General features: G+C 44.5%; 3 protein-coding genes, 2 long non-coding RNA genes and 1 other non-coding gene across 16 annotated transcripts; 2 read left to right on the top strand and 4 right to left on the bottom strand.

The window, feature by feature from the left end:
• Positions 1-5,577: 5,577 nt before the first annotated feature.
• Positions 5,578-14,384, bottom strand: RAG1 (recombination activating 1). Its single transcript, XM_043480967.1, has 2 exons — positions 14,288-14,384; positions 5,578-8,721 (listed from the first exon to the last, which is right to left on the bottom strand). The coding sequence occupies exon 2, from the start codon at positions 8,707-8,709 to the stop codon at positions 5,578-5,580; it is 3,132 nt and encodes a 1,043-aa protein (XP_043336902.1). The 5' UTR covers positions 8,710-8,721; positions 14,288-14,384.
• Positions 14,385-46,817: 32,433 nt separating this feature from the next.
• On the top strand, positions 46,818-66,214 carry TRAF6 (TNF receptor associated factor 6). Its single transcript, XM_043481846.1, has 7 exons — positions 46,818-46,957; positions 52,348-52,668; positions 56,685-56,835; positions 57,745-57,903; positions 59,293-59,364; positions 63,227-63,304; positions 64,641-66,214. Exons 2-7 carry the CDS (start codon positions 52,370-52,372, stop codon positions 65,508-65,510), a joined length of 1,629 nt encoding a protein of 542 aa, XP_043337781.1. The 5' UTR covers positions 46,818-46,957; positions 52,348-52,369; the 3' UTR covers positions 65,511-66,214.
• Positions 66,215-90,199: 23,985 nt separating this feature from the next.
• Positions 90,200-167,400, bottom strand: PRR5L (proline rich 5 like). 8 transcript variants are annotated; one of them, XM_043480925.1, is made up of 10 exons: positions 167,043-167,251; positions 156,810-157,008; positions 144,419-144,706; positions 142,254-142,334; positions 126,958-127,006; positions 113,189-113,246; positions 108,532-108,623; positions 104,146-104,286; positions 100,431-100,557; positions 90,200-91,493 (listed from the first exon to the last, which is right to left on the bottom strand). In XM_043480925.1, exons 3-10 carry the CDS (start codon positions 144,580-144,582, stop codon positions 91,099-91,101), a joined length of 1,107 nt encoding a protein of 368 aa, XP_043336860.1. In that variant the 5' UTR covers positions 144,583-144,706; positions 156,810-157,008; positions 167,043-167,251; the 3' UTR covers positions 90,200-91,098. The 8 variants fall into 8 exon arrangements, 6 of the variants coding, with proteins under 6 accessions (XP_043336860.1, XP_043336862.1, XP_043336859.1 ...); XR_006271933.1 differs by lacking the exon at positions 156,810-157,008 and adding an exon at positions 99,995-100,165 and having other exon boundaries at positions 91,367-91,493; positions 167,043-167,259; XR_006271934.1 differs by lacking the exon at positions 156,810-157,008 and adding an exon at positions 99,995-100,119 and having other exon boundaries at positions 91,367-91,493; positions 167,043-167,258.
• A 3,311-nt stretch (positions 167,401-170,711) lies between these two features.
• LOC122449416 lies at positions 170,712-209,206 on the top strand. Of its 4 annotated transcripts, none has more exons than XR_006271936.1 (4): positions 170,712-171,149; positions 180,793-180,944; positions 206,246-207,369; positions 207,630-209,206. It is a non-coding gene; the product is annotated as an uncharacterized LOC122449416 (long non-coding RNA). The 4 variants fall into 4 exon arrangements; XR_006271937.1 differs by lacking the exons at positions 170,712-171,149; positions 180,793-180,944 and adding an exon at positions 182,488-183,125 and having other exon boundaries at positions 206,246-206,416; positions 206,897-207,369; XR_006271938.1 differs by lacking the exons at positions 170,712-171,149; positions 180,793-180,944 and adding an exon at positions 182,488-183,125 and having other exon boundaries at positions 206,246-206,543; positions 206,897-207,369.
• On the bottom strand, positions 179,115-179,186 carry TRNAY-AUA. The gene has a single exon. It is a non-coding gene; the product is annotated as a tRNA-Tyr (tRNA).
• A 5,913-nt stretch (positions 209,207-215,119) lies between the features above and the next one.
• LOC122449442 lies at positions 215,120-243,763 on the bottom strand. Its single transcript, XR_006271942.1, has 3 exons — positions 243,610-243,763; positions 235,665-235,735; positions 215,120-215,436 (listed from the first exon to the last, which is right to left on the bottom strand). It is a non-coding gene; the product is annotated as an uncharacterized LOC122449442 (long non-coding RNA).
• Between the last annotated feature and the right edge of the window lie 1,531 nt (positions 243,764-245,294).

Here is a 245,294-nt window from a genome sequence, read left to right as displayed (position 1 = left end):
CTAGACAGCATATTAAAAAGCAGAGACATTACTTTGCCACAAAGGTCCGTCTAGCCAAGGCTATGGTTTTTCCAGTAGTGATGTGATGGGTGTGAGAGTCGGACTATGAAGAAAGCTGAGCACCAAAGAATTGATGCTTTTGGACTGTGGTGCTGGAGAAGACTCTTGAGAGTCCCTTGGACAGTAAAGAGATCCAACCAGTCCATCCTAAAGGAAATCAGTCCTGAATATTCATTGGAAGGACTGATGCTGAAACTGAAACTGAAACTCCAATACTTTGGCCAACTGATGCGAAGAACTGACTCCTTTGAAAAGACCCTGATGCTGGGAAAGATTGAAGGCGGGAAGAGAAGGGGATGACAGAGGATGAGATAGTTGGATGGCATCACCTACTCAATGGGCATGAGTTAGAGTAAACTCCGGGAGCTGGTGATGGACAGGGAGGCCTGGTGGGCTGCAGTCCTTGGGGTGGCAAAGAGTTGGACACGACTGAGTGACTGAACTGAACTGGACTGAACTACACATATACAAAATGTACTGTGTGAGGCATTGGGTGAGCTAATTAACTTGATTGTGGTAGATATTTTACAATGTATACTTATATCAAATCATCACTTTAAATATAGATAATTTTATGTGTCAATAATACCTCAGTAAAGGTGGGGGAGAATAGTACAAAGTAAAGAGAGTAGGATTTTTTTAAAGTCAATCAAGGAAATGGCACTGGAATAGCCCTTAAGACCCCCTGCTGGGCCAACAGTCAACTTGTTACTTGCTGGATCTGAGTTCCCGGGAGATGGATTGGGGCTGCAGGAGTAGGGAGGGTACCAGGGTCTTTGGGGGACATGCTGTTTACCTACAAGTACAAACATATTTCAATATTTTAAAAATTGGTATGTTTATGGAAGTAGCCTGGCCAAATCTCTGTTCTGAGTAGGAGCAAGCTGGGAAGTCTCCAGCAAAGGCAGCACTAAGTTGCTTGAAATTTCACAGATGATGTGGGGATGACAGACTAGTATGAAGGTAAGATGGACGGAGCTAGAGGGAAAATTGTGAAGGTGCAGTTCTGTCAATTTCAGGCTGGGATAAGCTTCAGTGACCTCGTGTGTAACATGAAGAAAAGAGTGGTACTGACTCCAAAAGGATCCAATGAGAAAACCATGGGCAAAGTGTTTGCCACACTGGTCAGTGGTAGCTATTATCACTGTGGCTGTGATCACCACTGTTGTTGTTACTAGGGAGAGGACTAGTCAAGGGAAACTGGGGGCTAGCTCACTTCTGCCATTATCTGTGTAGCCCTGGCAAGTCAACCACTCTGATCAAAATGCTGAGTGTATGAATGCATGAATTTTGTGGGGCACAGCATCATATTTTTATGATTGTCAAAGGAATTTAAATTTTCATTTCAAATCCTACATTTACCTTAAGTGCCTGGTACCAAATTGTCTTTCTTATTTTAGCATAAACTATATCCATTATTCTGTTGCTTTTTTATTATAAAAGCACCAAATTCATGTTGTGTTTGACTCAAGGAAAAATGTCATTTCATTTATTTAATGTTGTACTCAATATTATTATTTGAATATAAATCACAATACCCACTGTTTCCAAATTGTAAACTTTTATTTCAAATACTTAAACATACAACTGTTAACTATAGCCATAATATTAATAAGGAATAGAAATATTAAAATATAAAAATTAAGTGCTGAAATATATTTTAATTGAAAACATTTGACATGGAAATTCCTTCACAACAAATCATCAAATAAAACCACTACATCCTGGTGCCTGAACTTTTCCTAAAACAAATACAAAATAATAAGAAGGTCTTAGAAGCCATTAAACAAACTTTACAATTGTGTGTATGAAAATAAAGTGAAGTGCAATTTCACAAAAGGAAAAATCTCACCAAAAATGAATGAGGTATATTTATGTAGGTCACTGTAGTTAAATGGAAAAAATACTGCTAAGTCACTTCAGTCGTGTCCAACTCTGTGTGACCCCATCCCTGGGATTCTCCAGGCAAGAACACTAGAGTGGGTTGCCATTTCCTTCTCCAATGCATAAAAGTGAGAAGTGAAAGTGAAGTCGCTCAGTCATGTCTGACTCTTCATGACCCCATGGACTGCAGCCTACCAGGCTCCTCCATCCATGGGATTTTCCAGGCAAGAGTACTGGAGTGGGGTGCCACTGCCTTCTCCGACATGGAAAAAATAAAATAGTGACAAAATATCTACTGTTACTTAAAAATCTCTCAACATCGAAAGAATAAACCACCTCTCAAACAATAACTGAAGACAAAGGCATATCTGCAATCAAAAATCATTTGCATCGAAATGGTGATTCATTCTCGCAACCACCACCAGTGCTTACAAACTCTGCCTCCTAGCTGTGTGTAATTTGAATTCTGTTTGATCTAATGTGAGATCCACAAGCTCAACCAAAAACAAAAAAAAAAATCTTTACCTTCATCCATATTTTGTGAAAACAAATTGAGGCAAAACTAAATTTTAATTCACTTGGAAGGAAAAGACATCTCTTCCTCCTGTTCCTGCTTCTCGGTACACATTTATTAATCCCAAAGAGCTTTTTGACCTCATACCGACTATTCATCAATTTTCATCAGCCATTATCACTGGTCCCTGCAGTGCACCTCAGCGGGTTGGCAAGAGAACTTATAGAATCAGGTTTCATGGGAGAAAGATGCTTTTCACTTCTCAAGCCTCAGTCTATACTTCAAAAAAAAAAAAAGCTCCGTTCAGTGTGGTGAATTTCCCTAGAGAATGTGACTGCATTTACAATGGACACCGTCAAAAATAAAATTGAATATAAAACCAGGGTCTAGGATATTACAATCTCAACAGTGAGGAGGACAAAAACAACCATAGGCAGCATTTCTGCATATAGAAATTCCTGCAGCCAGATGTTCCAGGGGTTTATTAAAATGTGATCTGATTAAGGGATTATTGGGAGAGTTGTGCTATAAATCATGCTGTTAGTCACATGCATTCAAAGTAGTTCCTACAATGCTAGAAAGTTGAATTTAACATTGGAAAGTGTTTACATTGCCACCAATCGAGTAACAGAGAGGAAGTGGGGGAAAAAAATCTACAAACCAGAGCAAGCATGCCTCAGGGAGTAAGAAGACTACAGGAATTTAGCTGTTTATTAGTGCAGAGACATGCTACAAGGATTAAAGGGGATGAAGGAAAGGGGTGGCTTCAAAGTCCATTAGTTTACCTAATGCAAAACGTAAACGTTTTCTAGAAAAAAATAAAATTAAAATACGTATATCTTTTTGACAACTAAATTACAAGTATCTTTGTAATTTATATATTCTATACAAAAAAAGCAAGAAAAAACTGCTGTATTGTTTAAATGGAAAATACCAGGTTCAATCCCTATAAAAGCATCAACTGCATACCATTTAGGATAATATCACTGATGCACATTTGACAACTAAATTACAAAGCTCTTTGATATACTGTGTATGAAGAGTGGCAATTAAGGCCAATAAAATCAAAGGAAGAAAAAAACTAATTAACACTAACATATCGTTGACTCACTAGCATATAAACTCCCATGCCTGCTCTAAACTGCCAGCAATTGGCAATTCCCAAATTCCTAAGGATGCAGACAAGAGTTTCCAAAAACTGGAGCCACCGGAGGTTTGGGGGGCTCTTGAGAACTTTGACAATTCTTCCTCCTAGCAAAAGGCCCTAAGCACACCAAGGACTTAAAACCCACCCGTCCCTGCTCCCAAGAAATGCAATCTCAAGATTATGAACTATAGTGATGAGTTGTAGATTCTAAACAAATTATGTTACTGCTTTTATTTAAAAAAGAAAATTAATGGTTCATTTTTGTGGCAGAAACAACATGGAATCTGAAGACAAAAGATTTGAGTTCAAAGTCCAGATCAGGTATTTACTATCCCCGCAAATTTGGGCAAGTCATTTAACCCTCCACAAATGAGAAGCATAGCAATGTCTACCCCACAGAGTTGTAGTGAGGATGAAAGTGGAAATATTCTAAAAGTGGCAAAAAAAAAAAAAACCTCTACAAATGTTAACTCTTCCACTGTACTATGAGCGGGCTCCATCTAAACCTGCACATGCATGCTCAGTGGCTCAGTCATGTCTGCTCTTTGCAATCCCATAGACTATAGCTCACCAGGCTCCACTGTCCATGGAACTTTCCAGGCAAGAATACTAGAGTGGGTTGCCATTTCCTACTTCAGGGGATCTTTCCAACCCAGGGATCGAACCCACCTCTCTTTCATCTCCTGCATTGGCAGGCAGATTTTTTACCACTGACACCATCTGGGAAGCCCTCTGTCTAAACTTAGCAGGTAAGAAAAGTACAACAATTTCCTGCTACAAAAACCTTAATACACTAAAATTAAACTGATCATAATAGAAAAAAAATAACATAATGTAGAGGGAAAAACTCCATGAAAACTACATTTAGTTGATCCAGGTTTCATATGGAGAAAACCTGGCAGAAATTTTCAGCAAGACATTAAATCTGTTTTTATACAGTAAACAAACCCAGATTTAAAAGACCACTGTGGAGTGGAAGGTGGGAAGGAGGTTCAAGAGAAGAGGGACATGTGTATACCTATGGCTGATTCATGTTGATATATGGCAGAAGCCAACACAACATTGCAAAGCGATTATCCTCCAATTAGAAATAATTTTTTTTAAAGTAAAAACAAAACAAAAAAGGCCCCCGTGGCTTTGAGATTGTATGGAAAATCATTTGGGGAATCTAAACTAGTTAAAAGTAAAAATAAAGATCATACTTGGCTACTGATAGCAAACTAAACATGTACTACCACAAGATTAATAACTAGCTGCAGCTAACAGTTTTATTCTTCTAACTTTGTTATTGAAAAATTCATGGTACAGATGATCTCCTAAACTCCAGCTGTTACAAAAGAGACATCATTGAAATTCAGAAGAGGACTAATTTTCCAAAAACATTCTGGATGTAGGGTATTTCTGCATAAGTGTACCAAATGACAGGATGCACCAGGAGCACTTTGTCAAGGACACTGTACCATACACAAGGAAGATACTATTGCTACAGATATCTGAAAAGCTTTTTTTGAATCTTGTAGAATAAGCCAAAATATGTGAAATTTATAAAACAAAGAATTCTACAAAAATGATATAAAAAACACAGCTCAATATAAACGAGTAACTTGGTTGGGGGATGGAGACCACAAGTCAAACTCTGGCAACCTTGACTTTGATTTTCACGTCACTCAGTCACACACATACCTATCTTTGTTCATCTCTGCTCCCCTGCAGTTACTCCTCCTCTCAGCTATTGAGCTTTCAAATAACTGATTTCCCCTGTTGCATTTCTGACCTCCCTCAACAGCTCAAGCAATCAGCTCACCAGTTACCCATTCCTGGCATGGGTTCAGCATCTGCAGCCTCTCCAACCTACCACTGCCCGGGTGGTGAGGCCCCACACACTGGATGGAGGGCAGGGTACCAGGAGAAGGTCTCATGCCACCCAGAGGAAAACATATTTGCAAAACCAACTCATAAGCGGCTGCCCTGCTCAAAATTCCATTGAATCTTGCGGTTCTGGAGAGTCCTCTAGGTCTAACGAGTCCCCTAAGCCTCCCTGCGAGTTTAGCGTAAACCCCGAGTCTTTCAGGGCATTATGAGCATTCATAAACTTCTGCAGATATTTGGAGGTATACAGCCAGTGATGTTTCAAGACATCTTCCATTTCGTAGTACTTGGACTGCCTGGCATTCATTTTCCGGAAACGCCTGAACAGTTTGTTGCCAGATTCGTTTCCCTCGCTTGCCCATGCCCCAATGGAGCCATCCCGCTCAATAATTTCAGGGACATGAGCCAAGGTTTTGTGAAAATAATTGGTGATCTTGCCCTCATATCTATACTTGAACTTGGTGGAGAGGAGCTCAGCAAAGCGCTGTGAATTGAAGCTATACTGGCAGAGGGATTCCGGGCACTCTTTAGCAGGGCATGAGGATCGCCAGACGGGTTTCATCTTCAAATAAAGGTCCATCAGTTCCCTCAGGGCTTCGTGCCTCTCCTGGGAGGGAATTAATTCACAAACTGCCTCAACCGTCTCTTTGGTCATGAGCTTCCGGGCAAAGTTGCCGTTCATCCTCATGATGGGCTTCAGGTTCATCTTCTTCCGGAGGTGCTTGTCCAGGGTAGCCTGCCATCTTTTCCTTTCCTCTTTGGAGGCGTTGGGGTTCTTATACACCTCTCCGATCTCCAGCTGGAAGATCTTGTAGAACTCAGCCGCATTGCCGATGTCGCAGTGGAGAGCGTCTATGGAAGGGACCGTCTCAATGAAGGGTTTGGCCGAGACCCCCTTCACCCGGTCCCGCAGTTCCTCCACCGTCTCGTGGTAGGGGTTAGAACGCCAGACCTCGTAGCGCTCCAGATTCTCAGCGTGGCTTCTGGTTATGGAGTGGAAGACCAGATTTTGAGAGGCCTCCAGGCGGGTGGCATCACAAAGGGTGCAAATGTAGACTGAGCCGGAAGCCTCGAGGCCTTCCACTTCCCGGACCAGTTTCTCATCGTAGCCGGTGCCCCTAAAGATGAACTTGAAAGTCCGGAGGATGCCTCCCATCTCCAGCATTAATTCGCTGCTCTTCATGGCCTCCCTCTCGGCAATCAGAGGGCTCAGGATGGCCGTCAGGGTCTCGTGGTCAGACTCATCGGCTAGCATGAGGCACAGCGGCTTGCAGCACAGCTCGGAGTTAGGCTTGGCTTCCTCGAAGACCTTCACGTTCTGTGACCCATGAGCGATGCTGATTTTCATGACCGTGAAGGAAAACCGAACCGCCTTTTCTGGAACTGCCGGTCCGCTGCCGTGCTTCTCGCTCACGTCTCCCATCCCATCACAAGACTCCTTCACCACCACGGTGAAGGGCCCATTCAGGTAGTCATCAAGCTCCTGGGCTCTCAAGCCCTCCAGGATGTCTTCTTCCATGTCCTTCAGAGCGGACACCAAAGCAGCATCATAGCGGAAGCGCTTGGCGATGGTGTCCACCGGGTAGTCGTCCACAGAGGAGGCCAGTCCGGACAGTCCATCAATAATGCCCACGTCAGTGCTGGAAGACACGTTCTTCAGAGGTGGCTGCCACTCAAAAGGGTGGTAGCCTGGCAGAAGGACTTTCTCAGCACTCCGAAGGGCGTGCAGAGGCTGGAAAATCTGCCTCCCAGTGATGGCCTTCACAGTCCTGTACATCTTGTGGTACTGGCTGCAGCTGAGGAAGGTGTTGACGCGGATGGCCAAGCAGACAGCCGGCTGCAGGCCAGAGCCACGTCCCTTCATGATGGCCTCCAGCTCATCGGCTTGTCTGTGCTCATTTCTGGCTCTCAGCGCCAGCAGGAACAAGGTCAGGCACACAGACTTCACATCTCCACCTTCTTCCTTGTCGGCGAAAGCCTTGACCTGCATCTTGAGCTCCCTCAGACGGTGCTTCTGAGCCCGGCGGGTCAGGGACAGGAGATGCTGGCGGGGCCGGCCCCCTTTATTGATGTGCACAAAAGTCTCTTTCGATTCCTTGTGGCTTGAGACATGGTGATTGTATTTTTCCAAGCTGACCTCCTCATCGCACTCCTCTGCTGGACATTTCACCATCAGGGAATTCAAGATGCTCAGAAAAGACTTCACCGGACTCTCCAGGTCAGTGGGGAAGCAGGGATACCGGCAAGAAGGACAATAGCTGCCCATGACTTTGAGGCATCTGAGAATGCAGATCCTGCAAAAGACGTGCTTACAGTTGGTCTCCACGGGGTCCGCCAGAATGTGTTCGCAAATCTGGCAGGAGATAGATTTCACAAAGTGCGCCGGGAAGTCCACTGCCAGGAGCCTGGTACTGAGGTGTATCTTACTGCAGTTGGCGATCTTCTTCATCAGTTCCTTGCTGCTGATCCTGTCCTGAGTTCTTCTCTTGCACCGTCGGGCTTGTCTCGCTCGGTCCATCACAGTTCTGAGTCTTTTGCTGAGCTGCGAGTTTGGCGGCTGACTCTTCCTCTTGAGTCCCCAGCGGGCAGCATCGCAGATGTCACAGGATGGTGTGTGGGGGTGCCACTCCATCACTGCATTCCTCGGGGAGTAAACCTCACATGGGGCGCTGCTGAACTTCCTGTGCATGAAGCTCCAGCAGTTATGGCAGAACTCAGTGGGGTGGATCGAGTCCACATCTGCCTTCACGTCGATCCGGAAGACCTTGGCAATGAGGTCTGGCCAGGACGTGGCCCTCTTTTCCTTCTTTCGTAAGAGGACTTGGGTTTTGCCATCCACGGGCCCGTGGACTGGATATCTCCTGTGGTGCCGATCAGCTTTGAGCGAATTCCCACAGATGCGGCAGAGATGTCGCAGGTTGGCTTGGTGGATTGCTTTGTCTCTTGCTTTTCCATCATCATGGAATTTTTTCAGAAACTTTGGGTGGGGCTTTAATGCCGGTTGAGTCAGGGCTGGCTTCGGACCACCAGCCTTGTCCAGGGCTGCTGGAGATTGCTCTAGAGAGGGCGTCCCCTCGGAGGAATCTTGCTTTTCTGCTTGAGCATTTTCAGGGGCCTTTTCAAAGGATCTCACCCTGAACAGTTTAAATTTCCATTCTGAAAATTTAATATGTGGATGCTGGATTTCATCTGGGGCAGAACTGAGTCCCAGGGTGGGTGGCAGAGAGACAGCCATGCTGGCTGATACCTGGGAACAATAAAAACAAGTCAGATGAAGAAAAAATGTCAACATCCCGCTGATGCATCTTGGAAAGAATACAGATTAGTACATTCAATTATTCACCTATTAAATCATCCAGGAAGTTGATTATTAAATTTCCTATTTTAATATACTATGTTAGGTTCTGATCATATAGCAGAGAATAGAGTCGTTCCCTGTTCTTACAGTGTGGGTGGTCATTTAAACCATGTATGTAAGTACATGCACCACCATAGTTTATTTTACATACATGTGTACAATCTTATATTTTAGTTTATTATTTTATTGAGGTACAGTTGATGTACATACCATATATACAATATTATTTCCCTTTCACTAAAACCTTAAGGTCTTTGAGGACAAAAATCTCTGAACGATTAACCTCTGTCTCCCCAAGGTTCCTAGCACACATTACATGCTCAATAGTTATTTGCTGAATAAATGCAAGAAAAAACTGTCTACTAAAACCAAAGAAAAGTCATATTTTCTGCATTGTATCAGACTCATTGCACTAGCTGGACAATATATTTCCAGCTTTTTAAAGATATCTCCTGAGAGGTTGATTGTTTATTTCTTCCAAACGGGACATAAAAGGATGATAAAGCTACAAATCCGAAGAAACTAATTACTCAGTACTTGAAAGGATGAAGTGAATTTTGAGCTTTATGAATGTATGCTAATAATAAGTATCATGGATAGTAATTATGCTTACAATTTTAATTAGTGAATGCTGCTGTAAATTAAAAGGCTGTGTCTCCATTAGAAACAAACCCCACAGAATTCTCTGAAACAAACCACAGTGTGCATGTACTAAGATTCCGAAGAACTTTTAAGATGAAAAATTCAAGTATTTTCAGATAAAATTCCACAGGCCATCCTGAAAGTCATTACCAGGCACTGATCGTTAATTAGCTCTATAGTTTGTAATAAGAAGAGGTGGGAGTAATATTTTTCTTCTTTGAAAAACATTAGCAATTATACATTTCAGGAAACCATAGCAATCTGGGTTGTGGTGTAGACACCATGGTGCTGTAGAGAAAAAGTCTTAAAATGCCATTTGAGTATCTCTAGACCCAATTAGCCCAATATTCTCAAAATTCTTTAGTACACATAACTGGAAAAAACAGCAACTGTATGTTCAAACTGTATATATCTATATATCCCATATTTGCCTGGAATAATGCTTTCTTTTCTTAAAGTCTTGATTGAATTTGCTACAATATTGCTTCTGTTTTATGTTTTGGACTTTTTTTTTTTTGGTGGGGGGTGCTGTGAGGCATGCAGGAACCTAGCTCCCTGACCAGGGATCCACCACCCCCTGCACTGGAAGGCGAAGTCTTAATTACTTGGACTGCCAGGGAAGTCCCTGCTTTAATGCTCTTGACTTGGCGATTATATTAAATAACATTTTCCCCTCAATTAACTAACTAACTAGCCAAATTGATGATATTTTTCTAGTCATGTGGTCATGGAGACTAACCCTCAAGAGGAGCACACTTTGCCCAGAGGTGGGATTGGCGGTGGGGGCAGGCGGGCAGGGGGAAGCCACGAGGGCCGTCCTGACGGCTGCTGACAGTTTCCTGTCAGGCCGTCCCTTTAAACCGCTGAAGTCTGCTCCATCTTGCATACATTATGCTTCAGAGGTTCATGTTTTTCGTAAAAACTAATAGCCAACTTCCAACTCTTGGTTGAAAAGGAAATCCTGTTACCTTGTTCTATATGCAGGACTGTGTGAGAACCAAACAGTTCCAAACCATTTCAAAGGTCTCATTAACCTCAGAAGTATTTCAGCTGCAACCCAGCCAACACCTCAAAGTTGCATACGGTTCAATTATGTTCCTAAATTCTGTCCTGGCTCAGGGTCAGGGGCCTTCCCATGCCCGCTCTGTCGCCTTGGTTTGAACTCATTCCCAAGTGTCTTTATCATTTCTTTAGCCTTCCTCTTCCTTGTCTTTTTCTAGCACACTAGTTCTCTGGAATTCCAAGATAATACTATGAATTCTTCTTTTTAAAAATGTATGACCATCTCTAGAGTTATTCAAGTTAAATATTGAACTTTCACAATCAGTAAGTCAAGGCATGTTAGAAGGAGCCCTAGAACTCTCTCCCCTCCCCACCCACACCTCACCTTGACTCCCACTACCCTAAAATAGTCTATCAAAATCAGCTGAAATACATTTGTGAAAGTACTCCCAGAAAGAGTACCATCACCAAGCTGTTATTAGCCATTTACATCCAAATCAAATTTACTCACTAGATTGTTTTTCTATTTAGCTGCTACAAGTTTATCCAAACTAGAAGCAAGAATGGAGTAGGAAAAATGTGTTATTTTTCTCTTTTTCAGGGAAACATACGCCAAGAAGCTAATAGTGGTGATATGTGAAACCTATGAGGCTTCCCCAGGTGGCGCTAGTGGTAAAGAACCCGCGTGCCAATGCTGGAGACAGAAGAGATGCAGTTTTGATCCCTAGGTTGGGAAGATCCCCTAGAGGTAGGCTTGGCAACCCACTCCAATATTCTTGCCTGGAGAATCCCATGGACAGAGGAGCCTGGAGGGCTAGAGTCCATACGGTCACAAAGAGCTGGACATGATTGAAGCAACTTAGGATGCACGCAGGTAAAAGTTATAGATGTTTTATATTTTTTATCCTTATCTAGGATTTTTACTGCCTCTGAAATAAGCATCTATTATTTTTAGAAGATAGAACATTTAATAACTAGTTCTAATCAGATATCATTTATATATTTGATTAGCAAAGATTGAAAACATTGATGCTCATCAGCATTAATGAAGGTATGGGGATTGAAGGGATCTTCATACATTCTTGGGAGGAGTGTAAATTGGTATAATATTTCTAGTGAACAATGTAGCAATGTCTTTTAAAAGTTTAAATATATATTATCTTTGGTGAAATAAATCTGATTTTACAAAGTTCTATAAAAACATCCCCATAGGTTATTCCCATAGTGATATGTTATATGGAGAGAGAGAAAGAAAAAAATTTTAAATGTGTTTAAAAATTTTTTTTCATTACTTTGCAAAATAGAAAACAGCATAAATAATCACCAAGCATTATTACACAAACTGTGGACCAGGTACACGATGGAAAACAGCACAGAAATTAAAATTTTCTATATGCATTGATACATATGTGCAATTTCCATATACATCAAGAAATAAAATGATGCCTACATCACAAAGCAGAGACAAGAACAACAATAGCAAGTATAGTAAGACCTCGTTCTTGCGTATTTGTTCATATTTGTATATATCTGAAAATATGGAAACTCTGGAAGGGTATGCGCTGAAACCTTCACAATGTCAACTCTTTAAAAAATAGAATTGACACTGGTAAGAGGATCTCTAATTTTCTAATTCATTTTCATATCATTAGAATTTTTCACAACAAATACGTATTATTTTTTAAACTTTTGTGATACATTCACTTTAGGAAAAAAGTATTTTTAAGGCTAGATTTCTATGTACCCATAGTCATTTTCCCATTGTTGTTGTTGAGTCACTCAGCGTGTCTGACTCTTTGTGACCCCATGGACTGCAGCACGCCAGGCCTCCCTGTTCCTTACCATCTCCCAGAGTTTGCCCAAGTTCATGTTCATTGCATTGGTGATGCCATCCAGCCACCTCATCCTCTGGACACCCTTTTCTCCTTCCCCATTTTCCCATATTTTTCCCTAAATTTCCTCCCAGAAAAGTTTGGCCAAGTGTCAAATCTGACCACCATTCTTAGCTTTTCTTTTCTGGTAAACATGTGCATGCGTTCTCAGTTGCTCGGTTGTGTCCAACTCTTTGCGACCCCATGGAGCCTGCCAAGCTCCTCTGTCCATGGGATTTCTCAGGCAAAAATACTGGAGCGGGGTTGCCATTTCCCTCTCCAGGGGATCTTCCCAACCCGAGGATCGAACCCATGTCTCCTGCATTGACAGGCGGATTCTTTACCACTGAGCCACCTGGGAATCCCAAACAAGTTGAAAGGGGACTGAAATATGGACTTGCAGACAGCATGAAATTAGAACCATGAAAGAGTTATCGTGTGGTCTTTTTTTTTTTTTTTTGAAACCTGGGAATCTTGCAAACTCTCCTGTCTTCTAACACAGGGTCTCAGTGGTGGACCAGCGTCAGACTCTGTAAGGCAGGGTGGTTGTTGCTGGCTCAGCCCTGTTGCCATCGTGCTCTGCCCCCTCAGCTTTGCTATCACCTTCCATCACAGCTGGAGAGGTCCTTCTCCCTCCGTGGGCGTGGATTCACTTTGGCAGCCAGTCTAAGGTGACTTGGCTGGGGCAGAAACTGTCATTCATACGAGTGCATCCTTAGTTATTTTGGAAGGCAGAGCTGCAGCACCACCCCCACTCCCAGCCCAGCCCCCTACTCCGCGCACACATACACGCTCGTACTTGGTCCACAATCCCTCCTCTTAACGTCTTTAGTCCCCACACAATGCTTGAGTGACTACTGTGTGCCCAAGCGTGACCCCTTGTTGTCACACCCGTTGCACTCATTCGTCCATTTATTCATTCACTCCACAAATAACTATTGTCTACTTTTGGCCAAACACCAACATCAAAAAACTGACAGCATCAAAAGTCTTTTTATGTCTCAAGGCATCTACAAAGTGACCTGAAGATTCTTGCTCTTCCTCCAGGCAACTTCTTGCTTGAGCTACTTTAGAAAGAGAAGTGTACCGTCACAGACCCTGTTCAGGAATCCTGTTCACGAACGTAACCTCTGTGTAGGGTCTCTACAGTGGCAGGTCTCAAAATTGCTATGTGCCAGCATCACTAGTGAGCTTGTGTTTAAAAACAACACTGCAGATCATCAGGTCCCAGAGAGTCTGATTCTCCATCTGGGACAGAGGCCAGAAATTGTATTTTTTTAGCAAGCATTTCAGTGACACTGCTGCTGGGGGCCTGCAGGTCATGCTTTGGGAAATACTGGTCTCCTACTTAATCTGATGCAGCTCAGGAAATTCCTGGCAATTCTTGGCAAACACCTGGGCAAGTACATATTTCCTCCAATCCTGAAATTTTTTTGCTCCTGATTATTTTTCTTGCCTGGATTAGCGCAGTAATTTTTCCAAGAGTCTCCCTCCTTTCCTTCTGCTGATTCGTTTTGCAAACCCTTTCAATAAGTACTACTTGGGAAATTCCTGGCAGTCCATTGGATAGGACTCTGAGCTTCCACTGCCAGGGGCACATGTTTGATCCCTGGGTCAGGGAACTAAGATCCCCACAAGCCACACACTGCAGCCAAATAAATAAATAACACACTCCCTAAACCCCTTCCTCTGCCTACAGCCCTCATCTACAGTAATTTGGATATTTTGCATCTTCTCTATGGACCTACAGCATCTTCCTCAACTTGGTTTCTTGTTCCTTTCCTATTTTAAGCACATTAGAGAGAAAAACCAAACATACGTCAGTTTCCCTCCATCCCTCCTCTCATTCCCCACAAGGGAAAAAGCCCAAGTACTTCTAGTTAGCAACATAAAAAGATAATGAATATTGTGACTCAAGGCATGAAAAGCATGAGTGTTACCTTGCTCAGCAGGCTGCCTGGGCAAAGTGTTGGGAAGACTGCAATTCAGTTGATATCACTTGATACCAAAGAGAAGGCAGAGGGTGCTCTCCTGTCTTTCGGGCAGGCTGCTGCATTATTTATCAGTCCCCACCACCTTTCCCAGCCTCCCCCTGCCACACAGGGCTAACCACAAGTGATGGCAGCCAATCACAGCCTGTGAGCCCCCAGCTCCAGCTGGCACCTGGCTCTTCAGGAAGCTTAGCTGGGGGACCTGAGTGTAGAGCCACACTCTGGTGTGTGCTGGAACACTGCCAGAGCCACCAGTTCACTCCCCAGGACTGGTTGGAAGTGATCTTGTCAACATAATTCTGGACTTCTGCCAAGGTTCTATACCTGTGCCTCAGTTTCCTCATCTGTAAGAGGGAAATACATACACCTCAAATAGTCAATGAGCTTACACAGCGAGAGGTATCATAGGAAAATACTTGCAACAGCATCTGCCCTTGTTGTTGTTTAGTCTCTAAGTTGTGTCCAACTCTGCAACCCCATGGACTGTAGCCCACCAGTCTCCTCTGTCCATGGGATTTCCCAGTCAAGAATACCAGAATGGCGTGCCATTTCCTTCTCCAGGGGATCTTTCCAGCCCAGGGATCCAACTTACGTCTGCTGCATTGCAGGCAGATTCTTTACCACTGAACCACCTGGGAAGCCCAGAGATCTGCCCTTAGTAGATACTCATCAAATGCTAACTCTGTGATCATTTTTATTTTAATTTTGAAATGACCTACCTGGACAGTTCTCAGTAAGGGGAGTTTGTACTCCTCGAAACAACACTAGATTTACATTACTAGAGTTTTGAAGGAACAGACTAGGATCTGTGCCTTCAGTTGCTTTGGGCCTTGGATATATTACTTAAATCTAAGTAACAGATTTATGAGATGCTATCTCCTCGTCTACGTCCCAATATTGATTATATTAGCCCCATGTTATTCAGACCTATAGGCCAGGCTTCCATGTGCTTTACTTTACTTACTCTCACTTATTTGTCACCGCAGCGCTATGCATTTGACATTATTTTTTCTAAAGAGAAGCCACAGAAGTTTACAGCAATGGAGAAGCTTACCCATGGACACACACCACTAAATAGTGAAGTGGGATTCAAAGTGCATGTTCTCAACCACTTCACTGTTCTGTAAAAGGAGGATACTGAGAGCCATCGGCAGCAAAAGTGTGAGGATGACTCAAAAACGAACTTCAGTCTACCTAGCAAGGTCTCTGTTTCAAATCCCCTTTATATTTCTTAGACCCAAGTACCCCTGTGCTCAGCTAATATGTGAGGGGCGGTCTTGTTCATATCTTCAGCAAAAACTGTCAGCATCAGGTGCGAGGATTCCTCTGTGCTGTCCTGCCCTCTCTAAACATTCCTCAGTTCAGTTCAGTTCATTCACTCAGTCATGTCCGACTCTGCGACCCCATGAACCGCAGCACGCCAGGCCTCCCTGTCCATCACCAACTCCCAGAGTCCACCCAAACCCATGTCCATCGAGTTGGTGATGCCATCCAGCCATCTCATCCTCTGTCATCCCCTTCTCCTCCTGCCCCCAATCCCTCCTAGCATCAGGGTCTTTTCCAGTGAGTCAACTCTTCGCATCAGGTGGCCAAAGTATTGGAGACTCAGCTTCAATATCAGTCCTTCCAATGAACACCCAGGACTGATCTCCTTCAGGATGGATTGGTTGGATCTCCTTGCAGTCCAAGGGACTCTCAAGAGTCTTCTCCAACACCACAGTTCAAAAGCATTAATTCTTCAGCACTCAGCTTTCTTTATAGTCCAACTCACACATCCATACATGACCACTGGAAAAACCATAGCCTTGACTAGATGGATCTTTGTTGGCAAAGTAATGTCTCTGCTTTTTAATATGCCGTCTAGGTTGGTCATAACTTTCCTTCCAAGGAAGGACTTGTCTTCCAAGACATTCCTAGTATGTTGCCGTTGTTGTTTAGTCAGTCTTATCTGACCCTTTTGCAACCCCATGGATTGTAGCCCACCAGGCTCAACGAGATTTCCATGAGATTTCCCAGGCAAGAATACTGGAGTGGTTTGCCATTTCCTTCTCTGGAGGATCTTCCCAACCCAGAGGTTGAACCATGTCTCCTGCTTGTCAGGCCGGTTCTTTACCACTGAGCCACCTGGGAAGCCCCACTCCTCGTATATCCCCATTGTTTTTCACTCAGGCCTGTCCAACCACACAACAGTCCTGGGGGGCACAGTTTCTGCTCATAAAGACTGAACAGGAGCCATGCAATAATATTGGGAGAGATGGCCTGTATCTTCCAGGAGCTTCTGTGTTTATACCCAAGCTTCAAATGCCGTCATGAGGCTGGGCAGGTGGAAGCTGAGAAGTTCCTGGAGACGAAGTCCATGTTCAAATCAGCAGGAAGCAAGGCCTCCAGGGTGTGACTTATGGTCTTGATGCCCTCTTTGTACTATGGGGTCATGTAGAAAGGAGTCAGGGCATTGCTGATGCAGAGGAAGTTTCCCTTCCCCTCCACTCTCCCACGCTGTAAAACCCTGCATCTCCACTGGACTCACAGAAAGAGGAAGGGAGGGCCACCTCACCTTACCTCACCGTGAAGGAACCAAGAAAACAGTCATATCTCACAGAACTGGAACAGAGCAGCAAGTCCCAGCTTCCAAGGGTCGGCTTCAATTCCACAGACCCACTTAGAAGTTATATAACACTAGAGAGCCTGTCTGTTCCACTCTTCTGGAACTTTCCTGGGTTGGGCCCTGAAAGTCCAAGGCAAACAGAGTTAGTGGGTCATCCTTCAACCCCAAAGCAGAGCTGGAAAATTTCTCTAACCTCAAATATTCATAAATGGAATCCTTTTCAATTGTTCTTAGGAAAATTAGATGTTCAAAGAGACTCATTAAAGAATATGCATCAGGCCATAGGGACCAGGGGCATAAGGGACAAATCAGATTATGCAAGAGATTTATCTTTTATCATATTTGCCAAGCATTTCTGTGCTGTTTAGGTTTTTTATCAGTCATATGTTCCTTTTAAAATAGAAAAAAAATAAGATATACAAATAAAATATTAAAAATTTAAAATGAGGCAAAATAAGATACTGGATACAGGTGAAGAAACACTTCTAATTTTTTATATTTGAAAATCTGGATTTTTATACATCAGGTTCTTCAGGGACAGGATTTCCAATATTTTCCTGTCCCTCCCCATTACACCTGGGGACCTCTTTTTCCTATCCCTGTTGAAATCTTGTAGCTGTCCCCTATTCTCTGCTGAGAGAGGACACCTCCACTGGATCACCAGGAAAACACACTGAGCCATGAATCCACGCCCCCTTTTCCTGGCCAATAAAATGCCACCCACTATTCCTGTTTCAAGTCTTTGCCATGTGACCGACCCCCACCTGGAGCAAACCTTGACTTCCGTCATGAAACAACAAAGTCAGAGCTGCCAAGACTTCCACGTTGTTCCAAGCAGATTAAAAATAAAACATGCCTGACAGATCTTGACCAAGTTTAGCAGGAGGAAAAGAATGAAAAGGGCAAACTAGAGTTTGGACAATTCAAGGCCAGGCAGGTCCCAGCACTGACCAGAGCCCTCCTGGCTGAGAGGCTAGCTGTGGTTAATCCTAGAAATCCCGAAGGGGCCAGCACTGGCCCTGGTCCGTATGGTGCACAGGCCCCCTACTATCTCTCACTTCACCTGCCTCTCCACCCAAGCCCCAACCCTCCTTAGCAGGTTGCCTCCACTCATTCCCCCGGACCCCTTGCAGGCCCTTTTAAAAGACCTTTTCAGATTCAATTTCCTCCCAGACAGCCAGGAGCTCCAGTTGCTGATATCAATCAAAATCCACTCCTGCAGCTGTGGTCTGAGTGTGTGAACACTGCCTTCCGTGCTCTTATCATCATCCAGCAGATGCTGTTTACTGACACTGTGATTACATATATAAGCCTGTATCTGTGTATCTCCAGCTCATAAAACTCTTGTCTTCCAACATCACTGAATCGAATGCCAGAGCTGGAAGGGAACTTAGAAGTTATCTGACCCAATGGATGTCTCTTAAAAAGTAAGAAACAGTCCCCGAAGGGCAAAGTGTCCTATTCAATGTCATAGGAGGGAATGAGAATTAGTAGCAAAAATAGCATTACCAATGGGTCTCTGGAGTCCTAGGACAAGATTCTTTCCAGTACATTGAAAAGGGAGCATTCCTCCCCCACCCACCCAGATGGCTTCTTGCTTCTCTTAGCCTGGAAAGGAACCCCCGTTGGCAACGAAGCAGAACCATAGCAGGCCATTGCTAGACTAGAGCCTTCAATGATAACGCAAACTTGTCACAGAGCTGGTGGTGGAGAGCCAGCACCCCCACCTGCTCGTTTCTCCCCCACTTCCCCAGTCTTGAAATTGCCATCTAATTAACTAAATGTGGATTATCCCTGTTAGTAAATTTTCTAATGCATTATTAATTGCTCTAAACGTCAGCTGCAGCTCATTCTCCACAAATTCAGGAGTGCCTTGGCGGGCTTTCTGGCATTAGCTAAGCTGTTTTCTAAACGACTAGTGCCATCGTGTGGGCAAAAAAAGGCTGTATCTTTGAGCAATCAGAAAAAGCCATCAGAAAAAGTCTCAAGAAGTTCGTGAACTGGTCAGAAGCAGTCAATAAGTTTGGTTCTCTTCTCTCTTCCATGTACCCCGACTTCTGTCTTCCCTACCCATCCCCTTCACTATCGCCTGCCTCTGTAGGAATCTCCTGTAATTCCTACAGACTAAGTAAGAAACATCAGAAGTTGAGATGGTCAAAGTAACTTGCTCGAGACCCAGACCTCGTTAACTCTAGTCTTCCACTAAAGTCAAAGGTCTAACACGGAACTCCCTACTTTGCTACTGCTGACTGGTCCCAGAAAATATTTAATGAGTGCCTTCTCCCCCTTTCCTCAGAAAAGTGAAGACAGAAGGAACGTGTCTCATGAGGGAGTCTGAGGACTGAGAAGTGCTATCCAGTGTTTCAGACTTTATTAGATATCCTTTCTAAACTGGAGACATCTGTTCCACCTTCCAACCCCAAATATAGAAAGGCATTTCTTTCTGCCTCATCTCCTTCAGCTGTACAGGGTCTAAGAATGAGTTCAAATATCAATGTAGGATGAATTTGATCTAAATGTCCATGGGTTAGAATTCAAGTCTGAGGAATGAGCTTTCTCAAGCCTAGAATAAGCATATGGCCTGAAACTACTAATTGTAGGACAGCCACAGATATGTTTGCAAAAAGTCAAACTGGGCATCTGTCTTAAGCTCTACAATTTGGGGGCTCCAAAACTTCTATAATTGTTTTTGGAGAGTGAGAAAGGAATACTCTTAAATGAAGGGAATTTAACTGTAATTTAACTGTGTTTCTATCTATAGTTACTATGTAGCTTGACTTTTTATCTAGTGAGAACAGTTACTAAGTTTTTAATTAATTTTAATTAAAATTATATTGTTTTTCAACTTACGAATAGTTTTTTGGAAAGACATAGGTAGAATCAGTTTCTAATTATACTTGTACAAAAACCTGCCATTGACTTGTCTATAATATGTTTATCAAAAAAGTTGAAAATTTATGTGATTTAAATGTATATCTTATTATAAATTTTTTTCTGGGACATTCCTCCCACTCAAAAAAAAGTACTGTTTCCAAATGCAGATAAAAGCACACTTTACCACTATCGTTACAGAAAAAAAAAATTGTATCTTTATTTCTATATCTGAAGATACTATTATTATTATTCATTTATTTCATTATATAAGTTTCTATTAGAAAGTCTGGATTCTATTCTTTCCTGTCCACATGTCAATTTTAAAAAACAACTCTGAGGAATTCCTTGGTGGTCCAGTGGGTAGGAATCCATGCTTCCACTGCCTTGGGTGGTCTAATTCCTGGTCAGGGAACTAAGATCCCACAAGCTGTGTGCAGTGAAGTCAGTAATAAAAATAATATACATTTTTAAATAATAAAACTAGAACGTAACTTTGCTTTGTGACAAATAACGGGAGACCAGCCGAATTCAGCTTGAATTGAGATTGGCCATGCTTTTTACTTCCATCAAAGAAGAATTTACCTTCATTCTCCTCCGGCTCCCCTCAACTCTTCCAGTCTCTCCAATGCCCCCCCTCAATTCCCCAAAATCACCAGCCACAACAGAACCCATGAATACCTCTAATATGCACATATTACATATGTTATACTAGGAAAAAGAAAGGTTCCCAGTAACATGACATCAGAGTGGTGCTCAGACTTCCTCAGTGCCTTTGTGGCTTCTCTGTTTCCCATGGACCACAGACCATTACGTAGAAATTGCTGTCAGTTTCCAGGAATCGCCCACGGGTTCCCAGGCCTTTTGGCCACCTGGACTCACAAATCCCTTTTTCTAACAAAGCTATTCCTCCAGGTGGCAATCAATAACAATCTGGTATAATGTTGAAGTAACTTGTGGTTTGTGTCTGTCGATCTGAACGTGGGCTTTAGATTGAAATGTGAATGTGAATGTGCTGAAATGTTCACCCCTAGTACCTCAAAATGTGACTAGACTTCAAGATAGGGTTTTGAAAGAAGTGATTAAATGATTAAGTTAAAATAAGGGATCAGAGTGATCCCTGGGCTTCCCCGGGGGCTCCGTGGTGAAGAATCCTCCTGCCAGTGCAGAAGACATGGGTTTGATCCCTGGTGCGGGAAGATCCCACGTGGGGAGGAGCAACTTAAGCCCGTGAGCCACAACTACTGAGCTCTAGAGGCCGGGAACTGCAGCTCCTGAAGCCACAGCCCGTGCTTCACAAGAGAAGCCACTGGACCGAGAAGCCCACACATCACAGCCAGGAGCGGCCCCAGCTTGCCGCAGCTGGAGACAGCCCTCACACAGCACGAAGATGTAGCACAGCCAAGCATAGAAGGATTTTTATAAGCTATCAAATGTTTGTAGCAGAAATACAATGGAGGAAGAAAAATTCTCTCTGTGTTAGAAAGGAAGGTTAGTGAGTATAAAGATCTACCAAATAGATACTTTTTCCTTCCCAAATTTAGGATTGAAAGAAAACTGAGAAAGCAATTCAGCAGTTAACTTGCACGCGAAGCTAATGTCTCTACCTGAAGTCATTTCATGTGCTACCTAAACTCATTTCATGCTCCGCAATGAGGCTTTGCAGAACACCAAAGGATGTGATATTTAAGAATCTTCCCAATTCTAAGAAGCTGCGGCGTGTGTCTTGCAAATCGTGACGCACCTGTCACGGAGCAGCTGACTGTGGAAAGTCAGTTCAGGAGTCCCCCAGTAGGGGGCAGGGTTGAGACAGTGCTGTCGACGGAGACCTTGCTTAATATAGCTGCGCTTGTTTACGGCTCTGAGCATGCTCTGCGGCCGCTCTTCCTCCTCACCTGCTGTTTGTCTACATCTGCCTGGAGGTCCCTGAGGAAAACAACAGACCAGCACATCATTTCATGTGGAAACCAGACCAGGGGCTCCAAAATACTCAACATTTGTTGGAAGAAGCCCTAGTTCCCTCAGTCCTCATGGAATCTGCCTTCACCATCTAAACTTAGGAAACAGGATCCCTGTGCCCTGGATCCAATTCCAGGTTTTAAACCAATCGACCAGATCCCCAGCATTTTTAAGCATAAGCATTGTGTTAGACAGAGATTACAGAATTTAATAACCTGCAGCTTGCAGGCTTGGTTAATTGGGCAGATGATATGAAAGCTGTTGCTATTAATGAATGGAACAGATAGGGCATAACTGCTATATGCATGCTACAGACCATAAGAAATGTAAAGTTTCAGAGGAGATTAAGGCCAAGGAGACCCTTCTTCTCCAATGCCCCCTTGAAAATGCCCATAAAAACATCCAAGATGAGAGAAAAATTTCAGCAGGACCAGATATAAGTGATAAAAATTAGACTTATGCCAAGATCCCCAGGAGAAGTCTCTGTTGATTAGGAGAACGACAGGTAAATAGGGTTGCATTAGTTTGCTAGGGCTGACGTAACAAAATACACACTGGGGATTTAACCAGTAGAAATTGATTTCTGACAGTTCTGGAGGCTGGAAGTCCAAGAGCAAGGTGTCATTAGAATCGGTTTCTCCTGGAGCCCCTCTGCTTGGCTTACAGGCTGCCTTCTTGCTGGGTCCTCACATGGTCTTTCCCCTATGCTTACAGATTCCTTCTGTCTCTTCTATTTCTGAAAAGGATCCCCATCCTATTGCACTAGGGCCCATCCACATAACCCCATGACCTCTTCGTAGTTGTTCAATCACTAAGTCATGTCAGACTCTTTGTGACCCCATGGACTGCAGCACGCCAGGATCCTCTGTCCTTCACTGTCTCCCAGAGTTTGCTCAAATTCATGTGCATTGAGTCAGTGGTGCTATCTAACCATCTCATTCTCTGTTACCTTCTTCTCCCTTTGAGTTCAATCTTTCCCAGCATCAGGGTCTTTTCCAATGAGTCAACTCTTTCCATCAGGTGGCCAAAGCATTGGAGCTTCAGCTTCAGCATCAATCCTTCTAATGAATATTCAAGGTTGATTTCCTTTAGGATTGACTGGTTTGGTCTCCTTGCTGTCCAAGGGACTCTCAAGAGTTTTCTCTAGCACCACAGTTCAAAAGCATCAGTTCTTTGGTGAACAATCTTCTTTCTGTACAACTCTCACATCTGTACGTGTGTGTGTGTGGGGGGGTGTTAGTCATTCAGTCATGTCCAACTCTTTGTGATCCCATTAACTGTAGCCCACGAGGCTCCTCTGACCATGGGATTCTCCAGGCAAGAATACTGGAGTGGGTAGCCATTTCCTTCTCCAGGGGATCTTCCTGACCCAGGGATCAAACCCAGGTCTCCTGAATTGCAGGCAGATTCTTTACCATCTGAGCTACAAAGGAAAAACCATAGCTTAGACTATATGGACATTTGTTGGCAAAGTGTTGTCTCTGCTTTTTAATATGCTGTCTAGGTTCTTTATTGTTTTTCTTCCAAGGAGCGTCTTTTAATTTCATGACTGCAGTCACTGTCTGCAGTGATTTTGCAGCCCAAGAAAATAAAATCTGTCACTGTTTCCACTTTTTCCCCATCTATTTGCTGTGAAGTGATGGGACCAGATGCCATGATCTTAGTTTTTTGAATGCTGAATTTCAAACTTTTAATTTCCTCATTAATGAGGTAATTTTAATTTCCTCATTAATTTTAATGAGGTAATTCAAATTTTCAATGTTGAATGTTGAAATTCAACATTGAAATTCAATGTTGAATTTTAACTCTCTTCTTTCACCCTCATCAAGAGGTTCTTTAGCTTTCTGCCATTAAAGTGATGTCATCTGCATATCGGAGGTTGTTGATGTTTCTCTAAGCAATCATGATTCCAGCTTGTGCTTCTTCCAGCCCAGCGTTTCACATGATATACTCTGCATATAAGTTAAATAAACAGGTGACAATATACAGCCTTGACGAACTTCTTTCCCAATGTTGAACATGACAATTTCATGTCTGGTTCTAACTGTTGCTTCTTGACCTGCATACAGGTTTCTCAGGAGACAGGTAAGGTGGTCTGGTGCTCCCATCTCCAAACAGTTTCCCACAGTTTGTAGTAATCCACACAGTCGAAGGCTTTAGCGTAGTCTATGAAGCAAAAGTAGATGTTTTACTGGAACTCCCTTGCTTTCTCCATGAACCAATGAATATTGGCAATTTGATCTCTGGGTCTTCTGTCTCTTCAAAATCCAGCTTGTAGACCTGAAAGCTGTTGGTTCAAATACTGCTGAAGCCTAGTCTGAAGGATTTTGAGCATAACCTTGCTGGTATGTGAAATGACCACAATTTAACGTTCAGTTCAGTTCAGTTCAGTTGCTCAATCATGTCCGACTCTTTTTGACCCCATGAATCGCAGCACGCCAGGCCTCCCTGTCTGTCACCAACTCCTGGAGTTTACTCAAACTCAAGTTGTTAATCACCCCCTTTAAAGGCCTTATCTCCAAATATAGTCACACAGGCAGTTAGGGCTTCAACATATGAACCTGGGTCGGTGGCTGGGGGGTGGATATAATTCAGTCCATAACAGGGCTCCAATCCACTTCTCAATTTTGGCAGAGAAAATAGCCTGGAAGGAAAACAGGCAAGAAGGGGAGAGGGAAGAAGTAGAGAAGGGGGAAAGTGAAAACAGGGAAAGCTCAGTGAGAAGTGACTTGAAACCCCTTTCTTGACAGCCTCAGATATACCTTCCAACTTAGAGCTGGGAAAGGAGGCTGCCCTGATGAACAGGATCACCCAAAGCACAGAGGCTTTGGAGCCTAGAGGGAACTAGAGAATCTGCACAGAGAAGCAGCTGTTCCAAGTATCTAGAAGCAAATTCCAAAGGCACGAATAAAAATCCATTTCCGGCAAGCAGCAATGCACTAGCCAGGAAGTCAGGCGGAAACGACAGGTTAAAGAATGCACCAGGAAGCCTCTCCCTAAAACCTCTTTTGCCTGACTAATGCTTTCAGTTCAGTTCAGTTACTCAGTCATGTCTGACTCTTTGAGACCCCATGAATCACCGCACGCCAGGCCTCCCTGTCCATCACCAACTCCCGGAGTTTACTCAAACTCATGGCCATTGAGTCAGTGATGCCATTCAGCCATCTCATCTTCTGTCGTCCCCTTCTCCTCCTCCGCCCAGTCCCTCCCAGCATCAGGGTCTTTTCCAATGAGTCAACTCTTCACATGAGGTGGCCAGAGTATTGGAGTTTCAGCTTCAGCATCACTCCTTTCAATGAACACCCAGGACTGATCTCCTTTAGGATGGACTGGTTGGATCTCCTTGCAGTCCAAGGGACTCTCAAGAGTCTTCTCCAACACCACAGTTCCAAAGCATCAATTTTTCGGCGCTCAGCTTTCTTTATAGTCCAACTCTCGCATCCATACACGCCACTGGAAAAACCTTAACCTTGACTAGACGGACCTTTGTTGGCAAAGTAATGTCTCTGCTTTAGAGGCATATAAAGTTTATCCTCAGTTCAATGACAGTGTATGTGTTTTTATCATATTAAATTCATGCTAAGAAACTAAAAGGAGCCTGCAGAGTATACAGTCCTATCCCTATTTGCCTTCTTATCCTATCAAATAAGAAAGAAATTGCTGAGTCAAGTAAGAGCAATTTCTCTTTGCATTTGCACTGAAGAGCTTTACGTTCAGAGAGAAAGCTAGCATTGTTTTTTATTGTAAGGACACCTCATTTTTATTGTGCTTCACTTTATTGCACTGTAGAGATGCCATGTCTGTTTACAAATCAAAGGTTTGTTTACTCGCTTTGTGTCCCTGTCCCAATCTGGTAGTTCTCATGATTTTTCGTATTTGTTATGATTGATGATTTTTTTTCCTTTTTTTTTGGCCAAGTAGCATGTGGTAATCAGTTTCCTGACCAGGTATTGAACTCGCCTCTTCTGCATCAGAAGCACAGAGTCCTAACCACTGGGCTGCCAGGGCAGTCCCAATCAATGATCTTTAATGTTACTACTGTAATTGCTTTTGGGCTGCCATGAGCCATCCCCAATGAGGTAGTGAACTTAATTGAAAAATGCCGTGTGTGTTCTGACCACTCCACTGACCATCTGTTCTACTCCTCTCCCTATTCTTGGGTCTCCTTATTCCCTGAGATACAACAATATCAAAATTAGGTCAATTAATAACCCTGCAATGGCTTCTAAGGGTTCAAGTGAAAGGAAGGGTCACATATCTCTTAGTTTAAATAGAAAACTAGAAATGATTAAGCTTAGTGGGGAAGGCTTATGTCAAGAGCCGAGATAGGTCTAAAACATAGGCCTTTGATATGAAACAGTTGGCCGAAATGAAAAGTGATACTCCAGTGAACACAGAAAACAAAAGAGCCTTACTGCTGATTTGGAGAAAGTGTTGCTGGTCTGGATAGAAGATCAAACCAGCCACAGCTTCCTTTTAAGCCAAAACCTAATCCAGAGCAAGACCCTAACTCTCCTCAATTCTCTGAAAGCTGAGAGGTGAGAAAGCTGCAGAAGGAAAATTTGAAATATCAGAGGTTGATTAGTGAGGTTTAAGAAATGAAGCCATCTTCATAACATAAAAGTGCAAAGTGAAGCAGTAAATGCTAATGTAGAAGCTGCAGCAAGCTATCCAGAAGATGCAGCTAAAGTAAATAATGAAGGTGGCTACATTAAACAATAGCTTTTCAAGATAGACAAATATCATAGCTAGAGAGGAAAAATCAATGCTTAGCTTCAAAGCTTCAGTACTCGGCTCCAAGGACCAGAGCTCCCTTTTGTTAGGGGCTAATGCCTCTGGTGACTTGAATTTGAAGCAAATGCTTATTTACCATTCCCAAAATCCTAGAGCCTTTAAGAATTCTGCTAAATCTACTCTGCCTCTGTTCTATAAATGGAAAAACAAAATCTGGATGGCAGCACATCTGTTGACAATATCGTTTACTATTTCAAGCCCACTACTGAGATCTAATGCCAAGGGAATAATTAAGGTGGCTACACTAAACAACAGATTCTCAAGGTAGACAAAACAGTTGCCTTTCACAATAGTATTGCTCACTGACAGTGCTTCTGATCACCCAAAATCTCCGATGGAGATGTACCATAACTTGTGCAAAATTTATGTACCAAAACTTGGAAAAAAAGTTGTTTTCATGACTGCTGTCACAACATCCATTCTGAAGTCCATGGATCAAAGAGTCATTTTCATCTTCAAGTCTTATTGGTAACAAATACATTTCATAAGGCTATAGCTGCCGTAGATAGTGATTCCTGTGTTGTATCTGGGCAAAGTCAACTGAAAAACCTTCTGGAAAGGATTCACCTTCTGGATACCTTCAAGAACATATGTGTTTCGTGGGAAGAGGTCCAAATATCAACATTAACAGGAGTTTAGAAGAGTTGATTCCAACACCCATGGATGACTTTATAAAAGGCTCAAGGCTTCAGCAAAGGAAGTTACTACAGATATGGTAGATATAACAGAATTAGAAGTGGAGCCTGAAGATTTGACTGAATTGCTATGATCTCATAATAAAACAGATGAGGAGTTGCTTTTTATGGATTAGCAAAGAAAGCAGTTTCTTGAGATGGATTCTACTCCTGGTAAAGATGCTGTGAAGATTGTTAAAAGGACAACAAAGGTTTTAGAATATTACATAAAGCTGTTAATAAAGCAGAGACAGGTTTTGAGAGGACTGACTCCAATTACAAAAGAAGTTTTACTGTGGGTAAAATGCTATCATCACATGCTACGGAGAAATTGTGAAAGAAAGAGTCAGGCAATGTGGCAAACTTCACTGTCGTTTTATTTTAAAATATTGCCAGAGCCACCCCAATCTTCAGCAACCACCACCCTTGGAAGTCAGCAGCGTCAACATCGAGGCAAAACTCTGCAACAACAAAAAGGTTAGGACTCTCTGAAGAGCCAGATGAAGGTTAGCATTACTTAGTAATAAAATACTTTAAACTATTTATATTGTTTTTGTACACATGCTATTATTGCACACTTAATAAACTACCATATAATGAACATGTAACTTTTATGTGTAGTGGGAAATGAAAAAAAATTATAAGACTCATTTTTTGCGATATTTGCTTTATTGTGGCTGTCTGGAACCAAACCTACAGTATCCCCGAGGTATATCTACTGAAGTTCTAATACTTTGGCCATCTGATGAAAAAGCCAATTCATTGGAAAAGACCATGATGCTGGGAACGACTAAAGGCAAAACAAGAAGGGAGTGGCACAGGATGAGATGGTTAGAATGCATCACTGACTCCAAGGACAAGAATTTGAGCAAACTCCAGGATATAGGAGGACAGAGGCGCCTGGCATGCTATCATCCATAAGGCTGCAGAGTTGGACACAACTTAATAACTAAACAACAACAACTATACGCCTGTACATGGTAGGTAGGCAGCCTTAAACTCAAGCAGAAATGCAGGTAGCCCCTTGTAGGAAAAGTGTGAGGGTTCTGATCGAAATAGACAGAAGTCTATTCTTTAACATCAGTTCTATAGAGACTTCTCCTCTTTCTAGGATGAATAATAGAACAAAATCAATATGATATCTATGAAAAAATCTACAGCATGAAGAAAAGCCTTTGTAAATGACCAAATCATTCAGTGGGAAAAGCTTTTACTGAAACAGAAGACAAATGGGTAAATATTTATTCACTTATGTTCCTATAAGGAATTGCCTCTGTTGAATAAGCAACCTCCTTGAAGAGAAGATAAACCAAGATAAGAAGGATGTGTGATGAAACTAACACCCAGGGAGAAGAAATAAAATGGATACATTGGATGGGATAAAAGACAAATTTGCAACTTACTGATCTAGAAGACAAACTAGAAAAAACTCTCAGATCACAAAGGAAGTGAATGCAGAAATGAAAACAATGAGAAAAAATAGGGATAGATATTATAAAAGAAATAATATAGTGAAATGAAACCCACAGATTGGTGGGTGTTCCCCCCAAAATAGTTGAATCCTGTCAAATCACGTGGAATAAAAGTATTACTGAGGATAGCATTGAAGTCAATTTTCCCGCACTAAACAAAGCTTTAACTCTAGAAGAGTTCATCACCGTGTTCTGAAAAAGGTAATGAATAGAGAAATCTCTTCCAAGGTACAGTGTGTTAAAATGTTAACATTTAAAGAATAATAAAGATTATGAAAATATCTGCTTGTGGAAAAAAATTACCTTTGAAAAGCAAAAATTAAGTACGATCAATATAAAATGACCTTCATTGTGCTTGTAGATGCTCTTTCTTTGATTTCTACTATGGTTAAGATACACTTAATGCCTTGCCCTGGTTTGCTTTTGTTTTCATTTTTAATTTACCATAGATTGATTATGATGATAGGCAGGTAGGTAGTTAGATAGACAGGTTGACTCCACTCTTGTATATATCTATGCTACTTCTCTTTTTAATTGTTTTTTAATGTACTATAAGATATATTACATATACAGAAGACTGCATAAAAGCATTCATGTATAAATCTCTTCCCCTTGAATTCAGGTAGAATCTATGATTTGACCAAAGCCAGGGAATAAGACGCAGGTGATAATCTTGTCTTTGCTGTGCTACATCATTTAAGGCCCTGTCTTAATAGTCAGAGAGAGAGAGACTTTTCTCCTCTGCTGCTTGGAAGAAATAAGCTTCCACATTGCAAGAGGGCCTATGGAATATGCTACCGGATGAGGAAAGCCTGAGCCTGAGCCTTACCTTGAAAGCCCCAGTCAAGTGTCTGATGAAATTCAGTTCAGTTCAGTCGCTCAGTAGTGTCCGACTCTTTGCAACCCCATGGACTGCAGCAGGCCAGGCTTCCCTGTCCACCACCAACTCCTGGAGCTTACTCAAACTCATGTCCATTGAGTCAGTGATGCCATCCAACAATCTCATCCTCTGTCGTCCCCTTCTCCTCCCGCCTTCACTCCTTCCCAGCATCAGGGTCTTTTCAAATGAGTCAGTTCTTCACATCAGGTGGCCAAAATGTTGGAGTTTCAGCTTCAGCATCAGTCCTCCCAATGAATATTCAGGACTGATTTCCCTTAGGATGGACTGGTTGGATTTCCTTGAAGTCCAAGAGACTCTCAAGAGTCTTCTCCAACACCAGAGTTCAAAAGCATCAATTCTTCAGTGCTCAGCTTTCTTTATAGTCCAACTCTCACATCCATACATGACTACTGGAAAAACCATAGCTTTGACTAGACGGACCTTTGTTGGCAAAGTAATGTCTCTGCTTTTTAACATGCTGTCTAGGTTGGTCATAGTTTTACTTCCAGGGAGCAAGCATCTTTTAATTTCATGGCTGCAGTCACCATCTGCAGTGATTTTGGAGCCCAAAAATATTAAGTCTGTCACTGTTTCCATTGTTTCCCCATCTATTTGCCATGAAGTGATGGGACCAGACGCCATGATCTTTGTTTTCTGAATGTTGAGTTTTAAGCCAACTTTTTCACTCTCCTCTTTCACTTTCATCAAGAGACTATTCAGTTCTTCGCTTTCTTATGTAAGTGTGGTGTCATCTGCATATCTGAGGTTATTGATATTTCTCCTTGCAATCTTGATTCCAACTTGTGCTTCATCCAACCTGGCATTTCGCATGATGTACTCTACATAAAAGTTAAATAAGCAGGGTGACAAAATACAACCTTGACATACTCCTTTCCCAGTTTGGAACCAGTCTGTTGTTCCACCCAGTTCTAACTGTTGCTTCTTGACCTGCATACAGATTTTTCTAGAAGCAGGTCAGGTGGTCCAGTATTCCCATCTCTTTAAGAATTTGCAGCCCGTGAAATCTGGGTATAGCTAAGCCTTGCCTGAATTCCCAACATACAGAATTGATGAGATAACGCAATAGCTGGGGGATGAAAGCAACACCCATGTCCATGAAAGAAAGAATGGGTAACAAATTGTGATATATACATGCAATAGGATACTGTTATTCAGCCTTAAAAAGAAAGAACATTTTGACATACACTACAGTATCAATGGGGGCTTCAATTCCCTGGTAGCTTAGAGGTTAAAGTGTCTGCCTCCAATGCGGGAGACCCTGGTTCGATCCCTGGGTCAGGAAGATCCCCTGGAGAAGGAAATGGCAACCCACTCCAGTATTCTTGCCTGGAGAATCCCATGGATGGAGGAGCCTGGTAGGCTACAGTCCACGGGGTCACAAAGAGTCAGACATGACTGAGCAACTTCACTTTACAGTATCGATGAATCTTGATTCAGTTATGCTAAGTGAAATAAATCAAATACACAAAACAAATACAGATTGACTCTACTTATATGAGGTACTCAGAAGTGTTAAGGACGTTAATGAATTAAAGCCCTTAACTCTTTACATTAAAGCCCTTAATATTGTGAATGCTTTTATCAAGTTGCAAAAGTTCAAAGCGCTGATGAAAGAAATCATAGACTATGTAAACAAATTGAGACATATTATGTTAATTAATTGAAAGACTCAGCATAATAAAGATGTCAGTCCTCCCAGAAATCAAAACATAGGTTTAGCACAACTCCTATCAAAATCGCAAGATTTTTTGCAGATAGACAATATTATTCTAAAGCAATGTATATGGAAAAGCAAGGAAACTAAAACAGTTAAAGCAAGTTTCAAAAAGAAATCAAAAGTAGGAGTAACTCATTTATTTGATTTCATGACATTATATAACTATAGGAATCAAGACTCTGTGGTAATATTGAAGAGATAGACATACCGATCAATGGAACAGGAACAAAGGAACCAAAAATCGACCCATATAAATATACCCAACTAATTTTTCACAAAGATGAAAGAAACAATTTAGTGGAGGAGAGCTGTTCAACCAAGCGATGGTGGAGTAACTGGACATCCAAAAGCAAAAAAAGAAAGCAGCAAGAAAGGGAATGAGGGAAGGAAACCTAGTTTCACAAAACTTATACAAAAACTAATTCAGAATGGATCACAGTGAAAGGACTAGCAATGTAAGTAGAAAATAGGCAAAAGACATGAAGAGACATTTTGCCAAAGATAATGTACAGGTGGCAAATAAACACATGGAAATGTGTTATACATCATGAGCCATTAAGGGAATGAAAATTAAAAGCACAGTGAGGTATCACTATACAGCTATCAGAGTGGCTAATATAATAGACCGGAATCACTACATTGCTGGTGAGAACATACAATAATAGAGCCACTCTGGAAAACTATTTAGAGGTTTCTTAAAAAGCTAAAATGCAAATACCATATGACTCAGGGATTGCACTCCTGGACACTGACCCCCTAGAAAAGAATATTTATGTTCACACAAAAATCTGTAGAGGAATGTTGATAGCCAATTCCAATGCAAAAGTTTCCATGCTAAGTGATCCCATTAGTGTAACATTCTTTTTTAAATTTATTTTTATTTTTTAAATCTGTATTTATTTATTTGACTACACTGGATCTTCCCTAGTAGCTCAGCTGGTAAAGCGTCTGCCTGCAATGCAGGAGACCTGGGTTCAGTCCCTGGGTTGGGAAGCTCCCCTGGAGAAGGAAATGGCAACCCACTCCAGTATTCTTGCCTAGAGAATTCCATGGACAGAGGAGCCTGGAGAGCTATGGTCTTTGGGGTCACAGAGAGTTGGACATGACTGAGTGATTAACACGCACACACACTGGGTCTTAGCTACAGCACACATGATCTTTGATCTTCATTGTGGCATCTTTAGTTACGGCATGCAGGATCTTTAGCTGTGGTATGTGGGATCTAGTTCCCCAATCAAGGATCAAACCTGGGCCGCCCACACTGGGGGTGTGTAGTCTTAGCCACTGGACCATCAGGGAAGTCCTGTGTGACATTCTTGAAATGGTAAAATTAGAAATGAAGAACAGATTACTAGTGGTTCCCAGGGTTGAAGGAGAGGGGAGGGAGGAGGGAAGTGGGCGTGGCTATAAAAGGGCAACATGGGGGATCCTCGTGGCTAGGGAAATATCCAGTATCTTGACTAGATCAATATCAAGATATTGTGATAATGTGCTATGTTTGTACGAGATGTTACCATTGGTGGAAACTGGGTAAAAGGTAAATGAGATTTCTCTGTATTATATCTTGTAATTGCATGAGAATCTACAATTATCTCAAAATTAAAGTTTAATTTTTTTAAAGGTTATATAATGACAAGCAAATAAAATTGCAAACTTGGGTTTGGATCCTAGACGGAAAACCAAACCAAACTAAGAGCTCTAAAGGATTATTTGGAGTAGAATTGGGGAGATTTAAATACGATTGTATGCTGAACAGTATTTATTGTACAAGTTAAATTTTTGAGTGTGATCATAGTGTTATGACTATATAGGAGCCTATATAACTCCTTGTTACCCTGAATTATTTAGTACAATAAATTATTTAGGGATAACACGTAACAACACCTGCACCTAAATCTCAAGTAATTTGTAAATAAGTTTTTTTTTTTAACTCTCAAATAATTGAGGGGGGGTGGAAAGAGGGAGAAAGTAAGCAAGCCAAGCAGCCAACATAGAACATTCCTGAAAGATAAACAGACAAGAGTGATGATGAGGGAAACAGCCTCCATAATCAATAGTTATGAAAGTTATGAACTCTGTCCCATACCAGGAATCTGTCACGCCCTGCTTGCCTAGACGAACATTGCCTACTTTTCTATTCCTATAGATAAATGCTGTAGACTTTTTATAAAACATTTTACTGATCAGATACTGGAAACTTTTTCAAATGTATATTATCAGTATCTTTAAACAGGGTTTTTCAAGTTGGCCAACTTATAGCTACAAAGTTTACCTTCCCCTCCTGTCCAAATGCCCTAGGGTCTCATCTTCCCCAGTGAAGTGCTAGGCAGTTCCCAGAGATGGCTTTCAACTGTACTCTCCTTGAAGTGTTGTGATACTGTGATAAACGCAGGTGTTGGGATGTAGTGGTCCCCAGGTCCGAGCAATAAACGTTCTCCTCCTGCCATAATGTAGTCAGATAAGGAGCAAGGCCTTGTTTAAAAATGTTAAGTGAGTCATGTTTTTTCCTTCACAGTGGTTTCTTCAGGAAAGTAGAACTGTTTCAAAAATGTAAGGAGAAATCTTTTTTTAACCTTCTGTAATGAATAATTTATCTCGTATGTGTGTTTTAATTTATTTTCAAAGTTATTCGGATATGTGGTATGTGTTTTGTGTTTCTCTCTGTGTATGTGTTCATTTGTTGTTTAAAATAATACTCTACCCTAGAATCCTAGGGAGAGTGAGTAAGAGACATACCGAGAACTCAGTGGAACAAAAATTCAGTCTTTCAGGGAAGTCATTTGAAACAGAAGTCATAAACATCCACAGCCTCTGACCTGCCAGTTTCCATGTAAGGAACCCATTGTAAAGTTATAATTTAAAATGTGGACAAAGATTTATCCACAAAAGTTCACTGACACATTATAAAAGCAAATACTATATGAATAATCTGATGTTCCAATTTAGAGGAATAGTTGACTTATTATACATGCAGGCATTTAGATAGGAAACTGTACATTCTTTATTATTATCTTATAATCAATAAAAGTGAATATTTTAATTACTTTGGAAATGTTTTATATGAGAAATGAAATAAATATAAACTATTTTATGGGCAACAGAACTAAAACTGATGCATCCTTTCCAGCTTCCAACTGTGTTCCAATCTCTCATACTCTATTTCCTCTTTGGAGTCTGTTACTCGGCTCTTTCCCGATTTAGCTTTGAGGAATTTCCTATCAGAAAACAATGCCTCTCTGGTCATGGGTGTAATGATATCTTGTGCATTGATTTCTTTTATTGACCCTTATATCCCTAGTTCACTGGCACAGAAAAACAGAAAAGTGTAAATGATTAATAAATGCCTTGAGAAGAAATTACCACCACCATCCTCCAGAAACCATTTTAGAAAAAAAGGATATGTACATGCAGAGTTTTGAAAGATCATTATTAGTTTAACATAATTCTTACATGGTGTATCCCCTACAGAATCTCCTTCAGGAAAGCCTGGAGGATTAGCCATAGTTCAGAACATGAAGATTACTCTGTTACAAGAAAGTAATCAGTCCCATGTTATTCATCCAAGCAATGTTTTACTTAGAAAATCCAGAAATAAATTCATTTTGGTCTGGCAGAAACTGAGGTGAAAGTATGATATTTTTGGTGGATGAAACGCTGAAAGTTCTATTTGAAACTGAAAATTGTTTTGTCTTAACAATCACAGGCATTAATGACAGCATCACACGAAAAAGAAAAACACAGACAAAGGTTTTAGAAACCCAGAATGTGTCTTACTAGATATGCTAAAAAATTTAAGGGAGTGACACCATTACCAACACACACACACACACACACACACACACACACACCCTTTCCATTCCCTTTTATAGTAAAGCAGCTTTTAATTTACTTGGTTTTGTCATTGTGATAATCCTCATTTAGGCTGTTTCCAATCTATAAAAAATTGTATCTTCTCCCCCAAAGGAATTTTATTGAGCCGTTTCCAACAAACTACACATGTTCTGCGAAAACATTATTAAAATCGGGACTCACTCTCCCCCTCCCCACTTCCACCTCTGTCTGCCCCATGAAAGACAATTTCACTCACACTTGTATCTGAAAAAACATTTGCAATGAAAGAGATATAGTTATGGAAAATAATACTCTTGTATAAAAGACAAATCATGTCAACGTCAATTGTGGACAACCAGGGAAACGAAACATTTATTTAACTGCCTTTTGGGGAAATTATACTATAAAATCTAATGAGGAACACTGGAAATGTATCTCCTGTTCTTCCCACCAAGTTAGCTCAGACCACAGTTCTGGACACTTCCTCTTTCGTGTCTCAGATTTTGTCTGCTTTCCACTGCAGCTGTGAGAATTTCCACACCTGGCAAGCAGCAGGAACTCACACATAAGAGGCTTTTGAACTCACAGCCTTCCAAACAGCAATCCTCTATTTGTTCCAAAATGTAGATAAGACAAACAACTATACAATGCCATGATTAGGATTTTTTTAAGGATCCCAAAGTTCTGAAGGTTTAACATTGTTGCATTCAAACATCAACCCTGCAAAAATCTGACCAAGAAATTCATTCAATATGCAAGTGTTGGACAGAAGCAGAGTTAAGCAGGAATGTTGTAATGCTAAAGCATAATTTTCAAAAACTTCAACATGACTGCCACAGAAATCAAGAATGAACATACTCTAAGATTTTATTCAACTCATTAATTATTGAAAGAATCAGTAAGATGATAAAGCTGGTCCAAAGGAAAGTTGGAGAAACAGAGATTTTATACTCAGTCAAAGGAAAGCGGAAATGGATTTACCAGTTTAACAGATATGAACTGGTTAATAGCCTACAGTGCGTTAATCTCTGGGAGTATTTTTTTTTACTAAACAAATCTATGAGTTAATGTACAACTTTAGTGTCTCATCTCTAATCAAATAGTAACTAGCAAAGTCAAACAGGTGAATTCTCAGACATAGATGTGTGTTGTATGTTTAGTCGCTCAGTCGTGTCGATTCTTTGAGACCCCATGGACTGTAGCCCGCCAGGCTCCTCTGTCCATGGGGATTCTCCAGGCAAGAAGACTGGAGTGGGTTGCCATGCCTTCCTCCAGGGCAGACATAGATAGTTAAATGTAATAGTTATTAGGTGAGCATGTTAAACAATAACACTGTTGCCTTCTTACTGTGTTTCAAGTTTTGGATGATCTTTCTTAATAATAATGTCTTCAAAAGAGTTTAGAAGAGAATGTACCAAGAGAAATCATAATGTATTATTTACCTTGGTAAAATATTCTGACCCTTAGCTCTGTCAGCTCAAAAACCGATTTTTTTTCCCACTCAGTGTGCCTGTACACTAACTCAGCTCACACGAAACAAATCTACAAATCAAACAAAAACAATCTGTTTACATTAAAAACATAACTCTTATATCCTATGGCTGGTACATTCTTTCCTCTAAGGAAAGCAGTAAATTGGGTCAATTTGTCATCTCAATGGGGCTTCCCTGGTAGCTCAGCTGGTAAATAATCTGCCTGCCATGTAGGAGACCTGGATTCGATCTCTGGGTCGGGAAGATCCAGTGGAGGAGGGCATGGTGGCCCATTCCAGTATTCTTGCCTGGAGAATCCCCAAGGACAGAGGAGCAGCTAAGGATAGCACAGTATCATCTCAATATTTCTTGATGAGCTGTAGTGAAACTAACTAGGAAAATCAGGTTGCAATGCTGTGAAAATGCCCCCTGCCTCCCCATTTTTCCAAATGAAGTTGGGGGGAACATCTCCTTTCTTCAAGAGCAGAAAAAATGAGTATGGCCACAAAATGTCCAGGTTCTTGACCGGCATTTGGGAAGAGGGAAGTGAAGTGAAGTGAAAGTCGCTTAGTTGGGTCCGACTCTTTGTGACCCCATGAACTGTAAGTCCATGGAATTCTCCAGGCCAGAATACTGGAGAGGGTGGCCTATCCCTTCTCCAGGGGAATCTTCCCAACCCAGGAATCAAACTGAGGTCTCCTGCATTGCAGGTGGATTCTTTACCAACTGAGCTATGAGGGAAGACTGGAGAGGGAAGGCAAGTACTTTTACTTCTTGCTAGTGGACAGGCTTTACCAAAGAAAACTCATTGTCAAGGACAGTATTGGAAACTTCCATAGATTCCAAGGCAGTTTCCAAAACTAAGCTCCTGCCTCCGGGCTGAGTCTGAGGTCAGTCTGAATAGTGCAATGAGCCAAGGGCATAGTTGCAAAGCCTGTTATTACTGTCGGCAGTCTTCCCAGGAGCCTCCCCATACAACCCGCATGTCCACACACCCCACTCCTTTTTCTACCCACCCCCTTCATTCTTCACCACGCATGTCCTCCTCCCTCTGAGAACTGTCCCTTATTTTGGTGGAGTGGTGTGGGAGGAGAGGGAGAAACAGTGGCAGCTACCCTGAAACTCACTGAGCTTGGAGTATATCCCAAGGCCAGAACTCCTCACTGGGTGACCTCCCCCTGCACTCCTCGGCTTCCTTTAGCCAATATCATGCTTTGTGTGCTCAGCTGTGTCCGACTTTTTACAACCCATGGACTGTAGCCCACCAGGCTTCTCTGTCCATGGATTCTCCAGGCAAGAATACTGGAGTAGGTTGCTGTTTCCTACTCCAGGGGATCTTCCCAACCAAGGGATCGAACCCACATTACTTGCATCTCCTACATTGGCACTCAGATTCTTTACCACTGCACCACCTGGGGAGCCCAAATCATTCAATAGCTGAATTGCTTTTGCAGCTCAGAAGTTAAGGACATCCAGACATCTCCAAAATCTTGCCTTTGAAAATGGATAAGTAGGGGGAGATTATAATCCAGGGCTCTTCCTTCCCCAAACAGAATAAACATGGGAAATGCCACACTGAATCTCTTTGACCTTTTTCTAGGTTTCATCAGATCTAATGCTTCCTCTGATTGACTCAGTCCTTCTTGGTCTGTGATCTTATCCAAGGTTAACATACTTACTTTCTTATTCTTCTAGTGTGAAAATGGTTATGATTCTTAAGTGTTTAAATTCTCCAAGCCAGGCTTCAGCAATACATGAACCGAGAACTTCCAGATGTTCAAGCTGGTTTTAGAAAAGGCAGAGGAACCAGAGATCAAATTGCCAATATCCGCTGGATCATCGAAAAAGCAAGAGAGTTCAGAAAAACATCTATTTCTGCTTTATTGACTACACCAAAGCCTTCGACTGTGTGGATCACAATAAACTGTGGAAAATTCTGAAAGAGATGGGAATACCAGACCACCTGACCTGCCTCTTGAGAAACCTGTATGCAGGTCAGGAAGTAACAGTTAGAACTGGACATGGAACAACAGACTGGTTCCAAATAGGAAAAGGAGTACGTCAAGGCTGTATATTGTCACCCTGCTTATTTAACTTATATGTAGAGTACATCATGAGAAATGCTGGTTTGGAAGAAGCACAAGCTGGAATCAAGATTGCCGGGAGAAATATCAATAACCTCGGATATGCAGATGACACCACCCTTATGGCAGAAAGTGAAGAGGAACTGAAGAGCCTCTTGATGAAAGTGAAAGAGGAGAGTGAAAAAGTTGGCTTAAAGCTCAACATTCAGAAAACTAAGATCATGGCATCTGGTCCCATCACTTCATGGGAAATAGATGGGGAGACAGTGGAAACAGTGTCAGACTTCATTTTTGGGGGCTCCAAAATCACTGCAGATGGTGACTGCAGCCATGAAATGAAAAGACGCTTACTCCTTGGAAGGAAAGTTATGACCAACCTAGATAGCATATTAAAAAGCAGAGACATTACTTTGCCAACAAAGGTCCATCTAGGCAAGGCTATGGTTTTTCCAGTGGTCATGTATGGATGTGAGAGTTGGACTGTGAAGAGAGCTGAGCACGAAAAATTGATGCTTTTGAACTGTGGTGTTGGAGAAGACTCTTGAGAGTCCCTCGGACTGCAAGGAGATCCAACCAGTCCATCCTAAAGGAGATCAGTCCTGGGTGTTCATTGGAAGGACTGGTGCTGAAGCTGAAACTCCAATACTTTGGCCACCTGATGTGAAGAGTTGACTCATTGGAAAAGACCCTGATGCTGGGAAGGATTGGGGGCAGGAGGAGAAGGGGACGACAGAGGATGAGATGGCTGGATGGCATCACTGACTCGATGGACATGAGTTTGAGTAAACTCCGGGAGTTGGTGATGGACAGGGAGGCCTGGCGTGCTGCGATTCATGGGGTCGCAGAGAGTCGGACACGACTGAGCGACTGAACTGAACTGAACTGAACTGACGGCATCACATGGCCTTCCCTGGCGGCTCAGACAGTAAAGAATCTGCCTGCAGTGCAGAAGACCTGGGTTCAATTCCTGTGTCTGAAAGATCCTCTGGAGTCGGAAATGGTAACCCATCCCAGTATTCTTGCCTGGAGAATCCCACGGATAGAGGAACCTGGTGGGCTACAGTCCAAAGGGCCACAAAGAGTCAGACATGACTGAGCGACTAATACACACGTGCACACACACACACGCACACACACACACACACACACACTCACATTCCATTGCCAACTCTAGATTGGCATGTGTAAAATTTGTTAAGTTCAAATAATTGCAAAAGATACAATTCTGCCTATTTATCTAGTACCCCACTCATGATACTAGAGAAAAGTGTGAGCATCAACAAAGGCCCTGTACAGCTAAACATAAATAAATGAACAAAACTTTTTAAAAAATCTAACAATATGCATCATGAAAACGATCTCATTTGTGAATGTTAACTTTAAAATAGACATAGAGATCATAGATGGGTAGATAGACAAATGAATGAATGAAAAAAGAGAGAAATGATAGAGCCCTGAGTCTTGTTTTGAATTTGCTATCTAAATAAAGTTAGATGGAATCACCTGGAAAATTTCTTTCTGAATCTGTCCTTTTTCACCAAGAAATTCTCCCTTAGCAGCTATGAATTCTTTAATTGGTTCCTTTGGAATCTTGGAGACTACCTAGTGTGGGAAGTTGCATTCTGTTATTTTCAGAGCATCCCATTGGTTGCAACTGTTGCTGCACTCTGTTCATGTGGAAGGGGATCACACAAGGGCCTAAATATCATCTTCAAGGCTGATTGCCACACATGCATGATCGTCGTTCAATACATATGTTTTGAACGAAATAATTATGTCATACCTTTATAGTTTAAGACTTAGAGAGCCATCTTATCTCTAAATAATTTAACACTTAGAGACCCTCCCACCCCCATATTGGACACCCTACAAGGTGAATCATTTCAGTTTTCAAATAGAATGGGAAAAACAGCAACCCAGAAATGATATAGTCATGATATTTTTGCTCACTTCGAATACTAATGTAGGACACTGGAAAATATTTTAAATTAGCAGCATTTCAGGAAACTTAGGTAGTGTGGTTGCTGTAATATCAGGTAACCCTATTAATCAGTTCCTTCCACTTGTATAGAGCTTCCAATTGTAGAAAAAATTTTCATATATATGATCTCATTTGCACTCATAAAAGCTCTGAGAAGACAGGATTGATTTTATTCCAACTTTACCTATGAGGATACTTGACTAGGTCCCAATTTTATTTTTTTTCTAAACTTTTTTGGCCACGTTTTGCAGCATGCAGGATCTTAGTTCCCCAACCAGAGATCAAATCCTTGCTCCCTGCATTGGGAGCTCTGAGTCTTAACCACATCTGTGTGTGTGTGTGTGCGTGCGCGTGCATTCAGTTGTGTCTGATTCTTTGTGACTCCATGAACTGTAGCCTACCAAGCTCCTCTGTCCATGGAATTTTCCAGGCAAGAATACTGGAGCAGGTTGCCATTTCCTACTCCAGGGGATGTTCCTGACCCAGGGATCAAACCCACATCTCCTGCATCTCCTGCATTGGCAGCAGGATTCTTTACGACTGTGCCACTTGGGTAGGTCCCACTTTCAATAAGCCTAACCAGGAGTAAAACCTTATTTTCTGATTCCTATTCCAGGAAGGGTATGAACTATCAGAAAAGGCTTTGAGGAGGAATTTGCATAGGATAGGTGGGTTTTGCTACAGAAAAGACAACCCTAACATCTCAATGGCTCAAAACAACAGAGATTTGTCACGTAAGTCCAACACAGGTGGGTTGACTTTTCAAGGCAAATACCCTCCATACAGCTCTTCAGTGATCCACCCTTTTAAAGCTGCCCCATGGTTACCACGTGGAGAAGAGGGTCTTTCAATGGAAGTCAAATGCTTTGGTTTTACAACAACATTTGCTGCCCCCCCCCCCCACCATAGCCTGTGGGCCAGAACTAGTCATAACATGCTCTCTGACTGAAAGGTGTTGCTGTGCAGACTGGAAAAGAATTCCCAGACAGGAGGCAGGATGAAAGGAGAATAAAATTTATTAGAATGGTGGAGGAGGGGGATTGTTGCCAGTGCAGCAGGCCAGCTTCCTGAAAATCAGAGACAGCTGACCCCTCACGTGGCTGTTTAGTCTGCTTTTATAGCTGGAGAACAAAGGAACAGGGTAGGGGTCTTGCAAATCATTTGCTGATTGGATGAGGTATGTGTGCACTCCCTATATAGGGGTGAATGAAGAGTAAGACATACCTTTCCTTGTATGGGACAGGAAGGGGACAGGCCATGTTACACAGGAGGGCTCAAAAATTCCACAGTGGTTACAACCTGGCGGGAAGGGCCATAAGGGTCTGGGTTTTTTCCTGTTCCTACACTTCAAGACCTTTCCTGCTCATCTTGTTCTTTTTTAATATTTATTATTATTTTTTTAATGTTGGCTGCATCAGGTCTTGGGCTTTCGAGGTGGCCCAGTGGTAAAGAATCCACCTGCCAAGCAGGAGATGCAGTTTTGATCCCTGGGTCGGGAAGATCCCCTTTCAGAGGAGGAAAAGGCAACCTACTCCAGTATGCTTGCCTGAAAAATCCCAGGGACAGAAGAGTCTGGTGGGCTACAGTCCATAGGCTTGCCTAACAGTCAGACACGACTTACTGACTGGGCATGCCTGCATCAGATCTTAGTTGTGGCACATAGAGCCTCAGTTGCTGCTTGTGGACCTCTCTGTAGTTGAGGCACGGGGCTTGGTTGTTCCAAGGCATGTGGGCTCTTAGTTCCCTGACCAGGGATCAAATGTGTCCCCTGCTTTGCAAGGCAGATTCTTAACCACTGGACAACCAAAGAAGTCCCCTCATCTTGTTTTTTTTGTCCTCAGGGTGCTGTATAAGGGGACAGGGAAGTATAAGTTTCCTGTGTCCCCAGGGCATGGGTGAGCACCCACACTCCCCACCATGAATAAATATCAAAGAATAAATTGTATTTGTAGAAGCAGGAGGAGGCCCCTCAAGGACACTAATGAAAATGGTGAAATACACACACAGCATCAAACCTTTCTGAAAGCCCAATGCTGGGTTCTCTCACATACATTTTTATTAGTTGATCCTGACAACAGCCTGGAAGGTGAATATTGTTCCTTGTTTTATGGTTTAGGAAACTTAAGTTTATAGATGTGAGAAATGGAATATTTCCTGCCATATCATTAAATGAGGATGTCACAATCATCAGTAATTGCAGCCCTCCAGTGTGGGATGGGGAGCCCTGAGGGAACTCAGGAAGGAGAAGAATACCTGCATCTAGATGCTGGGAAAGACTGAGGGCAGGAGGAGAAGGGGACGACAGAGGGTGAGATGGTTGGATGGCATCACAGACTTGACGGACATGAGTTTGAGTAAGCTCCAGGAGTTGGTGATGGACAGGGGAGGCCTGGTGTGCTGCAGTCCATGGGATTGCTAAGAACTGGACATGACTGAGCTGAGCGACTGAACTGAACTGAGCAGCCATCTGACTGTAGCCACTCCCCATAGTGAGCCCTGAGGCAAGGAAGCTCGGGAAGTGAAAACAAAGGATACTGGCCACAGACTAACTAAGGTGTATATACAAGGAACAAAGCTGGTGGAAGTGATGGCATTCCAGTTGAGCTATTCCAAATCCTAAAAGATGATGCTGTTAAAGTGCTGCACTCAATATGCCAGCAAATTTGGGAAACTCAGCAGTGGCCACAGGACTGGAAAAGGTCAGTTTTCATTCCAATCCCAAAGAAAGGCAATGCCAAAGAATGCTCGAACTACCACACAATTGCACTCATCTCACACGCTAGCAAAGTAATACTCAAAATTCTCCAAGTCAGGCTTCAACAGTATGTGAACCGTGAACTTTCATGTGTCCAAGCTGGATTTAGAAAAAGCAGAGGAACCAGAGATCAAATAGCCAACATCCATTGGATCATTGAAAAAACAAGAGAGTTCCAGAAAAACATTTACTTCTGCTTTATTGACTACGCCAAAACCTTCGACTGTGCGGATCACAACAAACTGGAAAATTCTTCAAGAGATGGGAATACCAGACCACCTGACCTGCCTCCTGAGAAACCTGTATGCAGGTCAAGAAGCAACAGTTAGAACTGGACATGGAACAACAGACTGGTTCCAAATAGGAAAAGGAGTACATCAAGGCTGTATATTGTCACCCTGCTTATTTAACTTATATGCAGAGTAAATCATGTGAAATGCTGGGCTGGATGAAGCACAAGCTGAAATCAAGACTGCTGGGAGAAATATCAATAGCCTCAGATATGCAAATGACACCATCCTTATGGCAGAAAGCAAAGAAGAACTAAAGAGCCTCTTGTTGAAAGTGAAAGAGGAGAGTGAAAAAGTTGGCTGAAAACTCAACATTGAGAAAACTAAGATCATGGCATCTGGTCCCATCACTTCATGGCAAATAGATGGGGAAACAATGGAAATAGTGAGAGACTTTACATTTTCGTGCTCCAAAATCATTGCAGATGGTTACTGCAACCATGAAATTAAAAGACACGTACTCCTTGAAAGAAAAGTTATGACCAACATAGACAGCATATTAAAAAGCAGAGTCATCACTTTGCTAACAAAGGTCCGTCTAGTCAAAGCTGTCATTTTTCCAGTAGTCATGTATGGATGTGAAAAGAAGGCTGAGTGCCGAAGAATTGATGCTTTTGAACTGTGGTGTTGGAGAAGACTCTTGAGAGTCCCTTGGACTGCAAAGGGATCCAACCAGTCCATCCTAAAGGAAATCAGTCCTGAATATTCATTGGAAAGACTGATGCTGAAGCTGAACCTCCAATACTGTGGCCACCTGATGCGAAGAACTGACTCATTTGAAAAGACACTGAGGCTGGGAAAGATTAAAAGGCAGAAGGAGAAGGGGATGACAGAGGATGAGATGGTTGGATGGCATCACTGACTCAATAGACATGAGTTTGAGTAAGCTCCAGGACAGGGAAGTCTGGCATGCTGCAGTCCATGGGGTTGAAAAGAGTTGGACACGACTGAATGACTGAACTGAACTGATATCAAAGGAATGATTTCAATGAGCCCAGACTCTTGCATCTTCCCATACCTAGAAAAGTGCTAAATTCCTTAACTTGGGAATATCTGGTTTTAATTAACAATAATCTCTTGATGTTCAGACTACCTATCCTTTACTGCAAAACTTCTGGATAACCTGGCTCCTTCCCTCACCTCCTTGGAGCAGTTCTCTCAGAGTCACTTGAGATGCTGACTCCCCGGCCTGAAGTCCTAAAAATTCCCACCAAGTAAAACATAACTCTCAACTTTTAGGTTGTGAATATTTTTTAAGTTGACAGAAACTACAAAACTTGCCCCAGAGTTCATATTAGTAAGTGGAGGAAAGTCTAACTCTCTTGCGCTTCCTTTTCTCCATCTCTCAGCTTCACATAATGATTTCTTCACCATCGCATACAGGATTTATGTTTATGGAGTGTAGGGAATCACTGGGGAGTGATACAGAAGAGCTGGCCATTCTACTGGCACTGATTTCTTTAGCAAGCTGGGTGGTGAGCACAAAAATGTGTAGCTAATTTCTTTTATATCTTAAATATTTCAAAATACTTTTTTAAAAAAGAGAAGGGGGCAGATAGAATCGAAAACTCCTGACAGTTTCTTAAAGACGTTAAGTATTTTTTAAAAATAGATCAGCAATGAGAAAGCAGGAAATACATTATTGTTAACATTTATTAAGCACATACTACGTCCTAGATAGTTTTTTAAAATTTATCTCTGTCCTAGTTTATCTCACTCCAACATGCTACCAATTAGGTAGATATAATCATTATCCTTATTTTAATATAAGATCAAAAACTGAAGAAAAATTCAATACATTATTTAAAGTCAAGTAATCTATAAAGCAGAAAAACTAGATTGAAACAAAGCACTCTGGTTTCAGGATGTGTACACATAAAATCCATCACCTGGCAATACCTCCCCTAAAAAGGTGAAGGATGAGTCAGGTTTGCAGCGGTGGGTCAAAATCTCTCAGGCATCTCCTGCTTGTTACATTCCTTACAGGTTTGCATGTAGTTCCGCGGGGAATTCAAAACAGCTTTCTTGCAACATTGACAGCAAAAGAGATGATGTGCTTGGCAGAAGTTTCAAAAAAAATATTTAAATATACGGGTTTGACTTCCTTGGACTGGTTGAAGGGGTAGGTGATAAGAGGGTTCTACTTTTGATGGAAACTTCCTTGGCAAGTCCGGTGGAGTCAGGGAAGGATTTAAGAATTCTCGAAGGTCAAGTGATTTCGTTGAGTTGGGATTTCGCTCCGGCTTGCATAGGTAAGCTATAAGAACACAGTGTGGAATTACTGCTGTTGCTGCTACACACACACACACACACACACACACACACTTCAGGAACACACACGCACACCCCAGTTTACACACACACATGCCCCAATTCACACACACACACCAGGTCAGGAACACACACACCCACCAGTTTACAGACACACACGCCCCAGTTCACACACACCCCAGTACACACACACACACACCAGTTTACAGACACACACGCCCCAGTTCACACACACCCCAGTACACACACACACACACACACACACACTTTACAGACACACACGTCCCAGTTCACACACACCCCAGTACACACACACACACACACACCAGGTCAGGAACACACACACACACACACACCCCAGTTTACACACACACACACGCGCCCCAGTACACACACACACACACACACACACACACCAGTTTACAGACACACACACGCCCCAGTTCACACACACACACACACGTCAGGAACACACACACATACACCCCAGTTTACACACACACACACGCCCCAGTACACACACACACACACACACACACACGAGTTCAGGACCGCGGTGTAAAGAACCCAGGTGGGATTCCCACCACGGAGGGCGGAAGCGCCCCGGGAGAGCCCCAGACAGGCCGCCTCGCGCATGCGCCACAGCGCGCTCGGGTGGAGGACCGCCGCCAGGGGACGCCCCCGCGCGGCTCGGCCCCTCTGTCCGCTCCCCGCCCGCTCCCCGCCCCTCGCTCCCCCGCGAGCAGAGAAGGCGGAAGTAGGGGTGTCCACCTCTGGGGCTCGGGCTCCGGGCGCCCAGGGGCCGCGGCAGTGGCGGCCTTCAAGTTAGGAGATCGGCTTTCCGGCCACTTCGGCGCGGAGCGCGGCGCCTTCCTCTCCTGGCGCCTTGGCCGAGCGGAGTCGTGCGGCCGGGTGGAGTCGGCGGCCCAGCGAACCCGAACGGTGAGTTTTCTGGCGGCTCCTGGAGGTCGCGGCCTCGCTCCCTACGAGCGGGGACGTTTCCGTCTCTCCTCTCGCTTCCCACGGGTTGGGGTTGCCGCGCCTGTCCGCTGGCTTCTGACGGGTTGGGGATGCCGCCCCTGTCCCCTCGCTTCCCGAGGGCTGGGGACGCCGCCTCCTCTCCCCTGGGCTCCTACAGGTTGGGGACCCCGCCCCCTGACCCCTCCGCTCCGCCGGCCAGCGGGCACCTCCTCCCCGAGCCACTCCATCCCCCAGCGGGAGTCGCGCGCCAGCTTCCTCCGCCCGACCTGCCCGACTCGGCGTATTCCCTTCCCAGAAGAGGAAATTGCCTCCTGGATTTTCCCGTCGCTCGGATGTTACCAACTTTAAAAAAAAAAAAAATCCTTCTTAAGTTCGTGGCGACTCCCTCTGTCACTGTCATGGGAAAGCTATTTTGAGGCTCCGTGTTGAACTCGGTAGACTTCCCAGGCAGCAAGCTTTAAAAAAAAAAAAAAGGTTCAGCTGACACGAATGTTTCCTCCCCCGCGCCTGCACTTGGGAGTTCTAGCGATTGTTCCAGACGCTGGGTTGATAAAGCTGTTCCTAGTATTTGGCTTCGGGGGAACTCCAAATGAGAGTTAGGACTGTCTTGAGTGAACAGAAAGTACCTACAAGTTTTAGCAGCTTGAGTCTGTAATATGTGCGTGTTTTCTCTGGTTTCTCGGGAGAGTAATTTACTAAATGTCTTGCTGCACACAGGCATAGAAACAAGAAAAGCTTTCTGAGTGTTGGCCTTGAGAGTCTGGCCACAGGCGTTTTATCCATCCACTTGTGATTACTGGGGAAGGGAGAAGGGGCTTTTCTGATCTGAAGCCTGGGGGTGGGGTGAGGACGTTGTGGCCCCTTTCGTGACTGCAGGAAGGACTGTGTCTCAGGCACTTGTTGCCCTTGTGAAGATTAGCGTTTCAACCTGCATGCGCTGCATACGGCACAGCGTTTCAGAATTGTAACTTGAGGGCTTTTCTGTGACAGATTTGAATACGCGATAAATTTGTGGCCACTTGGATTTTGAAAGAAGTTGTTCAAATCTTTGCCTCTTGGAGGAGAACAAATAGTGCCTAGAAAGGGAAATGCCCCTCACATTTGTGTTCAAGAATAAGGCATAGCAGTTGACTCTTTTGGCCAGCACTTTTTGGCCATTCCAACACTTTTGTAGGTCTTTGCAATTTTAGGAATAGATTTTAAAGACTTGGTAAATAGTTCTTGTTTCTAAGCTAATAGCAAATTAGAGGTGATTTCTCAGTGTTTTGTATTAACATAGTCTTACTTTATGTGAGTTACATGTCTAACTATGAACGAATTTCCGTTGACTTAAAATTGACCATTTCAAGATATAACATTGATTTCTTTAGCTTGGTGGGTTTCTCATCCTAGCATCTGTAGATCTTACAGAAACAAATTTTTGTGCATCACCCTACTCTCCCTCCCACAAGATATTTAGCAGTATACTCTTTAGACTAATATATACACCCTTGCTAATAGGGGAATGTAAGCTATGATTTCTTGTAAGGCTATTTTGAGCATTCATTTTGCAGTCAAAATAAGTTGCAGTGAATACATCCTACAATATTTAATTAACGCAGTGCTTACTCGGTTCACAAAGAGGGAATTAGTCATGAAACTCTTAACCTACTAAGGAACCATGAACTTTGTACTGTCTCTTCTATTAATTCACGTAGAAAGCCATATGAATTCTAAATGTTAGAATAGAAAAGAGGCTGTAAGAAGTCTTTATTTGCAAGTAAGAATATCTGTTAACTCTATTTTAGCTTATGAAAAGCCAGGCCTGTGTCTGTAGTATCTCATGAAGTGGATGCCTGAGGCACCATGTGAGGTTAAAAACAAAACAAACCCCTAATAGAACATAGTATTTTCTACTTGGTTGCCAGGTCATCTTCCATTCACTTCTGTAGCTAACTGTAAGCACTGTTTTTTTCATTGGTGTTAATTAAAACAGTTACTCATTGTAGTTAGGAAAATGATTTTCATTTAAGTCATCACAATCCCAAAAAGCAAAGGGAAAAATTGTTTTAACTTGCCAAAGAGAAAGAGTAAACCTAAAAATACTGAATGGCACTCAAAATACTGCTTTAGCTTAATTTTCCCTTTGCAGTATAGTTACATGGGACTATATCCTGTAGACACAGTGACTACCTAAAAAAGTTTATTTGAAAGGTGTAAAGCTTTTGTATTACTTCTAAAAAGCTTGAAAAGTAGTGGCAATTAGATTTTTAAGACATGCTCACTTTCATGTCTTAACACTGCATTCCTGCAATGGAATTCCTTTTAAGGAATTGTGACTGACTGGACAGATTTTTTTAGTAACATATTTGCTATGAAAGGTCTCTTTCAACCTAAAGACCTTCAAGTTTTTTGAACTGGACAGCAAGAGGGCAGTATATCAACTATCCAATAAACTAAAATTTAACTGGACATTTGGGCAGAAAAAGTAGACTTGGCTCACTGACTTTTGCTTTTGTCTTCTGGCTAGTACTTTGATATATGCTGTATAACCAAACAAACATTAATTTCTCAGAAGTGATTTTACTTTAAAAAATTGAATAAAGTTTCAAAAAGTAACTATACCTGGAATTATCAAAGGTATATAAAATGTGTTCTCTCATACTTAATCTCTTGGGAGTGGGAATTAGAAAGTCTTTGATATTGTGTATCAAAATGTAGCTCATGTTGGATAACCAGCATCATCTATAAGAAATCATAAAAAATTATAAAACTGAGCTAATAATTCTACTTCTAAGAAATTTACCTAAAGTAGTAATTAAACACAAAAATGTATATATGTGTGTGTGTGTGTGTGTGTTTAGTCACTAAGTCATGTCCAACTCTTGAGACCCCATGGACTATAGCCTGCCAGGCTCCTCTGTTCATGGGGTTCTCCAGGGAAGAATATTGGAGTGGGTTGCCATTTCCTTCTCCAACAAAAATGTATATGGGGAAATAAAAAACAAAGGATATAAACCCTAATATAGCATCACGGTGTCATCTGTCCTCAGATTTGGAGGGTGTAATGGGGGCCTTTTACCCCCTCCTGGAGCACAGGTGTAAAGACTAATTCTGTTCTTTTCCATTATCTTGCCATTCCTTTCTTCTCATCTACTTGCACAGCCTTCCCTGGGAATCTGCATTACCTATAACAAGGCTTCTTGAACTATTTTTAACTTGTTGAAAATATTATATCGAAACTAAAAAAATGAAACAAAGCACCAGCCTTTCTTTACTGATTTTTTGGAATTCTGTCAACCCAATCTAATAACACTGGACAGCTCATGTTTAATAGAAGTTGTTGTCAGCATCTTAGTCTAGTGTCATAATAATTGGAAAGAGTTTTAATACAGCTTGATAGACAAAGTTGTCAAAATATAGACAGCTATAGGCTAGTACAAATTGCACAGGCTCTGGGGTCAGGTAGTCTTGAGTGCTGATCCTAACTCTGTTTCTTCTTAGTTGGTTAATCCTTGGCAAGTTACTTAGCCTTTTAAAGATTCAGAGTTTTCCCTTTGACAGGGGGGAAGGGGGAACAATGAAACTGTTAAATAAAATAACCCTTATGGAGCTACAGAGGATAACTCATTTTACTTCCAAGCACAGTTCTAAGTGTTTTGCACATATTAATACACTTAATGGAATTCTGAGGTGGATTCTTTTGTTATCCCCATTTACAGATGAGGAGTCTAGAGCACCGAAAGGTTGTGTGATTTGTCCAGGGTGTACACCAAATAATGGAGACAGAAGTTAAACTTACATCATCCAATTCTAGCACCTAAGCTCTTCAGCACTTCATGGGAGTGCCTGTCCAGCCAGAATAGCGCCTCATCCTTTGTAGGTGCTCATCAAATGGTTCTCAGGATTTCTGAGAAGGAAAAAAAAGATCTCTATCATGGTAAAAAGATTGAAGATTACTGTCTTCATCCACTGTTTGTCATGGTGGTAGACAAGATTTTTATATAGAAATGAGACAGGCTGGGGATACATTGTCTACAACATTGGCTGGAGAGTTACATTTTGTTTTCTAGAGCTCTGGTTGATAGTTGAACAACACTTGTTCCAACTGCGTGAATCCACTTATAGGTGGATTTCTTTTTCCCCAATAAATACTACAGCATTATGTCATCAGAGCTTGGTTGAATAAGTGGGTATAGACAAAGACCATAAAGATGTATGTGGATTTTTACCTGCATGGAGTCAGCACCCCAACCCCCGTGTCGTTCAAGGGTCAGCTGTATATCTGGCACATAGACTGAGAATCTTCCTTCAGTGTAATTATCCACAGGAGGGACCTGGTTAATTAGGTTGTGAATTGCTTTTAGACCTTAACTTGTTACCTTGTAAATTCCAGTAATGGTTTGAATTTGAAAGCATCCTACCTACCCTTGAAAGCCATGGTTTTCCATAGGCAAACAAAGCCTCATTTGTTTTTCCAGTCATTAATAATGAAACATAGTCACTTGACTGAGGGCATGGGGACGTACAAATAATATGCTTTTTTAATCCTGTTCTTCCTGCGAAATAGAAATTGCCACTCTGAACATTTGGAGGTACAGTTGACCCCTTGAACAACACAGGTTTGAACTGCACAGGTCCACTTATATGCAGTTGTTTTTGTTTTTCTTTTTTCAGTACAGGATCTGTGGTTGTTGACTTCAAGAATGTGGAACTCTAAGAACAGAGGGCCAACTTGGATTTTTTATCATGTGGGGGTTGGCACCCCTTACACCAGGTTGTTCTCGGGTCGGCTGTACTCAGAATTTTAGGTCTGGAGGAGGAAACCGAGATCCAAATGGTTACATCGCCTTAAACCACGTACCTAATAGTTTCTCATGAGCCTTTTGATTCCTTGTGCACTGGTCTTTGCACTGCCTGCCAGTCATACTGTTCCCATCAGCTCTGAATACTTGAAGGAACTTGAGCAGCATAATTAAGTTCATTTCAGCTGCTTAATGAACACCTGATAGGTGAAAGAGCTCGTGCTAAGTACTGAGGAAACAAAAATTCTTGAAACTCCAGTCGTAGAAAACAGACATTTAAACAGATAATTATGCTAATTATTACAACTGAGGTATTTTTCTTCTGTTAACCTTATATTCTAGCTTTCTACTAGCTCACAAATTCCTCAACTTGTAAAATAGTGCTTTTATGAGGCAAAGCTAAAAAAAACTTTGGAAGTTTTCTGTAAATGATATTAAGCATAGCTAATGTAGTAATATATCCACTAAAAGGTGGCTTGCATAGATAGCTGTGATATGTGTGAGTGTGTGTGTGTGTGTGTGTGTGAATATATGTTAAGGCATTTTTTTCCCTTGCTGTGTCTACAGAGCAGTCGATGATCGCGTTACTATGAGTCTGCTACACTGTGAGAACAGCTGCGGATCCAGCCAGTCCGAGAGCGACTGCTGCGCCGCCATGGCCGCCAGCTCCTGTGGGACCGCAGCGAAAGATGACAGTGTGAGTGGGACAGCCAGCACGGTGACTCTCTCCAGCTCTTTCATGGAAGAGATCCAGGGGTACGACGTGGAGTTTGACCCACCCTTGGAGAGCAAGTACGAGTGCCCCATTTGCTTAATGGCTTTGCGGGAAGCGGTGCAGACACCTTGCGGCCACAGGTTCTGCAAAGCCTGCATCATCAAGTCCATAAGGTATGTGAGCATAAAGAATGAACCAAATGCTGTAACAACCAAATGGAACATTATTACATAGAATAATCTTATACATAAAAAGCTGCCTCAGGGAAAAGAGCAGTGGACAGAAAACGGAGAAATTTACATTCTTATTCCAATTCTTACTCTAGCACGAAAGGTAATTACTGTCTCCTTCCCTTTTTGACTCATAGATAAATAAACAATAAGTAGCTCCTTCCACTTAAAGCAGTTGTATTACAGACTGGAGTGTGTCTTGAAGCTTTAAGAAAATAATGTAAAAAGTACCTTAAATGATGATGCAGCTAGAATATGATCATCTTGACTGTACAAATAATGCTGACTCTGTAAGTAATCATTATTCTCATTTTAGCCACATTACATTTTTGTCTGCTACCTGAAGCCTATGGACTACTGTAAAATAACCAGTATTTTTAAGGTATTGATTCATGGGGCTTCCCTGGTGGCTCAGTGATAAAGAATCCGCATGCCAGTGCAGGGGTCTTCCCTTGTGGCTCAGCTGGTAAAGAATCTGCCTGCAATGCATGAGACCTGGGTTTGATCCCTGGGTTGGGAAGATCCCCTGGAGAAGGGAAAGGTTATCCACTCCACTATTCTGACCTGGAGAATTCCATGGACTGTATAGTCCATGGGGTCACAAAGAGGCGGACGTGACTGAGCGACTTTCACTTAAGGTATTGAGCGACAGGGCTTCCCTGGTGGCTCAGTGATAAAGAATCTGCATGCCAGTGCAGGAGATGCAGGAGGCTTGAGTTTGATCCCTAAAATGAGAAGATCTCCTGGAGAAAGAAATGGCAGCCCAGTGCAATATTCTGGCTTGGGAAGTCCCATGGACAGAGGAGGCTGGCAGGCTACAGTCCATGGGGTTTGCAAAGAGTTGAACGTGACTTTGCGACTAAACAACATTGATTGATGGCTCTGCCAAAATTCAGAATCTTCTCTGTGCCTTCACTGCTACCACCCTGTTCTGAATCCCCATCAGCTCTCTCACGGGCTGCCCTCCTTCCACCCTTGCCTTCTTCCAGGCTGTTCTCAATATAGCAGCCAGAATGAACCTGGTAAGAGAAGTAAGATGATGTTGTCTCCGCTCCAAACATTGCAGCCGGCATCTGGCAGTACAAGCCAGAGCCCTGTACGACCGTATATAATGGGCCCGTGCGTTTTCTTTTGCCATTGTCCAGTCACTAAGTCATATCTGACCACCTTTCTGTTAGACTCCGTCCCCTCCACCTGTTCACTCTTCGCTGCTCCTTGAATTTGCCAGGCATGTGCTTGCCTTGTGTGGTTGGCTGGCGCGGTTCTCACTGCGTCTGATGTCAGCTGACTGCTTCGTCACCGCGCTTTACTCCCTCAGTGCGGCTCAGATCGCACCTTCCTGTAGGTACCCTGGCCTCCCGGTTTATACCACGGCGTGCCTTCCCCCTCATCGCCCCATACTCCCTTTCTCCCCTAGGTACTTTTTTTCTTCAGCACTTTTCATCTTTAAAAATACAGATAATTTGTGCGCTTATTGTCTGCTTCCCACCTGCCCCGGCCCAGAAGATAATCCTTGAGAGGAGGGATTGAGAACTTTATTTCTTGGTATTTCCTAAGTGCTGATACGTAGTAGGTGCTCAGTAAATTATGATTGCTTCAACTGAATGAAAGTATATGGGATTTCTGCAAAGGAATAAAATTCACCTCCTAAGAAATAGATATATTTTACTGTTATTCAAAAGTAGATGGCAACATTTTTAGGAGTTCTATACAGGACCAAAAAATCGAAGAAGTAGGGGAATTTTTGGTTCTTCAACTAATAAGCATCTACTTATATTGGCGAAATCATTTTTAAGAAGGTTATCTGGCCATTAACTCATCTTGTAAGTTTTTCTTTTGACTTTTAATAATTTTTTTTTCTTGTGGCATCCCCAATACCTGGTTTGGCATCGGGGTAATGCTAGCCTCATCAAAGGAGTTTGGAAATGTTCTTTTCTGGTTTTTTTTTGGGAAGAGTTTGAAAAGGATTGGTATTCTTCTTTAAATGTTTGATAGCATTCACTAGTAAAACCATCTGCTTCTAGACTTTTGTTTGTTGGAAGGTTTTTGATTACTGATTCACTCTCCTTACTGGTAATCTAGTCTGTTCAGATTTTCTGTTTCTTTATGATTCAGTCTTGGAGGTTGTATGTTTCTTGGAATTTATCCATTTCTTCTAGGTTGTCAAATTTGTCGCCATATACTTTTTCACATGAGTCTCTCTGTGTCTGTGGTATCAGTTGTAATTGTCTCCTCTTTCATTCTGATTTTATTTACTTGAATCTTTTTTTTTTTCTCTTGTGAGTCTAGCTAGACTTGTCTATAAAATTTGAATTTGTGGTAACCACATCCATACTTGGGAATTGGCTTAATTTAAATTACAAGGGAGCATGTGTCTCACTTCAGTTTTGGAGAAAAAGTTGTTAACCAGTGGTGAATTGCCAGTATCTCTTTAGGGTTGGTTTTCTCACCCTCCACATTGTCAGCAGTTTGAGCCAGATGGTTCTTTGTTGTGGAAGAATGTCCTGGGTATTGTAGGATGCTTCACTGCATCCTTGCCCTCTGCTCACTGAGTGGTGAAAATAGGCCCACTTCTGTAGTTGTGAGACCCGGAGCATCTCCAGACATTGCCACATGTCCCCTGGGGCTCAGAGTTGCCCCAGCTGAGACCACTGGTTTAGGGTATACATGAGACTGTTAAAGTCTTACCTTTTTTTTCTTTCCTGTTTATAATGATTTTTAATTTATATTATATTTAGGTTGAAACAAGACCACATTATGAATTGTTGCTTTTTCTGTAGGTGAAAGTGTACAGTATTTTACCAAGTGTCACCCATGCCCAGGAAGGTAACTAATCTTTAGCAGTTTTTTAATAGCAAGATATTCATGAAAGTAGTGGAACAGTGATCTGAAAAGGAAGTAAAACCCACAAAAGGAAGTCGAGACTTTTTTTCTTTTTTTCTATCTCCTTCTAAACTAGAAATGACCACTAACTTTGACTTTAATGTTCTTAAAGGAACGACTCGGGAATTTCTCATCGGTATAATCATTCAGAGAATCAAAAGACATCTCAATCCAATTCCATATTCTTTTGGAGTGATTGCTTATGCAGTGGATAATGGTTTCCAGTTCACTTTGAAAGGTTCTTCTTACTTTCTCTTAAACACCCAATCATCTAGGTTTGGGGAATATATTTCAGTAAATTTGTTTATGTCCCTGCTTCTCAAAAAAATATTTGACAGTGTAATAATAACATCATGCAATCTGAGAGAGGCCCTGTAAACACTGACTGTGTCACTCACCATTTCTAGTTCTGAGACATTGGGCAGCACAGCTTATTTTCAGCACCCTTATCTGCCACAGGAACCACCACTGTTGCCTGACACGTAGGAAGTGCACAGTGTCTGAGTGATGGATGCTCTGTAGCCTCCCTGACCTGCCACATTTTGTGAGTGAAGATTGAAACATCCCCAAAAGGGAAAGGGGCATGACAGACACCCAAGCTTCTTGGGGATAGTTTTCCCCATCATTGGACGGAATAAACCTTGGGGAAGCAGGACATAGAGGTCCTTTTAACTCCCAACTGCATTGTACCCATGACACAAAGAAAAGAAACCGGTGTTGTCCATGAGCCAGTGTTGATGACTTTTCAGAGTAAACCTTAAAAATGTGGCCTCACGAGGTTACTGCTAATGGGTTTAATTTTTACTTATGACTAATAACTGTAGACATGTTATTAGTGTATTCTGAGCAGCATATATTTAGTTACATCTCCCTAGTATGTTAAATAGCTGCTGTCAGAATACAGGAAGACTGGTTCATAAACTGTCCATAAAAGGACAGTTTATTTTGGTGATATTATACAATATAATGCATTTAAGTAATAAATGAAGAGTTTATATGTGGTGTATTATTGTTTTGGATTTTCTAAGGTGAATGTTTGTTTTAAATCTACTAAATAATGTATTTGTTTCTTTTAGGGATGCAGGTCACAAATGTCCAGTTGACAATGAAATATTGCTGGAAAATCAACTATTTCCTGACAATTTTGCAAAACGAGAGATTCTTTCTCTGATGGTGAAATGTCCAAATGAAGGTTGTTTGCACAAGATGGAACTGAGGCATCTTGAGGTATTAAAGTTATTTTCTAGCCATGTGCGTTTATGCAAGAAGTTCCAGGAGAATGAGGACTTTGCTTTGTCCTTGTGGATATTGCCACTGCTTAGCATATAGTGATTGGCTAGTAAATTCTTGCTGAATTAATACCAACCCTTTCATTATTGAGTATAAATATAAGTAGAAGCCAGAAATTTCTTTTTCCACCTACTCTGGCTTTACACCCTGTGATAATAAAAAATAAATCAGTATTCTAAAAGTTTTTTGGGTGAACTTTATCTGCAATGAAACTGAAGAGCATTTTAAATATGTCACATTTTAATCCCATTGCTTCATTTCTCTCATTTTGAAATAAGCAACAAGCCCCATGTAGTCATCATCTTAGCACCCTCATCATACTTTTTTCTCTGGTTTTCTAAATTATTCATTTTATTTTGAACTAAATGGAGTTCTCCTATACCTTGAGATGAACTGAAGCCACCAGATAAAAGATTTTGTTTTTAAGTTAATCAGTCCTTAATGTGGTGATTTTTATGAGTAGTTAAATATTGCTTAAGTTCCATTTGAAATTAAGCATTTAAAATACTCATGTAACTTGCCCCCCTTTACTTAGCTCCTTTTGAAGGAGTGGCCTTTTGAACACATCACTAAATTGATAATGAGAAAATCTGCTTCTTTCCAACCCTCTTCCCTAATTAGATAAATGAACCTGAAAAGTCAAGTCCTTTGTGTATACTTTCAACTCACAACCATTATTTGAAAAAAATCCATTAAAGCCTTCATATTGTGGTTCTGTAGTGTGTACTACACAAAGTAGATTCAGTAGCCAATTCTATAGAAGAGAATAGTATATTCTTAGAATAGATGATGTTTAGAAGGTTTCTCAAGGATTGGCAAATACTGCTTATTTATTTTTCTTCATAGGACCATCAAGCACACTGTGAGTTTGCTCTTATGAGTTGTCCGCAATGCCAGCGTCCTTTCCAGAAATGCCACCTTAATGTTCATATTCTCAAGGAGTGTCCCAGGAGACAGGTTCCTTGTGAAAACTGTGCTGTATTGATGGCATTTGAAGATAAAGAGGTATGTACTAAGTTGGATTTACTGATTCAACTGTTGTTTTATTTTTTTAACGTGCAGTGGAAGGAGTTAGCAGAGATGAAGATGTTAATCTAGTCCTGAATCTGTGTTATCATTGTGAGAAGACTGATTTTTAAGAAAGTAAGTTAAGTAAACCATTTTAGTAAATGAATGTAGGGTTTGTATTTTCGCCTCTTTCTTAGAAAGCATTATTTCTGCTACTTAACCACTGTGGAAGATTTACAAGTAACAAAATCTAGGAAAGTATCTGCTGATCTGTTTCCCTATGTGAACTTTAATAACCAGTTTTGGATTAGAGACAAATAAAATAATTACTGTATAAGACTTACATTTTTCTCTTTTAAAAAGAAAATGAGTCGTTGAAACTTTGAGGAGATTAAATCCCACAAAGTATGCTTCTTTGGTGATAATTCATTGAGCTGTACACATACAATGAATTCACTTTTCTGTACTTATGTTACACTTCAATTAAAGTGTTTATTTTTTAAAGAAACTCCATGGCACCTGACAGCATCATGATGATAGAACATTTTTTCCATTTATAGACAGATTAAGTGATTTTATATTAATATTATTAATGGGAAGGCCAGCACAGAGATCCTAGATCTTGTATCCCCATCCTATGTCCTTTTTACTAAAATAATCTATGTACAATTTATGTTCTTTTTATTATCAAGATACTTCCTTAGACTTTATTTCTTGCAGATTCATCTTGGTAATGCCCCTACTTATGAGATCAAGCATATTATGCTTATTAACTTGTTTAATTATTAAAACAGTGTCAGCTAACTTGCTAAAAACAGTGAAGTCTGAGGCATAATTACAGCAAATTGGTGTCTTCTTAAACTTCAGTAAAAATAGGCCTAACCAGGAGGGTTAGTTATTTCTTAAATTTACTGTATTCTAGAAAAGAAGACTCATTTTTCTGGGGGCTTTGAGAACCTAGGCCACCTGCCCCAATCATGCTTCTGTTCTTTACCCTCCTGATAAGAGTTTTAATTAAATCATCTTGCTGCTGCTGGAAAGTTTTGAAAAGAGGTCTTTGGAGAATTATAGTATTGATGAATGATATCCAAACAGTCACAGATGCTTTATGACTTTTAATCAGGTTTTTAAAAAGTGATTTAAAAGATTCTCTTTTGCATACTATCATATTCTTTCAAAGAGCTGGAGGGTGAGATGAATCTCATTTCTTCACTGGTGAAGGGAGAGAAAATAACCATTATAGATTATTCTCACGTTTTTATTTTACACACACCAGTGTCCCTAATTTATTCATAGTGAAAAATACTGCTTTTTATAAAAGTAGGTTGTTTTTACCTTTTCAGATTTCCTCACGTTTTTTCCTTATATTTCTCCAATAAAATTTAGATTCATGAGCAGAACTGTCCTTTGGCAAATGTCATCTGTGAATACTGCAATACCATGCTCATCAGAGAACAGGTATAGTGATTCTCTTTCATAAGCCAGTATTTCCATAAATAAATTAAAGAAATGAATTAGGTCTTTAATTGAAATTTTAAATCAGTAAGGCAAAATGAATGCAGACTGAAGAAGAGTTAAAACTATGTGAGTTTTAAATGCAAATCAAAGTCACAATCAGTTGTCCCCTCACATCAGTCAGAATGGCTGTCATTTAAAAGTCTACAAATAATAAATTCTAGGGAGGGTGTGGGGAAAAAGGAACCCTCCTACACTGTTGGTGAGAATGTAAATTGGTGCAGCCACTGTGGAAAACACTGTGGAGGTTCCTTAAAAAAGTAAAAATAGAACTACCATATGATCTAGTAATCCTACTCACGGGCATATATCTATCTTAATTTGAAAAGGTACATGGGGAATTCCTGGCAGCCCAGTGGTTAGGGCTCCACACTTTCACTGCCAAGGGTCTGGATTCAATTCTTGGTTGGAGGAACTAAGATCCCGCAAGCCACACAGTGTAGCACACAAAAAAGAAAAGGTTCATGCACCCCAGTGTTCATAGCTACATGATTTACAATAGGCAAGACTTAGAAACAAGCTAAATGCCCATCAACAGATGATGGGTGTAACAAGATGTGGTATGTGTATATAGACATTAGACTGTCACTCAGTCCATGGGGTCGCAGAGAGTCAGACACGACTGAGCGACGGAACCCTGACAACAGCAGCCATAGCACAGAATGGGGTACTGCCGTTTGCAGCAGCGTGGATGCGCCTAGGGAATATCATACTGAGTGAGGTGAGTCAGACGGAAAGGCAGATGTTACATGCTACCACTTACACAGGAACCCAGGAAATAATGCCAGTGACTGTACAAAAAAATAGACCCAGAGATAAAAAAACAAACTTAGGGTTACGGAAGAAGAAAAAAAAAGTGGGGAAAGATAAATTAGGTGTATTGAATTAACAGATACAAACTACTATACATAAAATAGATAAGCAACAAGGATATACATAGCACAGTGGGGAGCTATATTCAGTATCTTGTAGCAACCTATAATGGAAAGTAATCCGAAAAGTATAAATATATATGTAACCGAATCACTTTGCTGTATACTTCAAACTAATACAATATTGTAAATCTATCTATATTTCAATTTTTTAGAAAACCGAGTTTTTTTTTCCAGATATATGGATATAATACTTTCAGAAAGAACAAAGTACTCAGTCATAAGTACTTAAAATTCCTAAATCATTAACATAGTATCTGTTTATGTATATTCATAAAAGTTCCAGACAAAGCCAAGTAGTTTTTAGATAAAAATAATTTAAAATGCCCATTTAAAGAACAAAAATATTTATAAGAAATACATCTTTAGATTGTGAAATAAGGATCTTAGGTATCCAGAAACCACTTGAAAAAGAAGAAATAGAAGGAAACAAGTCTGTAGCAGAACGTTATTTATCGCCATGGCCCCTGAGGCGTGTTGGGAGATTTCCAGGATCTGTAGCCCCTCTGTTCCGTTGTCTGTAGACCCCTGATGGGGCATCATCAGAAGTAGTTGTAATAGAAAACTATTCATTTTTATTATTAATAGAGAAAGGAAAATTCCATCTGGTTGCTATCTTCTGACATTTGGAGAGAGTTTCCCCACAAAATATGAATATTAGTCACTAAATATTTATACACCCATGAAATCTGCAAACCCAGAGATAGAGATCATAATTGATTACCTTACTAAGTAGGAAAAGCAAAACCTGTCCCTCGACTAAATTTTTCCATTCATCTGTTAACAGAGTCTTTTTAGTTTTTTTCCAACAGGGCCTTAATTTAAAGGTGTTAAACTTCTTTTTGCTTATGAACTCTCACCTACCTGGTTTTTCTTTTTTGCCTTGCTTTGATGTTTAAAGGAAAGCATATCTAAAACCTAGCAGAAGTAAAACTTAACATAGGAAAAAACCCTAGGTTTAGAGTCAGAAAAACCTAGGTTTTGACCCTAACTGTGCCATTGTCTTGGACGTTTATCTCTGATAAAGAAAGTTGACATTCTAAATTAGGGATTAGTAAACCAGCCCACCAGCTAAATCTGACTGCTACCTGCTTTTTTAAATAAGTTTCATTGGAACACAGCCCTGCCCATGCATTTATGTCTTGCATATGGCTGGTTTTGTACTGCAGTGGTAGAGTTGAGTACTTGTGACAGAGTCCATGGGGCTTCCTAGATGAAGCTAGTGGTAAAGAACCTGCCTCCCAATACAGGAGGCATACGAGACCTGGGTTCAATCCCTGGGTTGGAAAGATTCCCTGGAGGAGGGCATGGCAACCCACTCCAGTATTCTTACCTGGAGAATTGCATGGACAGAGGAGCCTGGTGGGCTGCGATCCATAGGGTCCAGAGTCGGACACGACTGAAGCGACTTAGCACACACGCGCACGACAGACTCCACAGGGCTTATAAGGCTGAAAATATTTACTCCCCAACCCTTCAGAAACGATTTTGCTGACCACTGTTACAGATTACGTGAAATGAAGGGTTGGAATAAATGATCTCTGATGTTATTTCTGAAGGGTCATATAGATTGCCATTTCCTCCTCCAGTTCAAGTTGCCTAGTCATCATTATTTTCATTGGAGACTTAGTTACACATTTGGTCATTGCAAGAAACAATAATCTTGTAAAACAGACAAATACAAATAACACAGTGGTATTACTAAAATCATAAGTGAGAATTAAGCCAAAAACTTCCATTAGGTGCAGGCCAGTATATTCTTAGGTCATCTGAAATTATAGCTAAACTAAATTTTTAGAGGAAATTTAGTACCACTTTCAAAAAACATAATTCTGCATAATGAATCTACCTTAAAGAATGTTTTTTGGAGTCCCCAAATTAAAAGCTGAGATTTTCTTTAAAACTTAGTGCTTAAAGTGTCTTCTAACATCTGAGTCTCCCCATTGTAGTCAGAGTATGCGCAGGTTAACAGAAGATAAGAAGCTATGAAAGGTGGTCATGAGGGAAGTACAGGGTGCAGTCAGTGGTTCTAATGTACACAGTTTACTGGTCCCTCATCACGGGCCTGAGAGTTGGACCATCAAGAATGCTGAGCGCCAAAGAATTGATGCTTTTGAACTCTGGTGTTGGAGAAGACTCTTGAGAATCCCTTGGCCTGCAAGGAGATCAAGCTAGTCAGTCCTAAAGGAAATCAGTCCTGAATATTCATTGGAAGGACTGATGCTGAAGCTCCAGTACTTTGGCCACCTGATGCAAAGAGCTGACTCATTAGAAAAGACCCTGATGCTGGGAAAGATTGAATGCAGGAAGAGAAGGGGACGACAGAGGATGGGAGATGGGATGGTTGGATGGCATCACTGACTCAATGGACATGAGTTTGAGCAAACTCTGGGAAATAATGAAGGACAGGGAAGCCTGGTGTGCTGCAGTCCATGGAGTCGCAAAGAGTCAGACACTAGTGAGTGACTGAACTGAACTGAACTGAATCAGTGGCATGGTCCTCAGGGAGAGTCCTAGTTGCGTTGTGGATGACATCAGAAGGTGCTTTTTCTTTAAAGTGCCGCTAGAGGGTGCCGGTTCCCCAGCAATAGGAATAAACATGTTCTCGAAATGAATTTTGAGTGATTTGGGGGCACAGTATGAGATGTTGATATTTCCTTTCCCTGTGACTTTTGGAAGTAAATATCATTTTAATCTTTGTGGGCTAACTGGTTTCTGTTTCAACTATTGAGCGCAGCCATTGTAACAAAAGCAGCCATTGACAGTATAATTTTATTTAGATGAAGCGTTATTCCTTATTTTGAGATGATCTTGTCAAACGAGAATATGAAATCCAGGGAAGAACATTTTTCAGCCTTTGTTTTGGTTTTCAGATGCCCAATCACTATGATCTAGACTGTCCTACAGCCCCAGTGCCATGCACATTCAGTGCTTTTGGTTGCCATGAAAAGGTAAGTTGTTGTTTTAAATTCTCAAATATAGATCAAGAAAATTAAGCTGTATAGTGTGGTAGAGGATAACAGTGGAATTGGAGATGGCTGACAACGTTGCTTATGTGGTCTTTAGCTCCAAAGAGAAGTTGGGACTCAATATTGATTTGGGGAAGTAGTTGGTGATGACAGTGGGAGGTGTGATTGGGATTGCATGGAGTGTACTGGAAAGAGAAGTAGACCTGGAAAGGAGCCATGACGCTGGAGAAACAGGCAAGGAGTAGGCGGTGTTACGATCTCCGACATGAGTTTCAAGACCTAGCGATCAGTTTTGTCAGATACCTGAGAGATAGCATTGTTTATGGTAAGTCAGTTTGTCTGGAGAGAGTGAGTACACTTTGGCTTTTCTGCTGTGCCTTTATATCTGCATTTTTTTTTTTTTTTACAGTAAGTATGCATTTAATTTAAAAAAATTAAATGAGCAAATAGTGAAGAGTACGATTACACTTGGTGGAGAAATCCTATATTGCTTGTGTGCATAGAGAGAAAGACTTAAAAGGAATGTAGCAAAATGGTGGTGGTAGGTGAGATAACAGGTAGCTTATTTTCTTTTTGATTATCTACACTGTTTCTATAATGTACCTGAATTACCCTCACAATAAAATTGTTATATTATGTTTTTTTCACATAACAGTTAGGCTATTCTTGATGACCTTAGAAAAGTAGGAAGATAGGGAAGCTTCCACTTGGCAATAGATTTGTAAAAATAAATACAGGGTTGGAGGCAGTCCAGGTGGATGACTCTTGGTTATAAAAGGAAGAGGAAGAATATGGTATTAACTTGAGGGAGATACAAGATCAATAGAGGGTTTTGCTCCCCTCCCCACCCCAGTTTTTTTAAACAGGAAAGACTAATAAATCTGTTCTGAGGGGAAGAGTTAAGAGGAGAGAATGTTTGAAGATAGAAAAAGGAGATGGTTAAGCATAACCTCCTGAGGAGGTGAAAAGGGATGGATGCCACTTGGAACCCAGATGAAGTATTAATCTAGGACAAGAGGAGGGTCAGCTCTGAGTCCGAAGTGAAGGATGGACATAGATCCTGATACTTTTACAGGTGGGAGGGAGGTTTTTCTGAGTGAAACTTGAACAAGTATTCAGCAGATAGCCTCTCAGTTTTTCAGGGAATGAAGAGGCAAGATCATTTCTCCGGATGGAGAATCTGATACAGTCAAAGAAGGTTGTACGGCACTGAGGAAAGTGATGATGTGACTTCAGAACCTTTTATTTGACTTGGCCAGGTGCCTTTCCTGGTCCTCAAATCTCTACTCCTCACCTGAGGCCTGTGCTTGATTTTCAGATGCAGAGGAATCACTTGGCACGACACCTGCAGGAGAATACCCAGTCGCACATGAGAATGATGGCCCAGGCTGTTCAGACTTTAAGCCTCGCGGTAGCTCCCGCGCCTCAGTGCACCATGCCTCTGTACGACTCTGTCCCTCCCACCCGGCCTTCCTCTGGGCGTCACTCAGAAGTCCACAATTTCCAAGAAACGATTCAACAGTTAGAGGGTCGCCTTGTAAGACAAGACCATCAAATCCGGGAGCTGACTGCGAAAATGGAAACCCAGAGCATGTATGTAAGTGAGCTCAAGCGAACTATTCGAACCCTCGAGGACAAAGTTGCTGAGATAGAAGCGCAGCAGTGCAATGGGATTTACATCTGGAAGATTGGCAACTTTGGGATGCACTTGAAATCGCAAGAAGAGGAGAAACCTGTTGTCATTCACAGCCCCGGCTTCTACACGGGCAAACCCGGCTACAAACTGTGCATGCGCCTGCACCTGCAGCTGCCGAGCGCGCAGCGCTGTGCCAACTACATCTCCCTCTTTGTCCACACGATGCAGGGGGAGTACGACAGCCACCTGCCTTGGCCCTTCCAGGGGACCATTCGCCTCACGATCCTCGATCAGTCTGAAGCAGCTGTGCGGCAGAACCACGAGGAAATAATGGACGCCAAGCCAGAGCTCCTCGCCTTTCAGAGACCCACCATCCCCCGGAACCCCAAGGGTTTTGGCTACGTGACTTTTATGCATCTGGAAGCCCTCAGACAAAGAACCTTCATCAAGGATGACACGTTATTAGTACGCTGTGAGGTCTCCACCCGCTTCGACATGGGCAGTCTTCGGAGGGAGGGTTTTCAGCCACGGAGTACTGACTCAGGGATATAGCACCCCCTGACTTGTTCAAGAAACAACAGAAAAAACATCTGCAGCAAACTTACCCTGTTCTCAATAATAATGTACAAACAAACAGAAACAATGGGAAAGATATAATACTCACCAGTGAATTTTATTTGACTTCCTGTAGATTTCAGAGGATTTGAGCCATAATCCTTGGAAAGCTTAAGTTCTCATTCACCCTGGTTTTTCCTCCAGGGTTATTAAGGATATTCAGGGACTAGTTATAAACCCTAAATATAACCTTACTTATTAAATGTAACTGTGTTGTCTGTCCAATAATTCTCCTTTAAGTCGTTCCATTCTACCTTGCTTACTGTTTCCTGTAGGCTACAGAGTATCACTTCTCCAGAGTTAGAACTCTGGAACCATGTGAAGACCAGCTGCTAGGTTTTAGGCTATAAACCCCTTTTTTGTCTGTTGCAGGCAGAGTGAATTCCACAGCCCCTCCGATGGTGCTTTGTTACCTAGTGCTCTAGAACAAGGAGTCACACACACATAATCACCAACATAGAAAGTTTAAATGTCTCACCTAGTCAGCCAGCATGGTAGCTTATTGGTGGTGAGAAAAGCTATTTGAGCTCAGAAATTTTCAACACTTTTGAACACTGCTGTTCTGTGATTGTTGTCCAGAAATAAGTACCTGTCAAGGTACAAGTAAAAAAAATAAAGTTGTTCTTGTTGCATAGGTAAAAGAAAGCCTGAAGGAAAGCTACTGTTTTTGATGACTTATTTTCTTTTTTGTGCAGCTTACCTGTTTTACATTTTTTTCTACAATAAACATGTCCTTTTCTCAGAGAAAAAAAAGTTACATATTGCCACAAAACATTCAACCCTAACAAAAAAGGAAATAATATTTAATAGCTTCCTGGTCAAATTTCTATTAAAAGCGTGTCTGTGCATTAGGTACTGAGGTGAGTCATTTCCTGCTTTGGTTATGTTATTTTTTTTCTACTAACTTGGGAGCCTTAAATCCAAACAAAAACAGGTTTTACTTCACTTCAGCTTATCCTAGCTTCAGGTTCCCTGAAGGAGTTGGATTAGATGTTTCCAATTTTATGTTCCAACCATAAAATTCTGTTTTAAGAAATGAAGTTCTAACCAGCAGAATGTTGACAATAATTACAAAAGGATTTTGCCAGTAGAAAAATTTGTTTATTTTTTGCTGACGTAGTACTTCAATTTAGTATCAATTTAGCGTCTCCTTTTAATTTGAACAATATTTTTAAACTCCCAACATTTGGCATTTTGTAATAAACCTGCCACTTATATACTGGTTGTTCCTTGTGAACATGTAATAAGAGTAGTGATCAGACTGTCTTTCCACATAGGAGCTTTTGTTGACTTCAATGCAGAATCAAATTTTAGCTGGAAAGTGGATCTCTTCCTTTCATTTTTCAATCCTCCAGTCCCACTCTGAAACATGCTGGTTTGGACCCAGCTGACCTACAAGTATCTGTTTTATTGAACATTTAACATTAATTTTTGGACATTGTTAAATTAAAAATCATTTCTTCTTTTCCCAGAGATATCCAGTCCAGTGTTCAATGAAACTTGCTGCAGGTTGTGCCCTTTGTTATTGGAAAATAAGTCAGCATGCTGATTGGTAGTTTGGTGGTTTTGTTTTTTTTTTTAAACTGTCCTTTAGCTGTTGCAGCAATGACAGTTTGTGGCTATTCTACAGAATGACTGGGGGGACTAAATGCATGTGTGCACAGCCGCTCAGCTGTGGCCAACTCTGTGACCCCATGGGGGGTAGTCCACCAGGCTCCTCTGTCCATGGGGTTTCCCAGGCAAGAATACTGGAGTGGGCTGCCATTTCCTTCTCCAAGGGATCTTCCTGACTCAGATTGGACCCAAGTCTTTTGCGTCTACTGCATTGGCAGGTGGATTCTATACCACTGTGCTACCTGGAAAGCCCTGAAATAGGATGAAAATTGAGGATTTTTTTCCCCCTAATGATGGACTAACGAGGCTTTGGATGATCTCTAACAGTTTTTGTGGCAGGTACAGAATTATAAAATTGTCCTTCATTACTGTTTTTATACCAGAAGTCTTAGGTAAACCAAGGGCACGCGTGCAGATAGAGAACATCCTCATCAGAGGGGAGCAGTTGCTGTCTTCTCTTTGCCCAGGGAATCTTCAAGTCTTTGGTGACCAGAAAATGTTTTAAATTATTAGATTTTTCTAACTTTAAGATTTTGAAGTATCTTTCCATAACTGCCATTCTTGTTTTGCCTCAATTAAGTTCTCTGTTTTTTCGTGAAACACCATCAGGTGTTTTTGTGATGTGCAATTCCTTAGTACCTAAGCAGTGCAATGCCTTGAGGAAATGAAAAAGAAACCAGTTTTGAAGCTTTTTCCTCCTCTCCCCCCAATTCCAGTTGTTAAAAATTTTATAAAATGCAGAAAAGTAATCCTGGATGGGGAACACAGTGTGATGTGAGGAGACGTGCTCCTTTCAAGGGGTGTTGGCAGCAGGATGCTGGCTCGGCCTGTGGGACGGGCATCGGGAAAGGCACAGTCCACTCCTCTCTTGGGCTGAAGGCTCTGAAGGTCCGTGCATTCCGCTCCATCTCCCAGGGACCCTGCAAAGCACAGCCGCTGTGCTGTCTCTCAGAGGGAGAATCTCCTCTTCCTAGAGCTTCCTTGTCTCCGCTGACTGATTGCACCTCCCCCGCTGCGGGATGAAAGCTACATAGAGCGCCAGTGGGAGAAAGGGCAGGTGGGTTTCAGGAAAGAGATGCTTTCAGTGGTCCTGAAAGCACAGAAGCACTTCCACTGGAGCCCTGAGGGGCGTGTCCGCGATGAGCAGGGCAAGGTTCTGTCCACGGCAGGAACCCCAGACTTGACACGCTGCCTGGCACACAGCATGCACTCAGGATCATGAACGCCGAAGTGCACCATTTTATAGCAGGTTATTTCTCATGTAAGTTTTTGCTGGTAAGGACTATATATTGGGGAGTGGTTTGGTTGTTTACTTTCCCCCCCAGCAATTTATTATGAAATTTCTCAAATATGCAGAATACTGAAAAAATTTCACAGTGATCACGACCTAGAATTCACAAATAGCATTTTGTTACATTTGCCTTATCACTTAAGAGTGCTACTTTTAATGAGACTTGTTCAAGTTTCATTTCTCTTTTAAAATTGCACTGCTAAGATAGTTGAACAGCTTTAAGCGAGTTATTTTAAACCCTGGGGAAATGTGATATTTGCATTATAGCTGGAATTGTAGTCCTTTACACTAGTTTTAAACATGTAAGTCTATCCTGTTGAATTTCAGACTTGATTATTTTGCCTGAAGGAATTTTTTTTTATAATAGAATTATTTTAAAGTCCTTGATCAATTGAACAGAATATTCTAATGTTTTCACACTTGATAAATTATCTAATTAATTTTTCTGGTGAGAGTGTACGTGGGGCTCATTTTGCTTAAACAAAGTTTCAGGATAGTGTTCCCAGAGGGCTGGAAGAGGCAGGGTAATTTAGCATATAAACCACTAAATTAGAAGCTAAGAGACTTAGATTTTATCCCTGACTGACCATGGACAAATCACTTCTCTTTATCTTTGTGTCCATTTATCTACTTGTAAAGTGGGGACTAGAATTTTATATTTAGGTTTTAATAAGTAATGGGTAACATTTATTAATGCTTGGATCAGTTAAGAAAGACTTTAAAAAAAAAAAAATACACGATGCATCCAAGGAGGTTCTCATAATTAACTGTATGACAAGCTTCAGAATGAACTCTGGTTTGAAAAACAGAGGCATGGGCCATGGTCAAAGTATCTTATCAAAAACCTGCTGTTGCTTAGAACTTGGCTGTTGCCACAGAATTTGTGAGTGGTTTCCCTGCTCCATCTGGACTCTGAAAATTACAATGTATTTTGTGAGAGGGTGAATGGGAGGCCATTTCCTCCTCTAGAAAATCTTCCCAACCCAGGGATTGAATCCTCGTCTCCTGTGTCTCCTACATTGCTGTCGGATTCTTTACCGCTGATCCATCAGGGAAGCCCTAAAGATGGGAGGAGGCGGACATTAATCACAGCAAGATTGAAAATCAATGTCGAGTTAAAGAACAGGTTGTATGGAAGGGTGGGGCTTAAAGGAGTCATCCTGATTCAGTGGCACACACCTTCCACTGGTCCCCGATCGACCCACACAGCACAGAACACCAGCCCTGCTCCTGCCAGCCCAACCTCAGGAGGTCTCCGTCAGGTCAATACAATTGAATTACAAGATCGACCAGGGGCTAAGCAGGGTCTCTCTGCTCCATTTAGTAGATGAGTGTGCCCTGTTCTTTCTATTAATAGCCCAGGTAATGAATGTAGATTCACATTTATCTTGCAAAGTCACTTGAAGTTTTTGCCTTAGATTGCATCTTAGTGATTGCAAAGATTTGACCAAAAGAGTGCTCCTTCATTGGCATCCTCATTCAGTCAGTTCAGTCACTCGGTTGTGTCTGACTCTTTGCGACCCCATGAACCACAGCACACCAGGCCTCCCTGTCCATCACCAACTCCCGGAGTCCACCCAAACCCATGTCCATTGAGTCAGTGATGCCATCCAACCATCTCATCCTCTGTCATCCCCTTCTCCTCCTGCCTTCAATCTTTTCCCAGCATCAGGGTCTTTTCAAATGAGTCAGCTCTTCACATCAGGTGGCCAAAGTATTGGAGTTTCAGCTTCAACATCAGTCCTTCCAATGAACACCCAGGACTGATCTCCTTTAGGATGGACCGGTTGGATCTCCTTGCAGCCCAAGGGATTCTCAAGAGTCTTCTCCAATACCACAGTTCAAAAGCATCAATTCTTTGGTGCTCAGCTTTCTTTATAGTCCAACTCTCACATCCATACGTGACCACTGGAGAAAACCATAGCCTTGACTAGATGGACCTTTGTTGGCAAAGTAATGTCTCTACTTTTTAATATGCTGTCTAGGTTGGTCATAACTTTTTTTCCAAAGAGTAAGCATTATTTAATTCAATGGCTGCAATCACCATCTGCAGTGATTTTGGAGCCCAAAAAAATAAAGTCTGCCAGTTTCCACTGTTTATCCATCTATTTGCCATGAAGTGATGGGACCAGATGCCATGATCTTTGTTTTCTGAATGTTGAGCTTTAAGCCAACTTTTTCACTCTCCTCTTTCACTTTCATCAAGAGGCTCTTTAGTTCTTCACTTTTTGCCATAAGGGTGGTGTCATCTGCATATCTGAGGTTATTGATATTTCTCCCGGCAATCGCAATTCCAACTTGTGCTTCATCCGGCCCAGCGTTTCTCATGATGTACTTTGCATATGAGTTAAATAAGCACGGTGACAATACACACCTTGACGTACTCCTTTTCCTATTTGGAACCAGTCTGTTGTTCCATGTCCAGTTCTAACTGTTGCTTCCTGACCTGCATACAGATTTCTCAGGAGGCAGGTCAGGTGGTCTGGTATTCCCATCTTTTTCAGAATTTTCCACAGTTTATTGTGATCCACACAGTCAAAGGCTTCGGCATAGTCAATAGAGCAGAAATAGATGTTTTTCTGGAACTGTTTTGCTTTTTCGATGATCCAGAGCATGTTGGCAATTTGATCTCTGGTTCCTCTGCCTTTTCTAAAATCAGCTTGAACATCTGGAAGTTCACGGTTCACATATTGCTGAAGACTGCCTTGGAGAATTTTGAGCACTACTTTACTAGTGTGTGAGATGAGTGCAACTGTGTGGTCGTTTGGCATCCTATTGAATATTAACTTAGAACAAATGCCAGACTGGCACAACTGCCCCCTCCTCTCGGTTCTGGATACTCCCTTAGCCTCTGTGTTACACCAATATCTTTACCCTAAAAGTTGCTGTTGTTCATTTGCTGGGTTGTGTCCGACTCTTTGTGACCCCATGGACTGCAGCACGCCAGGCTACTCTGTCTTCCACTATCTTCCGGAGTTTGCTCAAATTCATGTCCATTGAGTTGGTAGTGCTGTCTAACCATCTCATCTTCTGCCGCCCTCTTCTGCCCTCCATCATTCCCAGCATCAAGGTCTTTTCCAATTAGTCGGCTCTTTGCATCAGGTGGCCAAAATATTGGAGCTTCAGCATCAGTCCTTCCAGTGAATATTCAGGGTTGCTTTCTATTAGGATCGACCGGTTTGATCTCCTTGCAGTGCAAGGGACTCCCAAGAGTCTTCTCCAACACCACAGTTCAAACGCATCAATTCTTCAGCACTCAGCTTTCTTTGTGGTCCAACTCTCACATCCAAACATGACTACTGGAGAAACCGTAGCTTTTACTATACAGCCCTTTGCTGGCAAAGTAATGTCTCTGCTTTTTAATACGCTGCCTAGGTTTGTCATAGCTTTCCTTCCAAGGAGTAAGCATCTTTTAATTTCATTGTGGCAGTCACTGTCCACAGTGATTTTGGAGCCCAAGAAAATAAAAGCTGTAACTGCTTCCACTTTTTTCCCTTCTATTTGCCATGAACTGATGGGACTGGGTGCCATGATCTTAGTTTTTTGGATGTTGAATTTCAAGCCAGCCTTTTCTCTCTCCTATTTCACCCTCGTCAAGAGATTCTTCAGTTCCTCTTTACTTTCTGCCATTAGAGTGGTGTCATCTGCCTCCCTGAGGTTGTTGATATTTCTCCGGGCAATCTTGATTCCACCTTGCGATTCATCCAGCCTGTCATTTCACATGATGTACTCTGCATATGAGTTAAATAGGCAGGGTGACAATATACAGCCTTGTTGTACTCCTTTCCCAATTTTGAACCAGACTGTTGTTTTATGTCTGATTCTAACTGTTGCTTCTTGACCTGCATACGGGTTTCTCAGGAGAAACCTGAGTACTCTTAAAAAGCACCCTTAATCAAAACGAAAAATAGATATTCCAAGTATTTTTAATAAAATGACTGCTTTGATTTTTGCCTTATCTTTGTTCTGTTTTAGAGACTATGTAACTCACTGTATTGGGAGGAAAGAAACATTCTGGGCACTAGTTTTCACTTGAAATAAAATTAATATCTTGTTCTTGCAGGAAATAGTAAGTGAGGGTTCATTCTAGTTCTTGGTTAGGCTGTGGTCTCTTCCCTGGGGCCTGTAAGACTGCATCTCACAAAATGAAATCAGAGAAAGGAACCAAACAGGCTAAAATGTGAAACCAGAAAACCAGTTGAACTCACTCCCAAACAGATAAATAAATGAGAAGTCTCTGTTCTCCCCAGTTTTGGGGCAATGGCTACCCTCATCTCTCCTTAGTCTGCAAACTCCCTAGATGAGTTCCATAAGTAATGGTTGCCTCTATTGTGGGGCAATTAAAATCATTTTTAGTAAGCTCTCAATGGGTCTTGTTCAGTCACTCAGTCGTGTCTATCTCTTTGGGACCCCATGGACTGCAGCACGCCAGGCTTGCCCTGTCAATCACTATCTCCAACTCATGTCAGCTGAGTCAGTGATGGCATCCAACCATCTCATCCTCTGTCACCGCCTTCTCCTCTGTCCTCAGTCTTTCCCAGCATCAGGGTCGTTCCAGTGAGTCAACTGTTTCCATCAGGTAGCCAAAGTATTGGAGCTTCAGCACCAGCATCAGTTCTTCCAGTGAATATTCAGGATTGATTTCCTTTAGGATTGACTGGTTTGATCTCTTAGCTGTCCAAAGGAAGAGTCTCCTACAGCATCACAGTTCAAATACATCACTTCTTTGGCTACTCAACCTTCTTTATGGTTCAACTCTCAGTTCAATGGTTTTGTCTCTTCTAAAACAGACTCAGCTACCTTAAGTGGAATATAAAATCTGGTAAGACATGTAGTTGTTTTACAAAACTCCACCTTAATTTTTAAACTAACAGTCCAGAAATGAAATACTGGTATTAGTCCCAGAATAAGCCATAAAAAATTTTTTAAAAACATTCTGCCTCTATTTTGGGTAACCTTCTTGACACTGTCAAAAGTTCAGGAAAAAAAAAAAAACAGAAGTAAAACCAATGAATCATTGAAGTAGTCATTGGTAAAAGTTTATCACACACACACAGAAAGCTTGCAAACTGGGAGCATTCAAACCAAAACATGGAAGGAGGCTCAGAGGTATATTGTTATAAAGCAGTTTATCTAGTGTGGAGACAGTACTTATTCTTCAGTTATTGGTCACAATATTAGAATTTTCTTAGAGTTGTTTAGTGGTTACTTCATATTAATTTTGGGGAACAATTGAAGTTTCACTTATGATTTTCATAGGCATAAGCAAGAAGTGACTCAGGTCAAGTTTGCCTCACTTGTCTTGCAAAATAAGCTAAACTAAGCTTCACTTGTATGACCAAACTGGTTTTGTCTGCTCAGGGAGTTTTCAAGTTTGGTCTTCCTTTGTCTTTAACAATACATCTCACTCCCAGTCCATTCTCATGGATGTATGTTACACTGTCGTCACATTTTCAAAATTAACTTTTATCCATGGACCAGCAGGATTACAGTATAAAGTGACCATGGTACCCTTGGCAGAAAATGATGCATAATCAAAAATTTTTTTTCTTGGTCTGGGTAGGGATTTGTACGTTTTAGAATAAAAGTGGGTCTGCAAGTCTGATCTTCACAGAATTTATACTGCTGAAAGCTGAAGAATAAAACTGCCCTGAAAAGTAGATCTCACAATCCTGAAAAATCATCTTTATCCACCCCCGCCTTCCTCTGGCTGCTCTAGCCTGACAGGAGTTGATTTAAAAGCAGAGAGTGAGCCTCTTTCTGAGGAGGTCTGGTCTCCTCGTCTCAATCCCTGTTTCCTTCCCCCGGGCTGGTCATTTCACTTGAGGTGTCTCGCTAAAGTAGATGAAGTCCCACAAAAAGGGCTTAAAGGTGGTAACCAGTCGTTCTCTTTAGACTAGTTAGGAACCTGAAAGCAAAAATTTTCCCAAACACATCTGAAATTCCTTTGGAGCCATGGTGAAAGAAAAAGAGGAAAGAAGGAAGGCTTTCTGAATACGTCTAGACTAATTGAACTGAAATGGACCGGGTTTTTGTTTTGCTTTTCAGTTTATTAAAGAACTTGACTTTTTAATGCCTATAGGGTCAGTGTTTTATAATCCTTTTTTATCCCTAGCTACGCACAGTAAATTAGATACAGATGAATGAATAAATAAGATGTACATCAACTAACCTGACAGGATAGGTTTCTGAAACACTTGTTTTTACTACACTTGATGTGTTCTGATACTTTCTGTTCTTTTTTCACAAGTAGCCCCCAGAACACAAATGAACTTATCAGAATGAGCTTGCCTCTTGAGTCAAGATCTGAGGGTTTTAAATAGCCCAGAAAGCTAAAGGTAAAGTTCTTTCACACACACACACACACACACACACACACACACACACACACACACACACACACACACTACACATACAACTACACCATCAAATGTCTAGTGGGGCTTCCAGGCCATGCCTTGCTCTTTGTTCCATCCATCCTGACCCTGGAGCCTTGCCTCTCAGGGTCTGGTCCTGATACTCCTGCCTCTGTCTCCTTCCCCCAGCCTAAGGTAGCCTCATGGCTTTGTAAAAGGAAAGGTCCATCTCCTGTTTCTCTAAGATGTGGGTCTTCTCCTGCTCCCCTGCTCCTCTGAATTCTTCTGTGGACTGATGCTCTAGGAAAACAAAGCCCAGAAAGATTTACAATGGGCTTCATTGTTTTGTTTTGCTTTCGCCCTTTACCTCCCCTGAGGCAGGGGAGGTAAATGTGTACAATGTGTACACATTGTACACAATTGTGTACAATGAAGGAGACTCAGGTTTGATCCTTGGGTTGGAAAGATCCCCTGGAGAAGGAAATGGCAACCCACTCCAGTAGTCTTGCCTGGAGAATCCCATGGACAGAGGAACCTGGTGGGCTACAGTACATGGGGTTGCAAAGAGTTGGACGTGACTGAGCAACTAATACTTTCCCCTGAGGCAAAGAGGTGGTATGCTACCTGAATGAGGAGGTGGGGGATGCGGAGAGGGAGGGGCAGATTTCTTAATACTCAGAGTTACTCACAATACTGAGTGTCTTCTTAATCAGAATATGAACTTTCAAGGAAAGGAATCAGAGATCTCTAATATGATGCTGGCCTTTGTTAAAGGATAATTTTCAAGAGTCAACTTATGGATCTCATACAGACCTGCCTTCTGAAAAATGTGTGTGCAGGTCAAGAAGCAACAGTTAGAACCAGACATGGAAGGATGGACTGGTTCAAAATTGGGAAAGGAGTACATCAAGGCTGTATATTGTCACCCTGCTTATTTAACTTAGGCAGAGTACATCGTGAGAAACACTGGGCTGGATGAAGCACAAGCTGGAATCAAGATTGCTGAGAGACACTCCTAGGCACATACTCTGAGGAAACAAAATTGAAAAAGACACATGTATCCCATTGTTCACTGCAGCACTGTTTACAATAGCTAGAACATGGAAGCAACCTAGATGGGAGATGGGAGGGCGATTCAAAAGGGAGGGGACATATGTATACCTATGGTGGATTCATGTTGAGGACTGACAGAAAACAACAAAATCCTGTTAAGCAATTATCCTTCAATAAAAAAATTAATTTAAAAAATAAAATAAAGCTACAAAAAAAAAGATTGCTGGGAGAAATATCAATAACCTCAGATATGCAGATGACACCACCCTTATGGCAGAAAGCAAAGAGGAACTAAAGACCCTCTTGATGAACGTGAAAGAGGAGAGTGAAAAAGCTGGCTTAAAAATCAACATTCAAAAAACTAAGATCATGGCATCCAGTCCCATCACTTCATGGCAAATAGATGGGGAAATAATGGAAACAGTGAGAGCGTTTATTTTCTTGGGCTCCAAAATCACTGCAGATGGTGACTGCAGCCATGAAATTAAAAGACGCTTGCTCCTTGGAAGAAAAGCTATGATAAACCTAGACAGCTTATTAAAAAGCAGAGACATTACTTCACTGACAAAGGTCCATGTGAAGCTATGGTTTTTCCGGTAACCATGTTTGGATGTGAGAGTTGGATCATAAAGGAGGCTGAATGCCAAAGAATTGATGCTTTTGAACTGTGGTGTTGGAGAAGACTCTAGAGAGTCCCTTGGACTGCAAGGAGATCGAACCAGTCCATCCTAAAGAAAATCAGTCCTGAATATTCCTTAGTAGGACTGATGCTGAAGCTGAAACTCCAATACTTTGGCCACCTGATACGAAGAGCCAACTTTTTAGAAAACACCCAATGCTGGGAAAGACTGAAGGCAGGGGAGAAGGGGACAACATAGAAAGAGATGGTTGGATGGCATCACTGACTCAATGGACATGAGTTTGAGCCAGCTCTGGGAGATGGCGAAGGACAGGGAAGCCTGGCGTGCTGCAGTCCACGGGATGGAGAAGAGTCGGACATGACTGAGCAACTGAGCAACAACACAGATATCAAATGAGCATGTGTTAAAGATTTTATTTAATTATTAATGAGGGACCCAGTCAGAGGCTATAATCCATCCAAAGGAGAACCTAAAGAACAGACACAGTGAGAGACTGGGAATATCTACATGAATGTCCAAATGAAGGCAAATCCAGCTTCTTCCTTGGTAGGAGAGGGAAGTCAAGTCAGTCTCTCCCCACAGGACATAATTTGTATTTCCAGAAACAAGAATTATTTTGTATTGCTCTCAGTTATCTATAGGGCGGAAGGTAAAGTAGCTTCCCTAGAATGAGGATCTGATAACCAGGCGCAGTATGCCATCAAAGCACAGAACTTCCCTACCCTCTGCACTAACAAGAATTCATTGCAACTGTGGGCATGATAATTAAGTACACTCACAGGGCCCATTCCTGCGAGGATTGGGCTTCAGCTGGTGTGGGATGACAGCTGGTTCTAGTCCCTACAAAAGTCCAAACATGACAGGCCTGAGTCAAGCGAAGCTGTCTGGAGACAGCTTTGGCAGCAGGGGGCAGCAAAGCTTCATCCCTAAAGCATGTGACCTTCAGAAAGAAAGTTGTTAAATAGGAGTAGCCTAGCACCCCACTCTAGTACTCTTGCCTGGAAAATCCCATGGATGGAGGAGCCTGGTGGGCTGCAGTCCACGGGGTCGCTAAGAGTCGGACACGACTGAGCAGCTTCACTTTCACTTTTCACTTTCATGTATTGGAGAAGGAAATGGCAACCCACTCTAGTGTTCTTGCCTGGAGAATCCCAGGGACGGGGGAGCCTGGTGGGCTGACGTCTGTGGGGTTGCACAGAGTCGGACACGACTGAAGTGACTTAGCAGCAGCAGCAGAGTCCTTGCACTTTCAAGGAGTCCATAAACTCCCCTAGATTATTTGCAAAAAGTTGTACTTTGTACCTTTTTCTGGGAAGAGAGTCCTTAATTTTTTTTTTTTTTTTTGCTTTAAGTCTGATGAAACCTACAAAGCACATCCCTCCATGCTGGAAATTCCATGTCTCAACTATCATATTTACATATTGATTGCCAAAGTAGCTTCAAATTAGAAATACCTGAGGAATTATCAGGTCGAACCATACAAAATCGCCATTTTTTTTTTTAATCACCATTTTTGTAAGGTCGATAAAAGAGATGAGTACAGCAGTTTCTTGAGGGTCAAACTACATAATCAGATTCCTGATTGCCCACTCCTGATTCCACCCGGCCCCTGTTCTGATACAGCCAGTAGGTGGATGAGCATTTGAGATCAATTGCCGTCTCCAAGTTGAAGCTTAGGTAAATACACTGTTGGGACTCCAGTCCATCCCAGGTCCTCGGCGTTTAACCCCAGTCATCTCTGTCCTCAGGGAACAGTGAGAATCAAGGGGGCATTAGGACCGTCACCACCACGCAGTTCACTGGAGGACTTCCTCAAGGTGCCTGGTCTGAGGACCACCAGCCTCAGAATCTCCTGGGGCGCTTATTAAAAATACGTATCATTAGATGCTAAGCAAACCCCCAGAATTAGACTTTTTGAGTGGTGCACTGGAGAATCTGCATTCTAAATAGGCTCCCCAGGTGACCCCTCATGGGAGATGGGAGGAAAGAGTATCATCTGAGTCTACCAGCTAAATCAAATTATAATCGTTGAAATGATAAAATCATGACTCATTCAAATATAAAATATGTCAAAGGCTTTCATCAGCTCATTAAGATGGAACCATTAGATGGTAAGAGTGAGTCCAACAGCATTAGGGTGAAAAAGAGTTTATATAATCCACCAGGAAAAGCATTTCAAAACAAAAAAGAACGTTAGAATAAGATTGCTAGGTTACAGAAGAAACTGGTTAATGCAAGCTAATAAAGCCATGACCCTTGGGGTTATCTTTCCTACCAAATGGAAAAATACAAGTGAACATGTGATTTTGCAGTATCTGTGGAGAAGGGAATGGCGACCCATTCCAGTATTCTTGCCTGGAGAATCCCATGGACAGAGGTGCCTGGAGGGCTACAGTCCACCGGGTCACAACGAGTTGGACACAACTGAGTGACTAACGCTTAACGCTATGCTTGCAGTATCTGACCTATGATCAAGTAATAAATAGTAAAGTCAAAGAGCAATACATTCACCCAGAAAATTAAATAATCTTCAGGTGAACTTCTTAAATAATTCCCCAGTGTGACTTTGAAAGGACATACAGCTCAACTCTTTGCCTTATTAAGTTTGGGGGATTCTTTTTTACAGAGGATAAAGACAGCAGAACATGGAGCACGTGGATTCCATACATCTGGGTGAAAAAAAGTTCAGGATGGAGAAGATATATTCAAAAACAAGAACCAGTTAATTCAGAAGGAGGAGAAAACTGACTGATACTCAGAATTCATGGGCCGCTTCCTTGGATTTATTTTCAACACTAGCTACAATCACTTTCTCCTGTTTTTTAAGTAAGTCATTTGTCATCTTTGTAGTTATTTGGCTTACAAACTAGTCATTCCCTAATCATTTCTCTTCGAAGTTTGTCTTAAAAGTTTGCTAAGTTTTTCGACATTGTTCTTTTGTTTTTCATCTAAAAAATTCAGGTCTTAATTTTTAAAAACATCAGAGGTATCCTCTGATTTTTATGAAACAGTTGCCCATCTGGGGGATTAAACTTTGACTGTTAAGAGACATGAAGTGAAATAGAAAAACCATGGGTCCCAACCCGATCTCCATATTTTTCCATAACTTTCTTTTGCCTTTGGAGAGATACTTTAGGAATGAATCTCTGTTCTGGATAAACATCTGGAGTTCAGCAGCTTCTTCATTTCAGTTCAGTTCAGTTCCTTCTACTAATTTCAAGTAAAATTAAAATTCGGTAATTCTTGTAAAATAGTCTTTGAATGGGTATCTTCAAGTGAGATTCAGATTTTTTTTCTTTTTTGTACTTTTCCTTTATCTAAACCAAGACCATGTCTTTTTTATTAAATTAAGTTTTAAAAATTCACTTCCTTGATCAACTTTATCACTCTCAGTTACTGATATAACAGTATCTATCATTTATTGGCTTTTTAAATTTTGAAAAAAAAGTTTTATTTTTAAAATAATTTTATTTAGATATGTTTTACATAGCATAAACCCACCAATTTCTAGATATTTATACAGCAATATTCATAGAACTATTATTCACAGTAGTCAAAAGATGTGCTTAGTTGCTCAGTCATTTGCAACCCCATAGACTGCAGCTTACCAGACTCCTCTGTCAATCGGATTCTCCAGGCAAGAATACTGAAGTGGATTGCCATGCCCTCCTCTAGGGGATCTTCCCAACCCAGGAATTGAACCCAGGTCTCCTGCATCAGAGGCAAATTCTTTACCATCTGAGCCACCAGCAACACAAATGTCCATTGAAGGATGATAGACAAGATGTGGTACATACATACACTGCAATATAGCTCATCCTTCAAAAGGAAAGAAATTTTGACACAAGCCACAACATAGATGAACTTTGAAGACATTATTTGGAGCAAAATCAGTCAGTCACAGAGGGACAAATATTGTATGATTCCACTTACACAGGGAGCCCAGAACAGTCAAACACAGGAGATAGAAGATAGAGTGGTGGCTTCCAGGGGCTAGAGGAGAGAAATGAGGAATAATAATTGCTTAATTGGGTACAGAGTTTCAACTAGGGAAGATGAAGATATTCTGGAGATAGATGGTGGTGATGGTTGTATAACAATGTGAGTGTTTACTTAATGCCACTGATCTATACATCTAAAAAAGATTGAAATAGCAAATTTTATGTATATTTAACCACAATAAAAAAAAGAAAAAAAAATGCAATGTCAGTGTACAGTTCAGGTGTATAGTTACATTTTAGTAAATTTCCATCATCATACATCAGTTTTAGGACATATTTATCCCTGTGATAAGACCACTGATGCCTATTTATCATTAATCCCCACTCCCATTCCCTACCCCAGGCAATCACTCATCTGCCTTCTATCTCTATACGTGTGTCTTTGTTGGACATTTCATATAAATGAATCATACAATAAACAGTCTCTTGTATCTGGCTTTTTTCACTTAGCCTGACACTTTTTGAAGTCTGCCCAAGATGTAGCCTGTGACAGTACTTTATTCCTTTTTTGTTGCCAAGTAGAACTTCACAATTCATTTTGTCTCAGCATTCATTAACCTATGGATATTTAGGTTTCCAGTTTTTGGCTATTACACCTAAGGCTGCTAGGAACATCCATGACTTTACCTAACCCAGAGACAGCCTGGATCTTTTCTATACCATTGCTATTCATACATGTGTGTATGTAAGCAGTATATAGTGTATACATGTGTGTGCACATATATATATATATTTTTTTTTCTCTAAACTTGCAAGGTAGGCATAATTAGTTGCATTTTGTGGAAGAACAGAGAGATCAAGTAACTTGTCCGAAGTCACCAGCTAGTATTGCTGGGCAGAGAAAAAGTTCTGTGCAACTGCAGGGGCAGGAGGCTGACTGAAACTATAAACAGGGGCCCCTGGTTTTCCCGTGGACCTCATTCTCTTCCTGCGCTCACTGGCTCTGAGAGGAACGTGATGGGGAAGCGCCTCAGGGCGCCTCTCGCACACTGGTGGGGAGCCTCACAGAGGGAACTTCCCTCCAGTGAAACACCCTAGGGAAAACCAGGGGCCCCAAGGGGCCACCCAGCTAGCTCTCATCTTTCTCAATCACTGTTATTTGGTTTAGTAATTTAGGTTACACGTTCCAAAGAGTGGAAGAAGAGTTTATCAGAGCATAGTTAAAAGCTAGGTCTCTGGAGCTGGACCACCTAGGTTCGCATTCTGGTGTGGCCCCATATTAGTTCTGTGGCCTTGGACAACTTGCTCAGCCTCTCTGTGCCTCAGCTCGAAGTGAAGTGAAGTGAAAGTCGCTCAGTCGTGTCCAACTCTTTGCGACCCCATAGACTGCATAGTCCATGGAAATTTCCAGGCCAGAATACTGGAGTGGGTAGCCGTTCCCTTCTCCAGGGGATCTTCCCAACTCAGAGATCGAACCCAGGTCTCCCACATTGCAGGTGGATTCTTTACCAGCTGAGCCACCAGGAAAGCCCAAGAATACTGGAGTGGGTGCCTCAACTTAAAATGTGAATAATAATGTGTCTACTTCATTGCATTTTTAAGAGGTTTAAATGAGGTAATATAGAAACAGTTGAGTGTTACGCTAGCATCTGGTCATAGTTAGCCTTCAGTGAATATTAAATGTTGTTCTTACAATTATTTGTTACAGAATTATTCTTGGGGGGGGGGGTGTCCCAGAAGCTTGGAAGACTCTTAGGGCCCCTGTGTCACCCTGACTGTCCATCACCTCAGCACATGATGCCTCAAACATCAGCCTGTCTTCTCTATAGGCTTTTCCAGTTACTCCTACCCAGGAAGAAAGAGGACAGGCAGCTGATGACAATATTCCCTGAGAGAAAACACCCCCATTATAGCTCAAAGGCAGAGAGACCTCAGCCTGCGACTGAGCACTTTAGGAAATGCTTCATCTCCTGGTTTCCCTTCAGATTCTTCCCTGCCACCCCGATGATGGGCCCTTCTGTCCCCACTCTCTCTCTGGGCTCCCCCAGTCCCTTCTGCACAAGCCTGCCACCCATGCTTCCCTCCAAGCAGCTTTGCATTTTGAGGGAAGAGCAGAGCTAGAGATGAGCTGGGGAGGGTTACCTGGGGTTTTCCTGCTCTGGTTCCCACTACCCGCATGTGTGTAGATTCAGAAACAAGTCTCTCCTTTACCCTGAGCACTGCTGAGGCCTCCTCTTCAATTCCAAGGGAAGTATTTTAACACTTCTCACATCTGAAACCATGTGAGATGGCATGCCTTAGCAACCGCCTATTGACTGGATCAAGGATGGATACATGCTTGAACTAGACCAGATTTTTGAGAATTTGGACTGAGAAATTCAAAGAAATCAGACTGCAGGAGTCCATGAACTGGAAGATCTCTCTACGTTTCAGGGATCATGTGTAACAGGGGAGGAGAGCATTTACACAGAAGCTTGTGTGTGCGGGAGTGTGTGTATGAGTCAAACAGACTATCTTAGGATCTTAGCTCTTGAAAGGTTCCAGTCTACACTTACAGGAATCCCCACAGAATATCCTCCGCTTAGGTTACAATGTACTCCTGTGCTTTCAGGGACCCTCTCCAACCGCATACAAGCTTGCTCAAACAAGCATACCATAGGCAATATTGTACTTAGAAAGCAGAGCAGTGATTTAAAAGCTCTCTGGCAAGAGGTCAGACCAAACTACATTTGAATCTCATCTCTCTCATTTTCTGGTTATGTGATCCTAGGCAAATAGCTCAGTCTCTCTGAGCTTCAATTTTCTCATCTAATGAGGATGATAACTTTTCTTCATAAAATTTCTCAGGGGATTATACAAAACAATGAATGTAAAATACTTAGGGTGGTACATGGCATAGAGTTGATGATCAAGAAATGATTATTTTATTATATTTATATATCTATTGTATTATATCTTTATTGACATCTTATCATTACAAAATTTGCATGATTATAACTTAGCAACACCAGATTTCTTTTGCTAGCATTTACAGAGTATGTTTCCAACCTTTTAGTTTCAATCATTCTCTGTTCAAAGATTAAAAGTGTGTCTCTTATAAACAGAACATTGTTATCTTTTAATCTGGTCTAACCTTCTCTGTCTTTTCATTGGAGTGTTTAGTTCATTAATATTTAATGTAATTTCTGATATCACTGTATTTTAGTCTACCATCTTGCTACTGGGCATGACCTTACTCCCAGAATGTGGCCTTTCTTGGGCCTCAACCAAAAGGTGGGACTTGAACCTTGGTCTCCTCAGCATTGTGCAACAGCTGAAATCTGTTCTGTTCTTTAGCATCCCAGCTGCTATTTTCTGCTGGGTTTCCTGGAGTTCTCACTGCATGTTCAGCGTGTGTGTGTGTGTGTGTGTGTGTGTGTGTGTGTGCTCAGTCATGTCTGATTCTTTGTGACCCCGCGGGCTGTAGCCCGCCAGACTCCCCTGTGCATGGAATTCTCCAGGCAAGAACACTGGTGTGGATAGTCATTCTCTTCTCCAGGGTATCTTCCCAACCCAAGGATCAAACCCACATCTCCTGCACTGGCAGGCAAATCCTTTACTGCTGAGCCACCAGGAAAGCTCCATGTTCAGCTTAGGAGTCAGTCAACAGCTTGAGGGAAATGGGTATGCAGGTTTCCCATTTAGTTCTCTCCATCATTCTCCCTTCCTTCAAGTTCCAGCTACTCTCTAGCCTTAAACTCTGATCTCAGTCCAGTAAGACTGCTGCTTGCTGCTGTCACCCACTCCTTCTTACTCACACCCCTGCCAGTGACTTGGGGAAAAACCATCTGGAAAAACCAAGATGAATGTGAAGTTTTGCCTCATTTGTTTCCCTTCTCTTAGGGAGGGATCATAGCAGTTCAGATCCTGCCTGCCCTGGGTGATCACCAATTCCTCCAAACAGTTACTTTATATATTTTATCTAGCTTCTATAATTATACTGGCAGAAAGATTCATCTGATACAAGTCATTCCCCTATGGCCAGAACCAGAAGCTATGTGCTATTTCCACTTATCGAGCCCATCTCAAAACTGCCTTGGAGTCGGCAGCAAAAGTTTCTGTTGGCAGGCAATTGACTTGATCCTAGTTCAGTCTATAGAGAATAGAATGACCTCATAATTTGGACTCCAGACAAATCTATCTCCAAGATATATAACTGATATCAGACTTAAGTTTAGGTATTTGTTAAAAATTATGTGTTCCTGAGAATATGAAAGAATTCAGCAGACGGTTGGGTTCAAGGTATTCACATTGCTTAATAGTCTTCTCAAAGGTGATTAGATGTATGGCAGAAGAACCAAGGAAATTAAGAACCAATTTAATGAATGACTTGGTGACAAAGGCATACTTCTGAAGGTAGACTGGGAAACTAGGCAACTGCCTTACAGCTCTTTTAGGTTAATGAAGTCATTGACTAAAAATCATAAACAGCATCCAGTGTCTCTTGGGGATGCTGGCAAGAATCAAGTCCATCAAGCCAGTCAGCTTCACTGTTAATTTAAAGAATGCTGAGGAACAATAACCAAAATTATTTGAAACGCTATAGTTTCCTTAGGTGGGGGTGAGAAGAATCATTCTGAAAGTCTGCTGGTCTGGGTCTCACATCGAAAGGAAGTTTCTGGTAATGCCTAAGCTTGGTTACCTGGGATGGTTACTGTCTTCTTTAGCAGGCGTGTAGTTTTCAACCCTGGCTCATTGTTCTGGGTCTAGTCAGGGGACAAAAGTCACATCTGTCATTTTAACAGAGAGCATTTAGTAGATTATTAATCAGGTATTGGACAAATAAGAATAAAATGGCGAAGAGTAGACACCGAGGAATCACAGAAGTAGCTACAGGAAGCAACGATAACCCACAGAAGGGAACGACTGGGAATGACTGAGGTGTGAAGGGTTGGAGGAGGGGCGCTGAGAGCTGGACTGCCAGGGCCTGAGGGGGCCCAGCCAGGGTGCTGCTGTCTCTCGGAGAGGATGTTGAGGTGGGTTCCAAGAGGGAGGAAAACCTGCAAACTGGAGGTACCTGCAGCTACTAGACCCAACTGCCAGTGCAATGGCGACAAGACAGGAAGCGGTGACTCCACCAGCTTCCCAGGCTCCCTCTAGCGCCCCCCACTGGCAGAACCAACAGCGGGGCCCATCTCACAAAGCCGACATGTGATACGCAGAGGCCCAGCACCCGCATCCCAAAACACATAAAAGGCTGGAAGCTAAGACAACAGCTTAACAAGCAACACACCAGGAAGATTTAGGCTTAAGTGGAGAAAGATTTAAAATAAACAAAACTATAGCTTTAATATTTTTACGTTAGGAAGGCAAAGTGCATATTTGATATTTCAGATGTGATATTTAAGAGAGTAAGTCCCATTAGAATGTCACTTTTATAACTCCATTTTAAAATGCATAATTGAGTAATTAATTTAGACTTACAATTTTTAAATAGTGACATCTAAGTTTAAGTAGAGTATAATATCATTTAAAGTATAATAACATTTATTTATAAGTTTAATTTATTAGTTTCTATAAGAATTTAGGATTGGGGAAGATTTTGCATGCTGTCAGAAAAACTGAAGTACTTTAAAAAGAAATAAATATATTAAATTCATAAATGCATTTAAAGCATTTGAAGTGCTGAGCTAAGGTCGTAAATAGGACCAAGCATTATTCAAAGTCTCCTCCAAAGTTATTGCTACAATCTGTTAGACTTATATAAAGAACAATAAAATGTGTAAGCTGAACTTAAAAGTCCCAAAAAAGTTTAACTTGTCTCTTAAATTGAATATTGATTCTAAAGACAAAATTATTAATTGTACTATTTATTAAATGATTACTAATGATTATACTTACTAAATATTATTTTTAAAGCCACATTTAAACCTATTAATATTTAAAGATTTAAAAAAAAAAAACATTGAGGAGTTTCTCTGGTGGTCCAGTGGTTCAGAATCCACCCACTGATGCAGGGGACATGGGTTCAATCCCTCGTCCAGGAAGATCCCCCATGCCACAGGGCAACTAGGCCTGTGCACACAACTCCTGAAACCCCATGCCCTAGAGCCTGTGCTCTGCAACGAGAAGCCACCATAATGAGAAGTCTGCACACCGCAACGAGAGAGGATCCCCCACTTTCTGCAACTAGAGAAAGTCCTTGAACAGCAACAAAGACCCAGCACAGCCAAAAATAAATAATAAATAAATAAATAATTGAAATCTTTTCTACATAAGAAATCCATTGTCCAGGTTCCCCCAACCCCCCACTCCCTACCCTATGAGGTTTTCTAGAAAGAGTTTGAGAAGAGGAAGAGAGGCAGCTTTGAGTGGACATCAGGTTTAAAGGCCCTTGGGCCAGGCAGACCAGTCTCCCTGGACACAGAGACTGGTACCCACCTGCTGGCTGCAGCTCAGGCTTCTCAGCGTCCCGAGCACACCACGAGGCTGGCCTTTCCTCCCTGAGACATCAGTAGAGGGGGCAGCAGAGGCAGTGGTAATCAGAGGCCCATGGGAATCTTGACATAAAGCTTATCCCAGTGGGCCCAGTGGAATCACAAGGGTCTTAAGAGTGGACAAAAGCAGAATGGAGGCTGGCATGATGCAACGTGAGAGGGACTCAACCCATGGCTGCGAGTTTAGTGTTGAAGATGAAGAGGCCGCAAGCCAAGGAATATGGGTGGCCTCTGGAAGCTGGCAAAGGTGAGAAAATGGGTTCTTCCCTTGGAGCCTCCAGAGAGGAACGCAGCCTTGCCAACACCTAGATCTCTAGCCTAGTGAGACCCAGGTCAGACTTCCAGCCTACAGAATGAGATCATAAATGCACGCTGCCTTTTTTTTTGGCTGCAGTAGGTCTTTGTTGCTGCGCATGGGCTTTCTCTAGTTGTGGTGAGCAGGGGCTACCCTTTGTTGCAGTGTGTGGGTCTCTCATTGCGGTGGCTTCTCTGGTTTCGGAGCACAGGTTCTAGGCACGCGGGATCAGTAGCTGTGGAACACAGACAGTCGGCCCACGGCACGAAGGATCTTCCTGGATCAGGGATCTAACCAGGTCCCCTGCATTGCCAGGGGGATTCTTAATCACTGGACCACCAGGTAAGCCCAGCGAGCGCTCATTCATGGTAATTTGTTATGGCATTGAGCGGGAACAAAAGCAGATTTTAAGGCTGATCCCAAATTTAGAGTGACCTTCTCTAGCCACCTGGTCTAGGGTCACCCACACATCAGCCATTAGTCACTGTGTTTTGCCATTCTATTTCATTCAGTGTTGTTCATTACTTGAAATGCCTGTGTTCACCTGACTGCCCGCCTTCCCCCATTGGAGGGTAAGCCCCAAGAGATGCAGGCGCATGGGTTTTCTGTCCCATCACCTCATGCCCAGCACCCACAAGTGCCTACAATGCAGTGGCAGTTCCACAAATATTTGGTGGAAAGATGAGTGGCTGAATGAGTGAATACAGATAGTGCGCCAGAGATGTGAAATCTACCGAGACAGACCACTCAGCATTCATAGTTCACTGTTCCAGTCTCTGAAGGCTCATTGAAAAGTGTGACTATTGTCCTTGACCTCCTCCAGGATTTTCAATCAGTTCAGGATACACCTCTTTGAAGGCTCTTACAAAGGCTCCCTCCAGGTCAAACACTCAGGAAAGAGACCAAGCTGGCTTCAGAAGAGACCTTGCCTTTGCAGACTCTGTTCGGTGTTTTCCAAGCTCCTTGGCAGATGGGCTGTTCCTCCAGGAAATGACTTGCCAGATGAGGATGGCAAGCAAAGCCCAAGGGAGACCAGCTGAGGTCAGGCTGCTGCCTAACCCAGGGATGGAGGCAACAGGAAAAGGGACCTAGCAGCCGAGAAGGCGGGTTCCTTACACCGGGAGTGTGCAGACAGGATGCAGAGGTCTACCGGACACGCTCAGACTCAGAATTTGCAAATGGACGCACGTGCAAATTCAATCAAGACACACAGCCCGGGAACAGAGTAACGTACAAAATGATGTTTATTGAATCCGTTTTGGAAACAGACAGCATGAAAGCTTTTTGGTTTCTGAGCTCACTACAAGTTTAAGAGTCGTGATTGTTTCCTGTCATTAAACCTCAGGCACAGAAAGATCCTAGCTTAAATAATGAAAACGAATCTTCCTCTCATGAAGGGGGGAACAGTGGTTAAAAACACTACCGCTGTTGCTCTTGCAATAGCTCTGATGGCCTGAATGCTCATAAACATCAGCAGTTTTTCTATGTACAGCGTGAAGTATTTACTGCACAAATATCAGGTGTGGACCTCAAAGGTACAGTTGTGAACTAGCTAACATTCATTAGCAATTAAGTACACTAAGGGCTTACAAATTTAACTGATGACTGCTGTCCTCATCAGGGGCATTTAGTATATGGAAAAAGCATTTAAAAGCATATATATCATTCATGTTGTAAACTAAAAAAGCAAACCCAACCATAATTAATTACTTTGCTGGGATCAGTAAAGACTAGTCCCGAGTGCTAAGTAGGTCAATAAGGACAGAAGTCATCGGTTAAAGAAATCATCATATGTTACCTACTGATATTCCATTTGCTAATGCATGTTAGTGAATGTGTGGACTTTACCCAACACATCCACAGATTATTTTTTGTTTGAAATTCTCAGAAAGTCTCCTTTGTGTATGTTTTCTTCCATCACTCTCTTAAAAGGATGTAAACGAAACAACTTTTTAAACAAAATTTCCAAATCAGAAGCCATCAAAAGCACGACTCTGGTCATATTTCAAATCTTCACCCAGAAGGGAAATACCGTCAAGGATGAGATGAGTTTAGAACGTCTCTTCCTCTGCTGGCAGCTTAGACTGTCCTCATCCTCTCTCCTGCTGTATTGGAAGCCAAGCTGGCTCACAGCTCTGACATTTCATAAACAAAGTTTCCAAAGACTAACAGGATACCTAGAAGGTGCCAGAAGTGTTCAGGGCCTTCTTTTTTTTTCTGGAGTTGTTATCAGGGGGCCAGCAGACAAATACAAAAAGAACAGTGAGGTAAAAGGAGATAAAAAGCCCAGACCTGGATGGAAGAAGCAGTGTTGAGAAGATATTATATGACTCAGATGGTAAAGAATCTGCTTGCAACGCCAGAGACCTAGGTTCAACCCCTGGGTTGGGTAGATCCCCTGGAGAAGGGAATGGCTACCCACTCCAATACTTTTGCCTGGAGAATTCCATTGTCAGAGGAGCCTGGTGGGCTACAGTCCATGGGGTTGCCAAGAGTTGGGCATGACTGAGTGACTAACGCTTTCACTTTTTATACATAAATAGTACCAAAGCCTGCTGCCCCGAAGAACATTTCCAGACCCTGAAGGTTAGACATTCCAGGCACTTGTAGGCACTGCTTTAATCACAGGGAATGAACATCTCCTCCAAAAGGTCTTGCCCACATCACCCCTGGCTCCCCCGAATATAAAGCACTGAGACATCTCATTTGCTCAACCCCTCTGCTCCCGAGGCATGCTGAGTCTCCTCACCGCAATACAACTTTTCCTATAAACCATGACACTCACAAACACAGGCCTTAACTGCACTCAAATTCAGCTGCTTCCAGAACTCTGTAGCCTCAGGGCCCCACCTACCATGGATCACTTTCACCCTGAACCACTCCTAATCTCCTTTCTTAGGGGGTTTGCTATTTTTCTGTGTGAAGACCCACCCCCATGGGAAATGAGCGGTGCAAGATCTACGTGCAAATATTTGCAAGCAATTTTATTTTTGAAACGATGTACATTAAAAAAAAAATTCAAGTCAAATCCAGGAACAGATTAGTCAGTTGGTATCGGCTGGCCCCTCCCTGATGACAGCAAAGGGGTCAGTTTCTGAAATAAAAGAGGGAGAAAGGCACCAGCTATTCCACCAGGAAGGTTAGTTCCTTGAGCTGGGGAGAAAGCCTTGGGAAGGGAATGCTGAGGCTTAATTAAAGATGGGGCTCCTCCAACCATGTGGCCCTCCTGGACCAAAAGCCAAAGACAGTATAAAGGGTCTGGATATAGGTGAGGAAGAACCCTCTTTTGCCAGTAATTCTGAAACTGAAAGGAAAGATGCATTCCTGGTCAGGCTTGGGAGGGGCTGCAGTCTACTTTTACTCCACACGAGACAGAGACAAGAGGTACCTCTCTACTGCCCCTTTTCACCCATCAACCTTTTGTATCATGAGGACTCAAGGGGAACTCCACATGCCAACACATCCTTGCTGGCTTTGTGTGTGGTTCAGATGACCTCCAGCTATAGGAACGCCGGGGGGGCTGGGATATACAGTCAGGAGGACCGGACAGTCTACTATCTGAGAGTAAAGGCCCAGAGAGGAAGATCTGGGTTGAGTCAAGCAGGGAAGGCTGAATCAGACAGAGGGCAGACATTGGGCAGTTAGATGTGTGTGGCCGCAAAGAGGGGATCACCATCCTGAAAATGGAAAAACTTACAATGGGAATTTCGCCTAGGGCACTCAGATTAACCTGTATCCATCCGAAAAGGCAGAAGGTGGCATTGCCCAGGGGAAGCGCTCCCCTCGGCGATCCTCGGGGACGCAGCTGCCCTCATCCTGGTTGCCAGGCCGGAGCTGGGAGTGCTGGGAGATGGGGGCTCAGCTGAGGGAAGCACAGTTCAGCTCTGAGTCCTCCTGGCTGCCTGTGGCCCCCTGCTCTGGCTCGTCGGGGCCGTCGGTGATGTTGGGCTCGCTGGAGCACTGCCGGTGGGGCGGCGGGAAGCTGGGCTGCAGCAGCAGGCACTTGTCCTCGCCGCCAGGCTCCTCCCCTAAGCCCGAGTGCATCATGGTGGCCATGGCCAGCAGCTGGATGTCCGAGTGGGCATTGGCCACCGTGTGTCGCCGGACGCTGCCACACTTCTCTAGGTAGGCCTCCCCCTCTTGCTCCGTCAGCGGGGTCAGGGCCATCTCGTTCAGGGGCCGGCTGATGGGGGTTATTGGGGAGGCGTAGTTCAGGAGCGTGACCTTGGGCCGGACCCTGGAGTGGCGCCTGGCTGCAAGAGAAAGACCAGCAAAGGCTGTGATCTGGTGGGGGTGGTGGGTGTCAAAAACTCCTAAAGAATTTGGGGGAAGAGGGAGGTGGCAGGAACGGCTTTAGATGAAGCCCTGAAGTGCAAGGGAAGAACTTGGCTACATCTATGCTTTCTTGTAACTTCACTTTGTTCATGCCTGATCCTGCCTATGGCCAACATGCCCTCCCATAGTAGGAGTCCCAATGGACGTTCCATGATGGATCAAGGAGCTCCAAGGGAATCTCCTCACATTTGCAGCTGCTGCCTCAGCTTCCTTGGATATGCCCTCAGTTCCCTTCTAACCAGTCTCGTCCGAAGACCTGAGCACTGGCTGGACCAGAGATGCTCTGGGCTCCATTCAGCACAATGAGCCCTCTGCAGTGTCAACAGAGGAAGTGGAAAAGATCTCATAAACTCAGGTCCCGAGGAACAGCTAACTGGGGGGACCTTGGCTATCAAAACAAAGGTAGTGGGACATCCTCTGGATCATCACAGACCAGAACCACCAACACTCCCAGCAGGTTGATGATCTTAGGTCTGCATTCTGTTCAAGTTGATACTCTGGATTCAACCAGCCTTTCGCATCACCAAAGAAGGGGTGAGGCTCCGTAGATGGCCCGTGGAGGCAGGCAGAGAGCACTGGATATGAATTATTAAAAAAAAACTGCTGCTTCTCGAATTCTCACATTTTGGAAACTATGCTCAACCTTGACATGTGTTCATCTTTTGAATTCTCCTAAAAATTGAACCTAAGTTATGATCATTTTTCATAGTTACAAAGTGGGAGAAAATATGAGCATCAAAGAGATAGGAACTGGCCTATGCTGACACAGCTAGAATGCAGAAGAGCTGGGATGCTAGAACGTAGAAGAGCTGGGATGCTAGAAAATAGAAGAACTGGGATGTTAGAACGTAGAAGAGCTGGGATGCTAGAACGTAGAGGAGCTGGGATGCTAGAACATAGAAGAACTGGGATGCTAGAACGCAGAAGAGCTGGGATGCTAGAACGCAGAAGAGCTGGGATGCTAGATCGTAGAAGCACTGGGATGCTAGAACGTAGAAGAGCTGGGATGCTAGAACATAGAAGCACTGGGATGCTAGAACGTAGAAGAGCTGAGATGCTAGAATGTAGAAGAGCTGGGATGCAAACAAGGGCCGTCTCACTCCAGACTTGCATCCCCAAGGCCCCAGCAAAGCCTCCTCCATAGACACCAGCCTCCTATCCCACTGAAGCACCATGTTAGCATCACGAATTGGATGAAAGACCCCAGCGAGGCAGAGGAGGAGAGGACAGAGGGCTGAGGAGTGGTGGGGTATGGTCAAAGCCTCTTTTTCCCTTCTGCCCTCTTCCAGCCAGTGCACACCCCCAGCCTTCCAGCCGCCCAACCCATTGGCACCTGTCACTGCTTTCCCCAGCTCCCCCATCCCTCAGACCTGGAAGACTCCTAACACATGCCTCTCTCAGCAGGGGATTCCAGGAGGATAAATGAGGGAGGCCTGACCTCGCTGGTGCTCCCTCCACCCCTGACAGGATAACTAAGGGTGGAGGGGGGGACCTGGTCTCTAAAGGGAGAGAAGACGGCACTCGCCAGTCACAGACTGGCCTTGGGTCACTCAGCCCATGCTGCTCTAGTTTACTGTTGGCTCTTCCCATGGATCTGGAGGCCCTGAAACATGCAGTCATCACCTGCAAAGCTCATGCGCCTTGATGGGCATTGTAGTGAGGGTGCCATGTTTATCTGCAAAATTCTCAGCAGGTCCCATCACTGGATGGTCTTATATGTCCATACATGCACATATGCATATGCATATAAGGGCTTCCCTTGTGTCTCAGCTGGTAAAGAATCCGCCTGTAGTGCGGGAGACCTGGGTTCGATCCCTGGGTTGAGAAGATCCCCTGGAGAAGGGAAAGGCTACCCACTCCAGTATTCTGGCCTAGAGAATTCCATGGACTGTATAGTCCATGGGGTTGCAAAGAGTCAGACACAACTGAGCGACTTTCACTTTTCATATGCATATATACACATGTGTGACTATATAGACATACACAAATATGTATATACAATGACAAGAGAATAAAATACTAACCCTTAGGACTGTCACCATGACTACTGGCTTGGAGCCCCCAGGAGCTGTTTGGTGGTAACAGCAATTATTTCTCAGAACCAGGTAACAATACATAGAATTTAGAGCTTACTGAGTGTCTTCCCATCCATTATCTTACTGTTGAGTCCCAATCTCCCTCTGAAACACTAGGACATCTCTGATCATCCCCATTGTTCAGATAAGGAAGACTGAGGCTCAGCCCAATCCTGTGAAGCCCTAATTGGCAGTGCCCAGACATTTCCTACTACACGCTGCTGTGTCTCAGGCCTCCGTCACCGCCCTTGGGCCAGCCCACTCTCTGAACTCAGGCAGCAGCAAACACTGCCTCCAGCAGAGCCAGACAAGAGGCTGGGTCCTCACGCCCTTCTTTGGCGGAAAAATGATATAGGAGACAAAACGCCAAGGAGCCAACAGGACAGAAGAATCTATGCCAGACGTCGGCAGCGGTCCTCTCTGAAGCATGGGTGCCTCCACGCGCCAAGTCTCACATTTCTAAAATGTCCCCACATTTTTACAATAACCATGTATTACTTTTATGATCACAAAAATCGATAACTATAAAACAGAAGCACCGGAAGAGTTCAAAGAAGCAGGGACCCCATTAAAGAACCATCCTTTAAAAAAAGTGCCCTTGAAAACAATTCATCTTCTCTCCTGCTGCTGTTAAAAGCAAACACTCGAGGTTGGCAGTTGGAAAACCAGGTGGTGGTGGCCCTACAACCAGCCTAGCAGGAAACTGGACTGGACAGTGAGTGTTTACTACATGCAAATCGAGGAAGAGGAAAAATCTAGAACAAAGCCTGGGCTCAGGATGCGGGATGAGGTCTGGGGGAGAGACGTGAATGGACACACAGCATCTCTGGAGGAAAGAATTCCTTGGATGATTTCCATAGTCCCCAACCGGGCAGAATGAACTAGCAAGCTGTCTCAGATGGGTGCCTGGACGTCATCCATCTCTCTCACACTGTGAGTCCAGCAGCCTAAAGGTTCTGGATGGTTCAACTCGGGCTTTTGTGGAGAGATGGAGCCAGAGGGAGGGTGGCCAGCCTGGAGGAGGGAGTCCCCAGGATGCCCAGTTCCTTTCAACAAACGTCTTGAGCTTTGTGCAAAATGTTGTGTTCGCTGCGGAGAGCAAAGAGGAGCTTAAATCTGATATGAGGCCCTACACAGGGGCTGGAGCACAGTGGTGGAGGGGAGGTGTGGAAGTTTCAGGAGCAATCATTAGTTGAGCATCTACTATGCACTGTATCCAAACAGGAGAGGCCTCACTGACATGATCTCCTTCTGACTGCTTTGCAGAAAGGGAACCTGAGGTTAAGATGCTAAGTCATTTTACAGTCATGGTTAGTGATGAAACTGGGATTCAAGCCCAGGGCTGATAGCAGAGTCCTTGCTCCTGACCTTCCAGAAGCCGGCACACACATCTGTGTCAAACCCAGGTCAACGCAGCAAATGTCAGGGCAGGGGTACAAATGAGGGCAGGCTGGAGAATCAGAGGAGGAGGAGTTATGAAGAGGGGTCTTCTCAGATGGGCCTGGTCCTTTGAGGGTCAGACAGACTGCTTGGCTGTCCGTTCATTCGTTCCCTCCCTTGGAGGGGATGTGCGCCATGCCTGGCCTACAGGGGAGCCACATGCAGTGAGTCTAAGGGGGAGACCGACAATAATCAGGCCGTGACTAACACAGCATGGTATGGTCTGGGATGTGGTCTGGGGTCCGTAGAAGGGAAGGGGAGGCACACACAACTCCTCACCTGGGGTGATTCCACAGGCCCCAGACATCCTATCTGGGCCCGTAATACAGCTGGTGGCAACTCTGCCGGGGCCCTGCCCAGCGACAGGGCAGCCTCTTCCTCCTCGGTGTTCAGCCCTCCACAGCTCAGAGACGTTGAGTAACTTACTCCAGGGCACACAGCTGAAGCCCACCCTGGTGGTTTCCACAGCCTTGCTCCCTCTGCGGCCAGCCCCACCTCTCTTCTTAGGACAGTTCCCTGCCGCTGACCCGGAGGCCGCCAGCTCCTCCTGCTGCCTTCTGGGCACAATGTTCTGGCTCCCAAGCCTGGGTGTGGACACAGCAGAGACCACAGGGGCGGCTGGGCTGTGTGAGTACCCTGGGCAGACAGTGTGTGCTTGCAAAGCTCCCCAGAACATTCGGAGCCGCCTCCCAGAGAAAAGACCACAGGGGCCCCTTGGGAGGCCTTTAAACTGCATAGTAGGCTTGGAGATAGTCAGCTTGCCACACGGGCTGCTTGCCTTCTTTGCCTTCTTTTTCTTATTTGCATCGGGGAAAGCTGGGCCCTGCCATCCAGAGCAGGAAGTCTCCACAGGGGATTGGCTGAGCTGCGGGTCTCCCCCTGGTGCCTAAAAGCTGGCCCCTCCCTGGCGAGGGGGCCCACGGAGAAGCAGCAAGAGGGCTGGGCCCTGCCACCTCCTGCACCCACCTCCCGGCCTCCTCCTGTGTTTGCTGCTGCCTCACTCCCCAGGCGCCCCGCGGAGCCCTGGCATTCGTCCCCCTGCTCTGAAGCCAGCCCTGGCAGCTCCTTTCAAACCCCCAGAGAGAAGCAAAGCCCAGAGGAGGCGGTTCTTTGTTGGGGACTCCATTCCCAGGCCTTTGATCTCCCAGGCTTTCGGCTGGGCCCCGCCGGAGTGGCCCCCGTCAGGTGGGTGTTGCAACCCCTGCCCACCAGATCCACGGTGGGGGTCTCTCTTTAGGACCTGGCACCTGAAAGTCCATGAATGCCGACTGGTCACGAAGACATGTTACCATATCTGGGGGCAAATGACCCTCCCCCTGGAGACACAATGGAGAGAGATGAGTGGGAGGCCCGGGCCTTTGTGCGGGAGAAACGAGCGCTAACTGAGCCAGCGCAGTGGCCTGGAAACCTGGGAAACTGGAAAGGTAGAAATGTGGGCCTGGCCTCTGACAAATCGGCCTGTTTGTTGTTGTTGTTGTTTTTCTAAAGATTTCATTATTTTCCTCCTCACCCACGACTCCTTCTGCCCAAGAAAAGTGACACCTTTGGAGGGAAGGACACACACGCTCACTCCATCACGTCTTGGGACTCATTTTTTTCTCTCTGAAGCAAGCCCTGCATATCCATAGGGTGAGGCTTAACTCTCAGACCCACTGGCCTGACCGGGAGGAAGGGGGTCCACCCGTGAGTCCCAGTTCAACCTGCCTGAGCCCATGAGCACAGGTGGGGAGCCCCTAGGCGGCCACTTCTCCGGCTCTGGTCACCTACCCCGCGTGGTGACCCTGGGGACGTTTCTTACCAATGCAGAGTCTGAGGTCACGACGGCGTGCATCCCCAGAATCTGGTAGGATGACTACATGCCCAGTGCTTGCTCAGGGCCTGGAAGGTGACAGGCGCTTTGAGATGCCGGGCCCAGCTGCCGCTTACCCCTCCCACCGTCAGGCCCAGAGGGGACGTGGGAAAGGCCTCCCGAGATTTCTCACGTCCACTGCCTCGGCCCAGTCTCTCTCTACCTCAGCCGGCTGTCACAACAGGCAGCCACCTCTTCCACAGACAGGAGAGAAACCTCTGCTCAACTGAGGGGAAGACAGTCCCAGAGAGTCCTCTCTATCTAGAAAGGGGCGTCCTCCATAAGGAAGGGCGCCGTGGTGGCCATTTTAGCTTCTGGTGTCCAGGGTTGGGGATGACGTCCTGGCCCCGGATACCTCTGGCACTAAGGACCGCGTGGACAAAGAATGCCACCTGCCATACCACTAAACAAAGGATTCCCTGGCCCCCAAGCCAGCAGCCACTCTGGACTGTGTACCCTCAGGGGAATCAGGATGGAGAAGAGCAGGATACCAGGCCTAGACGTTAGGGTGCGCATCAAAGGACTCTGAGATCAATGTGTACACGCTGCTATATTCCAAATGGATAACCAACAAGGACCTACTGTATAGCATAGGACCTCTGCTCAAGGTCATGTGGCAGCCTGGATGGGAGGGGAGTTTGGGGGAGAATGGATACATGTGTATGTTTGGCTGAGTTCCTTTGCCGTTCACCTGGAACTATCACAACATTGTTAATTGGCTATACGCCAATATAAAATATAAAATATACTCCAATATAAATGTTTTTTTAAAAAAGGAGTGATTTCAATGAGCCCAGACTCGCATCTTCCCGTATGTAGAAAAGCGCTAAATTCACGAACTTGAGATATCTATTTTTCTTTAATTAATAGTTGGGATAACAATATTCCAACTACCTGGTCTTTGTTGCAAAAACTTCTATATATCCTAGCTTCTCCCTCCCCTCTTTGGAACAGTCCTCCAGAGCAATCTGAGAGGCTGTCTTCTGTGCTTAAGTACTTAGGCTGTCCATTGACTAAAACATAATTCTCAGTTTTTAGGGTGTACATTTTTTTCAGTCAACAACTGAGAAGGAAGGACCAGCTTCTCCGCGGGTCCTCAGCGCCATCTGTCACCTCTTGGAGCTGACAGGGTAGGTGGGGAGCGAGTGGAGTGTGGGAGAACAGTTGGCCAAGGGCAAAGAGCTGGGGGCTTTGAAAGCCTGTCTCCAACAGCCAAGCGACCTTGACCTTTGCTTGCCTCACCCGTGAGTGGGAATGTGGTATCCAGCCCACCCTGCACAGCGCCCATGACGTGGGCTGTGTCCCGGGGCTTCCCCTGCCATCAGCCACTCTGCAACTCTAAAGCTCTCTCAGTTCCTCAAACGTTGCACCCACCTGCCTCCCCATAACCCCAAAAGCCTCCCAGATATCTTTCCCTTTGCCTGGTCAATCTCTCCTCCCCACTGACTCAGCTAACTTGTATTCATCCTCCAGGTCCCTTTGCAGAGATCACCTCCTCCAGGGTGTCTTCCCTGATTGCCCAGTCCAGGTGAAGCCCTCCTGCTGTGGGCCCTGGACGTCCCCTCCGGGAGCACTTGTACACTGATGAGTCATCATCTCGTGTTTGTGACTTCCGCATTGGTCCCTGTGCCAGAGGGCAGGGGTGGGTCGGTTTTGTCACAGATATCACCTGCAGCACCTCACAAGGTGCCAGGGACAGGCTCTTCTTAGTACACATTTGTTGAAATAATAATATAATTTAAAAAGTAATCAAAAGAACGTCATTTCCTCCCCTCTTGGGCTCTACTGTGACAACGCCCAGAGACAAGGACTGTCCTTGGCACAAGAATAAAACCGCAGGCCTTTGATTACAATTTGATGAAAGTATGTATTCGTCTCATTATAGCTGAAAAGTTGAAGGCATCCCCTCTTAGACTGAGTCCTCACTGAACAAACTCCCAAACCTACTAGTGCTCCCAGCTGCAGGCCCAGCAGATGGTGGGGTCCCTGCCACGGCCCGGCTAACCCACTGGCATGTTCCCATCACTCTGGATCCCCCCGCCCCAAACTCAGGGGCCAGCTGGCCTGCCCAGAGCAGGAAGGTGGCACCCAGCCCTCCTCACGGGGAGCGGAGGGTACTGTTTTCCTTCAGCCGGCTCTTGCCAGCTCCTGGGTGGAATCAGGGAAGGAGGGAGGGAGGGAGGGAGGGTGGAGGACCAGGCAGGCAGAAGACGGGCCAGCACCCTCAGACTTGTGGTGACTGTGGTTAAACCGGTGTCTCCAGAGAAACATGAAGGGGCCCTAAAAACTGCGGCAAGCCCTGCTTTCTTCTGCAGTCAGGAGGCCCGGGAAGGGGCGGGAAGCTTGCTGGAGACTGCTCCTCCCCTCTTTTCTTTGAAGCTCAGCTCTGTCTCCATTCAAGCAAGAACAGGAGATAAAAGGTTTCAAATTCGGGAAATCCCTTTCCACCTTTGCACCTGTGTGTTGGTGCTGGTCACCCCAGCCTCGGGTACCACCCATCCATCTAACAAATAGTTTTTGACTGTCTACTCTATGCCAGGGCTTCCCAGGTGGCATAGTAGTAAAGAATCTGCTTGCTAATGCAGGAGACAGAAGAGATGCAGGTTCGATCCCTGGGGTCGGGAAGATCCCCTGGAGTAGGAAATGGAAACCCACTCCATTGCTGGGACAGAGGAGCCTGATGGGCTACAGTTTAGGGGTCACAAAGAGTCAGACGTGACTTAGCGACAGAGTATGCACACATACTGTATTGCCAGGCACCATCTTGGCTGCTGAAGTTAGAACCACAAACCAAAAGTTCCTGCATTGGGGGGTGGGTGCTTCCATTTCAGAGAGTAACTAAGGAATACCTTTTATGATAGTCTACAGCTATTTCCCCATCTAGACCGTAGTCTCACTGAGAGAAGGAATAGACCCATTTCATCTCTAGATTCTCCAGGGTGACTAGTACAGAGCCTGAATTTTAGCTTGGCAGCCACTGAAAGAGGCCTCAGTGGGACTTGTCCCCCAGCCCAGGAGCCCCTGTCCTGCACGTGCAAGCTCTGGCGGTACCTACAGGAATGCAGTGGGCAGCCAGCAGCTGATCTCCAGCCACACACCCGGTAAGCTGGCTTCACGTTTTTCAGCCACTCTCAAAAGGAAATTCATCACTGGTGGTTCTTCCAGTCATGAGGGGGTGGGCTGCAGTCAGGCATGGTTTTTGGTATCAGATACAGGAAAGTTAACACTGCAGGCACCACAACAGATTAAAGCCACGGATCAAAGGTGTGAATCAGACAAGCAACACCACAGAAGTTTGGTATCAGTTTGGACTCGCCAAGCGGGGAGGTTACTGCAACCACCAGGCCAGAGGGAAACATGAGCAATGAGTGTGCAGAGGTCTGCAGGGCCCACGTGGGAAGCAAAGGGCTTGGCGGATCAGCAGGGCTCAGGGAAACATAACTGCTACCAGTCACCGAGGCTCCTGGCAGCTTGAGAGCCGGCCCCCTTACCCAATGAGTACGTGGGGCCTGAGAGGCCACGGTCCTCGCTGATGCCAAGGAAGGGAGAAACCACCTGCTTCACCAGCTCCTCCAGCTGCAAATAACCCTCACTTGGGCCTGTGGGCTCGTGAACACTCTGGAAATAAACACCCAAGAGAGACAGAGGTCAGTCCAAGTCACCATGGCCAGCGGATTCTGGCCACCCTCCCACTACATTCAAGGCAGGCTGTATCCTTGTGGCTGAATGAAGGAAACCCAGGCTTGGAGCCCCAGGCACTGGTCCTGGGTGGCGGTGATCAGAACTGTGCATGGAGCGCACCCTGGCCTCTGTGGTGGGATCCCGCCCCAAAGCAGGGCCAGCGGGACTGTCCCCACCCCAGCTCCAGGGCTGAGGTCTGACTGGTCCCAACCACAGCCAGCTCACCCTCTCCGCCACAGTAACCGTTCCACACCAGGCACACAGGAGGTTTATAGAAGCACTTTATATGTTTCATGGCACCTGCCAACAACCCTCACCATCCCCCCTTTAACACACAAGGAAAGTTAAGACTCGGAAAGCTTATGTAACTTGCCCAGGAAAATACAGCTGGTAAGTGGCCAAAACCCAGGACTGGCACACAAGATGCCTGGCTCTGAGCCCATTTTACGGCTCCTTGTTAACAGGCTAGAAAAGAAAGGGGGAGAGAATCTGGAAAAGACCAGAACGGTAGAAGAAAGGGAGCATCACTGTGGACTAGACACACATTTAGTACCAAAATGAAGGGTCAGTTCAAAAGGACAGTAGTCCTTGGAGCTATAAGGAGCTGGAAAGTCATTGAGGTTTTCTAGAAAACCAGCTAACTCTGAAGGAATTCAATTTCTTCCTGGAAAGGTGTGGAAGCCATGTGTTTGTGTGGAGGGCCTGCAAGAGAGCAAGGCTTTCGTGGGCGCTGTGCTCAGCCCAAAGGGCCAGCTGTCAAAGTCTCAAAGCGGAATAGATTTTAAATCACTCTTGTTTGAAAAGAGAAAACTCTCCCCTGCACTGGAGTTTAGGAGCTGGGGCCAAGAAGCGGGAGGGGCCAGTCCTACGGGTTGGATGGAGACCCCTGGGTGAAGTGCAAGCTCCAAGGAAACTGGCTGATGTGGTACGTTGTCAGCTCCATCACAGTGAGATGGAGGCGGCTGGGGGCAGTGGGAGGGAGGGGTGGCTTACCAAAACCAAAAGGAAGGCCGAGGAGGGGTCTATGAGGCAGAAGACTTGGCGGTCAGGACCAGGAAGGGGTCAGAATTGATGCAGAGGAAATGGGAGTGGGGTGGTGTGGCACTTGAGAGGGCTGCTAATGGGAGAAGACCTGAGGGTTTTTCATGTCCCTCAGCAACAGCAGAAGCACTGGGAAAGGCCAGCAAGATGCTTCGCTTGATACTCAACAAGGACCTACTGTAGGGCACAGGGAACTTTACTCAGTACTCTGTAATAACCTACATGAGAAACTGACCTGAAACATAAGAGAGTCATGTACATGTGTAACTGAATCACTTTGCAGTACCCCTGAAAGTAACACAACATTATAAATCAGCTGTACTGCAATATGAAACAAAAATTTAAAAAATAAAAACAGGTGGAATTTCAGAACTACCAAAATGTGTACTGGGCTAAGTCACTCAGTCGTGTCTGACTCTGCGAACCATGGGTTGTAGCCTGCAAGGCTTCTCTGCCATAGAATCCCCTGGGCCAAGAATACTGGAATGGGTTGCGATTTCCTTCTCCAAGGGATCTTCCCAACCTAGGGATCAAACCTGGGTCTCCTGCATCTCCTGCCTGGGCAGGTGGTTTCTTTACCATTAGCAATAGAGTGGCAACCCACTCCAGTACTCTTGCCTGGAAAATCCCACGGATGGAGGAGCCTGGGAGGCTGCAGTCCATGGGGTCTCAAAGAGTCAGACACGACTGAGTGGCTTCACTTTCACTTTTCCTTTCATGCATTGGAGAAGGAAATGGCAACCCACCCCAGCATTCTTGCCTAGAGAATCCCAGGGACGGGGGAGCCTGGTGGGCTGCCATCTCTGGGGTCGCGCAGAGTTGGACACGACTGAAGTGACTTAGCAGCAGCAGCAATATATTATTACAAAAACTTTTCTTTGTTAAAAAAAAAAAAATAAGTAACTATCACAACTACCTACAGAACTACATGTTGAGAAAAGAAAGGCTTCACTTAGAAAGGCACACGAGACTCTCCACAAGGGTGAGGGGATCCTCCAAGGGGCAGAAGGGAGAGGGGAGCCTTATTCATGCTCCCAGAGACCCACCCGCAGCCTCAAAAGTAGAGCGGTTTCAGCCCCCAAACCACCTTGGTTGGGTTTCAGAGCTGAGGACACTTTTATCTCATCTTTTCACACTTTGATATTTCTCATCTGCCTTCTCCCCACAAGACTCTTCCGCTCTACGATTCCTAAGCGCTAAACAAGAGAGGGATGCAGAGCGAGGAGAAGAGGCAAGAAGTGGGAAGAAAATTCTGAGCTGCATGGTTTTCTCCCTGGGCAGAGAACCTGACTTGCACACAGCCCTCTGGGAAGGAGCTGCCCTTGGCTTGGCTGCTGCGCTGGCTATGTATTTGCAAGGCTCAGCACAAGATGAAAATGTGGGGTCCCTTGTTCAAAAATTAAGAATTTCCAGATGGTGATGAAAAATGAAAGTGTTAGTTGCTTAGTCATGTCTGACTCTTTGCGACCCTATGGACTGTAGCCCGCCAGGCTCCTCTGTCCATGGGATTGTCCCGTCAAGAATACTGGAGCAGGCAGCCATTCCCTTCTCCAGGGGGTCTTCCCAACCCAGAGATCGAACCGGGTCTCCTGCATTGCAGGCAGATTCTTTACCGTCTGAGCCATCAGGGAAGAGAATTAAACCCAGCATGGGATCCTGCTGGTGGCGGGGAGCGGGGGCGGGGAAGGACCCTGGGGCACCGGCCAGCAGGGGGCACACCAGCTTGATTGGGCGGGTCCCCTCAGAAGGGACCATTCTTGCACAGTCTCAGACCTGCCTGCGCCTGCCAGGAAGAACCAGATCTCCAGGGTGATCAAAGTCTCTGGTTCAGCCTCTTCCTGGACAGCCTAAGCATAGGACCTCACGACCCATGGGAGGAAAGGTTGAGCCCCTTGTATGTTTTGAGGAGGGAGAGGTTGGTTCAGGGCCATTTTGGAAATGCACTGGGAAAGAGAAATGGCTCTTCTCTCTGTGGGAGAGGTAGGCAGGGAAAAACCAGCCCTAGATCTCTTGACGCTGTGGACAGTGGGGGGCCAGGCAGAGAAAACAGCAGTTCTAGCTACTGGGGCTCAGCTTCCCTGCAGCGGGGACGGTCCGAGGGCAGTACAACCTGCACATTTCCTTTAGATTCAGAAGCTGCCACCCCTGCCACCCAGGTTAGTCCTGGGCTGGGGAAAGACCCGCCTTTGCCATTGTCACACCCCCAGCCTCTGGCTTCCTGGCTCCTAGAGGGTAGAAGAAGGTGTCCCAGGAGGCCCTCAGGGAAACGATGCCAAATTCCCCGTGTTAAAGGGACCATCGCTTGTGGGGCAGCTCCAAGTGTCCTGGGAGACGGCGGGAGGAGAGGGACCTTGACAGTGCTCGCTGCGCGCACAGCAAACGGACAAAGGAGCTGGAACGTGACCGAGGACACAGAACGGAGCCCGGGTGCTCCGGCTACAGGGGCCCTCCCCCACCCCGCGGCCATGCTCCGTCGCGCCCCACCTGCAGGATGAGCAACATCTGGACGATGGACGAGGGCGGCTGGGGCTGCGCCAGCAGCAGCAAGTCCTCCAGCTTCACCTTCAGCAGCACCAGGTCGCGGAAGCCCAGCAGGGAAATCTGGCGGATGGTCAGCTCCTGGCCCTGGCGGGACAGAAGAGGCAGCGGTGGGAGGTGAGAGCGCGTGGGATCTGCCACCAACCACGTGGGGGCCGGGGCCACGATCCGAGGGGTGGGACCAGCACCTCCAAGGCCCAGGGGGGCTATCGAAGAGTCGAATATTTGACCCCTGTTCCTTCAGAATGAAAGCTTCGTTTAAGATAAGGTATGACTCATGGGATTGAAAAGATCCATGCACCCCAATATTCATAGCAGTGTTATTTACAATAGCTGAGACATGGAAACAAGCTAAATGACCATAGGCAGGTGGCTGGATAAAGAAGATGTATATACGCACACACACACACAACGGAGTACTACTCAGCCAGAACAAGAATGGAATTTTGCCATTTGCAACAACAAGGATAAATCTGGAGGGTATTTATGCTAGGTGAAATCAGTCAGACAGATAAAGACAAGTACCTTATCACTTACAAAACAAACTAATGAATATAACAGAAACAGACTCAGAGAATAAACTAGTGGTTACTAGTGAGGAGAGGGAAGGGGCCAGGGGTAATATAGGGGTAGAGGATGAACAGGTACAAACTACTAGGTAAAAAATAAATAAGCTACAAGGATATATTGTACAGCACAGGGAATATAGCCAATATCTTACAATAACTTCAAATGGAGTGCACTCTATAGAAACATTGAATCACTGTGTTGTAAACTAATATTGTATCATTGTAAATTAATACCGTAAATCAATTATACGTCAATAAAAAAAGTAAATGCTGAAATGCTCAATCTGCTTAAATGACCCAAAGGTGATACAAGACACATATATTGAGGGTCGTGCTGTGCTGTGAGTGGTCAGGAAGGAGGAAGAGGTAGAGAAACAAGAGGAAAGATAGCGCCTCCCTACACTCAAGGCTGTGTCCTCGGCTTCATCCATTAAATACTTGTGCACCTATCATATGCCAGGCAAAGAAGGAAATACAGGACCAGTTAAGACTCTTCTGCAAATGCAGGTAACATAGGAAGAAAAATCACTGAAGATGTAGAAGAAAAGGACTTGTTCAACCACGTAGATAGCGGCTGAGGATGAAAATAGTGACTGATAATCGTAAGAGCTGATCCTTATCTTAGTAAGGCTAAGTAAGACCCTTACCTCTGACCATGTGCTGGGCTTGATTTTCAATATGCTAGATATAAATGGCACATTTAATCCTCATGACCGCTTCTGAGATAGATACTGTAATAAAACCCAATCCACAGAAGAAAAACCCTATACCCAGACTGACAGGAATTTACTCAAGGTAGAGCTGGATCTCAAAGATAAACTATTTGATTCTAGAGCTCCTAAAGCCTCCCAAAACAGAAAGGGAAAGGAGGGCCCATTCCCAAACTCTCCTTTGCACATATGTACACCGCACATACCCCAAATTGGCTGGTCTTAGAGATGAGTTATCATCAGGGTATCCTCCCAAAGAGATGTAGCCTCCCATTCCTCAAGTTGGCCAAGGTTGAAGGAAATTTTGCACTTCCTATAACTCCTTAGGGTTTACAGAAACACGGGCAGGAGTGGTTTTGCCATTCTCACAGCCCCCTACTCTCCAGTCCCAAAGAGATACACCCCACCCACACCTCACAGGCTCAGTTTAACCAGTCCTTCTCTTAAATTTTTTTTCTTTAGTTCTAAGTTTTTTTCTTCATTTTTTTTTTGTCTGCTTGAAACAAGCAGGATCTTAGTTCCCTGACCAGAGTTCGAACCCATGCCCCTGCAGCGTAAGCATGGAGTCTTAACCACGGACCACCAGGGAAATCCCTAACCACTCCTTCGTGATTGCCTTCCCTGGCCACTGCCAATGGCGGTGGTCCCCCCACCTTTCCCAAGGTCCTACAATTTCTATTCTTTGCACCACATCTTAGCACTCATCACTGATTGCCTGTCTCATAGGTGTCTATGCCCTTGCTTCTTCTCCAGGACTCCATTCACTCTATAAGGTAGAAAAGGCAGGCAAGTTTCCACACTCAAACACCTTTATCCAGTGAGGAAGCAGGTCTCACGCAGACACTTACGCAGCAAGTTAGTGTCTAGACTAACAGACACCCCGAGGGTGTTATTACCAGTAGTGAGAGCCCAGGGGTTCTCCAAGTGGGGTATCTGCATCAGAAGCAGCACTTGGGAAATTGTGGGCGGGGAAGGTAGATGGGGCAACAGCATATGTTGCCACATCTTGCAGTTTTTCTTTCTTCCTTTTTTTTTTTTTGACGCAGTAACAGATTTTATTTTCTTGGGCTCCAAAATCACTGTGGACAGTGACTGCAGCCATGAAATTAAAAGATACTTGCTCCGCAGTTTTTCTTTAAAAAAAAAAAAAATTTTTTTTTTTTACTTAATTATTTAGCTGCTCTGGGTCTTAGTTACAGCATGCACAATCTTCACTCTTCATTGCTGCATGCGTGTGAACACTTAGTTGTGGCATGAGGGATCTAGTTCCCTGACCAGGGACTGAATCCTGGCCCCCTGCATTAGGAGCATGGAGTCTTAGCCTCTGGACTACCAAGGAAGTCCCAGATCTTACAGTTTTTTAAGAGAAGTAGGACAGTGTCATCCTCAGATCCACACAACTGGACTCCTGCCTGAATCTGGGGCTAAGGGAGCCCTTCTTGACCCTCTAATACCAGAGGCAAGCCCCTCAGCTTCCTCACTTCCCACTCTAACTCCATCTAGTGGGGAATTCCCTGGCAGTCCAATGATTAAGTCTCTGAGCTTCCACTGCAGGGGGCGAGGGTTTGATCCCTGGTCCTCTGGTCAAGGAACTAAGATCCTGAATGCCTTGAGGCACGGTCAAAAAAAGAAAATACCCATCTGGGTATCTCTATCTAGGAATTCCCTGCCTACACAGTCCTAAGAGGGACCTATGTCTATACCCCTTCTCCACTAGGGCTGCCAAATAAACCAGAGGCTGTCCAGTTACATTTGAATAACTTTCTAGTATAAGTACGTCCCAAATATTGCATTGTTTATTGTTCACCTGAAATTTAACTCAGCATCCTGCAGGTCAATTTGCGTTATCTGGCAACCCTGCCTCCCAGGCGTGTCATCTTAAGACCCACTGCTGGCCAAGGAGTGAGTATTGCACCAAAGAGACAAGTCTATAGACACAGAGGGTGAACCATCCAAAGAAAAGCTATAAATCCTCTCGTGGGGAAGCAGCACGGAGCCAAGAATGGGATGAAAAGAGCAGTGGGCTGCAGGCCACACGCTTCTACTGGAATTGTTAGGGGCAAACTGGAATTGGAAAATGGGACTCTAAAGGTATAATCTCCTGATTTTAAAATATTTGACATGTATTTTAAAAAATCCAGAATTCCTTTAAGACAGCATTCAGAGCAAACAAAGCCCGTGGGCCCTTACTCGCGATACAAGGTATTTCCTACCAATGGCTTCACATCTAATCTAACCTGATTACATGCGAAGCCTTAACCCCAACGGGAAAAGCTACTGTGAGCACACAGCAACGGAAGGGGAAGCGTATGACAGACACGTACACTTTGGAGAAGAACATCTATTGGTTAGTCGGCCTGAGGGCGTGTCCCTTCTGACCAGGCACTGACCAATCCTGTTCTCGGCCCCTGCAGGAGGGTGGAGGGAAACCAGCACATGGTAGAAATGAGCTGAGCTCGCGGAATAAGCAGCAGAAGACAGGCTGTTCGTCTCCTACTCTAAACTCCTCATTCTGCAGGAGATGAAACGCAGCCATGCTCAGAGAAGGGAAACGAGTTTGCCCATACTCAACTACGGATTCCCAGTCCGCAGTTCTTTCTGCTACATCATGGGCCTTCTCGTCTTCAGGAAATCGCTTATAGAGAGCAAGGAACACTACTCCTTTCCCGGAATTTGGGAGTCACAGGAAACTTGCCAGACAATTGTGCGTCAAAGAAAGTGGGGAGGGGAAAAAAGGAAAGAAAAGGGAAAAAAGTCTCCTTCCCCCATCTTCCCTTACTTCTGAAAAGTAAGAAGATACAGACATACTCAAAACCAAGAGGGAAAGGAGAGCCTACAAATTGCTAGGTATGCAGGCACTGTTTGCTGCTTGAGGTCAGATGCTAAATATAGAACAGAGTGCCCTCCAAAGATGTCCGAGGTCCTAATCCAACTCAGGCAGTGCCCAGGCTCCTGGCTTTCCCCCATTCGCTGGCAGGCCCCAGGGGGACACCGGTCAAGGAGTAAGACAGACTGCCCAGGCTGGCAGGAGGTCATTCCCCAGTGAGACTGACCTGAACTGGATAGAATATGGCCTGCAGGGTGGGGAGAGTCTCAGTGAAGAAGTGGTCCCAGACTTCAGCCAGAACCTCAATGCGATTTTCACCTACACAAGGGCGAGAAGATGGGAGGGGAGAAAGAAAGAAAAGAATGTGGTCATTACTCACAGGAGTGGCTGGGAGGCAGTTCCTAGTCAAATGGAGCACAGGCAGGGATGTTGTGGGGGAAAGCTCATTACCTACATTGGATCTCTAAGTGTTACTACAGCAAGCATGGAATTGGATGGCAAGATGATCAAGAATATGCAAATATGCCTTCTCTCCCTTCATCCACAAAAGGGAGCTGAATTTTGAAAAGCACATAATAATTACAGTCATCATGAGAATGGTTACAACATGATCAGGCCCTGTGCTATTTATCTATAAGCATCTCATGAACGGACGCTATTACCCTGCTTTACAGCTCAGACATGCCAGGTATCTGGGCTCAAAGGAACACAGGTAGAAGGCCAAGCTGGGGTTCCAGAACCCATGTTCTTGTCAATAGAATCCAGCAAGATCAAGTGCACAGTTATATATTATCTTTTTTTTTTTTTTTTGCAATTACTAAGACACTGGCTTTTCAGTCTAGATTTGAGCTACCACTTGAGAAAGATGGAAAGAGGACTTAGAAACTATCACCTCCACCCACTGTAACCAGAAGGGCATTACTCTCTGAATGGTCACCTGCAAAACACAGCCACCTCCTGACGCCGTGTCTATCTACACCCCCGCGATCAGGAAGCCTGAGTCCTGGCCAAGTGCTCCCCCCAGGCTAGATGGACACAGGTCACCCAACACCACCGGAAGGCTGTTTGAGGAACTTTGCACCTGCAGGAAAGGCAGGCACTGGCAGAGGGGAGTCTGCATGGCAGCTGCTGTTTAATGACCTAGATAACAGAGCTGACTGGGCACTGTCTCTGTCCAGCTGAGGCAGGGAAACTGGGTCAGCCAAGATTAGACACTGAGAGATGCGTCTGGCAATACGTTGCCAGATCCACTGAACAGATCTTGAAAGATTCACTTAGCGATGTCCATCTATTAGTTTAATGGACAACAAAAGCAGTGGCTGGGAGAGAGAACAGAATGAAGCCATGACTTTAGCAGGCAGGACCAAAGATGTGCCGATTTTAAAAGGTCAGAGTGAAACACACCAGAATGCAAATCCATAACACCCTCTACTCTCCTTTGTAATTAGCCAAGAACTAATTACACTCTGTTGGAATCACTCATTCACTTCTCTGTCTCCTCCACTAGCACGGGAATAAGGGCACCGGCCTTGTCTTCCTGCTCACCTTTCTAATTCTAGTGCTTAGCATGGTGCCAGACACATTGGTAATTCACTGTTTGGAAATCTTTGATTGAATGAATAGGAAGTATTGAGTGTATAGGTTTTTGTAAATGCCAGGGCTGGTGAGTGGGAGGAGGTTACCTTTTAACCCAAATATGGGACAGGACAGGGCAGGCAGGACTTAACAGTCAGCTCCAACATTTTCCTTTGCTCTTCGATAAAGAAAACCACACCATGGCAACCCCGCTGGGGAGAGTCTGTTTCCTGCTTCTGTATCTTCATCCTCTTCTGAATTCCCCTTCTACGTGAATTTTATTTTAGTCCCTTACACTCACCATCCTCCCTCCATGCCACAGGGCTTTTGCACATGCTAGTTCCTTTGTTGAGACTATTCTCTGCCTTCTCTCTTTGCCTAACCTACATCTGTTTATCTTCATAAACTGATGAAGTGTTCATCTTCTTCATAGTTTCAACTCTAGCATCACTTCCACAGGAAAGTCTCCCCCATTGGTCAAACTCCCCTGTTATGGATTGTATTCTTAGTACTTGTCTCAGTTATGGTTTTATATTTGGTGGTGATTTGATTAATACATGTCTCCACTACCAGGTTGTGAGCACCTTCAGGACTCGTAATGCTATGAAGTTTTGCTCACCACTGTGTTCTCGGCACCTAGCAAAGTACCTGGTATAGTAGACAATCAATAAATGTCTGAATGAATCAACCAATCACCATCCTCTTTTCAAAGGCAGGTTTGCTAGTTCACTGCAGGGAGGAGCCAGGAAATCAAGAGGACAGTCTGAAACATTAGGTCATGCTGGTGCCTAAAACCAACGTGAACCCCAACACTTGGACAGAATGTCTCCAAGGAGAAAAGGCTGCACCAGCTCCTTTACTGACGGCCCTTACCCTGAGCCTTCCATCACAGAGACAAGCAGAGGCCCTGCCGACTAGAAGGATGGGACAGAAAAGCCTGCTGCTCAGTGCTGCTCCTACTTTCTCCCCTTCAGGTCCCAGACGGAATACTCATGGCACATGCAGTCTTCATTCAACCCGGCAACAGGAAGGTGCCTCTCCTGGGAACCTGGGTCTAACTGTCGGCTGCAAACTTCAGAGAGGGATGGAGGTTTTGGAAAGTGTTCAGAGAAGAACATCAGAGAGACAAGCTAAACAGAGTAGCCTGGGGAGGAAAGAGTTAATGAGACAAGGTGACTCCACCTCCAAGAACAGCCCCCAAGTCAAGGGCTTACTCCTCTACAAAGATGAAAGGGGTCTGGATGGAGGCTTCTATTAAAAACTATCTTATTAAAAACTGTCCTCTAATTGCCACAGAGGTTTAGATCACCAGAGGTATACAGAATAAGTCTGAGAAATTCTTCCAAGGTCACTAAAGCTCTAGAAAAGATTACTGATACTAACCAGGCATACGCTGCCTACAAAAGAGAACCACAGAGCTAAGGGCTGCCTCTGTCCCTTCTGCAGCCATCAGTCAGGGTGGACGAGTACAAGCCAGGTTGATAAAGTACAGGTTATTCAATGATGGATTCCAAACTTGATTTTATAGCAAAACACTTTCATCCAAATAAAATCTTTCTTGGAGTTATAACATACAAAATTAACATGTAGAAATGTTCTGGTTGAAGATGTAAGAGCGCCTTCACTTGTGCAGAAAGGACCCTGCCACCTAACCCCCAGGACAAGATGGGACCCAACAAGATCATCCCGGCCCACTGCCCTCCAGTCACACTTTGGAGCAGAAACACAGACACTTGGATGCCCTTGTTTCTCCTGTCAAGCTCTGTGCCTGAATTTTCACTCTGAATGTAGCTATGTTGAGTGTCACCTGGGCGAGAGACCATCAACTTTCCCTTTTAAGGGCCCTTGAATCTCTGGTTTTGCTCAGGATCTTGTTCTAACTCTGGTTATCCACATTTCCAGGAGCATGAAATAATTCTCCAAATGACTTACAATGTGGTCGAAGACCTGGAAGCCACCCACCTTTCATGCCTGGGTACTAGCCCCACTCCAAAATGCAAAAAGGCCATGAAGCTCTCAACGTAATTGCATTCGAGGGAAACAAGGCTTCAGGTTCAGTCAACTCCTGAGTAGACAGGTTAATTTGGAACCTCTGGTTTTTGCAAAGTTTTGGTGAGCACTCACTGTGTGCCAGGCCCTGGGACTTTCCAGGGTCAGTTTCTCATTTTTCTTCCTATTTTGTCTTTCTAGAAGACACGACACGGTACACAAGTGTCTTTCCCAGAGAAGGGGAAGAGAAAAAGGGATGGTCTACTGCCTAATGCGTCTGAATCTAGAAGTAAACTTGACCAACAGATAGAAGTCTCGAGGCTGGAGTAGGAAAAAAAGAAGGAACTAGTGTGCATACCTACTATGTGCCAGGGACAGCGCTATGCTGGTTCTACTCCTTACATCCCCTATAATCCCTAGCTCCATTTTATCATTTTAAAAATTATGGGAAAAATCAAGACTCAAAGAGGTGAGAAACTCACCAAAAGTCACCCAAGAAGTAGGTGGCAAGCTACAGTCACGATCCACGTTGACGGGAGCTGACAGTAACCATCAGTGGAGCCAAGGGATCTGTCGGCCAACTCTTGCCTTCATCCCACCTCCCAGCTCCATTCAATGCCTTTCTATCAGTTAGACTCTAGAATCTTTTAAGGCTGGGAAAATGTTCTTTTGCTTCTTAAACCTTACCCCACTGAGTGGGTGCCTGCTTAGTCTCCCTCAAATGAGTGGACCACCTGACAGATACGACCTCAAGAAACAGTGCAAGTCTGCTCGGTCGTGTCCAACTCTTTGTGACCCCATGGACTGCAGCCTGCCAGGCTCCTCTGTCCATGGAGTTCTCCAGGCCAGAATACTGGAGTGGGTAGCTGTTCCCTTTTCCAGGGGATCTTCCCAATCCAGGGATCGAACCCAGGTCTCCCACATTGCAGGTGGATTCTTTACCATCTGAGCCACCAGGGAAGCCCTGAGAAACAGGACAAAGGTCAATAGGAAATAGCCTGGATCAGACCAGAGGGAACAGGATCTACAATATAATGTATTCCTTCAAAGGTGACCCCTGGCAGCATCTTGTGAAAACCAGCCCTTAACGGGGTCTCCCAAGAGGCCACCCTAATTCCCCCTCATTTCTCAAACAGTCTGCCTTGCACCCAGCCAGGAGTGGCTGACTCAAACTGAAACGCTGCCGCCTAGCTGGAGAAGAGGTGGTGGGGTGACTCACGTGCTTGGAGCCTGCCTGTCTCAGACAGACTCATTTCAGCTGTCCAAGCATCAAAGGCTGAGTCAGAGTTCCCGCCAGACGGGGGCTGCCTTGTACTTGCCTTCACACAGCTTGATCTTCTCCTCCACGAACAGCAGTCCTTTTGCTAGAAGCTGGTTCTGCCGGAAGAGAACAGAGGACACAAGACTTCACTGTGTGGCTAACCCTTGTCCACTCCAGGCGGGTGAAGGTGTGGAGTTCTAGGCACTTGGACACTGTCATGCCTCCAGGCTCAAGAAGCCTTCGGTGCTCTAGGAAGGCTGAGGCTTCGGGAGGAGTCAGTGAGGCAGCCCGTCACAGAGGAAGGAGACGAAAGCCAAACCCAACCAGCATTCCCATTTCTCCAACCAGGGAAGACGTGACCACAAGCTTGGCTGGACTGTCTGGAAGGACTAGAGTGGACACCCAATGTCCTTTGAGCCCTTCATATAAACTCAGAAAGTGGAGTGTGGAGGCAGTGGGAAATTATGCAGAAATGATAGACTTTTTATACAAGCTGACGGTTTCTCAAGCTCGCATGAAAGAGACTGCCTGCAAAATTTTAAGCAGGAGTGAGGGTGTGTCCCTCAGTGAGTGTGTGCATGAGAGAGCTGTGGGAAGACAGGGTAAGATGAAGTCCCTTTGCAAATGCAACGAACAACTGTTGGGTATTTTGCAGATATCACAGGATATTTATTCTTCGTCTCATCTAATTCTGACCTTCCCAATAATCCGATCGAGTTGGTGCTATTACCCCCTGACTTTACTGATAGTCAGGGTAGACTTGCCCACAGGAGACAGACTCAATCTTCCTGGCTCCACCGGCCATGTTCTTTCTACTCTGCCTTGCTGCCTTCCAGCAGGTCTTCCCACCCAGATCCCCTTCTTCCCTCAAAAGGGTACAGCTGGTCCCACACAACGCAGGCAGCTTTTCCAAAGGTCACAGAATCTCAGAGATGCCTCACCACTTACCTCACATCTTTAGATGATCAAAGGCCTATGCTTATGGCATGGGGGATCCACAGTGGTATATATCCTATCAAAAACCTATGCATTTCTTGGTGTTCTCCTTTAGAAAACCCTAAAAGCCCTGTTACCACGATGGTGAGAGTGTACATGGCAGAGAGGAAAGATCAGACAGGTGTTCAAGTCCAGCTCAGCCACGTTCTAGCTGTGTGATCTTGGGCTTCCTTTCCTGAGTCCTGAGCCCCTCATCTGTAAAATAGCATCACACCAGCAATATCATAAAGTTCTTATAATAATCATTATAAATATACACACGGGGACTTCCCTGGTGGGCCAGTGGTTAAGACTCCAAGCTGCCAATGCAGTGGGCGTGGGTTCGATCCCTGGTTGGGGAACTAAGATTCCACATGATGTGCGGCACAGCCAAAAGATTAAATACACACACACATACACACAAACATGCACACACACATACACACACACACACACACACAGAGTAATCAGTGGTAATGGGCACTGACGACAATAGTTGCTCTCTTAGCCCAACTATCTTCACAAAAGGATAGGCGGGTAAAGAGATTCAATAATGAATAGACCTACATCAAACACATTAAAGTAGTTTATCAAAGGCACTATCACATTCCTGTAACTAATACATATATATGGAATTTTATAGACCCAATTAAAATTTCCAAGCTATAACCTAATTTGAAAAGTAATTACCCATCATTTAGTTTCAAGATGGAACCCCAACTCAAAGTTACAGTGATGTCCTATAGGAGTCCACCAACTTTATTAAAGGGAAAAAGGTCAATTCCTTTCCTAGGAATTACAGAACAGACAAGTAATGGAGGTGGAACTGTGTGTTTCTACCTTCCACCAAGCACACGAATCCCAGAAGCAAGAAAAACACCACAGCACCAAACTGAGATGATCAAAATCAGGGCTTTGTGCCAACTTAGCTGGGTGGGAATGGATGGCACGGGTGTTTCCAGATGTAACCAACCCCATCAAATGGCTCTGAGCAAATGTCCTAATTCAGGCCTGAAGTCTGCCCTGGTCCCTTTCACTGGCCCGGAGGATGGCCTTAGGATGTCCCCCGGTACTCTGTGCAAGGAGTCCTGATGCCTTGCTCTCCATCACTACCTCCATTGCCAACACGGATACTCCAGCCTTCTTCCAAAATAGCCACAAATCCTCCTCAATTTCAAGTTTCTGAGATTTACCTCCAAATGTACGAGAGACTCCTCCCTGTGATGCAGGTTTCATAATTATGTTCCTGCACTGTAATTATTTACATTTTATAGGTGGGGGGTGTCCAAGGCACCGAGAGAAATAAAAGCCTAGTCCAGGTTATATCATGAGTCAATGATAGTCAATATATCCCATGTGTCAGGATTTTAGGTTCTCAGGGGTGAGGACCATGTAATTTAGGTTACCTGGCTTGGAGAACAATGCTTAAAACATGATAGAAGCTAACAAATATTCACTGAGTACGTATTGCCTGTTTGGATGTTACAGACCATTTTTGCTTTTAAGAAATCAAGGTAAGAGATAGAATGGTTTTAAGAAGAGAGAAAGTGATGTAAGTCCCTAAAATTCTAATACACAATAAGCTATGTGCTCAGTCATGCCCTACTCATTGCAACCCGATGGACTGTAGCCCACCAGGCTTCTCTGTCCATAGAATTTTCCAAGCATAAATACTGGAATGAGTTGCCATTTCCTACTCCAGGGAATCCTCCTAACCCAGGGATTGAACCCAAGTCTCCTGCATTGGCAGGTGGATTCTTTACCACTGAGCCACCGGGGAAGCCAAAATTCTAATACCCTTAGGCATTTGTACATTTTGCTCTTATGTTACAAATGGCATTTTCTTCCTTTGATGAAAACTACTTTGCATCTTAAGAGACAAACTTTAAAAAGTGGCATAGACTCTCCTTCCTGCTCTTTTCCAGGTCCTCCCCCTACAAGGAGACATTTCGGGGATGTTTTTTTCAAACTAAGGAAGTTATTTGTGTATTATGGAAGAAATGGAAAAGGAAATACTCTTTTTTAAATGTCTCATGATACACAGCATAGAAATTCTTTACCTCAGACCAAAATAAGAGTAACAAAAACCTGAGGTGAAAAGGGACCTTCAGAATCATCTAGTCCTTCTCACCTCTCCCCAGCCCTGTGGTCTGAATCAAATGGTCACACATAGTTTCAATAATTTTTTAGTTTGGACCCATTTTCCAGGAAGCTAAAGCACCTTTCAAAAGCATCTGAAAGAAAAGTTTTGTTACTCCTAGGCTTTGTAGATTTTGCTCTTATTTTACAGTTGAATAAATTGCAGCTAGAAGTACAGTCTCCATCTTTTATTTGGCACGTGCTAAGTGACTTCAGATCTTTTGGGCCAGCCTGGCCCTCAGCCCCACTTCACTGGAGAATCGCCCGCCACCTACTCAGTGGCACTCTGCCCCCTCTTGCATGCTCCAACCCTTTGAACCAGCCTGCATCTCTGGCTGTGCTGACTGGCCGGGTGCCCACCCTCCGCCCGACCTGAGTCTCCAACGGAGCCAATCACTTGCTCTCCTGGGAACTGTAATCAACCAGGCCCCCTTCAATGCAAAGGGCCCTGTAATCCTAAGGTCCCAGTGCTTTGAAAGGGCTTATGCTCTGCAGTTGCCTTCCTCACTTCGTAATATTTTTATTTTGGAATCTGTGTTTTTTTAAGAGAAGGCTGACAGGGCAATGGAGCTCACCCCAGGGGCTGGACTTCAGCTCACTTGTGGTCTGTCTCCTACAGCCACCCCAGGAGGGGTTTTTAGGTCCCTGCTCCCCACCCCCCGCCCATCTCCCCTGCCCTGCCCCACCATTGCTGTCATCCTACTCCTAAGGCGATGACAGGGTCGCATCGGTGGGCGCCCAGGCCCCGGTGCCTTACAGCGTCTTGCAGAAAGCCAGGCGGCAGACCTCCCTGCCCTGGGCTGGCAGAGCTCTGTCTCGAGTGCTGGTGACTCAGTGGGGGCCTCTTGACCACCCCTGATCTGTGCACTGAGACCATGAAGGTTGCAACTCTTGGGGGTACCCTGTCCATGGTGGGTTGCAGCTGCAGGTCTATGGGAAGGGAAGAGCCTTCCACGCCCTGGTGGCAACCACATTTGCATTCTGCACCTGCTAATGACGAAGCCCACCCTGTCTGCTGATCACTTCACCTAAGGACACGCCAACTGGACATCTGTGCAGCTTAAAACGGCTGAGACTTAAAGAAAAAAGAAGAGAAAAACAGCCTGGATTCTGAGAGCTATCTTGTCTTTCTAAGCATCTGTTCCCCCTGGCCTCACCTGCATTCCCAGCCAGATAAACACCTGACTCTAGAAGGTGCCGAGAAAGTGTCTGTACGGGAACAGAGCTGGAGAAGATCCCGAAGTGAAGATCCTGAAGAGAAGATCCCGACTGTCCTCTTGTCCCGCTCCCTGCCCAATGGCACCAACCCCATCACCCCCCAACCCAAAGGCTTTGAGCCAAAAAACCAGTTATATTCAATAGCAGCCACCTAGGAAATGGGCCAGTTGTTACTTAATGCAGCCCCCATAAATGAACTTGGACAGGGAATACATAGCCCTCTAATGAAGTGGCAGAGGATCCAGAAGGAAAGAAAAAAACAGCTGACCTGTGTTTAAAAAGATGCTGAAAATGGGCTGCCAGTGGAAGAACAAGGCTCCAAGGGAAAAAATGCAAAAAACAAAACAAAACAAAAAAGACAAGGATGTCTGTGGAAAAGTATCCCAAACTATGCACTCTTCAGTGGATTGAAAAGATTGAGCTCATCCAGGGTAATCCTGGAGGGTGGGCATAAGGAGTTGGGGAGGACAGAGGAGAGAGTGGGCCTGTGACAACTGCAGGGCTGCTCCCTGACCCGGCCAGAAGGACTCAGGAATATGAAGAACCAACAAGCTAGGAGTTGGGGTGAATGATGCTCCTCCCACACAAGGTAGGAGCTCTGTAAATGCTTAAGGCTGCTGACCACCCATTGCTTCTAGTGCTTTAGCAGTGATGATGACAGTAAGAAGAGAAAGGATGACAGCAGGGATAACGCTGGTTTTTACTCTTTGTCAGGCACCGTATTGTACCCTTAGAATGCATGATCTCACTTTACCATTGCCACAAACTGATGCCCTTTATACAGAAGAAACTGAGGCTCAGAGAAGTGAAAGTCAAAGTCGCTCTGTCGTGTCTAACTCTTTGCAACCCCATGGACTATACAGTCCATGGAATTCTCCAGGTCAGAATATTGGAGTGGCTAGCCTTTCCGTTCTCCAGGGGATCTTCCCAACCCAGGGATTGAACCCAGTTCTCCTGCACTGCAAGTGGATTCTTTACCAACTAAGCCACAAGAGAAGCCCAAGAATACTGGAGTGAGTAGCCTATCCCTTCTTCAGCAGATCTGTCCGACCCTGGAATCAAAACAGGGTCTCCTGCATTGCAGGTGGATTCTTTACCAACTGAGCTATCAGGGAAGCCCTGAGGTTCAGAGAAGCAACTAGCAAATGTGAGACCAGAACTTGCATCCAGGTTGATTGGAATCCAAAGCCCAAATCTTTCCCTCAGCATACGACTCTGTTTTACTTCCTCAATGATGGTTAAAAAAAATACTAAGGTGAACGCTATCATTCCTTGATGGCTCACTTTGTATTATACAAAGCACTTGATATATGTCATCTCCTCTAGCGACTGGCAACGATCTTTTGAAGTAGGTACTGTGATTACAGCTAGATCACTAAAAGAACTGAGTTTCAGAGAGGCTAGGTAACATGCCTACAGTCACACAGCCAGAAAGTGTTCTGGCAAGGACTGGCATTCAGACCTTCCTGACAGAAAGGCTGGTGTTTTTAGGCATCACACTCTTCTGCCCTGTCAGTTGGAGAGGTTTTTAATGCCCTTGCCCACAAAGGAAAATAGATGAGATCCATCTGGTTCAGATACGGTGGGGAGGTTGGCTTGGCAACTTCAGGCTATAATTGGGTTCCACCAAAACTTTCATTCGTCTGGGTCACTGCTGCTGCCCAATCCTGCTACAGTTTCTCAACTTCCACCTCTCCAAAAGGGTCTTCCTGGGGCCTCCCTCTCCACTGTGCTAGCTTGCTTCAGTCATGGCCAACTCTGTGAGACCCCATGGACTGTAGCCAGGTCCCTCTGTCCATGGGATTCTCCAAGCAAGAATACTGGAGTGGGTTGCCATGCCCTCCTCCAGGAGATCTTCCCAACCACATTCTATATCCAGCAAGGCACACACCTGGCTCCCAGATGGATTCTATTCCCAGATAAGACATTCTTTCCTACCCCAGAAGGATTTGGCAGTATGTCACTCTGCCTACCAAGAACTTGTATTAACCAATAATTCTAGTCCAGGCATTTGTTTCCAGGGACAGCAATGTCTGCAGAGGTTGTTGTCATTGGCATCAAGCCAATGATGGATTCATGGGCCACCTCCATTTTTTTCCCCTTTTGTGACTTTGAAAGTACAGCCATCATCTCTAAGGATGTCTACATTTCCTGTGAACCTGGATGTCTTCCTAGATAAGCAATAAAAAGTCTTATAAACAAAACTCACCCCCAGGCCCAGAGAGTTCTTAATAAACCAATGTGTAGGAGTGATGAGACCAGAGAGAAAGCCCCAGATGGAAGCTGAAGACAATTTAAAACTTGGTACAAATGCTAATTCTTCATTTAGCATCATGTCGCTGGTAAAATTCACTGAAAGGGTGAACTGGGGCTTTTTTCAAGTTATTTTATTAGGAAGCAGGAAAATAGTCCCATGTCTGTTTTGCTACATACTGAAAATATAAAATTTAAAAGCACTGAAATTTCTCTTCTCCGGGGTTTTTCAGGGGATGTCTTCAGGACATTTTTAACACTTAAAGTATATAATCCAAAAGATTTTTTCCCATGTCCAGATGGCCTGGGTTTGATCTATGCTCTACCTTTTACTGGGCTTCCCAGGAGGCGCTAGTGGTAGAGAACCAGCCTGCCAATGCAGGAGATATAATAGACACGGGGTATGATCCCTGGGTCGGGAAGATCCCCTGGAGGAGGGCATGGCAACCCACTCCAGTATTCTTGCCTGGAAAATTCCATGGACAGAGGAGCCTGGCGGGCTACAGTCCATAGGGTCACAAAAAGTCAGACACGACTGAAGCGGCTTAGCATGCACGCTGTCTTTTACAAGCTGTATGATAGTGGGTAACCTCTCTTTCCCCAGGTTCAGCTGCAATACGTGCTAAACAATAGCAATGACAATGTTCTCATCAGCTGTCAGGAGGACTACATGACTTGGTGTAGGAATGGTTCTCAGATCAGTTCTCAAGACTTGAGCACACACGAGAATCACTGAGGACTTACTAAAACACAGACTGCTGGGCCGCAACCCCACAGTCTCTGATTCAGTTCATCTGAAGGGGGGGACCTGAGGATTTGTTGATCTGACACTTTCTCAGGTGATGCTGAAAATGCAGTGGAGAACCAACAGCTTAGAACAATGCCTGACATATAAATGGTGGAAAATATTAGCTTTTGTTACTATGATAGTTGTTTTTGTCTTCCTTTAGTTGTAGAACAGCCTCGGAGAAAGGCCCCCTGCTGCTTTCCAAGTCTAACAAACACTCCTCAGCCCTCCCATCTCTGTCTTTACTTCTCAGGTCACTGAAGTGCTGGATGTTTTCATGTACCCAGCATCTACCTCTGTCTTCCATCCCTTCTCACATTGGTTCCCTCAACACGTCTCCTGCCATTCCCAGCCTAATCACCCAATTTCATCCATAATGAGTTTCCAAAAACACGTACACATGTGGAACAAGACACTGATGTGTTATAAGGGGGAGCTCTGTTCCCATAGAGCATCAGATGATAAAATCCCTATTTACACCTCATTTTTGGAACCCATCTTTGGGTGATATATTTGCAGCATTTTGTACATACATGTTCCTTCTTTAACAGTTGAACATGTAATAGCCTCGTCGGACGAGGCTAAAGAGTTGCTGTTTCAGCATGTCCACAGATTTCCATCTTTCTCTCACTTATATTAAGATTTATGGATATCCATTTCAAGACTCATTTTTCCATTTATCTTCATAAAATTGGAGGAAAGTCCAATAAAAATATTCAAATAATTGCATAAAATTCAAGTAATTGCCAAGGAGATTAAGCACAGCAAAGCGGCTGGAAGGTAACCACTGGCTGATGGGCAACCCCACAGAAGGCAGCCTGAAAGAGCCAGGGGTCCTCCTGGAAGCCCCCAGACTATGCCAACTTTTTCTATCCCTTCTCAGCAGCCAAGGGAAGCGTTAGGCCACCCCAGTGTTCATAGACTCTGTATGTAAGGCCTCTATTCCAAGAGCTGGCCAAATTCAAAATGCAACCTCTAATGACCTTCTCACCTAAAGACATCATCCTCTCCCCATGTCTCCCATCTTCTTACTGGAGTTCAGCTCCTCTTGTTCAAAGCGCCTCTGGATACTGGCTCCAATTTCACCTTCAAAGCAGTATATGGGAACTGTCCCTCACTACTTGCATGTTGCATACTAAGGTTGCCCCAGTCATGCCCGACTTTTTGTGACCCTATGGACTGTAGCCCACCAGGCTCCTCTGTCCATGGATTCTCCAGGCAAAAATAACTGGAGTGGGTAGTCATTTCTTCCTCTAGGGGATCTTCCCGACCCAGGGATCGAACCCAAGTCTCTTATGTCTCCTGCAACGGCAGGCTAGTTCTTTACCACTAGCGCCACCTAAGAACCCCTCCTAATTTATCTTTTTTCCCATTTCAGGAATCACGCTAGCCTTCCCAAGTGGATTAAAGAAGAGTTTAAACTTTTGTACCCTATTCCATTTGGGTTTGGAAATTGCAAAAATTATTTCCCCCACTCTTTATTGTTTCTCCACCCTAATCTTCCTGGATTCTTACAAGCCCTATCTTTGTACCTAAACAATGTATTTATTCTGGGCCTGTGTTTAAGCCTTTACCTTCCACTCAGGGCTTCAGCTAACATAATGTTCTGTATTACCTGGATGGATGTATCTACAGCCCTGCACTTCAGTTTCATTCTCCATGGTGACCAGGATGCTCCTATGGGTCTCTCCTTCAGCTTCCTGCCATGTGCCACATGCCCTTGATGAATCCTCTCTGATAATGGTGAGTTAATGGGAAACTGGCCTCCTGGGACTCACGGATATGAGCAGAAGATGGAAACATTCATATCACACACTACTAGGCCATCTGTGACCTATTGACAAGTGTGATTGCCAAATTTCCCCTTTTGCTAGGTAGTATCTTGTTCAAGGGCTTCCCAGGTGGCTCAGTGGAAAAGAATCTGCCTGCCAACGCAGAAGATGCAAGAGACGTGGGTTCAGTCCCTGGGTTGGGAAGATCCCCTGGAGAAGGAAATGGCAACCCACTCCATTATTCTTGCTGGGAAAAATCCCATGGGCACAGGAGCCTGGTGGGCTACAATCCGTAGGGTCGCAGAAGAGTCAGACACGACTGAGTGACTAAATAAAAACAACAAATCTTGTTGAAAGTCACTGACTACACACTGAGTTTCTGTATCAAGCAAAACTCTGGTTCCACCAAAAACAATTTAACTTTCTGGGCTTGAGGAAAAGCTTCCAACAGACACAACGCAGATGCAGAAACACAGAAAGTGCTATCTGCCACTCTTCCCATCCCCACGTCCCGAACCACCAAGGTACCTAATCAGTTAAGAGAAAAATGCAGAGCATTTCCTATCATCTGTTTCCAGAGTTAAAAGAAACCAATTACCTCCCCAGGGCTGTCTCTAGGATATAGAGTTCCTGTCGGAAACCCCAATTTTCCTTCTGGGCGCAATTCAAAACAGACCGAAGGAAAAAGAAAATCAATACTGCAAATGTCAAAGATTTTTTCTGGCCGGTGTCTTCCGGAAATCTATCTGTGCTTTTGCCAGTCAAACGGGCTGACTTCTCTGTGTGCAAGCGTAAGATAAGCACCATTTTTCCACCTGCTTTCCCCCTGCCCTCACCTGGGGTCATTTTCATTATTCTTCCCTGAAGACCATCTTTTTTTAAAGCTGCAAAATGAGAATGTTCACTTTCAAAAGCAGAGCCCCAGTGATGGCTTTTACAAACAGTGATCTCTGGGTTGGGGGTTCTGGGTACCAGGAGACAGACCTCACTGCTGAATACAGATGTCTGGGAAAGTGGTCATCTGATCCTCCACACAGAGGAGCCCGCTCATCACCTTACCCAACAGCCATGTCCATGGCATGCGGGTTGCAACAGCCCACCCCCGAATTTCATTCCTCACTTGTCCCCAGACCTTGCCCCCTCCTTCTTGCTGGAGGAATGCTCTTTCTGGAGCCCATCCTGACTGTCCCTCTTAAAACTACAGCTGATAACTGAGTGTGAAGGCTGAGGTTGCCTCTATCCGCCTTCCCTCCTGGATTTCCCTCTTAATCTGAAGAACTCTTCTCGGCGTGGCTTTGAAACCAGCCCATTACCAAGGGTGCCTGACGAAGGACTTTCCAAACCTGAGTCTCTCTTGAACCACCGTCACCACTTGGCCACAACCAGGGCCACTTACACTGTTATTCCTGTATACTATTTTTCTTCAATCAATCCATTTTTTGTTCTTTATTTTTAAAGATTTTTCTAAAAAATCTGGGCCATTTTAAAAGTCTTTATTGAATTTGTTACCATATTGCTTCTGTTTTATGCTTTGGTTTTTGGCCCCAAGGCATGTAGGGTCTTAGCTCCCTGACCAGAAGCCCATACCTCTTGCATTGGAAAGCAAAGTCTTAACCGCTGGACCACCAGGGAACTGAGGAAAGTTCCCCTCAATCCACTTTTTCAAAATATAAATATGTTTAAAAAAGAAACCGTAGCAACACCATTTACCATAATGAGAATGTAACTCAGGATCTACTCAATGCAAACCAAATGATGTTATGTAACCCTAATTATAATTAGACACTGCTCTGGCTGAAGACACTAAGTCTGAAACCTGCTCTCTCTTCCTTAAACAAGAGAGATCATCAAGTCTTGCAGAAGCATAACAGACACAAGGGCTCAAACCAAGACTTTCCCTGGCAGGATCAGAAGTGCCAAAGGAAAATAAGGAAACACCGTGAAGGAAGGTTGCTCAATACCACAACATACACCTCCTCAAATCTCTCGTGTATCCACGGTGGACAACCCCTTCCTCTAGCCCAAGAAAGTTTACTGGGCATCTACTACATGCTAGGTAATTTCTAGAGACTAGAGAATCAAACAGATTTAAAAAATGGCTCTGGGCCCGCACGAGACCTAAAACCTACATTTTAACAAACAGTGTCTAGGATAGCCTTTGTTCCAATCTAGCACCTTAAACTAAGGAAAAAGACCCAGATTTGAAATCATGAAAAACCCCCAGAAGGAGACTCAATAGTCACCAAGCAGTCTCTCTGATTAAGCTCTAGATAAAACATGACATGTGGTTACCAGCTGTTAAGTGTCTGGCACACTTTGTAAGCAGTACTAACTGCCCCCGAAACCTCAGCGCTTCCCAGATAAACAAATCCCCACCCAAAAGCCCTCCCCCACCCATCCGAGGGGGAGCCCCCAAAGCCAAGCAATGACTGACACTTCAAACCTGGTTGAAACCACACGCGGAACCTTGTCTATTTTAAATGTCAATGAGGAAGGCAGCTGGGCCAGCAGGTTTCTCCAGGAGGGACTGAAAAACCACTTCTGTAGTGGGATTTAAAACTCAGTCAACTAGAGACAGCAAGAGAAGAGCCTGTGGACAAGACTGACCTCTGAGTCAAGGGCAACTGAAATGATTCACATTCGTGACTAATTATCTCCTCTTTAATCTTTGTTTGTCTCTCTCCCTGGACGGGGGTTGTCTTTCAAGCTGCTGAGGTTTTTGACCTGACTGAATTCCCAGCTTCTGTTGGGTCTTGCTTTGTCCAGACTTAGAATGGCCAAGTGGCCACTTGCTGGTGTGTGTGTGGGTGTGTGTAACAACTGACATTTATCATTCTTTCAAAGTGCACATAAAAGTTTAAGCTTCCTCATCTATGCAAAGAAAATGAAAGGACGCCTGTGTTGTTTTTAAAACCTACAGACTCTTTATACTGTCTTAAAAGTATGCTCACCTGGGATACAGAATAATATCACCAACCTGAAACCAATTTGTTATGGATTTTTATGTCACTTTCCCATTAAAATGGATGAATTACACTTTAGAATAAAGAATATGTATACAGCTGATCCTTGAACAACATGGGGGGCTTTGGGGGGCCAACCCTCCGTGTACTTGAAAATCTGCATATAATTTATAGTCAGTCTTCTGCTTCCCAAGATCTTTGATATTCATAGATTCAACCAACCACAGATCCTACAGTACAATACTATTTACTATTAAAAAATAAACCAAACCTTTGTACAAGCAGATCTTTGCAATTCAAACCCATGTTGTTCAAGGGTCAACAGTATATAGATATTTAATGAACACATTATTCTGTCTTACTCTGTACTAATCACTGTTTGAACACTTAACAAATAATAATTACCTTAGTCCTCACAACAGCCCTATAAGGTTACATTCTATGACCCCTGTTTTTACAGAACAAGACACTAAAATAAGAGAGGTAAAATGACTTTCCAAGGTCACACAGCTAGAAAGTGGCTGTGCTGGGCGCTGAACCCAGGCAGTCTGCCTCTAAGCATTCCTCTCTGCTGCCCCCCGCCCCAGCCCCCACACACTATGTGCTGTGTGCTTTGCATGCATTATTTCATGTGGACCGGGCAGTGACCTATAAGGTAGATCTTTTTTTGTTTTTAATTCCATTTTACAGATGGGGAAACTGAGGCAGAGAGAGGCAAAGCAGCTTGCCCCAGACACTCAGCTCCGACTTCGTGGAAGTCACCCACTCAGTTACATGACACCTCCCCACGCTCTCCCACCACGTGCCTTTGGCTGGGGTCAGGAAGCCAGCTCGTGCCAGTGGGTTAGAAACCACCCTGTGACTGCACCTGGAGTCCTGAATTCACTAGCTGCATGACAGCAGTGTCTAGGCAGGAGGGATGTTAGCTTGTCTGATTCAATTCTACCTTTAACAGAACAGACTGAGAGGCTTAGTGACAAGAAAGAACTCGGCTAAAGGGACATATCATTACACTCAATTAGGTACCATCCACGGGCTGGGAGGGAATGGCAATAGAGGAGCAGTTCTCCAAGTGTGGTTCAGGGTCCCCTGGGGGATCACCCAGACCTCTTCTACATGGTCAAAACGATTTTCTTAACAACACTAAGCTATTATTTGCCTTGCATCCTCTGTGAGTGTACTGTGGAATTTTCCAGAGACTATGTGCAATATTTTCCAGACACGCATTATCACAACAGTCTGATGATGAAGCCGATTCAAGGACCCAGTCTGCAGGCAAATATGCAGGCCTATAGGACAATGCCACACTTCTACATTTAGTTTGAAAAAGTGATTGTTCATAAAAATGTCATTAATGCTAACATTAGTAGGTTTATTATTTGAATGAATTAAGGCACACAGTAAAGTTTCTCATCTCTAATTTCTATTATGGTGAAGATACAGTTAATCCAAACAAATGATCATTTTTAAGAACATAAAGGGGTTCCTGAGACCAAAAAGCCTAACAACTGCTGCCTGAGACTATAATCTCCAAAAGAGCAAGGACCCTTGCCCTGTATGCCTCCACAGGCGCTGCATTGCAGTGCCCAGTACATAGTAGGAACTCGGGATGCATAATTGTGGATGTTGAAGGCATATCCCGTGTACCATATCGGTCATCCCTTACGGTCCATGTACCCACATGCAAAGTATAACCCATGCTCAGATGCACAGAACTTACCTGGAAATAGTCTGTAATGAATGATCCAAGTTCACTCTTCAGCAGCCGCCTGGAGAGAGAGAAACACTGTCAAGCAGTCCTTGATGCCACAGCTCCTGGAGTCCAGTTCACGGATGCACGATGAATTGGCGTGCTTGCCAGAGACACAGGTGCTGAGGCCAGGCCTGGGAAGGGAGTGTGCTTTCCTAGGCCCTAGGAATGCCCTACCCCCACCAAGGTTATTAAAGAATGGGGGGCGGGGGATGGGAATCCTAGAGGGACTTCTGCTCCTTCATTCCCTTTATGGGTAAAGCATCTCCGGAGGGCAGCCACAGGGGATCCTATTTCTAATAGAGGTGGAGGCAGGCCAGGGTACCTTGCTTCACATGCAGCAAAAGATAAGGAAGGGGAATACCACAACTGTGTAATTAATGCCCCTATGTTTGCAGACTTCCTGGTTTACAATGCATTTTACATTTTTCATACATTCTTCATCCAAGTATTGGAAAGTATGTGTGTGGGGGGAGCAATTATTATCCTTTAAGTCTAGATAAAGAAATTGAGGCACAGAGAGGTCTCCCAAATAAGTCAGTGGCAGAGTTAACATTCAAACTTTTTCTGCAAATTCAACATTCTTGCATAACTCTACCCTGTCTTGCCTCGAAAATTCATGGAAGAATATATTCAGGTATTATGATTTCAGTGGTCTAACTGCCCATCCCCGAGCAGCCGAACAGTCCTTGAGGGGAGAACGGGTCTATTTTATTTATCCAGCACCAACATTCATTCAGCTGCCGTTTATGTGCCAGTCATTGTTCCAGTACCAGGCATGCAGAAGAGAACAAGAACAGGTGAGGTTTCTGTTCTCTAGGAGCTTACATCTTTGCAGGGAGGGTTATGAAGAGCGAGTGGGTTAATCAATACACTCTCAAGATAAGTTCAAAGAGCCTTAACAGCTAAAAAAAAAAAGAAAGAAAGAAAGATAATGAAAAATGGGGGTATTGGCACCAGACCTCCTTCTCCCTGTGACAAATCATGCAACCATCCCTACTGTTCTGTCTTTAATTTAATCCAAACAAGGTGAGGAAGCTGAAGCCAAGAATCCAGTGAGTTCCCTAAAGAAGAAAACCTTTAGAACGTCCAATGACTTTATTTACGCATCCCATCAGCCACAGTTACTAAGGAGCAAACATTCAAACTTCTGACCACACCAACTGGGTTTTAACTCCTCAAAACAATGCGTTCCCATGTGTAGGATAAACAAAGTTGTTACAGCAAGATGTCACAAGGTGCAGAAGATAGACACAACAAGATTGGACCACAAGAAGAAGAACCATCCATGACCTAAACTTTTGTACCAGGAAGAACCCTGGAATGCTGAAAACCCACACTGAGCAAGGAAAATACCTTCTTTTTCCCAGGACTGAAGATGTGTCTGTGGTGGACACTGCATTTTGAGATCTAAGAGAACTGCATTTTCTGATCCAAGAGATCAGAAGGACACCCCACCCAGAGAACCTAAGGTTCACTAACATGTGGGCAGGTTTGACCAAGACAGGGAAGTCTTCGTCAGTCACCAGGCCAAGAGCAGGTGGGTCCTGGCTGGTCTTCGAGGCTAGAGGCATCTCTCAGACTGGACATGGAAATCAAGTAGGTGGTCCCAGGGGGAGGCCCTGGGACAGGAAGAGACAGGGAAGCTGCTTCTGGCTGCTGGCTCCCAACAAAGTCTTCACGGCCACCGGGAAGTCTCAAAAACACAGGTGAAGGAGGCAAGCTTCATCAAAAAGTGGGGGAAACAAGGCCTCACAGTCAGTTCCTACTAACAGCTGCTCAAGCCTATCTTCAGGGCCCACAGTGTGGAGGGGTCAACACGGTTCTGAGGCTAAATTGCATGCTATGGAATTGGTGTCCCAAGGAAGCCACACTGGGAGAACGCTGTGCTCATGAAGATGCTTCAGATAAAAGCAAAAAAGAGAGTTCAGCGGTAGGAGTAGGCCTTCAAAGTCAAGAGCTATGGAAACCTCCTGGAGCACTGCAGGGGCGTAATCATTGTTAGCTGGGACTGGACATGATTAAGCAGGTGGTTATCGCCCAGGGATTTTCACAGTGGTACCCTGGGAGCATCGTGATGCTACCCAACTGAGGACCTCAAGGTCTCCTCCCCTGCCAGTGACAGGAATGGTACAGCACCCTGAGGTTACAGCCAGGGATCCATCAAGCCATGGCCAACGTCAGGGTTCTGCAGAGCATTACAGGAAGACAAAGCTCAAGATAGAAACCAGCTCATAAAGGCGCAGAGGCTATAGAGTGAACTTGTTCCAACTGCCAAGACAAAGGCCTAGCAAAAAGGACTCAGAAGCTAGCAGCAGCCACCCCAGGGCAGCAAGACACTGATGGATATGAATAAAGAAGCAGAATAGAAAGAGGTGCTCCCACCACACTGATAAGGGTGGTCCTCAGTTCTTTACTGAAGCGGGACCAGACACAGGTGTGGAAATCTGCTTTACACACATTAAACGTAATGGACCATAACCAGGTCTTGTAAGAGAACCGTGCAATTGTCCTTTTATCAAATCCCAAGTTCAAAACCCTCTCCACTAGGTATTTTTATTACAGAGTTAGCAGAACAGAATGGACCTTACCTGATCATTTAAATCAACATTCTACTGGCCTTGGTGGGTATATCAGCAAGCTATCTGTCCCTTACAAAATCCTGTCTTATTTCTGTCTGCACATGTTACTGGTTAGACAAGGTCAATGCATATATGTACAAGATTTTTGCTGCAATGAAATATAGGGATTAACATAAATTGCACCAATAAAGTGCTCATAAAAATTTGGTTCACTCATACAATGAAGTTCTAAGTAACCATAAAAAAAAAAAACACAAAAGGAATTAAGTGTTCTTAGTAATGATACGAAGATGCCTACATTACATTACGTTTTTTTAAAAAGTAAATTGCAGAACAGTATGTATAATATGTGAAAAGAAAAGAGAAATATATATATATATAGTTTTTTATTTACACAATATCAACAAATTCATTTGTCAAATCTGGTCTAACTTGCTGTTCTGTCATAGCTATATGATTTGGTGTCCAAGTGGCCCTTTGAACTAAAATATACGGTACTTTGGGGCTTCCCAGGTGGCGCTAGTGGTAAAAGAACCTGCCTGCCAATGCAGGAGACATAAGAGACACGGGTTTGATCACTGAGTTGGAAAAATCCCCTGGAGGAGGGGACGGTAACCCACTGCAGTATTCTTGCCGGGAGAATCCCATGAACAGAGGAGCCTGGCACGTTACAGCCCATGGGGTCACACAGCTGGACACGAATGAAGCAACTTAGCGCGCACACACACACACACAGACACACACACACACACAGACAGTACCTTAATTTTTAAACACGCAAAACACACATGCATTTTCAAAATTATCTGTAAATGCACTGGGTTGTGTCTCCTCCCCTGTATCTCCCCTAAAAGAAGGCTACAGAAGGTTGAAGCTGTTACTGGAAATTAAGTCAGGCAACAAAACACTTTGCTGGGGCTTCCCAGGTGGTTCAGTGGTAAAGAATCTTTCTGCAATGCAGGAGTCACAGGAGACATGGGTTCAATCCCCGGGTCGGGAAGATCCCTTGGAGGAGGGCATGCAACCCACTTCAGTATTCCTGTCTGGAGAATCCCCATGGACAGAGGAGGCTACAGAAGGTTGAAGGGGATGGGGGTGGGGGTGGGAGGGGGGGTTCAGGATGGGGGACACATGTACACCCGTGGCTAATTCATGTCGATGTATGGCAAAAACCACCACAGTACTGTAAAGTAATTAGCCTCCAATTAAAATAAATATATTAATAAAAAAAAAAAAGAAGGTTGAAGCTGTTACTAGAAATTAAGTCGGGCAACAAAACACTTGAGCAAACTTTATTCCTTGAAGTTGGGAGATGCAGTGCTATAGACACCAAATCACCTCATCAGACCCCAGTTTGTGGGCCTCATATAAAGTGTCAAGTAAGTATCCCCAGCTGCTTTTCCGTAAGTACTCCTTCTGTATGTATAAAGAAACTCTGGATGAAAAGCCAATAAACGACTACGATAAAAGTGATCTTTGGCAGGGAAGTAGGAACTGGGTTTCTGGAGTACAGGGAAGGGAGATTCCTTAGATATTTAAAATCTGGGAGTACACGGTGGACATGTCCTACTCAAACACTCTAAAAATGGTGGTTTCTAATTAACGATCGCCACCACCAAGGTTGCCAGCGGATGGCTCGAGGCTGGGAAGGAATTGTGGGAATGTGTTCCCACATCAAGAGCACAGTATCAGGAAGCAGACTGACCTCGGGGAACAGAAACCCACAAGGCCTGAGAGTCTGCCAGTGCAAACCCACCCCGGGGCGGTACCCCGAGATCGTAACTCAGAGAGCGTGGGGTAAAGTGAGGTCAGAGCTCGCTGGCCCAGCTGAGAGCAGACAGCCGCTGCGTCCGTGTGGGATCCGCCGTCGATGTCTATACTCTGTGTGTGCTCCCCTTGCACTCGATTTACAAGGAAAGTGCCCTTCTGAAAAGCTCTACCCTGGCCTTGGCTGAAGTGAGGGAAAGGGATTTTCTGCCTCTCGGCCTTGAGGCGCCATCTCAAGGGGAACTTGGCAGTAACTTCTCCACCAAAACAGGAACAGGGGACTGACAGAGCACCGGGACCCCAGGAGTTAATTCCATCACGTCACAAGCATTTCCTGAAAACCTACTGTGTGTCAGACACGGTGTGAGGCACTAGGAGAGGAAGATAGGAGAGCTCGGACAATGACTCAGCCCCATCGGGACCACTCCCTCAGGAGACAGGGTACCATCTTGTCCCAAAATGGAAAGGATCAAGGCATTAGGGATGCACAGATCTAAATCCACAGAGGGATCACTCAGCCCTATAATCTTCCTCACTGTTTTCCAGTTCAGCTTGGAAAGTACAAGAAAGAAGAGAAAAGCAGAAAGACAGGATTAAAGAGCCTGTGTTTTGTGGTCCCCTCCATACAGAAGAGAAGGAAAACCTGATTCCCAAAACCTTGGATGTGTGTTTCTCTTGGGCACAGAGGCACCAAAGTCAGCAGCCTCCCTTCCTCTTTTTCCATCCTTTTCTAGGGTTTCTTCCCAGGAAACAGGAAAGTGATTACATATTGGAGCAATTAATAATAATGAATAAAAAACCAATTGCTCCTAGGATGGAGCCTCATTTTTTTTCCCCAATTAAAGTTTACTGAGCATTTATTAAGTGCCAGGCACCACTGTCAATAATGTACATGTGTTTCCTCATTTAAGCCTAAGACAAAACTGTTAGGTGGTAGTGATATTTCTGCTTTGTAGACACAAGAAAACAGAACCTCAGAGGTTACTGAGGAGGGTGTGCAGTGGGCTTAGGATATGGAGGAGAAGAGTTTCACTAAGAGTGCAGTTTCATTAAGACCTGGGTCTGAACCCTGTGGTTAGCAGTATCTTTTACAAGTTCACTGACAAGTTCATCCCTTGTACCTGTTTCCTCAACTGGAATTCCGGGGTAATCAAAGGATCCACTCCACAGAATTACTGCAAGGGTCAGTTAGTTAACCTTGGAATGGTGAGTTTATAGAACACTGCCTGGCATACAGCAAAGCTTGGCAAGTGTCACCACCACCATCACCCCCATCACCAGTGTCACCACCATCACTATCATCACCACCATCACTATCATCACCACCATCACCTCCATCACCAATGTCACCACCATCACTATCATCACCACCATCACCTCCATCACCAGTGTCACCACCATAATCAACATCACCATCACCCCCATCACCAGTGTCACCACCATCACTATCATCACCATCATCACCCCCATCACCAGTGTCACCACCATCACTATCATCACCACCATCACCCCCATCACCAGTGTCACCACCATCACTATCATCACCACCATCACCCCCATCACCAGTGTCACCACCATCACTATCATCACCACCATCACTCATGTCACCACCATCACTATCATCACCACCATCACTATCATCACCACCATCACTATCATCACCACCATCACCTCCATCACCAGTGTCACCCCCATCACTATCATCACCACCATCACTATCATCACCACCATCACCTCCATCACCAATGTCACCACCATCACTATCATCACCACCATCACCTCCATCACCAGTGTCACCCCCATCACTATCATCACCACCATCACTATCATCACCACCATCACCCCCATCACCACCATCACCTCCATCACCAATGTCACCACCATCACTATCATCAGCACCATCACCTCCATCACCACCACCATCACCTCCATCACCAATGTCACCACCATCACTATCATCACCACCATCACTATCATCACCACCATCACCTCCATCACCAGTGTCACCCCCATCACTATCATCACCACCATCACTATCATCACCACCATCACCCCCATCACCAGTGTCACCACCATCACTATCATCACCACCATCACCTCCATCACCAGTGTCACCCCCATCACTATCATCACCACCATCACCCCCATCACCAGTGTCACCACCATAACCAACATCACCATCACCCCCATCACCAGTGTCACCACCATCACTATCATCACCACCATCACCTCCATCACCAGTGTCACCACCATCACTATCATCACCACCATCACTATCATCACCACCATCACCCCCATCACCAGTGTCACCACCATAACCAACATCACCATCACCCCCATCACCAGTGTCACCACCATCACTATCATCACCACCATCACCCCCATCACCAGTGTCACCACCATCACTATCATCACCACCATAACCAACATCACTAACATCACCATCGTTACGAGCACCACCACCATGACCATCACCACCACGATCATTACTATCACCACCACAATCATCATTACCACCACCAGCAGCAGCAGCCACTGAGCTAGAATGAGAAGGAAGTGGGGGCTTGAGAGCAATGGGAAGTGAATGTTTACGTGGGACTCAACCCAAAAGGGCCATCACAGGGAGAAATGGGGAACCGCTCACGCCCTGATCTGTGTTATCTCACCCCTCACCCTCCAGGCTGACCGGGTGAGACACCACCCCAGATGACAGGATTTCCTGCTATTACACAGGCCTGCCATCTCGCCCCACACCATCTTGTCAACTCAACTTCCCACTTCTGTGGGCCCGATGGTAAATGAGGCACAGAAGCTGGATTCTAGCCAGTTGAGAGGCAGAGGGATGACCGAATGGCAGGCAGGGCAGGAAGTAGCAGAAATGACGCAGAGAAACCACCTTCGATGTGAGCCACAGTCTCCCCTGAGCACAAGCCCCAAAGCAGCAAAATTCCAAAGGATGATGAAGCAGCTTAGAGAGAGGTGCCTCAGGGCTAAAGTCTAGCCAGTGTGACTGGGGAAACTGTTATCAGTTGTGTGGTATTTCTGTGCCACATGACAATGAGGGGCTGCCCCAGGCCCCTTGGCATTATCTGGCCAGACGCCCTCAGGGTCCAGGAACAGGGGGGACCTTACAGGATCCTGCCTGATCCTAAGCTGGTCAGTGCCTCTCCGATTTGATCATTAAATTCTCCCAAGATGACCCACCTCACATCTGCAACAGGGTGTGTTTCAAGGAGGCGGCATCTTTTAACCAGGAACACCTGGAAACGACCTTTCCTCACAGGCCCCCATTCTATAGGGGCCCATCAGAGATCATGTGCATGACTCAGATAAAACGCTAGGACTCTCACACCTCTCTATGCTCTGCACTGCCTGGGTGGCAGTGGGCACAGTGAAAAAGATGGAGAAAGCCAACAGCGAGCACTTCCAGAGCTATAAATCATGCTGCTTATACTGTGCTAAGCAGTTGGCACAAAGCCTCCAGGAGCCTTTAAGGTAGGAATTGACCCTTGTTTTGAAGACAAGAAGACTTGACACTCACAGCCTTGCCTGAAGCCATACACACCGGCAGATCCCAACTCAAACAGAGGCCCACCTGAACATCAGGCAGTGGTACCCGCCCCCATGCCCACAGGGGCAGGCAGATAAGGTGAGGAAGGGACATAGACAGGCACCAACAACGGGGCTGCAGCGAACTCTGTGGGAACCAGCAGCCAGGTCTCGGTCCCACTGACCAGTTGACCAGCTCCAAGTCCAGCGCTGCCCACTGTAAACTTTCCAGAGAGCCCTGGGTTTTCAGGGCAGATGTCCAGATGCTGTGCAGGCCAGCCACCACATGGGCTGGCCCTGGAAGTTTCTCATGAGCTCTTTCCCTCAAATTACTCTTCCTGCCCCCAAAGATAAGGCTCTTTCTCAACCAGAGCAGACACAAGGCGTCAGGCAGAGTGACCTGGGCCAGAAAGAGATCTTGCCTGAAGGCCTCTCAAACGAGGGTTCTCAGAAGGCAATGCTCCAACCATCTGATGATCTGTTCATGAACCTCTGTCCAGGGGCATCAGGCTTAAATCTGGACAAGGCCCATCACGCACCTCTTGGAGCCCACTTACTGTTTTTTGGTTGTTGTTCTTAATCTTCTGTTTGTTTTTAAAATTTTATTTACCTATATATTTATTTGGCTGCTGCAGGCAGGAGCTTTTGGTGCAACCCTGGGTTTAGTAGCTGCCACAAGCGGGAATGTGGGATCTTAGTTCCCCGACCAGGGATCAAACCCGCATCTTCTGCATTGGAAGGTGAATTCTTAACCACTGGATCACCAGGGAAGTCCCCCACTGACTGTTTGTTAAGGAACATGGGAGGCTCAGGTGCAAGTCTCAGGTCAGCTGCTAACTAGCTCTGCAAACTCTGGGCCAGTTATTCCACCTCTCTGTGCCTCTATTTCCTCATCTGTAAAAGGGAGATACAGCAGCACCCAGATCACAAGAGTGTGGTGAGTTTTACCAGAGTTAACACACACAGCCTGGCATGCACTAAATAAATCTTCTACTAAAGTCTGCTATTATGTCATGGAATCTTGACTCAGACCGGTCCCCTCTGCCAGCCTGTGGGCTCCATCCGAGTTCTCCTCTCCTCCCCTCCCAGCTCTCGCCCCAGCTTCAGGTCCCAGTTGGGTCAACAGATTCCTCCCAGGGCTGGACCCAGCTAAGGCAGAGCTCTGCTCTGGGACTCAGGCAGCCAACTAACTCAGAACAAGGACGTTCAACTCCAACCTGTCGGAGATGGAGCTCAATTCTTGGAACCTCCTCTTTCCTTGAAAATCTCTGGGGTTTCCTTCACGACGCCTCCCTCCCAACAAGAACCGAAGCAGGGTGGTTGGAAAGAGAAGGAAAATGTGAGTTTCCTGCCTCAGGCCAGCTGCAGATAACTCATCTCTGGTTTCCGGAAACCTCCATCTGTGAGCATTTATTTCTACTGAGAAAAAAAAAAAAAATCTCCCCAGGAAGAAGGAGGGGTGAAAAGGTATGGAGAGATGGGTGGCAAGATTTTTCTCTCCTCACTTGCCCTTTCTACCTGACTCTCACCTGCCCCATCCTACAGATTTCAACAGGGTGCCTTCTCCCAGATCTAAGGGTGCCCACTCCCCACCTCGCACTTCCCCAGCACTCTGGATTCTCCCACCACCTGACTTAAAATATCGCTTGATAGCTGGTTGTTCAGTGCCTTCATCTTACTCTGTGTTACCTTCCCTAAGAGCAAGAACCACCCACCTCAACAGCTGCCCCAGAACCTGGCAGAAAGTCCACAAATATTCACCGATGAAATGAAGGAAAGCATCAATGACCCCTCTCTCTACATGTACCCCCCACCTCCAGCCAACCACAAACCAAAAGCACTTTTAAGAACCTACTTGCATAGGTTCCTATGAGAACCAGGACACATAAACAGTAGCTTTCTCACACTTTCCTAACTTTCTACAATTAGTGGACTAGTTACTGAAAAGAATGTTTTAGCAGGAGCATGCTTTCGTGTTTTAGTTTGGCCACTCTTGTTCCTGGGAAAGTTCATGAAACTCAAACCTCTAACCCAGACTTGTCCCCACTAGTCAAAATGCAGCCACATTAGGATGGAGGCTGGAGGGGGGGCGTTCAAAACCACACTGATGCCCCATAGAGAATTTAAACCAAGAGCATACTCAGGTCCAGCCCATGCCAGGGCAGACAGAATTGTAGGTTGTGATAACAAGGGATTTCACTAGAATATGTCTATTCTGAGGGGTCATTTTCTAAGTCAGTTTCAACAGAAAATAATCTGATTCATGGTCTTCATATTGATAGACCATGAGCCCTGACTTTAATTTAGGGAAAACTTGCCACTTTATTGAGGTGGCCACCTGATGCAAAGAGCTGATGCATTGGGGAAAAAACAGAAGCTGGGAAAGATTGAGGGCAGAAGGAGAAGGGAGCTACAGAGGATGAGATGGTTGCATGGCATCACTGACTCAATGGACATGGGTTTGAGCTAACTCCAGGAGATCGTGAAAGACAAGGAAGCCTGGAGCACTGCAGTCCATGGGGTCACAAAGAGTCGGACACGACTTAGCGACTGAACATCAATAATTCCTGACGAATTTGATCTTAAAAGTTCTCTGCATCCTTCTTTTGATCTAATGATCTATTGTAGAACCTAACCATCCTTAGTCCAGAGTTCTTCCACAGAGCTACCCCAAAGTCTATCTGCCAATGTTTAAACTGGAGCTCATTTTTTAGACATGGAGACATGTCTTAGAAGAAAACACCAATTATTTGTAACAACGGCATTTCGGGACCCAATTATATAAAACTTACCTTTCTGGTGATCCTTTGCATTGGCTAATATTTATATGAATTCACGTTTCCCGGGGAACACACTAACTCCACAATTAGGGCTGGCTGGGGTAACCTGGGGAAGCTGATTTAGGTTTTGACATTGGACTTGGATAATCCATCAAAGTTTATTACTGTTTGGCTGGAGTAGAATGAAGAACTGAGAGTCATTTCCTCTTGTTCTTTCCTCTGCAGAAAGGAGAAACAGCTGGCTCTCCTTGTAAGAACTTAGCCTCACCCTCACTCCCAGGCCAGCACATTCCTGAAGGAGCCTGGCCTGGATCTTTCTAGTTCAAAGTCAGCTCACCTCATCCAAACAATAAGAGAATTCATTATACAGTGCTGCTCACGAGGCGACTGGTCACACCGCCCTGTGCCTGCATGCAAGGTACTCAGCAAGCATTTATCACTTTATTATTGCTAAATTTTCACAATACGAATAATAATGGCTAACATCTACCTTTTTTAGACACAAGCTCTTGTACTAATGACACTTCTGGCATTATCTCAGACCTCCCAATCACTATGATTTTGATGTCATTATCCTTATGTCATAAAACAAAGAACAGAGACTTGGATAAGCCATGGTCACATAGCTGGTCTAAAGCTGGTCACATAGCTACTCTCTGAAATTAAACAATTCTCTTGAGTCTGGCAGGGATCTTCCTGCACATAGAACTGTCCTAACTGATTGAATAATGGGGTTGAGATTAGCAGCCTTCTTTCCCTCCACATCTTCCTCCCTTATCCCTACTGCCTCTGCCCCTCATCCCACCTGGTGGGGCCTCAATGCTGGTGAGGTGGCAGTTGCATTCTGCGAACAGGTCTTCTTAGAGAAAAAAAAAAGAGAAGAAAAACCAAAACCTGTCTATCTGAATGTAACCAGAGACTAGCACGCCTGTTTCGGTGCTTTAATTACTGAAATAAAGGCAGCTGTGTTTATTTCCATGTTGGCTCTTGCAGACAAGGGTTCACTTATTTAACTAGGGACAACCAGGTCATACAAAGTCTGGGATGCGTTTCATGTTCTCAGTTATACTCTGAGTGTCTGTGCTGGGAAAGCCCACATCCCTTCTAATGACCAGCCTCAAGAAGGACAGAGGATAGATGGTCCAGAGCATGGTCATTGCAACTCTGGCTTTTGACAGCTCTGATGTATTCTGAGCTCAATTCACATCCGGGTAATTAGCTTCAAACCCCAACCATATGTGTTTCTCATCATCCTCAAAACAGACAGAGGAATATCCAACACCTAACACTAAACCCAGTACTGGAAAGGAGTGGTGGGGGAGTGTTGTGGTCCTCGGAGGATGTTAAGAATCAAAGCTCATGGTGATAGATGGGGCCTTGGAGGCCTCAGGAATGGAACCATGGCAGAAAGAAAGATCAAGGCCATTGGCTTAACCCTTCTTCCAGCTAAAACCTCTCTTTCTGACACTATCATGCAGTGCAAAGAACACAGGTTTCACTGCAGGCTGACTTGTGTCTCCACCCCACCCCACCCCCCAAATTCATATGTCGAAGCCCTATGGCCACAGTGTGATAGTATTTGGAGATGAGGCCTTTGGGAAATAATTAGGTTTTGACGAGGTGATAAAGGTAGGGCCCTCAACACTCATGCTGGGATTAGCATCCTTATAAGAACGGACACCAGAGACCATGCCCTCTCCTCTTCATGTGCAGAGGGGCTGTGCAAGGACACAGCAAGGGGGCAGCCAGGGAAAGAGCTCTCACCAGGAGCTCCGTCTGCCAGTACCCTGACCTTGGACTTCCCAGCTTCCAGATCAGTGAGAAATAAACATCTATTGATAAAGTCACCCAGTCTATGGTGTTTGTACGGCAGCCCGAACAAACTAACACAGGTGTCTAAATCAGACAAGGATTCATGCGTTTTTGTTTTTAATTTTTAATTGGAGTTTAATTGCTTTACAATGTTGTGTTTGTTTCTGCCACAGAACAACGTGAATCAGCCGTAAGCATACACACGCCTCCTCCCTCCCGAACCTCCCCCCCACGCCCCCACCCCACCCCACCCCCTCTGGGTCTGTCACAGAGCACCACCTTGAGCTGCCTGTGATATACAGCAACTTCCCACTAGCTATTTATTTTACATCTGGTAGTATATATATATATGTCAGTGCTACGCTCTCAATTCGTCCCACTCTCTCATTCCCCACTGTGTCCACAAGTCCATTCTCTATGTCTGCGTCTATATTCCTGCCCTGCAAATAGGTTCCCCAGGAAAAGGTTCACATTCTGACTCTACTTGTGACCTTGGACAAGCTATTGTGTTTCTCTTGCCCATCATTTTGTGGACGGACTACATAATGTGAACAACGGTTGTCTGGCAGCTCTGTGAGCTGGGTTGAGTGTGGTGGAGGTGAAAGGCACCTAGCACTTTTCCTGGCACCTCCATCCATGTCAGCTCCCTCTTCTCCAACTCAAGGGTCCTTAGTGCTAGAATCTGGAATGCAATATTCCCACCAGCGATGCCTCCCATGCATGCGATGGCTGATCTCACAAATGGACACCTCTTTGGTCAATTTCAGCCCGTGGATGTGTTTTGTTTGCCCTATACCGATGTTTGGGGACATCTAGATCATTTATCAACATTTAAAAGATATGAAATTTCACGTAAAAATCTCAGTCTCTGGTTCTTCTTGAGAAATAAGATGGCATGACACTGGACCGCATTCTTCCAGCAGGGAGGGGGAGTGTAATCCCCTTGCGCAGAGAGTTAGCCCTCACTTCCATCCACCAGGCTGGCACCTGCGGGCCTCTCGGTGGGCGGCCCATGGGTTAACAGGGCTGGTGCAATCTGGCGTGACCCGTACTTTTCCTAGCTGCCCACAAACAAGGGTTTTAAGTACAATTTCAGGATCCGTCCCCTGATGCAAGGAACAATTAGCAGGTTCCTGAGTCACGACTTTATTTATTTATACATCTATTGTGAGCTAAGGAACATTCATGAAGAGCCGGGGATCTTAGTTCTTGGAGTGAAACTCAGTTTTTGCAACCGGGAGGTTGGCTGACCCAGCTTTGCCCCTGTCACTCAACTTCTCGGGGCCTCAGTTTCCTCCTCTGTGAAAATGGGGCCTTGGGTGAGATGATCTCTACTGTGTCTTTGCATATTTGTGTAACTCTTATGTGAAATTCAAGGACATGGCTAGAAATTTAACACAACTCTCTTTACTTCTGAGCTCTAAAGGTTTTCATGAAAGCAGAGCTCTTAAAACACTTCACTGACCCTTAATATAGGTCTTAAGTAAATGTAAACAGGACTCAAAGAATGGCCTTGTTTAATGTTCTGCCCACTTCAGGCTTGGGTCTTTAGCCTTGATGTTCTGCACTTAACACACCCAAGAGGAATGAACACCAGCGCATTAAAAGAACTGATGTCCAATTCTTGTCCCCAGGAGATCCTGGGGCTCTGGGCCATGCCTGCTTCTCTGCCCTCATTTTACCAAAACACAAATCCAACCACACCACCACCCAACCCCCAGTGCTCTGGGCAAGTGGGCTTACTTTCAGTTCTGTGCTGAGGTCCGTTGCTACCACAGGACCTTTGCACCTGCAATTGCCACTACCAGGAGCCCTCTTCATTTAGTTAATATCCACTGATCCATCAGATGACAGCACAAGTGTCACATCACCATTCCTGGCCTCCTTGGCAAGACCAAGTCCTACTAACAGTTGTGTTGTGGTAGCTGTCACAGCTACATTATTATTAATACATTTTTTACGTGTGATCAGTTGACTAATGATTATTGCCCCAACTGAACATATTATATATTCCAGGAAAAGCCGTGTCTATATCTATCTTTATTCATTCTTGTGTTTCCAGTGCCTGGCTAATGGGGAGGCACAAAAACATTTGATGCATGAATGAATGAACGAGTAGCAGACACGACTGGGAAGATTCTGGAAGACAAACTCTTCAAGGACCGTATCTTATCGAGAGTTTTATCACCAAAACCTAATAGCAATGACAGTGACAAGGATGGTAAGAGTTCCGAGTACCAAGTACTTCACGCATTTCCAACTCTGTTCTGACAGACTATTTATGCAGTAACTCAATACCTCACAAGAACTTATGGAAGTAGGCGCATTTCCTATCCCTGTTTCACATAAGAGAAAGCCAAGGCACAAAGAGGTTGGTAAACCTCTTAGTAAAAGGAAGAACAGCTATAAAATCCTAAGCAGTCTACTCCCAACCACTAGACCATCCTGCCTAGTATGGTCAATGAGGCACAAGAAATGTTTACAGAGTGAATGACAGCTGCTAGATGTCACCCTCTACCCCTGAGCCTCAGCCACCCACACATGCACTATATACATGGACAAATGGACAGGCCCTCTCTGGAGCAGAAGTCTAGACAGACAAGGGCCCCGGAACTTCACAGTCAGAAAAGATTCAGAAAAGCCAACAGAAGCACCAATAAGAACCAAGCAAAAAACAGAACTTAAGGTGAGGCTCCCGGAGTGATGGTGAAGCGTAGCCCCTCTGCCCCAGATCAGGCCCACAGAGGGGAGGGTCCCTGCCGGGCCAGCCACATACCTGATGTTTTCATTCAGCGCATAGAGCTCATTGCTCTGCAAGCCGCCCCCTTTAAAGACGTTGATCACGGCAGTCTGGACGCTGTGGGGAAATAGAAAGACCCCGGGTGAGTGGATCTGCCTCCCCAGTGCCACCTCCACAAGCGGCTCAGAGCCGAAGGTGGGGAGAAGGGCCAGGAAGCCCGGGGCACAGGCAGGGCCACGTTTTCTCTCCCTGGAATCCATCACTTGCACACGAGGGTCCTTGGAGAGGGAGGAAGACTGAGCCCCAGAGGACAGAAAGAGGCCCTCTCCCCGCACTTTCTCGCAGGCTGGCAGCCCTGCTGGGAAGCAGCCTTACTCAAGGGCGGGCAGTGGGATCTGCCCTCGGGAAACCGCGTGGCCAGCACCTGCGGGCCTGGAAGAATCCCGCGTGGCTCTGACTGCAAGCAGGAGTTCACCCCAGCCTGCGGGTCTCTCACTTAGGAGGCCTCTGTCTTCACAGCCTGGAAAAGATCATGCCTTGGCTTATCTTAATTTTTTTTAAATTTTGCAATTATGGATTTTAATTGTCCTTGCCTTTTGTTTTACTTTTTTAAAAAAACTGGAGTATATATAATTGCTTTACAATGGTGTATTAATTTCTGTGATACAATGAAGTGAATCAGCTATACGTATACATAATATCCTTTCCTTCTTGGCACTCCCTGCCAGCTCCCCGCTCAATCCCACCCATCTAGGTCAGCAAGGAGCACCGACCTGAGCTGGTGCTATACACCAGCTTCCCACCAGCAACCCGTTTCACAGCCGGTGCTGTACGTACGTCACTGCTACTCTCCCAATTCATCCCACCCGCCCCTCCCCCTTTGTGTCCACATGTTCCTTCTCTATGTCTGCATCTCTGTTCCCGCCCTGCAAATACGTCCATCTGGACCATTTTTTCTAGATTTCATATTCATGCCCCAATATACGATATTTGCTTTCCTCTTTCTGATATTTGTTTTCATACTTCACTCTGTATGACAGACTCTAGGTCCAGCCTTTCAACAGTACTTTCTGGGAAGAACTCCAGAAGGGCTGGCCTCACTTCCCCTTCCCCTCCCACGAGTGCCCAGGCAGGAGAGTTGATCCCTTGAAGGACCCAGGTAAGTCTCTGGACCCAGCCCAGGATTTCAGCAAGGAGCTGATCACAAGTTTGTCTTCAGCCCAGGTTTCAGGCTTTTTTAAAATGAACCAGGTTCATTTTAAGTAGAACCAGGTTCTACTTACCATCAAACCATTTCAGATCTCTCCTCCCTCACCATCATGAGTTGTGTATTCATTAAAAAAAAACCCGATAATGATCCAAATGACAAAAAAAAAAAAAAAAAAAAAACACTTCAGTAATGCTTTAAAATAACAATGCATTTGATTTATCCAAAGAGGAACCAAATTTGAAAAACAGCTCCAGGAGGGTGAGACATAGTATGGATTCAGTCTCTACTCAGTACCTGGTACACAGATTGGCTGGACACCTTTCGAAGGTGCAGTGTCTCCTCTCTCAGCCACCAGCAGCTTCCAGGTGGGGATCAACCCTGGTCTATGCTGCATTGCTAGCTTTTCACAGATACATGTCAAATCTTCCCAAACAGGTAGCAGGTGACTGGAAGTTATTTAGACATTCCCACCCTCAGGTCTCTGACAACTGGCGTGAGACTAATGTTAAGTTTTGATACAACTGTCCTGGGCTGGTTAACTGACTTTGAGAGCCCAGAAGCCCCCAGTGGTCTGCTTTCCCTCTATTCAAACAAGGAAAGACAGGGAGAGAGAAAGAGGGACAAGCTAGGAGTATGGGATTAACAAACTAGGATACAGCAACCAGGATTCACTGCATAGTACCGGGAACTATATTCAATATCTTGTAATAACCTATTGTGAAATATAATCAGAAAAAAATAACTGAATCTAACAAAATATTGTAAATAAACTGTATATCAATACAAAAAGAAAAAATACATTAAAAAAAAGAAAAGAAAAGCTGATGGATACAGCTGCCAGGGAAATGGGCACACTGTGTCAATCACCCCTATACCCATGACCTTCTGGAGCCGTGATCTCAGGAGATGCTGAAGTCCAGCCAGCCCCCGGCCCTGGCACCCCAACCCCTACCCCACCACCACCTTCCTGCCCACCCAGTGCCTCCCATACCTGTTCCAAGCGGAGTTGGAACTCAGCTGCCGAGCCTGGCGAGCTGCCTGGAAGCGGGGCAGGTCGCTGAGCGCCGGGGAGCTCATGAAGCGCGGTCTGGGCCTGCGGAAGGAGCCCATCTTGGGGAACTCGACGGGTAGGCTGGGGGCGAAGCCACGGGTCATAAGTCCAGGTGAGGGGGCGGCTTCTCCTCTGGACCAGAAGGTTCTGACTGCCCACCCAAAGGGCTTCTCCCAGGGCTGTCTTCCGGCCGTCGGGCGTTCTCAAAACCACGGCGTTGGCCAATACCTGAAAAGAGAGGCCAGCTTTTCTTAAAAACGTCTGGGCTAAGCAGACGCCATCTTGGGGGAAGCTGGCTGGGACTTCCTGGCAAACTACCCCCCCCCCCCAAAAAATTCCAGGACCCTACAGTACTATCTATATCTCGCAGGGTCCCATGCACAAGTGTTCACAAGCCTCCTTTTGGTTATAACCTTGTGGTCATCCCCAAGTGGAGAGGCACTCACAATGGGTTGAGGCCAGTCCTACAGAAAAGTGATTTCTAAGCTACGTTTGACTGTGGTTCCCATGCACACCTATCAAAGTTTGGGCCCCCGCTGAGTTTCTGTAGCTTCCACCAAGTTTTCCATTGAGATGACTAAAAAAAAAAAAAAATAGAGCACACAAGAGCTCCTTGTCTAGGCACTGAAGATGGTCTATGACACGCTCTGACCCCAGCAGCCCACATGCATCGCTCACTATTTCCCAAAGCATCAGCGCCTCTTCCCTCAGGCTCATCTCCTCACCCTCACTTACCTGCCGTCCATTCATGCACTCCATCAGAACATATTTATTGGTTACTATTTACTAACCAGGCTTCCCTAGTGGCTCAGTGGTAAAGAATCCACCTGCTAATGCAGGAGACATGGGTTGGATCTCTGGGTCAGGAAGATCCCCTGGAGGAGGAAATGGCAACCCACTCCAGTATTCTTGCCTGGAGAATCCCATGGACAGAGGAGCCTGGTGGGCTACAGTCCATGGGGTCACAAAGAGTTGGACACAACTTAGTAATAAACAGCAACAATTTATTAACCATGTGAGCTGTGGAGCATCCGAAGATTTCTAAGACCTAGTCCCCGCCCTCAAGAGGCTCATGGTCTATGGCAAGAGAAGTCGTCATGTATTTGCTCATGCAATAAACATTTAAGAAACCCCTACAGCACTTCAAGTGCTCAGGTATTGGGGATGCATGGTGGCCATGCAGAATGTGGTCCCTGCCCCATGGAGCCGTTCCAAGTGAGGCTGCAGCCTTTTGATTGTATCTACAATTTCCCTTGGGGCTTCCCTGGTAGCTCAGCTGGTAAAGAACCAGCCTGCAATGCAGGAGACGCCGCTGGGAAAATCCACTGGAGAAGAGATAGGCTACCCACTCCAGCATTCTTGGGCTTCCCTGGTGGCTCAGATGGTAAAGAATCCACCTGCAATGCTGGAGACCTGGGTTCAATCCCGGGGTGGGAAGATCCCCTGGAGGAGGGCATGGCAACCCCCTCCAGTAGTCTTGCCTGGAGAAACCCCAAGGACAGAGAAGCCTGGCGGGCTACAGTCCTTGGGGTTGCAAAGAGTCAGACACGACTGAACGACTGATCACAGCACAGCCCTGTTTCCCTTGCCCAGAACCCCCTCCCTCTTCCTCTCTGCTTATCTAAATCTAACTTACCCTGCAGGGTTGGGTTCAATGACACTGTCTCCTGGAAACCTTTATGACTCCATGGTTAATGACTTTGAGTGAATCTGGGTTCACATCTTAACAAGGTCACTCCCAGGTTGTGTGACTTCAGGCTGATTGAGTCTGAGAGTCCTCAGCCGCTAGCAATGCCAACTCCACAGGACAGGTAAGAGGGGAAATGAGATGGTGTGACCTGCCCAGCAAAACAGCAGACCTGAGGCTCTCAAGCACCGGCTATTTCTGTTCAGACCTGTCTCTCTCACTTCTCTGGGCACTTTTGAACCTGCCATTTCAGTCTTTTATCCTTCAGTCAGCGTCAAGTCCAAACTGACAATGCAAAGTGAGTTTGGGAACTGGTCAGAGGGAAGAACAAAAGGAAACCACCAAGATCACAGTCACTTTTTTCTTCCAAAGCTTTAGGGTTTAGCCCAGAAGTATTCTCAGTGGCACCTCACCAGCTACTCTGCTGTGTCCCCAAAACCAACACTGAAAGAAAAAGATTTTCCAGCCACAAATGCCAACTTTCCAGCTGGCAGGGGGAGCAGGTTTTGCAGGCCCAGCTGTGGTGTTGGAAGAAGGAAGAATCCAGGTCCCTCCTCCCAGGGAAACAGGCTGCCCTGGTCAGTGAAGCACTGAGGCTGCTAGCTGGGCCCTGAGACTGTCCATCCAGAGGGCGTGGGCAGGGTTACCACTCCCTGTAGACAGTGGGCACAGTGACAATGTACTTGTAAAACCAAGAGCCCAGAAAGGAATGACTCGTCCTACCTCTGACATTTTTAAAATGTGTCCCACTTTCTCTGACAGTCTCCTGCCCTTCACCCCATTCTCAGAATGAGCTGATGATGACTAAACTTTACCAATAAATGCTGAGGAAGTCATGGCAGACCTGCTCACTTTCAGAGGGTCTCAATAACCCCACAAGTGCCCTGGAAGGTGGAAAGATCTATGCAAATAAATGAGTGGGGCAATGCAGTAATAAAACCACGGGAGCCCTTCAGACGCCTTAAATTAGCTGGCTTTGGGATTTAACTTGCCCGGTAAAGGTCACACAATTAAGAGAGACTCTGTTTCACCACCCTTCTTTAAATGGGCCTGTTAAGTGCAATTCATCTGTGTAATTATGGGATATTAACTCCATTTACAAGGATCCTAAACTCCAGGTGATGGAGCTGCCTCCCACTCAGGGGCACCTGTACAGGGAAGTGGAAAGGTGAGCAGAATGCATCATTCGAGTCTTCTGGCTTCCTGCTGAAACACCACTTCTCCAGGAGGCTGGGCAGCACAGCAGATCCCGGGAGCGGGCTCCTACCCCACCATCCCACTTCTCAGTTACTGCCTCCCGTCCCACTGCCAGGCTTCCTCTCCAAGCCGTGTGCACATCCAGCAAGCCTCGTGGGCAGCCCCATCTACATAGGCAACCCTTTTAACTAAGGGAGACTTAGTCAAAAGGATGATGACTGCGGTGTCCTCGGCATTGCCTCAGCCGCGCAGTAACACACAGCCAGGAGCATCTCTGACTCATTCGTCCCCTGCAAAACCTGCCACCCTCAGATCCAGACATTCCAAAGCTGTCTTCATCCACCATGCCTACTTCCGGCTGGAGCCTAGAGGCCTCCCCACAGCACCGAGAGGAAGCTGCTGGGCGCGTTGATGAGAGGGGCCTAAAAGGGAAACGCTGACACAGCCTGTATCCACCTGCCATGGCGCGGTCTCCTCACACCCGGGCTTGTCCCGACCTAAACAGGACAAGGCAGAAACTCACAAGACAGACGGGGCTTCGGAGTGAAGCCAGGCCAGGCTCTCGCTTACAGAGGACAAAAGTGAGGCCCAGAGGAGCAGAGAAAGGTCTGATGTCCGAGGTAGGAGACAGCCAGGACTGGCTAGAACTCAGGTTCCCTCATTCCTGATCTAGAAAGTTTCCCAGCCCCTACCTAGGCCATTCTGTAGGCTCTTTGAAGACGGCAATCAGATCGAGACTTACTCATCTCTGTAACCTCAAGCCTAAGGGTACTGCTGAAGCTAAAAATGAAGAAAGACTAGCAACTCATAAGGCACCAACTGCCTGCCTGACTTGATGACAAACGCTGTCACAAAACCCCATCTGAAGATCAGAGAAGTTAAGTAACCTGCCAGAAGTCACATAGCTATTAAGAGGCAGATCACTGACTGACGACTGGCCTCATCCTGCAGCCCATTCTCACTTTGCTGGGAGACCAGACGTGGCCAGGAAGATCACAACTGAAGCTACCAAGTTAGGCAGAAACATCTAGTCACAGAATTTCATATTAAAATTTAAACCTCATGCCCCAGAGATGGATAAACAGACATAAGGAACACTAAGACCACATTTGACACGGGCAAGGGGAGCACAAAGAGGAGAAAAAAGGAAGGCGAAAGCATAGACTGCTCTAGTTAGACACCTCACCCCTTACTCTCTGTGCGACCTTGGCAGATCTCTTGACCTCTCTGAGGCTCAGTTGCCTCCTGCAGGAGATGAGCCAGCTAGCGTGACAACCTCAGGGTTGAATGAGGATAAAAGGAGGATATTTGTAAAGCACTTAGATGGAACAGTGCGTGGCAAACAGCAAATGCTTCACAAGTGCTTGTTAAATAAATAACTTGTTATTTCTAAATCTCTAGGCAGGGACAGCAGTGGGAACACAGCAACACTTCCTCTAGCTTATGGCGGCCTCACAAACATCTGGAAAATACTCCACTTGGGAGCAGGCCAGGTCTCCGAGCCCCCATGGTGGTCATAGAGCATTAGGGCCTTGGGTAACTCAGGATGGTATTTATTGAGGCATGATGCCTTTCAACTCCTTTCCTGTAGCACTATTTCTGGGTGGCAGTGGGGTGGGGGTTGGTCACAGAGTGAAGCAAGCTAAGAATTACTGGCCCTTTGGCCCAGCAGTTCCACTTCTAAGAATGTACCCTACAGAAATGGTCACATGGTCCTGAAGACTGGCAGATATGCCAGTTCTTTGCAGTAATGAATAATGGAAACTACCAAAATATCCACCCATAGGGGGCAGGTTAATCAACGATGATACCCCCTAAATGGAATGGTTGCTGTTCAGTTGCTCAGTCGCATCCAACTCTTTGCAACCCCATGGACTGTAGCCCACCAAGCTCTTCTGTCTGTGGAATTTTCCAGGCAAGAATACTGGAGCGGATTGCCATTTCCTGCTCTAGGGGATCTTCCCCAGTCAGGGATCAAACCCATGTCTGCTGCATCTCCTGCGTTGCAAGCAGATTCTTTACCACTGTGCCACCTGGGAAGCCCAAATGGAACATTTAACATACCATTAAAATTAACAGGAATGACTGTAGTTCTCAAGGAGGAGTGGTCACTAGAGGCTTTTGAATCAGGCAAACCCTGGTATCAATGCTCATTCCGCCACTCATTGACTGTAGGAGGCAGAAAAACTGGCCCCCAAAGATAGAGTCACTGCTTAGTCCTCAGAACCTGAGACCATTGCCTTGGGTGGCAAAAGATGTAATTAAGTCAAGGATCTAGAGAGAAGAAGCTTAGCCTGGATTATCCAGATGGGCCCATAAATATGATTACACGTATTCTGATAAGAGGGCTGCAGGAAATTGGAGACAGAAGAGGAGACACAGATACACACAGAGAAGATGAGAAGACGGAGGAGGAGACAGGAGAGATACAACCACAAGCCAAGGAATTCTGGCAGTCACCAGCTGAAAGGGGAAAGAAATAGGTTCTCCCGATGCAGCTAGAAGTTGGTATGCTGTGAAAAAGAAAACGAGATTCACCCCTAGAGTCTCTGGAGGGCGTATGATCCTATGATACATTTATTCTGGACTTCTGACTCTAGAACTGTGAAAAAATACATTTCTGGGTTTTTTTTAAAGACTTTTTTTTTTTTTTTAATGTGGACCATTTTTAAAGTCTTTATTGAATGTGTCACAATATTGCTTCTGTTTTATGTTTTGGTTTTTTGGCTTAAGATGTGGGATCTTAGTTCCCAGACCAGGGATCAAACCTGTACCCCCTGCATTGAAAGTCTAAGCCTTTTTTGAAATGCTACCTGTTAATTTTGGAAAACAGTTTGTTTTGTACTGGGGTGTAGCCAATTAACAATGTTGTAATAGCTTCAGGGGAGTGGCAAAGGGACTCAGCCATACATACACACGTATCCATTCTCCCCCAAACTGGAAGTTGAAGTTTTAATCACTAGACCAGCCAGGGAAGTCCCCACGCCTGTTGTTCAAAGCAAACCCAGGTTGTGGGCATTTGTTACTGCAGCCACCACAAATGAATATACTCACTGCGTCCCTGGCCCACCCTGCACTGCAGGGTCTACATCGAAAACATGGGAGCCTGGAGAGTCGTGGTGCTGACGAACAAGATGATCTACGAGGTGCTTGGCACGGTTCCTGGAATTACGCAGGTGCCGCCGCACATGCCGTGGAGGTTCGGACCAAAGGGGCCAGAGCCAGGCTCCGTGTCGCCACTTCCAGCCGAGGCAGGTGAGTTAGGATTGGTGGTGGTAGCGATGGTGTGGGGCTGGGTGAGATGCTTCAAGGCGGGCTTGAAACAAGCTTGGTATGCAGCAAGGGCTTGATATCTGCTACCCATTGCTTATTTTTATTACCACCACCACCACTGCTGCCGTATTAGCCTGCTCTGTCTGCTCTAACCAAAGACCACAGACAGGGTGGGTTCAAGCAGCAGACATTTATTTTCCCACGGTTCAGGAGCTACAAGTTGTCAGCAAGGTGGTTCTCTCCTGAGGCCTCTCTCCCTGCCTTGCAGACGGCCACCCTGTGTCCTCATGGGGACTTTCCTCCGTGTGCCTGCATCCCGCGTGTCTCTCTGTCCAAACTTCCTCTTCTTATAAGGACGCCAGTCAGATTGGACGAGGGTCCACTCTAATGAGCTCGTTTTAACTCAGTCACCTCTTCAAAGTCCCTATCTTAAAATATTACGTTGGCCAAAAAGGCTTGTTGGGTTTTTTTTTCCCATAAGATGTTACAGAAAAATCCGAACCAACGTTTTGGCCAACCCAATACAATCACATTCTCAGGTACTAGGGGCTGGATCTCAACATACGGATTCTAGGGGGACACAATTCAGCTACAACCCCACCGCCACCACTACATCATCACTGTCACCATCACAAAACCTTCCTCGCCTGAAGTCTCTGAGTTACAGAAACCATGGTGCTTTAGTAGATGTTCGCTCATGAAGGACCAATGAGGTTAACACTTAGGAAAATATGCCTCTAGAATGATTTAAGTAGTTAAGTGTTGCGTGCTTTTCAGTTATCTGGAAAGCCAGTGTCCTGTGTCCACGAAGCATGAGACAGTTAGAGGGTTCCTGGATGCTGTCACTGGCCTTGCTCTCCCCCAGGCTCATTGCACGGGGTTTCTTTGGAAACTCGGGATCCACAATGTGTATCTTGGAGAAGAATGTGGTGTCTTGCCTTCTCCCGGCTTCTAGGGCCAGGGCACGGGGAGGGGGCGCAGCCTACGGGCTGGGCCAATGGGCAGAAGAAGGTGGTATACTTAGCGGAAAATGCAAATGAATTCTATTGTACTAAGGCTCCAACCCTCGGCTCTGAAAAGGGAAGTAGGATCATGGCAAAACTTAAAGAAGTGGGTGGCTTATAATGACTCTGAGGCTTCCTAGAAAAAGCCAATCTGAGGGTAAACAACAAAGAAGTCAAACAAAACTGGGTACTCAGTCTGATGTGGCCGCCCAGAAAACAAAACAGGAGAAACCCGTTCCCAGGGAAACCACACTGCCAGCTCATCTGATAAGGTCCCCTCACCCCCACCCAGGTGCCCCTGAAGGCAGGAAGCCCAGCGTGGAGCTCCTCCCCTGGGACACGAACACAGAGATGAAGAGCCAATGACCTTCCACACCCTCAGGATTTAGATACCGTCATTCAACTCCACCCATCCATTCTCTTAACTATGGCCAGGGCAGTCTTGATCATGATGACCGCAGAGAATGATGGCATATTGACTAAGGGCAAAGAAAGGGACAGGCCCTTGACATGCCTTATCATGGTGCTTCTAAAATGAATTCAGGGGGGCTTGACCTGAATATAGACCCCTAATCTATATCTTTTGTGATATAGATTAGAATAGGAAATATCAGAGTGCACCCATCTGGGGGAAACGTGCATATTACACATTTACTGGGACTAAATATATCAGTATTTCCTACCATCAAAATGTTAGAAAGCCCCTGAAAAAGACACATGTTCATTGTAGCCCAATGCTCATTGTAGCACTATTTACAATAGCTGGGACATAGAAACAACGTAGATGACCACTGACAGATGAATGGATAAAGAAGCAGTGCTCCATATATACAGTGGAATATTACTCAGCCATAAAAATGAATGCCCTTTGAGTCAGTTCTAATGAGGTGGATGAACCTAGAGCCCATTATGCAGAGAAAGTCAGGAAGAGAAAAACAAATAACATATATTAACGCATATATATGGAATCTAGAAAGAGGCCAATGAACCTGTTTGCAGGGCAGTAATGGAGACTCAGACATAGAGAACAGACTTGTGGATATGGAGGAGGGAAGGAGAGGGTGGAATGAATGGAGAAAGTAGTATTGAAATATACACACCACCATACGTAAAATCGATAGCCAATGAGAATTTGCTGTATGGCTCCGGGAACTCAAACTGGGGCTCTGTGACAACCTAGAGGAGTGGGATGGGGTGGAGGTGTGAGGGAGATTCAAGAGGGAGGGGACATATGTATACCTTTGGCTGATGCATGATGATGTATGGCACAAACCAACACAATATTGTAAAGCAATTATCCTTCAATTAAAAATAAATATATTTTTAGAAAATGCTTGGAAGCCCTGTGTGCTATCATCTTCCCCATCTTACAGAGAATGAAATGGAGATGCTGCTTTGAACAAGAACCCAACACCGCAGTGCCTGCAATGCTCACAGAGCTGTCACTTCAATGCTTTCAAAGGCTCCCCACAGGTCTTAGAACAAATCCCCAAACCTCATCCTCACATTCTCACCTCCCTTCACTCTGCACACCAGCTTTCCTACATTTCCTCTAGTACTACCTGCTCTCTCCTGCCCCAGGACCTTTGTATGTGCTGTGCCCTCTGTGCAAAATAGTTTCTACTCACTTACCCAGGCTCAAACCTGCACACCCTTTATCATCTAAACTTCACTTGCTCAGAGAGGTCCTACTCCTCCCCCCACCCACCCCCACCCCAATCAGCTTACATCACCCCACAGAGCACCCTCCTCACCAGGGACCAGTTTCATGGAAGACAGTTTTTCCATGGATGGGGGCAGGGGATGCTTTGGGGGTGATTCAAGTTCATTACATTTATTGTGCACTTTATTTCTATTATTATTACATCAGATCCACCTTAGATCATCAGGCATTAGATCCCAGGGGCTATGGACCCCACAATAAATCACTACAGAAATATTTCTTATGGTTTCCATGAGGTCCATAATGGCAGGGACTATGTCTATTCGGTTCTCAAGTGCATCCCCAGAGTGTAGTATAATGCAAGAATTCCACAGATATTTGATGAATGTGCAAATGAACCTGTCAGAGAGTGAGTCTTGCTAGGAGACACAGAAACTATAAACAAGTATCAGCTGAGGATTCCAATAGCTCAAATTACACACGGCCTTACTGTATGAAAACATCCTAGTATTAAAATCTGACAAGCCTGGGTTCAAATCCAACCTCCACAATGTATCAGCTGGGTGACCTGGATAAATGATTCAACCTCTCTGAATCTCTGTTTCCTCATCTGTCAAACGAATGTGATATTTAGCTCAATGTTAGTATTAAATGAGGCAGCCTAGATCATGGCCTCACCCATAGTAGAAGACCCCCTGATTGGAGCTAGTATTAAATTTTCATAGAACATTGTTCTCCACGAAGCCTCCATAGGTTCCCAAAGATGACATCCAGTCATGGTGTGGGGCTTGACTGAGCACAGTCTGGGGCAACTGCCATGGAGGGAAGTTTGCAACCTGGTGGCTCAGATGGTAAAGAATCTGGCTGCAATGTGGGAGACCAGGGTTCGATCCCTGGGTTGGGAGATCCCTGGGTTCCCCTCTGGAGAAGGAAATGGCAACCTGCTCCAGTATTCCTGCCTGGAGAATCCCATGGACAGAGGAGCCTGGCAGGATACAGTCCACGGGGTTGCAAACAGTTACATATGACTAAGCGACTAACATACACAAAATGACGAAGGTTGTATCCTCGGACACAGCAACACTACTTCCAGGGATGTTACTCTGGGCATGTCGAGTGGCTTTTAAAACCTGAGTTTTTCTACTGCCTTCTTTAGAACAGCCATGGGTCGGGGAGACCCTAAACGCTCAGCATCGAGGACTGGCTCCGTCAGCTGCGGTGTCCCATATGCTGGGATCTAAGAAAGTAGGGTCAACAAACCATGCACTGACTGGGGTGCTCGCCAGGGCACTCTCTGAATGAAGCGTGTTAAAGGGCTAAACAGAATCATGTGTATGTTAGGCTCCCACCTACATAAAAAAGATGAAAAAGCGTATGTGCCTATTTCACCAAATGAGCATAAAGTATCTCTGAAAAGACAAACCAGAAACTGGTAACCCTGATTTTCCCTAGGAAGGAAGCTGGGTGGCAGGAACACAGTGGGGAGCACTTTTCTCTATAAACCCTTACGTACTTTTTAAATTTTGAAACATGAAAATGTATTACTTTTTCAAATAAATAAGTTTAAAAAAAGTGATCAGCTGGGTGATCAGCTCCCCTTCTCAAAAGTCAAATACAAACATAGCTTATACGATTTGTTCAAAGTCACTCAGCTCTTAGAAGTCGGGATTCAAACTGGGCTCCTAATCCCCAGGGCAGTGCTCTATCACTTACCACTCACTCATTCAAAACAAATTTATTTATTTAGCATTTATTTTACAACAGGAGCTGCCTTGTGGAGGGATACATGGACCAGAAAATAAACCCTGGTAAGAAAAGATGAAAGGGAGAATCAATTTCTTTCCATCTTCGCATCATGCATCACAAACTGTCCCAAAGGGCTGAGCCTGAAACATCCCAAAGAGTGGACAGAAACAACCCAAGTTAAAGGAGGCATCCACTGCCCAATTCAATCTGGATTTTGCCATCTTAGGATAAAAGCCCAGCTGTCCCAAATCTGAAGTTTTCAAGAGAAGCCCCAAATCCAGACCTATTAGAATGTTTAAATCACTCTGTGTAAGAGTTGGCAACTAATTCACCAGGCAGACTAACACCTCAGGGGCTTCACATAACCCTTCCCAGCTGGGGCAGTGATAAAAGAATCTGCCTGCCAATACAGGGGCTGCAGGATATCCATGGGTCAGTCAGGAAGATCCCCTGGAATAGTAAATGGCAACCCACTCCAGTATTCTTGCCTGGACAATCCCATGGACAGAGGAGCCTGGTGGGTTATAGTCCATAGTGTCACAAAGTCGGACTTGACTAAAGCAACTTGGCATGCATATGGGTCTGTGACCTTTATTTTATCCCATCATAGCTATGACCATCAGCCTTCTCACACTTTTTACCCAGAGCCTAATCAGAGTATAATGTAAGCCAGCACTACCCAGCCACTGTGGCCTTGGATAAGTAACTTCCTTCCTAAGATCTATAAGTAAGAGACTCGCTGACGGCCATGGACTTGCTGATGGCCATGCTAGCCGCCCTGGTAGCTCGGACAGTAAAGCGTCTGCCTGCAATGCAGGAGACCTGGGTTCAATCTCCAGGTCGGGAAGATCCCCTGGAGAAGGAAATGGCAATCCACTCCAGTACTCTTGCCTGGAAAATTCCATGGATGGAGGAGCCTGGTAGGCTACAGTCCATGGGATCACAGAGAGTCAGACACGACTGAGCAACTTCACTGGATGCTAACCTCTCAGCATTGCCAGCCATGTATTCAACCCCTACCCTGTGAGGCCCACATAACTAGGCACCTTTGACAGACCAGGATGGGGATTAGACCCTGACACAGTGCAAACGCAGAACCAGCCTTCAGCCTTCTGTCATCTCCCACTTGCCATATCATCTAATTGGTCAGCCTCTTAACTAACCAGCTCTCTCTTATCTCACCCTTACTCTATCATTGATTCCTCAGTGGAGCCACAAGCACCCTCTCCTCCCCTCCACATTACATACACACCCAGATACACTCTTCAAACAGGGCCAGTCAGCAGCCCCTGAGATTTCACTAAAAGAAACACATAGCAAACAGAGCCTGCTAAGCCAACCTAGGAAACCAGATCTGAACTACCTGGTGCCCATATGTTTTGAAGAAGAGTGGGACCACTTTCCAGATCAATCGCTTTCCATGACGATTTTCCTCTTGTTGGTGCTGGCAGGAATATACTAACCATCATCAGAGGCTGGCCTGGATGGTCGGGTAATGCTGAGCCTCTATGAGCAACTATCATCTCAGTCCATTTCTGCCCTAAACCAATGAGATAGGTTTTGTTATTTTCATTTTGCAGAGGAAGAAACTGAAGCCTGGGAATTAACTTGCCCAAAGTCAGAAGACTAGTTAAGTGGGACCAAAAGTCAAATCCCACCTGATTCCATGTCCTGAACTCCCAACCCTCGGTTTTAACGACAGGTCTGCCACAGGACCACCTCCCACACTTCCCTTCTCAACCATCACCGACAGCTTCTTACCCGGTTCAGGCAGCCCGTGAGCTCTGTCCCTTAGAGGAAGGAGGTTTTGTTTCTTCATAGTCCCTTCAAGAGAGCTGAAGTCATTTGTGCTTGTTGACTTGTTCACAGTCTGACTGGCCCTGAGAGCACGTAAGTTCTTTAAAGACGTGTGAGAGCTGGCTGGACTTGCTCACTGTCGTATCCTGCTATAAGCACGGTGCTGCGCACATAAAAGATTGCCCAGGAAATAAGGGTGAATATTGGAATGAAATGTGGACTCCCAGGCCAGCAAGTGGAACAACCCTTCCATTTCTGAAAGTGAAAGTGTTAGTTGGTCAGTCATGTCCCACTCTTCACAACCCCATGAATCACAGCCCGCCAGTCTCCTCTGTCCATAGGATTCTCCAGGCAAGAATACTGGAGTGGGTAGTTTTTCCATTCTCCAAGGGATCTTCCCGACCCGAGGATCGAATCTGGGTCTCCTGCATTGCAGGCAGATTCTTCACCATTTGAGCCAAGCATACACAAGGGACCAGAAAAATACCCTTCCTTCTGCTTGAACTGGGGTCCACCTTAGCATCACTGGACCTGGGCCACGTGGGCAAGAAGTCCTGGGTCTGCCTGCTGGTCCGTGGAACCCACAAGTGCAGCAGAGGAAGGCGCCGGCGGCAGGACACGGCACACTTATTTGGATTAAGACCCACCTTTGCAACTTGTAGGAGACAAAAACCAGCGGGAGACAGACATTCTCACAAACAAGAAAATGTTAGGAGTCAAGTTTGGGCTATGGAAAAAGTTCAACAGGAAGAATGAGACAACTTTCTCAGTCCTCTGCTGGAAATCAGACGCAGACGGAAGAGTCTGGGAGTCCAAATTTGTGCAAGAGTAAATATTGGCACAAACAGGATGCAAGCGCCTGCTCCTCTCTGCTTCACAAGGCTGGCAAAATGTCCCCAGAACTCAGAGCACTGACAATCCCGATGCATCTAGAAGTAATGATTTCATTCCAGCAGCATCGTCACCCAGGCTGCCAACCACGATATAATCATCAGAAAAATCCCCTCCTGTGATACAAGTCAAACAAAACTGTGGGGAATAACCACATCTCTTATTTACTCCTCTCAAAGCCCCACTTTAAGTGTCCAAGTTTCTTGGAGTGTTTGGGTGTGGCCCATAAATGCCATCCAGAGTGATTCTGCAGTGCCTCCCAGATGATAAACTGAAAAGTCTAGACACTAGTGGTCGCAGAGACTGACCATGCATGATGTCGGCAATGACACTGCTGACATGGACCGTACATAGGACCCGGGGGGTGACAGAGCGGTCAGAGCTACTGTCTGGCAGCCAGCAGGAGTTTTCAGTGTGGGGAAATGTGCTCTAGAATAACATGTGTGATTTATTAAAAATTAGCTTCACTCTCCCGTTGCAGGAACAAGATGGAGTGCTTTCTCCTAAGAAAAGGAGACAAAGGGAAAGGGCCCCATGTCATGGGGCCAAGTGCAGAGAGCGCTGGACAGAGTCAGGAGCCTGGAGGGGCTCCTGGGATCTGATCACTTCAGGGAGGTCATGAGTTCGATTCAAGTTCATGTAACAACCACATGTTAGAAGGTCCGTTGTGCACGGGATCCGAGTAGGAAAGAACCGTTCAGGACAAGGAAGAATGGAATATCTGCCCCCAAGAGGCTCAGGGGCTCACAGGAAATACTCAAAAGTAATGCCATAAATGCGCTATTACACTAACGGCTGTAATTGAAGATGGACGGTTGAGACAAGACGGAGGCAGAAAGATTAAATCGCCTTCTCCATTTACAAAGCAAAGCTCATGAAAGGTCAACCAAAAAATACATGCTTTCTTTTTTCTTGTCTGTTTCTCTAAAGAATATGGGCGCTGGACACTGGGAAGGAAATTTGGGGAAGAAAAAAAAACAAGCTTTCATAGCTAAAGCTCAACAGGTACCCATTTAAAATCTTGCAAGGATGGGACCAAATATTACATTTTAATACATATCAGTAAGCACCCACTATCCAGAGTGCGGAGAAGAGCCAGATGTGGTCTTACCAATAATGAAGAAATGAGAAAAAAGGAACAGGAATTTGGTCACGATTAAAGAAAAACACAGGAAGGCCTAAAGCTCTGATGGCAAACAACTCAATGCCTATGGTGGCCCAAGGCAGAGAACACACCCATGCTTAGAAGGCCAGGTGGGGACCACAGCAGACTAAAGAGAACCCTCCGTCTTATTTCTGTTTCTTAAAGAAAAGCTGGAAGCCCGAGTTTACATGTCAAATCTTCCAATTTTTAAATACTGGAGCAAATAATCTTTTTTTTTTTTTTCCAAAACAGGACTCAAACCAAACAGGACATTTCTGATGCCAAAGTCTGGCTCCTGGGCTGCCAGTTTGAGGCCCCTTGACTTAAAGAATGACTACAGAAAAACAAGTATAGTTCCTAACTGCCAGGGCCAGAGGAATAACGAGGAAAGAGCGTGATGGTCACTCAGGGAGGCCTGTAGGAAGATGAATCCAGTCCTGGGAAAAATCATCAAACCAGTAGAATAAAACTTCAGAGGTCTGTAGTATACCACTCACCACTGACACCTGCACAGCACTTCATATAGTCAGCCTTAGGGATCTGTGGGTTCTGAGCCCTCGGATACAGAGGACCAAGTGTAAAGACTTGAGCATCCTTGGATTTCAGTCCAGGGAAGAGAGACCTCCTGCACCAGTTTCCTTCAGATACCAAGGGATGACTAGTCATGATCAGATGACTACCTCATCTGATCTCCCCAACAACTCTCAGAAGTAGGCATCATTATGAACCCTATTTTAGAAGTAAAGAGTTTCTAGTTCAGAGGCCAGAGAAGGAACTTGTCTCCAGTCCCACAGTTATGAAAGGGCAATAGCATCAGGACTCAAGTCTGAGATGAGTACTTTTGCAGAATTTCAAAGAGAAGAACTCCAGGCTATCCTGATATACAGCCAGCCTTGACAACACCAGTCTAGCAAAAACTAATGTTCTCAACCAAGGGTGATCTTGCCCCCATCTCCTCCCAAGGGAGACATTCAGCAATGTCTCCAGGTATTTTTGGCTGCTGTGCTGTGGGGAGGTGTGAAGGGTACCACAAGCATCTAGCAGATGGAGGTCAGGGATACTGTTAAACATTCTACAGCACGCAGGACAGCTTCCTATGACAAAGAACTATCCAGCCCCAAGTGTCAATATGGATAAGGTTGAGACCCTGGTCAGACTCTAGCGCCTGGCTACTTAACTCAAGACCTGAGAATCAGCAGAATCAGCATCACTTGGGAGCTTGTCAGACATTCAGGCCCCAACGCACACCCACTGAATCAGCTTCTGTGGTTTAACAAGATCCCTGGGTGATTTGCACACACCTGGAGAAGCACAGCCCTAGACCAGGCTTCCTTGGCCATGTCGGATTTTTAACATAGGAAGCAACCTTCACAGGAGACCATTGCATTATTTTGTACACGGCAACAGTGAGCAGTTGGCCCCGGGTCAGACAGCTTGCCCATGGCAATCTCTGATCTCAAATCCAGATCTCAAATCCCTGTCCTGCACTATCTCCAAGATGCCAGGCAGGACCAACATATGGCCTCTTAGTACAACTCTCTCATCTGCAAAGTTGATACTGACCTTTGGGGGTATCTTGGGGACTTTTTCTGAATCGTGAAAGGAATCGATTATCCTGCTGGCTGAGATTTTTTAAAATGATCTCAGAACACTGCATGGGATAACCATGTTCACCCACCACATTTGCCTGCAGATATTTTACAATGAAAGTGGCCACACAGCTACCACAGTGGCGGACTCCAGTGGCCAGCAAGTAGCAGAGTTCTCCAAAATGACGGCGGCAGCTGATGTGGTCTTCCCCAGCGGCACCTGGGGAATAATGCTGAACCCGTTCCAGAGGAGTATTTAGAATTCAACGACAAGCGTAAAAGGCTTTACACGGAGGATTTACGCAGATGAGGTCACGAGCAGGTTGTAACAGGGTTTGAGGCAGCTTAGTTCAGAACAATACAGACACACGTCAGAGTCCTTGCTGGATTTTTGCCCCCAACCTTGGGAAGAAGGGGAAAACAAATTCCTTCACGTATTCTCCCAGGCTCAGCTAAATGGACATATACTCTAGTTCCTGCATGGCCAAGGCAGTCCCAAGCAGTCCCTTAATCCTAGTATTTGCTAGAAACAACTGTTGTCACAGATGCCTTCAATAAAACACAGAACTCGGCATGCATCCAGAAGAGCCAGCAAAGTTGAAGAAAGTTCTGTAACAAATGAGGAGAGAAGCAAGAAACTGGAGGTGTTGCTGGTGTGTGGTGGCCAGCTAAAGTGAAACCAGAACACTGATGATGAGAGAAATCTCATATTTACCCCCCAAAATTAAGGTGAGGTGTACTTAAGGGCAAGAACACATTTTTTGGAGCCTATGATTATATGCAAACTAAATCATACAAATAATTATGAGAGGCTGTTTGGGCATTGGCAGGGATAGATGTTGACCTGGTTTTTCCAGAGGCCATGGTCAAGAGGGAGAGGGATCTTAGGGTGAGTTCCATGGCTCTCCAGGACCCTCTGGGCACAGCTCACCCATAGGCACGACAGGGCAAGGAAGAGGGTGAGGGGAGTGAGGTATCACTCAGGGCCATGCCCTTGGCGGCTCACTCACCTCACCCTGGTGCGTGCGTGCGTGCATGCATGCGTGTGCATGCTCGGTCGCTTCAGTCATGTCCAGTTCTTTGCGACCCTATGGACTATAACCAGCTAGGCTCCTCTGCCCATGGAGATTTTCCAGGCAAGAATACTGGAGCGAGTTGCCGTTTCCTCCTCCAGGGGATCTTCCCAACCCTGGGATGGAAACTGCATCTCCTGTGGCTCCTGCGTTACAGGCGGATTCTTTACTGCTGAGCCACGAGGGAAGCCCACCTCACTCTAGACCCAGCCTCAAAGCATACACACCACCCGCTTCCATAAAGAATACTCATATTTTTGACTGAAAGCTTACACAGAGCAAAGGTGGTTGATTTTCATTTTAAGCCTAACCTTGTACTACAGAGAAAAATGAGAAAGCCATACTCCATCCCCAAAACCTCACAGAGGTGTCCTCATATTTCTGACAAAGAACTCAGCTCACTGACTTGCTTTCCAATCAGCATAGAGCCAGCTAAACCGGGCTGCTAGCTTCTGCTTCATAACGAAGCCAGTTTATAATAATGTCATTTATTATCCTGCTACAGAAATGGAATATTTTTAAAAGGGAGGAGACAGAGAATGTCTTCCACACATATGAAAAATATTTAAAAAGCCCCCAAATCACCAGAATATGTTAGGAGTTGGAACTATCAGAGGGGAAAAAAAAAAGTCAGCTTAAATTTAATAGACCGTTTAAATTCCTAGTTGACAGTAATTAAAGAGCAAGCAGTATTTCTTTAAACGGCTGCTAGACAGAACTTAATCCAATTTAGGTAATCACTAACCTTTACTATTTTTTTTTTTCTCTCTCTCTCTCTTTCTCTCTCCTCTAAATGGAATCCAAGGATTGATCTACAAAGGCCATAAACTGGCAAAGCATAAGAAAAGAATATTTAAAGAGAGAGAGAGATTGGGTGACTGTTACCTCAAAGAGACAAGTCCAGTTAAAATGGAAACAAGTCTGGGGCTCCCTAATATAAATTGACTATAACCTGGGGCTTCTAAGGAGGCTTCCTCACAGCAGAAGCCAGGCCAAGAGAGGCGGCAGTACTGCGTCCCCCATTCTCCTGTTTCAGAACCTGTTGGGCAGGCTGATCACCAGGTCCTGCCCACCAGTGCGACAGCCAGCCCCTGCCAGACCAGCACCAGTAATTCTTATGGTCACAATACCTTCTGGGCCTCTCTCCTTCTTCCATGGAATAACTACTCTCAGAATTACCCAGACTGTCCCTTCGGTTCCTCCAGTGTTCCCCCAGCCCCTGTCCTCTCATGTTAATGCTACCACACTGCTCTGATTCAGAAACTTCCATGTGAACAACTAGGACCTTCTTGAGATCTTGGGATCCTGGGTTTTTCATGGAAGGTCTTCAAAGACACAGAATATACTAGAAAGAACAAGGGGCTTGAGTTAATAGCTGTGGGACATCAGGAAAATAATTAACCTCTCTGAGCCTTTGTTTTTCACATCTTAAAATAGGGAAGACTATCTACCTGTTTGATTGTTGAGAGGTTCAAATAACATTACCATGACTGTACCTAGCTCACAGTAACTGCCCAGTAAATAAATTGGCTCCTTTAACTGTACAAGTTTTAAGATAAACCTTGAATCTCCAGCCCCTGCCCAAATCATGAATTAACTCAAATTCACTGCTGATGCTCGATCATTGCTTTGCATCACTTAGCTCCAAAGGGGACTCTTCCCTTCTAAAACAGTACCTTCTGCTCATCAGGGTTCCACTGTCTCTGTTCCCAAATTATTAAATTCATAGCCTGTACAAAACCCACAAAATATTTTATTCCCAACACTCAGCCACTGAAATATTAATTTATAATAAATGGTTAACAAATGATTTTCTATAAGCATTGCTTTTAGCAAGAATTTACATTTTGCATATACAGAGGCAACTCTAGGGAACAAACTTTAAATGATGAACCCAACACACTAGAGATCTTTCAGAAGGCCTCACACTCTATATTTCTCACATCAATTCTGTATCAATCTACCTCTGCAAAAAAAAAAAAGGTGAAAATGAAAAAGGCTACAATTCAAGTTTCTGTGTATTCTATGCATACAATGGCAGTACAAAAAGAATGACCAAGGAGACTATTCACATGGACACCTACAAATTCCCTAGGATAGAGAACTCATTAAGAAATCCCCAAAGTCCTTATTGATTTCAATTTTCTACAGATGAATGCTTGAAATACTGCATGTACATTGTTAATAAACAAAGTGAAGATTATGACATTAGGTCTGGATCCCCAGAATCATATTTTCAAATACCAGTGTGATGGTTTTTAAAGATAAGACTAGGATTTTTTTCCCCAGTGATTGAGCCACTCTATGATATTTAAAAGAAAGAAAAGCCACCAGTTAATCAACTATAAAATGATCTTATCAATAACTGAGGCCCTGAAAGGAAAGACATCTTCAGAGATGGCTGGCACTTCAAGGCTGCAGTAACAGATCTGGAACCCATTCTCAGCTCCACTCCAAGGTGTGTGTGCCTGTTACTGAGTCCAGGCTCACTCTGCTTGCTGCACAGAGGTCAGTGAATCCAAGAGGCAAGGTGTTAAGGCAAGAACACGAATTTATTTGGAAAGTCGCCTGACCAAGATGGCAGACTAATGTCTCAAAATAACCATCCTGTCAAAGTCTGGATGCCAGATTCTTTCATTCATCAGTGATGGGGGGTGGTGAGGAAACAAACTAAAAAGGCCATTTACTCTCGCAAGTATCTCCTAGAGTAGCAAGCCTCAGACAGGGTGATGTGTTAATTTCTTCCTTCCTGCCATCTACAGGTGGAAGAGTTCTGAATAAAGGCACTTTAGCTTAACAGTCAAGCAGAGGGGCAGGATTCTCAGAGGCAGGCCATTATGTGTAATTATAATAACAAAAGAAATAGACCTAGCAGGGAAGAGTCCCTGTTACTTGACTTTGGACAAAGATGCTTTTGAACTGTGGTGTTGGAGAAGACTCTTGAGAGTCCCTTGGACTGCAAGGAGATCCAACCAGTCCATCCTAAAGGAGATCAGTCCTGGGTGTTCATTGGAAGGACTAATGTTGAAGCTGAAACTCCAATACTTTGGCCACCTGATGCGAAGAGCTGACTCATTGGAAAAGACCCTGATGCTGGGAAAGATTGAGGGCAGGAGAAGAAGGGGACAACAGAGGAGGAGATGGTTGGATGGCATCACCAACTCAATGGACATGCGTTTGGGTGGACTCCGGGAGTTGGTGATGGACAGGGAGGCCTGGCGTGCTGCAGTTCATGGGGCCGCAAAGAGTCAGACATGACTGAGCGACTGAACTGAACTGAACTGAAGTCCTCTAAGCCTCAGTGGACTTATCTATGTCATGTGAAAATGATACTACTTATCTCATTTTTTGGGGTGCAGATTATATATCAAAGTTTCTTAGTGCAAAGTTTAATATAATAAGACTTCAAGAGTTGTTTGTCCCTCTCCCCTTTTATAAAATAAAGAAAAACATTTTTGAAATGTTCAAACACAGACCATTGTTGAAATTTCACCAATTTGAAATAAAAACACAACCATGACCCTCTGGATCTGAAAGAAATTAAGTCTCCTCATTGAGAAATAAGCTTGTTTAAACTAAGCTCTTGAGCAATAACCAGGTCAAACAATCTTATTTCTAATACCTTTCTTTTTTACACTACTAAGGGTTCTGGTTGTAACAATCATCAATGAAATACTGAAAGGATGATGGTTGGGGTTGAATAAAACCAAAGACAACTTTGTGGATTAACCAAGCATTGTTTCCTTTATCTGCTACATTCTACAAAAACACTTGAACAGCTCTCTTGGCCAGATTCTTGGGCTCAATACAACCAGAAAAGCCCCACCAGCCAGGTTCCACAGAGAGGAGCGTTGCACTTTTCTTAGTCCTACTAGGAAACTCACAAGAAACTAAATTTAAAATGTGGCTAAATTAGTTCCTGTAAGTGCCTGTAAGTGCCATCTCGCCTTCTGATACAGGTGCTGTTTCTGTTGTCAGTTACAGCGCCTCCCGCACACCTCTCAGCACCCCCGCCCCAGCAATTTACTAGAGCACAGTTCCATGACATTTTGCAGCATGCAGGCCAGTGATATGTCATGACTGCACCCACAGTGGTCAGGATCACTAAAGGGAAATAAAAAGGGCCACCTCTGAGGTTTGATCAGCAAGCACCTTTTGGTGGGGAAGGGCGGGGGGCGGGCGCGGAAGACGGAGACAATCTGGAGTCCTTGACCGCTTTGGTCCTTTGCAATGGGTCGTTTGGATCTGCACGTATCGTGTGGGCAATAGGTCTAGAACTCTACCCAGCAGGAATGTCTGGAGGTTCCAGCCCGGAACTTTTTCCAAGTGGGTCTCCGGAGCAGATGTGCCTCTGAGCCACCTCGCGTGAGCCTTCCGTCCCGTGGGGCGCATCGCAGTAATTGAAACCTTGCATACCGCAGGACTGCAGTGGTGTCTATAAATACTCACCGCCTTACTGCTGACCAACAAAACGCGGGCTCCCGGCACCGCGGGGGAAGAGGCGGTGGCATGTGACCCAAGGCGGAGGCTAGGTAGAACAGGGGAAAACCCTACTGCCAACCAGGGAGGCACCCCAGAGCTGATTCCTGAAGCACGGTTGCAAGTACAGAACCTGGTCTGATCCTGGGCGGCCGCCCCTCGGAAAAGGGGGAGAAAGCTGGAACCAGAGTCGAGAGGCAGGAGTGAAAATTCCAGACCGCCCCCCTGTGCTCGCAATGAGCTCTGCGTGCGCGCACAGTAGGCGCACAGGGGAAAGCCTCCCCAAAACGCGGGCGGGCGGGAAAGATGTAGCGGAAAGGGGATGCAGCTGGCGAGGAGAGCCGCCCGCCGGGCCGAGGTCTCCGCGGGCTGCTCCCCCGCCCGCCCCAGTCTGCGGAGCGCGCACTTCCAGCGGCGCTTGGGACAAAGCGGCTCCCTTCTCTGGCCTCCCCTCCCAAGCCTCTCTCCGAAAAGAAGGGGGAATAGTAGGAAAAGATGGGGGTGTTTCGGGGCGCCGAATCGCCCGCGCCCGAGCAGGGGCAGCTCTTGAGATTTGCACCTCAAAGGAGCCAAAGGGGAGAACCAGAGAGAACGACAAGCAAACTTTCTTTTTCGATCTCCAGGCATAGCCTGGGTCCTAGGATCGGCGGCGTCCCTCGCCCATCCTAAGCCACGACGCGGGGAAAGTTCCTCCCCTCCCCCGCCCCCCCCCCCCACGGTGATCGCGAGCCCCGTCCTCTGTGCCCGCCTGCAGCGTCGGATCCGAGGACCCTTCACCACGCGAGGGCCCCCACCCGGTTGCCCCCAGATGTAACGCTTTCCCCAAGCCCCCTCCGCGAGCCCCGCCGGATTGTGCCCGGTGTGCCGGGCGACTGTGTTCTCAATCCCGTGCCGCTGCTGAGCCTAAGGCTCCAGCCCCTCCCGAGTCACCTCGAGTCAACGCACCCCCGAAGCTCGCCTCCGCCCCAGACTCTGCACGCCCGGGGAAAAGTTTCCTGTCTTCCCGAGAAAGTTTTCTCACCCGCGAGCAATGAGCGACCTGGATGGCTCTCGCCACCGCGCGGTGCCCAGCTCCCTCTCCTCCCTCCTCTCCCGGCTCGGCGGGGTCCAGTCCAGCCTCAAGTCCTCTCCGGCGCGAGTCCACAATCGCGGTGGCGGCGGAGCTCCCGGACCCGAGCTGGTGACACGTTTCCCTCCTCGCTCATCTTGCGACCTCCCCCTCCTCCTCCCACCGCCCCCCGCTCCTCCTCCTCCCACTTTTCCTGTCCTGTGCTCATCGCTTTAGTTTCTCTCCAGCAGCTCGCACCCCACCCCACCTCACCCCATCCCAGTGCTCCTCCCCAGCAGCAACTCTCACCCGGCTAGGGAGGGGGTCGGTGCAAGGGGAAGGGGTCGCCTGCATTTCGATCCAGTGCAACAATTTCAGGAAATGCAACGCTTGTAAAGCTGGGGAGGATGCAACAGGTCATGGGAGCTTGGCGCTGAGCTTCCCTCACACAAGAGGTCTCGACACCCCCCAGCCACCCACCCCCACCTCACACTAGAGGTTTCGAGACCCCCCAGCCACTCACCCCCACCCCCACCTCCACCCCCACGAAAAGAAACTCTACCAGGATGCCAAGGGCGTGATTCTAGGGCTCAGTGGAGGGCTGGAGCCTGGGATTTCTGTCATTGCGTTAAGGGACAATCCTCAGGCCGGTTCCAGAAGTTAAGTGCATTAATGGAAATGTAATTCCAGTGAAGTCTCTACCTTAGATTTGGTAAACTTTTTTTTTTTTTTTTCCAATTTCTCACTTCTCTTTCCAGCTGAAGGTTTAGTGAATTGGAGGGTCCTTCAGAGTTTGAAACAACAGAAAGCCAACCGATCCCCAAATTAAAAACAATGAAAAACTATTTTCAAAACTGTTTTTCTTTTGCAGGTGTTAAGAATTTGATGCAGCTGTTCTCAGGACTCACTGGCTTGCATAATTTCACCCTATGGCTGAGCAGGAAATACTTTACAAATAGGCTCGTTCACACATCACACTTAGGCTTTGAAACCACAGTGACATTTGCTGAAAAAAAGATGTCTTTTTATGTCAAAACTGAGAAAAAATTTCTTGTTTATTTTGAGCAGTGTGACCTTATGAAAGGGTTGTTGGTCAGAATGTGCCCAAAGAGGGTTTCATGAAGCTCCGGGTGCTCCCCTTGTCCAGAGATACCAGATAAAGCTGAAGTGTTCTCAGCAAACCTCAGCATGATGAAGAGACTTTAAATCCCATCCCAGGAATCACAGACAATGAAGGAGACTGGACAAAGCGCGTGCCTGGGATCAGAAGGCTTGAGAGCGCAGTGGTCAATGAGGGGAACTGGGAACTGCAGTCAAAGTTACATTGACATTTTCTATTTCATATTCAGTGCTCCCATTTCATTTAGTTTATGTTTTCCAATTTCTCCATCTCTTCTGTTTTTTTTTAGATGTTCTTTCTCAAGCCTTTATCAAGTGCAGTGGAAAAGCTTTTGTATACATATATATAGTATGTATAATATATGTATTTTAGAAAACATGAATTTTTGCCTAGCTAAAAAATTTATGACAATTTTGATTCTCCTTGTTTGACTTAGTATGAATAAAATGCTAGGTTTCTAATTTAAAAGAAAATAGATACACAAGCAACAAAGATATACTGTATAGCACAGGGAACTATAGCCAATATCTTGTAGTAACCTATAATGGAAAATAATCTGAGAAATAATATATGTGTATATGTATTACTGAATCACCTTGCTGTATACCTGAAACATTGTAAGTCAACTACAATAAAATATATATATTAAAAAATTTTTTCATGAACTAGCAATCAAAGTCAGTAGGATAGAGAAGCAAAAAAAAAAAATAGATTACTAATAAGGACCTACTGTATACCACAAGGAACTCTACTTAATGCTCTATAATGGCCTATGTAAGGAAAGAATGTAAAAAAGAGTGGATATATGTTTATGTATAACTGATTCACTTTGGTGTATACTTGAAACTAACACAACATTGTAAATCAACTATACTCCAGTAAAAAATTAAAAAAAAAAAAAAAGCAGTTGTGTAGAGCAGTTGAGAGCCAAAGCCTGGAACCAGAGGTCAAGGGTAGTCACCCACCCTTTCTGACTAGTTGCAGAATATTAGCCAAGTTATTTAACGACTACGCTTCAGTGTACACCTATGCAAACGAGGATAAAAGTAGTAGCTATCTCAGGCTTGTTATGAGGATTTAACGAATTCATACAGAGAAAGTGCTTAGAATCTCTGCTGAGATTCAACAGACACTATTATTATTACTGTTATTATTCTGCAGGTCTGGGAAGTGGAAAGGGAGTCTTTGTTTAATGAGGCCTTCCCTATGCAGTTTATTTAAAATTGTAACTCACTCTTCCCTCCCAATCCCCCTCATTCAACTCTACTTTTTCTTTTCCATCTATTACCATGTAACATTTTATGTGACTTTTTTTTTTTTTTTTTATTTAGAGGATGAAATGGTTGGATGGCATCACCAACTCAATAGACATGAGTCTGAGCAAACTCTGGGAGGTGGTGAAGTATATGGAAGCCCAGCATGCTGCATGCAGTCCATGGGGTTGCAGAGTTGGACATACTTAGCGACTGAACAACAATGAATTATCTCTCCCATCACCTCCTGTTTCCATACTAGAACATCAGCTCTTCAAGAACCTGGATTTGTTCTGTTCACTGATATTATCCAAAATCCTAGGAGAGTGCCTGGCATATTTGCTGCTACCCAGTAAATAGTGTATGAAATAATTCGTGAACAGATTTCATCTAGCAAATATATGCTGTACTGGTTGCCGATGGTGGGTTGGACTCTGTGCCGTAAGAAAAAACTTAATTACTGGGCCTATCCAAGAATAAAAGAGGCTCCCTCCAAAAGAAGCACACTCCCTGGTAAAGAGAAATATTCACAATACAGGTGATGCCAGCATGGTGTGGATGCCATAAAAGAGTATTCAAGGATTGGAAGGAAGGTTTAAAGAGGTTAGAGACTTCAACTCTAGGAAGTTGCCAATTTTGTAAACAGAAGTTTCTAAAAATTAGAAGGGGCCAACATTTTGGTGCAAATGAGAGCTTTGCTCTAAGGCCTATTGATACCAATATATTATACTTGTTACCACTCAAAATTTCACCAAAATTCTACCTAAATGCAATGGAACATTGCCTTTTCTTATTAAGAAATAGAATTTTGTTAGGAGAAACTAATACAGTTTATTCTATTTAAACATTTGTTTATGGAGGAGAAAATTTTCATTCTTTATTAGATATATCAGGTACACAGTTTACCATGGCCACAGCTTCTGAAGTGGAAGTTGGTCCAATCAAGTTTCCTGCTGAAAGGGTAGGCCTTAGGCAGCCTCAGTGGGCCCTGATCCAAAAGTAGCCAAACTCTGTGACAAACTTCTCTGAGGAACTCTGGCCTCAAAAGGTATACTGAGTGAATCAGTTTCCATTTCAAGAATGTAAACACACACACACACACACACACACACACACACACGGACATACACGTAGCTAGTATCCAGAACAAGAGCTGAAATGTCATGAGTTTATCTGAACTCTAGTGTCTAATCACTGCAGATTGGCTGTCTGTAGACCAACTAGATATATATTAGATGTATACTGTTTGAACCCCGTGGTGACAACACTTTTGAAATCACTTGCCAACATGTAAAAATCAGAAAACTTCATGCAAAAATATGGATTTTCAGCTTGCCTTGAAAACTCTGGACTACTTGGCATTGTCCATGGTGGAGGCCTGCACAGCCACAATTAGCTGGTGCCATGGTCCTTCTCTTCTGTTAAACAGGGCATGCACTTTCCACTTTGCACAATCCCAGCCACTCCCTACTCTCTGCTTCTCTTATTCCCAGCCTGCTTCACCCACTTCTCTGGCACCCGGATGCAGCTAGAAAAGGGATGCTGGCATATTGTCAGAGGCGCCAGAGGTCTGAGTCAGCAGAATTTATGCTAGAGTTCAAACCATTTTTCTCCCAGCCAGAGAACCCACTTCTAAACAAAACTTTGCTTGGAATCACAGAATTTGAATGCTGCTGAGGGAGAGGAAGCGATGGGGTAGATATGGAGGTAAGTGAGCATCAAGACGGGGAGCAGCTGAGGCCTTTGCTAGGGCTGCCTTGGGATCAAAGCCACCATCCAGTTCTGCTCTTTTGGGAAGCCTGTTGTTTCTACTTTCCTCTGTTCCCATGACAGTGCCTGCCCCTCCCAACTCATTCTACCCCATCCTACCCCCCAAAGCCTAATCAGACCAAGTTCAAGAAGCGTTAGGTGACTCGTCTACAATTATACACAAGCAAGAAAAGACAGGGCAGCCAATGCCAATTCAGAGCTCCTGTTTTATACTGTACTCCCTCTTATTCTGATTAAGTGCTTTCATCTTTAAATAATAATTAAATTGCTTCAATTTACAGAATCACAGCTGTTAGTACCCTAAGGATCTGGTATACAATAGGAATAAAATAAATGTCTGTTGAATTTAGGTGTTTAAGGTCTGATTTCCAATTCAGACCTCCTTCCATGACACCTCAAGTTCTCATATTATAGCATAGAAGTCTTCCAATGAAGAGAAAGATCATGTCCTTCCATAATTTTCTCCTCTTTATAAATAGAAAATTAGAGGCTCATAAATTCCAAAATCTTTTGCTAATGCCAGGTACAGAGTTTGTGAGGAGAACAGGTAGATGCCCAGGCATAGGCAGTATTAGAACACAGTTTTTCAGGTCCTGAGAGCTCTGGTCATAAAATGAGTTAATGTAGTTACTCATGATAAATACCAGTCTAGATACAGAACTTGCGTAAGCCCTCAATATACATATATCCACAGCACTGCACCATCCATAAAAACAGGATCATTTGAAAAATAAGCTCAGCATCTGATCTAACACTGGGGTGTAAAGTCAGTGACCTTTGTTACAGCAGGAGGACTTAGCACACAAATGAGAAATCTTGCCCGCTTTCTGTTCTCTTTTTAACTTCCACAGTAATACCGAGAACCTTAAAGTCTGTGTATTGAAAGAATTTTGGATGACACAAAAAGCTGTCTTTGTCTTCTCATTCTTTTCTTGATAGCAATGGGCTGTTTCTGTTATGTTGTTTTTTTCCAGTTATTTTTGTCTTTTAGTATTGGGAAGTGCCTCTCCTACAGTCTAAAAGGAGAAAGTGAAAGTGTTAGACGCTGAGTCCTATCTGACTCTTTGCGACCCCACGGACTGTAGCCCACCAGTCTCCTCTGTCCATGGGATTCTCCAAGCAAGAACACTGGAGTGAGTTGCCATTTCCTCCTCCAGGGGATTTTCCCAGCCCAGGTATGGAACCTGCGTCTCCTGCATGGCAGGCAGATTCTTTTACTATCTGACCCACCAAGGATCCTCAAGGGGCTGGTATGTAATTCTGAAGGTATTTTGAGAATAACTTGAATGAGCCAATCTTAAAAGTGAAAAGAACTTTAGCAATCCTACACAAGTTTTCCCTGGATAATCCAGATTTCAATTATTCCTTTCCACAATTCCAAGTCAATCAGTTGGTGGACAAATATTGAGCCGTCACTTATTGTTGTCAGATACTGGGAAGGCCACAGCAAACAAGAAAGACAAAACCTCTACGGTCTAAGGAACAGAAAACAATAAACATGAAAAGGAACACATAAAGGTGACTTCATGTAATTTCAGGTATTGATCTGTGCTATGATGAGGATCAAATGAGGCATTAGGGTGAATCAGAGGGAAGAAGAGCAATGCTTTATCTATGATTATCAGGCATGGTCTCTCAGAGAAGGTAGCTCTGGAGTTGAGATTTAAATGACGACAAGAGGGGGACTTCTCTGATGCTCCAGTGGTTAAGAATCCACGCTTCCTCTACTGGGGGAGTAGGTTTGGTCCCTGGTCAGGGAACTCAGATCCCACATTTCATGTGGTGTGGGAAAAAAAAAAAAAAGGCTGAAAAAATAATGACAAGAGGCAGACCTAGGAACAGAAGAATGTTCCAAAAGAAGAAATGGCCAGTGTGGATGCCTTGAGTCGAGAAGAAGTCTGGCAAATTAGAGGGATTAAGAAGAAGGGCAGGATGGTTGAAGCCCAGCAAACAGGTCCAAGAAAAAAGATCAAGGTCAGATCATATGGGACCTGATAAGTCATGGTAAGTTGGGTCACAGTGGAAAGTTATTGGAAGGTTTTAGAAGGTAGGATGTGATGTGATCTGATTTCTGTGTTAGAAAGATCCCTCTGGCTAATACATGGTGGATAAACCAGAAAAGTAGCAGAAGTGAAGGGCTGGCAGTCCCTTTAAGGAGGTGACTGCAGTAAACGAAAGAAGAGGTGATGAAGCTTGGATTAGGTTTGAAGCAAAAATGTTTGTAAGACATTAGAGATGATGGGACTTTCTAATGGACATATGAAGAAATGACAGACATCATGGGATATGCTTCCACTCTTTGTTAGAGCAACGGGATGGAGAGTGATACCATCTACTGGCATGGGAAGGACAGGATGGAGGCTGAGGTTAGAAGGAGAATTAGTATGTCTGCTTTAGCCATGTTATGTTTGAGATGCCTAAAGTGAGAGCCAAGCAGAGATGTCAAAGAGACGCTGGAATATATGAGATGGCATTTAGAGTTAGAGAGAGAAATAAGAGCCCTCTCAGTGTATATAGATGGTACTGAAAACCAAGGGACTAGGTCTGAGGCCTTGGAGAGTATGGATGGAAAAGAGAAATCGGGAAGAATAGAGGAGTCTAGTAAAAGAGGAGGAACCAGCAGAAGAATGGAAAGAAATGAGCTCCTAACGAGACAGGGAAATCCTAGAACGTGTGATACAGAAACTTCAAGAAGATGTATGAAGAAGGAAGGATTGATCAAGTATGTTCAACACTGTCAAAAAGTGAGTTAAAATGAAAACAGAATTAACGTTTCTTTGGCAAAATGGAGGTTGATGCTGATCTTGATAAGGGTTCTTTCAGCAGAGTGGAATGGAAGGAAATTCCATCAGAGTGAGCTGGGAAGAGAAAGAAAATCGAAGTGGAGACAGGGAATACTAACAACTCTTTCAAAGAGTTTTGTTATAAAGGGGAGCAGAGAAATGGAGCTGTACCTAGAAGGTACAGAGTCAAAAGACAGTCTGTTGGTTTGATTGTCTGACAGTTAATTTATAAATGGTGATAAACAGCAAGACATGTTTTAAAGGTTGATGAGAATTATCCAGTAGAGAGGGAAATTGATTTATGTCCCTACACACATTTTGGTGGGAGGGAATAGGGAAATAAATGCTCTCGTTGAACACATCCTCCAAACATGGCACCATTTAAACACATTTTAAATGCAATACATTGATATGTTGAGACTATGATGAAAAGATGCCAGAGGAAGCAATGCGGAAGTAAGATATGGACACGCACAGAGAAGGTTCTCACATGACAGCTTCTGTATTACATAACTGCAAAAAGCATCGGTCACTTAGACCACAGCGTGAATGATGTCTTTCGGGACTTGTGCAATATGACAGACTTGAACTTAAGATTGTTTGGGCTAGGACTTCCCTGGTGGTCCAGTGATTAAGAATCTGCCTGTCAGTGCAGGGGACACGGGTTCAACCCCTTTTTCGGGAAGATTCCATGTGCCAAGGGGCAACTCAGTCCATCTGCCACAACTGCCAAGCCCGTGTGATGCTATCGCTGTAGCTTGCACACCCGGAGCCCGTGCCCTGCGACAAGAGAAGCCACCTTAATGAGAAGCCCATGCACTGCAACTGGAGAGCAGCCCCTCACAACAAGAGAAAACCCAAGTAGAGCAACGAGGACCCAGTGCAGCCAAAAATAAATAAATAAAAATTTTTAAAAATTGTTTGGGCTAGATCCATAAAATATGTATATACATATACATATAATATACCTATACATTTTTTAAGTCCCGGGAAGAATGGCATTGTTTTACATTTCTGCACATCTCTCAACTTCCAGCTTAACGGAAGACAGCTGGAGTCTTCTGCACGCCTGCATTCAATCTGTTGTGTTATCGCACATCACGTAGCCTCTGGAAAATTCCACAGTAGATTTGTGAGAGAAGGAGAGCAAAGAGGCTAATAGTATCTTAATGCTATGATGAAAACACTTCTTGACTTATGGATCTCTGACAGGGTTTTAGAGGCTCCCTGGGGTTCCTTAACTACGCTTTGAGAATCACTGTTCTGAATGAACACTGGTTCTCCCCTGAGGCCCTTCCCTCCTCCAAAACCTTCTCAGATGGAGGCGGTTTCTCCCCCACAGTCCTTGTATCCCTGGACTTCAAGGGAGCGTATTTGTTTTCTCTGTTCCTTGTGCCACTTCCAGACCACAGTCCCTCCCTAAACATCCCATCAAACCATCAGACCATCCTACCCACTCTCCCTCCTTGTTGTGGTCAATGCAGTCTCCCAGTTAGTCTCCTCTTTCCTCGAAGCCTTGACTCTTTGTTCAAGGTCACTCTGCCTCTGATGGTTTCAATATCCACTCAATATCCATTGAAGAATTATCTTGGTGATTTCAATATCCACAGAAAGACTTCTTCCCGTATCCTGGAAGCTCAGTTCCTTAACCCCAGTTTCAATGACCTTTCCCTTCATTCTACCACAGCCACCCACACTGATGGTCAGCCTTGGCCTTGTCATTTCCTATCACCACCCTGACCGGCTCTCTAACTTTCCACTTCTCTCCCTCTAGTTCCCTGCCTCTCATAATTCTTCAACTCACTGGGATGTATTGGGTTGGCCAACAAATTCAACTTTTTGGACAGCCAAATAGTATCTTTTCATGGCACTTAACCCTTCATATCCTCACTTCTCTCCTCATTCAGCTTAGAGTCCATTATCATATTAACTTCTTCCCATACATCCTAGACTCCTTCGCACCTTTCTCATTTCATTGCTTTGCTAAATTAAGGTTGTTTCATCAAATTCACCTCTGCACAGTGCCTACATGGAGAAGGAAATGGCAACCCACCCCAGCATGCTTGCCTGGAGAATCCCATGGACAGAGGAGCCTGGTGGGCTGCTGTCTATGGGGTCGCACAGAGTCGGACACAACTGAAGCCACTTAGCAGCAGCAGCAGTGCCTACATCAATATAAACATAAGTGGAGAAATACAGGCAACTGTGTATCCACATCCATCACCCTCCGGGGCCCTTAATGCTGCTCAGCACCCACACCAAATGTGTCTAGCCTTTTCACACTTCTATTGTCTCCTACATTCCAAAATTTCCCTCCACATCCTCACTCACATCAGAGAACCTTCCTTCCTTCTTTGCATGATAATATAGGAACATCTAACAACAATTTCCACAATGCTATGGACTGAATGCTTGTATCCCCCCAAATTCATATGTTGAACCCTCAACCCCTGATGTGATGGTATTTGGAGGTGGGGCCTTAAGGAATTAATTAAAGCTATATGAGGTGATGAGGTTGAGGCCCTTCGCAAAAAGAAAAATGCCTTAATAAAGAGAGGAAAGGACACAAAACTGAAATGTCTGTATGTCTCACTGCCTCTTTCTCTGTCTCACACACTCCCTCCACCAAGGAAAAGCCATATGAACACACAGCAAGATGGCGGCATCCGCACGCTATGCAAAAAGCCCTCACCAAGAATCAAATGTGCTGGTTCCTTGATCTTGGACTTCCTGGCCCCCACATCTCTGAGTAAACGGATGTCTGTTGTTTAAGCTCCCAAGTCTATGGTATTTGTTTAGCAGCCTGACACATTTATCGCCACTGCTGTACCTATCCCCTTGCTATAATCAGCAGCCATATTCTGCCTCACTCCTGTTGCTGGAGATGAACCGCCAATGCCGATTCTGAGGCTAAACCCTCCACTGTGCAACCGATCCCATCCCTCACATTCCCCATCTCCTAGTGGAGCTGGTAGGATGTTCCCCTCCCCTCCCCTTCCAATTTATTTACAGCAAAACACCTTGAAAGAGTTTTCCATATTCTTCGTTGCTAATATGTCTTCTCTTTTTCATTCTTCGACCCTCTCCAATCAGGCTTTGTGTTCTCTATTCTGCCGGAACTACTTGTCCGGGTTATCCATGACTGTCATGTCACATAGGAACTCAAATACTTGTTGAAGGAATGAATGAATGAATGAATTCTCCGATGGTGAGGATCTCCCAACAGAAAAGTCACACATGTATACATGTGCACAAACAGACACACACACATAGATAGAGGGCAAGGGGGAGAGGGAGGGAGAGAGAGAAGGATGGAGAGAGAACTCTTTCTGGCCCCAGATCCTACAAAGCCTGACTTGGCCTTATGTCTGTGAAAGGCCTCTTTTATTTAAGAGCAGAGTATGGGTAAGGCTGTCTTCTGTAACATAGTTATCTTGACCAAAACAGTCCTCCCTTCTAGGATAATCTACATCTTACAGTCGAGAAATGTTCCCTTGTGGGGAAGAAGCTTAAACTTTGATCTAGACTAGTATTAAGAGTATTATTTCAGGTTGGGCTTCCCACGTGGTCCAGTGGTAAAGAATCCACCTGCCAATTCAAGAGATGCAAGAGACTCAAGTTTGATCCTGGGGTCAGGAAGAACCCCTGGAGTCGGAAATGGCATCTGGCTCCAGTACTCTTGCCTGGGAAATCCCATGGACAGAGGAGCCTGGTGGGCTATAGTTCACAGAGTTGCAAAGCATTGGCTTGACTGAGCACGCACGCACCGCATATCATTTCAGGGCAGTTCCTTAATCCATGAGTCTCAGTTGCAGATACAACCTGATTTTCAGGGATATTAGAAAGTCTAAATGAAGCTTATGAGAGATATGTGAAATATTTGGCATAGTGCTTGTCACACTGTAGGACATTTACCAGCAATAGAAAAGTAATGAGGTGCCATATTCAAAGCAAGAGACTGTTGTGTGTTTATTGTCCATAACATTTGTTTCCCTTGATAAATAATCCCAATTCCTTCACGGTAAAGTCTAGTATTGTGCTTGATTTCCAATTTGGTTCACATGTGTTTCGACCTTTCTTTATACTCCAATGCTTACTGTATTACTACAATGCAAATATACTCTTATATTAAAAAAGTACTGCTGAGTATAAAGGAGACTTTTACAAGTGGTCCAAGAATATGGCAATAAAATGGTAATTCTAAAATATGACTTTCACATGCTCCCGCTTCAAAAATAGATAAAAATAAGGAGCAGAATCACATAAATGTAACAACAAAAGATAGTAGTCTGCATTCCAAAGACAAACGGAAAAAGCAGCAATGAGTTTATGCTAATTTCTGTTGGGGTAGGCAGAGGGAGAGGAGGAGGAGTGTTAAAGAGGATAAAGAAAAAGGCGGAGGGAGGGCTTCCCTCATGGCTCAGTGGTAAAGAATCTGCCTGCCAGTGCAGGAGACTCAGGTTGAGTCCCTGATCGGGGAAGATCCCACATGGCCTGTGCTCCAGAGCCCGGGAACAGAAACTAGTGGGCCCACAGGCCCCAACTACTGAAGCTCAAGCGCCCTAGAGTGCGTGCTCTGAACAAGAGAAGCCACCGCGATGAGACCCTGTTCACCACAAAGAAAGAGTAGCCCCTGCATGCCAAAACTAGAGAAGAGCCTGCGCAGCAGCAAAGACCCAGTCCAGCCAAAAACAAATAAATAAAATTATTTTTTCAACAGGCAAAGTAAAAGAGATGGTCTTGTCCAGCGAAAGACTGCTGGTCAAGAGAGTCTGTCTAGGCTATAGTCAAAAGGCCTGATTGGAAAAAATCCCTCAAGGCAATCTATCCCTCTTTCCTTAGAATCATCACCCATCTCACAAGTCTCTAACCACTGAATTCAGTATCCTGGGTGCCATGATGCAGCCACAAGGTGTATCCCATGCAAAGTAAGCTTCTGAGGACCGACTCATGCTGACTAAATTCTCCAGAGCCTGGTGTATAAGTGACAATGTCAGTCACTCAGTCGTGTCTGACTCTGTGCGACCCCATGGACTGTAGCCCACCAGGCTTCTCTGTCCATGGGGATTCTTCAGGCAAGAAAACTGGAGTGAGTTGCCATGCCCTTCTCCAGGACATCTTCCCAACCCAGGGATTGAACCTGGGTCACCTGCATTATAGGCAGATTCTTTACCATCTGAGCCACCTGGGAAGTCTCTGATATATAAACTAAGGTATTAATTAATGTATAACCAGGGATTCCTGGGTTGAGAAAATCCGCTGGAGAAGAAATAGACTACCAACGGGCTTCCCTCGTGGTTCAGCTGGTAAAAATCAGCCTGCAATGCAGGAGACCTGGGTTTGATCCCTGAGTTGGGAAGACCCCCTGGAGAAGGGAAAGGCTACCCACTCCAGTATTCTGGACTGGAGAATTCCATGGATAGAGGAGCCTGGCAGACTACAGTCCATGGGGTCACAAAGAGTTGGACTTGACTGAGCAACTTTCACTTCACTTCACTTCAACCAGTAATCTTGTTTTCCAGGACTCTGCCTAGTATCACATTGATAAGTTATCTCTTTAAGTGAAAGAGATAATTAGTAGGAAATTTATTCACTGGCCGTTTTAATCTAAATCTTCCTCTGCAAGATGGAATTCCCATTATACCTTAAACATTGCATCATATGCCTCCCACTTTCCTCTCTTCTTCATTCTTTTGCTTTCTCTCTCTCTGTCTCTTACACACACGTGGAATCTACAATAGCAACAGATACAACTGACATTAATATTAATTGCAGACATACGATGTGCTGGCACTGTGTTAGGTGCTTTGCATGTAGTAGCACACTCCTCAGACCACAAACCCTGTGACATGGGTGCTATTATTATCCCCATTGTACAGATGAAGAAATCCAGGCTTAAGTGAATGGTTGAGTCCTTTCCCAAGGTCACACAACTTGTCAGAAGTAGAAATAACCACAAATAACAGTGTTTTCTTTCTCACTGTAAGTTCTTCCCTACCCTGAGTCATCTTGGCCTCCCAATTTAGGGAGAGGAAGTTGCAGAGCTGTTTGGGGAAGATAAATATTCTCATCCAAACCACCAACTGTAGGGAGGTTTTCTGCTGGACGTGGGAAATAAGGAGAATTCTGCAGTAGGAGAAAGTAAACAGGGCCAGGATACCCTGTCCACTTGGACAGCTATCCCTAGCAACTCGGTCATGGTAAGCCAAGCCGGAGTGTGGATGGCCACGGTGCACAGAGAATTCTCTGTTCACTCTCTGGCGTTAACTGGGGCAGGCAGTTCTGATTTGACATCACTCAATGTCTGTTCCACCTCTTCTAAGTATGGTACTCATATTACCAGAGTTTGGGTGTTTCTGCATGACTTTCATCAGTGAAGTCTAACTTAGGACATTTCTCAAACTCTTCTCTGAGGAAGAGTAAGCCACAAGATGTTGCTAGTGTTGCTGGAGAAAGGTTCCTCAGTCAAACAATCTTTGGAAATACAGCATACAATATCGCAACATGCATCTGTATGTTAAGATCTTGGGGGTGGTCTGCAGGAAAGAAACACTCAATAATTTCACTTCTTTCATGGAATACTATTAACGGTTTAAGGATATAATTTTCCATAGAACACAACTGGTACAGTGCTGTCCTAGACTGAAGAATTGCATGTCAGTCAAATTTGCTTTAAAGACAGCCCAGGACTAAATAAGATCAAGGGGAGGTAGTAGTAGAGTCTTCTTGGCAGATTCTGCTTTCAGCTTTTTAATTTCTTGGATGACGAATATACTGATAGTATCCTAAATTTACAGGGAAAAAGTCTGCCTGCTTCGCTGTGACTGCAGAAACAAAATGAATAACCTTCACAGTCACTCTTTTTGACCTACGCATCTCATCTGGGCTGGAGAAAAGAATAAGAAGCAGTCACCTCTGTCAGGAGAAAGGCAGACAAAAACAGATGCAGGTGAGATCAAGGCATTTGATAGTGAATTAGATGAGCAGCCATATTTGCTGAGAGCATGGAGGTACCACATGCAGGCTAGGCTCCCAGCAGACAGTGGGTGACCTGCTTCATTGTACAGCCTTCCTGTGATGCATCACGGGCCTGTCCATTTGGGGAATACCCAGAACCTAGCATTGTGCCTCCACTGAGTAGACACTTAAAAATATTTATTAAAGGAAGGAAGAGTGGGAGGAAGGAAACAAATTGAGGTTTGGAGATGCTCGCTTGCCTAATATCACACCTCTGATGAGCAGGACAGCCAAGACTTAAATGCCAAATAGCTTAGCTCCCCCATGACTCTCCGACTGCCAAGATTTTGGTTAGCTAGCACACAACCAGCTTCAAGGGGCTGGCTTGAGGTTCTGGCCACATGTGCTCTGTATGTTAGCTTTGGCATTATTATTACTTGTGCAATCACAATTGCTGTTTTGACGCAGCACTTTTAGTGGGGGTGGGGGGTGGTGCTTGATACTGACAGATAAAATTTAGTGAGCACTTACTACGTGTCACTTACTGCACTGAGACCATGACACAGCTCATTCCCCATGACCATCCTAGAAGTCAGGACAATCGCAAACCCATTTTATAGATGCAGAAACTGAGGAGCAGAGAGATTAGATGACAACCTCTAACTAAGTGGTGGAGTCAGGATTTGAATGAAGTCAGCTATTCTAGTTGTAGTGTGCGTGCTCAATCATGTCTGACTCTTTGAGACCTCATGAACTGAGGCCCAACAGGCTTCTCTGTCCATGAAAATTTCCAGGCAGGAATACTGGAATGAGTAGTCATTTCTAACTTCCAGGGGATCTTGTGACCCAGGAACTGAACCTTCATTTCCTGTGTCTTCTGCATTGGTAGGCGGATTCTTTACCACTGTGCCACCTGGGAAGCCGGAACTGAGGCAGTTTGACTGCCCAAATTCTTGTTTGTAACCTCTTGGCTACATCTATTCCATCTGGCCAATTACAGACATCCCAAGAGAAGGAAAAGACAGGCAGGTACCACACACAGCTGGATAATGATATTTGCTTTATTAATTTAACCCTTAAAGATGTTTACATAGGTCTAAGCACATCACCAATACCAACTCATTTGATCCTCAAAATACAGTAAAACTGTATGAAAGTGAAAGTTGCTCAGTCGTGTCCAACTCTTTGAGACCCCAAGGATTATATAGTTCATGGAATTCTCCAGGTCAGAATACTGGAGTGGGTAGCCTTTCCCTTCTCCAGGAGATCTTCCCAACCCACGGATCAAACCCAGGTCTCCAGCATTGCAGGATGATTCTTTACCAGCTGAGCCACTAGGGAAGCCCAAGAATACTGGAGTGGGTAGCCTATCTCTTCTCCAGAGGATCTTCCCAACCCAGGAATCAAACTGGGGTCTCTTGCATTGCAGGCAGATTCTTTACCAACTGAGCTATCAAAACAGTATGAGGCTGGTACTATTATTTCCATTTCATAGATGAGAAAACCAAGGCACAGAGAACTTAATAACTTGCCCAAAGTCACACAGCAAATGGCAGAGCTGGGACTCAAACCCAGGCATTCTGCTCCCTAGCCCTTAGGCTTAACCCCTACAGGATGCGGCCCAGTGGGAACAGGCAGGCACCTCATTTAAAGGTGAAATACCCTCCCAAGACCAGTGGCTAAAATGATCTCCAAGTTCCTACTCAGAGCCATCTGCAGTCCTGGAAGTTAAACGGGGGTCAGGGAGCTTGAAAGACTTAATTGCTGTTCAATTTAGATTTCCTGGCTGAAAGGCTTTCTGCTCATCCTACTGGAAATTAATAGCCAATTGTTTCTTTGCATTCTTGTGGGAGGGTAAGCCCTTCTCCCTGGGCCCTGGCTGTTTCTGGAACAGTAAGCACTCAGTCAGTATCAGCCAGGTAAAGGCTGGGAAGTGAAACCAAGTCTCTTTTGTTGAAGCTGGCAGCTTACTCCACTGGTCTAGGAGCTGGGGCCCCTCCTCCTGACTTTGCAGGAAAGTGCCCTTCTGTGCCTCTAACAGAGGGAGTCAGAGGAAGGAAAGGAGGTTGTTAGGAGAAGGGGCACAAGGTCCTCAAAGGAAGCATGAGAAGCAGCAACCATAGCATCTGTAGAAGTGACCCTGCACTATTAACAGTGGATCCTGCTTAGCACAGTAAGTCTACCCCCAGCCTTGCTGGATGGAAGTGAGCTCAGAGACGCGGTGGGAGCGACCTCTGTCTGGGCACAGGGCAGGGACTCAGTGAATATACACTGAACATCTTGTAACATGAATATAACTGAACAGCCCCTTGAAACACTGGGTTTTACTTTTTCCTGGCCCCTGGTCACCTCCTTATTCTGCTGCCAGTGTGACTAGAGGAATACGATAAGCTGGCTGGATCCCAGCTTCATCTCCAGCTACGCTTTCTTTTCATTTGCCTTGCAATGCACCAAGTCACCCTGAGCTGCCTGCATTCTTGGAAAGGTGGGACTGCATTTAGATCAAGGGTCCAGGCAATGAAGACAAACTGGATTTCAGGGCTGGTCCAGCAGGGCAGCGCTGTGAAGTTGGGCATATCACTTAACCCCTCTGGGCCTGGAGCGCCCTGTTCTCCTTTATAAAATACCACTTCCCCCTCCAGGCGCCAGGTCAGGATTGTCCCTTTTCTCCACCCCAGGCGGCCTGCCCAGCACTTTGCACACCCTCCCTTGCATCTACCCCGGGCACCCTGCCCTGCACACCCTCCCTTGCAGCATTTGCGTCAGTGCCTTACAGAGATCAGTTCACCTGTTCTCTGCTCACAAATCAGGAAATCAGTGATGCTGGGTAATTTATTTTCGAATCACCAAACCTAGGCAATGCCTGGGATACAATCATGCATGATTGGTCATTCAGTCCTCTTCTGAGTCTTTGCGACACCATGTAGCTCACCAGGCTCCTCCGTCCATGGGATTCTCCAGGCAAGAATACTGGAGTGGGTTGCCATTTCCTCCTCCGGGGAATCTTCCTGACCCAGGGATTGAACCCGCATCTCCTGCATTGGCAGGTGGATTCTTTACCACTGAACCATCTGAGAAGTCCCCTGGGATATCATAGAGGCTTAGGAAAAGCTGTTATGGAAGAATAGAGGAAGAGTATAAATGAAGAAAGAAACACAGATGGAGAGAGAAAGGGACCCATCTCTGATGACCCCTTAAAAACAGCAGGTATGGTTTGAGAAGTTCTAGAAAAAAAGTCCTTATCCTTAAAATATCTATTTTACTTGCCCAGAGTCTAAGATTTCCTGCTTGGGAGACTTGTTCCTGGTGGTGAAGATACTGTCTCCCCTTGTTTCTTTTCCAAGGGTAATGTGTTCAACTATTATCAGCCAAGCACCTTAGCGTTCCATCACAAGATGGATCTCCAAAAGACAAGTGGGGAAAGCACGTCAGCGCTTTGGTGCTAAAAGTGGAGGAATGGGGCCTTAAAAAGGGAAGGGAGGAATCAGTGACCTAAAAAACTGTCCATCTAGTGAGTCAGAGTCATAAGAATGAGAACATGCAATTCTCATTCCCACCCTGCCCTGCCTACCCGGTTCTCCCTTGCGTCAGTCACTCAGAAGTCCTCTTCTCAGACTCCAGCTGGTGCCTGCTTCCTTGCATGCAAGACCGGAAACCCTAGTGACTGCTGCAATGCTTTGGTCTGATGGAATATCCGTTTTCTCCTCCTTTCTTGTTTTTTTTTTTTTTTTCTTCTTCTTCTCCTTCCTTTTCCTCTTCCTCTTCTTCTCTGCTTCCTTTTTTCTTCTTCTATCTTCTCTCCCTCCTTTCTTTTTTCCTTGTAAGATACGTATACCATTCGCTATGACTTCAGCCCTGTAAGTCTGGACTAGGTAAGGGAAGACCCTCTCATCAACTAATGCTCCAGAAGGTCAAGGGACCTCAGAAGTCACTCACCCAACTCTCTGCCTCATGCCCAAATCTTCTCCAGCACCCACTCCAGAAGTGGCTTCTGGCTGGACCCTTTCAGGGACGAGATGCTCGCTGCCTCTCAGGGCAGCCGTTCTATTCTGGGAAGCTCCCATGGCTAGAAGAAAACCAGAACCTGCCATTCTGAAGCTTATCCAAAGAAAGAAAAACAAGTAGAAACAAGCGATTTGTGTTAGATGACATGTTGGGAAATTGTGAAGAAGTTCAAGGGTAAAGAAAAGGTTGTGTCTGTCTCATCTTTAAATAGAGGTAGATTTCTTAAAATTTTATTTTATTGAAGTATGGTTGATTTACAGGTTTCTCTGGTAGCTCAGCTGGAAAAGAATCCACCTGCAATGCAGGAGACCCCAGTTTGATTTCTGGGTTGGGAAGATCTCCTGGAGAAGGGATAGGCTACCCACTCCAGGTAGCCTATTATTATATTTTTCCCTGGTGGCTTAAAGTGTAAAGTGTCTGCCTTCAATGTGGGAGACCCGGGTTCAATCCCTGGGTCAGGAAGATCCCCTGGAGAAGGAAATGGCAACCCACTCCAGTTTTCTTGCCTGGAAAATCCCATGGACAGAGGAGCCTGTTAGGCTACAGTCCATGGGGTTGCAAAGAGTTGGACATGACTGAGCAACTTCACTTCCTGTGGTTTATCACAGGATATTGAATATAGCTCCTTGTGCTATACAATAGGACCTTGTTGTTTATCCAGCCTGTGTGTTGGGTTGGCCAAAAAGTTCATTTGGGTTTTCCTATAAGATACTATGGAAAAACCTGAACAAACCTTTTGGCCAGCCCAATATAATAGTTTGCATCTGTTAATCCCAAACTCCCATCCACCCACCCCCTCGGTAATCCCAAGTCTGTTCTCTACGTCTGTGAGTCTGTTTCTGTTTCATAGGTTCCTTTGTGTCATATTTTAGATTCCTAGACATAGATTTACCTACATAAATGAACAAGTGTGATGGTTAATTTTATGTGTCATCCTGACTGGGCTAAGGGGTGCCTAGACAACGGGTGAAACATTATATCTGAGTATGTCTGTGAAGGTCTTCTGGAAGAAATCTGCATCTGAACAGGAACCCTGAGTAAAGAAGATCGCCCTCTCCAATGTGGTGGTCTCCTGCAATCCACTGAGGGTATGAATGGACTGAAAAGGCAGAAGAAGGGCCAATTTTCCTTCTTCTCCTGCCCCTGGACATCAGTGCTCCTGGCTCTCGGGCCTTCAGACTCGGGCCGAATTACACCACTGGCTTTCCTGGGTCTCCAGCCTCTTGGCTTGCTTCTGTTGTCATTTGGGCCAATTCTTATAATAAATCTCCATTTATGTATATAATCTCTCCTATTGGCTATGGTTCTCTGGATAACCCTGACTAGTATAAGTATAAACAAGCACACTGTATCTTTTGGTCACATTCCTTCAATGATTTCTTTCCTATAAGAGAAAAAGTAAATACCTATAAAGCCTTGAATAGTTTTCAGACAGCCTTAAATAGCTTTCAGACTTTTTGGACTCAGAATCACTTTATACTCTTAAAACTTATTGATGATCCTCAGAATTTTTGGGTTTTGTGAGTTGTGTCTATTGATATTTAATATGCATGCATGCTCAGTCACTTCAGTCATGTCTGATTCTTTGCGATCCTATGGACCTTGGCCCACCAGGCTCCTCTGTCCATGGCATTCTCCAGGCAAGAATACTGGAGTGGGCTGCCATGTCCTCCTCCAGGGGATCTTCCTGACCCAGGAATTGAACCCATGTCTCCTGAATCTCCTGCACTGCAGGCAGATTCCTTACCCAGTGAGCCAGCTGGGAAGCCCAATATTTAATATAGTAAAAGATAAAACTGAGGAAAATCTAAATAGCTATTTATTGATTCACTTAAAAACCATTTTAAAAAAGATTTCATGTTAACAAAATTAAAATACATTTATGAAAACTGTTTTCCAAAAGCAAAATATGTATGGTGAGCTGAGTGGCATTGTTTTTCAAATCTGCAGCTCTCTTTAACATCTGGCTTCAGAGTAAATAGCTGGATTCTCGTATCTGCTTCTGCATTCGATCTGATGCAATAGAGCTCCAATTCATATAGCCTCTGAAAAGCTCCACTGTGTACATACTTGTGGAGAAAGATAGTGGAAAAGGCAAATAATATAGTAAAATTATCATCATCATCACTATTATAAGATAGTTCTGAACTCACGGATCCCATGGAAGGGTTTCAAGCAACTAAGACCAGCTACATAATTTGCAGGCAAAAGGGAGAAGTCTCTTGTTCAAAAGTTATTTACAATTTCAAGACAGCCACAACACAGCCTTAAACGGAGCACCAGCCCTTCAGAGCAGGGGGCCCTGTGTGACAGGACCTGAGGGCAACTTCAAAAGTCCCTGGACCACACTTTGAGAGTTGCTACTGCAGAATACTGCCTGCATCTTGCATCAGATCGCTGACTTAGGACCATAAGTATACACCAAAACGCTACAGAGGTAGCAGTCTGCTTCTCTGTGTGTGTGTGTGGTTTGAGCTGCTGGATCACCAGGCATAAGGGTTTTTGATCAATAACACATCCAAGCAAGATAGAAGTATCACTTGTGCAGGTTTCCCCCTGGGTGCCTTCCACATAATCCAGCCTTTTACACAAATACACACACACACATACACACCTCTAGCTAAAAGGTTGCACCCCTTGTGTTCCAAATGGCTGCACACTAGATATTCATCACGGTTTCCTGTTTTGTGTTTTTATTGTGGTTACGGGCTTCTATCAGCCAAGCTGATATCTGTGGTCCCCATTTTCCTGTTTGGTGCCTAACACATAGTGGGCACTCTATGCTTTTGCTGAGCTGTATTTTACAGTTCTGGTGGTTGGGGGGAAATTCTACTTAATAAATGCTGTTAACAACTGATGGTTGGCAACATAAATACACCGATTGCCCCTCCTTCCTGAGAACCAGGTTCTTGGGGTGATAAGAAACCCCATGACTAATGGGTGGACTTGTGCATTTGAATGACAGACACAGCATTTTCTAGCAACAAGTTGGTAATATTTCTTGATGTTCCTGAGGCTAAGTACATAGTTAATAAAGGAGCGAAGTTTTTATAGCATTTAGAAGGATGCCCTTAGAATCCTGGTAACAAATAAGTCAATTTCAATGAATATAATGTGTGTGCACGGGCAAAGTCACTTCAGTCGTGTCCAACTCTTTGCAACCCCATGGACCATAGCCCACCAGGCTCCTCTGTCCATGAGATTCTCCAGGTAAGGATACTTGAGAGGGTTGCCATGCTCTCCTTCAGGAGATCTGACAGACCCAGAGACTGAGCCCACATCTCTTGTGTCTCCTGCATTGGCAGGCGGGTTCTTTACCGCTAGCGCCACCTGGGAAGCCCAATGAACATTATACACATTTGTAAATATAATACAGAGCAGTTTACAATTCTGGTCAGATCACCTCTCTCTCCAGCACAGAAGAAAGGGACTGCGACCTCTCTCTTACTCAGACAAAAATCGCACAATAGAGGTATTAATCCTCCACCTAAAATAAGACCTTCTTCTACTCATATTAAAAGGTAGTACTGCTGCAAGTTTCAAGGACCCAGGATCTTGAATTCAAATCCCCACTTTACAGGACGGGGAAATGGAGACTCAGAGACAAGAAGTGACTTTTTTAAAGAATTCTTCTTACAATTGTATTTATTGACTTTTGGCTGTGCTGGGTCCTCACTGCTCCTTCGTGTCCCTGGTTGTGGTGAGCAGGGGCTACTTTCCCGTTGCGGGGTGCAGGCGTCTCACTGCAGTGGCTTCTCTTATCACGGAGCACGGGCTCTAAGGCACACAGGCCCAGTAGTTGCAGCTCGGGGGCTCAGTGCTTGGGCATCCTGGGCTCAGACTCAGTAGTTGTGGGATGCAGGCTTAGTTGCTCTGAGGCATGTGGGATTCTTCTGGATCAGGGATTGAACCTCTGTCTTCTGCATTGGCCGGCAGATTCTTTGCCAAGGAGTCACCAGGGAAGCCTAACAAATGACTTTTTTGCCCAGGATCACAGAGCTGCTTATTAGCAGCTGTGGGACATACACCCAACTCTCCAAATAGTTAGATAATGGATCATACACACCAGGGCTTTTAGGACAGTGTGGGTCCAGATTACTGAAAGTTTAACCACTGCTTCATCTAGGATCATTAACAAGTAAAGCCCAAAACATTTCTTCCAAACACAGCTGGACATCAAACCCTCCACTAGTGCCCTGAGCACCATCCCTTCCCTGACATTCATTTGAAACACCTTCCCTCCATTTTCAGCATCTTTATCCTCTTCTCTTCCGTCAGTCCCCTTTCCTTTCCTCCAACATGCATTCGTTGCCTTGGGGAGAAGGGAAAGACAGCCTTCCCACGGCTAGCTGCTCCTTGTAGCTGTAAGTCTGTTTCTTTCTGGGTTGTTACTGCCAAGCCCCTGGAAGTGATCTATAATCGGGGCCTCCCTTTTCTCACCTCCCTTGACTCCCTTAGCCCTTGCAGTCTGGCAGTCATCCCAGCGCTTTACAGAAACCACCCACTCAAGGGTCAATGATGTGCTTGTCCTAAATCAAATGGCTTTGACTTGGTCATAATTCTCCTTGACGTCAATGACTGTGCTTCCCTAATAGTGATAGTCATCGTGATAATACAAAGCTTTTATACTTCAAAAGCAGGTCAGGTCTTAAAAACCCATTTGTAAGTTCAGTAGTTAAAAGGACTTTGGAACCAGACTGCCTACTTCATCTCTTGCTTGCACAACTGACCAGCTGGATCCCTTGTGTCTCAGCTAAACTGGAAACATAACAGTACCCAGCTCACAGAGCTGGGGTGAAAGTCCATGAGATAGATTTAGAACACTGTCTGGCACACATTACATGCTCAATAAGCATGAGTTGCTGTTGTTAGTATAATATTTGTAAATCTAAGAAGATTGAGACGAGTTTAAGCTTGCAATGTCCGTTCACATATCCACCAGACAGAAGGGTTAGTTGGCACTCTGACATTCCTATTTCTCTTTGCTGCTCTCATACATCTCTCAGGCATATTTCTTTAAAATAGATCAGTTTGGAAATCTAAAGAGGCAATTGACAGTCCATTCCCAGACAGTCTCCATAAGTATCTTAGCAGTCTATAGGATCCATACCCCAGTCACCCAAGGTTCTTTCTAATGAGGAACAGATTCAAATGAGCTTTAAATTCATGGATCACCCATAGCTTGCAATAGAAATTTCCAAGTGGCACGTTCCACTTTCTGCGAACAGGAATGTATAAGCCCTTGCATTTTCCAAAGCCTAGCCTACTCCTAAATTTGCATGAGGCTTCTAGGGTTGACACTCTGCTCTGGCCTCCTACTAGCGAATTTTTTTTCCACTCTGTTTTTCTTTTTTTTTCTTGCCTCAGGCTGATAACTGTAGAATACATGAGTTCAGCATTTTCCAAATATAATACGATGCCCTCTTCATTTGACATGATGATGATATGATGATGACAAAGATGGAAGAAATTTCTTGAGTGCTTACTGTGTGCCCAGCTCAGTTCTCAGCACTTGATATGCATCATTGTCCCGTGTTCTCACTTCACCTCAGATGCACATGCACAATTCTTTTTCTCACTTTCAGTTTAAAAAAATGACCTCTACTTTCATTTCCATTATGAGCAAATCTCTCAGTAACATGCTCAATGCTCTCCCTGCTTTTGTGCATACAGGAAATTAAGGATTTAGTAATAAATCATAAGACACCTCAAAACAAAGCAACATGCAACTAACAAGCCATAAGTAAAGGACAATCAAAAGGCTGAAGCTGAAGCAACTACCCCAGTGACTCCCTCCTGTCTTTGGTGGCAGAGGATATGTCATGTCCAGAGGTTACCTTTGTTCCTAAGTATAAAATAAGCTGAAAAATGATTAGAGATGCTTCAATAGGACTGTTGAGTGTTTACCAGGTCCGAGGATCTGTACTCAGAGCTTTAGAAGCATTATCTTCTTGAATCTTCAAAACAATCACGAGCTGAATATTGTTAATGTCTCCATTCTACAGATAAGGAAACTGAGGTTAAGAAGGTTATTTGCCCAAGTCATATTAGGCCAAGATTCAGACACAGGTGCATCTGCCTTCAAAGTCTACGTTCTCAGCAGCTCAATTCCTATGCTGACTTCTGCAGCAGTATGTTCTTCAAGTTTTTCCAGAAAGAGAAAAAGATATGTGACTGCCAATATCCTTTCTGCCTTCTCTCTTTTCTCTCATCCCCCTCAGGACCAGAGGAGAGCATTCACTTTCACCTTATCACTAACCTCGATGGGAAACATTTTAAAGTCATCTCATTCACCCCTGTGTGTCTAAAACCTTGCCTAACTCCTGGCGTATAGTACACAGACAGTATATACTGGTCTGGATAAATGAACAAAATACCTTTCTAAAGGTGTTGAAAAAAAAGAGTAATCACTGTATTCTCAAGGAATGATCTTAGAGCTTCAGTTTTTAAGAGTTTATGAGTTTGGACCCATGCAATGATGGAGCTCATTGTAAGCATGTTGACGGAAGGCACCGGTTCTCAGACTCGGGTGATTTTGTACCCCCACCGCCACCATGCCAGGGACATTTAGCAGAGTCGGAAACATTTTTAATCCTCATGACTGGGGGTGGGGGGAGGGATGCCAGTGGCACCTAGTGGCAAGGGTGCCATTAAACGCCCTCTAGTACACAGGAAAGTCACCAAAACAAAGAGCTATCTGGTCCAAATGTCAATAGTGCTGAGGCTGAGAAACCAGTATAAGGGTTTATTCTTTCTGAAGCTGGAGTCCTGGAGGCTGAGATGGGGCAGGGATGTATAAGCCCTCTGTTTATCTGAGTGCCAAGTACCATAATCCAGGGTCACCCTCTTATTTGAATGGAAGGAATGGGGAAAAGGAACAGCTTGAGGATCCAGAGATGTAACTCCTGGTCCTGAAACCTCCAACTAACATGATTAGTGCTACAGAAAAGGGCTGGGCTCAACTTTTCATCTGTAAAAGGGGTGTGGATAGAGGGGACCCCTTTTAGTTCTTAAATCCCCTAGTTTTAACAAATTTTGAAAGCTGAACTCTTCTTTCTTTCTGTTAATTTATCTTTCTGATTTCACATCCAATCCCAAGTCAAGTTTTATGTTTGCTTTTAAGACACTCCTGCAAATGCCTCTTTTCACTCCTCTGCACCACCTCTTCCCCACCACACACACTTACTTCTACCCGGTCCTCATTGTTACCGCTTGGATTACAGGATGAAATTCCTAATCGATTTCCTTCTCTCCAGGCTAAACCCTTGGGAGATACAGGAGCTCGACCTGGATGCCCCACATCCCCTAATATGTAACATAAGGCATCTTTTCTCCCCTCTTCATTCTCTCTCCACCTTCCCTGAAGAACAGCCAATGCTTCAGAATACCTCTTCATGGAAGTTTCCCTCAAGTCAGCAGAACTGCCTTTTTTTGCTCACACTCTAGTAGTCCTTTCTGTCTAAAAGCAGGGCATACATTTCTCCTGAGAAAGTGCCCTCCTGGTACCAGGAGGAAAAGAACATTCTTATTACCTGAGATGGGGAGTTGAGATGGAAATGAGCTTGCACAAATAAACATTATTCAAATAACCCTTATCTTCCATTAGTTTCCCCTATATATTTCCTATTCACTTTCCCACAGTTTACCACCCTAGAAGCCCAATCCCCTTTCCTTTGTCTAATCACCTCTCCACAATTTATCACCATTTGTTAAAATGGTATCCAAGCCCCCAGAGATTTCTACTTCTTTCACATACAAATACTGATATCAAATAAAATGTGTATGCTTTTCTCCTGTTACTCTGTCATCTGTCAGCTTAAGTCACAGCCCTGACTCAGAATGCAAGAGGGTAGAGGAAATGTTTTTCCTCCTCTGAATACGCAAAATTATTAAAAGACTACTGTGCTGTGTTAAGTCACTTTAGTCGTGTCCGACTCTTTGTGATCCCCATGAACTATAACCCGCCAGGCTTCTCTGTCCATGGGGTTTCCAGCAAGAATACTGGAGTGGGTTGCCATTTCCTCCTCCAGGGGATCTTCCCAACCCAGGGATCGAACCAGTGTCTTAGTTCTCCTGCATTGGCAGACAGGTTCTTTATCACTAGCACCACCTGGGAAGCCCCACTGCTACTTCCACACGATGAGCACATTTACGGGCATTGTCCATTGTTCCAATGGCAGGGGTGTGAGGAGTAGACTCATCTTTGTTTACAAAAACATGGTGATGAGTCTTTAGCTATAAAAAGTTATCCAATTCAGATTATAATGAAGAAGCGGAAATAAAGGAAGCTAAAAGTGTCCTCCAGAATAAAGTAACAAGAATTCTCCATTCTTCCCTTGAAGTCTGAGCCACAGATATCAGAAAGGCTTGGGAATTATATAACAGAAGAAAATGAAAGCAGTTCATCAGGGTAAGGGCGACCGGGGGACCCAGCAACATAGAAACTAACCAGATCAACAAGAGAGATGACCTAGATACTATGGCAGTTATTTAATAACTGATTATCTACTGCTTACCATGTGCCAGGGGCTTCCCAGGTGGTGCTAGTGGTAAAGAACCTGCCTGCCAAAGCAGGAGATGTAAGAGATGCAGGTTCCACCCCTGGGTCGGGAAGATCCCCTGGAGGAGGGAATGTCAACCCACTCCAGGACTCTTGCCTGGAGAATCCCATGGACAGAGGAGTCTGGTGGGCTATGGTCCATAGGGCCATAAAGAGTCGGACATGACCAAAGGGACTTAGCAGGCACACATGTGTCAGGCACGGTTCTAAGCACCTTACAAGTATTCAGTCACGGAATCCTCACAACAATCCCATTGGTATTATTTATTATCACTATTTTCTAGATGAGGACGCCGAGGCAGAGAAGTTAAGTGACCTACTTCCCATTTCACAGCGGGCAGGGGCACAGCTGGGGTTTGAATCTGGGCAGTCTGACTTGAAGATCTGTTCTTTTAAATGACTGTATTGCATGCAGATGCATGCATTTGCTCTGAAATGTAATTCTGTTAGCTCAGAAAAAATCTGGGAAGTTAAACTGAGAGAGAACAAAATCTATTCTCTTTAGCCTGGGAGCTCAGTGGTGCAGAGAGCTGACACCCCCGGCAGCAGTGAGGATGGACTAGAGGTGATGGAGGAAAAGCAGGTGGCAGGAGGTCAAAGCCAGAGACGGCATTGGGCCGTCTCCTTTGCTGACTCCTCTGTAGGGAAGGCTGGAGAAGGAGATGGCAACGCACTCCAGTGTTCTTGCCTGGAGAATCCCATGGACCCAGGAGCCTGGTGGGCTACAAGTCCATGCAGTCGCAAAGAGTCAGACGCAACTGAATGACTAGGCAACCTGTAGGGAAGGGTAGGTCTCACAGTCCTTTTTCTGGTTAATAAAGGAAAGAGTGAGCCCAGTTCCATCTGGAGCACCCCAAGATGTCTTAGGCCGAGTTCAAAAAATCACTTAAAAAGTGATAAGCTAAATTTGCCATCCAGGAGAGGATGAAGGAAGCTGTATCCCCCCACCCCCACAACACACACACACACACACACACACACACACACACACACACACACACACACACACACACACACACACACACACACACACACACTCACGCTAACCCCCACCAGGACCCGCTTGTTCCCTCCTCACCTCTCCCTGCCTCAGGAGCAGGAGCTGGAGAGCTCCCGGGAGGGTGTCGGGGCTTGGGGGGCGGGACAGGGGCCCCTTGCTGTAAAGTGTGGGCATCACGGGATTCCGGAGAAAGAACAGAAGGCCCCTTGCCTTCCTTCCCCAGAACAATCGACCAGAAGGAAGTCGGGACACTCAGCGCTTGGATTTTCCCCGCAGGAAACCCGGGCCCTGCAGGGCCTCTCGCTTCCCCTCCCCCACCGCCCGGGTACAGCTCCACGTGAGCGCCGGGCTCTTGGGCTAAACAGAAAGGGCGGGGTACAATCCGTAATTTGTTTTGCTGTCTATTTTAGCCTTATTGCTTCTAGAAATAACAGTTTCTTAAATATAAATTCATCAGAGAGGGGTACTAAATAATACTACATATTTACTCCGAACCTACTGGGTGCTGATACTGAGCACTAAGAAAATAGGAAAGAGTCAGCCTCTTCATATATGGATTCTTGGGTGGTACTTCATTACTGGTGGAGAAGGAAATGGCAGCCCACTCCAGTATTCTTGCCTGGAGAAGCCCATGGACAGAGGAGCCTGGCAGGCTACAGTCCACGGGGTCGCAAAGGGTTGGACACGACTGAGCAACTTCACTTTCTTTCTTTCATTACTGAGCTACTTAATCACTTTCCTGAACTTCGTTTTTCCTCAGTAGGGTGGGAACACGGATACATACCTTAGAGAGGTGCTGTGATATTACATTTAAATTCTGTGTGAAGGCATCTAGCACCGTATCTGACACACAGCAATCTCCTTGAATTTAGCATCAATGATTAGTTTTAAATTCATCTCTTATTTATAGTTATTCACTTGAAAATACATAAGACAAAGCCCCTGATCTCCAAGATCTCCCTTTTGGGTGTGACACATCCATTCAACTACCAGCCCACACCAGCAAGGTGGACACAATGCCCAGATGTCTTGAAAATGGAGGTACTGTGTGATCAGAAGAAGCAGGACTTTAATTGGTTGAAGGAGGAGCAGGATTTGGGTACCCATGTCACCTTTCATTTGCATCCTGCCTTTTACACTCTCAGTGTAAAAGGGTCTTTCATACCTCATCTGCCTGAATAGATGGAGACAACAGGTGCCAAGAAGTCTTTTATAGGTGAGAAAACAGCTCCAGAGAAAGAATACAACCAAGAATACAGACAAAGAATACAACAAAGAATACAGCCAAGACCAGTCTGATTTTTGTCAAAGATTGGGAGGCGAAAAGTTAACCAAAAATTAACACAGTAAACCAAAAGTCATCTGGCAGTTGTGTAACAACCCCAATGATGACTATCATGACAGCAAACTATTAACATCTACTAAGCACTTATTCATTGTGCCAGGAGTCACAGAAAGTTCTAAATGCGTGTTGGCTCACTTGGTTCTCATAATAAGTCTATGAAATACGGGGTGGTATTATTATTAATTTTCTCTCTCTTACACAGGAAAAATTAAGGCTTCCAGAGAGAGGTTCAGAAACTTGGCCCAAGGTTGCTGGGCCAGTTGCTACCCCAGGTCTGTCCACCCCAGAGCTCAGGCCCTGAGCTCAGGCCCATAGAAGTTCTGCTGAGACCAGCTTGTAGACTATTTTAGACAGGGGCCATGTAAGGATCACCTAGTCTGACCCCATCCAGTACCCCCGGTGGCTGGACTGTTCCCTGCTTAGCAGGAGGTGATGGGTCACCGTGATTCAGGCACAGACTCTGAGGCTCCATGAGCGGACCGGTCTCCTCTCCACATCCACCCCCACACCTGCTCTCTCTGCTTCAGGCTCAGCAGACTGCTCCTCTCACAGGAACTCGCTAGACCTTCACCTTCCAAGCCTTTGTCCTCAGCAATCACCTAGCTTGCCCACGTGTGTCTTACATCCCCGCACCCCAGGCTAGAAAGAGAGCCCTGACTTGACTGGTACAAAGAAGAGTGAGACTGACCCTCTATCATACAATCATGCTTTTGTAAGCAGCTTTTGCAGGAAAGAGCTCTCAGCAGGAGGCACCCTTCTGTCTTGTCACCAACTTTAATCTGTGCACCCACATGCTCTGCTCACCTCCAGTCCTAGCAACCCTTTCAGACCTTTTGATCACACAGTAGGTAATTAATAGGTGACCAGATCTCTTCCCCTGCTCCCCCTTCAGTAATCTCGTGAACAAACTCTGTGAATAAGAAACCTTTTAAAGAAAAAATCACAAGAAATCAACAAGCCTGCACACAGTAGTTGGATCTGAGCTCCAACTCAATGATTAACTGAGATTGTTTCCTTTTTTTTCCCTTTAAAAACTTTCATGACCAAGCAGAATCATTGGAGATGGTTTTAGGGGGACACAGTATACTATCTCCTCAGATTGCTGGCATCTTGATTCAAAGCAACTTTCCTTTCTGCCAACATTTCCCCCCCCCCCCCCATTGAGTTTTGAGCCGTGAGCAGCCAGCTGGACCTGATTTGGTAATGCTTTCATTATCATTGTCTCAAACTGAGTACTTTTTTTTTTTTTCTGGTTTTTGGTTTTGTTTGTTGGTTGGTTTACTAATTACTGATTTCTCTGCAGCTTGTGGCTAACTAAAACTTCTTTCAATCAAGTCACAACTGTCTCACTATACAGACAAAGGCGCTCCTGTACAACTGAGAATTCCCAGTGCTTAGTTATGTTGTTTGGGGAATTCAAACAGAAATTACAAAAAAGCAATGCATATGTCCATCTCAAATCACACAAAACAGAAATGAATAAAGAAAAGTGAATAACCTCCTTGCTCCCCATCCTACCTTTTTCCTCCTCAACGTACCCAATATTAACAGCTTGGACCTATCTTTATAAAATATGTACACACTATTCAAGGGGGATCGAACCCAGGTCTCTCGAATTGTGGGCAGATTCTTTACCAGCTAAGCCACTAGGGAAGCCCAAGAATACTGGAGTGGGTAGCCTATCCCTTCTCCAGTGAATCTTCCTGACCCAGGAATCAAACCAGGGTCTCATCCATTGCAGACAGATTCTTTACCAGCTGAGCTACCGGGGAAGCCCCCAAAAGATCACACTCTATGCCATATGTCAGAAAACTATGGTCTGCAGGCTAATCTGAACCACTGCCTGCTTTTGTAAATAAAGTTTTATTAGAACACAGCTGAGTCTATTCATTTATACATTGTGTATAGCTGCTTTTGCACTACAATGGCAGGGCTTAAAATATTTGCTATTTAGCCTGTTTCAGAAAACATTTGCCCATTTCTGCCCTATATATGACATTCCAGAAAACATTTGCCCATTTCTGTCCTGTATATGACATTCCAATCCATATTGTCACAAAGTATCATGACCACCTCTTAGGTCACACCACAGGATCTAACATTCTTTTTAAAGCTATTTAATGTTTCATAATATGGATGAATTATAACTTATTCTATGATTTCACTATTTGTGATACTATGATATAATAAATATATGGACTTCCCTGGTGGCTCAGACAGTAAAGAATCTGCTTGCAGTGCAGGAGACCTGGGTTCAGTCCCTGGGTTGAGAAGATCCCCTGGAGAAAGGAATGGCTACCCACTCCAGTATTCTTGCCTGGAGAATGCCATGGACAGAGGAGCCTGGTGGGCTATAGCCATGGAGTCGCAAAGAGTCTGACATGACTGAGCTACTAACACAACAACAAGAAATATATATTTCTTCTTTCTCTCTGGTTCCTGGCACAAGCTTCCTAAAACCCTAGTAGTTTCCCACGTAATAGGAGTGAGAGGAGTCTTGTTATTCATTATAAACCCCTGTCAACCAAAGCTGAGTTATTGCTAATAAGGTGACCCTTGGCGCTTCCCTAGGTCATTTCAAGATGGGGATTGGTTGCCAGAGGAACCAACCATGTGATTAGAGGGACCCCCATCACTACCCCTACTTGAGGGGGGGAAATCTGGGGATTGAGTGAATCACCAATGACCAGAGATTTAATTAATCGTGTCTTGTGTAATGGAAATATGGAGGGCTTTGAAGAGCATCCTGTTGGAAGGGTGAAAGTGAAATTGAAAGTCACTGAGTCGTGTCTGACTCTGCGATGCCATGGCTGGAAGGGTGGCACGCCTCAAACTGCACAGGGACAGAACCTCCTGTGTTCAGGATCCTTCCAGACCTCACTCTAAACACCTCTTCATCTGGCTGTTCATTGGTACCCTTTATGATATCCTTTGTAATAAACTGGTAAGTAAATAATAGTAAGTAAAGTGTTTCCCCAGGTCCTGTGAGCCCTTATAGCAAAGCACATTATCAAACCTAAGGAGAAGATCCTAGAAACTCCCAATTTGTAGCTAGGTCAGACAAAAGCCTGAGTAACCTGGAAACCCACTACTTTTGATTGAGTACATCTGAAATGAGGCAGGCAATTTTGTGCAACTTAGCCCTTAACCTGTGGGGCTGGACTAACTTGGGGTAATTAGTGTCAAAATTGAATTGATTTATAGGACACCCAGTTGCTGTCCACAGAGGACTAGAGAACTGCTTGGTGTGGAAAACCCACACATTCGGGATCAAATACAGAATGTGGGTAAAAATACTGATCATATCAGTTGTACTCTTGATGGACCCTCAGATTGTTCACAAGTTTCTTCAGCTGTAATCAATACTGTAACAAATGTTTATTTTTAGAATTACTGTATGATACAGCAATCTCACTCCTGAACATATATCCAAATAAAGCTACAGTTCAAAAAGATATATGCACCCCTATGTTCATAGCAGCACCATTCACAATAGCCAAGGCATGGAAACAGCCTAAATGTTCATCGACAGATGAATGGATAAAAAAGATGTGGTGTATATATATATATAAATATACACATATACATATATACACACACACACACACAATGAAATACTACTCAGCCATAAAAATGAACAAAGTAATATCATTTGCAGCAACATGGATGCAACTAGAGAGTATCATATTAAGTGAATTAAGTCAGAGAAACACAAATACCATATGATATCACTTAATGAAATACCTAGAATATGACACAAATGAACCCATGTATGAGACAGAAAGAGACTCATGAACATAGGGAACAGACTTGTGGTTGTTAAGGGTGTGGGGGCTGGGGGAGGGATGGAGTGGCAGGTTGGGATTAGCCCATGTAATTGATTACATATAGAATGGATAAATAACATGGTCCTACTGTATGGTACATTCAATATTATATGATAAACCATAAGGAAAAAGAATATAAAAGAAAGAATAATAAAAAAAAGAAAGAATATATATATATGTATAATTCAATCATTTTGCTATACAGCAATGGGGCATCCCAGGTAACTCAGCTGGTAAAGAATCTGCCTGCAATACGGGAAACCTGAGTTCAATCCCTGCATTGGGAAGATCCCCTGGAGGAGGGCATGGCAACCCACTCTAGTATTCTTGCCTGGAGAATCCCCATGGACAGAGGAGCCTGGCGGGCTTACAGTCCATGGGGTCACAGAGTCGGACACGACTTAGGGACGAAGCACATACAGCAATAATTAACATTGCAAATCAACTGTACATCAATAAAAAATTTAAAAGAAAAAAATAATTTTTAAGATTTCCCAGAAGAAATGGGATATAATAAAGAGATTCATAGGGCTCAAATATGAAGCTCTCACTGTGCCAATAAGCCTCTTCAAGCAGCAGTTCTAGTCAGCCTTGGGTGTTGCCAGGCTCCCACAGGAGGAATTAAACTTTTAGAAAAGAGAGTACCTCTCCAAGTGGAAATTTCGCCTTGATAGATTCACCTGGCTGCAGCCCAGCTTTCTGCTGTGCCGAAGAGCTTTCCCCGGAGCATTCAGTCTCTGCCACCTGAGCCACCCACACCTCCTGCTAAGCCCTCCATCACCCAGGAGTTAGGCTGGGGGACCCTGTTGTTCCATCCAGGGAGGGTTTTCTGCCAATTGTGGGAAAGGAGGTGCCTCTGAAATAGGTCAGAAGGAGTTAAGCTCTGAAGAGAGACTGCCTTTGATCCTAGAGATGGAGGGAATGTACACAGATTACTTGTTTCTCATTTTCTGAGGGTCATATACTCCTGAAAGCTATAGATCTTTCCCCCCAGAAAAAAACGTGCTTATTTTTCTGTAAGCGTTAGTCGCTTAGTCGTGTCCAACTCTTTATGATCCCATGGACTGTAGTCCACTAGGCTCCTCTGTCCACAGAATTCTCCAGGCAAGAATACTGAAGCGGGTTACCATTCCCTTCTCCAGGGAATCTTCCCAACCCAGGTTTTGAACCTGGGTCTCTTGCATTGCATGCAGATTCTTTACCATCTGAGCCACCAGGCAGATTCTGCACAAATTCAGGGTATGCACAAACCTCCTGAAGATGTTATCTAAGGCACATGGTCCTCAGGTCAGCAACCCAGCTCCAGGTACACTGCAATCACGTTCCTTCCTGAGGCTCACCCAGCCCTTGGCATGGATTTGACACAGCGTATTTTTCTGTGATTCATTAACGTTTCCCTTCCTCCCATCACTGACCTTGTGCGAGGTCTTCCTCAGGCTGCATGTCATGTGCCTCCTTCTTCCTCCAGCTATCCTGTTTGGAAAGATAAACCCACTTCCTAGCCCTCAGAAAGCTCTCGCTGGGCACAGAAGGCCATCATCAATGCCACCGACCAACACCATTTTTTCCTGCTGTTGCTATTACCCTGACCTGCTTTCCTAGCCTCGGGTGCAAACCCACACTGGAAAGACTTTTCTCTCTAGCCTTTTGCCATCTGGATCTGTCTTCCGGAATCTTCCTGAAAGCTGTAAATCTTTCAAGTAAACTAGATTTTCCTCTCTGGCCTCTGCTTGTAAATATGATGACATTGTAGTTGCTAAATTTTTTAAAGGAAGTTTGGCCAAAAAAGAAAAAAATGCTAAAAAAAATGTCAAATTCAAATGGCCAAGGATTTCTGTTGGTATTCGTGCTGCCCCCTCCTGGTTAGAAAAGAAGCGCTAAGTAAAGCTGACTACTTGGTCAGTCGATTCTTGCTCAAAATCCTCACCGTTTTACTTTATCTTGATTTTTAATTGGAGTCCTACAAAGTAATACTGATCTTTGTTATTTAAAAAGGCAGGGTACATGGGTGTCTATTTTAATACCTCATAATGTCCATTAAATGTTCTTGCCCTTTGGTCCAGAAATTTCCTTTCCAGGAATCTGCCCTGAAGAAATAGAAATGTAAGCAAGAGATTACCTTCAGGGATAGCCATCTTGTTACTAATGGTAGTAAAATATAGAACAAGGTTAAATGTCTAATAACAGATGGTATAACACAGCCATAGGGTGAAATATTATGTTCACCTTAAAATGATGTTAATGGAAAATTTTTAATAATATGAAGAAATGTTCATAACATGTCAAGTAAAACAGGACACAGAATGATAAGCAATGTACAATCACAACTAAATTTGCATTAAAAAAGAAATCTGGAAGTAATATATCAAAGCTTAATCCAGCTTTCTCTGAGTAGTGGAATTAGGCTATTTAATACATTCATATGTTTTCCAGTTTTCCTATGAGTGTGTGATATTGTAAAATCAAGAAAAAAAATCATAAAACTTATTTCTGCATGGTGTAAGGAACATGGACTTTAGAATCAAATAGCCTAGATTCATATCCTGGCTCTGTGTCCTTGGAGTGATTCACTCTCTCCAGATTTGTTTCTTCAACAGTAAGTGGGTTATATAATAGTATCTGCATATCAGAATTATTGTGAGACCTGAGTCTGCAGAACAAACCTTACTGAACAATGCTTATCTTTGATTAGCTTCTCTCATATAGTTATCTTCCCCAAACTTACCACCACTAGAAGCCAAAACTGCTTTCCCTTTGTCTTGCCTGTCTGGCCACTTCTCCACAATATATCACCCTTTATTAAAATAGTATATAAGCTCAAAGGTCTAGCCTCTTTGAGGAGTTTTCACCTCTTTGTGAGGCCCTCCAAGTGCATACAAAATAACTTTTTTTTCCTGTTCATCTTTTGGTCAGTTTAATTCACAGATCCTAGGTACTAAACCTAAAAGGATAGAGGAAGACTTCTTTTTTCTCTTCCTTACACTATCAACATTTGCAAACTTCTATCAGTGAGCAGGAATTATGCAGTTCCTATAAATTGTGCTTCATGTTTAGTTGAAGTCCCTTATAGCTGTCTTTTTAGGTACTCATACCAGCTACCATCTTGCATTGAAAGGATCACCAAGGCAGTTGACAGAATATTTCAGAGATAGGACTGTAAAACCCTTATAGTCAGTCTCAGACAATGAAGAAAATCTTCAAATGGATAGACAGCCACTTAGGGGTAAAAGGGGCCTTTCCAGTGGCTCAATGGTAAACAATCGGCCTGCCAGTGCAGGAGAAATAGGAGATGCGGGTTCAATTGCTGGGTCAAGAAGATCCCCTGGAGGAGGAAATGGCAACCCACTCCAGTATTCTTGCCTGGAGAATCCCATGGACAGAGGAGCCTGGAGGGCTGCCGTTCATGGGGAGTGGGGATCATAAGAGTCGTACATGACTGAGTGCACACACATGCATTTAGGGGTGAAGACTTGAAGTCTTACATATTTTTCACACAAGGGTAGGAATATTAATAATAAAACACTTTTACCAATTTATGAATCTTGAATACCACTCAATAACAGAAGTTGAGAGCTCCTTTCTAACATCCATTATACTTATCAACATCCTACTAATTTCACCAATGAAAATCCATTTTTGATACTTGATACTTAGTTTCCTCATTTTGGTGTCTCTCAGAGGTAAAGGGAGCCAACGTACTTTAAATGGCCTCTTCCTGAGCGATAATTTTCTAACATAATCCTAGCTGACCACCCATGGAGAGCAGATGCCTGATTAGAATGGTTGCTGCCCTAGGGTGTCACTTCAAATGTGCGTGCATCGTCTGTCACTCAGTCATGTCTGACTCTTTACCACCCCCTGAACTGTAGCCTGCCAGGATCCTCTGTCCATGGAATTCTCCAGAAAAGATTACTGGAGTGGGGTGCCATTTCCTACTCCAGGGAATCTTTCCTATTCTAGAGATTGAACCCGTGTCTCCTCTGTCTCCTGCACTGGTAAGCAGATTCTTTACCACTGAGCCACCTGGGAAGCACATCACTTCAAATAAATATATATAAATATCACAGGACCTATGCTGCAGTGTTTTAGAGTAAATCATACAGATAACACCTATAAAGCAATAAAGGCCCTGAAACAGGTAAGCGTACCAGATTACGTGATTAGTAAGTCTGACGCAAAAATTCCAGGTTGTTCCATATTCTGAACTTCAAACTGCTTCCATGTACTTCCTTACAGGTTTTGAACTATAAAACTGGAAAGAGGAAATCTCATTTAAAATAGAATCAGGATGCCAGAAGGAAGCTCTCTTGCCTTCCTACTTCTTTCTCTCTGCAGATCCTAAACAGAAGGAGACTTGCCTTTCATCTCCAAGTGGAAGGTTACTACTTTGGAACCCCAGCAGGAGGAAGGGGGATTTTCTCCTTGCCTGGCAACAGCCTAGCCAATGAGAGATTGTGGCAACTCAGCCAGTGAAAAGTCACCACGCTTTGCACTCCCAGTTTCCTCCAGTGGACTCTTTATTTACAACAGGCTGTCCCAGCTTCTCCTTTTCCTCTGTGAAATAAGCGTCTTCTCTTTTGCTTCTCAGAATGTGCCTAGGGTTTTTGCTCGAGCATGCTTGTCCCAAATTGCAATTCTCTGCCATTCCTAAATAAACCCATTTTTGCTGATAAGCCCATTTTTGTGAAATAAACATAAAATTGGCTGTTTTATGTTTATAAAAGGTCAAACAGATTAAGTTTTTTTTCCAATGAATTTCTATTTTCCCATTCTTTTCTGAAATGTGGCTGTATTGAATGGGACAAGAAGCCTGGATAGTAAAGGTCTTCAGTCAGAATACCCAGAGGAGAGAGTCAGTGCTGATCCCCAGGTTCCTAGGGTCAAACAGTTTATCCCTCTACTCTCACCCACGCCAGGGCTCACTGCACCTCAAGAATCCCATTAGAAGGGCTGCTTTGGCATTCTGAGAGTTCTCCATTCAGTGTGGTTTTATCAGAGGAATTAAGCCAGAAAGCATGCAGCTCAGATAACAGGATTAATTAACATTCTTCTCATTCTGCAGACAACCGATCCGGGAGGAGTGCCTCCTGTGTCTTGCTGGTCCTACTGCTGTGGGCCTGGTGCAGGCCTGGAGCTGCCCAAGGCTGGTCTGGGATTTAAATGACTCTGCTGAATCCTAGCCTTCTCTAGGAACCGCGTGTTGTGAACAAAACAAAACAAAACTCTCCTTTGTTCTCATGTGGCTTTTCCCCCTCCTGTCGGCCCCACTGGTTTTCAGCTTTGTATTTCTAGGCTGGTGTCGCTATACGGAACCTGGCAGCTAATAATGATTGTCGCAATGAGAGCGGGCACTAACATTTACGGAGCCTTCCCTGTGGACCCGCATGAGGTATTCACGAAATCCATGTGGAATGAGCCTTCACTAGAGGTCTGTCTCAGCACCAGCCCACCTTGAGTCTGTACCATCGTCCCAGCAGGCTTAGTGGTAAAGAATCTGCCTGCCAATGCAGGAGACAAGGGTTTGATGCTTGGGTCTGGAAGAGCCCCTGGAAAAAGAAATGCAACCCACTCCAGTATTCTGGCCTGGGAAATGTCATGGATAGAGGAGCCTGGTGGGCTCCAGTCCATGACGTTGCAGAGAGTTGGACATGACTGAGTGGCTGAACACCCCCACCCAGAAGATCTGCCTCCAGTATGGCATTTGTGAGCAATGGCTCCTCCACTGAAGACTGTAAGCAGAGATAAATATGCAGACTTGGACTCGCAGTGTTACCAGCTAGCGCTGACTTTAAATTTTTCCCAATAGGTACCTCCTCTCCCCACCATCCCCAAACTTCACTCTTCTTCCACCTTTCTCTTCATTTCTCCTCTTTTTCTTCCCCACCCTCAGCGTCTGTAATTCTCTTGATTTTCCAGAGCTGTTAGGCACTAACTCTCATTTTGCAAAGCCCAGCTGACACTTAGGAAAGGAAAGCTAGCTTCCTCCCTGGAATCCAGCTTCACGGCCTCAAGCACCTGTCCTGTGGGCAAGGGGTCCTCAGCATGTTCCAGTTACTACCTTAGCTCATATAATTCTCTTGACATTCTTGAGAGGGAAGATTCCCGGGGATCACTCCCATTTTGGACAAGAAACAGGCTCAGAGGTTAACTTGCCCATGGTCACAGCCAGATTCAGAATTAAGAAACCCAGATCTGTGAGAGGTCTTAATGGCTTGGCTTACTGTGACCATATGTCTCAGCCCTGGAGAGCCCCAGTTTAAGCCAGTGTTCTTCATGCTCCACGGTGCCCTAGTCTGGAAAGTTATGGTCATTCTAACTATGCCATAGACTTGTCCATTTTTGCATCCACAGCACCTGGCAGCTGGAAGTGCTCACTGAATAGCTTCAGAGACGCTTCCTGGGTGGGTCTTGAGATGGTCTCAAGACCATCTGCATCTCAAGACCATCTGAACCAGCCGTACTTCCCCTGCCTCTGCCTCAAAGCCTTTGAAGAGGGCTCTTTTGCAAGGCTGTCAGGCAGCTAACCTAACAAAATGAATTTCTCTCTGTGCTTCAGGCTCCATTCATCTCCCTGTGGAACCGCAGCACGGCGGGGCTCAGACAGGCTGGGCGACCACGGTGGACACCTTCACAAAGGCTGAAGTCATCATATTTCATCCTCACCTCCCTCCCTGGGAGACAGTCAGGATTGAGATGGATTACACTTGTTCATGAGCTAACGTTTCAAGTGAGAGTTGGATGGAGGCTTAATAGAATTAATTAATTCTCCGTGTTCCAAGAAGGGAGGGAAAAGGGAGATACGGGAAAACTCTCCACCACAGCAGGCTCTCTGGTGGCCCCAGAGATCCTGGCAGGTGCTCACTGGTTTCTTTCTACGCCCTGATTTCCTTTGGGGCAAGGTTAGTTTTGTTCAGAGCAATGAGGAAAAGCAGCCTTTCCCTGATGGCTTGTTATTTGTACAGGAAATGAGCTCTATGGGTTTGGATATTCAGAGTGTCGACTTCAGGCTGCACAGGGGCCAGGTTCCCTCCCTGCTCCCCCCTCCGCAATCTCTCCCTTTGGAGCAGGGACAGAAATCTCAATCCCTAAAGCGAGAGACAGACAGCAGGTGGTGTTTAAAAGCTAAGACTTCGGGGCTAGAATGCCTTGCTAAGAGTTCCAGCGCTGACACTACTTTTAGTATGGACCTTCATGTTCTCATCTGCAGAATGGGGTTAATAACCGTACCTCTTCCAAAGATGACTGTGACAACGAAAGGTGAAGCCCCTAGTTCAGAGTCTGACATATAGTGCCACATACCTATGCTGTGTGCTGCTGGCTGGTAAGGAAAATTAATGTGGATAAAGGTGTCTGGGTAATAGGAAGGGGGATGCTATGCCAATTTAGACAGAATGTGCTCCATCTGAACTAGACAGCCTGAACCTGTGGGCATATAGACCCAGTGTTGCCAAAATCTTCCAGTTTTTCAAAAGAAGCCCCCCGTCCAGATTTTGTGTGACATCTTCTAAGTTGTGAATGCTGATGATGAATTTAAAAAACATGAGATGCTGGGCTGCACAGGACAATCAGTGGGTCTGATGCAGCTGGGGGCCTGCAGATGGTGGCCTCTGCTTACTTATTCCATGCTGTCCCTGCAGAATGGTGGAGACCAAAGCCATGCAGCTTCCAGGAAACACAGAGGTGGGTGAATTGCTTTTATTGCATCCAAAGTAGTATTTGACAATCAAAAAGGAGGACAGGGGACGGGGTGAGCATCTGAGACTCAAATGGGCAGTGGTAGGTTGGCAGTGCCCAGCCCAGGGGCACTCAGTAGGGAAAAGGCATCCCAGTCTAGGCAATTTCCTGCTGGGACAGGGTGGCAGATAAAGTCCAGATTGTGGGTGGCTACTTACGGGATGTCACTAAATCTTCGAATCACCAGACTTACCCTTACTTTCCAGTCACCAGCTTAACACAGGACCAAGAGCCTGGCCTCATGCATCAAGCTTTGTGAATTGCATCCTGGCTCCAACCCACTCTCAGCTATGTGACTTTGAACAAGTAACTTTACTTCTCTGTACCTCATTTTTATTTGCAAAATTACTAGTGCCTGCATCCTGTAAATAGCCACCCACCATCTGGACTTTATCTGCCACTGTCCCAGCAGGAAGCTTACTTAGACTGGGATGCCTTTTCCCCACTGAGTGCCCCTGGGCTCAGCACTGCTAACCTACCACTGACCATTCAAGTCTCAGCTGCTCGCCCCTGTCCTCTGTCCTTTGTGATTGTCAAATCCTACTTTGGATGCAATAAAAGCAATTCATCCACCTCTGTATTTCATGGAAGCTGCATGGTTTTGGTCTCCTCCATTCTGCAGTGACAGCTGCATTAGAAGGAAATGAAGTGATATATGTGAAAAGTTAGTATAGGACCAACCACATCAAAATTACTCAATAAATATTATTATTAATATAAGTAACCATCATTTAAATAAATATTAGCTTTTATTACATACAAAGCAATAGAAAGTTATGAAGCACTTAATGGGTCTGAGTTTTAAATCCGGGCTCCATGGGAAATATTAGGACATTGAGGACAGGCCCTAAATCTTACTTACTACTAAATCCCCAACGTGGAGCACAGTCTTCATTGAATAAGGGTCTCCTGTGTAAAAAATTAACAATGAAAGATTAATGCTGCTCAGGTCATCAATAGAAGGGCAATCTGAAGCAGAAGGGTGTGAATATCTGAAAGAGTCAAATACAATTCCATTGAATATTCAGTTTCAGAAGAAATCAACTCAGATGCAAGCAGTCAGGGGAAAGTCTCAAGGAAACAAAGGTGTGGCTTGGCTAGGAAGCAAAAACACATACCAAGAGTGCTGAGTAAATGGAGATGGTGACAAAGTGCTAGGTGTGTTTCAGGGACAGTGAGCAAAGGAATTTGACGGGGGCAGAGTGGTCAGAACAGTTAGTAGGTGAAAGAAATCTGGAAAGCTGGACTGACACTTTATTGAAGAAGGCCTTCAAAGCCAAGCAATGGTAGAGATTGCTAGATGTCTCTCCTTCCTTTTGAACAAAATTCTTAGTTTATTCACTAAATACATTGATACTATACTTCTCAGCCTCAGTGGTAGCTGGGTGCAGCCATGTGACTAGATTCTGATTTAGTTGAGGCCAATGAGACTTAATGAGATTTAAATTCTGGGATGTTGACCCAATGGCTGGAGCTTTAGCAGCCATCCTAGCTCTAGAGGCAAAATGCTAAGGCTTTTGGCCGGAAGGAAGGAAAGAGCCAGTCTCCCTCATCAGCCTCAGATATTCTTCCTCTGAGTGGCTACTAAAGAGAGAAATAAACTTTACTGTTTAAGTCACTGTTATTTGGGTCTATTTTAACATGCAGCCAAACATAATCCTAACTGATACACAAGTCAAAGACTTTATGCTTTATCCTGGGATATCAGGCAACCATTGGAATTTTTTTTGGTGAGTAACAAGATTCCCTGGTGGCTCAGATAGCAAAGAGTCCACCAGCAATGCAGGAGACCCAGGTTTGATCCCTGGGTCAGGAAGATCTGCTGGAGCAGGAAATGACAACCCACTCCAGCATTCTTGCCTGGAGAATCCCATGGACAGAGGAGCCTAGTGGGTTATAGTCCGTGGGATTGCAAAGAGTCAGACACAACTGATCAACTAACACTAACAGCAAGATGAATATTTGGTATGGAGTATACAACCCAGAATAGTCTGGAAGCAGCTATGCAATAGGGATGGAAAGAAGGGGAACCCAAAGGCTGAAAGCTCAGAGAGGAGATTAATGCAGTAAGTGAGTAAGTATGTAAGTGTTGCTCAGTCATGTCCGACTCTGCAACAGTACATGCACTGTAGCCTGCCTGGCTCCTCTGTCCATGGAATTCTCCAGAGAAGAATACTGGAGTGGGTTGCCATTTCCTTCTCCAGTTAATACAGTCGTTTAGGCAGAATGAACAAATGAGTGTATTAGTTGAATTATCCAGAGAAACAGGACTAATAATATTCTTGCCTGGATGATTCCATGGACAGAGGAGCCTGGCAGGTTACAGTCCATGGGTTCACAAAGAGTCAGACATGACTGAGTGGCTAACACTAACATTAGAATTCTAATAGAACTAGCGGAATTATATATATAAGAAGGAATTGGCTCACACAGTTATGGAGGCTGAGAAATCCCCAGATCTGCAGTTGACAAGCTGGAAACCCAGGAGAACCAATGGGATAGTTCCAAGTCCTAGTCCAAGTCCAAAGGTAAAAGAAGACCAATGTCCCAGCTCAAAGACAGGCAGGTTGAGAGAGAGATTTCTCTCTTACTCAGCCATTTTTTGTGCTATTTAGGCCTTCAGCTGATTGGATGAGGACCACCCACATTAGGGAGCACAATCTGCTTTACTTAGTCTGTGGATTCAAATGTTAATCTCATCCAAAATACACACTCCCACAGACACACTCAGAATAATATTTGAACATTATCTGGGTACCCTCTGGCCAGTCAAGTTGATGCATACAATTACCCATTACAAATGAGCATGTGTTGAAACCTGTTTTGAGGGAAAAATCATTATAGGAACTGGAATTAAAAAGTAAAATATACATGGAGTATGATGTACTTTGATAATGTTGAAAAAAGTTACTGCTTATTAATTGATCCAACTAAAATCTTGCCTTAGTGGCTCAGGCCAGGCCAGAGAAAATCAGATAATATAGTATAATATTTTATTTTTTATTTTTATTTATTTATTTATTTAACTTTACAATATTGTTTTGGGTTTGCCTTACATTGACTTGAATCTGCCATGGGTGTACATGTGTTCCCCATCCTGAATCCCCCCTCCCACCTCCCTCCCCATCCCATCCCTCTGGGTCATCCCAGTGTACCAGCCCCGAACACCCTGTATCATGCATCGAACCTGGACTGGGGTTTTGTTTCACATATGATAATATACATGTTTCAGTGCCATTCTCCCATGTCATCCCACCCTTGCCTTCTCCTACAGAGTCCAAAAGATTGTTCTGTACATCTGTGTCTCTTTTGCTGTCTCGCATACAGGGTTATTGTTACCATCTTTCTAAATTCCATATATATGTGTTAGTATACTGTATTGGTGTTTTTCTTTCTGGCTTACTGCACTCTGTATAATAGGCTCCAGTTTCATCCACCTCATTAGAACTGATTCAAATGTATTCTTTTTAATAGCTGAGTAATATTCCATTGTGTATATGTACCACAGCTTCCTTATCCATTCATCTGCTGATGGACATCTAGGTTGCTTCCATGTCCTGGCTATTATAAACAGTGCTGTGATGAACATTGGGGTACATGTGTCTCTTTCAATTCTGGTTTCCTTGGTGTGTATGCCCAGTAATGGGATTGCTGGGTCATATGGCAGTTCTATTTCCAGTTTTTTAAGGAATCTCCACATTGTGCTCCATAGCGGCTGTACTAGCATATAATATTTTTAGAGGAGGCTCCTGAGTTAGACTTCCTGGGTTTAAATCCTGGCTCCTTCAATTACCAGCTCTGCACCCTTTGGCAAGTTATTTAAGTCCTCTGTGCCTTGGCTCCTTCTTCACCTACATGACAATTGGGGATAATAGTTTATGTGCTAGAGTTGCTGTAAGCATTAAATGAGAGATGATACTCATTCATTCATGGGTTGTTATATTACACCTGTTATGTGCCCCACACTGTGCTAGATGCTGGGAATACAGGCATGAACAAAAGAAAATCCACTATTTGGATTAACTAGCAAGGACACTTTGAATGAGAGAATATTTATAAAGAAAAGTGGCTTTCACTTTTGCTTATTATCTAGTTGACAGACCAAGAGTTGCCCTATGGAGAACTTGTTTTTCTGAGTTTATTAATATCCTATAATTATCCTGCCAAAGCTTCCACTTAAGTAGACCATACTGTATCTGGATTGTCCCTCAGGTAAATCAACACGGTCTTGTCTCCCCAATTAAATGAAAAACACAAACATGTTAGAGCATGCTGCTCCCCAGCCTCTTTCTTATTTTGAAAATAAGAGTGAGCTTTATTTTGATTGTCTTTGATCAGAACGGGAGTGATTGTAGAGAGAAATTTTCTGTTTCAGTGAAAAACTATAATCCTTTCTTGTGGGTTATCAGATTCTAGTTCTGTTCATTGTCTTTGAGCCTATTTCTCCACTTTGTAAATGGGATCCTGTTATCTCACACATTTTGTCAGTAATTAATGTTTCCAATTTTTCTCTTACCTTCTTGTCTTGGCATCACTGAGAGCTAAGATGTCCTTTTTCCAAAGCCCTGCACACTGAACTGGACGACCTGACATAACTTCAAAAGATTTATCACCACTCAGAAAGTTCACCAGAACGCTGCATCTCCCATGGTCCCCTCTGGGGAATAACCATGACCATGACATTGCTGGCTGCCATCTTCACACTACTACCGAAAGATATTTTAAGCTCAATATTTAGAAATCTAAACTGGCTATACTCTGGATTAAGAAGAAAACTGCAGAGAAGAGAAGAAAAGAAACGGGAAAAAAATGGGTTCTGCAGTCAGTTCCAATCATTAATCTTTGCTTTTCTTTTGTTTCCATAGAAATGCTCCTCATTAAATGTCTGACTGCTTGCACCATTTGCCGCTGTTTAGTCGCTTAGCCGTGTCCAACTCTTTGTGACCCCATGGGCTGTGGCCCACCAGGCTTCTCTGTCTATGGGATTGCCCAACCCACTGGAGTGGGTTGCTGTTTCCTTCTCCAGTGGATCTTCCCATTCCAGGGATGGAACTCACGTCTCTTTTGTTTCCTGCACTGGCAGGCAGATTCTTTGCCACTGCGCCGCCCAGGAAGCCATATAAGGCCTACTTTGGGCCTTACTTCCCTGTACAGCATTACCTCCTGAAACACAAATGTCAGACTGGACTGATCTGCTCCCAGGACTGACAGGCTGGGTTAGTGGGATATGAGCCAGTCTATTAATAACTCAGCTCCTTATCTGTGAAACTTCTAGGGAGGTTTCAGATGGGATAAATGAAGGGATCTGGAATATACCATTGTGAAGGGTCTTTGTTCTGAATTCCCCTTATCTGCGTACAAGGGGAAATTTCCCAAAGAATTAAATTTTCAGAAACCTCTGCCCCCAGGGAATCACAACCAGGGAAGACTGACTCCCATCACTGGAGATGAGAAGTTGGCACCAGGATAAGAAATTATCTAAATTCACATGATTACAAAGAGATCATCCCTCTGGAGTAATTCCTAAGGGCCCATTTATCTTTTCTAAATGTTGTTTGTTTTTCCATAAATGCCCCTTTCTTCCTCCTTGTCCTCTGTTAAGTTGGTTTACAAACTCCAAATTGCGCCTCCTTGAGTCACATTTTTCTGTGAACTCCCACATGTGAATAAAAATTTGCCCTTTCTCTTGCTAATCTATATTTTGTCAGATTAATTTGTAGAGCTCCAAATGCTGAGCGTAAAGAGTGCAGAAGAAAAGTATTTTTCTCCCCAAAAGATTGATTCAAATTGAGACTGTCTTGCGGGTGGTATTAAATGGATAGCTACCTGTGTTACCATCATTCTGCTGTTTATCCGATGGATCCAGCTGTGGAGCAGAGTTAGAAAACAGACTCAGTAAATTCAGAATGACTTTGGCTTATATCTTAAAGACTTCATACCACCTCTGTATTTCATCTTCCACTGGTCTCTAGGGGAATTTACCCAGATGAGATAACAGGGTTTTATTTTTATTGCTCCTAACTAAAGCAAGGTTTTAACAACCACTTACCCTGACATTTAATTGGGTCCTTAAGGACGGTTTAGATTCTTTAAATAGTTCCAGTTTTTCCAGGGGACATTTAAGAAGTCATTTCAAGAGCTTAGCAGCTTTAAGAGAAAGTCTAAAGGATCCAGGACCACCTGCCCCCTGGTGGGGAGATGGGGGACAGAGGAAGATATTAAGGACCCCAAGGGGTATGGTCAGTCAAATGAGGAATAGGATCTAAATGAGTAATATAGGATAAGTGATTGAACCAGGGACTTCAAATAAATGGAATTTGGGGGTAGTGGGGAGGAAGTGGGAAAGAGAGGACAAGGGAAACTGTTAATGATTAAAAAACACAAGAGGTAGATCAACCTCTTGATCTACCAAGTGCAACTTTGGTTTGGATCTTGATTCCAATAAAGCAACTATTAAAATATTTTTAAATATGAGGAAGTTGAATGGATTGTATTAATTATGTGTGTTATTGGTTTGAGTTGGAGTGTTTTTGTTCTTTGCTATTCTCCAATAACATTCTAAAGGATTTATGGATGAAAAGCTATATTTAACTCACTTTTTACTGATAGTCATTTTAATTGTTTTCTGTGTTCTGACATCATAACCACCGCCCCCGCCCCAGACAAATATCCTTTTAGTGATCTTTACACATATCTGGGATTATTTCCTCAGGATGGATTTCCATGAGTGTATTGTTGACATTTGCAAAAATGAGAATTTTTTTTTTTAACCAACGGATCTATCAGGGAAGCCCTATGCCAAGCTATAACATCTATAATTTACTTCATATCAGGAAAGAAAAAATAATGTATAATGTGGGAAAAGGGGATGCAGATTGTATAAGAATAGCAAAATGATGATTATTAAAGTTAGGTAATAGAGACATGAGGGTTCACAATAGTATTTGAATTTTGCATGTTTGATATTTTAAATAATTAAAAGTAAAATAAAATGGCATACATCACTTCCAGTAGTGTAAATTAATACAAACATTTTGGAAAGCAGTTTGGTATATATATCCAAAGTAATAAAAGTGTTTACTCTGTTAAAAAAAATTGTCATTTTTGCTAATGTCAACAATGCACTCATAGAAATTCATCATAAGGCAATAATCCCAGATATGTGTAAAGATCACTAAAAGGATATTTGTTCCAGTGGGGGTGTTATAATGTCAGAACACAGAAAACAATTAAAATGACTATCAGTAAAAAGTGAGTTAAATAACTCAGGGTGAAGAAATGTGTTGGCATATTACGCTGTCATGAAAAATGATGTTGCTGAAAAATACTAACATAGAAAATGTTTATAATAGGTGAAAAAGGTAAAAAACTGGTTCCCTATAATCAGATTTTTGCTTTTCTAGAGAAAATGAAAAGACGTATCTCAAAAGTCATAATGATTTTTTCTAAATAGTGAGGATGTAGATGGTTTATTTTCTCCTTTTAAATTTTTTATGTTTTTCTAAAATTCTAAAAAGAGGGGCTCCCCTGGTGAACCAGTATTTAAGACTCTGTGCTTCCATTGCAGAGGGCATGGGTTTGATGACTGGTCAGGGAACCAAGATGCCACTTGCCTCAAAGCATGGCCAAAGGAAATGAGAGAATGGGAAGAGTATATATTTCCTAAGGCTTCCGTAACAAAATACCACAAACTGGATTGCTTAAAATAACAGAAATTTAGTTTCTCACAGTTCTGGCAGGAAGAAGTCAGAAATCAAGGGGTCCACATGGACATGTTCTCTCTGAGGGCTCTTGGGGAGAATCTGCGCTGTGTCTTTCTCAGCTTCTGGTGCTTCTGGCAATCCTCGTGTTTCTTGGCTTGTAGACTCTACTTGCTTATGGCATCACTCCAGCCTCTGCTTCCATCCTCATTTGGGGCTGTCCTCATGTGTCTCTGTCTCTTTTCTTAAAAGGACACAGGTCAGATTAGGGCCCACCCTAACCAACGATGACCTTATCTTAGTTTGATTGTACCTGTAAAGACCATATTTCCAAATAAGGTCATGTTCACAGATACCAGGGATTAGAGCTTCAATATATCTTTTTGTTGGGACTCAGTCCAACCCACAACAGGAGGACCACCCTGCCCCTCCAATCCCTAACATCCAGCTAAGTACTGACATGAGTCATGTATCCAGTCCTTCAAGGATGGACAATCACCTTGGCCCAAGGATGCAACCACCTGTTTAAATCTGTGATGAGGCAGGAGGTGCTCAGTGGCGGGTGGGGTAGGCAATGATTTGGCTCAAATACCCAAAGGTCATGTGCAGTAGAGAAAATTTCCCAAAGAAATGGTATACCAAAGTATGTTAGGCAGATGAAAATAATAGCTGCCGCAGTTTACTCTAAACCATTATGTTGGTGGTGGAAAAGAATCCACCTGCAATGCAGGAGACCCAGGTTTGATTCCTGGGTTGGAAAGGTGCCCTGGAGAAAGAAATGGCAACCCACTCCAGTATTCTTGCCTGGAGAACCCTATGGGCAGAGGAGTCTGGCTGGCTATGGTCCATGGGGTTGCAAGAGTTGGACATGACTTAACAACTAAACCACCAATACTTATTAATAAACCATTATGTTAAATCATTCCATTTTCTGGGATTATATTTATTATCAATTCATTTTGAGAGATTCACCAAGAATTAATGTTGGGTATATTGGTGTGTTTTACCTTTTAAGAATAGGAACCCGAATTACTGGTAACACCCACCTCAAAACTTTTCCAAGGTGAAATTATCAGTTGCATGAAACATTTCCTGGCTGTTATATATCATGAATAAAACAACTACCGTAATCTCTTAGGCAAAGTTAGGATAGGTTCATGTCAAAGAATGTTTTTGGAATAATTATGAAACTATAGATATGTCACAAACCATTAAAAATGGTTAAAACTTATTTTAAAGAGTAATCTTGGAAGTTGGGAATTGTTACGGGCTGAATTATGTCCCTCACTCCCGCCACCAAACTCATATGTAGAAGTCCTAATCCCTAGGACCTCAAAATGTGACCATATTGAACACAAAGTCTTTTAAGAAGTAAAGGTAAAATGACGTTCTTAGGGTAGGTCCTAATCTAATGTAACTGGCATCCTCATAAGAAGAAGAGATTAGGACCAAACATACACAGAGGAAAGACCAGGTGAAGACACAGGGAGAAAGAAGTCCCCTGCCAGCCAAGGAGTGAGGCCTCAGAAGAAACCAACCCTGCCATCACCTTGCTCTTGGATCTTCAGCCTCCAGAATTGGGAGGAAATTGATTTCTGTTGTTTAAACCATCTCATGTGTGGTTCTTTGTGATGGGAGCCCTAGCAAACGAATACGGAGACTCAGAAACAACACAAAGGATCATAACAGAGGAGGTGGGCACGAACCGGTGCTCTGTGCTTATCCGTCAGTCCTGGTATAAGCTCCCTGGGGCCTGCCTCTTTTTGCATCCTCTGTGTGCAGTCAGGCAGCTTCAGAGCTGGGTCATATTTGGCTAGTGATGGGCAAAACCTCTGAGGCATAATTTCTCTCAGGTATGAGATCAAGACCTCATCTGGGCAAATGAGGCTTGAAAAGACATTTGTTACAGGGCTTCTTCCCAGGAGGCGCTACTAGTAAAGAATCCACCTGCCAATGCAGGAGACCCCAGAGACGAGGGTTCGATCTCTGGGTTGGGAAGATCCCCTGGAGGAGGAAATGGCAACCCACTCCAGTATTCTTGCCTGGAAAATCCTATGGATAGAGGAGTCTGATGGGCTACAAAGAGTTGGACACGACTGAGCACACGCATGATGGCGATGAAGACTTATGGGAAAGCAACTTGCTTGTTTTTCTGAGAAAGCCACTGGAGAAGACCTTTTCTCTTTCTGAAGGATGTGGTAGAGGAAGCATGTGGCCCCTGGATCTATTGGAAACCATCTTCTGGCCATGACTTGTGATCGTTTTAACATGAAATTGTCCTCACAGAACACAGAGTATAGTGAGAGGAAGAAAATAATCTTTGGTGACATTTTTGAGTGCTGTATTAAGCCTTAGATGACTTTGCAATTAATTACATGGGCCAATAAATGCCCTTTCTCATATCAATCTGTTATTTTAACTGGAAGTATCCTTCTCTAATGGTTAGAAAATCAGTATTTTTTTAAAGGCATGGATTACTTTCATAAGCTTGGAGAAATAACTGAAAAAAACCAACAGCGTGCATGCTTGCTCGCTCAGTCGCTTCAGTCATGTCCGATTCTTTGTGATTCTGTGGACTGTAGCCCGCCAGGCTGCTCTGTCCATGGGATTCTCCAGGCAAGAATACTGGAGCAGGTTGCTATTTCCTCCTCCAGGGGATTTCCCAATTCAGGTATTGAACCCCAGTCTCCTGTGTTGCAGGTGGATTCTTTACTGTCTGAGGCACCAGGGAAGCCCCCAAAGCAACCTACACCATCAAAATCCAAAGAATTACTTTTGGGAAATTTCGTAATAAGAAAAATAAGAAGCAGGAGGAATTTTCTATCAGGAACTTATTTCTAAAAACGGAATAAAATCATTATAAGCAAACATAATAAACAATTACCCTTTACAGATTATCTTTGGCCAAGCTCTGCACTAAGTGTATCATATGCCATAGCTCATTTAATCTACACAACACTCCTGTGAAGAGGGTTCTACAAATTTCGCACTTTTACAGATGAGGAAACAAAGATTCCAAGAGTTTAAATAACCAGCTCAGTATCACAGTAAAAAAGGCTAAAGGAGAACTGGGTCCTGCTAGTCTAACTCCAGGGCCTTCCCAGGTGGCATTAGTGGTAAAGAACCTGCCTGCCAATGCAGGAGACATAAGAGACATGGGTTCAATCTCTGGGTCAGGAAGATCCCCTGGAGGAGGGCATGGCAATCCACTCCAATATTCTTGCCTGGAGAATCCCATGGACAGAGGAGCCTGGCGGGCTATAGTCCATAGGGTCATAAAAAGTTGGAAATGACTGAAGTGATTTAGCACACAATCTAACTCCAAAGCCCCACCTTGAACAAGTACACACACTGCCTTCTAAGCATATATCAATTTAGTCCTTACACCACTTTCCAGGGTGAGGCCAATAACAGATGAGGAAATTCACATTCACAGAAATTAAGTAACAGGAGGGAGCTCCATCAGCTCGCGATTATGCAAAAAGGTGAACCACAGGGCAGAGAGTATTAAGTCAGAGATTAACAGGCAAGATCATTGATATATGGAAAGAACCACCAAAACTTGGCACTCAGTGAGCCCTTAAAGATTCCCGGTTCATCACGTTCTTTTAGTACTGGAAGATTAAGGCTCAGAGAAGTTTCATCTCTTGCCTAGGGCAACACAGCATGTTAGTGACAGAGGGGGCATCTGCTGAATGTGCTTAATTTGGGAACTTTTCCCTGTCTTAATGGAGTAGATCAAGCCTCCAGGGCCTGTTCATCTGATAATAGACCCCTGATTTTCACTGTAGAAACCACCCCTTCGCCCTGCATGTGGTCTTGAAGGACTGGCAAAAGTCTCCCTCCCTTGGACATGTGATTTGAGCTAGAACAATGGGAATCTCTCTCCTAGGAATTTAAATTTGGGCAGCCATTTATTTTGATAATAAATCTCTGTTTTTCTTTAAGGAATTCAGAGTCAATTTGTAGAGTTTAGAATCTGTGGACCTGGATTAGTTGAGGCTTTTTCAGTTACAAGTGTTAGAAACTCAAGCCAAATATACTTAAGCAAAAAAGAATTTAGTGCCTTAGGTGAGGGATCTGCAAACTGTTGCTCTTGGGCCAAATCCTGCTCACCACCTACTCTTGTAAATAGTTTTATTGGAGCCCAGTTACACCCACTGGTGTATGTACTCTCTATGGTTTTTACACTGTAGTAGCAGAGATGAGTAGCTTTGACAGAAAGCTTTTCAAGCAGGCCCTTTATAGGAAAAGGCTGCCGATCTCTGATTTAGGTGGAATCAAAGTCAAGTGGCTTGATCGAGGGGCTTGATGATATTTCCAAAATCCAGACCTTCCATCTCTTTGCTTCTGCCTGCTTTCCTCCCTGTATTAGCTTCATTCTTGGATTAGCTTTCTCCTTGCAGTTGTAGCCCAAGCAGGGACAACAGTTTATTCCCTCCACAGGCAAATAAAAGTCTTGGGTCAGCAACTCATTGGCCCAAATCAGCTTTTCCCTACAGGCAGAGGAGCGGGGCTTACTGATTGAAGTCAATAAAGATTCACCCCCTGAAGCTAAGGATGGGGTAAACAAGGATTCTGTAGGGATATGAGAAGCCCTAATTTGCCAGATTTGCTGAATGTCTTCCCTGGTGGCTCAGATGGTAAAGAATCTTCCTGCAATGCAGGAGACCTGAGTTCCATCCCTGGGTTGGGAAGATCCCCTGGAGGAGGAAATGGTAACCCACTCCAGTATTCTTGCCTGGAGAATCCCAAGGACAGAAGAGCCTGGCGGGCTACAGACTATGGAGTTGCAAAGAGTTGAATAAGTTGGAGAGACTTCACTTTCTAGAGTCAATACTGCTATCATACTCCTATTATAGCTGACTTCCAGTGCAGAGTTGGGAGGAGATGCACGGTAGCAGACCATTAAATAGCATTTCCACAATAAACGCCACAGACATAAATATTTCAAGGGCTAAGATGATAACAAAGTGTAGCAAAATAATTAGGAAGTGATGAACTTGGAACATTTATTACTAATTGCATGTTTATATAAGTTAATTTTTAATAAGGGCCATGTTTGACAACTGGCTTATACTTAACAGTCAGCTCTTACTCACCAGCTCCAGCACAGCATAAAACTTATGGAGACTTCTTTTACCAGAACACAAATAGATATTAGATGGTAAACAGACAACAACAACAAAAACAAACAAACAAACAAATAAAATACCACACTAGTATCCATTGTGGAAAAACTGATAAACCAGGTAAGGTGGGAAAGAGTATGTGATTTTAAGAAAATAAAATATATGTACATTTTTGGGTGAATCCAACAGTGGTGAGAAGCTAGAGTCAGGCCCTGTGAGGCTAGAGATGTGTGGGCTTATATGGGCTGCCCACTGTCCCTCAAGTAGCTCCATAAAGCATTGGTTTACACTGACTTCAGGTGACCTCCTGAAGTAGGTAAAGTAGGTAAAGTGACCCATTAGGCCACGCTGAGAGCTAATCCAGAAAGTTCCATAGGAAGAAATCAGGCCATGTAGGAGGGCCAGACACCAAGGAAAATTAAAAGCACAATATGATGGAAATACAGATAAATATTAAATGCCATTACTATGGAACACAGTTCATCAATAACACAGTCTCTGGGGGCATTATTAATAAGAAAATTAAGAAATGTCTTGGATCTATAGTCTGTGAAAGTTCTCAAAGGACAGTCCTTTGAACATCTGATTGTGGGCCCCATGCTCACTCTTTGGAGGGCACACTGTCTCTACGAATGAGAAAACAGAAATGTGGACATGGTCATAGCGAACAATTGATTGTTGTTGTTCAGTTGCTAAATTGTGTCCGGTGGGGTCTTTCCCAGTGAGTCGGCACTTTGAAACTGGTTGAGCTGTGACTATAATTCCAGTCTTTTGATTCTAAACTCTATTCTATGAGCTGTAATCTGACAAATAACATGCTTTTGCCTTGGGATATGCACACACACATAAACAGGTTAAAACTAGAGAACCAAGTCACCACAAGAAAAAAATACCAGGATAATAAATGCTTTTATTTAGGGATTTATTTGCATAGGCTAATGAGTCCATTAATATATTTTGACTAATTAGATATGTTAGCACCCAAAATGGAGCGGGTAAATTTGGTTCTTCCATTTGACTTTCAAAGCAGTAGGTTTCAACACTATTATCATGGATAATATAGTGGTTCAGGGTTCAGATTGTAGAGACAGGCTGCCCAGATTTGAATCCCAGCTCTATTATTGCTATCTGGAGGATATTGTTTACTTTTTTGTGGCTTAATTTCCTCATCTGTAAAATGGGGACAATAACGGTGCTTCAAAGGTTGTTTGAAGATTAAATGAAATAATGCTCAGAGCAGTACCTGGCACATAGTAAACCCTTGATATATGTTAGTGGTTAGTATTTTTATCATAATCAACACTACTGATTTTACTTGGCATAAATACTAGCTTCAGAAGTCAAACTTTAAATGGATGTGCTTATTTAAATTTAGATTTGTTTATTCCTGCTATGATCCTTAGTAGTAAAAACACTATACACTCACATCCATGTATTTTTTTATATTGTCCAAAATCTGTCTGAAAATATTCTCATTTACTCCACTACACAAGAACACTGGCATCATTTAGGGATATGAGAAAAAGAAAGTCTGGATAACTTAAGTGTTAAGCCTTGGAGCCACAATCCAGCCCTATCTCCTGACTCCAACAGTTACCAAAGACAGCTGCACTTTCTTAGCCTTTTAGCTGCTGCATCACTGGGCTGTTCTTTGCTCACAAAGCTTCCCTGAAGCCCTCCGTCCCCTTGCTAGGTTTAATGGCTGGTCTCTGATGCTCCTTCAGCATCACCACCCTTCCTTTCACTGGAGAATCCACCCCTCCCCCTTTCTCAGCCATGAAGTTTGAGTGGGACCAGCTTCACACACTCAGTCCCATGAAGGATCCTGACTGATACAATTAGCCTGCCTTAGACTCTAGGCCACATGATTGGGTGTGGCGTGAGCACGTGACCCAGTGTGGACCAATGAGAATCCTAGGTCTTCAGCAGGAGACTTTAGAAGAGATTCCCAGTATTCCTGAGTCCAGTGTGGGTTGAGGGCTCTAACTGGCTTAGTTATGTTCTCATGATAAGAGCAGGAAACTACCAGCAGATGCAGGTGTGCATCTAAGCAAAGGATGAAGTCCACAATAACAAAGGCAGAATGAAGATATGGAGAAAATCCTCAATGATGTCATTTGAGCTGCTAGAAATTGCCTTACTGGAGGCCAGCATCTACTCTAAACTTTTTGGTTATTACGATCAAAATTTTCCTTTTATTATGGAAGCCTCCAAGTTGGGTTTTCTGTCACAGCAAAGAGTTCTATTTGATAGAAAGGACCTTCCCATATGACCTACACGGAATCCTCAAAGCAAAGAAGAGATTTAGGCTAGACTAGTTCTACAATCTTGACATGGGATATATATATTCTTCACAATGCTTGCTTCTGGTTCTAAATTTCCTTTATTCCTCCTTTTTTTTTTTCATATAATACCTATTGAAGAGTTAATAATCCATTTTATTTTCCATCAGGAGAGAAAAAAGTGATGGGTATTAAGTGCTTCTATTATTTAAAAAGTTATTGCTATATGATTTTGGACCATCAGGACTGTTCTAGTAAAAAGATAAAAGGTGTGGAGGGGATGTGGCAGGGAGGGTAATTAAAGGAAACCGGTTCTCAACAGGCCAAGCTCCCAAGAACATCTTCTTTCGTTATATTTGAGTCTCTGACACTTGCTACCAAATTTAGACCTCCTTTTCTGCCTTTTCCTCCATTTCCCTTCTCTCTGACGTATCCTGTGGTCCACTCCTTCTTAATTCCTTTCCACGTTTTGGGATATCCAGGACACTTCTCTGACTGTGCGTGTTGCCCGCGCCTCCTTCGCACTATATGGCTTATGTCATATATGTCCCTGCGCTCCTGTCCTAGTGCAGGCTGAGCACCCCAAAACTTCCACCCTCAGTGTCCTTAATGACTCGTAGCTGACAGCAGCCCCACACATCCATATCCACCCTTTCCAGAGATGCTGTAAACGAACCCAGATGAACCCCAGCTTTCTGGGTTTCAGGGATTCATCACATCTCAGGATTGGGAGGAAATCAGCTAGCTAATGCAACAGTCCTAACTGGTGTGTGTGGGTCAGCTGCATGTAGTGTCCTAAGCAAGGTGGTGAAAATAGTACCAGATAATTTACTTAAATCAGTGAACTTAAAAAGATAAAACAAAGACTGATAAAAAGAACTACATTAAAATCAGGGACTTCAGTTTATCAGAAAACACCTATAACAGCTAAAGTTCTCATATCTAGACTCCATGAAGAATTTTGGCAAATGAGTAAGAAACTTCAACAGACTCTTTCCAGAAGAGGGTATTCAAATGGCTAATTAGTATATGAAAAGCGTACAAACGCCTCCCTCACTTGGGAGACACCAATGAAAACCACCAGAAACCAGAATGATAAACAGCTGACCTGCTCATAAGAAGTCTCATGGGAATACATATTGTTGATGTTCAGTCGCTCAGTCCTGTCCGACTCTTTTGTTGCCGAATGGTCCATAGCTCACCAGGCCCCTCTGTCCAGGGGATTTCCCAGGCAAGAATACTGGAGTAGGTTGCATTTCCTTTTCCAGGGGATCTTCCTGACACAGGGATTGAACCTGTGTCTCCTGCATTGGCAGACAGATTCTTTACCCCTGAGCTGCCAGGGAAGCCCGAGAATGCAAATCGGCAGAGTTATTCTGGAGGCCTACTTAGTGTCTACTAAGCAGTTTAGAACCTACTATAGCTGAACACAGACAACCTATGACCCAGCAACTCCACTCGTAGGTATGATGTGGACTAATCAAACGATGCTAAACATAGACCTAGTCTGACTCTTTGCAACCCCATGGACTATACAGTCCATGAAATTCTCCAGGCAAGAATACTGGAGTGAATAGCATTTCCCTTCTTCTGGGGATCTTCCCAACCCAGGGATCGAACCCAGGTCTCTTGCATTGCAGGTGGATTCTTTACCAGCTGAGTATGAGAGATGAAAAAAAAACAACAACAACTAAAGGCAACATCAGTCTTCAGGTTCCATTCAACTGTCCATAAAATACAGTATATAGACCATTTTGTGCATGCTAAATGATTTACATCACAAAGTTCATTTAACCCTCAGAACTCTGAGACAGGTTTGATCACCCCAATTTTACAGATGGGCTCAGAAGGGTAGGAAAACTTGCCGCAGGGCACACAGCTACATTAGGAGAGTGCTAGGATTTAAACCTGATCCAGTCAATCTCCACACTCTTACGTTCTGTACCGCCTTTGTTGCTGGTTGCCTTCACTGAGATAGGCAAACCCTGTGAAGGAGGGGGAGAGGAAAGCGTCTGTGAGATTTCCCCTGCTCTGGGTTCCCACAACCCTACTTCGTCCACCTACCCAGATGCAAGCCTACTTCAGGAAGGTGTTGGTTGGGGTTCTTCTCTTTTCCAGGTTTCTATCCAGAGCCGTAGCCTAGTCCAGGAGCCCACAGCTATGGCCCAAGGGCCAAATCCAACCCATCATCTGTTTCTTCAAATAAAGTTTTATTGGAACATAGCCAGTATGAAATTAGCCTGTGTATAGACTATGGTTGCTTTTGCCCTGCAATAAGTGATAGTTGCTCAGTTGTGTCCGACTCTTTGCTATCCCATGGACTGTAGCCCACCAGACTCCTCTGTCCATGGAATTCTCCAGGCAAAAATACTGAAGTGGGTTGCCATTTCCTTCTTCAGGGGATCTTCCCAACCCAGGGATCGAGCACAGGTCTCCTACACTGCAGGCAGATTACTTACCATCTGAGTCTCCAGGGAGGCCTACTATTAAGAGACATTTCTAAGTATAAAGCAGGTCAACTTAAAAAGTATCAGCAGAGCCATATGGCCCTCAGTGCCTATAACATTTATTATCTGGTTCTGTACAGAAAAAGTTTGCTGACCCCTGCCTAGACTAATAAACTTCCCTTGCAGTCAAACCCCTATAAGAGGCAGGAGGAGGTTGATTTCATCACATCCTGGTCCTAAACAACAAACTTTTAGGTGCCCCAGGTCCCATCCCAAAGGAGATACATCTGGATGCTCTGCATTTAGGAGAATTCTCAGGTGCCCTGAAGCTCCTTTCTGCTCCTAACAGACCCATCCCCTCTCTGGTAGCCAATCCTGAAAGGTCTAGTTTGGCGGCAAGGTAACTACGGTCACCTGTGTGAACTCTACTTACGTCTAATTACCCCACAGCACAGATTGGTTTTGCATATCCTTTACAATGTCATATTAAATTTGTTGCAAGCCTTATTTGATTCCAAACTAAACTATACTCATGCATATTCTATCTTGCTAATGAGCTGCTTTTGGAAAATGGCCAATTGCTCACAATTTACACAAAATCAAAGGGAACACTGGTCAGGAGTGCTGGGTTATTGGCTCGTGCCCAGAATTATTTCTTAATGTGTAGCTGAAGAAAGGAAATGACTATAAAGCTAACAGCCCCCAAAGAAGTTACAATTTCCAAAACTAAATATCAAGAGAGAACCATTAGAAAGTTTATGAATTGTGTAATGATTTAAAATTTCTAAAGCCAGAGCTATCAGCTTAAATTAATCAATTTCTGTCTTGACTAAAGCTTTTTGTAAAATAGCATTGGGATTTTCTCAATACATCTGAACTTTTCAAATGTGAATTTTATACCAGGAGAGAAGACAAATATACCTTCCCAGCCTAATAGTTCGATTCAAGGCATAAGCTTTTAATAATAATAGCTACACTTTCTTAAACTTTTAAATTGCATGAGTCTTTGTCTTTAAGTACATTATTTGATTTAATCTTCCCAACAGCCATATAAATAGGTACTATTAGTATCCCCATATTACGACAGAGGAAACTAATGTGCAGAGTGATTAAGTAACTTGCAGAAAAATTTCCCAGTGTCATCTAGATAGCCCTGTTTCCTCCTTTGTGCTCTTATTGCACATACGCATCTCATAAAAAGTTAACAATGCCCATTTTCTACTGAGAGAAAGCCCATTTATGTTTTGTGAGAGTTCAGGATGTGATTTGTTCAAAAAGCATAGATGGCAATTACTGTTCCGTGTTTTGCAGGCATGATTTCACTTTGTCTTCACAACAGCTCCATTAGCCCTATCAGTATCTTCATTTCTTAGGTGATTATCCTGCGATTCAGAGAGCTCATGTACCTTGCTTGCCATCACAGAGCCGGTAAAGAACAGAGTGGTAGGTTTCCGATAGAGCAATGGGCATTGGAATGCTACAATGCACAGATGTGAATGCATCCGTGCACTCTCAGTGGTGTCCGACTCTCTGTGACTCCAAGGACTGTAGCCCACCAGGGAAGAATATTAGAGTGGGTTGCCATTTTCTCCTCCAGGGAATCTTCCTGAACCAGGGATCCAACCCTCATCTCCTGTATCACAGGCAGATTCTTTACAGCCAAGCCACTGGGGAAGCCCACGGATGTGAGAGTTGGACCATAAAGAAGGTTGAAGGCTGAAGAATTGTTGTTTTCAAATTGTGGGGCCGGAGAAGACTCTTGAGAGTCCCTTGGACTGCAAGATCAAACCAGCCAATCCTAAAGGAAATCAGCTTTGAGTATTCACTGGAACGACTGTTGCTGAAGCTGAAACTCCAGTACTTTGGCCACCTGATGTGAAGAGCCGACTTGTTGGAAAAGACCCTGATGCTGGGAAAGGTTGAGGGCAGGAGGAGAAGGGGTGGCAGAGGATGAGATGATTAGAGAGCATCACTAACTCCATGGACATGTGTTTGAGCAAATTCCTGAAGACAGAACTCCTGGAGAAGGGGACGACAGAGGATGAGATGGCTGGGTGGCATCACAGACTCAATGGACATGAGTCTGAGTAAACTCTGGGAGTTGTCAATGGACAGGGAGGCCTGGCGTGCTGCAGTCCATGGGGTCGCAAAGAGTTGGACACGACTGAGGGACTGAACTGAACTGAACTGGAGATGGTGGAGGACAGAGAAGCCTGGTGTGCTGCCGTTCCTGGGGTTGCAAAGAGTTGGACACGACTTAGTGACTGAACAACAACGAAGTGCTCTGATGCCCCTTTAGGAGAGCAACGTCTTGATTCATGCGATGAATCAAGTTGGGGTTGTTGCGCTATGATGCTTTTGATTGGGTAAGTTCATGCACTGGACCTGGGGCAGGGCCAAACGGCTCTGCTTACTAAAAATAGTGAGGAACTGAGAGACTTCACTGGCAGTCCAGTGGTTAAGAATCCAAGCTCCCAATGCAGGTGGCCTGTGTTTGATCCCTGGCCATGGAACTAGATCCTGCATGCCAAAAGTAAGACCTGGTGCAGCAAAAAAAAAAGAGGGGGGGGAGGAATTTTAAGTTCCCAAGAGGCAGAGAGAAAAACCCTGGAAGCTGGTGTGGAGAAAAGGGCACCAACAGAAAACCTTAAAGAGGAGCCAAGCACAGACTCTGGAGGAAAGAAATCCTGAGGCAGAAGTGGTGTGGCAGTGGTGTGTGTGTGCGCGCACACACGCACTCAATGTACACTCCCATCCCCTTCACAAACCTCACCAGGATATTGTCAGTAAAGTCCACCTTGCTCGCTGATGTGTGAGGACATTTTTTTAGGGTAACTTAGGCACCAAGAGCCAGATTACTGCAAAGCAAAACCAGAGACAGCTCATGTGATGCAAGAACCCCAGCCCAAGGTGCCGACTGACACCCATCCAGGTTACAGCAGTCACCTACAGGGGGCGCATTTCAGATCCCTCTTGCCAGCTACCCCATTCAACTGTACTCTTTAGCACTGCATTAAGTACTCCTTAGTGCCAGGTAACAGATAAGGGGGAAAAAAAGACTCTTAGAGGGTGCTTGAGACTAAACTTCTATACTACTTACTAGGAAAAGAGTACTTTGTGTGTGTGTGTCTGTGTGTGTTAGTTGCTTAGTCGTGTCCGACTCTTCGCAACCCCACAGACTGCAGCCCACCAGGCCCCTCCATCCACGGGATTCTCCAGGCAAGAACACTGGAGTGGGTTGCCATTTCCTTCTCCAAACGGAACTATAGAAAGAAAGATAGCTCCTCGTTCCAGCTTACAAAGTCTACAAGCAATAAATGCTGGAGAGGGTGTGGAGAAAAGGGAACCCTCTTACACTGTTGGTGGGAATGCAAACTAGTACAGCCACTATGGAGAACAGTGTGGAGATTCCTTAAAAAACTGGAAATAGAACTGCCATACGACCCAGCAATCCCACTTCTGGGCATACACACTGAGGAAACCAGATCTGAAAGAGACATGTGCACCCCAATGTTCATCGCAGCACTGTTTACAATTGCCAGGACATGGAAGCAACCTAGATGCCCATCAGCAGATGAATGGATAAGGAAGCTGTGGTACATATACACAATGGAATATTACTCAGCCATTAAAAAGAATTCATTTGAATCAGTTCTAATGAGATGGATGAAACTAGAGCCCATCATACAGAGTGAAGTAAGCCAGAAAGATAAAGACCAATACAGTATGCTAACACATATATATGGAATTTAGAAAGATGGTAGTGATAACTAATGATAACCCTACATGCAAAACAGAAAAAGAGACACAGATGTACAGAACAGACTTTTGGACTCTGTGGGAGAAGGCAAGGGTGGGATGTTTCGAGAGAACAGCATCGAAACATGTATATTCTCTAGGGTGAAACAGATCACCAGCCCAGGCTGGATGCATGAGACAAGTGCTCGGGCCTGGTGCACTGGGAAGACCCAGAGGAATTGGGTGGAGAGGGAGGTGGGAGGGGGGGATTGGGATGGGGAATACGTGTAAATCCATGGCTGATTCATGTCAATGTATGACAAAAACCACTACAATATTGTAAAGTAATTAGCCTCCTACTAATAAAAATAAATGAAAAAGAAAGAAAGAAAGAAATTGATGTTGCTCAGTCATGTCTGACTCTTTGCGACCTCATGGACTGTAGCCTACCAGGCTCCACCATCCATGGAATTTTCCAGGCAAGAGTACTGGAGTGGGATAATCCATTCACCCCTCACAATTACAGAAGAGAAATTGAGGCATAGAGAAGTTAAGCAACTGGGTCCTCATCACACAGCAGCTAGGAAGAAACATGGCTGGGACTTGAACTCAAGACACTCCAGCTTCAGAGCCCAGGATCTGAACAAATACTAAACCCCCCAGAGCATGCTGCCTGGAGTACAGTGCCTAGAGAACTCAGCAGGGCCCTCTAGCCTCCGAAATCTGGTTCCTGAGTTGACAGTAACCAGATTCCAGCTCGTATTCTTCCTCAGGTGGATTTAACGGGCAGTGAGGGTAAGGTCACTGATGCTTGGCTGTTGCTGGGCCCCTATTCTGAGGTGTTCATTAAAAAAAAAAAAGACCCTAGGGATGGGATGAGACTCGCAAGCAGGTGTCCAGAGCCCAGGCTCCTCCCCAAGCTGAGAACAGTCTTCTGCGTCTGATTACACCTGCAGGGCAGACTTGTCTGCCCTTGGCTCACCTGCTGCTTCAAAAGGAGGCAGAGAGCCTGCAGCCACACAGCAATGCAAACGTGTCTCTCACCAGAACCCGGGGACCAGCACAAAACCATTTCTGATGTATTCAATGTTTCTGAAACCCAAAGCACACTTAACTGTCAAACACTGGTGTGGCTTAAAACTTCTGTCACAAAAATGGAATCTTAAAAATGTAACAGTTTTAAGAGTGGGAAATCCCCAACATCAGGGCTTACCCTGGCTTTACTTTTTCTCCCATGCCTCCCCCATCAAGACTAGATCACCACAGACAAGACGCCACGTGAGTGTCTCACTGGGGTGAACCGGGGCGATTTTGTTTCTTTCCCTGAGACTGAAAGAAGACGGAGGATGAATTATCTGGTGCAGCTGAGAAGTGGGAGGAGGGTTCTCCTTTTAAGGGGAACCATTAAGTTTTAGAGTCATTTTCACAGTAACATTAAGCCATTTACTTAGCAATTATGCAGGGAATCAATACTGATAGAGTGTTCCGTGAGCACAGCTGCACGCCAGCATCTGGATCTGCCTCTGGAATCCTAGAGGGCACATCTGCCAGCAGAGAGGCTCCTCCGGAGAGCGCCTCGGAGGTTGGATGGGAAACGCAGCTGCAGTATCAGCCAGTGAGGTCAGGAAGGGGTGGGCTGTCCTGACCACGCGAGAAACCCTAGACTTCGTTCTGTATTCTATACAGAGTCAGGATCTGCGCTCCTGACCACACACACACACACACACACACACAGAAAATGACTGCACTGGTAAAAATAAACTCCCAAAGCAATTGAGCATCTGTAATGGGCCAGGAGGGCTTCCCAGGTGGCTCAGAGGTAAAGAATCTGCCTGCCAATGGAGCAGACTTTGATCCCTCGGTCGGGAAAATCCCCTGGAAGAGGAAATGGCAACCCACTCCAGTAATCTTGCCTGGGAAATCCCATGGACAGAGGAGCCTGGTGGGCTACAGTCCAGGGGGTCACAAAGAGTCAGACACCACTTGGGGCGCACACACCAGCACTACCACCACCAAAGGGCCAGGCACTGTCCCCTGCACCCTGTGTGTGAGGCTTCCTAACAGTGAGGGCGCTGCTTGTATTATTCCTGTTTAATAAGGGAGGGCAGGATCGAGGGAGGACTTAGGTACTCAAGCCCAAGTATCTAGCAGCACCAAGACTTGAGCATGGGTATATTCTGATGTTGGAGCCCATGCTCCTAACCATCACCCTATATTAACTCCCAAGTAGGTGATCATATAGAGCTGTGCCAACAGATTCTGCAGCACTCTGGCTGGCTTGACACTAGCAGTCATTTTTCAGAGTACCTACTCTGTGTCAAGGGGCTTTCCAGGTGTGACCAATGCAAGTGACTTAAGAGACATGGGTTTGATCCCTGGGTTGGGAAGATCACCTGGAGGAGTGCGTGGCAACTCACTCCAGTATTCTTGCCTGGAAAATCCCATGGACAGAGGAGCCTGGGGGGCTACAGTCCATAGGGACTCAAAGAATTGGACTTGACTGAGCGACTTAGCACACATGCACTCAGTATCCGACACATCCAGTGGACTGAAATGTAGGGAGCACGTCAATGGGAGAATCAGCAGACGGAGGTGTTCTCCACTGCAGGCAGAGCACCCACCCCGAACATTCTTCACTTGTCCCTTCTCATATTGCCCCGCCTGCCCTTTTCCTTCTCCCTTTCCCAAAGTGATGAGAAGGAGCAATCAGATGACTTACGATGAGGGGCAAAGCAACTATGTTTTCCCCTCTCTGAGTCATTCTCCAGATCTCTAGATATCAGTTCAGTTCACAGTTCAGTTCAGTTGCTCAGTCATGTCCAACTCTTTGCAACCCCATGGACTACAGCACACCAGGCTTCCCTACCCATCACCAGCTCCTGGAGCTTGCTCAAACTCATGTCCATTGAGTCGGTGACGCCATCCAGCCATCTCCTCCTCTGTCGTCCCCATCTCCTTCTGCCTTCAATCTTTCCCAGCATCAGGGTCTTTTCCACTGAGTCAGTTCTCATCAGGTGGCCAAAGTATTGGAGTTTCAGCTTCAGCATCAGTCCTTCTGATGAATATTTAGAACTGATTTCCTACAGGATTGACTGGTTTGATCTCCTTGCAGTCCAAGGGACTCTCAAGAGTCTTCTCCAATACCACAGTTCAGAAGCATCAATTCTCAGTGTGAGAGAGTCCAACTCTCACATCCATAATGACTACTGTACTTATCTCTAGACATATACAGGTATAAATTTATGTACATGTTTCAATATTCAGTGAAATGTGTCCCCTCACCCAGGTCCTACCCACCCTGTTTCCATCCCCTAATTCTACTGATTTGCATTTTCTTGTGTTTCCTTCTAAATTTGCACATACATATTTAAGACGTTACAAACTTAATAGTTATTAATCCTTCTCACTCCTGCTCATTTTCTTGGTGCTCTAGCCCTGTGAATACTGAGAGAGCATCTTCATTCTCTTCTATAGCTGCATACTATTCCATTTACAAATGTGTCATACTTACTTGAGTTTCCTCCTATTAAAAGACATTCTGATGTTCTCTATTTTTCTGTTCATAAATGGACACTTTGACTCCTTGTGTCTAGATCTCAATTCTTTAGAACTCCATGAAAAATAAAGAGGATGATGGACATCTCCAAATTTCAAAGAACCACCACTACAGAATATCAGAGCAAAGAATCAAAATGCACTCAGGAAAAGCTCCACTCTGAGAAGATCTTTCTATGCCAGGAGAGACTGCCATGTCCACCTTTTCCCAAATATTCCATTTCCAGACTTTCCTGGTCATCCAGGGGTTAAGACTCTGCCTGCCAGTGCAGGGGACATGGGTTTGATCCCCAGTCAGTCCTGGAAGATCCCACATGTTGTGTAGCGATTAACCCGTGTGCCACAACTACTGAAGCCTGAGCTCTGGAGCCCACGCTTCTCAATAAGAGAAGCCACCGCAATGAGAAGCCTGTGCATGGCAACTAGAGAAAGCCCACTCATAGCAATGAAGACTCAGCGCAGCCAAAAATAATTTTAAAAAATTCCATTCCCCTTCAGCTCAGAAAAAATCTGACACCTTGAATTACGCGATCTATACATAAAGCAGTTTTTAACTATAATTGGTGGGGGTTGGTTATTGAGATAATGTAAAACTCAGCCCAGTCTAGCCTACCAACTCAGGAGGAGTCCAAGCCTGGAGGTCTTTCCTTTGCCTCTCTGGCTGGGCCCATTAGGGGCTGAGCAATTGTCCTCTCCATGAAGACATTCACTTCCCCAGCGCAGCCCCCCGACCACCCCATCCAAGCCAGAGAGGTGTGCCTGCATTTGTGAAAATGTCACATCAGTGCTGGATTTGTCACCAAGAAATGATACGTGTTTCTTCTCTTACCCCTTTCAGATCTTTACTAAAAATAGCAGTCACACCTTAGAATGGGACCAGCACTAAAATAAGGAGAATTAGGACAATCTGCTTGCCTTTCGGTTTGTCCTAACACCCTCACCTTTTCTAAACTCGGTCACTGCATTCTACCTCCTCCCTCCTCCCACCCGTAGTAGCTGATGCTGTTGGTTCCCTGCCCACATTCTCTTAGGTACCATTTCAGGGTACAGTGGCCTGGCTTTCAATGACTAGCATCTGCATCTCTTTGCCTAAGGGCTTTCTCCAGCTACCAGTGGCCATTCTGCCCATATGCAAGGCAGACTGGAAGGGCTCAGGAATTAATGCCCAGTGCTCTTTCCCTTACATTCTACTACATTTGAGCACTGATGATGAAATACTTGGTGTAGCAATTTCTTGGCCATGAAGAGTGTTTCAGTGAGAATGGGTCAGAGAACACTTCATTAAAAAGTTCTTAGAATTTGCGCTGTTTCAAGAAATTCACCAAAACATCTCCAGTTCATCCCCTCCCTGAGTTATATTTAACACATGCTGTTCCAGGGGCTGCTCTGATGGGACTTGGTCTCATATCTTGTCCTACAAGTCCCTCACACCATCCACACCCTTTGGGCAATACTTGAAAATATCATCTGTGGGAGTCTCCTATTCCTGCAACACTGCTGCAAAATAAAAACTAGTGACTTATGAAATCAAGCGTTTATTTTTCTTATTCACGGGTCTGCAGATTGGCTATGGTGATGCTACTTCAGTCTGGGTTTGGGTCTGTTCCATATGACTAATCCTGGGATCCAGAGACAAAGGGCACTGGCTACCCAAGGCATGATGCTCTTCTCATGGTGGTTACAAGGGAAGCCACACAACGTAAGCATTATTTAAAGGCTCTGCTGGAGTCACAGACACTCACATTCCATTCGCTGAAGCAGGTCAGTGGCCAAGGCCACAGTCAGTGGTGTAAAAAGCATACAAGGTCCCAGATTGCAAGGGAGATGAGCGAAGCTCTGCTGAATAACACTTCAATCGATCACATCAGCTACAAGTGTGATTTCCAGGGAGGGAGGGAGGTCAAGTACATCTTCCCAAAGCCTCTGAATCTACAAACTGATACTGTCCTATCACTCAAGTCAGTTCTATAAGCTGCCAAGAGGCGGCGATCTCAAAGGGACCTTTCTTGAGAGATCCCCGGGTATGTGAAATGGCATTCTCCCAGATTAGAGATCCCCAAGATGGAAAGTATCTAGTTGATCTGGGATAGTTTAAAAACCTACCATTTTACTTCTCATGATCTGCCCTAAATCAAGCTTTCAAACTTCCCTTTAGAAAGGATGGGACCTGAAGAGAGGGAAGAGGCAGATGTGGGTGGTTTATATGCTTCACCCTCAGTAATCAATGTCTAGCAATAAAGGTCCTAGCCAAGATACAGAATAGTGCAGTGGCCAGGAATAGCTACTCCTGAGTTTGACAACACACATTTGAATCTCTTCTTATGCTGGATACTAATTGTCTTTCCCACCCAACTCCTCAACTTCCATTTCCACTTCTGTCTCCCAAGAAGAATCCTCATTTTGTTAATGGAACTGCCCTCCTCAGGGAACAATGACCCACCTCCAACACAAACCTCAGCTGAATTGGCAGGGACTAGTTATGTTCCCTTTGCCAGTGACTGGTTCAAGAATAGGTAAGTGACCTAGAAGGGGCTGATGAGATAAACACCGTGGCTACGGGAAGAGTTTGCTGGAGGGAAAATATTCCATCATTGTAAGGAGAAAGCCCTAGAAAGAAACCAACCCTTTCTTCTTTTTCTGAACTTTGTTATGTCTAGATGTCACTGCTAGAGTCCTCTAACTTCCCAAAGATGAAAACAACTCAAAGATGGCAGAGCAGAGAGATGGAAAGAACAAACGTCCTGAGGATATCATTGAACTGCTGAATCAACCTCACCTGAAGCTTGTCTTAACCGCGACCTTGCTTTTCAGTGAGGTCATGAAAGATCCTGGTTCCTGACTCTTGACTCACAGCTAAGCCAGCTTCAGCAGTCTCTACCCAGTCACTGACTACCACTGTGTCCTTGGGCAAGTCACTGAATTTCTCGAACTCCGTTTTTGCACCAAAACCTATTGCCAGGATTAAACGACAATAAGAATGAAGCATTTGAAAATTTGCAGTGTCTGGTGTCTAGTAAGGATGCAAATGACTCCCAGGCATGATTTTTATTATAGGGCTTTGGGGCACCATCAAGCAAGAAAGTGCAGGCCTGGGCTGAGAGTCATAACTTATGTACTTCTCTGTTTATAGTTGTCGTCCTCTGGCTGTTCCTTCTAGAAAGTTACTAAAAACCGCTCCCCAAAACCTGTTTTCATAATGGACTGAGAAGTATAAGGTCTCCTACCCTAATCTCTGAAGCCTGTGAGGTGTAAAAGCCCCGTGGTGAAGAGTACAAGGGGGATGTGTTTATGTCTTATTTTTTAAACATTACATAATTAACACATGATTTTTTAATATGAAAAAATGCAGATAAGCAATATGAGAAAACAAAAAGAAAATTTACTTACAATCCCAACACCCAAAGGAAAGCACTCTGAATACCATGTACATGTTCTTCCAAACTTCTTAGTTGGGGCATCTTTGAAAAGAGAGAAAAAATAAGCATCCTTGTATGCTACTTCTGAGAGTGAATTGGTGATGACCTTTTGGAGGGAAATTTTGTAGAGTCTTTGGAAATTTAAAAAATATGTATATTTTAATGCACCAACACTTTGGTTCCTCTTGACAGTCCCTTGGACAGCAAGGAGATCAAACCAGTCAATCTTAAAGGAAATCAACCCTGAATGTTCACTGAAAGGACTGATGCTGAAACTAAAGCTTCAATACTTTGGCCACCTGATGCGAAGAACTGATTCACTGGAAAAGACCCTGATGCTGGGAAAGATTGAAGGCGGGATGAGAAGGGGACGACAGAGGATGAGATGAGATGGTTGGATGGCATCACCGACTCGATGGTCATGAGTTAGAGCAAGCTCTAGGAGTTGGTGATGGACTGGGAATCCTAGCATGCTGCAGTCCATGGGGTCACAAAGAGTCAGACATGATTGAGTGATTGAACTGAAGTTTGGCTCAACAATTTTGCCTTTAGAATCCGATCTCTAGTACAACAGCAAGAGGTGTGGATTATTGGATAGAGCTTGCAGAATGCCAGGTACTGTTCTCCACATTTTTGTACCATCTCAGTTTATCCTCACTACCCATGAGGGAGATATTACATTTTTTATAACAGCTCAATTGAGATACATTTCACATACCATACAATTTGTGTACAATTAATGTTTTTTTAGCATATTCATCAAGTTGTGTAACCATCACCGCAATTTTAGAATATTTTGTTGTTATTGTTCAGTTCCTAGGTCATATACAACTCTTTGTGACCCCATGGACTGCAGCACACCAGGCTTCTCTGTCCTCCACTGTCTCCTGGAGTTTGCTCAAATCCATGAACATTTTAATCATCTCTAAAAGAAAGCCTCCTTGGTAGTCATTCCTCTTTTCTGCAACCCCTTAACCCCTGGCAACCACCAATCTCCTTTCTGTGTCTATGGATTTGTCTATTCTGGACATTTCATAGAAATGAAATCATATAATATGTGGTCTTTTGTAATTGGCTTCTTTCAGTTAGCATAATATTTTCAAGATTCAGCTACAAGCTACAGCTTGAATCAGAACTTACATCTTGTTAATGCCAAATAATAAATATTCCATTGTATAGTTACATGGTATTCTGTTATCCACTTATCAGCTGATGGGCATTGGGGCTGTTTCTACCTTTTTACTAATATGAATAATGCTGCTGTCAACATTTATGTACAAGTTTTTGTGTGAACTTGTGTCTTCATTTATCCCAGGTATATACATTGGAGTAGAACTGTTGAATCATATAGCAATTCTACGTTTAACATTTGAGGAGCTGCCAAACATTTTTCTAAAGTGGCTGCATCATTTTACATTCCCACCAGCAGTGCACAAGGGTTCCAATTTCTTTGTATCCTTGCCAACCAACACTTATTATCTGTCTTTTTGATTACAGACATCTGAGTGGATGTGAAGTGGCATCTCATTGTGGTTATTTTGCGTTTCCTTGATGAGTAGAGGGAGGTAAATTATTATGTTTATTTCATACATGAAGAAACTGAGTCACAGAGAGGTTAATTAAGTACCCCTGGTTACTTAGTAAGTGTACAGACTCTTGTGAACACAACAGTATATGTAGAAGACAGCTTGCTGCAGTACTGTGAAAAAAAAAATCAGAACACCAGCAGGGGTTTATCCCTAGAGAAGACCATTCTCCAGTTTTCGAAGAATGAGGAAGGCCCATTTATGTGTACATGAAATGAACTCCAAGGCACATTGTTAGTGAAAAAGCCAGTCACAGGATCATGTGTACAAAATGAACCTACAGATAGAGTCATTGATACAGTTATGGATATACATGATATAGCTATAGATTAGAAGGTTATACACTAAACTCGTTAGGAAGCAAGCTCAAGGAGGCCACGGATCTTTTCATTGTGCTACAATATCACCAACAGGCTTCCCTGATGGCTCAGTTCAGTTCAGTTGCTCAGTCGTGTCCGACTCTTTGCGACCCCATGAATCGCAGCACGCCAGGCCTCCCTGTCCATCACCAACTCCCAGAGTTTACTCAAACTCATGTCCATCGAGTCGGTGATGCCATCCAGCCATCTCATCCTCTGTCATCCCCTTCTCCTCCTGCCCCCAGTCTCTCCCAGCATCAGAGTCTTTTCCAATGAGTCAACTCTTCGCATGAGGTGGCCAAAGTACTGGAGTTTTAGCTTCAGCATCAGTCCTTTCAATGAACACCCAGGACTGATTTCAGTGGTAAAGAATTCACCTGCAATGCAGGAGACACAGGGGATGCAGATTCAATCCTTGGGTTGGGAAGAACCATTGGGGGAGGAAATGGCAACCTACTCCAGTATTCTTGCCTGGGAAATCCCATGGACAGAGGAGCCTGGCGGGCTATAGTCCAGAGGGTCACAAAAGAGGTGGACATGACTTAGCAACTGAGCAGGCACACATATCACTGATACCCAGAACTGGACGTGTAGCACACAGTAGGAGCAAAATAAATATTTGCTGTTAAATGGGCAATTCCTTCGGAGAGAGGATTGGAAAACAGGAATATATACAGAAGAGCTCATGCTTCATTCTGCAGAGCCATGTCCTCTGTGAGTGAATCCATGTAAGTTGTATCATTTTTGACACACAAAAATAACCTGGATAAATACAGGTAGCAATGCAGGGATGATCTCTGCTTCCTGTAACTTGACATGCCAAAGGCTCTCCTAATACTCCACATTTAGGTCAAAGAGGAAAATGCACATGTCTAATGAAGCTGCTGTATTTATTAATATTAATGAATAAAAACTGTTTGGATGGCTTAAAAATTAAAAAAAAAACAACACCTGGAATTCTTGGGGCCTTTAGCAAGAGAAAAACAAGGCCCCCAAGAGAATTGGTATGGAAATGATACACAGCCTCAGTGTCTTCCTGAGACACATGAGGACCTTCCTGGCATCACCCCCCACTTCAAGTGCATACAGCTCCCTCCCAGCGGGGCTCCATCTCTGGGGCTGATCACCTGCAGGGGAGACAGGCTGGCTCCAGCCCTGCTGGGTATCCCAGTCTGATCAATAAGTTGTTCTTTCAGTTAACAGGAATCCAGTGTCAGGATGCCAGCAATTAATCTTGTTTTCATGCCTGAGAAGATCTTAAAAATCAATAAGCATTAGAAGGACACAGCCAAATATTTTCCTTTCTATTGTTTTTCAATATTTGCTTAATTTGTCATCCCTGATGAGCCCTCTGAGGAGGCCCAAAGATCAAGGGCTGCTGGTAAAACAGCACAGGTGTTCACATCACATTATGCAAGGGTAACCGCCTTGGAAGACAATTAAGAGACATTTGCAGTTGGGAGCCGGTTAGGAAAGGGGCTAGGGGCTGTGGCCTGTTCTGGTATACCTAGGGTACAGGGCTGACCTACAGACTGCAACATTTACAGGTGACAAAATTCAAACAGTGAAAATGTCAAGTTGCACCAAAAATGATGGTTAGCAGGGGCCGGATGCTTACAAATTGTGGTACTGGAGAAGACTCTTGAGAGTCCCTTGGACAGCAAGGAGATCAAACCAGTCAATCCTAAAGGAAACCAACCCTGAGTATTCATTGGAAGGACTGAAGCTGAAGCTCCAATACTTTGGCTACCTGATTCAAAGAGCTGACTCATTGTAAAAGACCCTGATGCTGGGAAAGACTGAGGGCAGGAAGAGAAGGGGGCAACAGAGGATGAGGCGGTTAAATGGCCTCATCGACACAATGAACATGAGTTTGAGCAAACTCAGAAAGATGGTGAAGGACAGGGAAGCCTCGCGTGCTGCAGTCCATGGGGTTGCAAAGAGCCGGACATGACTTAGCAGCTGAACAACCACAAGAGCAGAGGCCGGGGCAAGAGAAACATGAGCGGATGTACAGCAGGTTGCTCCGCACAGATGGAGACATTAGGGATTTACTGACACCCTCTCCATTTATTATGAGGAGGACATCTCTTCTCTGACCATGGGACGTTCTTTGACTATGTGCCATACTCAGGCCAAGAGCGGGCAGTGGGGTAGGGTCTGGCCACCATCTTGGACTCTTCCTTGAGAAATGAAGTATCTCCTGCCATCTCAGTAAACAAAGGATGTCACGGTCAGCAGCAATTATATTCACCACTAATCGTGAGCTGGTGAATCCCAACGAAACTCAGGAAGGAAAGAATACCAGCTCTCTGGAGAATCCCAGGGACGGGGGAGCCTGGTGGGATGCCGTCTATGGGGTTGCACAGAGTTGGACACGACTGAAGTGACTTAGCAGCAGCAGCAGCCATCAGATCCTTGCTCCTCCAGGCTCCTCCATATCTGTGACCTTGGGCAGGTTACCGAACCTGGCCATGCCTGTTTGCCTCATCTCTAAAATAGAGAGGCTAATTTTGTAGGCTCCTGGGAAAGGCACAGTGAGGATTAAGTGAACTAATCTAGATCAAGTGCTTAGAACTTAAGTGGTTGCCAGATGATAATGGCTCAATACTCATTAGTGACATCTTTCTGAAACACAACCTCCTTGCTTACACCCAGATCAGGACACAATTCTAGCCCTCCTACCCAGCCCACAACTCTACAGGACCAGCTTACCTTTCCCGTCTCACCTCTTGGTGACTCTCTGCTTCTCACTCTATACTCACATTCAATGTCCTTTTGTTCCTCTAGCAAAACAGATTACCAGGCCTTCATGCACAAAACAGACTACCATGCCATTACCTCCGCCTGGAGCCTTCTCCTATCAGTTCTTCCCCAACCCCCTGCCTACGGACCATGCATCTCTCAGGTCTTAGATGATGTTTTCTTTGGGAAGCTTCTCTCACCTATCAGATCCAAGCAGGAGCACTTCTTTATGTTTCAACTATATCTTACTTCCCATTAATGCCCTTGCTACACTGTATTTTAAAATTTTTATTATGAAAAGTCAAACCCAAAAGAACAGTACCATACTACAGTGAACTCTCATATACTCCCAACTATTGATAACGTTTCCCCATATTTGCTTTGTCTCTAAATATGTGTGTGTGTGTTTGTGTGTGTGTGTGTGTGTGTGTGTGCGCGCGCGCGTATGCAGGTGGTGGTGGTGTTTAGTTGCTCAGTTGTGTCTGACTCTTTTTTGACCTCATGGACTGCAGACCACCAGGCTCCTCTGTCCATGGGATTTTCCAGGCAAGAATATTGGAGTGGGTTGCCATGCCCTCCTCCAAGGGATCTTCCCAACCCAGGGATCGAGCCCAGGTCTCCTGTTTCCAAGCACGTTACAGGCAGTGTGACCTTTCAACTCAAAACATTTCAGCTTGCATCTCCAAAAAAGAAAAAATAAAAGTTAAGGGTTATTTTCCAATCTAAACTATAACACCCTAATAGCACCTACAAAAAATGAGTCATTCTCTAATAACTGAATACTTGATCTGTACCCAAACTTCCCCAACCCCCCCCCCCAATTTCCTTTTCTGTCTTTCTGCAAGATTGCGTTTGAATTGCTCTTTTCCTTGAGCTGCAACTCTAAGAGGAATGGAATGTGTCCCTTTGCTCCCCTCACCCCAGCACTCAGCCCTCCTTGGTAGGAATTTTTTGTAAGAATAACCTTCGTGTCCCACCTCTTCCTGCATCAACATGCCAGAACCCGGACCCCCAGAGTCTCAACCACTGGACCACCAGGGAAGTCCTTGTATAGATCCTTTTAAGACAATCACCAGGAGGAGTGGAGAAAGAAGCTGAGAACAACTGATATGGCTGAATTATGCACCCCCAAATTTATATGTTGAAGCCCTGTGCCCAACCTTGAAACATAACTATATTTGCTGATGGGGCTTTAAAGTGATGACTAAGTCAAAAAGAGGCATGTAGCATGGGCCCCAGTCCAGTCTTTACAAGAGGGATTTGGACACACACAGAGATAGCAGGGTGCACATACACAGAGAAAAGGCCACGTGAGGACACGGCGAGAAGACACCGTCTGTAAGCCACGGAGAGAGCCTCAGGAGAAACAAGCCCTGCGTACACCTTGATTTCCGCCCCCAGCCCCCAGAACTTATTTGTGAGGAAATACATTTCTGTTGTTTAAGCCACCTAGTCTGGGCTATTTGTTTCGGCAACCCTCGCTGACTAAGACAGACTGCTCGGAGGCTGGGGGACTCCGGAAAGAGTCTTAGGCACCTGCCTCAAGGGATTGGCAGTTTAGAAATCCCCAAAGTTAAGGAAGGAGGGTGTTCTCTGTAGTATCCACAACATCGTATGAAGAGACAAAGAAGCAGGTTTAACACCCAGTAGGCCCAGCCAGTGGGGGAGGAAGACTAGTCTCCATTTGGATGCAATATTGGAGGTCTAGGTTATTGCACAGACCTTGAAGTATCAGCTACTGAGCTGAAGCAGTGTTGGAACTAGAAAGGTAATCAGAAGAATGAGGCAGTGGACTTCCCTGATAGTCCAGTGGTTAACAGACTTTATCTCCCGGTGCAAGCGGTGTGGGTTCAATCCCTGGTCTGGAATCTAAGATCCCACAAGCCTCTTGGCCAAAAAACTGGAACATAAAACAGAAACAATTTTGTAACAAATGCAGTAAAGACTTAACAAAAAAATAGAAAGGCCCATCATAACATCTAGCAGCAAAAAATATGAAAAAAAAAAAGGAGTCAGGGAGCTGCCCTAATTTTCATCCCATGGCAAGGAAAGAGCAGGGCAGCACATACACACACACAAACATTAGAGGCAGCAATAGACACAAATAAAGCTGGCTTCCTGAATATACCTGGTGAGTTCTGCTTATTTAATATCTGTTATCTTACTTAGCCTGTTACTGGCCAAGTAAGCAATGGCATTCATTGAGCAATTATTATCATCCAAATTCCTTCCCTGTCACCATTGGGCAATTCCATCCTCCTTGAACTCGGCAAAAGCTAAGAAACAACAGGCAAACCGCAGAAGAGCTTCTGCATTCCTGGAGCTGACAAGTCAAACGCTGATGTTCTACAAGGCCAGGATCAGAACACCACCTTCCGTAACTCATGATCCAGAGAAGGAGACTAGCTCCCATCCAGCCAAAGGGTAAGGCAGGCTTCAGATTCACACAAGGCTCCAAAGAAAACTGAGTTCAAATCCTGACCCTGCCACCTGACAACTGTGTGACCCTGGGCAAGATACTTAATGCCTCTGTACTTCCATCTCCTTGTCTATACAATGGAGATGATGGAAATACCCATCCCATGGAGTTTATGTGGAGTAAATAGAGTTTATTATATGGAATAAATGAGGAAGCAGATACAAAACATTTAGAAGCTTGCCCGACACAGTAGTTAGCATTACACATAGTAACATCTAGCTAGTATTATAGGTCAGTGCCCCTCAAAGTGAAAGCTTACAATAACCTTGGTTTGCTGTAAAGGACATTAGACAAGAAGCGTGGTGATGCAAGCACAGATTCTAGAACCAGACTGCCTGGATCTGAATCAAGCAAGAATGTAAAGCGCGTGCTGTAACTGTTTGCTCTAATTGCTAGCAATGCTGTCAGATACCTGTAGTCATATATATGTACACATACGCAATACACAGAGTAAGAACTTAATTATGGCAGCTATCATTAGAGAGCGAGTCTTCTCTACAAACCCACAGAGACCCTGAAGTTGCTGGTCACCCAGAGACATCAGAGGCGTTGAGTGGGGGCTCTGACAGGAAGTGTGCTGCAGAACTTGACCTCAGCCGCTTTGGCTTCTTTGCCTACCAGCAGACAGTGGCTCTCAAGCCAGCAGGGTGTCTTGAAATCAGAAACCCACCCTCCTGGGGCTGGACACTCAGCCGTCACCTCCAGCCCCCATTCCGTGCCAGAAGCTCTCAGCCGCTTCTGTGTTACCTGTCTGCTCGCTTCCTCCAGGGCAGGGGAGGTTACCACAGCCCTTTGGCCTCCCGAGAAGATGACATTTCGATGCGGCCCAGCTATCCCTGGGCCTGACCGTCCACTCGGTTCCCACTGCCCTGGGCCCTGAGGACTGGCAGAGGAACAGGCGGAAAAGATAAAAAGCTGACAACCCCCTGCAGGAAATAATTGTTCAGCTGATTCCAGAACTGAAAAACACAAGTGTAACGTCGGAGAAAGGAGAGCAAAGTGCCATTCAAGGCCATTGTTACAGCCTCCTCTCTGTGTATGGAGGAAACAAAGAGGCCCTGTGTGTGTGAGGACAATGGCGTGTGTCCCCAGCCCCTGCTGTGTTACGCCTGGGGACGGGAGGACGGGAAACGAGGCCACAGTACCCTCCTGGGCCTGGCGCGCTGTGGACTCCACTGATCACTGCCCTCAGCCTGGTCAGAGATGGGAAAGCAACTTCAGACTCCCAGCCCATGGTGCCCTGTAGTGAGGGGCAGGGGACACCCGTCAGGAGTGACCGATCGGGTCCAGGCTAGTCTTCCAGGCATGGCGAATTGCCAAGTGACCCTTCCTCTCCCTCTCCTCTTCTCTCACCAGTTTTCAGAGGCTCACCACAAGTCAGAGCTGAAAAGAATCACAGCTATCTCGTCTTCAAACACTCCGACTCTCGGCTCTCATGAGGGGGCATCCGGCCCGGACTGTCGCCTGGCTGTGTCGCACCTCAGCTGCCGTTGGCGAGGCCAGATGAATCCTGACGTAAGAGCATCCCCGGGACCCCCTCAAAGGCCAGACACTCTGTTGTGAGCAAACTCACAAAATGAGGCTTCTGCCTTTAAATCCTGGTTCTGCCACTATCTACTCATAGATTGTGAGGGTTCTTTTTTTTTTCCCTGTCTGAGCCTCAGTTTCCCCGCCTATAAGCAGAGATCATTCTTGGGTTACCATGGAGATTAAATTAGTTCATAGGCATCTCAGTGGTAAAGAATCCACCTGCCAATGCAAGAAATGCAGGAGATGCAGGAGATGCAGGAGACGTGGGTTCGATCCCTGGGTCAGGAATATCCCCTGGAGAAGGAAAGGGCAGCCCACTCCAGTAACATTGCCTGGAAAATTCCATGGACAGAAGAGCCTGGCAGGTCCATGGGGGTCGCAAAGAGTCAGACATGACTGAGCAACTAAATGACAACAATGTAAAATTCACAAAACATTACTTGGCCTGTAACAGTTGCTTTAGAAGCAGGAATGACAAGTTAGATGCTCACATTACACATGAGATTTGCTTAGGCTCATGAGGAGAAAGGCATGAGGATGGCTGGAATCCCAGGGTCTCGAATACCCAAATTCAGTCTCGCTGCTCACGATGGCCTAAGTTTGCCCCATTAGGTCCCTCAGGGAAGTTGGGCGCCGATAAATACCCTCAGGGATGAGGCAGGTGGCCAACTGTGACAACAGGAAGCAGTTGGGAAAGTGGGAACCCAGCACCCGGGCCAGGATACAGAGGCAGCCAGAGCTCAGCTTCGGGCAACCACTGCAACATAGAAAGGTGGCAAGAGCATGACCCCACTTGTTGATTTTTAAAACAACCCAGAAACCTGGATTTTTATGTCAAATTTCCCAATTTTGACACATGTTTCCTGAGGCATTGTTAGTGCGAAGTCAGCCTCAAATCATGT

The sequence above is a fragment of the Cervus canadensis genome, chromosome 11, assembly GCF_019320065.1.
Source record: "Cervus canadensis isolate Bull #8, Minnesota chromosome 11, ASM1932006v1, whole genome shotgun sequence".
NCBI lineage: Eukaryota > Metazoa > Chordata > Mammalia > Artiodactyla > Cervidae > Cervus > Cervus canadensis.
Note: the sequence above shows the minus strand (reverse complement) of the source record. Positions and strands in the feature narration are given on the sequence as shown.

Excerpts from the sequence above, each read along its gene's own strand:
- RAG1 (XM_043480967.1), bottom strand. The coding sequence starts at position 8,709 with ATGGCTGTCTCTCTGCCACCCACCCTGGGACTCAGTTCTGCCCCAGAT.
- TRAF6 (XM_043481846.1), top strand. The coding sequence starts at position 52,370 with ATGAGTCTGCTACACTGTGAGAACAGCTGCGGATCCAGCCAGTCCGAG. Across the intron at positions 57,904-59,292 it reads TGGCATTTGAAGATAAAGAG|ATTCATGAGCAGAACTGTCC; the intron begins GTATGTACTAAG and ends AATAAAATTTAG. Across the intron at positions 63,305-64,640 it reads CTTTTGGTTGCCATGAAAAG|ATGCAGAGGAATCACTTGGC; the intron begins GTAAGTTGTTGT and ends CTTGATTTTCAG.
- PRR5L (XM_043480927.1), bottom strand. The coding sequence starts at position 144,582 with ATGACCCGTGGCTTCGCCCCCAGCCTACCCGTCGAGTTCCCCAAGATG. Across the intron at positions 127,007-142,253 it reads GCGCTGAATGAAAACATCAG|GCGGCTGCTGAAGAGTGAAC; the intron begins GTATGTGGCTGG and ends CTCTCTCTCCAG. Across the intron at positions 100,558-104,145 it reads AGATGTTGCTCATCCTGCAG|AGTGTTCACGAGCCCACAGG; the intron begins GTGGGGCGCGAC and ends GTTTATTTCCAG.